The following is a 281,178-nucleotide window of genomic DNA, read 5'->3' as shown; positions in this document are numbered from 1 at the left end:
TTGGTCGCACTGCTACTTATACTCCCACTGTGAAGGGGGAAAAAATTCAAACAGCATTTTAGCTGTGATTTTAAAGCCTGAAATACTATTCATTCCCCACAAGGAGGCTCCATTATCAAGTGCAATTTTCAAAAAGGGAAAGTATCAACCATTTTAAAAGGAGCACATCATGGTGCATTAAACTTTCATAATTTTAAATGCTTTAGCATTCTTAATTACAGTTTGGTTCTCATTTTCATATGAGAAGTAATGTATCATCTTAGTGCTAAGCAAAGTTAAGGCAAATGTATCATATAGTAAGTCGATAATTTAAATTAAGCTAAGAATACAGAATAAGACAGAGGTTCTTTTTTGGGGGGAAGATGGTGGGAGTTCGATAATTATAATAAAAAGAAGTTTCCTTTTGCTTCAGTTATTAAATTTGACCCAATAATTGTCACATAGATCCAACTTTGGCTTTATAGTCAAATAAGAAGATTAACCTTTGGCTAAAATTCTTTCCCTTTATAAGGCAAAACATTATTACCTGCTTAGTAGCTCTTTGCCTAATCAATAACACATATGGTCATGGCAGTACTTTAATATGACTTTAAAATTAAAACAGTGAATACTTTGTATTGAATGATGTAATATCTTAAAATATTGGTAATAATATTTCTAAATGGACATAAGTTTATTTGAAGTATTTAAACTGGAAATATAGACAAAATACATAATAAATAATTTATATAATTAAGATGTTTTTCAATTTTTGATGTTAAAGCTAGAGGTATGATGTAACACTGTTTGATGTTAAAGCTTTTTCTTTTACCTCCTCAATTCTCTAAAAAAATAATTTACCATAAATATGACCAGTGCTATGTGTTCAGTTAACTTTATGTTTAAATTATTTATTTCATACTATATGATGTATGTATAAAATATATCAGGGCAACTGAGAAATAAGGCAAATTTCTTTATATGGAAAATAAAATTATGTTTGTAATTTGGGAGTCTTAGTCTTCTAAGACTTTATTCTTCTTTAGGGAGTAGGATTTTGAATGTAGCTAAGCATTTATTGAGTGCCTCCATTAGGTCTTTTGCTTATATTATTTCATATCTGTGAGCTAGATATTACTGTTTGCGTTCTGTAGATGAAGAGACTGAGACTCAAAGAAAACTTGTTCAAGATCACGTGGCCAGCTAAACAACAACTGGCATTGGAAGTACTGGTATTGGAATCCACAGAAGGGGTGGATGGGAGGACAGGTGGGTAGGGATGGAGTTTGGGGAGTCTAAGAATAAGGAAGAAGCAGGTTGAAATGAAATGAGGATAGAGTTTTATCTGGGAGCTCATCAAAAGAGTGATTTATATCCCTTATCATGCCTCTCGTCCTCATCAGCTCCTCTGCAGCCAGATGGATCTCTATGTTTCCAGTCAGTTGAATTTAAGCATCAATATTGTGCTTGAAATGTAAGAGTGAGATTGACTTTCTATGATAACTTTTAAAAATGTTTACTGGGTGTCCAGGCACCCAGCTCTTGAATGTCCAGTCACTTTTCCTAAAGGTCAGGACTGTACCTCACTGGCCCTGCTAGTAGAATAGAGAAGATTTGGGGGCCATGTCTCAGGGCAGCCGGAGCCAGGTGGTCAGGATTTCAGACTCACTGATGCTCTCCATGTACCTGGAGGGCCCTGGTTTCCTTGGGGACGCTCAGGCTGCCTGAATAACTTCACATCAGAGTCAAGAGTGGATTCTGTTTTAAATCAATAATTGAGATAGATGCAGACCAAAGTAATCTGAAATTAAACACAGAATGTTGTATTTAGCATGAAGTGGATAACCAGACAGCCTATCAAAAAAAAAAAATCAAATACTCTTGTGTACCAAAGCATTTATGTCGATAACAGAGGTGAACTTGAAGTTAATGCTGTCAAATAAGTTCTAAATAGATTCCAGATTGGTTCTTTGTCTTTGGTGCCAAAAGGACTAATCAACTTTATGTACCTACAATTTACCTTTAAATGATCAAACTGCAGGTATGATAGACAAAATATTTATCAACCATTATGGTATGGACATAGATGCCGGCTATACACCTTTAAATGATTTTTGGTTTTTAAATGCATCTTGGCTGAATAAATATTTACCCTAATTATGGGGAAACTGGTAGGTAGTTAGCATGGAATGAAAACTTCCCCTTAGTCCATTAAAAATTAAGCTACTCCTTTGGAAGAAAGAGTTAGTATGAGCAAAGGAGAGAGGACATTCCTCCTGAACAGATCCTTCACTTTTGGAGAACTTCTCAGCATTTCTAAAATAATGTGTTGTTATCCTGGTTGTTGAAAAGATGTAGAGGATATAATCTGCAAACAAATGTCAGTTTGCTTAATATACATTGAAATACCCGTGGTCATACTGTGAGAAAAAGGAGAAAAAGAGAAAAAGGTCAAAGGGTGGCGTCTTTAACTGCTGGCTTCCCCAAATGGGAAAACTTAGCTGTGCTTTTGGACTGCATTGCAAATGACCCCAAGTTCTGCAGGAGGCAGCATTGCTCTTATACAGTGGGGAAAGAAAGACTAGGTTTGGTTCCATGTGATCTGCTGGGCATCTTTTTAGCATTCTGCTGCCAAATATGACAGTAAAGGAACAAGTGCAGCACCCGTCTCTGAGCAGGGCATAGTGAGCAGGGGTTCAGTGTGAATAGTAATGAGGGTCAGGGTCACCTGGTGAGGGAAGACACCTAGACCAGCAGAACTTCTAGCCCATAGTAAGGAGAATTTAGGATGGGTAATAGGGAATGGGGGATGTTGCATATTAGCCTGCAGCCCTGAAATCAACTGCAATCACAGGGATTATGCTTCATCCCACTACTTTTTCTCCTGTAAGTTTCCTGAGGAAAAGAGACCGACCAGAATCCCGAGAAAACTGTACCCAGATGGAATGAATGGTTTATACAAAGCAAGTGAATCCGGGAAGGGGTGAACTTTCGTGGATGCTGTGGATATGTGGATATCTTGTCCACATACCCCTTTTTGGACCAATGTTCATAGCTAATCCCATCCCAAGAATTGCCCTCAGATGAAAGGAATTGCTTCAACCAAGGTTATGTCCACTCCCCAGGGGTATCCCATATCCAATGACGGGTCAATGTGGGGATACAAAATTCCAGTCCTCTTACTTTATTTGGGGACAACTCTGAAGGACCATCCCAGCCCCCAAGCTCTTATGGTATCTACTAAGGCCTTTCTTGCAGTTTCATCCTGGTTCACTTGATTTTGCCCTATCCTGCTTCCATAAACCCACACAACTTTTATTGCTGAGACCACTCTGTAATAAACTCCCTGTATACAAATTTCTTTCCTGGAAAATATGATGTAAAAGAGTTTCCTATTAATTACTTTAAACGTATATGGAAAAGTGTATGTCTGTGACACATTTTATCAAAAATATGCTAGAAATATGCTATGCTTAAGTTTATGTTAACTAATTTGGCAAACTTCAGTAAAACAAATGTAAAAATTTAGCTACAGAATAATATTTGGTAATTAGTTCTAAATCACTGGACAGGCATTCTAAACATGCTGATTTTAAGGCTGTGTTTTAGTTTTAAGTAATTAATATATGGTTAGCCAAATCAAATAAACTGCTTAAGTTCTTTTCATAACATTTGAGGTTAATAAAATAAACACTAATGATGACATGCTTTCACTTTTCCATGTTTTTATCAAAAAAACATTTTAACTAAGCTTTGTAGTCGTGAGACACATTTCTAAGCCTAAGGTTTATTGTTCTTCAACCTTATGCTTTCAATAGTTTGGTTTAATTTGTTTAATATGACAAGTTTCAGAATTTACTAAAAATTGTATTGAAATTTGATTTCTCTAAATGGGAGATTCTACATTAGACATCTTGAAAAGTTCATTTCACAAACACATTGATGTTAACGAGGCCCAAGGGATAGTAAACGATAAAGCAAAATTGTAAAAGCTGTTCAGCATCTTTGTTTTTTATCATAGTTTTGTTGAGAAATCATTCGCCTACCGTACTATTCACCCTTTAAAATGTACAATTCAGCAGGTTTTAGAATGTTCACAGACGTGTGCAACCATTACCGTATTAGACCCTTTTCATCACCCTAAAAAGAATTCCCATACCCACTAGGGGGCGCTCCTCGTTCCCGTCTCCTCCCAGCTCTGGCAACCACTAGTGTACATTCTGTCTCTAGGGCTTGGTCTAGTGTGGATATTCCATATCGGTTTATCTGTGTGGTGGCATCTATCAGTACTTCATTCTTTTTATTGCTTTATTCTTTTCATTGCTGAATAATAGTCTATTGTATGGCTAGATCACAGTTTATTCATTTATAAGTTAATGAATGGGTTGTTTGGGGTTGTTTCACTCTTTGGCTACTATGAGTAGTATTGCTATGAACATTGTAAGTTTTGTGTGGACATATGATTTCATTTCTCTTGGGTATATACCTTGTAGTGAAGTGTTGGATTATATGGTAACTCTATGTTTAACATTTTGAGGAACTGCCAAACTTTTCCAAAGTTGGCTGCACCATTTTACATTTCCATAAGCAGCATATGACAGTTCCAATTTCTCACATTTACACCAACTCTTGTTATGGATTATTGTGTGTGTTTTTTTAATATTAGCCACCCTAATAGATGTGAAGTGGCATCTCACTGTGATTTTGATTTGCATTTCTTTAATGACTAAATAACTTTCCTGTGAAAAATAACGAAGAAAAAAATGGATGTTTAACTTCAGAAAAAAGGAAGATTTTGGCAGGGGAGACTGATAGCTGTCTCTAAGTGTTAGAATTGAGGCAGATGAACAAGGAGTTGATGTTAAACAGAGATATAGTTTAGCTCTGTGTTACATAGAGGCAGAATTTAGTTCTATGTAAATGAAATGTTTAATGACGAGGTTGAACAGGGAGGGAGTTGTTTCCCATTCCCTAGGGATAAAGATTCTGTAGGACTGCTCTGATGTACTATGGTTTGTAAATTTCTGTGGCAAATTATGAAGTATATCATGATTATTTTTTAAGCCACATATAGATAAGCTTGGCAAGAACATTGTTTCTAATCAAGTCATTCACACATTCATACCGGGGGTGCCAAAAATATGTATACACATAACTTGTACTCATTTTTTGTTATCAGTATATATTATTACAATTTTAATGTGTTTTTTTCTTTCTTAAAATGTGTATACACTTTTTTGGCGTACCCTCTGTAGGTACTCCAGAAAACAGTATTGCACTAGTTGGAGCCTGTGGGGTACAGAGTATATTGCAACAACAGAACTCTTCAGAAGCCCCTGTAATAGGTGAATCCTGCTCCACCTGGATTAGTCATGTTAGAAGCCACCAGAAAACCACTTTGCTGACTCTTGAGGATCACGTCTTTTCTAAATGCTCTCAAACCACTATTTAATAATGTCCTAAATAATCTTTCTAGAGCATGGTATCATGCTATGAGATTCGCCTTTTTGAAAATCAGACTTTTTACTGTTCTAACATATCTATTAATACTATAAATAAGGGGAATGATTTAATTCCTGTTATATATATGTATGTGATGTATGAGTAATACATACATACATACATATATATATATATATATATATATATATATATATATATATATCTGAGTAATTACCCACTGAATGAATAAATGAGTTGTGATGATTTAATGGTAAAGGGAGTGATGCCAAAGAACATAAGCTGCCTACAAAATATGAAACAGAGAAAGAATAGAAAAATGCATGGACTTTAATTTTGCTGTAATTTACTTGACTCCTGGTTTTCCAAAATGGACACACAGAAAAGAGAGAATATTGAGCTCAACCCTTACTGAAGCTAAGACAAATGATAGAAAGGCTTACATTTTTTGAAAAAGAATTCATATGGATTTGTTTACTAGCAGAGTTTAAAAAGGTGAATTATTAGAGATGATCTAATGTTTTGCTATGGGAGTTGACTGTTGTATTAAGCTTTCAAATTGTACAGTCTACATATAGTTTATAAGAAGCAAATCTTGCCTTTAAAACACTATTTCAATAAAATTAAACAAGAGAGAGTAAACTCTCACATTATCTTATTTCTCTGCCTTCATTTTCTCCTCTTTTAAATTACCACAAACTGAGTGGCTTAAGACAACACATACTTATTCTTCACTTAGAGTTTAGAGTTCAGGAGTCTGAAATGAGTCTCACAGGGCTAAAGTCAAGGTGTCAGCAGCGCTGAATCCTTCTGGAGGTTTCAGAAGAGAAGCCTTCCTTGCCTCTTCAAGCTTCTAGGGGTTTCCAGCCTTCCTTGGCTTGGGGCCACATCATTCCAATCTCTGCTTCCATCATGATATTGCCTTCTCTCTCTGACCTCTTTCTGCCCTTTTGTGAAGACCCCTGTGATTCCATTAGACCCACCCGGATAATCCAGGGTCATCTCCCCATCTCCAAATTCTTACGTTCACCACATCTGCAAAGTCCCTTCTGCCATGAAAGGTAACATATTCACAGGTTCCAGAGATGGGGACCATAATTTAGCCTTCCACCGTCTACAATATATATTTTAAAAATAATATACCCTACATCATTTTTTTTTTTTAGTTAGGTAGGTATGTGCCACCAACCAACCAAACAACCAATCATCTCTTATTGGTATTATTTACCTCTTGCCTACTTTCACTGCCTAACCCCTTAAATTACTATTCAGTTCAAAGAAGAAAAGAACTTTAAAAACCAGCAGGTTCATTTCCAGCACTAAATCCTCTGTGGAATCAGGGCATCGACTCAAATAAGTGCTTTTGACTCAGTTGGAAAGGAGGAAAGTTGAGCTTACGCTGGTAACCTGGCATTTGAAAGGCGTCATGACCACCTCCAGAGTGATCTATGGATCAGTTCTGAACAGGATAGAGACGTGGGCATGTGCCATCCAAGTCATAGCTGTATGGGGGTGCTCAGATTCATAGACGTAGTATTCAGAGAAATCAACTTTTTTGGTAGTTTAAAAAATTTTTGCTAAACTTTTCATTGTAAGAAAATTGTAGATTCCCATGCAGTTGTATGAGATAATGGAGAGAACCCGTATACGTCTAACCCAGTTTTTCCCAACAGTTAAATCTTGCGAAACTACAGAACAATATTACCACCAGAAAATTGGTGCTGATACAAACAAGATTCAGGACATTTTCATCACCATCAGAATCCTTCATGCTGCTCTTCTGTAGTCACGTCCATTCCCCTCCCACACGCATAACCCCTGGCAACCACAATCTGTTCTCCATTTCTATAATTCTGTCATTTTTAGAATGTCATATAAATAAAATCATACAGTATGTAACTTTTTAGGATTGGCTTTTTTCATTCAGTATAATTATCTGGAGATTGACCTAGGTCGTATATATTAATAATTGGTGGCATTTTGTTGCTTAGCACTACTATTCTGTAATGTGGATGCTCCATTCATCTGTTGAAAGACATCTTGGTTGTTTCATTTGGGGGCTTTCACAAATAGAGCTCATATGAACATTTGTGTATAGACTTTTGTATGGACAAAAGTTATTTTTTCTCTGGGATAAATGCCCGGGAGTGTTATTGTTGGGTTGTAGAATAGTTGCATGTTTAGCATTTTTACGAAACTGCCATTATTTTGCAGAGTTGCTGCACCATTTTATGTTCCCATCAGAATGCATGAGTGATTCTGTTTCTCCCTATGCTGGCCAGTACTTGGTATTGTCACTCTTATTTTAGCTGTTCTGATAGGTGTGCCGTGATATCTCATTGAGTTTTTGATTTGAATTTGCCTATGGCTAAGGATGATGAACATCTTTGCATGTGCTTATTTGCTTATTTCAACTGCTGTCCCTAGGGTGCCTTTGGTGTCACTATGAAGAGGACATGACAGCCAAGAGAGCTAGCCTCGGGGCCTGTAACCTCTGCTTCTGCAAAGCTGCTCCACTGGTATGATTTTTTGTTTTACCCATTTTACATATTGAGCTTCTAAGCAAGATTTCATTTTAACAAGCTTTCCTTTGCTAAAGGGAAAACAAAGTGTGAAATCAACTTCATCTATTTTACATATTTATTTTGTAGGAAATGCCTTGATTTTTCACAATTCTAGACAAAAGCTGAATTCAGAATTAGAAATAAGTGCACTAAAATATATTTATATGAAAATATATTCTAAAACAACTACTTCAGCCAGCACGTGCTCTTTGTTATTTCTTTACAACAAACGACTTCAGGATGACTCTAACTTTTAAAAACGAAAATTATATCTCTCACTAATTTTTTTTTTTAATTCTTGTCTTTTTTTTTTTTTTAAGATTTTATTGGGGAAGGGGAAAAGGACTTTATCGGACAACAGTGTGTACTTCCAGGACTTTTTTCCAAGTCAAGTTGTTGTGGAGGGCTCAGCTCAGCTCCAGGTCCAGTTGTCATTACTAGTTGCAGGGTGTGCAGCCCACCATCCCTTGCCCCACCATCCCTTGTGGGAGTCAAACCGGCAACCTTGTGGTTGAGAGGACACGCTCCAACCAACTGAGCCATCCGAGAGGTCAGCGGTAGCTCAGCTCAAGGTGCCATGTTCAATTTTAGTTGCCGGGGGCACTGCCCACCAGCCCTTGTGGGAGTCGAGGAATCAAACTGGCAAGCTTGTGGTTGAGAGCCCACTGGCCCATGTGGGAATCGAACCGGCAGCCTTCGGAGTTAGGAGCATGGAGCTCTAACCGCCTGAGCCACCGGACCGGGCCGCATCTCTCACTAATTTAAGAATGGCTCAAAGATCTCTTATAACACAGTTTCCTTTCATGCAGGACGAAGCACACCAGTCATCCTTCTGCGTGTCAGGCAAAAAGGGAACTGAGTGTGGAAGAATAAAAAGTAAGTAAATACTTTTATCAATTTGGTTGTGCTACCTTAGCTAGAAATACAACATACTTGTAACATCTAACAACAATGATCAATCCATGCAAAATGCTTGCATACAATCTGATTTTATGATTCTATAGATTAATTATTAGAAAATAAACCGTTCCCAGGGAGCATAATCATGCTGCAATCTTGTATTCCTTGGGAGGATAGTTCCCCAAGAGAACACAGCATTTTTAGCCTTTTCTTCCCATACTCAGGCCCTCTTGCTTTTCCATTAAGGAGAGATGTTTATTGAGCAAAGCCAGAAAACTTGTCACATTAAAAAGAAGAAACAATAAGAAAAACAAACCATGAAGTCCATACTACTCTTTTCCTAGTAATCTCCACAGCCCAGTGGTGGCAAAATCAGAGGGGCACACAAGACGGCATTATGTAGCCAGGCTGATGCTAACTGGCCAGTAACTCACTTTGCCTCAGTGGGGCCATCTGAGGTGACAGCCTGTGGCTGGGTATGAGCCAGTGTGAGCCGCATCCTCCCAGAGGACCGAAAGGCAGAGGTCACTCCATCCCAGATCCCAGGGAGCAGGATGACCTCCCCACCCACTGTGTGAACCAACTGGGGCTCTCCTGCTCATCCACGTGCATACAAACAGCTCTCCGGAGGAACACAAACCACAGTAGAACATTTTTCTCCCATGTTATCATCTATCCCTATTCTTCCTCTGGGAAATCTGAAAAGTCAAGGATCAATGGTCTGGTAAAGAGAAAATCAAAACAAAATACATTTGTGCATCTTCATTTTGTACACATACCTTCCCCAAATACTGTGATCCCCACAGTTATATGTGAGGGCTTCATACATGGTGGTCAGAAGGCTCTCTGGAGAAGTTCCATGCTTTTGGCTTGTGCGTGGTTTTCTTTTTCTCCGTGTGTGGTAGAATGAATTAGTTTCATTCTAATGGATGTAATCTCTTTCTAATGGGGTGTAATCTCTTTTGGAATATGTTTTATGGTCCTATTGGACCTCAGGTTTGAAAGCCCAAGTAAATGTTTAGGAGTATTTGCATCAAGGTAGAACAGAGGCCTGCTGGCTGATTGGACCCTAGGGAAGAACTTGTGCTACCTCAGCTCATGCTTCATTGGATTCCCCTCCCCAGACCCACTCAGGACCCCAGCAAAACTGGAAGGCAGAAGCAGGGTGCTGGCCAATTTCATCTTTCCCATAAAAAGTTAACGGCATTCCCACCAAAGTCACTTTAACACCAGCCAGAGGATCCAGGGCTGGCCAAGCGTTTGCTCTTTTTCCTAGAGTAAGTAGAAGGCCCAAGCGCCTAAGAAAATCTGAGACTTGAGCCCATCCCCAAGTAAGTATGGAATCAAGGCAATTACTGCCTCCATCTGGTCCTGGCCCTTCCAAAATAAATGTGGTTGTGAGTTTTAGCAGAAGCGTTCTGTTGTTCTAAAGCAGTCTACTATCAATCTGTGTCTGTGATTCAAAATTATCTACATGTACCCACAGCCAGAGAAGTGAGACACTTCAAAAAGAATGATTAAAAACTGGGGTTGGGCTTTTACAAATATCTCATTTAATTTTCATAACCCATCTATCAGGGAGGTATTATTCCAATCTCCAGTTTACATATGTGGGAGCTGAGAGGTGGTAAGGTTAAATAGCTTTCTCAAAGTCACATCGATAGCAAGAAGAAGTGCTGGGAATTGAACCTAGAATTTGGCCCCAGAGGTCTCATCCTTAACCACTCAACACCACCACCAAGAAGACCCCCCACAAAGGGTTACAGGGGCTCATGGGAGAGACAGTCACATATGGGGGACTGAGACATAGAGAATTCTCCTCGGAGTCAAAACTTGTGTTCAGTCCTGAAGGCAGGGAAGGAGTTAGAAAGGGGAAGAATGGTCAGTGGTAGGAAATTGGAAGAGTAACCCAGAAAGGGGAATGGGATGTACAAATATACAGAGACAAGGAGGAACAGGGCAACGTTGACGAAAGCTGAGTGGGGCAGCGTGCACAGATCACTGCACTTTGGTTGAACTGAGCAAGGGAGTTGGGGGCAGAACAAATGTAAGAATTAAGACCGGAATGCTTTCTAAGTCATGCCAATGAGAATTGAATTTTGAAGGTTAAGGGAAGCCAGTAAAGGATTTTAAGCAGAGACCAGGGTGACAAGATTTGCTTTTCAGAAAGATCACTCTGTTTGCATAGGGAATCGCTGGCAGGAAATTAGGGCCCCGGGGTGTGGCTGCAGAGTCAAATGTAGGATACAATTAGGCGACAATCCAGTAAGAAATGACAAGGGTATAGACTAAGAGAGTGGCAATGAGGATGGAGAGGAGGGAATTGACTTAAGAGATGTCAAGGGAAGGGTAAGGACTCTGATGACTGAATGTGGAGAGTAAGGGACAGAGAGTGTAAGTGGTGAAATAGCATTTATGTCTTTCGGCCATACATGATGGTGGCATGCATTCAGCTGGGGAAAGCGGGGTGGAAGAAGGGAACAGGGCTGGGAAGGACGAGGAGAAGCAAAATAAGAGCAATTTAGAACAGGCTGACTTTGAAGTAACTATGGGGCATCCAAATAAATATTCCAACGGGGGGTGGCTAAATGAGTCTGGAGCTCAAGAGAAATGCCTGGGCTGGGGAAATGGGCTTTTGAATTATCCCGTGGTATTTGAGGTTATGGGGTTGGGCCAATTTTTATCTCTTGATCCAGATTCACTCTCTAATCCTCACGTTTAGATGACGAAGCTGCGACTCCACAAAGTACATGTCTACTTTGCCGGCTGCCTCCTTCTTAGGCTCTGCCAATAGGGGGAGACTGCAGAGGTGGAGGAGAGACAGGGGTGCAAATCCCCCTCCAGCCTCGCTGCTTCACTCTAGCCACTGCAGTTGATTCCAGTAGCAGTTGTTGGGTCCAGTGTGCAGTTTTTCTAACACTTGCAGAACCAGCTTATCCCCACTTAGAGACACCAGCAGTGCCCAACTATGCCCCATCCTGGAGGTCTGGGTCCCACCCCATGGGAACTCTTCTCTGAGTTCTGATTTTAATAATTCCAACCTCTTCCTTTGTTCCTTCAGCTCTAGAGGTGGAGTTGTTTCCTGTGGGTGCTATATCTTTGAGGTCTCTTATCACCCTTTCAGTTACCCAGTTAAGAACTTTATGCCTAGTTAACAATTCTTTGTATTAATTTCTTGTGGTTAAAATAACTGACTATTGTAGGGTGAATGTGGGTACCCAAGGAAAGCATAGGGAGTAATGAAAGAAAAGAGCTTTGAAAAGAACCCCGAGACCACCTATATTTAAGGGCAATTAGCCCAAGCAGTGAACCAGGGAGATGCTGGGGAATCCAGTAGAGTCTGTGTCTGCTAAGGAAAAGACTCAATCCAGAAGGAGGGAGAGAACAGTGAGACCAGAGAGATCACTATTAATGGAACAAGATTCCCGAGAAGGTGGTAGGAGTAACCTTGTTCCTTGAAATGAAAGGAAAGGAGTGAAGGCGTGTGAGGAATAGATAAACTTCAAGTGGGGAGGTCATCTACTGAGAGTACAGGATGTGGAGAAATTATGTGGTCTGAGGAAGGAGAAGGAGGAGAGAAGGAGGAGGAGGCAGCTTGCGATAGCATCTGATGAGGATGGAATTGAAGGCTGGCCAAGGGCACCCTGTGGGACAGCGCTGAGAGCTGTGGGGAGCGGAACAGTCAGAGAACTTGAATTTCATGGGGCTCCAACCCACATAACTGAGTGTATTTTTGTTTATTTTATACTATTAGAGCATAGCAACCCTTTGTGTGGCATTGAAAAGTAAGACAATGGGATTAATCCAGGGAAGGACTTTGCCAGGTGCTCAAAAGAAGTATGGGAATCAGCAAGCCAGGGATTAACATGAAGGACCTCAGGCCTCGACTGGCTAGAAAATGAAGTGAAGCTTCTGGGGGGTGGTGTACAGAAGCCTACAACTCGGTGTGAACTCATGAGGGTGTGTACAGGGTTTGACTCTGTTCTTTAACTAAAGCCATAAAAGGAAATGTTTTCAAATGTGCTTTGGCCAGAAAGAAAGAAAAAAAATCCCCCACAGTGACTGGACAGTAGCTTTAATCTTAATAAAATATGGTAGCTCATCCTTAGGTTCAACCTAATTTACAAATTACCCTTGTCAAAATGCTTATAAATCTGCATATATCAATTCCTTATTTTTTCTAGGTAAGGAACCATTTTGAGGAAGCAGTGTGATAAAGAGCTTAGAAAACTTTAGAACTCCTCAAATATGAAGAATCAGGGATATTGTCGTAACGAGGTAGGTCTGCTTTGAGAACTGTTTTATTACTTTAAATTTTCTTAGGGCTGCGATCAAGTCTGATAAGCACTTTAACTTAGGCAAATAATCATAGTAATGAAATAGTATGCCACTGCAAAATACACTAAGTGCCCAGCCTTCCAAACGTTTCCAATTATTTTCTTGTAAATGCATTTTTATGAGGGTATTTTCCCCGTAGGACAGAACATAATTTTTAAAACTTGTATTCACTCCAGCCCTATAAATTACTGTTTCACCTTAATGTTGGCAAGTAGTGATTTATTTTAGTAAAATTGCTACTTCACTAGGCATGCTTTACTGTGTATGCACTTCCCTGGGGCACACAAGACTTTTTTTAGCATATTGTTTGGGGAAGCATAAAAGCTATTAAATTCATATATTAATTTATACATGAATTCTTAGTTTACTATGATTTGTCACATTTTTCATATAAATTAGCTGTTATATTTGCATTATCCATAAGCAACTAAAATACACAACTATTGGTAATTCTTATATTTTTAGAACAGAGCTTTATTGTCACTAAATATCTTCAAATTTACCTTTTTCACTTTTGCAATTCTGATTATGAAAAGGCATTTATAAATGTGATATCTAAGACCCACCTTTTCACTGACATGGAATTAATTTTTTTTTTTTTTTTTTTAAGGAGGGCACAGCTCAGAGTGGCCCATGAGAGGATTGAACTGGCAACCTTGGTGTTATTAGTGTCACACTGTAACCAACTGAGCTAACCTGCCACCCTGACATGGAATTAATTTTAACCCTTCTATCATCACAGATTTATCAAAGAATGGCATTGGAAAAATAATTAAGCTGAAATAGGAATGCTTTTCTTTAATTCAATCATGGAGGCATTTGAAAATAAAATGTATCCAGAAAAATATATGGAATAGTAAATGTAGTAGACAGTAAAGAAATATTAAAAGGTTTAAGGGGGAAAGGGACCCAATACCATGAATTCCACCTACTCTCTCACCTGAAGAGTCAGATGTATAGCATTAGGCACTGTGATGATGAGCATTGTAGGAATCTTCACAAATCCAATAAAAGACAAGTTACTTGTAGAAAAAACACTAGAGTCCTACAACTATACAACGTCTAGCTCAGCCACTCTACTAGATTTTGACCTCGGTCAAATTTAACTTTTCTTCGTCACTGTTTCCTTGTCTGAAAATTGGAGATAAAAGAATTACTTCTCAAGGCCCTTGTGAGAAACCGCTGTGACTACACGTGTTAATTGCTGGGACCTGGGGACCTCGGTACACAGTGGCCTCCTGCCTTCATGGTCCCTGACTTCCTCTAGCCTCAGAGTCTGACCTCCCAAATGACCATCTGGGGAGACGTTAAGTAAGATTTTGCTGGAACTTAAAGGGCAGCTGCCACCAGCAGGCCATCACCCGTTGATTACAAATTTTTAAATGTGGTGCTTGTTTATACTTTGAAGATCCGATGCAAAATGTGTGGAGAAAACAAGTTTGTTCTAGAAGTGGTCTCCATTAAAGAAGGAGACAGTAATGGCACCATAATTCCTATACCAATGCCTTGTCATCGAAGCCCCAAGCGGCATTACTTAATTTGGAAACAGGGCTAAAAGGGCAGACTCAAAAAGCAGCTGGAATAATCAAGAAAGTTGGAATGATCAACCCAGTTGTTTGAAGCACACGGGAGCAAATTCTCTTGTCAAGAAAGCCTGACAGTCTTACTGAAAGATTGACGTTTGACGTTAAATGCCTGGTTTGTACATCTGACTAACAGACACTTCTTTAAATAACCAGCAGTCACAATTGTTGACCAACTGATTCTTTTTCTGTAAGTCAGAAGTGAGTTATAACCAATTCCTGTTTTGTGCAAGAAATTATATGGGGATGTTGGCAACAAAATGGACCCTTTTCTAAGTCCATGGGAGCAATATTAACCAGTTATGTTGTCTGCTCAACACCTTCACATAGTGTCTCACAGGGACTCTGAACTGCGTTTCTCGGTTATGAATCTGGAGTGTCCTCATTGGACATTTAAAAGCAGTGAAAATGATATGAACCAGTAATTCCACTCCCATCTGAAATATATGGAAGCACATGTCCATATAAAAGCTTGTGCAGCATTATTCATAACAGCCAAAAAGTGGAAACAACCCAATGTCCATCAACTGATGAATGGATAAACACGCGAAAGTGGTATATCTATACAACTGAGTATTGTTCAGCAAGAAAAAGGAATGAAATACTGATACATATGACAACATGGATGAACTGTGAAAACATTATGCTAAGTAAAAGAAGTCAGTCATAAAAGACCATATAATTCCATTGATATTAAATGTCTAGAATTAGGCAAATCTAAAGACATTGAAAGTAGATTAGTGGTTGCCTAGAGCTGGAGAGGAAGGAAATGGGGGAAAATAGGGACTGACTGCTCATGGGTATGAGGATTCTTTTTTGGAGAGATGAAAATGTTCTAAAACTGTGTGTATACTAAAGCCATAGAATTGTATACTTCAAGTGAGAGAATTGTATGGTATGTGAATTATGTAAAGCAGTCAAATGATATCAAGTATTATTATGGGGTGAGGAGATATGCTAGTCAATGGTTATGTAAACCGCTAAAAATTATTTTTAAAAGAGGAAATTCAACATTTGAATAGGCACCTACCAAACTTTCTTTCTCAAAACAGATAATAAGAAAGCAGAAGAAATGAAAAGAAAAAGGTATTTGGTTCCTTGCTCAGTCCCCTGGGACATTTTACTTTAATCAAAGATTATGCTTTAGGAACTGAATAAACGAGCAAAGTAAACAGAAATAGTCTCAGAGATATAGAGGAAAAATTGATGGTTGCTGGGTGGGTGGTGGTGGGGATGACGGAGAATGCAAGGAGATTAGAAAGCACAAAGTGGTAACTACAGTATTGCCACAGGGGTATGAAAGACAGTTTGGGGAATATAATCAGTAATGTTGTAAAGATTTTGTAGGGCGCCAGATGGGCACATGTCTTATTAGGGAGACCACTTCATGAACGGTGTAGATGCCTGACCACTGCGCTGTACACCTGAGGCTGAAGCTGAATAGTATTGTATGTCCACTATAATTTAATATATATGTAGTCACGGGATATGGAGTACAGCATAAGGAATAGAGTCAATGGAATTGTAATAGATATATACGATGTCAGAGGGGTAGTAGATTGGGGGAGGGAGGTCATCACTGTGTGAGGGGTGAAATGTCTAACTAGTACATTGTTTTGTACACCTGAAACTAAAAAAAAAAAAAAATCATACTTTGGTTTAGATCAGTCAGGAAATACGTTTTCAAAACTGGCTTTTACTCTTGTGTATCTTGAAAAGGCAAAAATAAATGTTTTATCATTTGGATAATGGGGAACTTTTGTTTTTAGCTTCGATATTAATTTTGGAATGCACTTAAGACAAATGAGTATTTTTACCCAGCTGGATAAATGTGTTTTAACACAAATGGGTTTAAACTTATCTAAGCACATTTAACAAGTGAGCTGTGCATGGAGACTATAAAAAAAAAAAAAAGCAGCTGTAGTGTTAATGACTGTTCTGCACTCCCAGCCAGCTGGGACTTGACAGAACACTGGGCCACAGAAACCCTCTAAGTGAATAACACGAGAAGCAGCCTATCAATAGGAAGAATATCAGTTATTTGCCAAAACACACAGATTTTGGTTTGACCACACAGAGAGGAGTCGGAACGCCATCAGAATTTCTGACAAGCTGTATGAACCTTGGACACAAAGACAGTCATAAAGATATTATGTTCTCCCGCACAGATGTTAGGGGCTAGCTTATACCACATCTCTTACTTTGGTGACTTTCCAGCTCTCCATAAGTGGAAAGTGGGGCCTGGGAATATTGATTCCATGATTGAGAGATGGACTTTGGCTCTTGTGCTGGGGCCAAAGCACAGGAATGGAGTTGGCCAGTTTGGGTTGGCAGGGACCATCCGTGTGCTGTAGAGATTCTGTAAGAGTCTGGGAGCCTGGAGACCCCTCCTGACCAATGTACACGAAGCAGTGTGGTTTTGTCCTGCTCTGCCATCCTGAGGATGACACATGTGGCTTGTGAGTTTCTCTTAACAACCTATGCTCCAGTCCCATTGAGGTTCTCATCATTTCCAAACATAATTCGTGTGATAGCCTATGTTTTGGCACATACTATTCCTTTTAGTCAGAATTTCCCTTTTCTTTATCTGGAAACCTCCTACTCATCCTTTCAAACTCACCTTTTCTGTGAAGCCTCCCCAGCTCCCTCAGGCAAAATGAGACATTTCCACCTCTGTCGTCCTAAAGCTGTTGCCAGCCCATCGTAGTCCACACACTGTGCATGATGCTCCTTCCCCAGACAGTGTCTCAAATATTAGAATTACATCTATATTTTAAAATCTCTATTACTTAGCATGTCTAGTAATAAATGTTTGTTGAATTACACTAGATAGAGATCCTGATATGTGGCCTGAGCATAACGAGATAACTAAGCCAGCTGCCTGGGCTAGAAGGAGCAATAAGAATGTGTGTGTGTGTGTGTGTGTGTGTGTGTGTGTGTGTGTGTGTGTGTGTGTTATTTATATTAAGTAACAGATTATTAAACTGAGTAGCCAAAGTCAAAAGACTGACGGTCTATAATGGGAGTGCTCCAGGCACTGAGGGGAGAGAAGTTTGTTCAAATCACATTATAACGGGAATATGAGCTTGCTAGGGCTGCCATAATGACGTACTACAGACTGGGTGGCTTGAGCAATTATATTCTCATGATGCTGGAGGTTAAAAGTCAGATCCAGGTGTTGGCTGGGTTGGTTTCACTGTGAGACCACTTCTTGGTTTCTAGGTGTCTGTCTTCTCCCTCTGTCTTCACATGGTCTTTCCTCTGTGTGGTTCTGGGTCCTAATCTCCTCTTCATAGAAGGACACTAATCATATTGGATTAGGGCCCACCCTAGTGACCTCATTTAACCTTAATCACCCCTTTAAAGGCCCTGTCTCCAAGTACAGCCAAATATTGAGGTACTGGAGGCTAGGACGTCACCATATGAATTTTGAAAGTATGCAATTCAATCGATAATAGTGGGTAACTACCTACTTTGCCTGTGATGTTAAGGCTTGCCTTGTATATCAGTTCTGCAAACTTTTTTCACCTTCCTTGAACTTGACCTCCAGATCTAAGCAATGTTGACAGAGCCCCTTTAAGCTCACACTGAGATGATAATTGAAACTGGCAAGTATGGAGCCTGAATGCTAACACTGATAATCTTCTTGCTCTTCTCAGTACTGCACAGAAGGGGAGACCTAGCCTGGGGACGCTTTCACAGGATGTCAAAGGTGCATGGTCCCTGACTCTGCACGCTGTGGCCTATATTTCCCAGGCTGCTTTTGTACTACAAATGAATGTGCCATCAGAAGTCTATGCCAACATTTGCTACCATTGCTCTTGTTAGCACCACCCAGCACTAAACCAGGTTAGAGCTTGTGCATGAGGCTGGAGAGGGAAAGGTAACCAGTCAAGGTCTCCATATCCATCCTGACAAACTAGAATTGCGTACAGCTGAAGACACCCAGCCGCAGGGCTGGACTGAAAGGTAGGCTGGTCTTAGCAGCCTCTGAGTGCAGAGGTTCATTTCAAAACAGAAAAAAAAAGTCATTTGGACATCGTGAAACTGTTCAGAATGGATTCCTCTTGGAAAGAGCAATACTGGAATAATTTCCTGAGATAAAATAAGCTTGGGTTTATAGGGCTGGCACTCCAAAGATGTTCTACAGGAGAACCTTTAGTTTAATATTTCTCCAAGTGAGGTCCTAGGCCGCCTTTGTTAGGCTCACTTGGGGTTCTTTATAAAAATGGAAGTTCCTATGCTTAGCTACCCGTAATGCTGACTGAATCAGGATCTCTGTGTGGATCTAGCAATCTGAGTTTTAACTCTTGCCTTGTGCGATTCTCTCCAAACTCACATGCACCAACCACTGACTTAGTAGCTCTGCTTGGCAGCGTTACTAAGTAGGAGATGCACTGCCAGGTGGTTCCGCCTGGACTGTGGCCCGCTGACCCACTCAGCCTTCTCATGGGTGTGCTTCCCTGAGACTCAGCGAGACTGAGTCACGGATCCAGCTCCTGATTCACGCTCCACGGCTCTGCCCACAACTCCGATTCATTTCTCGTCCCTATCTCTTTGCTCTTTGAAGTCACAGCTTGGATCATCCCTAATTAAATATTTTTTTTTAAAAAAGTGCCTAAAAGTTTTCTAACCTGGTCTTACTTAATGTGGATGATGGTGTGGATAGTAGAAGGGAACATTCACACCCAGCTGCAGGGAGTGTAAACTGGTACAATCCTTTCCAGAGGGCATTTTGGGAATCTGTAATGAGAAACTATGAATTCTATTTCCAGAAATGAACCCCAAGGGAAACAGGATTCTGTCAAAGACTTATATCCAAAATATTCATCAGAGCCTTGTTTATACAAAGTGATACATAGTCAACAGATAGGAGACTTGTCACATTCATAAAATTAAATTATTAAGTAGTCATTAAAAAGTCTGTTGTCACACAATACCTAACAGGTGGGAAAATACATTTTATTATGTTTTTTTAAAAGTAAGGTAGAACTCTATGTAATAATTACAGTCCCCCTACACACACACACACACACACACACACACACACACACACACACATATCTCCCTATCTCTGTCGGAAGAAAAATCTATCTAGTTGTTAAAAAGGATTATCTTTAGGTCAGGGGTTTCCAGAGGGAGAGAAAAGAGCAGGAACCCTGAGAATGCCATCACCCAAAACTTCAGTAAAATCTCATGAATCTATCGAGACTTCCTCTTCATTTGAGCTGAAATCAGCCAGCTTGAGAAAACAGAAACTTGGATTTGGAGTGGAGGTGGAAGTAGCAGTTAAAAACCAAAGCATTTTGACTCTCAACACACAGTGGGGACCTGGTTAAAATGCAGATTCTTTAGCCCAACTTCTGGAAATTTCTGTGTAAAATATGGGCTCGGTAATTTTCATTTTAATCAGCTCTTGATGTCATTTTGCTGCAGATGACCTGAGGGTAGTAGCAGCCCCTTGGGGAAGCGCAAGCCAAGGGGAGAACCCCAGGGGAGACCTAGGGAAGCAAAGGGCCCTGGGAAGCTGGAGTGAGCAATAACAGAAGCCATGTCAAATTGTAACATTGTTCCTTTCTTTTCTATGTAAACTAGGATTCTTTACTAACATACTAGGACTATTAGAACAGTTTGAAAAGCCGTTTGTAGACTAAATTTGAGGGCATGGCTATCATTTTAAATATGATTTCCAGTGGAAAATGCGTTTTAAGTTAAAAAATAATTACCATCTGAATGTTTGGAATTCAATTGGCTACTATCCTGACTAACTATATTACAACCCCATGCCTTCAACCTCCAGACTAGAATTTGGAAAACCACCCAACCTTGATGTGACTGTTTAGATGCCCTTCAATTTTTCACATTGATTTTAGCTCATTTAACAAAATAAAAAGAAAACAAGATAAGCCGATTTTTGAGAAGCAAAGGGATAGATATGCACTGTTAAATATAAGATTGTATTCTATCTCAAACCAAAAAGCTCCAAGTCAGATTTGAGCCTCTATTATTATTGTTTTCCCCACAAAGATCTTTGCATTCTTACCTTTTTGGAGAAGGATAGTATGAAGAACAGGGACTATAGCTTGAAAGTTCTGGTAAGCTTCTATAGATTTAGTTTTGAATTCGGAATACTCTCTTAACATTCTATAAGTTTCAAGTTCAATAACTCTAAAGAATAAATTATTGAACAAATTTCTTTTAACAGGCATGGAGTAAAAAATAATAAAAACTTCCAGTGCTGAATATGTACACAAAAAATGTGCCATTGTGCATTTACAATTTGGTGCTAATAATACTTTGTTTAAAGGGAAGTTCAGATGTGATTTGGAACCAGGTGTGAAAAAGTTGTCACCAGGAGGTGAGCTGGGATGGCAGTTGTTTCCCCGTCTGTCTCAACTGGGTACATATAGTGATGAGATTAAAGGGGCTCCCAAAGTTCCACCCTCTCCTCACATTTGAATTTAATTGCAACATAAATGAATATAGCAGCCCCAAAACGACAGGCCCGAAGAACTGCTCTAGACGGTCACAGTTTGAACTACCAAGGACTGAGGGTGCTTGGACTAGATCATTGAAGCTTCAAACTTTAATAGCAAAAGCTTTGTTAACAACAAATAGAGCTCTTTAGTGGAAGCAGAAATGGAGACCTGGTGCTTTGCTTGTCTGGCCTCTCTGTTCCTTGAAAACCCCAAATTAGACCTTTGCGTCAATTAGGATTCTTCAGTTCCAAGCAATAGAATCCAACTTTGGCCAGTTTTCAGAATCACTGGGAAAGCTGAAGAACTGAGCTTCAGAAAGGACTGAAACTAGGGAAGCTCCTGAGTTCTTGGATGCAAGAACTATGAGCAGTTTCTTCAGGGATTGTCATTGGAACCAGACTTTGTATTCCATAGCTCTGATTGCCTTACTTGGGTCATATGTCCATCCCTTGATCTGGGGGAGTGGAAATATTTTGACTGACCATGAGGTGGGAGAATATTGTTAACAGAAGAAGGGGCAGTTGATGGTAGGAAACTAAAACATGCGTTCACTACAGTCCTTTCAAATCCCCTCCAGCCCCATGATTCTATGGCTACTGTTCCATTATTAGAAAATTCCCATCTGCCAGCTTGAACCAAAATGGCCCCAGAAAGCTAGCTGCAGGCTCTGCTCTCATTTCAAGTTTTAATCTCAGAGAATAGCAGTGTCAAGATAGAAGTAAAAAAGCTGGAGGATCAGGGGTGATAATGGCATAATAGCAGTGTGTTTTGCAATTTCTTTTTTGTTGGATTTTCTTAAGGAATCAGACTTTTGGTCAGATTATGGTAGAATTTTGTGTGACCCTTGATAACTTTCTTAATTTCCTCAGCCTCCGTTTCCTCACCTGTAAAATATGTCATTGGCTTTTTTATTGTTTTCTTTTTAATGGAAAAGGCTTATTATAATGCCTGGCCTTAATAAATGGTATTATTATTATTGTATAGGGGAATTTCCCCTCATATGTTAATCCTGGAAATTCATATGGTCATATTTTAATGAGTTCATTTTCATAAATATATTAAAGCTTGGAGACATGGTGAACGGACAGATATTCTTGGATTCTCAACAACCAAGCCCAAGGGACTAACAAAATGAATGGTGGCAATTCACCAAAGCTGCATATTTGTATTCCATGAACACAAAGATATGTCATAGGATTGTGTCCACGTACATAGCTGGTATTTATATTTGACAGCAATTGGGGCAACACTGTAGAAAGAATATTACAAACGCTCACTACGAAGATTTCCCTGGCTTTTCCTGAAAATGTTTCCTCTGTAGTGATTTCCACATAATGTCATGGGCACCATATTTTTGTAGAATTTTGGTATACAATCAAAATCTGTACATCCTTTGTCATTTGGCGAACTGGAGCGGTTGCTATGACTCTTTGGTACATCATCGTGATGACTAAAGTACAAATGAGTTTCAGGCCAAAAGTGTGTACTGGGGCTTATGTAACCACATGCTTCCGGAAGCCACTCACTAATGTCGGAGTTGAAAACAAAGAGGGACTGAAGTCTGGGGAGAGAATTTCACTCACTTAGTTCATCACAAGCACCTTATTAGGAATGGGAAATGGGGAAAGGAACTGTTCCTAATGCAGATTTACAAATTATCCTGGTGTGACCAGAATTATGTCTGAGAGAGAAAGATTCCTGACCCTTTGTCAAACACACTTCCTTCCTCTGGAGATTGTGAGTTGGGACGTTTAACTTTTCCTCCCTGAAACAAATGGCAGTGTTCAAAAACTCAGAGTCAATCCTCCAGGATTCCCTGATCTTACTATTCTAAAACGAATGAACCAAAAGCCTGTGTTGACCACCTACCTGCCTCTTTAATAATCACCATGCTGAGCTCGCAGGAGAAAAGGGTAATTCACACTTCTAAGACTCGACTTCGGAGAGACATGTAAACACATGAAATACCAAAACCAAGTGGAAATCAGTATGAAATGAAAACTAATTTATGTGGCTCCCAAACCCAGGGGGGATGGGCAGCTTTGTGAATGTTGCTGCACACTTGGCAAAACCCCTTGTTCAGCTGGAGGAGATTTCAATCAGCAAGCTTATCTGTGCCTAACGGAACAGTGTCCAAATTTGTCACTAGGCCATGTTTGAAGCCAATTTGTTGAAATCATTTCGGACTCAGGAAATCCTGTGTTTACTACCTAGGAAATACTACATAAAGATTTGGATTTTTTTCCCCTTGTAATGCTCTTTCATATTGAAACTTGGCAACAGAGCCACTGCTGATAAGAAGAACGTTGCTCAGGAAATGACAATACAGTGATAGCTCATCATACGCAATAGGCCTTATTTCTGTTCCCATCCTGGTTCTCAAAGTTAGTTGACAGAATGCCTTCCGTTAGGGAGTGCAGTCACTCTCAGGTGCATGTCGCGAGAACTGATGACTTCTCCCTGATAATGTCTAAAATGACGAATGAGCGAAATGCCTTGAAAATACTTGACTCATCTGTAAAGACGTGGAGGATAATATATAAGAGGGACAATGAGACTCTCGAGGTTTCAGCTAATCTAACTCAATTCACTAAGTGGACATAAAGTAGGCCCTTAAAGGCACCACCTTACACAAAATGTCTACACTGGTGACTCAAGAGCTTCCTTTAGTCAAAAAAACAGGACCTGTAGATAAAATCTGAAGGACATTACACAGCTGGACAAAGATGCATGGCAATATATTTAAAGGGAAAAGACATCAATAACAGATATTGACGAACACCTAGAAGTGGGGTGACCAGATGTAGAGTGTAATTAGAATGTATTCGGCAACGTCCAAGAACCAAAGCTCCTGGTGGATTATAATCTTATTGGAAAGGCTATAACTAGATTGGGAAAGGCTTCCTCCTTTAAATTAACTTATCTGTGTGACATTCCTTTAGATTACTTAAATTTTTTTTTAAAATTGTCTTCTCATTTTTAAGTTAAAAATTTAGTTCATTTTTAATCATTTCTCTTTTTAAGAAATGAAGGTATTAACAAACATACCTTTGCTTTTGAGGACAGTTTTGGCTGTATACTGTGGGTAGTGGCTGTCTTTTTATATGTAAGGATGTTACATTCATTATTTTATAAATTAGGGTTGCCAAATTTAGCAAGTGAAAAATAAGATCCCTAGTTACGTTTTAATTACAGATAAACAAGAGATAAATTTTTAATGTAAGTACTTGTATGTCCCAAATATTGCATGGGACATACTTATATTAAAAATGATTTACTATCTGAAATTATAATTTAACTGGGTGTCCTGTATTTTATACGTCAATCCTATTAGTTTGGGTTAACTTTTTTTCTGTTGAAACTTTTATTTACTTAACTGTGTTTTTCCAGACCCATCAGTTCCAAGTCAAGTAGTTGTTTCAGTCTAGTTATGGAGGTTGCAGTTCACAGTGGCCCATGTGGGGATTGAACTGGCAACTTTGGTGTTATGAGCACCATACTCTAACCAACTGAGCTAACTGGCCACCCCTGGGTTAACTTTTGACCCAATATTTCTTGCAAGATTTTCCCCCAAATGATTGTGATATTTTTTGTTTAAACTTTTATTGTTAATTCTGTTCTTTTTGTGTATGTATGGTTCAATTTTAAGAATGTAACTATGCGTGAGTGGGTCTCAACTGGGGGCAATTTCACTCCTCCGGGGACATTTGGCAATATCTAGAGACACTTTTGATTGTTACAACTTGGGGAGGTGTGCTAATGAGTAGAGGCCAGGGGTGCTGCTAAACATCCTACAATGCACAGGATAGCTCCAACAACAAAGAACTATTTGGCAAAAAATGTAATTAATAGTTGCTGTTGAGAAATACTGTCATAAACATTTGAAAAGAGAGATTTATCTCTTCAAATATTTCTTTGTTTAAAATATATCTCTTAAATCAACTTCATCAATTGCATTATTCATATGTCTCTATTTTTTGCATATTTGATCTATCAAAGAAGAGAGTGATATATAGAAGTCATTCATTCAATTTAACAAACATTTATTGAGATCCTCCAGTATATTAGACCTTGGTCCAGGTATTGGAATACTCAGTGAACAACATAAACATCTCTAACTTCATGGAGCTTTTATACTAATGGGTGGGGTAGGATCAGGAAACATAATAAACAAATGATATGCAAAATATATGATGATAAGCGTTATGAAGAAAAATAGAGCAGAGAATAGGGATGGTTGCTAAGATGAGTCGTAATCGTACATTGAGGGGCCAGGACTGAGAAGTTTACATTAGAAAAATGATCTGGAGACGCTGACAGAGAACATGACGTGACATCTAAGGGAAGATTATTTTAGACAAAAGAAAAAAAGTGCAAAGACTCTGATGTAGGTTGGTCCTTGGTATGATCAAGGAAGAGGAAGAAGCCAGAGCAGCTGTAGCAATAGGAGGAAGAAGGAAAGTAGTGAGGACGAGATCAAAAGGGTGATGGTACTGGGATGGTTTCCAGATCATGTAGGGTCTAGGAGGCCATTGTGAGAATTGGACTTCTGAGACATTTACTTCTGAGATAGGAAGCCTCTGGAGAGTTTAAGCTGAGTAACATGATTTTACATGCATTTGAAAACATCACTTCGGCTGTTGTAATGAGAATAGATTATGGCAGAAAAGGCTGAAGCACAGAGACCAGATAGGAGACCATTGCCATAACCCAGAAGGGAGATGATGGTGCTTAGTCCAGGATAATAACAATGGCGATAGTAAGAACTGACTGAATTCATTAGGCACACTTACACATGGCTGGTGAGAATGCAAAACGGTACAATCCTTATAAGGGTAATTTAGAAATCTTTAACAAATGACCTATGTGTCTACTCTTTGACCAGCAATCCCACTTCTAGGAATTTATATTGGAAATATACCTCCAACAATAATAAATAGAGATGCGCAAGGTTATTCATTGCAATGTTATATGTAATTGGAAAATATTGGAGATTGGTTGAATGAACTATGCTACACACAATGGAGTACTATGCAGCTGTAAATAAAGAAAGAGGTTGAAGAGCTCTATGAATTGATATGGGATGATTTCCTGCAGATATTTAGTGTAAAAGGCTCACTTCAAAAGAACATATGTAAACACTACCTTTTGTGCAAAAAAGAAGGAAAAATAAGTAAACATACATGTACATATGTCCTTATCACTACAAAAGAAACAAAGGAAAGATAAAGTAGAAAACGTTAAAGTTGGATACCTACAAGGTAGGGTGGGGTGAAAGGAATATATGAGAGAGTGACACACTTCTCTGAGTATACCTTTTCATATAGTTTTGACTTTGAAAGTATCTTAGTCTACATAGCCCCAAAATAAAATTAAATAAATAAGAATGAGAAGGAGACAAAACCTAACTAAAAAGGAAAAAAAATGAAAACAAATGAATCTAAGTGTATTTCAAATGATTATTATAACCATACTAAAAGAGGAGAGAAAAAATAAGAAAGGACAGAGGAGCTCCAAGATGGCAGAGTAGACAAATGCTGTGCTTGCCTCATCCTGTGAACACATCAAAGTTACAACTGAATTATAGAACAATCAACCTGGAGAAACATGTGAAATACAGCTAAACAGAAGTTTTATAACTAAAGATATAAAGAAGAAGCCATGGCAAGATTGGGGATGCGAAACGGGCTGGTCCCAAACTTCCATGTGGTGCTTGAAAACCAGAAGAGATATCTTGGCCACAGAGGTTACCCACGAAGGAGTAAGGAACCACAGCACCCCCACACCAGGCTCTCCAGCCCAGAGTACCGGTGTGTCGCGCAGGGGACCCTGCTCGCTGCGCCATTTGTCGTGCAGGGTCTCTGGTCCCACTCCCCGCCAAAGAACGCAGGACACGGTAAGGCCAAAAAGGAACACCCATGGAGCCATAAGTAGGGGAGTCAAACCAATATATTCTCGCTGGCGGCTGGGCTGGAGACACAGGAAGCAGGATCTACATAATCTGCCTAACAGCAGTCCGCGCTTGCCAGCCACCATCTTCTTGCTAGCCCCCATTCCTTTTTCCTGCTAGCGTAGCCACAGCAGTTATATTAGTGGCCAATGGCCTACGGGTTACAGCTGACGGCCAACTAGCCACAGCTGCTGGCATCTGATCACAGTTGATGGCCATTTACTACCCGAGCCAGCACCTTTCTATGTGAGGCCGAGAGCCTGGAAACTGTTTTTTTGGGGTTTTGTCCCCACACTCCACCCCTACAGGGTCTCGCCTCACAATCTACGCGACAAGCGTCTTCTGTGAGGGTCCCTGTGCGAGGAGCCTGGATGTGAATGCAATATCCTGGACACAGCCAAGCTCTCTGAGCACAGCCAGGGTTTCTCAGGGCACCACCACAGTACTTCTGGGCACAGCCAGACATCCTGGGCTTCTTAGGGTACCACCTGTCTCCCCGGGCACAGCCAGGTTTTCTCAGGGGACCACCACAGTACTTCTGGGCACAGCCAGACTTCCTGGGATTCTTAGGGTACCACCTGTCTCCCCGGGCACAGCCAGAGTTTCTCAGGGCACTGCCACTCTCTCTGGACACAGCCAGACTTCCTGGACTCAGCCAGGGCCTCTCAGGGCATTGCCACTCTCTCTGGACACAGCCAGACTTCCTGGACACAGCCAGGGCTCTCAGGGCACTGCCACTCTCTGGGCACAGCCAGACTTCCTGGACACAGCCAGGGCTCTCAGGGCACTGCCACTCTCTGGACACAGCCAGACTTCCTGGACACAGCCAGGGCCTCTCAGGGCACTGCCACTCTCTCTGGACACAGCCAGACTTCCTGGACTCAGCCAGGGCTCTCAGGGCACTGCCACTCTCTCTCTGGGCCTCTTGGGGTACTGTGCTGGAACAACAGCGGCTCACATCAAGATGCTTACATATTATCAATGGCGGCCAGTCAAGACACAAAAGCAAACATCCACCAGTCCCACTACATGATGGTATGTTCCCAAACAGTCAAGCGTCCATTAAATCAGGGATAGAAGGCAATTCCCCATAGTCCATAGTTATTCGCCAGGGCTGTCCTGGGGGTGAGGGATGACCTTGACCTCACCCTCATCTCCCACGGAGGACTCAGCAAGCGTTTCCTCCTGGGACTAAAAGTCCTGCATCCAGGCTGCCTCAGCAAGCAGTTCCCAGCCCACAGGGCAGCAACAACCTCTGCTTTCTCCGCTTTCTCCGGCCTCTGCTGGTTGGGGAACCATCCACGTCTTCCCACCCCTCCACGGGGATCGAGCTCTCCGGCAGCTGCTCCTCCTGGTCTTCCTCAGACTGAGCTTTCATACGTACAAACTGCTCCACTGCCCTTCGGAAAGCTTTGGCCAGCACCGTATCCTGCCGACTACGCCATGTGTCGCGCAGGGGACCCTGCTCGCTGCGCCATTTGTCGTGCAGGGTCTCTGGTCCCACTCCCCGCCAAAGAACGCAGGACACGGTAAGGCCAAAAAGGAACACCCATGGAGCCATAAGTAGGGGAGTCAAACCAATATATTCTCGCTGGCGGCTGGGCTGGAGACACAGGAAGCAGGATCTACATAATCTGCCTAACAGCAGTCCGCGCTTGCCAGCCACCATCTTCTTGCTAGCCCCCATTCCTCTTTCCTGCTAGCGTAGCCACAGCAGTTATATTAGTGGCCAATGGCCTACGGGTTACAGCTGACGGCCAACTAGCCACAGCTGCTGGCATCTGATCACAGTTGATGGCCATTTACTACCCGAGCCAGCACCTTTCTATGTGAGGCCGAGAGCCTGGAAACTGTTTTTTTGGGGTTTTGTCCCCACACGGTGCCAGGGAAAGGAGACCCCACAACTTCTGGCTGTGAAAAACAGTGGGGATTCTGACCATCCGGGTGGGACAAAAGGCTGCGGAAACCCAGATATCCTCTTAAATGGCCCCCAAACAGACTCTCTCACTCACAAGCACTCACCTTGGGCTCCAGCGGAGGGGCAGTAACTCAGTGTGTGTCAGAGGACAGGGGGCAGATTGAGGTGTGTGGCTTGAAGCGAGGGCTGGAGGACTGTCACCATTTTCCCTGTAAGGAGATCCTCCTCCCATTCAGCTAAGCACCATCTTTCCTGTGTTGAGCCAGACCCCCCGGCCACATCTGAATCTGATTGGCCTGGTGAGCTCCATTGCTCCACCCTGCTGACTCACTGAGACCCAGAATCACCTAATTTGAAAACCACAGTAGGCTTTAGCAGCAGCTGAACTTAACTTGCATACTGCAGGAGGCTTTTCAGCAGCTTTTTGTAGAGCTACCCCATACCCAGTAGTGGAGGCAGCTGTCCTCAGTTCACAGCGTGGCCTCTCGCACGCACCTCTAGGTACAGCACACTGTGGATCTTTTTGTAGCTCCTACCAGGTACTCCCCGGCTGGTTACAGGCAGTGGGTGACCTGGGTCTGCACTGAAGTCCCTTCCAAGAGGCCCCTGTACCAATATACTTGGAGGTTCACTTCAGACCACAGCAGAGCACTACCGAAGTAGCACCACAAGTGGCAAACACACAGGACGAACTCAACAGGCACCAGAGCCCACTGGGGTGAATCCCGCTCCATGGGGTAAGCCCCCGTACAACAGCCCATAAGTTGTGGATGTGGCCAAATCCCACAGCCAGTCAGCCTGAGGCTCAATACTACCCACTGACGTGCCAACAGCAATCAAGGCTCAACTATAACAGGAGGGCACACGCAACCCACATGAGGGACACTCTTGGGGCACCCAACTCAGGTGATCAGGGGCTCTGTGCCACTGGGCCCCACGTAGGCTACCTGGCAAGACTGAGAGACATAAGCAGCCCTACCTAATACATAGAAACAAACACAGAGAGGTAGCCAAAATGAGGAAACAAAGAAATATGTCCCAAACGAAAGAACTGTTTAGCCAGAAACAGAGCTAAACAAAATGGAGGCAAGCAACCTAAAAGAGACAGAGTGCAAAACAATGGTTATAAGGATGCTCAAGGAATTTAGTGAGAACTTCAACAAAGACATAGCAAGCCTAAAAAAGGACTTAGAAACCACAAAAAAGAACCAGTCAGAAGTGAAGAATACAATAACTGAAATGAAGAATGCACTAGAAGGAATCACCAGCAGACTAGATGAAGCAGAGGATCGAATCAGTGATTTGGAAGACAAGGTAGCATAAAACACCCAATCAGTACTGCAAAAAGAAAAAAACAATCCCAAAAAAATGAGGATAGTTGAAGAGACCTCTGGGACAACATCAAACATAAAATCATTCATGTCATGGGGGTACCAGGAGAAAAGAGAAAGCAAGGGATTGAGAATCTGTTTGAAGAAATAATGACTGAAAACTTTCTTAACCTGGCAAAGGAAATAGACATGCAAGCCTAGGAAGCTTAGTGAGTGCCAAACTAGATGAACCCAAGCAAGCCCACAAGACACATTATAATTAAAATGGCAAAGGTTAAAGACAAAGAGAGGATCGTAAAAGCAGCAAGAGAAAAGCAGTTACCTAAAAAGGAGCTTCTGTAAGACTGTCAGCTGATTTCTCAACAGAAACTTTGTAGCCAGAAGGGATTGGCATGAAATAGTCAAAATGATGAAAAACAAGGACCTAATACCCAGCAAGGGTATTGTTTAAAATCAAAGGACAGATAAAGAGCTTCCCAAACAAGAAAAAGCTAAAGGAGTTCATCACCACTAAACCAGTATTACAAGGAATGTTAGAAAGACTTCTTTAAGATGGAAAAAAAAAAAAGAGTAATAAAATGACAATAACTACATATCTATCAACAATTGCTTTCAATGTAAGTAGATTAAATGCTCCAATCAAAAACATAAGGTGACTGAATGGATAAGAAAACAAAAACCTTGCATATGCTGCCAACAAGAAACTCATTTCAGATTGAAAGCACACAGAGACTGAAAGTAAAGGGATGGAAAAAGTTACTTCATGAAAATGGAAATAAAACAAACAACAAAAAGCTAAGGGAGCAATACTTATACAAGACAAAAAAACTTTACAATAAATGTTATTTTATTTATAACAAAGAGACAAAGAAACCAGTAATGCCACTTCTGGGTATTTACAAGGAAACCCAAAATGCTACTCTGAGGGGACGTGTGAATCTATGTTCATTGCCGCGTTGTTTACAATGGCCAAGATGTGGATGTAGCCTGCTGTCTGTTGATAGAAGAATGGATAAAGAGGAGGTGGTACTTATCCACACTGGAATATTGCTTGGACAGAAAAGGGAATGGGTTCTTGCTCCTCTATGGTGGCATGGATGGACCTTAAGGTATTGTGCTGGGTAGAGTATGTCAGACAGTGAAAGACAGATGCAATGTGATTTCACTTATATGTGGAGTATAAAGAACAAAATAAACAAAACAGATTCAGATACAGAGAACATTTTGATGGTTGCCAGATGGGAGGGGCGTTGGGGTGGTGGGTGAAAAAGGGGGAGGGATTAAGAAGTACAAATTGTTGTTACAAAGTAGTCATGGGGATGTAGGGTACAGCATAAGGAATATAGTCAATAATATTGTAATAACTACGTACGGTGTCAGATGCGTATTAGATGGGAGGGGGTTATTAAACGGAAGGAGGGTGAAAAAGCTAAAGGGATTAAGAAGTACAAATTGATAGTTACAAAATAATCATGGGTATATAAAGTAAAGCGTTGGTATACTGGGGGTACAAATAAATGTACACAAGTGGGCATTTTGGTCAACGTTGCTCAAGCAGTAGTTCGCCATAATCAGAAGTGTCTGGACGCTGATGGTAACCACTTTGAGCACCTCTTGTAATTGTAGAAGTCAAACATGACTTGTATTCATCTTTTGTTTTCAACATTCAATATATTGAATATTACAATTTTAATACAGTTTTCCTTTGTTAAAATGTGTGTACTTTTTTGGGCACCCTCTGTATAATTCATAATATGGTAATAGATATGGATAGTGCCAGGTGGGTACTAGACTAGTCAAGGGGATCACGTCTTAAATTATACAAATGTCTAACCATACGCTGTAAACCTGAGATTAATCTAAAATAATATTGAATGTCAACTGTAACTGAAAAATTAAAAAGAATGAGAAATGGTGAAGGGCAATAAGTGGTCCAAATTTTCAGGTATATCACAAATAAGTCATGGGGATGTAATGTACTGCTTGGGGAATATAGTCAATAATATTGTGATAGCATGGTACTGTGTCAAATGGTTGCTGGACTTATCATGGTGATCACTTCTTTAGGTATATAAATGTTGAATAACTATTATATACACCCAAAACTAATATAGTACTATATGCTAACTATATTTTAAATAAAAATCTTTTTTAAAAGAAGAAAGGACCATTTGATGTAATTTATGAACACAATTTCTGATTATATACTTCAGTCTGGAACAGAGTGTAATGTGGGAGGGGAAGTAGAGAGGGAAGAAGTACAAATTCTGTACTCTCCAGTAGGGTAGAGAAGAAATTTTGAAACTCTTTTAGATTCAATATAGGATTGAGCAAATGGGTAAATGTGCTATGTGGTTGGAAGTTAGTGTTGTCACTGTGGAAGAAGAGACATACAAATATGGACTAGGGGAAAGCAAAGGAGGACCCTCTGGGGATGGATTAGAATTTGAGGTATTCATGTGAAGCCATCATTTCTAAAACATGTATATATATATATATATATATATATATATATATATATATATATATACATACATATATATAGTTCATATATATATACATATATATAGTTCATATACATATATATGTTTATGTGCACATGCATATTTGTGTATGTGTTATATGTATGTATACATATATGCATTTCCTCACTGTCTGTGAAAAGGGTCAAGAAACAAAGTTAATCTCAGTCTCTAGTATCATTTCCCACTAAAAGCATCTGAGTTCCTTAGATAAATGGCTCTCTCCAAGGCTGTCAGTGTAGGTACAAGATAAACTCAGAACTATTTGTATGCCAGAAAGTTAGGAAATGCTTTTCAAAAATGGGACATATTACAAGGACACAGGAGCAAGCTTGAGACAGCTCTCTCAGGTCCAATCCGGACTAATTTGAGCATAAAAATAATTAAGTCAAGTAAGTAATTTTAAGCCCTGGAAAAAGTAGGAATTCATGAGCCCATAATGATCAGAGGCAAATTAACAATGGAGGAGGTGGGAGAGCTTTTGCTTAAAATAGAATGCTGAGGCCAACTGGTAAATGTGGAGAGAGTGTTGGAGCTGAACTTTATCATCATTTTGCAGCCATTATAATAAAGATTGGTTCAGCCAAAAATTATTAATGGGTGCTAAATCTAGGGGGAAATTTTGATGAGGAAATTATTCACTGCAAGAGAGAACAAAATCCTATAATTATACAGAGAAGAAATTGGGTGACACCTTGACTGAGTGATGGAAATTTATGTTACCTATGAGGGGCAGACAAACATTGTGTGATTCCCTGATACCACCTATGCTGTCTCCCAGCCAAGAATGCATACCTCAATCTAACAAAAAGAAACATCAAACAAGCACAATACAAGAAAAATTATAAAGAAAAAAACGGTGGTTGGGGGGGACTTGTATTCTTTGGCTTAAGGCGCCCTTTCATCTTCAAAGCCTGCAATCGTATTGCATTAATTACTCCATTCTCTGCTTCTTTGTCACATCTTCTCTGACTCAGATCCTCCTGCCTCCCTCTTATAAGGACCCCTGTGGTTACATTGGGCCTCTGTGGAAGTCCCAGGATAATCTCCTGGTGTCAAGCTCCTTAACATAATCAAAATTCTCTTTGCTATATAAGATAACATATTTGCAAATTCCGGGATTAGGACATGAACATCTTTGGGGGTCAATATTCTGCCTCCCACAGGACTATTCTTCAAAAATGTCAATGTCACAAAAGACAGAAATGGGCTAAAGAGTTTAAGAAGCTGAAGAGATATGACACCTAAGTGCAGTATCTGATCTTGCACTAGATCCTTTTTTTCTGGAGAGGGAAAATGCTAGAAAAGACATTCATTATTATTAATGTCAACTAACAAAATTGGAACATGGATAGTTGATCAGATAGCACTGTCAATACAAATTTGTGAAGCTGATAAATATACTAAAGTTATTCTTAGGAAATATACATTTGAGTATTTAGGAATTAAGGGCTGTGTTCTATACAACTTACTCTTTAATGGTTCAGAAAAAAAGATCATGTGTACCATACACACAAAGAGAGAGCAAGAGAACAAATGATTACACAAATGGGGCACAAGATGAACAATAGTGATTCGGGGAAAAGGGCACATAGGGTGTTCCTGACGCTATTTTAATTTTGCAATTTTTTTGTAAGTTTGAAATTATTTCCAAATAAAAAGTTTTTGTAAAAATCAATTATCCAACCTGCTACTTAGTCCCCAAACTTCTGACAATAGCCTGAGATGATAGATGGTCATCAGTTCTGGGGCATCCAGTCTATGGGTTTGACTGGCTCTAAGGATGGGTGTACTCCGTTATCTTTCGTGGCACCTTTACAATTGCTGGTTGTCAAAGGAGTTTGCAAGTTTTCTACAGGTTAAGAAAAATGAAATCAATTTGTTGGTGACTTTCTCCCATTGGTTATTTTCCTGACTTCTGGAGAAACACACTGTGAGTCTTCTCCCTGAGGTGGCCTGTCACATGTCCTTGCTAATTTATTTTGCAGGCTAAAAGTTTCTTCTTAGTGGATGCTTCTGAGTCAGCTTTTAAACCTCCTTACCAGGATGCATTTTTGTCTGTCATTGTTGCTCTTAAAATGCAGCGTTCCTGAGAACACAGCACTCCAGCTGTGGCCACTCCAGTGAAGACAGCAGCGGACCCAGCCCTTTAGTTTCATTTGTTTCTGCCTTCTCTCCCAACCACACTCTTTCTACCGTGTTTCCCCAAAAATAAGACCTAACTAGAAAATAAGCCCTAGTGTGATTTTTCAGGATGACAGCCCCTGAACATAAGCCCTAATGCGTCTTTTGGAACAAAAATTAATATAAGACCCGGTCTTATTTTCGGGGAAACACGGTAAGTCACCAACAGTTTCTACAGAGGAAAGCCGTATTAATGATATACAGTGATTTGATGACTAAATCAATGCACATGGTGTTAGTGCGGGACTGATGAGGTTCGGGGATCCATGTTACCAGTTACCTGGTAAAACAAAAGGAAATCCTGAAACAAGCCTCTTTCCTGCTGAAATGGAGTCTGCTTTAAACAACTGCCCTTCCACTTCTCCCCTTCCCAGACAGGCAGGGTGGAGGCTGGGCTTCTTGGCTGTGCTGGAAAAACAGTGCAGTCAGGAGTTTGTTTAATTCTCGTTAGTAAGTTGGCTGCAGTGAATCCCCAGCACCTAGAGCCTGGGAACCTGAATCAGGGCTGCTATATCCTGCAATGGGAAGTCTACAACCGTTCTGTTCAGCTTCCAGAAAGGCAAATAAAGATGTTTAGGAGACTCACCTAAGGTCACAGCTCGTGTCCAATGCCAACAGATAAATCTGGAACTCAGTGATTTGGTTCTACTGTGTTGCTTAAAAATTAGCACAAGGGAGCTTGGGAGCAGTTTTCTGTGGGGAGTATTTTAACGACTATAGGTGGTGTTAGGATTCATCAGGGTCACCTTTGCCACATTCTAGTGAGGGAAAGTCAAGGCCAATTGACCTCAAAGCATCATTTCTCCAGCTCATGTAAGACAGGCTCCTTTGCCCATTGCATTCATCTTTCAGCAGTGACCCCTTACCTAGTATGGCTCTGCACACACTGGAAGGCCAAGCTTTTAGTGTGAACTCAGCAGCCATAAAAACGTCAGGCCACTAAACAGCTGCTGTATTTTAGGGGCAAATATCTCACATTCAAGGCAGTAGGAGAAGGCTGTTTTCTGCAAAAGTTTTTTCAAGAGAATTTCTAATAATGAAGTCTTTATGATGATGGAAAGAAGCTGGTTTGAGGAAAGACAGGGAGGGAGGAATGAGAGACAATATCTTCTTCTGAGCCTTCTAATGACAGTCAATTTGCAGAAACTGTCTTACACTAGAAATCTAAACGTTTATAATCTGAACTGCCCAAGCGTGGTTAGCTCACTAGCGATCAGCCTTTCCTTTGAGTTCTTCCCCCTGGCTTCTGAAGGAGAGGTAGGGAACAGACAGCATGGTCCTATTGGTCTAAGAGTTACTCAGGAAGTTTTAGACTCTGGGCTGAAGTCTCAATCGTCAGAATGGAAGTCCAAGGAAGTATAAAGAGAAGCTACCCTGTTGGGCTGCTTTGTGGAGATATACCCAGAACTGGATAAACTGGGGAAGTCAAGGGGCACAGTAAGTTATCAAAGGGAGTCTAGCTGAGGGGACATGTGCAAGGGAGGAGGGCAGCTTAACCTGATCTCGTAGGGAAGTGCCTTGGTCATGCATAGACATTTTTCTCTTCTTAAGAGTCTGGTAGAGACACTTCCTTCTCTCTCCTGTGACTGTTTTCTTGAGTCATTGTTCAGCATTACAATTATCTTCTTGCCAGGCACCCCATTCCAGAAGTCAGGTGGTGCCCAAATCTCATTAGACATAGGGCAGTTTCTCTACACTGGAGGCTGGGGTGGGGGGTGGGGGTGAGGACACTAACAATCACACGGGGGACTGAAGATTCCTTCGCCACAGAAATGTCCTCACATGACCATAGTGGTGTAAATGAAATGGGAGATGGTACCAAAGACCAGTATTGAACTGTCTCCTTTCTTCCTCCTGTCAGTGAAAGCAACCACAGGCAGAGAAGCAGAGAACAAATACTTTACTTACGTGACATGGAAAAACTATACTGTGAAACCTCTCTCCCATGAAAAACATATTAAGGGTTGATAAAAATAAGGATCTCCTTTGTCAAAAACCCATAGTGTGCAATCCTGTGTTCATGTTGTTTGTTTGATACCATGGAAACAGTTGATTGCTGTAGACAAAAGTGTGTCAGGGAAGAGACCAAAGGTTAGATCTGATGTTTTCCCCACAAGACTGATGAAAAATAATTTTGATTGTTCTTTGCTATGGAAAACGTAAAACTCCTTATAAACAAGAAACTCATTTCTTGAGGGTTCCAAACGTTCTCTAAGGTAAAAGAATTTATAGATATTAAGCCATCTCTTAATAATGGACTCAACAGGTTTTCAGATTTCAGTAGAGTTCATATTAATTGGGGAAAGAGAGATATGGAGACTTAAACCAGTATAGGCCACGTAGAGAAAATGGGCACCTAACTCAACAGTGATGGTCTAAAAATGATCCCACTGCAAGAAGCCCTGGAAGCTTGACTTTAAATTTCTCTACACATAGTCTAATGGTTCTCAAAGCTAGTATTCATGGAACTGAATGGTATCACGTAACTGTTAAACCTTGGGAGTTGTTAACTTAGGTTCACCACTTGATAAGGGAAACAGCTGATATTAAAGAAAAAATCTCATGAAAAATTCTCCCTTTAGAATTTAGAATATACATATTCATATATATATATATACATATTTCTGATTTAGTAAACAACTGACAATATTTAAATTTAACAGTGGAAAGTGCAAAGAAATTTGATAATGCTATTTTAATAACTCATAGAAAGCATATACATACATACACCCAATGAATTCATCTCTTTATTGCATATTGCTATTTAAAAAAAATGTACAATCTCATAACACATACAACATTTTTTTCTTGGTACTGTAACAACAGTCTTGCACCTAAAGACTAAGTGGTTCCAACTACTAAGCTAATAAGATACAAGACATATAATTAAGTTTACAAATTATAATGTTTTTTTCTTTTTGGCATTAATTTAAAAAAACAAAAAACTTGAAAATACACACCCAAGAGAGAAAAGTGGCTACTTACACCAGCACCAATCTAAAACGTAGGTTTTTTTTTTTTTTTTTTCAACAATGGCACATGGAATTACCTGCACACAGCTTTTGGGGAAAGAAATGAAAAAATGGAAATGGCAAAGGCCTACCAGGATGGCCATATCAAAATGAGGATGGTTACAAAGGGGCAAGAGGGACACGATACACAAATCCGCTCCTTTATGTGACTCTCCATCTACTTGTCCATTCCTGAAACTGTAAAACAAAACCATTTTCAGAATGCAGTTCCCCAACTGAGCCAGACCAAATTTCTCCTGCTATAAATAGAAAAGAATGTACATAGAGGCACTTTAGTTAAGGAATGGACAAATCCGGCCGCATATCCCACCCCTCCTCATCTCTAAGCCTTTTTTGAACAACGTCTCCGCCTGCACCTTTAACATGGTGTATTTGCAGACCTGGGTAACTAGGGTTGGGGGAGCACAACCTCTGCTGTGTATTTATGACTGTTTTATTTGCTAGACTCGTTTACTTTCATATAATGTGTAAAAAGTCACTAAATTTTGCAATGAGCGGGAAAACGTAAAACCACAGCTCTTGACAACTCTTAGAGCACTATTTCACAGCTTTCACACAGCACAGAGACCATGTCACCTGTGCTAAGCATTATAGTTTATACAAATTATTTTTAAATAGCACGATTCCTGTACAGCGCACATTGGTATTCTAGTCACCCCTCAATATCCCCATTAGAACATGAGCTCCTTGGGGTTAGGGGTTCTGTCTTGCTTACCATTGTAGCCCTACTATGCCTGGCACACAGTAGGTGTTTAATAAATATTTGTTAATTGACTGAAAAACTCAATTTAGTGAGTAAATAATGTTCTAGTGCAACAGGACAAACTACTCTCTCCACAGGAAACCCAAATCACAACAGGATCAATGGAAAGAAAAAAGAGAGTCTTAGCCCCTCTCCCCCATTACAAATAAATAAAGTGAAGCAAAGGAAAAAAAAAGTAACAGTCCTCTTTATATATCATATAATTTAAGGATATTAAGCATTGGTAGATTAATGGTAAGCATCTATATTTTATTTTCTAATGTCCACTGTTTGTATTCATTTCTCCCTGAGAGCTTTATCTTTTGGACTGAAATTTTACAGGTAGCTTTACTGACACACAATTTAAAATGACAACATATAAACAGGAAACCATTTCAACCATACTTGGAGATAAATAGATCTTGGCATCTCTGTGGGTGTTGTTGACATTTTGTGCATTTACTAAGTGTCCTTTATTCCAGACCTTTATTTACAGAAGACGCAGCTTGTCCTACAAAACAGAAAATACAAAAGAAAAAAAAAAAGGCACCCCATAAAATTTTTAAAAATAATTTTTATCCCTTCAGAGAATTTCTCCTTTTAGGTCTTGGGTGGGAATTTTATTTTTAAAGTTTATATATCTATATTGTTAGAACAACATGCACATTCTGGCATCTTGTTCTATAACAAGACCATCGATTGCATTTGGATAAATAGTGTTCCTTCCAAAAGCAATGTGAAGAAATCATCAAGAGCGCTTGGCAGAGAACTCGATGAAGTTGGGGGGAAAAAAATTGATGTTCAAGTTTTAAATACACAAAAAAATTCTGACTGACATTCTACATAATTCAGATTGTGTGCAAGATGTCCTCAATAAACATTTACAGACTGTATCCCCACACCAACGTCAGAAATTCTAAGCTGGTCCTATCAATTACTGATGCAATGCACCAGCTTCATATCGTCAACTATCAAAAAGCATTTTAAATCTATATTTTTCCAACACCAGTTTCACCAATGAAAATAACCTCAAAGTATACCAAGCTTGGAAACCATATAAAATATTTCTCAAGCTTGTTTTCTTCTTCTTTTGTTTTTGTTTTTACTCTAGGGAATGTCTCTGTTATCTCTTTCAGGAGATAGTATTGTGCTTCTGAACAGTCATGGTGTTCAGGGGAAGAAAATGAGCCACACTCAATATGAATGCATACACAAACGGTTTCTGAGCACATACATTAACATAGATTTTTTTTGTTGTTTTTTGTTTTTACCATACAGATAGGTCTCCAGACAACACTCAGACTTCTATATACATTTTTTAATATACATATACACATACATTTACATACATACATTCACACATTCACTCACAGATGAAAGAAGAAATTGCCACTGTTCGGGTTGCAAGGCAGTGTAATGAAAAGTTCTAGTCACTTCAAAGGAGTGCTAATGAGCTTTCTAAAAAAGTACTCAAGGAAAATTAGAAATTAAGTTTTGTGACTGGTCTCTCTCGGCTGCTGTCCGTCATCTGGTTGGTGATACGTTTGCGATTCCGTTTCAGTTTAGAAAGGTCTTTGTCAAACACTTCTCCTGAGCGTAAAGCTGAAACCAGGTCATCAAACTCTCCACTTTCCTCACTATTCTCCTTTGCTTTCCTCATTTTACGTTCCCTTTCACGTTGTTCTTTGAGCTGCAAAAAGAAAGCAACCTCTTAGAGAAGTGCCAAAGTGCTGTATTTTGTTTTCAGTGGCGATGAATTCTGTGAAATATGCAAGGCTTCAGTCACACTGCGTGTTCATCTCTAACTGCTTACCCTCCTGGATGTCATGGGAACGCTAAGTGGGACAGAAGAGCTCATTGTAGATGCAATGAACAATGAAGAAAAGTCACCACTGCTTTGTGACTAGAATCTAGGTAAACCTCACGACAGTCTAGTTAGGAAAAGAGCAGTTGAAGCAATCTGTATTTCTATAATGGAACAAGAAAGTTATCATTATTAAACAGACTCCAAAATACTGGTTTCTTTGATGGTATAGAAAGACTAAAGCAAACACTTGTCATGCCACTCTCCTTACATCAAAGGCTTAGCCTGTATCTATGTAGATGCCTGGAATGTGCTCCATGCCAAGTTACTAGTATTAAAAGCCAAATAATACACAAATACTATAGAAAATTTACATAATTCAGATAAATAAAACTGGAAAAAAATAATTTTTAATTCTACTATCAAGAGGTAACCATTGTGAACTTTTTTGGGGGACTATCCCACCACTATTTTTTTCTATATTAACACTTATTTTACCAAAAAACAAAGTCATGTAGAAATCATTTTATAACCTTCCTTGCATTATTAAATAATCTTTGAAGACATGACTTTCAAGGACTGCATCAATATTCCATCACGTAGCTAGTATTACATCATTTAGAACTAATGTATGGTTGGTAAACATTTAGGTTATTTCCAGATTGGGGCTATTATGAAGATTGCTGCTCTCTTGTGCAAATCTATGATTATTTCTTTAGAATAATTTCTAAGAAATGGAATTCCAGATCAAAGGATGTGGATATCGTTATTTGGGCTTTGAATATAAACTGCCAACTTGCCAAAGAGAAACTTTATACCCACTTAAACTCCCAGCAGCGTTTGAAAAAATACTTTGATGCCCTCCTTCTCGCTAGCACACAAGAGTGCTGTTTACCAACCAAGGAATGGCAGCAGCCGAACTTCCGGAGGCGGAATCGCCAATTAATCATTCTTTTACCTGGGTTTCCATGCGAGCTCTGCGCTCTTCCTCCTCTTTCTTCTTCCTCATGTTTTCATTCTCTTGTTTGGCTTCTGACACAGCTTGAAGAAATTGATCAAAAATGCCAAAGAACTCATCCGGCTGTATTTTGCCAGCCTCTTCCCCAAAGTGTTTCACTGCTTTGGTAAACTGGAGAACAGGAGGTTTTAAGAAGTTCAGTGTTCTGAGAGCGTTCCATGATCAAATATAAATCTCTCTAGAAGGACTCAAGCTCAAATTCAGTCCAATATAACTTGCTGGATTTTAGTGAGCCTCTATTTATCTTTGGCTGCCAGACATGTCTATCAGTCACTTCTAAAGTAAAACATTTAATACTCCTTGACTTTTGAAACCATTTATTCTTGTCTGCCTCATTTCAGCTTAACGTCTATGATTACCTCCTATGACATTTTATTAACTAAACAGTAGTAAAAACAAGAAAGCAAAATATCGTAAAGTAGAACACTCAAGACATAAAACTAATAGCAAACTCAGCAGGGGTAGGGAAACTTTACTTTTAACTTTTCTTTGAAGTAGTTTCATATCATTTATTGGTGCCATATGGTTAATATCAAAAGCAAACTGGGACCCAGTGCTTCTTAGATGCTCCTTTAAATGACAAACAATGCTGGTATTGTTATATTACTATATTTCCTGGGACTCAATTAGAAAACGATAATTGATTATGGAATCATTAATGCAACCCACAATTTATGACTGAGAATGTAATTTTCTTTCAGATTCTTTGTTTTAGAATGCTTTTCAATGCAAATCTGTTAAAAATGGCTAAAATGCAAAATATTAAAGGAAAATTTTAAAAATAATATAAAACTATGTTTATGTAACAAAAGAGTATTTTCAGTCTTTTTAGTTTCAACTGTTTCTCATTTTAGTTCTTCTTGTAGTTATCTTCATAACTTGAGATCACATGCTCTCAGGAGTCTTAGCATTATTATGACTACCTAAATAATGTTCAATGCTTGTCAAATTGTTTGTTAGAATTTTTCTTAGTTTTGTAGGATCGAACGCTGCTACACCTAAGCTACTAAGGATTGTATTTCCAGCTTGAAAGTCACATGAATTCTCAATCCCGATGCCTACTCAACTTAAAATTTTCCACATCTTCAGTTTTCTGCATATTTAGACTGTGAAGTGTCTATGCAGTCCTCCCAACTCAAGAGTTTCTAACTGCTTTCATTTTTCTTGCATAAGTTTTTCTGGTATTTCAGTGATACTATCTACCTAAAGGAAATGTTTGCAATATCTATTCTCTTATAGTTTTTGTTTTTCCCCCACTTGCTTGAGGTATAATTGCATATAGCACTGTATAAGTTGGAGATGCACACAGCACAATGACATGACTTCTACAAATCATGAAATGATTACCACAGTAAGTTAACATCCATCATGTCATGTAGATACAAAAGAAAAAAAAATTTGCCCCTTGCAATGAGAACTCTAAGGACTACACTCTTAATACCTTTCAAATACAGCATACAGCAGTGTTAACTGTAGTCAGCATGTTGTCTATTACATCCCAGTACTCATTTATCTTATAAATATTTGTATTTTCGTATTTTTGATTATTTTCTTTCAATTCCCTCTCAATATTTATTCTTAAACAAACAATTTTTATTATGTTATATATGTGTGTGTGTGTATATACATACAGAGGGTGCCAAAAAAATGTATACACATTTTAAGAAAGGAAAACTGTATTAAAATTGTAATACTCAATATGTACCAATAACAAAAGACGAACACAAGTCACATTTGACTTCTGCAATTACAGAAGGTGCTCAAAGTGGTTACCATCAGCGTCCAGACACATCTGATTACGGCAAACTACTGTTTGAGCAACGTTGACCAGTGTCTACGTGCATACATTTTTCTGGCACCCCTGGTATACACACACATCACAATTTAAATATTATTTCATGTCTTTAAGTAATGTTAAAAATGTTCTTTTACCATTTTTTTCCCTTCACTGAGGCGTTGTTCTCAAGGTTTTACTTATTTGGAAATATTCTATCAGAAACCAGAGCTCTTTAGCAAAAAAACACAACATTCTTCACACACCACATATAGCACTCTAGCTTGTTCCATGGTTTTACAAGCTAATTTCTAAAAGTTCTGGTATGAACAAAACAGCAATAGACAGCCTACAATTGAGTTTCTAAAATATTCAAGTTCATGCACTTCTAGCCATCCTGAATGATCTTTTTATCTAGGAATTCTGGTGATGATGAAGTCATGTATATTTTAGTCTTAGAAATCTGAAGAAAACTAGTTCCAGACTGCGGTTCCCACGCTAAAATAAAGGGGGAAAAATAGGCTGTGTGTGTGTGTGTGTTGATTCTTATAAAAATGTTAGCGCCCTTGATGGAGTAGGTACTATACATGTGACTTGGGGTGGGGGTCCCTTCCTTTGTAAAGCACGTTCTCCAAAGTAGTGAGGCTTACACAGACATGGACAGAGGCTATCCTAGCGGAGGGTGCTGACATACTTGACTGATGGCATCATGGGATATCAGAGATTGAACTTCCAACAGCAGTCATTTGAATATTCGCTGTCTTTCCATTTATTTAATAATGTCGGAAGTGGGGTTTAATAATCAGACTAGCTAAAGTATCTTCACATAGTCTACTTCTGAACTTTAACCAGTATGTGTATACACTTATATAAACAATCATTCATACCTATAACTGAACATGTGACCACAGAAAAATGACATCCATTAATCAAGTTTCAGAGGAAAGATTCAAGTTAAAGCAAAAGTTGTGGCAACTGAGAGATGGGTAGTATTAAAGTACTCAGTAGGGCAGGGTAGGGGCTTAATATCATTTATAAATGAAAGAATGTTTGTGTGCATATATATATATATATATATATATATATATATATATATATATATATATATATATTCGTAAGAGGAAATAACCAGAGAGAGAGAGAGAAGGAGGGTTGGGAGGATTTAAGGGTCTTGGTTATTAGCCAACAAAAACTTTTCCTTCATATAGGAAAACAAAATTCTGAAATAGCAAAGATCATAAAAAGAAATGTCTTATTAAAAAATATTTCTACTGCAATGAGGCTGTAAATTAATGCATCTCATTTAATAAACTCTGCTGGAGATTACAAGAGGGAGTAACCTGTCCTCCTGACTTTCTATCTCAGGACAGCATGTTACAGGTACAGAGGCACATGGCCTTGGTCACACCTGATCTCACATTTCATCCTGGTTTTCATAATCTATTCTTTTCTGGTTTCCAGAGATAAGTACTTTGATCCACTATCAAGCCAGGAAAAAACTGTCAAAGCATTTACTGGTTTTACACCATTCAGATACTTCATGGTCTTACTAACCTAAAGGCAACATAGGCCAAAAGGATGTGTTTGGCCTATAACAAAAAGGATGTGTTTCAATTGATCACAGTCCTAGAAATGAAAATATACACATAGTATCTGGAAGTATACACATAATATCTGGAAGTACCAGCCCTGTCAGACAACACTCAGTGTGCAGTGGGACATTTACCAGGTCTTTAGCTTCTGCTAGAAGGTCTTCAACATCAGAGAAGCTGAAGCTGGCTACTGTGATGAACTGGCTGACAACGGACACAAACTTATCTCCAGGCTGCGTGGGCTGAGACTTCTGGTATTCCAGCTCCTTAAACACAGGAATGGATAATGTCAACAGAGCCTTCAAATGCAGACACACCTTGTCTCATTTTCCATATGCCTCCAATTTAATAAATCAGAATGGCAAACACATCGAAACCTGCCCTGCAACATTCTGTGATGCTCCACCCCCCTCCTGCCCTTCTACTCCCCATGCTAGAGCCATGCCCACGTGCACACACATATTTGCAAATAGCAATTTAACCAGCCACGTGAGTACTTTATCAGTGTGATTTTTTATACTGGCTTCAACTTATGCAGATTAGTATTCGGATAAAATTAATAGAAGTTAAACAAACAATGGAGAGCAAACTGGATTAAAAGTTTACGTGACTGAAAGCAAGAGAATTTCATTGCTGATATTCTGTGCTCAGAATGCTAGTTCTTTGATATTTTTTCTTCTTTCTCTCTTTGCCAAGTCTATATACTTCCTAAACCATGATTATCCCGCTCAGTAGAATTTCAACTGTAGCATCTGGCACCATAATCAGCTACCATTTTTCTTATTTCCATACCATTTGGTTTTTGTGAACAGGCAGGTAGAAGTGTTAGTATTAATGTCTTGTTAATTATCAACATTCTCCATTACATACAGATTATTCAAATCTAATTTTAATAACTAATTTCAACCATTGGATGCACTTTATTTAATCCCAAAACACCTCTATGAGTGAGGCATTATCCCCATTGCACGGGCACATAAATTGAGGTTAACAGGATTTAAATTCTTCGCTCAAAGTCAAGTAACTGATACATGATACAACTAGAATTTGAACTCAGGCCTGCCTGACTCCAGAGTCCTGGTAACAACTATGCTGAGTACCAACTGACTTAATCCGGATCTCTATTTTCTTCTGCACCTGCTTTGGCAGAAGCACTAACACGCAGAAATGTAGAGGTCACAGGTTATAGGTGCTGATTCAGCTCTACCTCTGATTTAGTTCTTATCCATGACAAATAGTGTGTGCCTCAGTTTCTTCACTCGTAAAAGGAGGACACAATCCACATCACTATGAGAATCAAATGAAATAATAGAAGAGGAAACTTATAAATTATGGAGCTAGCTCCGATTGGAAGAAATTACCAAGATTCTAGTACTTTGGCCTGGAAAGTGAGCATTGTGCGTGTGTGAGGTACAGAGGTGTGAAAGCAATATTAAAGTGTTTCATTAATGTACAATTTCATGTGAGTTCCATCTTCAAACAATCTACTCAATTTGTGCAAATCACAATCAGGATACATGAATATTTAGACAAGCCAAGGTCTGTCTCTTGGTATTTCCTTTCCATTCTATAACTTGACGTGTAAGCTGCCAGGAGAGGGAAAGCCTTTTGTAGCCCCTTTTCTTAGGAAGAGTGTGTTACAGTGTACATGATGTAGGGCCTGGAGAGATTTCAGCAAAACCACCTTTAATAAAGTCAAAACATAAAACTTCCTTGGGCCCCCCTCTCATGTCTTGCTGTGAACTAGCGTAGATGCAAGGGTCCCATTATTAGGCTTTTGGGCTGTCCTAACTGCCATGACCGCCTCAAGAAGGCCGTCCACTGGAAAGAAATAAAACAATCTTCGTCCCAAATGGCCCTTATCCAGTTTGGCCTCTGAAAGCTGAGGATTATCTTATGTGCTCACTCACAGTCTCTGGGCCCACTGGGGCTGGGAGAAAGAGCTCTCTCAATTAGTTCATCTTTTATTTTTAAGCAGCACCCCTCGCCGTCCCTCCCCCCGCAATGCTGCCAAGGGAAAAAAGAAAACTTAGATGCTCCTTCATTTATTAAAAACAAACAGTAAAGATTAGACATAACTTGAAAAGAAGGACGGTCCTCATGGCAGTATTAATAAATGATTTGAAAAATCCTTAAGAGAAGGACAGCTTTCTAAGCTGCCTGCAAACCAGTCTCCTTCACCAAATGCCTGACTAGAGCTACGTCCACTCTCCTGAGTGAGGCTTCTCATCCTCAGACCTGCCTCCTCACAGGTGGCAGCATGTGTACAGGACCGATGGGGCACTGTGCCATCACAGTCATGTTGAATTCCACTGACTCCTCTCCTCCAGCAGTCTGACCGGCTTTCCTTCAGCAGAGGCCTGGGCCCAGGTGGTCTGTATACCTGGGACGGCCTCCCTCCCAGGCACCTAAGTTCACCTCACCCTCCTCAGCTACAGCTCAAAGTTCATCTCCTCCAATACATGCCATTCATTCCACAAACCTCAGACTAACCTAAATCCACCTTCTTCCAGAGGCACCTTTGTAATCACTGTGCGTAACTGGATGTGGCCAGGCTGAGTACTGGCCTGACTGTTCTTGGCCATTGTGACACCTGCAGGGCACGGATTCTGAGTGATCATGACTCCTCGCCTTGAGTTGGTCCTTCGGGGAGCATTCACTGATCCCTTGCTCAGTGAATACTCTCCGAAGGACCGACTCAAAGACAACAGCGACGTTCCAGAGCTCTCCTGAGAGCAGACATCATTTATGAATAGAACACGAACACCCCACAGCGTCCTGGAAGCTTATCTAGCCCAGTCCACTTTAATGAGGCCTACTTCACAGGCAGGACATCGGTGGAACTCTAGGCCCAGTTTTCCAGCTCCTGCCCCAGTGACACCCCGTGATATCCTGCTGCCTGCAATCGAGTTGCCTGGCGAAACACAACCTGCCTTTGCTTCTTTGTGGTTGCTGGTTTTCTTTGTTTTTTTGAGGTCAATAAATGTTCATCCCAAGCCTACCACATGCTAAGGCAACCAGCAAGTCATCTGCTGGACATCACCAGCACTAGAGACAGTGATCAGACTGGGAACTAGAACAAGAAACAAATACTCACCATCTCTACTGCTTTCAGACCACTTCTCAAGGTATTTATTTCTTTGTCCAGCTCAGTCATGCTGTTGTAAACAGCAACATTTTAGTAATCAACATGAGACTTACAGGTATTACATGTATGATGGGTTTAATAGTTCATGCTTGGAAGTCCATCTTGGTTTCTTTGAAATGTTTAAAATTCCCCTCAGTGTTCAGATCTCACAGAAAGACAACATTTTAATTTTACGGAATTTAGGTATGGAATTATGTTTTTTTATATTCCACAGTCAGCAGGTATATTTTATAGATTAAAATTAGGATAAAAATATCTTTCCATCTGTACATAAATATTTCACGTTTCAGTCTCACAAAAATCTCACTTAAGTAAATTATTATATGTGGAAATAAATTTGAACAGATAAAAGAAATGGGCTTATCCACAATCATAGTCACATTTTGTTTTTCATAATTATTATATTGCTTTTCACTAAGCTCTGGTAATTACGAAAATTACAAGGTGATGGCTTAAATTTCAATCAACAATGATTTTTCTTAAAGTTATGCTAACTAGCTTTCATTTTCATTGCCTTTTTAAAAAATTTGGTAAATACAGAAAGTTTCCTGGGCTTCTCCTATAATGCCTGGTGACTTTTAACATCAGCGATTACAACTTCATTCTCGCAGATAATTCATATGTAAACAAATTCAACAATACTTCATTTACTTTAACATTTTAATTTTATGTCTTCTGTGGTACATTTCTACCAAACCCTATGAACAGAGGGAAAACATTAGCCTACTTATCATCCTTTCCAACTTCACCGCAAAAAGATACATTTAAATTTTTTCTTTTTTCTTTTTAAGGCCTAAAGGAGGAAGAGAGAACAGCAAGAAAAATCGCCTGCTTCTCAGCCTCTGAAAAGTGGTGTGAAGCTTGTAGTCAAAGTTTGGCAGCTTTCCATTTTTTATTTTTAGTTTCTTTATTTGCATAAAGACTGCTTTCCATTAAAAGGCTGCCTTGGTTTCTGGGTATGTGTGCACATGTGAAAATTACCAGCTACGCCCTGACATTAGGTCTTCTATTTGCTTAACCATCTACCCTCATTTAACTAAGGGTACTCCTACCTGTATTTTCATAGAACTGCTTTTGAAAAGTACTAGTGAAAACCACCACATTCCTTAACTTGTAAAACGTACTCTTGTATAAACTCATAATAAGATTTTATGGAAGCTAGACATTACATGCAGGAGTATTCCAAAGGAGCTAGAACAAGTATATATGAGTAGATATTTAAAACCATGTAGTACATTTGAGAGATTGGGATAAGATTCAAACTTTATTTCATATAGCAGTATTCAGGGGAAAGCAAACAGAAGGACCTTTTTCATGCAAAGCTATCTATCGCGATGGCTACAGGACAGGTCAAGTGATTTCAAAACTGTAATACTTACTTTACTTTTGCTGCTTGAGGAATATCCCGCAGTTCTTCATTTAGATTGAGAACCTTGGGGTATTTATTTTCCACAATAGTTATAAGATAGTGTAAAAGTGTAATATTCCTACAATTAAAGAAGACAAGAGCGTTAACCATTGGTAATCTCTGCATATGATTTGTACATTTATTCAAGTGGTGGAACCCACAAGAATGCCATATTGCTGCCTTAATTTCAAAATCTGGACATTCTTGTGAGGTAAAGATTCTCAGGAGAAGGGGAGAGCCTACATGGGATTTACATACATGGATGTCCAAAGGAAGCATTAATCTTTCAAAAGGGAAGGGCGGGGCATAACAATGACTTCTTTGGCCCATAATGAGCATCCTTCAAAATCTGGGTAATGCAATGGGTGATGGAAATGAACCTGAACCATTGTCAATGGGGACACAGCTTCACAATGTGTCCACCCAATGAAGAGGTGCACCCTGAGAGAGCATAACAAGCAGGGTGGGGTAGGGTGGGGAGCGAGTGATGCTTAATACACTAATCAGGACAGCTACTTTCAAGTCAAAAGTACAGAGCAGCCACTCACTGATGACAATTATTAATAATTCTCATTTAAGATTTCTTTCAACTCTGTAACTTTTCCCCCCTCTGACTCATTTGTTTTGCTGTTGCAACAAAGGGTACTCAGAAAGTTAGAAAGCCCCCTATTTCAGGGCTGGGCCTGCAAGTGGGCGAGGACTGTGCCATCATGAATGTTATTCTTGCGGCCAAGAATCCACTTGCTAATTTTAGCAACACTTCAGCTCCTAACTGCATAATGCATCTCCCTCTCCAGTGGTAACAGGGCTGAACCCTGACTGACCTGGACTGAAAAGGCCGGCGTCTGATAAACACTATCTATTACGCAAAGCTGTGGCAGTCTGGTCCCATGGTCCCCGACTCTACTGCACATTATAATCACGTGGATCCCAGATGCCTCGGCTGAACTGGATTCATTCAATTGGAAGGAGGTGGGGCCAGGTAAGGGTATTTTTTAAAACTCCCCAGTGGTTCTAACAGCCAGGATCAAAAACCACTAACTTATTGAAAGTTACCATAATCAGGAGAACACAATATAACTCTTTAAAAACATTTCCATAATTTTCAGGCTGTTCGCTAAATCACAATGCTAAGTCACAACAGTCCCACCCACCTCCAGCTAAAGTGAAGCAGAGTTGTCAAACAATTTTTCCCCCCATAACAGTGAAAACCATTTCTGATTATCCTTGTAGCTTCAGGGTCAAGGCAATCCTATTTCTCCGAATCAACTGGCCCCCATGTTAAAAAAAAAAAAAAAAAAAAAAAAAGAGTCCCTTATTTTTCTTGCTCTCAGTCATTAGAAAACAATTGCTCGGCAAAGTAAAACAGTGGCTAAACATTCTGGCCACTTATTTTGCAGATATTCAGCTGTATCATTGCACTTCAGTTTTGCCCTTCACAGAATCTAGGTGCCTGCCCCTATACCTGCTGAGTGAGGGAAGCATGAGGGAGCAAAATCCCAACTAGCATCAAAGAAAGAGCAATGCTGTTTTCCTTCCTTATGTCAGAGAAATGCTTTGTTATTTAGGGAAATTAAATTTAGTTAAATTAAATTTAGTTAATCACGTCTACCTTTCTTAATGAAAGAAGGCTTAAAAGCAGATCAGAGCTCCCACATGTTTGCTATCCAAATAACATCTCATTTGACTGAATATAAGTTCTTGAAGAATGAAAAACAAGCACATTTGATTATCCTCTTGTCATGACCAGAAACAAGCCTTTAACACAGAGTGAATACACCCTTCCTGCGGACTGTCCCCGCCTTACACAGTTTGATTCGATTCCATTGAGCATTTAATGAGTGACTGCTTATAGGCAAGGTACTGTGGCAGCTACTGTAGGTGTGAAGACACTGGTGCTACTTTGGGGGCCCCAGTGTCTTCACACTTTCAGAAAGCATTCAGAAATGTTAATTTATTTGTTGTGAAAAATCTTGTGCATTAAATTCTATAGTAACTTCAATAAGCAGATAATCACACAGTAAGTGTAAGGTTATCAGTAAATTGAGAGGACAAAGGGTATAAAAGGGTTTTGTGTGTGTGTGTGTGTGTGTGTGTGTGTGTGTGAGAGAGAGAGAGAGAGAGAGAGAGAGAGAGAGAGAGAGAGAGAGAGAGAGAAACATTTTTAGAGAGAGAGAGAGAGAGAGAGAGAGAGAGAGAAACATTTTTCCATAAAAAGGTGGCTACTCTTGAAATGCAATAAGATGTTGTAATTATCTATTACAACCTCCAATAAGATCCATTTTTTGGTAGGTGTCAAATACCGTACTGTAAGGCCAAATACCCTGCTTGTGACCTTAGGCAAGCTAAATGAGCCACTCGAGCCTGCCTCAGTTTCTTCATCTGACAGCAGGTGATACACAGCACCTGGCCTGTGTACTCCACAGGCTGTTGTGTGACAATCGAATGTGAAAGTTCCCTAAAAAGGACCAAGTGCTCACATCCAAACTAACGTGGCAGTGATAGAACATAACAGCTGAACTTTGTGACCTATCCCTACATGATACAAAAATAAAGTTTAGCCCTATCATTTAATACACTGCTTATTTCTTACCGGATTAGTTCAGGGTGGCCACAGTGCTATGGCTCACTAACCCTATAGAAAATATAGAGTAAAAGCCTCACTGGTTAGGAATAATTAGGGTGAACAGCCCAGATTTCAAAAAAAAGAATGCGGGTACAGAGAAGTTTATCTTAGAAACACTTGTGCGTGTTCCTTTGAAGTTAGTGAGAGCCTTAGAGAAACAGGCTCTCAGGGAAACGAGCTAATATACCCAGTGACCCTGCCTGCCAATGACATCAGAGCATTTTCCCACCTCAGTGTCTCTAACAAGAATCTCTTCACCTAAATGCATTCTCTGGGAAACATTTTAACGAGTCTTGAGATGAGCAGCTGAATACCAACAGCCAAAACACATTTCCACATCGTAATGTTTCCATACAGCTGCTAGCTTCAATGTATATAGGAAAACATAACCTAAAAACCCAACCAGCTTCGGATTCTATCATCAGCTGTCAGATTTTTTCTTTTCCCTGGAACACGGCTCTCTGTGGGGGCCAGGGACTGGGAGAGGTCATGAGCGGACTACTGGAGTGTTGGCAGGGTACTATTTCTTCATCTGGGCACCAGTTCTACAGATGTGTTTAGTTTGTGAAAATGCATCAAGATGTACATTTATAATTAGTGAACTTGTCTTTAGTGTATCGTACAAAAATAAAAAGTTTATCCAAGAAAACCCCCAAAACAAAAAAACTTGGACTAGATGATATCCCCTGGACTGAAAATGGACGAAGGATAATTGGCCCAATGGGAACTTGAGGACTCTCATGGCTGTGAAAGAGCTAAGAGAGGCGTGAGAATGCTGGAGGCGCAGGAGGACCAGAGGGGTGCACATTTAAGCCCTGACCTGAGCACTTGGATCCTCCAAGCGTCGGAAGAACCCGTACTTACTTGTCAATGCTGGATTTTGTGTCAGCAATCTTGTTTAGGCTGGATATCTTGAATCCATAAGCATTGCCTCTTTGGCCTTTATTCATGTAATTTCCAAATGCCAAAACCACTTCTAGCAACTGCTTCAGGGCACCGCTCCTAAACACCTCCTCTGAGCCACAACGAATTGCTTCAAAACAAAGCACAGAAAAACACAGGTATTAACACCAAGTCTTTTCAGTGATAAGTCTATAAGATTGGGTTGGATGACCAGGAGCACTTTCAAAACACCTAAACTAGAAGCAAAGAGTGAGAGGATGGGGAGAGCCAGCTAAGGTTGTTCAAGAGACCCACAGGCAGCTGCACAGTCCTGTCTGCTCACAGCCCTTGTCTTGGCTGACTCATCAAATGTACGCACGTAGGAATACACAGACCAGCAAGTGCATTTCCCACAGTCCTTTGCAAACACTTTCTTGCCTGGACGAGTCAGCTCAATAGGATTACCGATCAATTGCAGTAATAGAAAAACTGGTAAAATGTGTTCCATGTTACAACTTGCAGGCGTCATCAAGGACTGGGGCTCAGGCAGGGTCCTGACTCCAGCCTGCACTCTGGGGCTGGGCTCTTCAGTTGCCTTGATACACTGCAAACACTTACAAATGTACTGGCCTCAAAATTAAGCCATGTAACAGCCTCAAACCTTCACTTAGAAACATCTAGTAAGGCCCTGTGGCAAGAAAGTGAATTACAGGTTTAATGCTAGTAGCAGTCAAAGAAATTCCTCCCCAACTCCCATGTGGTCAAAAGCCCAACCTGCAGAGGAGCCCAGGAGGTACGCTGTGATCTCCAAGACCCACGCCAGTCTAGCCCGGGGAGTCAAGCACCCACCTTTAGTAATTATCCATCAGAGTCCAAAAGATTTCAACAACAAAAAAATCACCGAAGGAATCCTGTTTACTATATGCACTTGGATTACGTTTGTATATGGGCAAGATGAATATCGTTTCCCATCTGGGCAGCTTGACTTTACCTTCTACTTTAGGTTTAACTTCTGCCACGCGCTCTGCAAACTTCTTTTTGAAGTACAGTGACTGCAGTCTTTGCTGATAATGATTAATTCTGTAAGAGCAAACACGGACTAATGAACATTCACTTAACACGTCTATGTTCACTCAACGGATATGGCGGCAGAGGTACCTCATAGTGCTACCACACACACACACACACACACACACACACACACACGCCTGGAGGGCTCATTTTCCTCTGACTACCGGGGTATTTGGGGAATTGCAACAGGGTCCTTAGCTCTCATCAGATTAGTCAACTGCTAAAAGTGAGAGCTACCTGCTGTTGACTAAAGCCCTCTTCCCTTCTGCTACAAATAAAGGGCTCTTTCCTATACTTCTCCCATGCTTCTTAACTTTCCACAAAGTTTGTCTTTGGCAAAACTGTAGAGGAAACTACTATCTCCAGCTTTCTCTCCTCATATCACCCTCTTCTCACTCACATTCCCAAACCTTCCTCTTTCTTCCACAGTTATCTCCCTATCTGCTCCCTCAGGGCTGGCAAGCTCTGCCTTCGAAGATAGCAACAAGCCACTAGAGATGAACAGGGAGCCAAACTGGCCTCTGTGGCTGCCACCAAAATGAGCTGCATTGTGTTGCTGAGGGGGTCGGGGTGGGGGTGGGCATTCCTGCCCTGGCCTGAGATCACTGCCTAACCTGCTCTCAGGTGGAAATTTCAGTCCAGTAGGACTCGGGATCAGCCCTCCTCCCAAACTATCCCATGTAATCAGACAGACCTGGGTTGGCAGCCCAGGGTCTCCTCTTACTATCAGGTGCCTTGAGCAGGTACCTTAACTCCTCCATTAGATGAAAAGAATGTCTCCCTACCTCACAGCCTTCCTGGCAAGGCTGATATGAGGATTCAGTGAGATGAGGCAAAGATCTGGACAGCTGCTAAGTGGCATCTATTGCAGGTGGCCCTCCAGTTTGTCTACAATTAAGTTGCGGGGCACACCTATCAAAATTTCCAAACCCTCCTTTGTCCTATTGCAGTGAGCAAGTTGAGACAGCAGAACCACAAAAATAAGTCTGGATTGGGCAGACATGTAGTGAGAGACGTGCTCATCCTGGCTATACGTGTTGGCTTTTGGAACTTGGGAAGTGCTCTGCCTGGGGGGTTGACTAAGACTTTCAGGACCACTGGTCCTTCTCTAATGCAGAACCAATTTGTTAGGCCTGGGATGGCAAATAGACTCAGCTCACATGCCAAACTCAATTAAGGGCCAGTGGCTGCCTCAGGGACTTCCGGAGAAGGGTGGAGAAAGCTTGCCCAGCCTCGGTGGGAAGAATGCTAACGATCGATTAATGATGTCTGCATGTGTCATGATTTGACATCCAGACCCTGGCTGTTCAGTTACGTGGGCTCCAGGTTGACGTGCGGTCTGTCCATTTTTTTTTTTTCTTTCTGTTTAACAACCTTGGGATGCTGAGGTCCTAGGAGGAGTGAGAGACAATCCCAAGAAATCAAAGTGGTGAGAATGACGCTGGAACCAGGCAAAGTTATGACTTGATTAGGTCAAAGCATTTGAGCCCCAAAGGCCCAGAAATAGCGGTAATAGTGAGGAAACCCTGACTTTGGCTTACCCATGGGCAAAGAACTCAATCAAACAAAATAACTTGCACATGACTCCGACTTGAGGAGATTTTGGAATTCAAACAGGCTTCAAGTTAAACCAGATTAATTGACCCAAACCATTGAACATGAATCAAAAGTTTAACTTCCTAGGAAACGTAAGGGGCAGCTTTACTTTTTCAGCATTTTTAAACTCACCGACTCATCTCAAAAAGGAATCTATCAGCTTTGGCCATCCGATCCAATTCATGTTTATGTTCCTCCAATAGGTCAATGTCACCTTTCTCAGGAACAAATTTCAAGAGCTACAAAGGACACATAATTATTAAAACTGGTGTTTGTAACTTAAATTTCTGCAGTAATTTCTCACCCTGGCAGTTAATCCCAAGGTGAAATTTTAACTTTTGTTTAAATTATATAAGCTCTGCTTACGGGTAATTGTTAAGATAAAATAGAAAATGATTAAATCTTTCCGTTTTTACTTGAAAAGTAGTTAATGGTAGTTAAAAGTATTGAAACTTTTTGTTCAATACTGCTTCTCAAATCAGAATTGTGATGGTTCTTCACCAGGACCCACTTTGCAGAGATCATCACAGGGACCTTGGAGATCAAACCCTCTCATTAGAAGATAACACAGCTGAGGACTAGACAGATTAAACAACTCGCCCAGGATTACAGGGCAAGTGCGTGTCATCGTCAGAAATAGAATCTATGGCTCCTGGCTACCAGCACTATGCTTTTTTTCTATTACATCATGCTGGCTGGAATGAGTTATTCTAACTTGTATTTTCCATTCAGTTTGCTTATTTCTCTGGCTTATCTAATCCCATCTCATGTTTTTGCTCCATGTAAAGTTGGATGAGAGGAACGCAGTGGGATTTAAAGGTTTTAAGTCCACATTTTAGTTTGGAGGAAGAAATGAGCATGGAATGTGGAAGAAATAGCAACAATATTTAAAGTTGAGTAAGTACTTCTGTATGTGTCTGATTTCCTTTAAAGGTACAAATATGCGTCTGTGTATGCACAGGTCTATGTGCTATCTTGTAGATCAAATGCCTGTGGACATTTAAAAAAAAAGAAGTTACACTGACCCTCCAGCCTCCAAGAGCCTCCTCATAACTTGATGCTGGCATTGGGTGGTCCATGGAGTAGGTTTTCAAATGTTTGTTGGATTTAACTAAGGGACCTCAGAAAAGGCAGTGAGTCTGGGTGCCACTGGCAGTGAAAGAATTGGGACTCCAAGGAAGGAGGCTAGTGGTGTGGTTGGAAGTGTATTCCAGGCAGCATGTATGTTATGTGCCGAGGTCTGGAATGGGTAGCACAGCATTTATGCGAGTGGAACAGCAGCTGTAATGGCAGTGGGAGAGGGCAGCTGTGGTCAAGGTGAAGGCAAAGGCCTTATAAGAAGTGCAGTCTTTATTTGAGGGCACTGGGGTATAACTTAAAATCTTAAGTAGAGGAAGGAGTTTGCATTCTAAAAAGACTGCTGTGCTTGCAGAACGGAGAAAGAACTAGGAGGGATGGAAAGTATTAGGAGGTTGTGAGTAGACGGTTGATGCAGTAATCCAGGTGAAAAATGATGGTGGCCCGCATTGGGTAGTGGAGAGATTCTAGAGCTAGTTAGGGGATTTGAATGGAATTGGACTGGCTTTTGGGTGGATGAATTATAGGAGATGAGGGTCGAAAGGATGAGGCCCAGGCTTCTTGCTTAGGCGAAAAATGTACGCAGGATATAACAAGGAACCCAGGAAGAAGAGGTTGGCTGAGGGTAGGTGGGGAGAACGTGAGTTTAGTGGTTAAACTACTGGCAAGAGAACCAAGTAGGAAATAGCAGTAGGCTGCTGGACAAATGGGACGACAAAGCATTGGTGCTGGTTAGAACATGCATGGATGGGAGTGAGGTGCCTGGAGCCATCAAGAGAAAAAAAAGCAGGGTTTGAGAATAGTCAGCACTTAAAGGATGAAGACAAGGAGAAGAGGAACCTTCAAAGGAGGCAATGGAGGGGCCTCTGTGAAATCACAGGGCTAACAGAAGGCATTTCATCAGGGAGCAAGTGGCCATTCGTGTCGCACACCACCAAGAAATCAAGGAAGATAAGGACTGCAAAGTGCCCCCGGCTTCAGCAATAAGGAATGTTTGCGTCCTTAGTGAGAACAGCTTTAGGAAGGTGAGGAAGACAGACTCCTACGAGTTGAAGAAGAGAGAAGAGGAGGCAAGTGGGGACAAGCTTTCAAGAACTTTGGCTGCATCAAAAAAGAGAGAGAACAGCAGCTATATGGGTACGAGTGTGTGAGCGCATGCGTGTGTGTGCCTGTGTGAAACGCTGAGATTTAAATAAGTTACGTGTCAAGAGGAAGAAGTGAAAGATCTAGAAGGGAGGGGCAGAGTCCTCCCACCACGCTGGGTCCCTGAGCAGAAGGAAGGGATGGGCCAACGATACTCCTCTTTCCTGATGGAGTAGAAGCCGGGGAGAGATGACAGTAGGTGTCAGGGAGTTCATAGGTCTGGTGGCCTTTTAGCTTCTAGTAGTCACTTATGTTCCTACATTCAAATAGTGCCACTGTACTGGACAAGAATCTTCTCATTCTTCCTCAGTGCAAGAAGGAAAGGTAGTAGGCAAGGGGAAGGAAGGAGGAAGAGAGAGAGACAGAGGCTTGTTCGTTCCCCTTAGTTTGGATTTTTACCTCCTGGCAAGGATATTCAGTTCCAGTCTCAGGTATCGCCCCCAACTAGTCAGGCAAAGCCCACAGGCCCCTGTCCGAGATAACACAATCACCATGCTCTCTTTCATTACGTGCAAGGGCACAGTGAGAGGAGCCTGCTAAGGCTCAGTTCTCAGAGCAGAGCTGGGTAACAACTGCGTGTGAAGAGGAAAGAAGAGTTACACAGACACCTGGGAACAGGAGAAAGGTATACATTCCAAGAACAAGTATACTGATCTCACCTGAGTTCTGAGCCCAGCAGCTAAAAGCAGCAGAAGAGGAGGGAATGAATGGGGCTCATGAGAACCTTAAACAGGAGCAGAGATGCTGGCTTGAGTGCTTGTCTGGGAAGAGGGTTGTATGAAGGAAAAGGAAACAAGAGGAGGGGTGGTAGAATCAGGAGGAAAAGAAAGCGCATGACTGATGAGATACACAGAATTATCAGGAGAGACCAGGTCAAAAGTATCCTAACTGGCCAGATTCTGCTCCAGTAGACTCGTTTGCTTACTTTATTTATTTGAAGTACATTCTATTTGCACTGTAAGTCCTTTTGGCAAGATTTTGAAATCCTTTCCCTCAAGGAGGCATTTTGTTGGATGCAATTTCACAGTAAACAGATCTTGTGGAATTTTAAACACATGACCTTGCCGATAGGGACTGAAAGCCTAAGAACGAAAGCAGCTTTCTGCTCAGCTCTTCACTCTGGGTGAGCAACTTCTGATGTCGACAACCACAGCGCAGGGCGACCTGGGGCCCGGGGAGAGGCAGAGGGCAGCTGGGCTGCACTGGCTCGGGGCAGAGACTGTTTTGACTGGTGTACAGCAAGAGAGGGAGCCGTAAAATGCTCTAAAAACGAATTTTAGGTTTAGGAATTCCTTCTAAACTATTCATACACAGAGCATCCTAACAGACTTGGAAATGCAGTCATTAACTATTTTGACAACTAAATCAAACCTTCAAAGGACAGCACAGAAAGTTTTCCCACGGCTAGCGTGAGGGTTTCCCACGGTTTAGCGTGAGGACAATTACAGCTGCAATGGCTTCAGGGCGGGCAGGTCCATTTAGGTGTGGTGACACCACACACATCACTCCTCCCTGCTCTGTGTCTGTGACCTCTTAGGACATCAGTAAAAACCATGGAAAATGTACATATAGACAAACAGGCACTACACCTGGAGCAGCCTTGCTGCCCAGGGTCACTGTCAGCCATGCAAAGTATCCTTTTCCTCTGCTCTCGGAAGCTGAGCGCACCTACAGATGAGGCCTCAAGTTCAACCTGGAATCATGATTGCTCATGTCCACTGTCAACCTTAAGTGGACCTGGCTATAAGTAACGTGGCCCACATGTCCGAAATCACTCAAAATATGACTGTCCCAAGGACGATGTGACAAGCAGACAGAGCAGTCTTAGGGCATTCCGAGACTATCTCCACAAAACAAAGGAGAATTTAGGTCCTGACCAAGGGGCAGGTGATAATCCCTAGAGGCGAGTCAACAACGCTGTCATTTGGGGGACAACTGAGCAAAGCTGCTGAACATCACATAACACAGTTGGGCGGTTACACAGAGCATGTTATAGAAATACTGCACGAAGAGAGAGAGGCTATGTCACCATATTCAACTTGCTGCCCGCCACGGATAATACAAATGCTCTCCGAACACCGTGGACAAGGAAGTGTGCTGATTACGTGTAAATCCATCCAAACCTGCTAGCCCAGCATGTGAATGTGCTGCCATTTACAACACAAGAGGAGTGACACACAAGTTAGAGACAAGACTTAGCCCCGAGAAATTGGCACCCCACCTTATGACACATACGAGCATTTCGATGTTGATGACAATGCTAAGGATTTAAGAGTGGCTTCTGTTGTGGGAGTGGCGAACTGCGACCAGGACACGATTGTATTAAGGATTTAGCAATGAATCAGTTTACGTGGTACGGGGTGTGATCTCATGGTGCTAAGTGAGTCTTGATATTCCTATGAAACACCTTGGCCACTAAAGCCAGTAGATACATATGACCTACTGAGGCAGAATAACTTAATTGCAGTATGAGGGACAGAGCTGGCATTGTGGCTCGCAGGCATTTGACAAACTTGTCACCTTCCTTCTCACCCAGCATGTTGAGGGACAATCAGAGAATATAGTCATAAAGTCTCCTAACAGTCACGTGGAACCTTGGCACAACCTCTGCATTTCAGACATGAGGAAATCATCTACCAGCAACAACCGGGTTTTCTCAACGTCTCCCTCCCCGCTGAAAGTCACTTGTCACTTGTGCTCTGAGAGCCATCTGACAGCTCACCTGTTCCAACATATCCTTGGGCAGGTCTTCTTGCTCGTCCATTGTTAGAATTGCCCGTTTGATTTCATCATTGGATAATTTCAACCTGGAGAAAGAATATTTCATTTTGTTGTTAACAGTATGGGCTTGAGATCAAAATTTAATGTAAGAGAATTCATTTTGCTACTCCAGCTGCTGATTTTCAAGTACTGTTTTGCTCAAAATCTCCCAGTAAAAGCTATTGCCTGACAATACTGCACCAAAAAGTAGTATTTTGAAACTGCTTTAACATTCTTTCAGGGCTTTGTAATGCGCTGCTGACACAGAGAACAAAGCTGTCGTGTTTTATCATTTAGTTTCCTTAAGCAAAGGATTGGAAGATGAGCAATGGGGACAACAGTCGTACAAATCTATCCATGAATTGCCAGTGAAAGAGCTAAATTCTTAATTTTATTATATATCAGAAGTGTTTAAAAGTTTGCTGTCGTATGAAAAACGGATTTTAAGGTTAGAATCTAATTTACTGTTAAAAAATTGAGCAATAGTTAATATACAAAATAAAATTTACAAGCAATTCATAGTTGAGGACTTTCCACATGTTATTTTATCGGAACTTCAAAATACTGTGATGGTCATTTTTTATTTTAATAGAGAAAGAAACCGAGGCTCGGAATGGCTAAGTGATTTGCCCAAGCCAAACATGTAGAAAGTGGCAGAGTCTAAGACAAGCCCAAGATTCTTGACTGCTACTCCCAAATTCTTTATAAAAATATTGCTTATCTAATTAGTATCTCATAGGGAAGGATTTATGCAAAAACACGTCTGTTTTCTACCATAAATTTATATGATTTACTAATTTAATTAAGGATTATGGCTTGATTATGTCAGGACCGCAAAATGTTGACTGTCAAGTGTCAGGACATTAAAACATACTTGTAAAGATGTGTTTTCAGTAGACACAACCAATAAATAGTCTTAATCAGGGCAAAAAGTCTTAATCAGATTATTAGTTGTAACAATAGAGTCATTCTTTTGTCCTATTTGTAAGCATTAGACCCAGACTTAGTTTAAAAATGTTACTTCCTTACAAGCTACCGCTAATGTGGCATAGTCACATTATTTGAGCTGTTCTAGTCTGTGATCTCCAAGAAGAATCACATTTAGGACTGAAGATAAAGACGTAACACACAAGTGTAGAGCAAGACGTACAACCTTCACACGAGAGGAGATATCTGAAGGCTGGGCCCCAGACCCGGTTCTAACACTTTCTGGTCAGTATGACCTCAGAAAAAGTTTTTCTTAAGCTTCAGTTTCCTCATCTATAAAATAGAGATAATAATAACTACATTAAAAAAGGGTTTTTTTTTTGTGTGTGTGTGTTCGCGTGTGTGTATATATGTGTATGTGTGTGTAAAAAGTGAAATAATAATGCATGTAATAGTGCCTGGCCATTGAAAGGGCTTAATAAACTGCATTTATACTCTACAAGGCAGACTTTTCTACACCAGAATAAAAAAAGCAGTAGTACTTATGTAACCTTAATATTCATGGGAAGTTATTTGATCATTAAACAGCGCTTAGTAGGGTTACTATGGACACTTCCCAAAGCACTTTCATATCCATTATTTCACCAGAGTGTCCTCTTTGCACACAGTACTCATTAGGCCTGGGAGCATTTAAAAAAAATTAGAAGACATGGTATTTATTTTAAAGGTGGTTATAATGTTTTGGAGAATCAAATGATAAGCGAAAAAACTCAAGACACAAGGGTATGTAAAGCATGCATGCTTACTCATGCTCTCACAGATAAATGAGAGGGCTGGATGAGGGCTGGGGTGGACACAAAGACTATGGAGGGAGGAAAGACTGTCGAGGGTGGAGCTGGACAAAACAGTCTATTCTGGACACCTCTGGCTTGTCCTTTTCTTTGGATTTTGACATGACCTTGTTAAAACCATCCATCCTGCCATTTACACTGCATATTGTTTCATGTCCCAACAAGTAAGGGACAGAGAAGGAAAACATTTGGTAATCCAATTGTACCAGTACCACTTTCTTCTATTTCATGTCTTCATACCCAACTACAGCATTGAAGTAACACGCCCAATTGTCCATGTTCTAAAATAAGGCCCATTCGATCGCCTAGTCCTAGTTGTGGAACCATCATCACTCCTGGGCTGCACAGCAGCCCTGGACCTCAGCAGATGTATCCAGATTGCTGTAGTCAATCTGGTGACAATCATTGTCTCAAGAACATGTTCACCAGAACATCCTGGGGGCAAAGCCCCAAACATAAATGGAACAATTAAGCCAAGTTGGCATGGGTAAATCACATGATGGGAAAACTGTATCCCAGCATCAAGGTCTTCCCCGTACAGGCCCTGTGTGGCTCTAGCTTCCAGGACACCCAAGGTTCTTGAGTCAGTTAAGGACAAACACCGAGGAATGGCTACACAGGCCAAGGAACGGGAACATTAGCAAGGCTGAAACTGCCACGAATGAAAACCAACTGGCTGTGGAAATACCTATAGTCTCCATGAGAAAAGCTCCACATATAAGAAAAACATAAATTAGTTCTGTGTCCTTTACACACTGAGTTGAAGAAACCACTTTATGGTGTAGTTCTGCTGAGTCCTTCTGTTTTGCATTTGAAAGAAAAGAAGTTGAAAATCAGAGTGAGAACAATACTTGAAGTATCGGATTTGCATTTCATTAGCTCCCCATATGGAGTGCAGAACTTCTTGCTTTTGAAATTGTATATATTTATGCTCTTCAACCCCCCAGAGGCTGTCTGGACTAAACACTAGCTCTAATTCATAACAATTTTGGTTTCTCTTAATGTGGCCCACAAAGAGACTTGAGACTTTAATGGATAGTACTTAGGAAAATCTACCTGTCAACATACCGCCTTGCACGTGGCCTGCTGGAGCAGACAAAGAAACTACCTTTGGGGAAAGAGGAGAAGGGTACGCTGCCCTCCGGGATGGTTCCATAGGTTGCCGAGTTTTTAGTATCATCTGTCATCCACAGAATGAGTTGCTAATCTCTGTAATTTAAGGACCCAACCAGTTCTAACCTTTTAATTGCTTTTAAAGCTTGGCAGTGTTCTGGTGTGCTGGAGGGTGGCAACTTTTGAGACATCCACTTCAACTTTCTTTACAAGGCAGGAAACAAACTGGCCATTTAAAAACAGTATTTAACGCTACCTTGCTCTACTCAAATATTTCAGAAATTTGCCAAGAGAATTGGAACATCCAGGAGTAATTACAATGAGTTAGGGATGGATGGCTAGATCAGCCTTAGCACTGCTTCAGTGGATTTAAGCCAAATCCTCCTACTTTAAAGTAGCTTTTTGTGGTTTACTATACTCTGGCTGCCGTGTTAAGTGAGCATCTGGAAAAAAAGAATGGCAGAACACTTCATAAAAGTGTATTTTAGGTGGGTTCATTTTGCAATATAAACTGACTTCCAAGTTTCTTTCTGCCCTTTTTTTTTGGGGGGGGGGAGGGAAGGGAGAAGTCTGTTTTAGGGAATAAAGCAGAGTGAATTTCAAATAGCCACATGTTGCCTACAGACGTGCAGTAGACATGTTTTTGCTCAATGTGCTTAGGGCCTCTGCCAGTCTATTCTCTAGTCTAGAAGAGGCAGGCTCCTTGGTGGCCTGAAGCTTTTGACTCAAGTGCTTACTTTCCAGCCACTCTCTTTCTAGGAGCTGCAAGAGACCCTGGCCACTCACGCTGTGAGCACATAAAAAGGACATGCGCCTCCTCCCCTGCTTGGGCGATGGGACAGGAAGGGCTTTTTTCTAAAGGCCTGTTCAGCACCAGGCATGGCTGTGTAGGTGCTCCTGACAGAGGATGCCCCTGACCAACGTTTGCAGTGTGTGGCTCAGGAACAGCTCTGAAGGATAACCAAACACTGCAGACATAGGCACTCCTTAAAATACCGCCTGTGGAACATGCCGCAAGCTTGCACTGTGGTGGAATGTGGTGGAATGACTGCATTGCTGGAATTAAATTCCTAGTCAGCAAGATAAGAAGCAGAGAGGGTTGCCATCCTTTAGGAATGAAATAAGCATAAAAGAAGATAGTCAGTGTGGAAAAGCAAGAAATCTTGACATCCACTTGGAAATGTTCCTATACATGCCACTAGGGAAAGAAAGTACTGACGGTTGTCCTCACATCAGACAGAAAAGAGTCAGAACAACTGTACCTCGGCAGAATCCACCCTTGTCCCCATGCCCGAAATCAGTCTCCAAGTCATTCAGGGTTTCTTCGTCTCTCTCAGCTCTGCCCCTCACTGAGTCTCACCTGGACAACAGAAAGGGCCTCCTACCTGATGGCTGCCTCTGCTTCCAATTCTTGACCCCTTCCAACCTAGCCTGTAAATCCTTGAGCTCAAACTTGGAACCTTATGAAAACAAAGTGTTCTCCTCTTGAATAAACTGCACCAACACCTGATCCCATGGGCACATAAACAGGCCACGACGTGAGCAGCTACCACATGCAGGCCTCCTGCCAGGTATAATTCTCACAAGCCCCCTGCCAGGCTACCACTTGCATTATCTCCATTTTATAGATGAGGAAGGTATGGCTGGATCCTGGGCTGACTCATGCCCTTACCAAGACATCAGGCATGGCTTGCAGGCTCTCTCTCCGTCCTGCTCTCGTTCAATCCAGGTGAGAACTGCCTGCTGCAATTACAGGGCTCTTTATTAGCTATGCTTCTACCCTTCCAGCACCTTTCCACTGGCTACACACCTCCTTGGAACTGCCTGTCCCCCTGCCCACATAACTGGTATCACCCTTCAAGGCCCACCTTCCTGGTAAACGCTGCCGCTGTCACTCTCCCTTGGCTGAGCTCCCGTCTCCTTCCAGTCAGACCAGTCTAAGCCCTGAATTGTTCACCAGTCATCTCACCTGTGTCGTCTTTCTTCTCTAATCAGCTGCAAGCTTCCAAAGGCAGCAGTGCTATCTTAAGTCTGGGTATGTCCTGTGGCACCCAGCATACTGCCAGGGAAATACAGGCTGCAAAGTGCTATCTCTCTAAGAAAAAAGTATCAAACACACTCTCACAAGTCTCTTCCCTCCTTTAAGCCCCCAGCTCCTTTAGTGGGTAGTAATGCATTGCCAACGAAAAGGGGAGAATGTGAGCATGGTAAACTGCTGACTGGTTCAAAAAACTATACAAAAAACAAATTTAAATTAAACCTGCTCAATTTCTTTTACAAGTAACAACACAAGTAACATGTCAGCCCTGTTCTTTCCTGACCAAGAGAGTTAAAACCATTGACCACTGAGCAGAAAACCATGTGCTAATAAATCCTCTGTGGGAGAGAAGGTTTTAGAACTGGATCAATAATGCCCAATTACCATAAGGTCAACTGAGACTCAAAATTACTTTGTTATGCACAATATGCTTTTTATTGATGCACAGTGTAATAACACTTATACATTTAATTGGATTTAATCATCTAACAGCTACAAGGCAAGTTCTAGAACTGTCTTCCAAAGAGTTTAGACACATTCAAGTTCTAAGTCACCTTAGGCTCTGACACTTTTGAGGTAAGAAGGGAATTACATACCACAAATATGAAATACTTCCTTCAATTAAGGGACGGGAAATTTGCCAGAAAGAGATATAACCTTATCTATAACTAGTGTAATTACCCTGGGGGCATCTAGCACTGAGACTAATCTGTCTGTGAGGAACTGGGTCATGGTTTTTATCCTATGAACACTTAAATACTATAGAAATTTAGAATGATGGCTCCTTTGTCAATTTGTTTTAAAGTGTCCCGTTAAACTGCAAAAGAGCAAAATATAGGGGGAAATTCTAGGATTAAAAAAAAAAATTCCCAAATTTTTATTTAATCTCGCTATTAAAGAATGTTATTTGTAAAAAGAAAGTATAACAAAACAGATTGTATACACTATAAAAGAAAAATAACTAGACCTTCAAATTCCTTTTACTGGTGTCTTCCTCAGCCTGTGTTCTGGGAGCAAAAATGGGGATAAGTACAGGCCACTGACATAGCTTCCATTCTTCCAGAGGCAGAAATGAAATGCTAACAGGATGGTTCATGTTACCTTAGTAGTTGTATTAAAATTCAGGGATCTCACTAAGCTTCAATTTCTCTTTCACTAAAGGAAACATTTGCTCCCTAAAGTAATATATATCTGGCTAGCAATCAAGCTTCCATGCTGAAAAACAAACAGCAGCTCTTTGTGTTAAAAGAAACTTACTCTAAGATCATCTGAAAACTAAGGACTACTACTTTCCCTCTTTACTCTCCCTGAAAGAGAAGTCACCTTACACCAGCTTCAATGAACATATAACCTTCTTTCCAGAATGCAACCAACGTGACTTACACTTAAAGCCTCAAAGTTCAAGGTTCTTTACATCCTCATTCACCTCAGAAGCATCAGGTATCTTTGCCTAACGTGAAAGTCCCTTTTAAGAAAAGAAGAAACTAGATCCAGAAAAGTTACTTGAAATGCCCAAGACAACCTGACACACTGCCTGAACCTACGATCAGATTCCAAGCTCCCGAATTTCCTTTCTTCTTTTCAAATTCCAAGGCTGTGATGGTTCATTAATTATAAGAAAGATTTCTGAACAGGGCTAAACTGGATAAATGAGCATTTCATTGAGGTTTGAGATATACATATCCTTTTAGTCATAAAAATGTTCAGAAAAAGCATGAAATCATATAACCCTGAAATATAAAGAGGTGACTATAGAAAGAAAGAAAGAAAGGAGGCTTCCTTGTTGGTCTTGATTCTGTGACAGGGTTACTCAACAGCCAAAATATCTCTGGAGCCAAGAAGTATAAGTAAGAGTAAAGTCCATTTTACAGGCTCTCTGGGAAACACACACACACACAATTGATTTAGGATGTTCTGCCTTTTAAATTGAGAAGTGTGTGGAAATTAAACTCTAAGAAAGTAGGCAACCGGTTCTGATACATGCCACTAGGGAAAGAAAGTACTGACAGTTGTCCGCACATCAGACAGAAAAGAGTCTGAAGAGCTGTACCTCAGCAGAATCCAGTTAAAGGAACAAGTACAAACATGTGGTTTGGAGCCACATGATAGAGAAGCTGGTCCCACCAGAAATGTTTATTCAACATCAACAATACCTCGATAGAAGGATGTTGCAATTCTGAGCTCTCCGACCATCAATCACCGAAAGCTCTTTGACTTTAAGTTTGGAACTCAGTGTGTCATCGATGGCATCTGCTTCTTTCTACAAAGAGTATGAAAGAAATCCATCAACGTCAAGCAGGGACATTCTGGCTTCAGACACATACTTCTCCTTTATATTTCTGTTTACACACATACACACACGCACACATGCACGCACGCAAGCACCCACAGCAGAGACGGTGAGGCGGGCAGTGTGGGGATGTGGCGGAATTGAAACAAAGACTGAAATCTAGTTGACAAAAGGGAAATAATAAGAAAAGCTGACCACCCGCATTTGAAAAACCATTATTTGGGAGAACAAAGTGTGTCTAAGTTGAAGATGATAAGCGTGCATAAATTAACAGTGAGTGCCCTCCTTTTGTCCCCCAAATCCCTATGGATAGCAGACAGAAGAACTGTCACTATGAATGAAGCTCAGCTGAGACCTGCCAATGCCGGTACAGCCATTTGGAGGGCACATTCACCCCAGGGCCATTTGCAGCCTGAGCACTCAAAAAGCTGAACAATACTCCCAAACGTCTTCATGTGCAGCAGGAAGCTCCCAGGCCCAGATGGTACCTTTCATTACCCTGGAGCCTGACAGACAACGGGGAGGGGGCAGTTCAAGGCATTAGTTCAATTACTTGAGTTAACGATGAAACCCTACTTGCACACTTTGCTGCTGTACAGAAAGCTGCAAGCAATGATGGCCAGTCATGACTTATGGTGGGAGACATGTAAACTGGGCATCAAGGTGAGAACAGACTAACTTGATAAACAGCACGTTTGATTTCATTAGAGGGCAGGATCAATTTTAAAAATGGATCATGGTATTTTAAAAATGTAAGGAAACCAAAGAGCTCTGGAACTGTATAACAGTTTAGGAAACAAAGACAAGGTACAGCTTATAATAGGAAGCACACATGATCAAACTTTAACTGTCTCTTGTCATGCTGAGGTTTCAGGCATACCTCGAAATATTCAGTTAAGAGTTGAAGCCCAACATGGAATTACCTAGGCATTATATTACTCTATCTAAAACAAACAGGACAATCAAGACATTTCGAGCTTATAGACAGCCCAGGAGTTTAAAGCAAGGTTTAGGTAGTAGCTCACTTACCTGCTTGGAGTTGCTGTGCACAAAGAAATCCTACAGCCAAGGCAGAGGCATGGAAAAGGCAAATCAGATACATGCAGTTCAGAAACCACAGCAACAAACGGGGGAAAGTCAAGGAAATTAGGGACACAGGGTAAGTAAGAGATGATTTATGCCTGTAGGAGTGGCGATGAGAGTTAATGAAGATGAGAAGGCTGGCTGAAAAATGCAAATAAGAGTGTGATACTGAGCATTCAGGGTAGAGAGAAGAGAGCATGTGCTGAACCCAATTTTCACTGTGGGCAAATCAAATTTAGAAAAGGACTTCAAACACCCTAGAAAGACTCAAGTTGGAAAAGGAACAAATCTTCTTTGAAAGGACACTGAGCTCCATTTATTCAACTGGATTTTCACTTGAAGCAGAAAAAAATCAGTCAATTCCATCAACTTGAGACTATTCCCATTGTCACGTATTACCAGCTATATATATATATATATATATATAATATATATGTTTTATATATTATATTTTATATATATATTATATATATATATATATTATATATATATATATTTTAGGTGGTGTGTGGAAATAATCTCCAGTCTTGTGTCATGAAGAAGGGTTATACAAACACAAAAGACTAGTTCAGCAACATAGGTCAGTATATTAACCCTCAGCACCCCTCCAGAATACCAAATAGGTAGGTATAAGGAAAATGACAGAACATGCAATTAAGAGACAAGTGATTCGTGTGGTGTGCAGTCATTGGTGGCCCTGTCCCAACTGCCTCAGGGCTGTTTCAAGCACACAAAAGTCAAAAGCCTCTTCTTGAAATAGTCTATAGAAAAGACTTTGAGTAAAGAAGAAAAAAGGAAGAAGTAATTGACAGGTTATGAGAAAGCTACAGCTTTCTTTGCATATTTTTGCCATGATGGAATGAATACAACTTGAGGGTGCAAAGCACACCCAGCTTTCGGGCCAACGGCTTACACCAGTATTTGCTCAGTAAATTCCTTAAGGCCTTATTGGTCCTGGCAGTGCTGCCAAGGCCAATTTTACACAGATGAGCTGTTTCATATCACTCTTGTAGTAGAAAACAAAATGTGTCCTCCCCTACCTCCGCCCATACAAGGAGGGATTGCAAGAATGAACGAACGCCTTTTCTAGGATGGTGTTTAAAAAGTAAATTGATAACCACAAGAAAACTTTCTTCTCTGATGTCACAGTTTTCTTTTGTCCTTGTTGTAACTGTCAATGTTTCTACTCTGAAACTCCACAGGACTCTTTCCCTGTAAAAGCCGTTTCTCCTTGCAAGGGCAGAAAAAACTATGATGAAGTGAACTCCATGAGGTCTTACCCTACTTTTCTCTCTTAAAGAGACAAATTGCTTGTTGAATTTAGATCTGGCTCTCACTGTCTGACCTTCAAAAAAGAAACTTCCATGAAGGTCTCTGGCATCTCATTTTCCCTAAGTTCCCACCATCAAGAAATTGAGATTTCTGACCTCTACTGTAGTGGGCTATGGAATCAGGCAACTGTCAATACCTAGGTGTGTGGTTTGACACTCAGTCTATCTGTAAAATGGGATCGACAACTGGGTTATTATTGACGAATAAATGTGATAATGCATGTAAAGAATTTTGTACAATACCTGACACATGGCTGTGAGCAAAATTCTTGGAAGCTATCATACAATTATCTTTCGGTCTAATGATAAAGTCCTTTTTTCCGCCTACTGTCCTGCTTTCAGCTGAGCTGAAGAACAGGTGGCCGAAATCTCCCATTTGTTATATCAGCGGCAACAGTAACAGTTAACAGCTGAGTAATGTATCTTCTCTTTCCAGAGGTGAGTATGAGGAATGCCGGGAAAATTTGGTTAAGGTGAGAATGAGAAAACTCATGGGAGAATTTGGTTAGTCGTTAGCTTTTCAATTCCCCTTATTTAAGAGACACTTCTTTAATCATTACATTCAAAATAAAATCACAAAGATTATTAGATGGGGCACGATAACAATAACAATGCTTCCAGGCCCATTTCAAATATGTTAACATTCTTTTTGAAACCTAAATTCTTTACTAATTGGCTTGGACAAAACATGGTAGAACCATCTATATTTGACTCTACCTAAAAAGGATGGCTGATTTTTCCCACATGATATTTGGTGTAGGCCTTTGGGTGTGGACTATACATGGGAAGCTGGGACTTGCATTTTCAGGAACTAGTGCTGATAGATTCCTATAGATAGGGTTCCATGAAATGAGATGATGACTCAATACTTCATGGATAATAATAACCCTCACATGAATGGTTCTTACCGTATTTGCCGGCGTATAAGACGACTGGGCGTATAAGACGACCCCCTAACATTTCCACTCAAAATACAGAGTTTGTTATATACTCGCCGTATAAGACTACCCCCTCTTCCGCACACCTTCCACACACCAAATAACTTTCAGTTTAAAATTTGCATCATACTTCTTTCTTTTGGCTGGTGCCATGATAGGGATGATAGGGGTTTGACTGGTCGACATTTTCTATGCTGTACTGTACAATGGTGCAGTATTGTGGTTGGCTGTTGGCTGTATACAAAGCCTGATTTGATTGGTCCCTGCTCCCTGTTTGCCCGCCCTGTCACTATAGCAGTCTGGTCCACCCTTGCATCAGCATCTCCCTGGGACCTCACTAGTGCCCAAGTGCGAGCTCTTCAACATTCTAACAGGCACCATGATAGTGCAAAATCGCGAATCTTCAATGCATATGTAAAGAAATATACGGTAACCCGAATTTACCACACTCGCAAAATCGCACACAGCAGACCATACACCCAGTATGGCATCGCGATTCGCGATTTTGCGCTATCATACTGGGTGTATGCTCGGCTGTGTGCGATTTTGCGAGTGTGGTAAAATCACATAACAGCAAAATCGCATAACAGCCGAGCATACACCCAGCAGCGCTGCTGATGCCTGAACGGTATGTGGAATGAAGTGGGCGGGCATCGGGAGGCCACTATGGCACGGGGCAAGCACTATGGGCAGTCTATCTGAAGTGTACCTGGCGTATAAGACGACCCCCCCACTTGGAGGCATATTTTTCGGGGCCAAAAAATCATCTTATACGCGGGCAAATACGGCTATTTTTGAGGTTGAGATTCCTTTGTAAATCTGATAAAAGCTGGGGATCCCTCTCCAGAAAAATGTATACACTAATATTTATATAAAACCCTGCATTTGATTAACTCTTACCATGGAGTTCAGTTATAGAACCTCTTCTTTGTACTTCAGTCCTGAGAAAAACCATCATTCACGATTTTCTCTTTGCCTTCACGTACCATAGCTAACGACCGAGATTATTAAAATAAATATCCTAAATCAAATCATTTTTCAATGTGAAAACTAGATATACAGAATACCGAAAAATGTAAAGGAATCATAAAGGAAAATTCTCTGATTTATAAAAATCGGAAGGTACGACTGAATGTTCCAAAAGGGACCCCAAGGATGACTTGTGTATTTCATATTAGCAGGAGAAATCAGTATGGAGTCTGGGAATAGCAGTTATCCTTTGTTTTCTAAATCAAGGCAGACAGGCTTTGAAATGTTATTCTATATTCTAATAATAGGACCCATAAGAAGGGGGTGTCCTCAGGCAAAGAGCAGAGAGCAGGAATGGAGATAATGCACGATTAATTTATTGTTACAAAGATATGACTCCCTTTAGGTAAATGTCAAGTTCATTTCCCTCTGTCCAACTGCATGGGTAGGGAGAATGAATTTATAATATTTCAACATAAAAATTTCCCATAAAACCAAGATGAATATTGTTTGTGTCTGAAATAGTATTATTATACAATGCGCTACATTATGTAGTAAGTCTTTTGTGGTTGGCCTGGAAATCATGTATAATATAGTTTTAATGAGAAAAAGAAGTTTTGATACTGAAGAAACTGACTTTCAAATGAACTTTTGGAAAGTGAGCAGGGGAATAACTGGACGCTATTAAATTCCATTTCATGTGGCACATACGTTTCCATAATCAGCTCTCCACACCTTTGATATCCACACTGAAAAACACCACAAATAGGAATGATCTTGTTCTTAAAGCTGGAGCAAAAGAACATCCTTTACAAAACCTGACTTTCGTAATGAATAGAACGATGGTGTAAGAACAAAGCGAAACTGAGAATTATGACACTTGTATACCTGACTGTGTCACCTGTTTGGACACTGAATACACACTAAGCCATATTTTTATTATCTGTGAAATGGGAATAATACTCACTTCGTAGAACTCGTGTGAGGATTCAATAAAAAAGTAAGTATAAGAGCTTGAGAACGAAACTTTAGGGTTGATAAGCCTGGAAACTGTACATATCGTACTCAGTACCGAAATTGAGTATCAATTTAGATCATCATCTTTTAGTCTATCTTATGGTTATTTACAGATTTTCCTCATCTCTGCTTTTATACTATAATTTGCATTGTAGGTTTATGTAATACTTTAATACACTTGCATCGTTTGAAGTACTGCATATACAAAACAGACAGTATAAATATTTGTTTTTATGATACGATATTTCTCAAATCAATGGGGCATATCTTTTTTATGCGTGTGTGTAATACATATATTATATAAAAATCTCTCCTACATGTCATGAATCAGTGTTCACCTAAATTATACTAATCTGATATGTAGTAAAAGAAAATCTTACTCTGTGTAGTGTTCCTGTTGCATGCGTGCAGATAACGGCATGCATGTGTTCCTTTGCCTCTCTGAGAAATTCACTTGGCCAAACGACTGACTACAGCCCAGAGATTTTGACCAGGATTTTATAACTCTGGAGAGAAGAAAGAGGAGATAACATAGGAAAAATAGTTCCCAGTATCCACTTGGGAGTAGAAAAGAGAGCAGTTTAGATGTGATGATAATTACATAAGACTAAATGGAAGTGCAAGGTCTTTGGCATGGTCATCAGCTATGAGACGAGGGGATGTTCAGCGACAAGCACCCTGTGTCCTTCGTTTTGTCCTACATATTCCTACGAGAATGTCTGTATCTTTTGATTTTCTCTCAACATTCAGTAAATTCAATTAAATGGCTCAAATGTCCTTCATTTGGAAATATACTTATGATTTAAAATTTCTTGTCTCCAATTCTTGCACCAAGAGGGGAAACATACTTGAATCAAGCTGAGCAGGTGTGTTGAAATTTTTCTCCAGGAAGTGCTGTTGAAAAGGTCACAAATGATTCTACTTACCAGTCTACTTAGTGTTAAGTACAACTGAAATATTCCAGTCTATCCTGACTAGAATGACTACTGATTACTTAAACAGTAATTGGTTGCTAGGAGACAATTACCGAATTGCCAAGCTTTCTGCAACCCTGTCTCCCAGAGCTCTTGAGAATTGTCCACATATTTGTCCCAGAGCATTTTGGCAGCATCCTTTTGCACCTTCTGCTGAAAATCAGTTAATTACGAGTCTTGTAAACTTGGGTCTTTCAACCACCTGCCTTCATAATAAATGCAACCCACATGCTTCGACTTGAACAGCATCATTTGGAATAACTGCTGTTTTTCCTTCCTTTAATTTACTTCTCTACGTTCCCAAACCTTCACCTTCCGCAACCAAAATGGACTAGTGTTAGTGTCTGAAACTGAAGTAGGAAATAAATAGGATGTGTAACGAGGTCAGAAGATTATTTGAGTCTATCAGAAAATTTGCTGAAATATCCTAAGACTTCATGTCAAGGCCCAGAGGACACCTTCCTGGGACAGAGAGAGAGGCGGTCCATTGCAGCCAATCAGGAATGAGCACCTGATGTGTGAGGACTCTACACACACCCTTTGTTTGTCCTTTGAAAAATCAAGTGTCTTGCTTCCTACTGGACAATGTATTATTTTCTTGTTCTTCATTTTCCTGCGATGGTGTGTACAACATTGCACAAGTCTGCCTCCGTACTTATGTGTGACCCCAGCTGACGGCTCCTGTTGTAGGGTCATGCTGCCATGGCAGGCAACCGCTTGCATTTTTGTACTTCTCTAAAATTGGATAAAGTGCACTGTAGAGAAGCTTTCCCTCTAAGTGAAAAGATTTGGGCTAAAGGAGTCTTACTTTTCCTTTTCAATCTTAGATGTATCACAAGACCGTTTTGAAACTAAAACCCCTAGTCTTTTGTGTCTCCCCTTGGCTCAGTCCATCTTCTTCCTCGGTACTTGGCAGTTCTGTTCGGAGACTCTCTTTCTCAGGACCAGGCCGAGCCAAAGCAGACTAGGAAGTCTGCTGCCTGTCTGAGGATGCCCTCCCTGGGCATGATTCACACCGGAGCTCAGGGCCTCCTAGCAACGCCCAAGGAAAGGCCCTGTGCAGATGCCCAGGGACTCAGTTTCCTCTTCCCAGGTCTCTGATTGACAGTTTGGGACCCCACTCCACTTTTTCCTTGTTCTTTGCAAATTCTCTGATCCTGGCCACTTTGCTGCAACCTCTTCCGGTTCACCCTTAAGAGGCTCTACTAAGGTGGGCTCTCAAGGAGTGAGAGGTACCACCCAGATGCACCCAGGGCTCAGGACGTGACACTGACAGCGTGGCCATGGCAGCAAGCACCACACTGTATGTCCTCAGGACTATCATGGAAGCTTCGCTCACTTTCAGAAGCTTCTCTGGGCCTCTTTGCAGCATTGTCCTCTGTGCACGTGCTTAGCCTTCCCAGCCCCACTTTGGAGTTGATCATGTTCGGGACACACAGTAAAAACTCCTCTCCGTGTGCCAGCGAGCTGCCAAGTTGTGGTAACTTACCACCCCACCCCACCATACTTCTACAGGTTCCAGCTATGGAAACACAGCAGTCCACTTCTGACAATAACATATTTAAAGTCAGATAAACCAACGTGGCTTCAGAGATAAACACTATGTGCCTACAATACAAGTTAGGTAACTCTCCTACTAACATTTTCTCCTGGTGACCCATTTTGACTAAGCACAGTGATAATAATATACAGAACCTCCACTAATGGAGACAAGGTCTTGGACACACACCAGAATATGAATTCCCTAACAAGGAGACTGTATGTCTTCAACATGTTCACACACACACACACGCATACTCACAGGCACTCGGACACACGCGTGGATACAGACACCAGACTGCATTGCAGGAACATGCCAGGGGAGACCAAACAGCCCAGAACTAAGATGCCTATCATATCATGGTAATGGCGGACGGCCCAGGGATCAGGTACAAGGACATGCTTTTCTTTTTATCGCATCTAGAGAGCACATGCTGTTACCTGCTGTCTTTGGTAGGCAGAGAAAGTTCGTTCCAGGTCTTCAAGATCTAGAATTTTGAAGACTTTTGTATCATCAATTTCGGTCCATACTGTTCCTTCCAGTTTGTTCTGCAAACATCAAGTTAAGAAGTGCTAGGGTTTACAGTTATACACAAAAAGAACAGACGTTGTATTTTTTTTTTTTTTTTAATACTGCTATCCCCAATTTTTCATTCCACCAGATAGTCAACGTGAGCTGGCTTCATTCAAACAACGTGTCATTATTTCGGAAGCTTTGTCTGTTAAACATCTGAGCTGGTGAGAAGCTCGAGTCCATACTAGCAAATGAAATCCCTGAACAGCCAGGGCGGCTTCCCCTCCTGTGACAGCACAGTGAGCTGTGAATGCCACCCACTGGAGGGGAAATCGGAACAAATGGCTTACCTCGGGCAGCTTGGACCAGTTGAAGGATTTCAGGGCGTTGGTGGGCTGAGGGATGTTTTTCTTCTTGAGTGCGAGACCCAGAGGAGCACCCGGAGGTGGCATGATGCCCCCTAAGGGAGGAGGCCCTGGGGGAGGAGGGGGACCACCTGGAGGGAGAGGAGGAGGCGGAGGAGGAAGCATTCCACCTGGCAGAGGTGGGGGTGGTGGGGGAGGGAGAGACCCTGGCGAAGAGGAAGGAAAGGGCCCTCCTGGGGCTCCCGGCGAGGGTCCACCTGGGATGGAAGCACAGACAGCTCTCTGAAAAAATAAAAACAGGAAAAGAGAAGATCAATGGAAGACATAAATTCATGGGACGATTTTGCGAGTCTTAAACTTTGCCTAAAACATACATTAGAGAGAAAGTCACACTTCTGAGAATGGCAGTTTAAAGGGGCATTAAGACAAGCAGAATTTCTAGGCCTTTGGGGACTCTGTTGGGTTAGCCCTTTGTATTTGGCTTATTTGCAAAGCGTTCACATGTTTCTCACTTCTTGTACCATCGTCCAGTTTGGTTTTCATGAAATCAGGTTTCACTGTAAGAAGCAAACATGACTTCCCTTGCTCTTATTAGAGGATCTGTATTTACAAACCGCACACCCCACACTGCCTCGGCTGCCTAACCTATACGGTCGCAGAGGGAGCAAGTCCCAAAACCACGGAGGTAAGTCACAAGGCCTTTCAGGTTTTATTCCCCCAGTCAGAAGCTGTCTACTGAGGGATGAGGGGCTTCGGGATAAGTGGAGGCGGGGGACGGAAGACGGCCGATCCTCACCCTGCTGAGCTCATGGAGCTGGGCAGTGAGGTCTGCCACCTGTTGCTTGACTTGCTTATGCTCAGTGGTCTCCTTTTCAAGTTTCTCTTTCATTTTATTTAAGGTCTGCATCATCTCCTCCTTCTCTTGGGTCTTGGCGTCACATTCTCTCTCTTTCTTTTCCAGTTTCTGTTGTAGCTCATTGTGCTCTGCGCATGAAAACAATCAGACATGAAAATGGGACTCTTCAAAGTGGAAGCCTCTCCTCTAAAAAGCAAACTGGCTGACCACTGTGAGGCTCTTTGTTATTAGGCAAATATTAGTCCTCTTCTCCACCAAGGGCAGTGACTCACAGGCTCAACGGTGTCCGTGCCTGGAGGAGGCTTCGGATGAACAGGTTTATGAACCGTAACATTTTCTGAAAATCGGAAGAAGAGACCCTAGAGTCACAGTTCTAAAGATGGAGCACAAGTGTGAACAACTGCTTATGAAGCAAAATGGTGCCTGTTTGGTACTGAATTCAGAATTCTGTCACAGCAATAGCCCTGTGGCTACACGAAGGGACAGGAACATTAAAAAGACCTCTTTTCACAAATTAGGAACGAGAAGGAGAGGAGTCCAGGGTTTGTTAGCTAGGTTTGCTGGCTCGTCTGACCAGCGGAGGGGCTGAAAGGGAGGGCTTTGTCCTGTGAGGAAATCTGCGGCCAGACCCAGTGTTTGTCCCAACACAGGGTCATTCCTCCTGCTCCCCCCCAGAAGGCTACTTGGACATGAAGCTTTTTATACTTCTGGCAAACATTCTTAAAACTTGTGAAAGCAAATGTTACCATCTCATCATTAAATATCTTTAGGGCACTAGTACTGGCTGAGCATGAGAATCACCATGAGGAGAAAAATATTAGCTCCTCAACCCTGCTATATGGGACAAGGCATCCAATTTAGCATAATGTTTATTTACACGGCCAATATGCCTGCTGATTCTAGTACTGAAGGGAGGGATGAGCTTTGGAAAAGAGGACTAATGAAGTTTAGGCTGTAGATCTTTATTTCAAATACTTGGCCCCAATTCCTATTCTTTTTATATCAACAAGCCCACTGGAGATAAAACCCACTGGGACATAGCTACACAGAGTTGGTCTCTATGTCTGAATTTAATAACACATTTAAAATTTTGCTTTCTCTGTCTCTTATTTTCTCTCTTCTGAGTCCTCCAAAATCAGAGTTTGCAGAGAAGGGTTCAAGACACTAAAATCCTTGGATTTTATCAGCCTTGGAGTTAAGATAACCATTAACCCACTTTTACCACTTCTACCATTCTCTTCAGTCAGAAAGACATCTAAAAATTACCTCACTGTATCCCATTTTCCTTCTTCTAGCTCCACTTCATTCCTCTTTGACAGCTGTAAGACTTGATTTCCTATCACCAGTCATTAGCCTCTGACAAACCTGGCCTTGCCTCAGACCACCTGAGAGATTTAACATGTCAGGACACCCAGACCCCATTCTAGGAAGTTTCTTCTGTAAGTTGGGGACAGGGCTTAGGGATCTGGGGTTTTCAAATGCTCCTTAGATGATTCTGATGTAATACCAGGTTCGGGATGGTCCAGCCTAAAGGATTCTCTCCACAAATGGCATCCACGTATCATCCATTTGCTAAGCTTTTATTCCGCACTTTCTGGGTGTGCTGCACTACAGAGAATTCTCCCCAGATATTCTCCACCGATCAGGTCCAAAGAATTTCCGGCCTCTTCACAGCCTCCACTCTCTGACTAATTCATAAACACGTGCCCTCTTTAATACAACTTTGCTACCTTAAGCTTCCAGAAGAGAATTCGTTTTATCTACTCTATCTCCTTTTTTTGCATTTACCCTTGACCTCACTTTAAAACATCCTGTTCCTCCTCCTAAGTGTGGCCATTTTCTCTTGTATCACCTCAGCCGCCTAAATCCTGCAACAATCCCTATCATTTATTGTGCAACTAGCATGTGCCAGAATCTACACTAAAGTCCTTATATTTGCTTTGTCATTGACTCTTCACCACAACCTGTGATTTAGGTTTTCATCTCCATTTTACAGAGGAGGAGACTGGAGAGGAGAGGAGAGCATGCTTTAGCCTGTCCACATGGTCAGCCAGGGGCAGAGCTGAGACTCAGACCCAGAGCCCAGCTCAGTGCCTGATACACACAGGCACTGAATGAACGACCGAGTGGCTCCAAAGCTCATGTCCTAAGTTCTCTTCTCAATTTACATACCTAAGTCTCCATCCTCTAAGGGTGGGGTGTCCCTAAATGTTACTCATTGACCATTTTCTCTTTGGTATAATCTCTCTAAACCCTAACTTTTAGTCAGGGTTTCTATTCTTTCTAGAGCAGTTTCTGGAAATTATTTACAAAAAGGTATGTACAACCTTACTTTTTTGAGAGTAATCTGAATTCATATGAAGAACTTCTAATATTACAGTACTTCACATCTATTCTAGTATTTTCTGGTATCAGTGGTGGCCCTGCTTTTCTACTCAATGGAAAACGACAAATGTGACAAGAAGAAAGGAAATGCTTCAGCATCTCTTGGACCTTCTTTCACCACAATAAATATCGGGGTGAGCGCTCTTGTATTTCACTGGCTGTGACTGAATAACTTGGACAAGGAACAGGAAATCAGTTAACCAGCAGAGCAAAAGAGTAGTGGCTGGGGGTATGATTGTTTTCTCAAAGGGGCCAACTTTAATTTGCTAGGATTTTGTAGGAGGGGAGACAATTCTATCCATTCTCTGAGTAGCTGGCACAGTGATGGTCACAAATGACCCCTCCTGGTCATTCGATGCTGACTATTAATATCAAAGACATCTCCGAATACTCGCCAATAGCTAGCCTGTTAATGTTTCATAACACATACATCTACAATCATTAGTGAGTCTCTGCATGATTTCTCTTTTTATAATGGGTGCCAAAATAAGGTCATGTGAAGAATTGGGCTTCTGTGTTTCTCTTTTAAAATTCTGGGTAATGCCTGGCGTTCCTTATTACGTTTCTTAAAACCCAGTGTGCTTTAAAGAGCAGTTACAAAGTGGATGGTGAGTTGGGATGACTGGTAGTTAAGAAAATTTGAATTAATGAATAGTGAATAGAAACAACAACAAGCTTTTCCAAAAAATTTACATGACTGTAATAAAAGGATAAAATATTAGGGAAGTAGCATGACAACTAAAACAGCTTGATTCAAGAAAAACCAGTGCTAGATGCCGTTAAGACATGGAAAAAGAAAGACTGTTTGATATACTAGGGTCAATAAGATGCATCAATGAAAATTTCTAAAATAGACAGAAAGGAGAGTTAGTTGCTCAATAATGAATAACCTGGTCTCTTCTCTTGTCAGGGCCTCATCACGTACCTTTTCTCATTTTTTCTGCTTGTTCTTTCCACTGCTTAACTTCATTTTCATTAACCAACCTGCATAACAGTTAAAGGAGCATTCATTACAAAAAATATAAAAGGCCCACTGCTAAATGCATGCTCTCTGGATACAAAAACAGTCTACTGCAGAGAAAACCCCTGGCATGCTTGAAACCCACTTAACCCCAGATATTACTTAGGTGTACATAGGACCTCACATCTGACTTCTAGAACATTTCGGTTCTCCCAGCTGCTATTTTGAAGTAGGATAAAATAAACATCTTATCCTGTCACTACTATCTTACAGGCAGCAAATAAGAAACTTACATTCGTACGACATTCTTAATATTAAAGTTTTCCAAAGGTGTGGAGTCAGGGTCTTGTCCTTTGTCATTTTGGATAACTATTTGCTGTATAATTCTATCTAGTAGTAGCCAGTACTGAACAGTGTTGCCACTTCTCTTGTCTAAAAAAGAAAAAGAATGGTGGAGAAATACTTCAAGCTACTTCTAAACAGGACGAATAGTTTTCAACAGTGGTCATCTGAACCAGAGAGATGTTTATATATCTGCACCAATGTTGTCCCAAGTTTCTGGAATTCTAACATGCGATGGTCATTTATTTCATTGAGAGGTACTTTCTACCCCTTTATAAATGTGTTGTAAGGCATCTATGTATTTTTAAAATCAAAGTAAGTTACAATTCATTTCGTTATGGGAACTTCACAATACCCCTTAGGTTGAAGGGAGGGAGACACACTGGGCTGTCACAAAACCAACCTGGGGTACACCCAACCTAGTCAGCACGGTTTGGAAGACCCAACCCTGGGGACGATGTCCAAACATTCCAAAATAAGTGTCACAGACACACTCACAAGGCATCTGAAGGCAGTGGTGTAGGATGGACATGAAGTGAGGGTAAGCTTCGCTGTGGGTCAGCCTCTTCCTTGTCAGCTCGAACATCTGAGTCGCACTTTTTGTGTCTATGTGAACCTATTTCACATGAAAAAGAAATCTAAGTGCAACACCCACATTCCTCAGTTCCCACAATGCAAGGCAGGCAAACCTAAGGCACACAGAGGCTCCTCCTGACACTTAGACAGCAAAACAGAACTTGATGTCACTCTTAGGTTACACTGGTCCCTGTCAACTCTCCAACAACATTACAACAGGGAAATTCCATAAGCGGATGAGTCAGGTCAGAATAACTGTATGCATACGTACCAGTTCAAATCTTTTGGCAAATTCTAGTTCATCTTCATTTCGGAGCATTTCAAAAAAATCTAAATGCCTGAAAGACAAGTAAATAGGAGCTATTAAAAGTAGAACATCCTATAAACACAGGCACATAAGAAGCAGGACACTAATACTAAGCCTAGGATATGGATTCCGAGCTAACGCCAAAACCCACACTGAGTTCTCTACACAATGTGCTGCCTCTTTCATCAAGAATGTTTTAATATACAGAAATATCATTAGCCAAACTAACATTCTGGAGCAAGCTCCTTATATTACTGACAGGTCACAAGTGGTTCACACACTGGCACTACTCTCGTGGAAAAAGTATGAACTACATCTCCGATCATAATGGTTTGACTTACCTATCTAATGTTGAATTTTCATGTTCCCTTAATTTATCTATTACAGGTTGAATTCCTAACATCAGAAATTCATAGCGCAGATGAAGTCTAAAGTCCAAACTTTCCTGAAAGTAAAAGGGTAATAAAATACAAATTTATGCTGTTGAGAGACTATATAGTCAGTAATATTTTTATAAGTTCTTTTTAAATGATGTATGTTTTAACTTGTGGTACAGAAGGTCCTTACCACGCCTGCCCCTTGGCTCAGCACTGCATTGATGAAAGACATGATGGCTGTCTTCAGACTCACTTCATCGCGATACCGTCCCGTGCTTTTATCCAAGTCATTAATTAACGTCTGCCGAGGATACAGATGTAAAAACACTCATTTTATTAGTTTTTTTATACTCAGGAGTTGATTTTTAAAATCTTGTGTTTAGTCAGAATTGCATTGATCCACAGAAAGCCCCTTTTTCCCCTGCTTAAGCTACCACCTAAAAATGCTACTTTCAAAATTCTTAATATCATATATATTTATATATGTATGTATACAAAGTACAAAAGATTGTGCTTTGTTAACTCTGCATGCTTTTTATATTTGAGTATGAATATGGTGACATAATCTCACTATTTATACTGACCCTAAATCAAGGACGGCAACCTGCAAAATTTTCAGGAAACACCCCATCCATCTTAGTGGATTCAAAAGATGTGTGTTATATAATATGTAAGAAGCACTGCCACATTTTCAAGGTCAGTAAATCCAAAACCCAAGATTGCTCAGCTACAGAAAGTATACTCTACTCTGTGGTACTAAATAAAACCTAAGAGGATGGAAATGCTTGGCGTGACAGTGTGAGTTGTCACCTAGGGGGAAATCTCACGTTCTGTTGCCGCCTTGGGGCCAGGAAGGGCATCTGTCGGCTGGGGGGGGTTGGGGGGGTTCGGGGGGGACACCCACCTGAAAGCGGGTTCTCTCGCTGGCATACTTCTGGTAGTGCAGCATGGCCTGCAGAACCTTCTTGTGGCCCCCGGGAACCAGGCACACGGCGCCCAAGATTTCCAGCACAGCCACTTTTGTTTTAATATTCTCTGTGCTCAGACTCTGAGCAATTACATTAATACTCTCAGAATGAGCCAGGACATGAGCCCGACCTTGAGAGTTGTTCATTAGTGCTTTTATACATCCAATGAGAGAGGTATGTATTCGAGACTCCGAGGTCTCGTAGTCCATGGTCTTTAGAAAGTTGAGAATACATGACAGGCCATCCAAGTCGATGAATCTGGTTACAAACCTGTGCGGATGAGGTTAAAATGTATCAGAATTAAGTCTCTTTGGAATTTTGTAACAGCCCTTAATGCAAAAGTTTGGAGGGGCAGACTTCTTTTCTACACCAAGGAGTAGAACTGTTGGGTCCTATGGCAACACGATGTTTAACATTCTGAGGAACTGCCCACCTGTTTTTCCAAAATGGCTGCACCATTTTACATTCCCACCAGCAATGAACGAAGGTGGCAGTTTCTCCACCCCACTTGCTAGTTTCTGTCTTTTTTAATTTAGCCATCTTATTGGCTGCCAGCACATTTTTTAATTGAAGAAAATCAATTTGCAGTTCCTAAAGTACCAAAAGGTTCCTAGGTACTTTATGCAGTTCCTAAAGTACCAAAAGGCTGACATTGATGACATCTCTTTAATTCCTGGCCTCTTCCCTGGCACAGACCCAATGGTCAGGTCTAACCAGAAGTGTGAAAAAAATCTCCATTTGAGGTAAACAAATCTCAACCCATACAAAGAACCAATTAACAGATCATATAACCACAGAATACCAGGAACAAAAAGGCACTGAAAATATTTGTCTTAGCTTAATTCATCTGCTGATTCTATGTTATTGTAGCCATCCAGCCCCCATGCACCTGTACGTGTCAACTACTGACCCAGGTCCCATCTCAATGAAAGTCAAAGAGCAGCCTTAACTCCAGGATATCTGCTTATCAAACAAATGATAATCTGTATCTCTAAAGTTTTGTAGCAAAATCCTTTTTTTATGACATGCTACATGGAATTCCAATATAAAAAAACAAATAAAATACTTTATCACCATACGTTAATTTTATTAATATTTATAGCACTTTTTTTTACTGTAAAATCAATCAACAAGAATGATTCACAATGCCCTTCTGCATGTTAAGCCTCTGAAAAGTTCAGAAGTATCTAAACCTGTTTATCTGACTACTCCAGAAATTTCCAAACTTATTTAACCTTGGATACCCATTAACATCTGAGGATGCAGAAAATACACACAGAGGGAAATACTCATCTAGTGAGGATAGGCTAGAAAACCTATCATACAATTGCATATGACTGTTGGTGAATCAGTAGGTTTTTCTCAGTTAGCATGCTATAGTCAAATAGAGGAAGGGAATCTTTATTTTCCAGCATTTCACCCAACCACATGACCAAGTTGTAGCCAAGTTGGTTTAAACCAGTTAGTTTCATTCACAGCACCTATGCTAATGAAATGCCCCTGGAAGCCCAACATCTCACCAAACCTTAGAGGCATGACTGGAAAATGAAGATGGGGGAGGCAGTGGAAGCTGACTGTTCATCCTCCTTTTAGTATGTTTTATTGTGATGTAACTCACATGCAAATTCACACTTTCAAATGTACAATTTAATGATTTTTAATCTATTCAGAGTTATATGACCACCGCCACTATGTGAATATTAGGACACTTTCTCAATTTAATCACTCCCAAAAGACTATTTTCCCCTCTCCCCAAACCCAGGCAACTATTCCTTTCTCTGTCTCTATAGAATGGCCTTTTCTGGATATTTCATGTAAATGGAATCATACAATATGTGGTCCTTTGTGTCTGGCTTCTTTTCACTTTACATAAACATTTTCAAGGCTCATCCTGTTGTAGTGTGTGTCAAGACTCCATTCTTTTTTATGGCCGACTGATGTTCCACTGTATGGATATACTGCAATTATTTACCCATTCATCATTTGATAGAATTTGGGTTGATTCCACTTTTGGGCTATTATGAATAATGCTGATATGAACATGTGCACACAAGTTTTTTGGAGCACATGTTTTCATGCCTCTTGGCTATACACCAAGGAGTAGAACTGTTGGGTCCTATGGCAACACGATGTTTAACATTCTGAGGAACTGCCCACCTGTTTTTCCAAAATGGCTGCACCATTTTACATTCCCACCAGCAATGAATGAAGGTGGCAGTTTCTCCACACCACTTGCTAGTTTCTGTCTTTTTTTATTTAGCCATCTTATTGGCTGCCAGCACATTTTTTAATTGAAGAAAATCAATTTATTGAAAGCTCAGTGATTAAAGTATTTCATCCATGGTTCAATTGCATGCTTTTAAGAGTTCCTGAAAAGTCTGGGAAGAAGGATAGGAAAGAAATAAAAGAAAGAAAAAGGAAAGGGACAAGTAGACCACACTACTCAGGAAAAAATTACCTCATTGGTTTTGTCCTTAGTGCCGTCTTCAAACTCTCTATAGTTTTACTTCTCTCTTCTTCTTCTTCCTTCTCTAAAGCCAGCAGAGATTTTCTCTATGCAAAGAAAACTGAAGTTACTCCTTCCAATTCTATGTTTTCATTATAGTACAAGCCAGACAACCCATAGATTCCACGCCACTATCACTTTTTATCCAAAGTAATCAATAAATCTATAACTAAGATTTACTACAAGCCAAAATGCAGAGCGAAAGCACCAAGAATTTTACAAATGTGTTCTCACTACTAAAAGTTCTTTCAAATTTTAAATAAAACTTGAAGGAAATGTTTATAGAAATCTTAGTAGAGATCAAGTTGTCCAAATGTTTGTATAACTTCTATACATGCACTCTGAGGAAGATAGTACTATTTTATATTTGATAGAAAGATTGAATCTGTAGTTAATTATAACATTTCTGGCAATTAACAGAGGCGGGCAAGAAGCCCCCCCCCATCCTATCTCTCCCACTCCTCAGCCAAAAAGCGTAATCTTTTACACGTTTTGTTACATCAAATTATTTTTTAAGAGGAACAATTAAATTGGATCTGATACTAAGATGGACAATTCCTTCAGAGTAAATGCTTAAGTTATAGAAATGACTCAACATCATTTGGAAATCTGGGAAATCAGGAGGGAGGGAGGGAAGGAAGGAGGAAGGGGGGAGAGAGAGAGAAAGAGAGAGAGAGAGAATCTACCTACCCCGGGACCTACTACAGCAGTGCTTCTCAAACTTTATCATGGATGTGAATCACCTGGGCATCTTGTTAAAATGCACATTATAGTTTGGTACTTCTGGGGTGAAGTGTAAGATGCTGCCTTGCTGACTAGTTTCCAAATGCAGTGCTGACACTGCAGGTCTGTGGACCTCACTGCGAATAACAAGGCTCAGGAAGCAGATCTCAGCTGATGTTATAAAGTCATGAATGCTAGTAAGGTTTATAGACTTATTACAAAGTCTTTTCCATTCCTTTCAACCCATGATCACCTCGCTGTACTAAAACTATTCCAAGTCTTATGGCCCCAGGTGCCTCTACTCAAGGAACTACTTACCTTCATCCTACTCTGAACACACATTATCTAATCTCAGTCTTTTTACCTGTTACGAATTCTGACAAAATACTTGGTTGGGGAACAGCCTGCAGTATTGGGGGGAAAAAATTAAAAAGTCTGGCTCCTATCCATGTGTTGAAGTGAACCAGTCACTCCCTTTCTTTCTGACCACAAATCATCAAGGGGGTACTTTACTTAATTTTTTCAAGTTAATAGTATCAGCACTAAGTAACTAGATATTAACTAAAGCCTAAACTTGACTTCACAATTAGGCAGGTAAACTGCAAAGGAAACAAATATGTATATCAGTATCATTTATGGCAATTGAGATAAAAAATCAGAAAGCCTTGTTTTTTTAAACTTTACTGTTTTTGCTAAAGCTGCTCTCTTGCTGGTGATGAGCCTGGACAGCTGTCACCAGAGGATGGGAGGGGAAGAAGCTATGTGCAGAAATAGCCAATGAATTCCTTCACAGCTCTGTGAGACCCATCCCCCGGAAAATTCAGCACAAGTCCAGCCAAGTACGCATAATCTCCTAAGGCACAGCTGAACTCTAGACTCTTAAACAATCACTTTGAATCTGTAGCTCAGAATCAAGCTTTTATGAATATCACTCTGTTCCTAACCTTAATCACAGGAAAATATCCCCACATTAAAGACTACACATATTTCTTACTGTGGTTCACTAATACAAGTAAAGATGCACATATTTTCCCTCCTCACAGTCTTGGAGAGGGTGGAACATCTACATAAAGGCAGACGACATGAAGTCTCTCCCTTGTGGAGCTGGGAAATTTATGAAAAGTCAAGAAAATTAAATTGGAATTTCCCTTTCCAATATAAGAACCATTATTTTCCTCTCAAACCAGAAGACAATACACCCTTTTTTGTTTATGATACAGTGAGATTTGAATCTCAGTCTGTGTTTATTGTATTGAGAAAACTGAGGCTATGTAGATGAACCTACTATTCTAATGTGACTTTTCAAAATAAAATAACCTGTAGAAAGTCTCAAGTTTTCAAGCTGCTCATTTAGGAAGAAGGCTTAATTTGCAACTTTTTGTAGAAAAGGGGGATACGCCTGCATTTCTGAAGATTGCTGCTGGCCCAAACATCCCCTGTGCACCTTGGCACACACAGGACAGGCCTGTCATGGCCTCTCACATGCAACGTGGGAAGGACAAAGCACGTCCTGGTAGAGGATCTTCCGGTCCAAGCTGCTAAGGTCTACAACGGAACATGCAGGTCCAAGGGAAAGGCATAAAGGGGGCACTGAAATGATGCCTGGCTGGGAGTGGGGAACCAAACGTCTGTGTGAAATATTTCATTGGTGTGAAATCAGTAAGCCAGGCGCCTAAGCACACTGAACTTCGGCTCATATCCGTGAGAGTGCACGGAGAAGCCACATACAAGGAAAGCCCAGGTCCTTCGCGAAACTGTTGGGCTGCACGCTTTTATTATGCTGTTTTTCACTCTTTAAAAGCCACCAGACCATTCAGGGGTCCTTTAAAGAACAAAGCACTCTTGTTATGAGGCTTACGTAAAGGAACTGAACTTGTTCCACAAACGCCTTCACAGACCACTAAGTGTTCCAGTCCTCCACCTGGACTGTTTATCAGACTCTCAAGGCATTAAAGAAAACAGATGCCTGCCTCACCTCAGAAAAGCTGGGAGGTGAGGCAGGAGGTGGGATTAGCAGGTCTCTTTTCTGGGTTTTTAAACCCAAGTCAGTGAGAGCCAAATTGGAAAGGAGTCTTTGAGCTCAGACTGACAGGTTTAAATTCCAGCTCTACCACTTCCTAATTAGATGACCTTGGGCAAGGTATCCTTTCTCTGAGTCTCAGGCTCCTTATCTACAAATAACAGTGTATAGCACAGGGTGCTTGTAAAGATTGAAAACAACATGTGAAAGCACTGCTTGTCACATGACGCACACTCAACAGCAGTAGTTGCTACTGATCCTGAAGACAATGGATGATGACAGTAAGGATAATGCCCCTTCTTCAACAAGAGTCAGAGTCTGGCTGCCAGGACATAAAAGGATTTAAAGAAACTGTCCTTTTCCCGTCCCCAGGAGCAATGGCTCAGGATTTTCTGTTGTGTGTTGTCAGGAATTCTCAAATATAGTCATCAGAGATTAGACAGAACCATTGGAGGAGGTGGTGGTAACAAATGTGGTGAGAGAAACAGAAAATTCAGCAGTTTCTGGTCTCATCCGGCCTCCTTGTTCTTTCGTGTATGCAGTAGGTGTCAGGTCTCATTAATTTATGAACTGTCAATGCCTTTTACCTTTAACCCTGGAAAGATGCTGGCTCGGTCCTGAAAGAAGCATCAGAAAGCTTCGTTGGGCACGTTTAACACATAAAGAATAGCAAAGTGATTGATAATTTCATAGCCTTGGGATGGATACTCTTTGAAAGGATTTTGGATTAGGAAGCAAATATAATTACAATGTAGATGACTCGTGACTGCAGTGAAGGGCTGTCCAAGAGGCTAGACAAAGGAGGCTCTAGGACAGCCACAAGCTGGCAATCATGGACCCTCCAGAGCAAGAAAAGATCTAGGTTGACTCTGGACAAGGCATGGATTAAGTCACTAAAGGACAAATTAACCTAACTGCCCCAAAATTTGAAGAAAGGAAAAATCCACAGTATTTAGCACCTCTTCATTTATAGAAAGGAATTCACGAACAAAGAAACAACTGCCCTTGTTAGACATCAAAGAATGCTGCCTTAATTAGAAAGAGAGAGCCTGCTCAACCGCTCCCGTTTGTCCTAACAGCCAGGAACAAGAATTCAGAAAATAACTTTTATATGCAGGACATGGAAATGGCTCTAAATGATTATTGCTTAGGCAGAGGCACAGAAAATCCCTCAAGGTCATCACAAGCCTCACATCCTGCTAACACACTCATACGGATGCTGAGATCGCCTTTTCACATCTTTGCCAATGTGTAGGATGCCTCGTACAAGAAGGATTTAGTGGTATTTTCTATTCTTTTCTGCTGTACTTTTAGACAAGAAGTCTTCGGGGCCATAAGCCTCTATAATTTATACAGTCCTGTTCACATTTGCCAGGCTGTTTATTATTCACTGTGTGACAGCAGAATAAGCATCTTCAAAGAAAAAGCTAGAAAAGGGGAAGTTACTAAAAGTCAAGGCCTCTGAAAGTTTAGCAAAAGTGTGAATGATGCACATATTCTAGTCGGTTTTTAACTTTTGCAGCAGCAGCAAAATGTTCACTTTAAGTGATAAGAAACTAATTCTCCATAAGGACTCGGGGGAAAGCAAGAAAGAAGCAAAGAAAAGTATTCTGGAAACTATCATCTGCTTGGATAGTGTAAACTCGAAGTTGAATTTAACAGACTCTGAAAATCCGGAGTGTGCCCACTGATGCAAAGGCTGTTCTCCTGTAGGCCATCTCCAGTCCTTATCAACAGGAACAGGATTTAAGCTATGAAGGCTCAAAGGTTCATGACTTGTTTTCTACTGCATAGTTTAGCTGGGATGAATACGTGCCCCTCAAGCTGCTCAGAACGCTGCATCACAGAGACATCATGTGACCAGAATGCATATTTTAGACATTGAGAATGCATTTTAAGCAACTACTGAACCAAAAATACATGTACCAAAGATTTCGCAATGACATCTTGGTGTCATTATTATGCCTTCCCATTAAATCTCATATACCATAAAATTCATATACCATAAACTTCTTTTGTTATTTATGTAAGTAAATTGAGCATCTTGGGGTGCCTGGTAAAATCAAGAACCCAGGAGCTAAGCAAGTCCTCAGTAAGAAAGAGGATGGAAGGAGAACAATGAAGAAATAGTTTCATCACACAATTTTTAACTGGTATTAACTTTTAGAATAGTGGTGCCATAACTAAACTCCACATGATTGGTAAAAGCAATTGCAAATTATAGTTGAACATAAGCCAGATTTAAGATTACATTTCCTTTTATAACATTACACTCATTTATACTTAAGTGTGTGCTGATTTTATTTAAAACACACTGGAAAAAAAATCACTTTGCCAAGTACACTCCAGCCCCCAATTCCCCCTTTCCCAACATGGAGCATTTGGAATGGCGTTTGGAAAAAGAATGACATTTGGTAGTTCTTACTCAGGTGAATTTATAATGCAATGGCATGCTTTGTACTAGACTTCATTTTAAACCGTGTGTCATAGAACAGTAAGTATACCTACAGCAGCCATGGAATTGAGCTGATCAATGTAGAATTCAGGCCAACTTGTTGCTCCCTTGTTTTCTTCCTGCTCCTAAAGAGAGGGGGTGGAAAAAAAAGGTGATATACTACCAGATATATGCACGCAATGGTCACAAGCACATCTGACTTCCAGAGCATCAAGACAATGGCCCACACAGACGGTTAGACGACACCAAGATAGAAAATACTTGTTTGTAAATGTTGGCTTTATCATCAGACTGTCCACTTGACTAGGGTGGTCTCCCCGATCCAATTTCCACAGTGAGTACTGCAGTAATTTAAATGGGCACTTCGCCACATCATGGTGTGAAGCTGTTTTCCTTCAGGGGCACAAAAACACTGGGCAGGGCACTGGGTTTGATGCCAGGACAAAGGATCTCTGTGTCCTGGGTCACACTGAGGGCAGTGCCCCTGGACTGCGTGTCGGGATGAAACCCGCAAGGAAAGTTGTCTTAAAAAACAACCAAAAGGGCCAGCCCGGTGGCTCAGGTGATTAGAGCTCCATGCTCCTAACTCCGAAGGCTGCCGGTTCAATTCCCACATGGGCCAGTGGGCTCTCAACCACAAGGTTGCCGGTTCAACCCCTCAAGTCCCGCAAGGGATAGTGGGCAGCGCCTCCTGCAACTAAAATTGAACACAGCACCTTGAGCTGAGCTGCCTCCCGGATGGCTCAGTTGGTTGGAGCGCATCCTCTCAACCACAAGGTTGCCAGTTCGATTCCTCGACTCCCGCAAGGGATGGTGGGCTGTGCCCCCTGCAACTAACAAAGGCAACTGGACCTGGAGCTGAGCTGTGCCCTCCATAACTAAGACTGAAAGGACAACAACTTGACTTGGAAAAAAGGCCTGGAAGTTCACACTGTCCCCAATAAAGTCCTGTTCCCCTTCCCCAATAAAAATCCTTAAAAATAAAAATAAGTAAGTAAGTAAATAAATAAATACAACCAAAAACAAACAAACAAACAAGAAAACGACCATAGGATTCAGCCAGTTATTAACCGGACTCTTTTTTCAGTTATTTTATTCAGACTCCAGCAGACAGAAAAAAAAAAAAGAATATATATATATATATATATATATATATATACATACATATATATATATATGTATATATATATGTATATATATATATACATATATATATGTATATATATATATGTATATATATATATATTTTTTTTTAATTAAAGTTTATTGGGGCGACAATTGTTAGTAAAGTTACATAGGTTTCAGATGCACAATTCTGTAATACATCATCTATATGTGTCACATTGTGTGTTTACCACCCAGAATCAGTTCTCTTTCCATCACCATATATTTGATCTTTGATCCTGTTTACCCTCATCTACCATACCCTTTCCCCCTTACTTTCCGGTAACCACTAAATTATCGTCTGTGTCTATAAGATTTTGTTTCTTCACTTGTTTGTCTTGCTCCTTTGTTGTTTTCAGTTTTATATACCACATATCAGTGGAGCCTCATACACTGGTCATGGGAATGCAGACTGGTGCAGCCGTTATGGAAGGCAGTGTGCAGGTTCCTCAAAAAATTAAGAATAGTATTACCACGTGACCCAGCAATCCCTCTCCTGGGATTGCTACCCAAATCCCTACCCAAAAAATCTGAAAACATTTATCCGTAAAGATATATGTGCTCCTATGTTCATTGCAGCTTTATTCACGGTGGCCAAGACATGGAAACAACCAAGGTGTCCATCGTTAGGTGAATGGATAAAGTAGTGGTATATATAAACAGTGGACTAATATTCTGCCCCAAGAAAAGATAAAATAATTCCATTTGCAACAACATGAATGGATCTTGAAATTATTATGCTAAGTGTAATAAGTCAGACACAAAAAGTGGAGAACCATCTGATTTCATGGATATATGCTAAAAATTTTGAAGAAGGGTTTCACGTGATGTGACTCAAACTAGGTGCTGCTTCAGATGAAGAGGGAGAATAAAGCCTAACAATAAATGAAAGGTAGTAAAATGAACACACATTAGTCTCAGGCCTAGCCCTCAGGCTGGGACAGATTCTGTGTCTGGATAAAAAAATGTAATAGTCTGAGCTGGAGAACGAAAACACAAGGAATTTGGGAACTTGCTCCTAAGCCGCTCCAGCCAGTCTTGCACCTTGCAAACCAAGGTGACTTACAGCCAACAATAGAGCACTCAGGGCTTCCGTGGATGGGAGGTCTGTGCCAAACTGAACCCACACCTCAAAAAAACAAACAAACAAACAAACAAAACAAACAAACAACAACAAAAAACCAAATAGCTCCATCAGAGTCCATCAGAAGATGGCATTGTGCTTTTCCATGCATGTTCACAAACCTATGTGGCTGCAAGCCATTTGTATAATCAAACAAACTCAAAGAGGAAAATTTCAGCTATCCTCTAGCTTCATATGGAGAGCACCTTAGTACAATGGGTAGATATCGCCTGTCCCCTTAGAGAAGATGCCAGACCAGGTACACGTAACTGCTACCTAACAATGAAGTCGTTACTACCTATTTACTGGTGTCAGAATCCCAATCCTTGGGATAGCGGTTTCAATGTGGGGCTTTTAATTTCAGTCCTATACTTCACCTCAAAAAAAAACACTTTATGCAAATCTTTCTAGGCAGGTCTACTTGGGTAAGATAAAAGAAATGTAACTTCAAAACTATTCTTTAAGTAGTCACGAAAAGGGGGGAAAGTAACTACTGCTTACAGTACCTCAAAAGCTGGCAGTAACTGATATCTGAACTTAGGTAGTTGCATGAATTTCATTTGGAGACTGAACAAACCAGATGATGAGGACAGAGGCTACTGCAGCAGCTTTGAAGTTGGGCTGGGTTACATTTCCATGGTTTTAAAAAGCTGAGGAAACCTGATGAGTTTTAACATGTTAATAAACAGTGGTAGTGTAAATGCTGAACCCTTCTCTCCTCTTAAAATGGAGCATTAAAGTTATTAGCAAAAGCCCATTGTTACCAATGTATTCAGCAAGCCAAAATCCATAATGGCATTCAATGGTATTTGAACCTATAAAACGAAATAGAAGGTGCCAGATCTTTTTATTTCCCCAAATGAGGGCAAATTTCCAAAACTGCAACAAAATCACACCCTATGTCCAGGGTCCCATGAGAGTCTATCTGTTGTAAGCTTAATAGTCATGGTTATGAAACAGAGATCATTTTAGAAACTGAAGATGGGTACATACAGAGGAACCTTTACACTTTAGAAATGTTTTAATAATGTAAACTGATTAATAGTTAACCTAGATACTGTAGTCAAAATAAGGGGAAGAAAGATTCATTTTTAGTTCACATGCTTCAGTACTGAGAAATCAAATGAGCTCACGTATGTTGTGTACGCTTCTTATAAATGCACCAAGTGTTGTCACTATATTTCTGGGGCGGGTGGTTCTTAAGAGTTCTTCATTTTCGCAATGCCTCTCCAGTGTCCCCTGTGCCATCCTGGTTCTGCTATTCAAAGGTGAGATACAGTAGCCAACTGAAACGCACATCTGTGAATCAGCTCTCCCTTACTTGGTGTGGCTGCCAGAATCTGTAATGCTATAGACAGAGGGATAGGACAGAAGGAGAGGAATGCAATTGTTCCCTGGGAGTCCCCTAAGGAGACACGACAAAGGGAAGGCACTGTCCTAAGAAGTCCATGAAAGAAACTGCTGATGTGCAACATGTATAATGTTTCTGGAAGACAACTGCATTCTATGCATTACCAGCCGCTCACAGGTATTATTCTTTGAGCCATATGTCTCAATTTTATTTATTTGTTCTGGAGAAACAATTGGGAAGATATACAAGATTGTATAAATTTTATTAGTTATAATGGAAGTAACAGCAATACCCAACACATATATAGCTTATTATATGTCAAACATTGTTCTAAGCACTGTGCTCATTTCATCTACCTTATGAGGGAGGTGCTGTTATTAGATGTACATTCATTTTTACAAAACAGGAGAAAAGACGCAAAGAGAAGATAGTTGAATTGCCAAAATTCAGAGTCCATAGGAGAGAAATCAGCAACTCCTTCTAAGATTGGACCTCAGAAACACAAGCAGTACACATTAAGTGCAAAGCTGGACTTTCACTCTTAACTACTTCACTGTAAGAAACTCAAATGTGGCCAGTGGCCAAAAATAAGTTTGCCTTTCCGTATATATTGCTATTTTTGTCATATAGAACACTTCTGAATTATTCTAAGGCCTGATGTCTTACCTGAGTTACCTCGGATCCTCCTCTCTACCCTGTTTCGCTGAAAATAAGACCTAGCTGGACAATCAGCTCTAATGCGTCTTTTGGAGCAACAATTAATATAAGACCCAGTCTTATAGTAAAATAAGACCCGGTCTATGTTATGTTATGTTATGTTATAAGACCCGGTCTTATAGCAAAATAAGACTGAGTCTCACATTAATTTTTGCTCCAAAAGACGCATTAGAGCTGATTGTCCGGCTAGTCTTATTTTCGGGGAAACACGGTAGACTCTTTCTATGGGAACTCTGCTGGCCCTGTATCAATGCCCTATCTATCTTTATACCCTAGAGGAACTTTTTCCTAACCTGTTCTCCTATCTATTATATACCTCCAGGTAAAGATCATCTTCATGGGGATTTCTCAAGAGCACCTGAAGATGAGCTGATAGAAGTGAGCAGGTCTGGACAGTGGTACTGCAAGCAAATCCCTTCCTAGACCATGCACGTCTAACCCTATTTTTGGCTACCTCTTCCACCAATTCCATTAGAACCTTTCTCTGGTAGGCATGACTATTGCTTTCACTCTGTTCTTTTAAAAAGTTGTTATTCACCCTCTATTAAAACAGATGGTGCAGATGGTAGTTAACACTTACTGACACTTAGAGAAGGTTGCCCTGTGGGAATAAAAACTCTAGTAATCACATTAAATGTTCTTTTTATTCCACCTACAGGATGGATAATTCACATTAAAACCAAGTTTTGTTTCCTCTTGAAAATGTTATAAGTATTGTTTAAGCTTGTATGCCTATATTCAGAAGGTCTGTTAGATTATCAGAACTGAACTGATATCAATATTTTGTGTTATTAAATTTTCCACTGATTACTGGTTTTTGAGAACATTTGCAAACACCAGCTATTTTCAGAGAGATGGTATAGTAGAAAGATGACCAGATAGTCAAGCTGAAGATGAGATTCCAGAACTTACTTTTTGTTTACTCAATCAGCATTTCATGGTAAGTTTAAATATATCTAGGCCTCATTTTTCTTCTTTACAAAATAAGAGGGTGAGACTGTTTCTAACGTCCCTACAAGCTCTAAGACTCTGCATAACTCTAACTGTGAGACATCATGGAAATATAGTGTGTACTGTACTTACTTTGAGGGTCCAATTTCTAAAATCAAAAGCTTCTTTTTAAAATTTATGTTGTTCAGTGACTCAGTTACAAAACCCTTAACTTTCAACAGCTACTTCCTTTACAAGATAACTAAAGGGGGATAAAATCTCAACATTAATTATTTTATTATTTCTCTATTCCAACTCATCTTGTTTCCTTAGTAAGTTGATAGCCATCAATAAGAGAATACTCATGGACAAACTGCCTCCCGGACAGACGCCTGGACACTTTACTGTTGCTTCCAGGATGCACTGACTACAGTTTTAACCTCTTTTCTTGGTTGTCTACTTCATTTCCGTTATCTCAAATTCTGATAAAACAAAACAAAAACCCCTTTTCTAGGGGACTTGTATAGTTCAATGGACCTTCAAGAACACTGCCCCCTTTTTTTTGTTTTTAAATCAGGCTTTAATCAACCAACTCACTTAGAAGGTAAAGAAGTAAATACATCATCACCCTCATTGCGCTTCATTTCCAACTGTCACATTCTTCATTCTGAATCTCTGGTCAGTGGCTAGTAAACATTGTCCAAGAGATTCTCTCCTATCCTCCTAAATGCACAGCAGTATATTTATTTTCTTCAGTATCACTTTGCCTATACGAATAAATTTTGCATTATTTTTTTATTTGCACTCTTTCTGAAGTAAATGTGTCCCAGACTTCTCTCACTTCAGTATCATTTCTTTCTACCAATCCAAGCTCACTGTGTCCCACTTTTTCTATCATCATCAACAGACATGCTTTTGGATCCTCAGCTACGTACAACCTGAAGGTACTTATAAGCAGATAAGTAACCTCTCGGTGTGACTCAGTTTCAGTTTCCTTATCTGTAAAATGGGTGCCTACCTCATAGGAACATTGTGAGGATTTAATAAGTTAATAAAAGCACAGAAAGCACTGAAAACAGTATACACATGCTTGATAAATGTTAGCTAGGATGATGATAATATTGTTCCAGGATATCCATCTATGGCCGTTCTACGTGTATGTCATTGTTACTAAGACTGTAAAAATTGGAGCAACCAGTTTGGAGGTAAATTGTGGCAGTAATTGTTCAAGTTAAAAAAAAATGACCAAATATATTATTGAGGGGAAAATGCTTCAGAACAGTATTTTCCATCTGGAGGGGGAAAAAAAGTACACTTTACACGCAAGCATTTCTGGAAATATATACAATAAAATTTAACAATAGCTACCTCTGTCTGGGGAGCAGTAGGAAAGGTCTTTTACTTAAAAACCTTTATTTTCAAAAATTCAAACTTCTATTTTACCAAGACATGCACTATTTTCCCAATTAAAATAGAAGTATGTTCTAAAGCATTGCAGGTTCTGTGAGAACAAGAGCTTTGGCTTTTTCTGATCATTTGTGTATAACATGAAATGCATCATGTCAAGACCCTGTGACATTTGGGGTGTCTCAGTTCTCTACCCCTGGGGCACCCCTCCACAGGCTCCCCACAGCAAATATTTAGAAACATTTCTCTAATTGTTTTCTTTCACTGGATTTTCTATTTTTAAAACTCACTATGACCCTAATATCAACTGTCTGTGCAGAGAAAGGAACTGTATGATTTAGACTAAGATTTATGTACCCGACGCATGTGAACATTTTCTGCCATTTCCACACTTACCTATTTGTGTGGCAAACAATTTCTTGGTAGTAGCAGAAGTCTTTCAGGGGCTCAAAGTACAGTGTAAAAACTAAGTCCTTAATAACTTCTTTTGAAATTACCACAGGATAGAATTTTAATAGGATTATTTCATGAGTAATGATGTGTAAGAACTGGCAGTTTTTCTTCAGTTTAAGACGCTCTTAGTAAGGCCCAAAATAGGCTGTGCAAAGGTCAATCAGTTGTAAAGGACATGCTCTGTGGTTGTTCACAAGACCACAAATCACAGACTGAAGCAACAAGCTCTTGGCCAACTAAAGTCATAAGTCTCTATGTGTACTTTTACACTCCCATGCGGTTCTTAGACAATCCTTGTGAGAACAGACACACTCTTGCCCTATCTGGACTGGCTGACAATCCTCTAGCAATGTGTAAAAGCACTATCAACCCCCCCAGTAGGAGAGACATATTAAGGTTTAACCAAATAAATTTCAACACCAGGAAGGTATTAATTCAGTATGATGGTAATGAAGTAAATTTCATTCTGATAATTTGCATTACGGGACAAAGGCAACTAATAAAAACCTGTTCCATTTGTAAAGAAAATGCTATGAGAAAAGATGTTAACTGAGATTGTGTACACAATCAAGAAAGTCTTTTCCTTGTGAATGACCAAAATAGTCCCGTTACAGTAATTAACACACCTGTTAATTACTATTGTGGATTTCATGGGTCCACTCCCACATACTAATAAATAAATTCATCTGTACCTAGAATTATTATGGAACTATGGGCAGGAAGGAGCAAAAGGGTCAACGTACTGCATTCTCCTGGGCATGTCTCCATGATGTGTCTGGCATCCAATACACGCAAGTGAATGATAGAAAACAGGAGTCGCTGTGGGTGAAACTAGATCCAAGGGATAGGGAAGGAAGAGCAAGTAAGAGGGAAGATGGAAAAGTATTTTGTGGAAGGCCTTGCTAATCACTTCTGCTAACTTTCCCCTCTGCCTCAATAAAAGTGTAATCAGCACCTTTTCAAAAGATGGCCATGATGAAGTGTGGAACAGCCTAGAGATCAGAGTGGGCAAACTTTTGCTGTAAAGGCACAGATAGTAAGTATTTTAGGCTTTGCGGACTATACAGTCTGGTGCAACTACCCAACTCTGCTACCGTATATTGCAAAAGCAGCTATAGATAACACTTAAACATTTTATGACCACCGCCACGTTTCAGTAGCGCTTTATTTATAAAAACAGGTGACTGGCCAGATCTGGCCCAAGGGCCTCCGTTTGTCAACCTCTGTGCTAGAATCTAAGCTTGACTCTCAAGAGGGTAGGAGGACATCAAAATTCTAACTTGATCACCACCTATTTTCCATGCTTTCTCCTCTTCTTGAAGCCACTCTATCACCAGTGAACCCCGACTATAAGTTAGGATCAGCGCATAAAGTGTTTGGAATTTCCCCAGTAACCTGGACTTTTTCTAGAAAAGAAGCAGGACCTATACCATGCCTGAAAACTCTACCTTCTTATGAAGCTCACAATTCCCTGAAAGTACTTAAAATAGCATAGCATCATTTGGTCCTTTAAATCCTGATATTTGCCCCCAACTGCTTCTATCTTATCTCTCATTGGGAAGAGAAGAACCAGCAGGTGAACAATCCTGGATTCCTGAGACTGCTGCTTTACTCAGTCTTTCCAGCGCTTACCCCTAAACCCTCATAGTGGGCTAAAACTATATCCTACATCCAAAAAGCCTGCCAAAGGGCGGCAGTTGGTTTCCAAATATAATGCCCATGTTGTCACATTTCCAGATAGTCATGTGGTTCCTGGGACTGCAAATCTGGTTACAGTTTTTGGCCACTGCCATAGTTACACATCAAGTGTATCTGGTGCCCAAATCCGGCTGGGCCCACACAGAACAGCAGCTTCTCGATCTGACAGGAAACTCAACACCTCCCCCTAAGCTTCAGAATGCCAGTCATTTTCTGGAAAGACGGGAGGGTGACTTGCAATAACAATGGCTTTCATAGTTAGCATTTAGAATCATGGAAGAAAAGCAAACCTCGCCCCCATTGTTTTCCTAATGCTACACAACATCTGTATGTTTTTAAGGAAAACCATCGCATAATTATAGAGCTGGTCTTTGACCCTAGAGACACCCCAGTCCAAGTTTCTCCTCCCAGGGGTTCTTCATATAAGGTCGCCAGCAGATGACCGACTGATTACGTGGTCTCTGAGAGAAGGCTCCAAGGGGTCCACAATCGTTTGCAACCATTACTCTCACTTATGGTTAGAAAATGCACCTCACACTGAATTGACAGATGTCTCCTTGTAACTTCAAGCACTTGTTGGCCTTAGCTTTGCTCTTGGGCAGTGCATGAAATAAGTCTAATTTCTCCTATGAACAATAACCCAGCAAATATTTAAACAACTTGAATAAAGCTAGTCCATCTTCCCAAAGTCTTCTCTTTACCAAGCCAAGAATTCTCCACTGGCTGAATAGCAGAAGTTTATCTTCCTCAATTCACAAATAAATCTCCAGTTTTCCATAAGTTCACCACACCCTCACGTCCACTCTTCACAAAAATAACTCCAGCAAATATATCTCAATTCCTATGAAAGGGCTCTTCTCACATGCTTGTCAGTGATGTACAACCCTAGACAGTCTCTACTAGAGGGCATCTGGAAGATTTCTGACCAAAATGTCTCCCCAAGAAGAAACAGAACAAAGTCTTGCTCCACAGCAAATAACGTTTATGATTTAGAATAAAAGATACATGTCATATGAAGCAGACCTACACATGCACAGTCTTGATCTTATTAAGTGTACGAATCTTAGCAAAGTTGGCTGTTACATCTTTACTATTATCTATTTTACCATTTACATAAAGTAAATAGGAAAACTGGTTTTCATATTATAAGATTGAAGACATGTTGTCCCTGGAACATAAATATAAGTTAACAGAACTGAAAATGCATATGCGTAGGAATTGGGCTCACTAGCTGCCAAGAATCTTTGTAGGAAGTTTAAGCCTGTTTAGAGCACGGTTTTTCGGGTCTCTGGGCTACACTTCTGAGCCCCTACTCCTCTCCTATACACTCATCCTTTCAAACATTCTTCCAGGAATGCATGTGATGCCTGACAGCTTTTCTGACCCCCTGAGCCTGCTCTTTCCCCTTCTTTGGTCTGTGAAGGTGTAAAGCTCAGGAGAACCAATGTACTATGCACGTTTCCCCACAGAGAGCCTCCTACTACATATTACGTACTCCAGCCTAAAATGTTATTAAAGATTTCAGAGCATGTAGAATGTTAGCCCCTTCTTTATCAATTCTCTAAGTTAAAAATGCTATACTAATAGAGGATAATTTTTTAAAGGTAAAATCATGGCATAAACGGATGTCAAAGATTTTACTGAACTCAATGAATGAGGGAACTGGTGAGATGTTGCAGTGGGTTCAAAAGAGAATCCAAGGGGCAAAGACATATATAAGCATTTATTTACAAATAGGTACAAAACTGGTCAATAGAACAATAATCAATTGCATCAGACAATTTGCATTTCAATGGATCTGAATTATTTGCATTGCTGTCAGTTTTTTAAAACAATTATCAGATTTGTTACATAGCTCAAAGATAATGAACCACTCTGCAGAGTGCTACAGACAGAACATGCAGTAAATTTTCTTTTCCCATTTCAACGTAACTACAGTGTAGTGGAATAAAAGGTGTTTGACTAGTACTTCCTGGTTGAGGGGGATACAATCTACAAAGGTATGAAGTGGAAGCCAAGCTATACAACTAACACTCTGCGCCAGGCTCCTCACACCTACGTTACCCAAATGCTCAGGCTTGCCCAGAGCTCTTTCTTAAGAACACCTAATCCATCCTGACCACGGTACCTTTCTGTTACCGTGTCTAGGTTGTGTGGCATGGTTTCCATTTCTGCATCACTAAGTCTCCGACTTGAAACCACTGAGACCATTTCACTCTATCATCCCCCTTTATTCGCACAACAGCACCTGGTCCTCTATCCTCCCCCAAAATTTGTTGGACAAACCAAAGACTTCTTGCACTGCTCATAAAAAGAAAACAAAATGAAAAATTTTTAAAAAGCTGTGAGCTCAGTGAGTTCAAACCCACTCCCCACCCTCTCCTACGTCCAACCAGAAAGTAAACTAAACTTGACCACTGTTGCCTAATAATTTGGTCTGCAGGCCAATGCCATTTAAGAGTGACAATTAGCCGAATTTGGGAGTAGTATTAACCTATACTGCTGAACACAGGTCTTCTCAAGGGCAGGATAGGAACAGAAACCCTCTACTCATCATGCTTAAAATTCAAGGTGCTGAACTGAATCTAAAAAGTCGTTTGCTTTCCTTTTCATTCATGTACTCATCCAATAAATATTTACTGAGTTTTATAATGGCCCACACACTGTTCTAGGTGTTAGAATACATGAATAAAAGAACAAAGCTCCCTGCTTTCCTTCTTAGTGATCCATGAATACAAGACATATGAGACACATGAGACTGTTTCCAAACTTTAGCATTGAGTTTCTTACCAGATCACAAACTTACTCTAACAACTGACAACAGGTTCTCAGTCTCTGTGAGTATAGTTACAAAGAACTATACCCATTTATAGACTTCACTCCCTCTACTCATCATGATAAAAAGAAACAGTCAAGTATTATTAACTCTTCTGCGTTTTTACTAAACTCCAGTCTTTCTCAATGTTATCTTCTAGCTTCAAAATAAAAATCAAGTGTAAGCATTCCTCAACTCTACTGGGAAAAATACCTTGAAACATTTCTTTGATAGCACAAAATGTTACATTATTTTCTTATTGTCACAAACTTTATTTACACTGGTAAAAAAAAAAATCATCAAAAATTTCTGAATGACCTGAAATGAAACATAGCAGCCTTGTGTTCTTTTCCAATCAGCTATTATTTTTGTTTTCCCCCAAATCACATACTGCAGAAAAGCAAGAAAAGAGTAACACTTTAAAGAGATCTAGTCTCTCGATGAAAAACAGCAACAACGAAACAAAGAGAAGAGTGACAATGTGACTTCAAGAGTAAGAAACCAACTGCATTTCTGAAACCGCTCAGGGGCCCAGTCTGTTCCAACACCCACTTCTTTCCTGAAAAAGCCTCAGCTGACTTGACAGAATTGAAATCTTAAAAGTCTCATGCTACAGGATCCTAAGGGAAAACACTTTTCATGTGCTGATGTATCTAAGAAAAGAGCCACAATCCTTCCCTAGTACTAAAAACTGAGACTTTACAATCCACGTCCCAAACTATGAGACATTTATTTTATTTATTTTAACAAGTCATTTCTTTGGCAAAGCACTTTATAGCATAGAATATGACCGGAGCCTAAAAATCTCAATTGGTGTAACTTCAGCATCTGAAGCCAATTTTAGATGACAATTCCCCCTCATTTTCATGGCCAAAAGGAAAACACTCTCTTATTGTTATTTTCAGAGATGACACCAGCCCACAATACCCTGTTGTCTATGACACAAAGTTCTAAACAGTGACATAAAACAAATTATTTCTATGCAGCTCATGCAGAGTCACGTCTTTGACCCGCACGTCACTACGGAGAGCAGGAGAACGATAGAATCAGGTACAATTTAGTCCAGCTGCTTGGTAAATCACCGTGTTTGGACACACAGCACTAAACCCCAGGCAGTGTGGAAATCCAATCAGTGGTGTCAATGGCCTTTGTTGCCTCACATCTTGCTACCAGATTTCCTGCTATCACACCAGCCATGCAGAATGTCATAAAGCAGGTTTTGATGTTCTGTAACCTGCTCTTGGGAAAACAATCAAAGTGTGTTTATGATTTGCAATATAATGCTTAACACGAGGCTATAAAGAGAGGACTTTGGAAAACAGTAATTAAACTAAGAAGAGAATTGGGAAACAGTAAGCCCACAAGGGCATATTCCTTTCATGGACGCATTCGCAGGATGACTGTAGAAAATTCTACAACAGAGTCAATTGTCCCCTAGAAGAAAAGTCATAACTGTAGTTACTGATTTTAAGCCATCATCGACTCTATGGCGTACTACTGAATTAAGGACAGCATCTTTGGCAAAAGAAATATATATTTTTTTCTTTTTGGCAAATGAAAAGCATCAGTTGGAAGAAGTCACTGTCTTAAAAATGTCTCTGTGTGAGGACAGGGGGAAGTACATCTTAAAAAATGAGGAAACAAAACGTGCTTTTTCTTATGTTATGGGAACAGACAAAAGGATACCATCTTAAGACTGGTTAAGTCAAATGTTGATATATACTGCATCGAAGAACAAGAGAAGTTAAGACACTGTAATTTAAAGTTGGTATTCTTTGGTAGACTTTACACTGTAAACCGCTTCTCGTTCCATAAATTACCAAACTCCTGGAGTATAAGGAATTTGGAGAAGCCCAAATCAGAAGTATTAGCAACACATTTTAACTTACACCGGGAGCTCTAAACTTCTTTCTATTTCGCAAGGAGGGTGAAGCTCTGAAATGCACCAAGTATAACATGGATTCAACAGTATTAGATGTGCTAGAGCTATTAGTGAAAAGAATAAAATAAACATATGTGCAAGAAAAGTGGTTTTGTTCTTTGATTGCTCTTCCAAAGTGGATACTTCCTTCCACTGATATCTTTCATAAACCTATCTCCTGGAGACGGTGAAGTCAGGCAGGCATGGGGCATCCTTTCTATGAAAGTAGGTGCCACAGTACTTAGAGAGTCTGCAGAGAACCAGGGAAGAGACCCGAGAGAAAAGAAGCATGAAATGTGATACTTAATGTCCAATTATTCAGGAGCAAAAGGAGCCCTCAAGGGCAAAGATGGTAAATATCTGCTACAGATGACACATTTTCCCATCATGTGTCATGGCAGACATTGCTAATGAGTTACCACACTATTCTTATTGAATCCATTCATAACTTCTGAATGTTTCTCAAAGTACACCAGGTTTCAACTCCCAATTGTTCAGAGTTAGTAATCAAGATAAACCTTTTTGCCTACTCTGCTTGGGGTTATTCATAGTGCACTCAGGGAAGGAAGCCATAGTCGTAAGGAATACTGAAACAAAGGATGTGTGCATTGTGCTTATGCCCCTCAAGGGTCCACTGGGCTGGTGATAACCAGAACGGGAAGCTGGCTCTGGATTCTTAGATAGAGACATAGCGATATCCCTTCCCATCAGAGATATAGCCATTACTGAGAACACTCACTCAATGTGCAATTAATTCTACACCTGCAGATTGCGGAATTTTGGAAGTGAAATAGAGGTATGTCTATGTATTGCAACACACAGAGGCAGGGGGCTCAAAGGGCCTCACATAGTTGCATTTAGAACCTTGGTTCCACAATAACACAGTTGACAAGTACTCTATGGCAAAGTTTGAGAGCTCCAAGATAGTCACGTAGTCCTAACTCTGCAATTGACACATGATGGAATTTGTCCTGCACCCGAGCTGTCAAAAGAGAGCTGTTAAAAGGAACTTGCTTAAGAATAAAGATTGGGAAGCCAAAGATAGCTGCTCTGAGAGTGGCAGTTGTGAATCCCCCAGGACTCCCATTCAAACCCAGAGCTCCAAGTCTCTTCCAGAGACTGTAGCCAAAGCAGGAGAGTTCTCCCTACGGTGCAGCACCAATGTGGCATGAGTGACAAGGAAAGAGTGAAAGCTATGGGAGTTGCTTCTCTATCCCCCATTCCCAAGGAGAAAATAGAGCTCCACAGGACACAATCTCCACGTTCCCCATGACTCCACACTAATTGGTTTGTCCAACTAAGACATCTTACTTTCTCTCAGCTGTATAATGGTCACTTATTTTTCTTGTTGTTTGATGATTATAAAGGTAGACAAACACAGGGTCATTCTCTCCCACCTTCTTCCAGCCTGGTGTTCCCTAATTACAAAGAAAGCAAGGCCCCAAATAAAGGGGTTACTTGCTGAAGAAATGCAAGAATGAGGAAGCACCAAAGAGAGATGGTATCCACAAAGCAGATACATAGTCACTGTTTTTACAAATGCTGTAAAGAACAAAGCAGAGTCAATATTTATAGACTGAAGAATGAACAATCCCCAAAACCATAGGTGGACTTGTACATAGAAACTAGCTCAGAATATAGGCATGGGAGATAGACAGTCAGCAAGTTACACCTCTCAATTTCTTAACATCTGAAGGAAATCAAGGAGTGCAAGAAAGGAGAGAGGCTTTCACAATTTTTATGAGGAGATGATCGAGATAAAGATGCTCTGATTAGAGGAAGAGAAAGAGACCGATTGTGTGATTTGCAGCCACAGCCCACCTGCTTGCTTGTGCAGCTGTGCTGATTCTGAACCTGCACTTGAGTCACCCTCGGGGAAGTGGCGAATGCCTCAGAGGGACTTCCTGCATTTGGTGATGGCATGTTATCAGTAAAGGGCTTGCAAGAGATGGAAACATAGTTTGCCTGGGTCTGAAACTGAGGGTGTAAAGAAGTCTGGAGAAGAGGAAGACTGAACCATACACAGAGCAGTTTCCTTTGCAGTCAAACCAAATAAACATAATGCTGAGTGAATTGTCCATTTTTATGTACTTCTAACATGTTGTACTCTTGTATGCCTTGGTGGATATTTGAACAGAAGGCTTTTCATGTTCTAAGCCTTGTGTTTTCCTTTTTTAAACGAACACTTTCTATTCCAGTAATTTTTACTTCAATTCGATTCACTAACACATACAGAAGAAAAATGGAAGAACTTTAATGACAGTTTCTTGTACTTGAAACATTCAAACTTAAGTGATTGATCAGGGCAATGAGAAACTAGCTCCTACCCTCAGATGTCTGGCAACTAATTCACTGCAGGTATAAATTGTTACAACCACTTTGGAGAGCAATTAAAGGTGAAAATGTTCATAACTAACAACCCAGTAATTACATGTCTAGGTGTCTATCTTAGAGAAATTCTTGAACAGATGCACAAGGATGTTCATTGCAGTGTGTGTGTGTGTGTGTGTGTGTGTGTGTGTGTGTGTGTGTCTATATATATATTTCCCCCGAAAATATTTCCATATTTTCCATATGGAAAATATTTCCATACACCATATTTCCCCGAAAATAAGACCTAGCCGGACCATCAGCTCTAACACGTCTTTTGGAGCAAAAATTAATATAAGACCCAGTCTTATTTTACTATAATATAAGACCAGGTCTTTATAATAAATATAATACATAATATAATATATAATATAATATAATATAATATAATATAATATAATAATAGTGGGTCTTACGTTAATTTTTGCTCCAAAAGATGCATTAGGGCTGATGGTCCAGCTAGGTCTTATTTTCGGGGAAACATGGTGTATATATATATATGATGAAAAATTGGAAATAAGCATTATCCCAAGGGGGATAAAAATAATTAAACCAAGGCATATTCATTCATATAATGGAACATTATAGCACAATTAAAATGAAAAAGTACCATATATTGTTTATGAATCTAAATATGCAGGGTAAGGCTATAAATATATGTGTGAGAAAAACAACAACAACACATACCATCTTTAGGATAGACGTCATCATTGGGATTCAACTATGTTTATAATGTTCTATTTCTTTTTTAAAAATCCAAGGTGCATATGATAAAATGTTGGCCTTTGTTACATACAGGTGTTTATTAAATTCTGTACTTTTTTGTATATTTAAAATTTTTACAACAAAAATAAAATAATCAACCAGGATATAATGGTTTATCCCATGACTTGAGGGGAAATTCTAAGAGGTTTATTAGTTTTCTTTTTCAGAAATTTTACGGAGTACCAATTTATTGGAACCCAGAATGTCTGCTCTGGTAATTAGGTTTACAACGTCTTTCAATAGTTAGGTTCTGCAACTGTGCTGAAACATTCTTTTATCTCAACACAGTTTCGTTTTGTTAGCTTAACTTGGGAAATCACACAGCTACAACAAGCTATTGAATTATAATGCTGCAACTCTGAACAAATTTTGTTGCTGAACAGGGCACTTGTACATCTGGCTCACTGCAACTTAATAAGCTACTTATTTGTGGAAATTGGTTTGTTTAAGGGAACATCATAATGTCGTGTCCTTTCAATGGCAGTTATCTCAAGCCTGAAAAACAGAGGATTCTGTGGAACTGGAATGTAATGCCCCAACAGAAGCCTCCTGAAGTTGTCTACAATATTTTAGATTTGTTGACGTCTCTAAGCACCAAAGAAGAAAGAAAGATATGTTTTGGTTCATTCCATGGGCAAGTTTGTTTACACTTCTGCCTCACTGATGCTGGGTACCTCCTGAGAGTCAACATTTGTGAAAACACAAACTGTGAGCTCAGGACCCACTGTTCTAGACACTAGACACTACAAGGCAGGGTGTAGTAGGCATAGCTGGAGTGACAGAACTGGTAACATGGGGAAGAAAAAGAATGCCCCAGAACTGATGTTATTGAACAAAGGAATTACAGGAAAAGGGGGCAAATAAATACCCATGAACCAATTGCCCTTATTGGAATATAACTTGGGTTTAAGGACTGCCAGAGGCAGAGAATCTTTGAATTTTATACTTCAAATCTAAAATTTGGTGCTCATTTTGATAGCACTGGGTTTTGTAATAAAAGAAAATGAAGAAAATGAGTCACTAACTTTGAAATTATGCTACTTAGTGGGGAAAGGGCAATGAGAAACATGCCTGCAGTGGGTTTCTGGGCAGAAAACTGAGGAAATCTCATTAGGGCCAAGATCACCATGTTTTCAGTTACTGCCTAAACAGATAAACAACATAGAAAAACTCTTGGTGGTTTACAGATTCACCTTTGTTTTAATCCCCCCAGGGAAGAGTAAAAAGAGAGAGAGAGAACAACAAAAAAAAAGCGGGGGTGGGGGTGGGGAGTGTCCCCTGAGCTAGACAAAGAAAAACTGTGCCAGGGTTGCCTTGATAAGCACTGGTTGCATTTTAAATAATCTTTATTGTTCCTCCTAAGTTCCATGGAAATATGTGGTGGCTTTTCAATGTTCAAGTTGGCTAGGCTGAAGGACATCTTTTCTTGTAGGTTTCCAGATAAGTGAGCCACAAGGAAGGCTCTCGGGGGAGCCGTGGAGGGTAGAAGTGAACGAGCGGCCATTTTGTAGTTCATACATGTTGTCCCCTATCTGCTGGCTCACTTCACTGGTGTGGAACAGCAGGTAGGTTGGCTTTTCCTGGGCCTGGGAGGGGGTAGAGTGTGTGTGTGTGTGTGTGTGCGCGCGTGTGTGCATGCGCGTTACTCTCAGGCTTCTGCAGGACACCCCGATCAAAGGCAGAGGCAGAGAGAACTGACACAGGCTTTCGTCCCTTCTTGTGGGCTCCAGCCTATCGTTGTGTTCCCTCAATTTACCCCCACCTTCCTTCCCAACTGCCCGTACCACGGACACGAAGCTCCAGCATCAGATATAAAGACAGCTTTACAGAGAGTACTCAGCCAGTTTCCATGGTTATTTAAGGACAAATCTCCCTGCCCTGTATGTTTCCTGCTTCTCTGACTGAAACCTGACAGACACAAAATACATAGTATGCATTTTTTAAAAAGAGCAATTTTAGTTTTACAAGCAGGGGAAAAAATATTCTAAGGTAGGAAGGAGAACAAAGCACTGTGGAAATTTTGGGAAATATTTGTAGAAAGAAATATAAATCAGAATAAATCATCCACGATCCCAACAAATAACTATTTGTTTGCCTACCTGTATATATGCTCTTTTGTAAACTTTTGATCATATAGTTTTATGTCTTCTCTATACCCTTACTATTAGTTTCCCATGTCATTAAAATTTCTTTGAAAATATGACTTTTCAATGGCGGCAGATACACTGTTCTGGTTGTGTACTATATAGTATAACTCCCCTCCTTTAAGTTGTGCACAATCGTTGGCTTTCAGATACAACGTTGCAAAGAACACCTCACACATTTGTCTGTATCTCTCATCACTTCCATGGCATCAACTCCTAGAAGAGGTTGTTTCAAGCTCTGGATGCATATTATTAAATGGTTTTGGTCACCATTTTCAGGTCAATCAGCATCACAAACGTAGGCTAATGTTCCAAAGATTTATTATCCAGTGTAGCATGGATAGCAGTGAATTGGAACCAAGGATGCAGTATGGGCCAGGGTCCTCAAGTCCCCTGCTGTGTCATGCCAGGAGTTAACCCTTGAGTCCCTGAATCATGGGGGAGACTGGTGGACCGTTGGGGGAAGGAAGGGTCAGACTGTCAGGGCAGTTTTTATTGGGAGGGCTTGAGGCAGCTGCTCTTTACCAACTGGAAGTTGACAGTATTTTGACAAATACTATAGTTTCACTGGGGGATAGTCAGTGAACATCAGCCTGTATTGGAATTTCCACGTGACCTACTCTTCTCCAAGCTGAACAACCTCAGTTATTTCATCTTACCCTTAGTGTCTTCATTTTTCCAAAGTTTAAGCCTCTTCACAGATTTCCTAACAAACCCTACAAAGTGTAGGGCTAACCCTACAAGATTAGGCCAACTGTCTAAACTTGACCTTTTAAGCACAGGCAAAAGCAACAAAGAACAAAGTACAAATCGAGAGGGACAGTGTACAGTGCTTGCAAACATAGCTCAACCTTTGGAAACGGAGCCGGTTTCTAGATGACGCTATGAAAGCATGACAACATTGGCTCTCTCACTGGATGGGTCAGAGCAGTGAAGAAACCGTCACTGCAGTCACACACATATGTCCCCGGAGCTTGGTGGCTCCTTCCTCTGTGCCCCAGAGCCTGTCTGCTTAGCCTATAACAGAGGTTAGGACAAGACCTGGCAATTATTTGATCTTATCTGCTTCTCCGACAAGGACCACCCACTCCAGGAAAACTGACGTACTGGTTTAATCATCCTCAGAATCTAGTAGCCAAGAGCCTGTACTAGTAGCCCCAGAGAATGTACTCTGTATGCGTCAGGTGACTCACACACAACTTGCCCTTCACCACCTGCGCCGCTTCATTAAGCGAAGCACCAGGCACTCAAAGCTTGTTGTTTCTTACTGTTTTGATCTGGGATTGTGCACCAATCCTCAAGTCATAGACAGGAAGTACTGTGTTTCCCCGAAAATAAGACCTAACCGGAAAATAAGCCCTAGCATGATTTTTCAGGATGACATCCCCTGAACGTAAGCCCTAATGTGTCTTTTGGAGCAAAAATTAATATGAGACACGGTCTTATTTTCGGGGAAACACGGTAGGACATATGTAGATAAGGAGGGGAGTTTCAGAGACAGACTGGAGATGCCTGCTGTCCTCCGGCTACTGTACTTCTCTTGTCTAGTCTTTCGAGAAGAGGCGGAGAGAGATTGCCCAATCTTATTTCTAATCATTACTACTTGTGCCACTTTCTTTAACCCTTAGCACTTAGGAGCACAAATGCCAACTGAATCCATAGTTGGGGTGATAACTCAATGTCAGGAAACCAAACCAGGTATTTCTAAAAGAGTCTAGAAATAATGTTACTGAAATCTAGTTTTCTCCCTTTTACTGCTTCCCTCTCCCAAATCCTGACATACAGCAAAGCAGGCACTGAAAACCCAAAGCTCACTCTAATATATATTCAAACGACAGTAAAGAAAGAAGAGGATATCTAACTCCTCTTCCTTCTCAAATCTTCCAGGTCCAATGCCCCCAACCATTGCTTCTGGCCCCAAGCCCCCCACAGCAGCTTCTCATTAGGATACTGGGAACAATGAGAGGATTAACAGACCATCTCTCATTTTCCAGCTGGTTTGTTTGATAGTTGTGTGGAAAACTGAGGGTTCCTTTTGTCTTTAATTCCAGTGCTTTAGCATATGTTCCTTTAAATCTGTGTTTTGATCAAACCACTCCCTCCCTGCACTCCAAATGCAGGAGGGCCTCACTCTCAGGGAACTAAAAGAACTGCATCTGGATGTCCATATAGGACACAACGTTCCTGTTTTGGGTTTTATGGTGAAGGTGAAGGGAGAATTCCTTTCTGGGGACAGGGGCGAGGAAGTGATACAATTAGGATATGCAAACCAAATAAAGGGATTGCATGAAAAGCATCCGCTGAATTTTCAGCCATACTTCCTAGATGTCTTCACAATCAGTACTGTTCACAAATCACAACAGCTGAACTGCAGCCAGGTCAGACAAGATTCTTGAATGATTCAAGTAAGCTAAAGTCAAACTCAGCAGCACAGTAAAAATTCACCTTCTGCAGAGTAAACCTCAAAAGATACAGAAATGTGACATTGGGAAAATATAGTATGATTTTTAGTGAAAAAAGACAAAATACAAAATTGTACCTACAGTTTTGTCCTACTGTAAAAAAGCAATTTATATAGATAACTGAGACTGAAAGAAATTATTGTTTATATATCAAAGGATTAGAACCTAGAACATTGGTAAACACCTACAAATCAATCAGAAAGTCACAAACAACCCAATAAAAATGAATATACATGTAGGTAGGGAATTCCCATTAAGAGAAATACAAATGAAAAGAAAAACACTTGAAAAGATGCTCAATCGCCTTAATAACCAGGGAAATAAGAATTAAAACAAAGATGTGCCATTTTTGACTCATCAGTTTGGGAAAAAATAAAAGGATTGGTAATATCAGATGTTAATAAAGTATAAAGAGAGTTATTTTCACATGCAGCGGTCAGGAATATAAAATGGTCAGACCCTTGGGATGTCCTACCAACTTGGCATATCTGTTAAAAATTTTAATGTAAATACCATCTAACCCATCAGCTCTACTCCCCAATAGCTACCTTCGAAAAATACTCACACATGTGCATAAAAGTATGTGTGAGAGAATTCAGTAGATCATTATTTCTAATGGTAATAAAGGAAGGGGGTGAAACAGTATAAATTCCAGTTGACATGGCGATTACTAAAGAAAGGTATTTCATATCATGAGATACTATGCAACAGGTAGTATGACATAGATCTGTATGTTTGGACATAGTGTCTCCAAGATACGTCACCGAACAAAAATAAGAAAGTGTAGATGTATAGTTTGGTACCCTTTTTCAAAAAACACGCATGGGGGAATTGCTATGTCTTTTACACAAATATATTTAGAGGACGAAAAAGAGTAAGAGGTCTGAAAGCACACACACAACCTTAGTAACAGGACTTATCTATGGGGCTGACTCTAGAATTGGAGCGGGCGGCGGGGATGGTTTCATTTTTTGAAAGAAGTATGTGTTTATGCATTATTTGTACAATTAAGTATAATTTAAAGATAATAAAAATACTGGAGAAAAAAAAGATACAGAAACGTAATGTGAAGACTACAAAGCCATGTACTTAAGCCTTGGCTTCAGGGATCCGAGATGGAAGGAGGAAAAAGTAGGCATAGTTGTCAAATCCTGACCTTTGTCTCAAATATCTGATGTCACTATAGCTAACAGTGTCTAGCTCCATTCACTTACTTCGCACACTCTGAAGTTCAAGGACGGAGACAAAGTATTTTCTGGATACTTCTAAGGCCTGGTTAAGTGACAACCAGTACAATTGCTCCTGCACTGAACTGTAATTAAAGGAGATTCCGTCTGTGCTGACAAGACTGCTATTCCCATAATGCAGAATACACACCATTTTATTTCCTTCTCTCGGAGGACCTACTCCTTACTTTTCCCAGGGTTTAAAAATCATGTTAACAATAAGCAAATACAGCAGAGCCAGATGCCTTTCGTGGTCAGATGGTTCATTGTTTAAAAAGCTTCAGCTTAAAATCTAAAAGATTGTTAACAGATGCAGTTTCTGGCTGGAGACTGGGAAAAACCTCCCTTAAACAAAAGAGTATGTTGTGATTGGAACTGAAAAGGGAATTACCTTTAAAGATAAGAACCACAAACATTTTCTACTTGAAAATACCCCTAGCCCCACCAACAGGACCTGTTTTTGGACCTTTTGTGAAAGTTTAAAAATCTGACGGTGGATGGCTGCATGTGACAAACCATGGCTGACCAACCAGGCCAGTCATTTTTACAGATTTGTTTGGATTTTCAACAAGGCCACAACATCCATCTCATGCTCTCCCCCGGATTACTCAATTAGGCAAAATTCCAATTAGTTTCTTTCCCATTCTTTTAGCCCCAGAAATACTTTTGCTGCTTTCATTTTGGCTCTGAAAATAGATTTTCAACCAGAGACTTTGATAGAGAAGTTTGAGAAATGAACACAGAGCCTGATAAGCAGATAGCCACTGCTGGGACTCCAGTCACTATTGCATGGAAAAGAGCCACTTGGCTGAGAAACTCCTGGCCCCATCCTCAGTTAACAGCCTTGCGCACTTTTAAACAGAAACCTGCTTTTCACCAACGTATATGCCCATTTTCCCTGGCTTTCATGGGCCCTTACTCTGTGGCTGAACTATGTGTGAGAATGTCTGTCATGCCCTGGGTCCTAATCTTGAAAGATGGAAAATGTGAAGAAGCCATGGGTAGGTTTCCCGCAGCCTTTGGTACAACTTGCTGGTGACAAGCCTGACGTGAAAAGGCCACACAAAAGATGGTACAAGGAAAATAATCTGCTGTCATATTAAGGGTGGCCACTGTGGGCTCCATTCTGAGATGGGCAACCTGTCCCTTAGGAAAGCACATTCTTGAAAGAGAGAAAAACATCATGCCCCTTCCATGCTTAGGGTTACGCGTTCTCATATTCATCGTGTTACTTCCCAATTTACTAAGTGCTCAACATGGTCAGTTTCACACCACAGGCATCGTATAGTTTTAACCGTCTGAGAAGTGCTAGTCAAGAAAACCCTGTGGGAAGCATCGCTACCATCCATTTTAAAGTGAGGCATCTATAAGCCTGTGGGACTCCCCAGAGAGTTAAAATGGCTCAGTTGCACCACTGCTAAGTCACATAAGGAACCCAAGCTGCTGGAATGAAGCTAGCAGGAGAACCGTATTCTCTCAAGAAACTCAAAGATCTATGCAATCTGGCCAGGTACTCACAGGACGGGCCCATCCATCAAGAAATGGGATTCTGAGCCAGTGGCTACATCCATATACATCCTCCTCCAAAGAGCCAACCCCGCCATGCGCACATGAGGCAAGGTTTGCAAGGGGGAAGTGATAGGCCTGGAAATTGAAAAATGAGCAGCAGCTGTGAGCCCGAGGTCATTACTATTCTCTAGGGTTTGCCTTTTCTAATCTAAGGGGCAGTAGTTTCCATGATTAACTTTCAATTGCTGTCAAGGGTGTAATAAAATCTGGGAAAGAAGAAAACTTTCCCCTCAGTAAACTGCTCCCATTTTCCTGCCTTTTCCCTTTCTCCAGTGCATATTCTCAATCCCCACTTCCTATTGTTTCCTAATTTTGAGGAAAAAAAATCTGCATTCGGATGAGCCAAAACAGATAAGGTCCTCTGTGTACCCGGGCCTGGAAGGTTTTTCCTTCTCAGTTCTAGGCACCAGGACTTTCAGAAGGCTACGTGCAAAGTTCCCTGGTTTTCAAAAACCTTACAATACCCTCACTTTCAGAACGGAGCACACTTTATTTTCTTTTTTAAAATTCTTTCCCAGTGTATTCTCTTTGTTTCCTGAACCATGACAATCAGTTCAACAACAACAAAAAAAGAGGTTTTCTAGTTGGTAAGATATGTACAAAGAAAAAGAGGAAAAGAGGAAATTTTCATTCACCAACACATCTTATTGGATTAGGAACCCTTAAGACTCCAACTTGATCTCATCTGATACTGGCTTGAAGATCAGACTGAGAGGTGACAGCTGGACATGTCTCTCAGCAAAGGCCCTGGAACTGAACCCCACACATGGTTTTATCAAGTGTAGCTGCTCAGGTGGAAAATTAAATGGGCTTTAAATTTCTGACAGTTCAGTATAACAGTAATGATAACCTAGCGGTTCACTCATCAGATATTCATTTCAAAGTATCAGAAGCTGGCGTTAAACAGGTGAGTAAGACACGGTGTCTCACCATCAGAGGCAGAGTCTGCCGGGAGAGGGGCGCATGGGGGCTCATGCAGGGCCGACGTTCCTGGGAGGTGGCGTGTCAGTTACACAAGGCAGCACAGAGGGGACGGCGGTGCTGAGAGACAGCCATGTAGGCAAACGGAAGCCCCCAAATGCATACAAGTCACCTAAGAAAAGGCTTCCCTGACTGACACTGTGTTTTGAAAAATAATTGGATGGCTAGAATGTGCTCTTACTTCCCTGAGGCAAGAGTGAGTAATCGAAGTGTCCACTGCCGGTCGGAGGGAGGTAACATTTGTCCTAGATGCTATCCCTGCCCTTCCCCCATCTTGAGTCAAGTCTCTATTGGAACAGAAGGGAAAGTGGCTAAAGATGGCCATGAACAGGACTGGTTCCAAAAATGGGATGGGAACAGTCTAATGATTGGCCACAGTGTTCAGAAGATGACAGACCAAACTTGATTGCAGGAAATACAGCCCCCGGGGGGTGCCCGATGCGATGGCCCCTAGAGAATCAGCGCTTTAGTGTTTTTGCTGTCCTGATATCCATTATCCCCTTCTATGATGGTAACAGAACCTCCAGCTTTGAAGTGAGGATGACCACCCAGAATAAAGCCTGCGTGCCTTGCAATGAGGTGCGGCCATTTACGAACAGTGGGATGTGACGGGAAGGTCAAGTGTGTAACTCCAGGGACACATCCCTACGAATGGAAGAGGGGAAGTTCTGCCTTCTTTCCCTTTCTTCCATCCTTAGTGTGGAATGTGAAATGGCTGGAGAGCCACCTTTGACCAGGAGAGCAAGGCCTTGGACACGGTGACATGAAAAGTTATTAGACAGTGGTCACTGAGGACTGTGACCCCATAATATGAGTCCTAACCTACCCATATACATGCTCTTATGTAAAGAGCAGGGGTAAAACTTCGATCGTTGTGTAGATCAATGATATTTGGGGGCTCAGTTGTGCAGGATTATGAATAACAGTTACAGGTAGAGCGTGAAAGAGTGTCCAGCGAAATGTTGATAAAAAGAACATCCAAGGAGTTGACACTTTGCCACATGTAGCACCAAAGCCACAACAGAACGTGTTCAATCTGTTTGTATGTTACAAAGAACTGCCTGAATTCGGGTGGTAAGCTGGGAGAGCAAAGGGAATCACAAAAGGATCATTTTTCTAGTTAACTATATATATAATGGATAGCTTACCTTTTTCTTGCTACAGTATATTTGCCATTTTTTCTCAGCTGGAAGTGCAAACATAGCTTCCCTGTGTTTGTCTGTGAGGTCGAGCTCATCCTGAGAACAAAAACAATAATTAGTATTTCATAGATGACCTGTTATTCTGATAGGGGAAGTTACCAGCAGCATCCGGGACAGAACCACTACCAGCACCTATTGAAATGAACTTGGAAAAGACCAAGGAGCTAAGTTAGAGTATATATTATCACTGTTAGAAAAGCACATCCCTGGCACGGGGCTCGGCAGGAGGCACGAGGCCCTGCCTCATGGACGGGTGTGAGGACACGGACCGAGCATGGACAGCGTGACCCTGAGCTACCATGCACGGCAGCAGAGGGTCCAATGAGCAGCGAAGGCCACCAGAGCTCCCGACTGGACAGATCAGGGATTGCTGGGGATGGCTCCACACACACTGAAGTCATCCTGGGCCCTGACGGACTTGGACATGATGAGAGGAAGGGAGGGACAGAACCAGAGGACGCGATGTGGTAACAGACTCGGTGCGTTTGGTGAACATGGACCAGCTTGGCGGAAGCACTGGGGTCACGCAAAGAATTGTCACATAGAAGGCTTGAGAGGTGGGGAGTGACCAATTTGTGGGAAATCTTAAATGCCAGCCTAAGGAGTTAATTCTCTTGAGCAAGAGGAGCCAATGAAGGTTCTGGGCAAGGGAATGTCATCTTCATCACCATAAACTCTGCTCATATGTATTCAGTACTTTATGTGCCAAGCATCGTGTAGACATTTTCTCATTTACTTCTCCAAACAACCCTAAGAGTTTCACTCATCATGACATCCTCATTGTAATCCTAATCCACGTTTAATAGAGCTGAGGGGAATTGAGCTGGAAGACTGGGTAAGTAAGTTGCTCAAGACCACACACCTGGTAAATGATGGGTTGGGTTTTCGGCCCAGAGCTGTCTGACTCCAGAGCCCAGACTCTCGGGCTCTCTGATCAGTATCTGGAAACATAAATTGTACAGTGGTGTGCGGCTTAGATTGGATAGCAAAGGAAGGCCATTTACAAACATCCATAACTAATGAATAACAACAATGGGATAATGAATATAACGTGCTTAGAGGAAAGTCCTTGGTATCTAATAGCTCAGTCCATGGTCAGTGGTATGACTGGTATTGAGCACCTGGTCAGTTTTCCTTCCTCTAGGGGAAGTTATCTAGTTGAGAGTGGCAGATTGTTAGGTGTGAGAGACGTGTAAAAAGACGCTACAAATTAATGCCCAATAAGGGTTAGGTCCCTGAGGAGTATAAACGCGTGCCCTCTCAGAATGCCTTTGCTGTGTATCTGCAATTCTGCCACTTGTGGGCACCGACTTCACATCTCATACCCCTCCCTCCATTTGGTCATCCCGTCTTATTATTTCTTCCTTGAAAAGTCTCATGATTTTCCCTTTGTTTCATTCCCAATGAAACCACCCAAACTCATGCCCTGATAACCTCTCCCCTGGCTTCTGGCAATAGCCTCCCGTGGGCCCTCCCTACCCTTTTACTCCTTCCTACCACGTGGCCGGAATGCAGGCAGGCAGTGAGTTACCAAACTTGAGCCAGCATCACAGGCACCTAGAGGACTCCTTAAGTCTCGGACTGTCCAGTGGTTAGGATGGAGCAGGTGGGAAGAAGTGCCAGAATTTGCATGTCTAAGAAGTTTCCAAGTGTGGCTGCTGCTGCTGGTACAGGGATCACACTTTAAAACCACTACCTGGAAAATAGAGCACCTGTGCTGCTTTGAGCTCCCAGTTCAAAAAACTTCATTAGTTCAATACTGCCTACAAAATGAATTATACACTCCTCAGCCTGCCTTGGAGGTCTTCCATGGATACCCCCGCTTATGCTGCCAGGCTTACTTCCGGTTATCCCCTGCCACTCTGTCTTGGTAACACCAACTCTTCCAGGGTGAGGCAGGAAGGCCTGATACTGACTGGCTTCCTGGAGAAGTTCTTAGTCTCATTAAACTTCTACTTCCTCACCTCTAGTAGGGGCACATCATGTCTCTCCCCAGGGCTGTTGTGAGGATTACCAGTATCCACTGAGCAGGTAGAAATGCCTGGCACAGGGGGCGGGGTGGGGGGAGGGCAACTGCATTGCTGCTATTTCTCTCCTCAACATTTAAACACAAATCTTCTTTGAAGAACAAGGTAAACGGTTAGTCACTAAAACACATACCCACACACTATTACATCCTAACCACAAAAAACTGGATAAGAATTTCAACAATGAATAACCAGGAAAGGAACGAAAGATATTTACTAAAAAATCCATTAAGAGGGAATATGTTAAAAATGTTAAAGTTCTGGCTTGCAAACATTAGGTATGTGGAGCAATTGTTTTTCTTTCTTTCTTCCTTTTTTAATTTCCTGTAAGGCACACCTGTTTTCACCTATTGATGAATGGGGAAAATAATGGTGACATAAATCACTTCCCAACAATTAGGGTTTTGTTGTTGTTGTTGTTGGGGTAAGGGTATGGGGTCAGGTTAGTTATTCAAACAGCTGGATAATATGGTGCTTAGATAAAGATTTAGGATTTGTATGACAGAACAGTTATTAGTGTTGCACCCTTTATTATACCTTTTTTTTGTTAATAGCTGAGATGTGAAGAAACTTGTGAATCCTAAAGCCTAGAAATTCACAGCAAAGAATATTAATATTACCATATTTTGCTGTTAGAAGTAGAAAACTTCTGCTGAGACATAGAAATGTCCAATTTTGAAATGAGAGAACACAGTTGGAATAGGACTTAGGGCCAGATGGTTTCATGCAAGAAGAGAATTTCCATAAAATAAAAGAATAAGAAATTGCTGTAGCATCTCTGGATATAGATTACAGCAAAAAAACAGACACAAAGGAATTAACGGATGCTGATAATAGTAACAGCTAGCAATTACTGAGCACATCCTGTGTGCTTCCCATTACTGTTTTATGTGAATTAATTTAGTTTATTCTCACAACAATCCTATAAAGTCGGTAATATTAACCTATTTTCTAGGAAACAGAATTCAGAGGGATTCCATAGCTTGCTCAAGGTAAGAAAGGCAGAGAAGGAACTTGACTCTAGACCATCTGGTTACAGAATCCGCATTCTTAACCACTGGACTGTTCATTCCATTGATCGTTCAATAGGTAGGTAGAATCATGACACTGATGCAAATATGAAAACACATCCACATGCTGCATTCACAGCCTACTGAGTGTCTGTTAGCAGAAAGACGAGGATTTTGTTGTCACACATCCCTGAGTTTCAGGTCTGGCGCTTATGAGTTATGCAAACATGAACAAGTGACTGAACCTCTGAACTTCAATTTCTTCACCTGAAAAATCTGAGGGATAATATATATCTGATAGTTTTCTCAAGGATTCATTCAGACAACCAATAAAGTTTTTTGAGTGACTACTAAGTGCCAGGCATTATGCTAGGTATAGAGGACAAAAAGGTATCACGGAACTCACATTCTTGAGTCCGGCGGAAGGGAAATCAATAATCACATGATGATCACACAGCAAGCTGAGTTTTGAGAGCTCACTTGTTGTGCGGAAAGGTGGGGCAGTGAAGGCTGTCCCAGGGAAGTGAAGTGAGGTCTAAGAGATGAACAGGAATTAAATAGGTAAAATAAACACTGTGGACAGTGGCTTGAAGGCCACTAGGAGTTTTGGTCTTTATCCTAAGAGCAATCAGAGGTCACTGGAAGATTCTGAGCAAGGAGAGTGACATAGATTAAATTAGATAATAACTGGGTGTGCCTAGGCACAACGCCCAGAGTGTAAAAAGATCCCCCACACCAACATTCCAAAACTGTCTCTGCTCTGACTCATTCTGTCATAATAATGTGGCTGAATCAGGCATGCAAGACTAAGAGATTATCACAGCCTTAGAGAGCAATCAACACTTATTCACTGTCCTACCACTCCAGGGCCATGGCCAGAGATTACAAAGAATACGAAGATGAATAACAGACCCCGATTTCACAGAATTTAGAATCTAGTGAGGAAGACAAGAAGATAGCGGCTTCTAAGGTTGCCTTTCTTTTCAGGATAAAGTCCAAATTCCTCAGCTGGTCAGTAGAGGCCCCTCACGATATGGCCTTTGCAGCCTTGCCCCACCTCTCCTTTGCCTCCTACGACAGCAGCCACATCTTAGCACTTCTGAAACTCTTGCACATGCTGTTCCCGTTTCTCAGAGAGCCCTTCCCACCATGTCTAAGGATCAATCTCTTACAAGGCATCGGTTATTCCCTTCAGGCAGCCTGGCTTTCCCGGGGTGGGCAGCCTGTGCTCGCCTATCCTTATGGCATTTATCACATCACTACAGTGGTCATTGGCATATCTGACTCCCATTCCAGTCTTGTTCCCAGAGGGCAAGAACTAAATTCGTTCTATCTGTCTTTGCATTAATTGCCAGTCCCCGCAATAATATCTAACATAGCTGGATTGCCAGAAAGAAAGTAAGGTGAAGGAAGGTGGGCAAGCTGGGAGGGAGAGAAGGAGAGGACTATTGTAGGGTATAGTGGTGATCAATGCATTTCAAAGATTAAAACCCACTCTGTTTTTCTTTTTTTGTGGTAAAATGTGCATACAATGACATGTACAGATCTTAACTATACAATTTGGGGTTTGGCAAAGGTATACACTGACGTGTTTGTAGCACTGTACGCCTTAGAAACCACTTGTACTATTTCACTCTCCCAGCATAAAGCAGTTCCAGTTACTCCACATGCTCACCAACATTTGATGCTGTCTTTTTAATTTTAGCTGTTCTAGTTTATGTGAAGTGGTAGCTCAATGTATTTTACATTTCCTTTATTTTACATTTTCCTGATGACAACTGGTGCTAAGTATACATTTTGATGTATTAATTGGCTATTCATACTTGTTCTTTCATGAAGTATCTTATCAAATCTTTGGCCCATTTTTTATTGAATTGCTGCTTTTATTATTGAGTTAAAGAAGTTCTTTACATATTCTGGAAACATATCTTTTGTCACAGGTATATACTGAGACTGTTTCGTCTAGCCTGTGGCTTGCCTTTTCATTCCATTAACAATGTATTTTGATCACTAAAATTTTTTTTTATTTTGATAAAGTCTATAATTTATTAATATTTTTTTCTTTTAGAGCCAATGCTTTTTGCCTACTCTTGGAAATCTTTCCAACTTGCAGGTCAGAAAGGTATTATATGGTTTTTTACGAAATCTGTCTACTTTTAGTTTTATCTTCTATGTTTGAATCTATACTCCTTCTCATAGACTCCACTCCTGGAGTCTTTAGTTACAAAGTATCTGGACTGCTTTTCCCTTCTCTCTTTCCCAGCTACCTGCCCTCATTAAATACACTGCTGAATAAGGAGGGGAATAAAAGCACAGTTGACGGAAGGAGGAAAAAGAATGGAATACAAACTGATTTGAAAAGCATCTCGACACAGTTTCTTTAGTTCTGAAATTGCTTCAAAGTAGTACTAAAAGAGACATTTCATTCGGATACTGAATTCTAATATGGAAAAAGGTAGTTGTGGAAAACAAAGCAATTGAGATCACTGTATCTCAGATAGCATCTCTTTACATGAAGTTTTTAGAAAAAGTAAATCTATAGAAGCAGAAAGCAGATGGTTGCCTGGAGCAGGAAGAGGAGTTGGCTGCAAATTGGCACAAGAGGAGATGGGGTGATGGAAATGTTCTAAAACTGGACTGTGGCAATGGCTTCGCAAGTACATAAGTTCAGTAAAATATAATGAATTGTACGCATACAATAGGTAAATTCTAGGGCATGTAAATTACATCTCAATAAAGTTGCTATAAAAAAAAATCAAGCCTAGTTGTTGGAGCCCTGGGGTCAGAGTAGGCAAAATATAGCCTTGTGTACATAGTAAGAAAATAATAAAATTCTGGTTGAACATTAGATAAACCAAGGAGTCTATTTAGAAAAGAAATTGACTGGAAACCAATGTAAGGCAAGGAGGGAAAGGAAAATTGTGGACTCCGTTAGACACACCTGTTGTTAAAACCAAAGATCACGGCCATGAAATATTCTATCCTGTCCTTGAAAATTACATAGATTCTTAATATTAAATTAGGTGATATGTTAATATTAACAATAAGTCCTTAAGAACCCTTTCGGTGTTTTTTCTGCTACTGGTGGTACTACAAAAGTGTGCTGGCTCCTCTGAGTTAATAGACCAGTTTTCCACTAATTAACAAACTGATTAGCCCAAGCCTATGACCCCAGGAAGCATCTGGTTGCTTCCAGATCTCCTTACTTTTTTTTTCCTCCAGTCAGGCTACGTCAGATATTGTTTTGGGGGCTGGCAATTAATGTAAAGTTAAACAGAACAAATTTAGCTCCTGCCACTACACTAACCTAAGTCTTGGATAGCCTACCTCCATTCATTGGCCCTGGAATTTCTTTTCATATTATTCTTTATTGGACAGAATTTTAAAAGTGAATTAAGGGGAAATGACTTAGCAAGTGATGAAAGGAGAGACATTTACACCCAGCATCAGTCCCCTCCACAGAAAGCTGAAGTTTCTTAAAAACCAACCAACAAACAAAACCCTATAGATTTTTCTTCTTGAAGAAGATATTAATTATATTTTTATATCTTTATAAAATTATTTATATGTTGAAGATACACAAACACACACACACACACACACACACACACACACACACACACACACACACACCGTGTTTCCCTAAAAATAAGACCGAGCCGGACAATCAACTCTATTGCATCTTTTAGAGCAAAAATTAATATAAGACCTGGTCTTATATGAAAGGACAGGTGAGGGAAGCCCAGCTTTAGCAACTAAAGTTCTAGGCTTCATCCCTAACAAAGCATACTATTAAGCCCCGTTTCTAAAGATTCTGTACAAAGAAATCTCACCAGGCCTATGCTCTAGAGTAAGCAGAGAGCTCTATAGAGAAATCTATATAAATCAGAAAACAATTGGCACATACAAATAAATCTAAGGAAATGGATTGATTTGCTAGATAAAGCAAGGGAAGGAATTTAGAAATAATATACAATAATGGTCTTGAATGAGTTGAAAAAAGTTATTTACAATGATGTGAGCTAAATGGAAATATAGGATTATTTATAAAACCTTCAAAGCAATACTGAAAGCATTCATTCTTTGAAAATCTACCAAATCAATAGATTTCAGTGAGCCAGCTAGTAAGTTTCCAGCTAACAAGAGAAATCTCTAACAAAGAAATTCAGGATTTCTAACGAGTTAAGCTCTTTACATACGTACCGATGTATATTTACAGGGAGGTGGGAGGACATGTGATTAATGCTGGGGGAATGGAGAATAAGAAAAATAAGGAGAGGGAGAAGCTAAGATAAGCTCTTGGGGTCACTCTGACAATCAACGTATTGCATTGTGGTGTTTGTGTTTTTAGTTGTTTGGCGTTTTGTTTTTTGAGGGTTGTTTTTGGTTTTCAAGGTTTTGTTTGTTTTTGTTTTTACTTTTAAATAGTCCTTGACAAAGTAACTGTCCATCTGACTTAATGTACAGAGCTCAAAGAATTTCTACTCAGGCAACGTTAACTTTTCTCCTTTAAATTAAATACACTAAATTAAATACACTAGCCACAGCAAACAGGCTCAATTCACCTATCCTAATCCCACCCACCAAAGGTTTCCTACCTGCTCAGCGGTAGCAACTGTGTATGTCACCTGACATACACCCAACATTAGAAGGGCCTTCTTTAGATTTACCCCTCTCCTCCCATCCCACAGCTCGACACTACCAGAAATATGTTAAACCTTTGGAAGGGCAAGAGACCAGACCTTAAGTTAGATGGCGATAAGAACACCATCATGGGAAATGTAAGGAGAAAATGTACTATTAGGCATCAATTCATTACATGTATGCACATCCATCCCTATCACAGCAAATGACCATTACATTCAGGAGTCATGAATTGACAACGCAGCCCTGAAAATTTAACCGCAATGGCCCAGAGAACAGTATTTTATTTTCATAGTTGTAGTTGGCAATCTGAAAGTTCGGTATGATTTTTGTCAGTTTAAATAGAAGGGCATTCAATGAATTATTACCTGCTCCTAACCAGTCAGGAAAGACATAAATGGAAAAGAACAGAGTTTTAAATTTCTACAGGGAGGTGTACACACAGACAACGAACCTTGAAGGTTTCTGCCAACGTTTTTAGTCATGACACACAAACCACAACATGACTCACCAGCACCTACACAATAATGTTCTGAGTCTGACAGACGTGTCTTCCTTCATGAAAATAAGAAGTGAGAAATCCCACAAGTGAAGGCTGACTAATAGAAACAATTTTTAGTTTCGTACTACCAATGGTTGAGTGTTTTATACTATATTCCTTCCTCCCTTTAATAGAAGGCAATGCAAACGATATCCTGTTTGCCAGACAAAGTCTGCTGCTAACCCTGTAGCCTTCTTATTTAGCTTCTTTGTGTTAGCTCAACTAGAAACTCATTAGAATGACTAACTCTTTCTTTTTTTACACATAATGGTTTTTTTTTCATTTTTATTGGTTTCATGTGTACAGAGCAACGTAATAGTTAGACATTAAAAACCCTCATAAAGTGATAACCCATCCCCCAAGCTACTACCCCTCTGACATCTTATACAGCTGTTACAATACCATTGACTATCTTCCCTATGCTGTACTCCACATCCCGTGACTATATATACCTATATATTTAGTTACAGTTGACATTCAATATTATTCTACTTCAGCTCTTCAGATGCATAGTGCATTGCTCAGGCATCTAAGTCCAGTGCCCATCTGGCACCTTACATGATGTTTACAACATTGTTGATTATATTACCCATACTGTATTAATATTTCTTAATTTATATTTCTTAATGCCTTCATCTTTTTCACCCTGCCACCAACCCCATTCCCATGTATCACCCTGATAGATCTAGTACCTATCTGGCACCGTACCTGGTTATTACAATATAATTGACTATATTCCTTATGCTATACCCTACATCACTATGACTACTGTGTAACACCCAATTTGTTCTTCTTAATCCCTTTCCCTACATCTATCCTTAACCCCCCTCCCATCTTAAAGAAGTCCCTCTAAGATTCCTTGTAATACTGGTTTGGTGGTGATAAACTGCTTCAGCTTTTTCTTGTCTGGGAAGCTCCTTGTCTATCCTTCAATTCTAAATGACAGACATGCTGGGTAGAGCAATCTTGGTTGTCTGTCGTTGCTTTTCATCACTTGGGATATTTCCTGCCACTCCCTTCTTGCCTGCAAAGGTTCTGTTGAGAAATCAGCTGACAGTCTTATGGGAGCTCCCTTATAGGTAACTGCTTTTCTCTTGCTGCTTTTAAGATTCTCTCTTTGTATTTAACCTTCGACATTTTAATTATGATGTGTCTCGGAGCTGGCTCCTTTGGGTTCATCTTGTTTGGGACTCTGTGCTTCCTGGGCTTGAATAGACATTTCCTCCACCAGGCTACGGAAGTTTTCTGTCATCATTTCTTCAAATCGGTTTTCAATACCTTGCTTTCTCCCTTCTCCTTTTGGTACCCCTAAAATGCGAATGTTGGTCTGCTTGATATTGCCCCAGAGGCCCCTTAAACTCTCCTCAGTTTTTTGGATTGTTTTTTTCTTTTTGCTGTTCTGATTGGGTGTTTTCCACTACCTTAACTTCTACGTTGCTGGTTGAATCCTCTGCTTCATCTAATCTCCTGCTGATTCCCTGTAATAATATTCTTCATTTCCGTTATTGTATCTTTATTTCTGACTAGTTCTTTTTCATGGTTTCCATCTCCATTTTTATGCTTCCTATCTCTCCACTGAAGTTCTCTCTGAGATCAATGAGCATTCTTATAACCAGTGTTTGGAACTCTGTGTCTGATAGATTGCTTATCTCCCTTTCACTTAGTTCTTTTTCTGGAGCTTTGTTGTGTTCTTTTGTTTTGGACTTGTTTCTTTGTCTCCCCATTTTGGCTGCCTCCCTGCGTTTGTTTCTATGTATTAGGTAGAGCTGCTATGTCTTCCGGTCTTAGTAGAATGACCTTATGTAGTAGGTGTGCCGTGGGGCTCAGTGACACAATCTTTCTGGTCACCTGAGGCACGTGCTCCAGCTGTGTCCCTTGTGTGGGTTGTGTGTGCCCTCCTCTTGTAGTTGAGACTTGTTTGATAACTGCACGTCAATGGGAGGGACTGACCCTTGGGCCACTGGTTGTGAGGACTGGCCTTGACTACAGTGGAAGAGTTGTGGTGCAGGGGCTGACCCTACAGCTCCAGCTCGTTTTGAAGCTGGTCACTGGGGGTGCCATTCCTAGGACCACCTTGGAGGGGATCCACTGTATGTCAAGTTCAGCCACAGCCCATGCTCCACCTGGGGCAACCCAGAAGGAGCCAGAAAGAAATCCACAGATGGCTGCCACCTGTGCTATGCTTGGAAGAGCCATGAGAGGCCAAGTTGAGAACTGCTGGATGCCGCTAGTGCCAGCTTAGGGCTGCTCAGCCAGAGGCACAGGACATGCTCAGGTTAGATGCTGCTTATTTGGGTTCTGCGAACCTTTGAGAGACCCTAGTAAAGTCTGTAGCTTAGGCCAAGGCAAGTGCTCTGCATGAAAAAGCCACTGAAAGCAGCCTTGGTATGCCCGAAAGTTGGACAGGGCCAGGTCTCAAATTGCCAGGGTGTGGTGAACTACAAGTGGAGACTCAGATATGGGGGCTCCCTGTGTTCCCAGCCGGGAAGCGGGAGGGCTCAACAAAGAAACAATGGCCTCCACCAGCTCCCCCATCCAGGAGAAAGCTTCCTCTCCAGTCCCCGTCCCAAGCCTGACAACTCAATTCCCCACCATGTGTCCCTGCCGCCTTTCCAGCTGCTGACCCAGCGCTGGAGCTCAGATTGAGTGATTCCACTGGTGGGTAAGTCCGCACCCAGCCCTTTAAGAGGAGCACCTGTGAGTGCAGCCGCACTGTCTCACTGAGTCACAATCTCCGCTGGTTTTCACAGCTAGAAATTATGGGGACTTCTCTCCCTGGCACTGGAACACTGGGCTGGGGTGGGGCTGGGATCTCTCGCCCTTCTAGGGGGTGGGCTGAAATATCCCTCCCGATCTTTAGGTCACACGCAAGTGTGGGACCAGCCTGTTCTGCATCTCTGATCTTCCTACCAGTCTGGAGGTGGCTTCTTCTGCAAGTCCTTAGTTGAAAGGCATCAGTTCAGCTTGATTTAAGGCAATTCTCAATAATGGTTGTTTTGCAGATTAGTGGTAATTTTCATGTGATTGTGAGAGAAGGTAAACACAGTGTTTCCCTACTGCCATCTTGATTGTCCATTAGAGTGACTAACTTTTAATTAGTCTGCCATCACCAGCAGTTTTCCAGTAACCTAAAACAAATAACTCTGTTCTAAATATGTTAAAATCATCTCCCAATATCCACCCAACCACCCAAATTTCCAGTTTTTACACCTACAATCTACTACAGCTTCTGTTGACAAGGCTTAATTGAGAGAATTTCTAAGCAGTGTTTTCCTAATTGAATGGAGGGACTTTGTCTCCTGGGACACAGAACCAGTTATAACGTGACAGATGAGAAAGGCACACATGGGCAACTGTGAAGCTAAGTTCTACACATGTCCGCCTCCCTCAATGACACCAGCACTGTTCTTGCCAGCCCTTCCCACAGCTGGTCAGTATTCCCTTCCGAGACTTGTTTGGTAGCTCAGGTGACACTTTAAGTTTCATTTTAATACTCTTCTAAGTTTTAACTGGGTCAAAAGATATCTAGCACAATTAATTTCTTCCCACATTGTATCTACTTATATTTCTCTTTATGGGAATTCCCTACCTATATGTACATTCATTTTTATTGCATTGTTTGTGATTTTCTTATTAATTTGTAGGTGTTTAACAATATTCTAGGTTCTGATCTTTTGATATATAAACAACAATTTCAGTCTCTCATTCAGTTATCTATATAAATTGTTGTGTTTTTTTGTTTGTGTTTTTTTTTCAGGGTTGGGACAAAACTATAGATACAATTTTGTATTTTGTCTTTTTTCACTAAAAAGTATACTGTATTTTCCCAACCTCACATGTCTGTATCTTTTGAGGTTTACTCTGGAGAAGGTGAATTTTCACTCTGCTGCTGAGTTTGTTTGACTCTAGCTTAATTATTACCGAGTAATAATAAGTAGAGAGACTGTTAAGGACAGAAAGTATTTGTTAAACATTATCACCCTTATCCTTTTAATCTGCTACGCTTCATGGCAGCCACTTTGATGGTCCCACAGTAACGGACCTCCGAATGAAGATGAGCAAAGAAAACGACAATAGGTGATGGGTGGGGTGCAGGTATCAGCTCAAATCTACCACTACTGCTTCGAGAATAATTCAAAATACAAACCCAGATGCTGAAGGACTCAGCATTCATTTACGTATGCACTCACGTATACACGCCTTCACTCCAATATTATACTTCCTGAGCGTGGCATATGTTACCCTGCTGTACGTAGTCATTAAATGCCAGGCCATAGCATTTACGGAGAACCTACCTCTGGGCCAGGCAGGGCTCCAGGCCCTGAGAATCCCGAGGGTGAAAAAGCCAGATCCAGGCGTGCGTGCCAATCTACTCTCTGACTGTACAAGGATACATATTCATAGTGGATTTAACATAATGAGAATAACGTGAATAAACTCAAACTGTCTGGTTGTTTAGAAGACGGCAAAGGACTTGCTGCCTTTTTCTTCTACATCCAAGAAATGCCCATCTTGACAGGTCACCTGGTTTAGTTTAGTTCTTACATATTACACTGTATAATGAAATAAAAGGCTGGCAACTATAGGATGTTTCTAGTGGATTCATTTAAAATTGGACAAGAGGGGGGAAATACAACTTTTTTAGAGATCTGGTTTTCAAATATACTCATATATATGATTCTTCATCCAGGAGCCAGAAAAATCCTACCTAAAAGATGTAGCTGATACTGAGTTCCTATCACACACATTTAGAAACAGTTTTAAATTCCAGAGGAATTCTGGGAATTGAAGGTGGGCAGGATTCTAAGCAAAGAAAATAAAAATCTTTGGACAGACTAAAATGTACCATCCACATATTGGGCATTTACCTCCCACAGGCCATGTGACATATGTTTTGTAAAAGCAAATGGCGTTTAGATGATTCCCAGTGCATCAATATATAGTCTCCTGTGCAGTTATTTGTAGAAACTACCAGATTTTTCCACTTATTACTGAAATACATTTTCAAAATTACACTTGAAAGCTTATTTAAACCACACTACTTGGAGATGAAATTATTCTCCCAGTTTTTAAATATCTATACTGGTTTATATGGGGACATGGAAAGACTTGGAAAGCCCATACCATATGTTGACTTTGTGTAATTTGTACATAGTAGCCTGAGGATTAAGTTAAATAATCAGATTTTAAACTGTAGCCGAAAGCTAAGTAGGTACATACCATTCAGAGTCTCTTTAGGATTCATAGTAATGAAAATCATCAAGGCCAAAGGGACGCAACCATTTTCTTAATAACACTATTATTAAGAGATGGTTTTTACAGTATTTGTATTTACAAAAACGTTTTCATGTTTCTTTCCTCCATCTCTCCACACACCCCCATTTTAATCCCCATAATCGAAATTAAGAAGCACCCAGAAATAAATGCATGGATTGGTAACAAAATATCTAACATGAGGTCAAATCTAAATTTAACAGCCTGTACAAAAGGACATTTGGAGTTATCTTGGTGAGATAAAATATAATTTAGGACTAGAAGGACTAGAAGATTTTACCTTAAGCTTTACTGGATTTGTTTTGTGAATCAGAGGACAAGAAGGAAATTTAAGAAGCCATGGTGACCATCTTACTGTCGATAAGCAGACAGGACCTCAACCTGTACAAAGAAATGTGTACCGGCCGCTGGGATGAAGAGCTACTGCCAACCCCACTTTGAGCCTTACAAGTAATGCCACGTTCTATGGGAAAGTACAACAGATCCAAGCAAGCAAAGCCACCTACCTACATCTACATCGCCCTGCATCACAGCCCATAATTCATTTATAAAGTTCCGCATTTGGGATCGTCTTCAAGTTGACTGCATACGAGATAGGGATTTTAGCACTGAACACATTTAGGCTCATATCTACATTCCCTATTCCCTGTGATGTACTGCGTATTTTCATACTGTTCTGAACATTTTTCTTTTAACTCATCAAATTGATTTATCCCAAAACGCGACCGTGTCAAGGGAAGATCTACTCAATATTTGTTTTTCTTCGCTGTCAACTATTCATGTCCTTTAACTAAACATAATTTTCTCTTTTGACTTTTATAGGTTTGTCAAATGAAAAGAATTTTTAACCTCATGGAAATAGAATAATTTTAACATTAATTCCTTCAGTGGACTCTGATTTTTGGCTTCCAAATGACGGAATACTTCAAGACAGTCCTAGGTATATCTTTGAAGTCTTTATGCAGTCTGATTCCCTTTACTTAATTACTGAGCAATTCTTAACACTCTAATTAAGAAACAATAGATTAAAACTATGACTCCTTACAACCAGTTTGTTTTTTCTTTAATCGGGTTAAAATGAAAGTACCTGCCACCCAGTCTTTTCATCTTTCTTAATGACGGGGTACTCAACAGCTCTGTAAGGAACTTTCTATTCTTAGTCATGGTCTTAGTGTAAAAGGCAAGTTTTAAAAATAAAGAGATAAACAGTGTTGAAACTTTCCAAAGATTCTGGAGATAATGGAAAAATGATACTATTAAAGAGAGCTTAAGTTAACCTTAGTAATAAAAATAAAAAAAGTCATGTTCATAGCCTGAAAAGATGGGTAAACAATTCACACTGGCTAGTTAGGAAAAGAAGAAAATTTATCAGTCTTACTGATAAATCCGTAAGACCAACTTGGATTCCTGTAGCTCCTTTCATACCGAAGTGACTTCAGAATATATTGAAAAATGAAGAGATTACGGATGTAGGTTCCCAAGGGAATTATTTGGCACAGCTTACCTTGCCTGTGAATTCATCTACCTGATACATTAACCAAATTCACTCATTCCTGTTATCTTCATTTCTCAAATTCTAGGCTGGTGACCAATGTTAAGAATGTCCTCAGTACTTAATAAAACTGACCTACAGTGAGTGATTGTCCTTATGAAGCTACAAATCTCCCCATCATTCTACGCCATCCATCATCACTACCTTCCTCACTGAGATTTTAACTTTTTGTTGACAATCCTCAATAGGACAAGAGGTGATTTCATGATCAGTCATGATCTAAGTAAGTTTCTTTAAACTATTTTACATTTCCTGGAAGACACAGCACTAGACCCATTGGCCAAATAAATGCAAGGCTTAGCATTGGGTTTGAAAAAAGGCAAATTAACCAGAAAACAACCTAAAATGGAATTGGTAACATTTCTGCTTAGGAAACCCTGGGCGCACACTGCATATTATATCCAATTCATTATAAATTCACAGTGATGTACTGTATTAGAAATGAAAGCTTTCCTCTAATAAGTCTGCAAAACTGATTCCAGGTACGCAAACAATGTGTGTGCTATAAAAAGTGAAATATACTACAATACACTTTAAAAATAATAACCAGACTTATCTTAAAACCTAGTTTCTCACCTAAAATCTTACCCAGGAAAGCAGTTGCATGTTTCCCAAGGCAAGAGAGCTCAGGAAATCTGAGGAGAGATACCAATTCCAATATTCTGTAAAATGTTCTGTAGGAAACGCTTAGCCCATCAACTCTTGCTGTATGCAGGAGTTTATACATGGGGTAGAAAAGCAGAAGGGGGCTCCTAGTAATTTTATTTCAAATTAAAGTAGCCAGAGGAGGGATGCATTGTACCAAGGAGGCATTTCACCTCAACAGTTGGACTCAAAGGAAAACATACTCAGAGTCTACCCAGGGAGACATAACACCTTTTGCTGAACTTACTGAAACGTCACAAAAACTGCAAAGAACAATCATCATTATTTTTCTAAGTATAACCAGGCAGCAAAATATTTTAATATACTTTGGTATACTTAATTCACTGCAAAAAATTGGAGGTACTTTCTTCTGGGTTAAAGAAGTATCCGAGATATGTAATTTAACTAACAATACAACCATCCCTATCCCGCTTTCCGGGCCTCTCAGAACCTCCAATGCTCCCAACATCCTATTTCATGCTCCATCTATACTGAACTTTCAGTTCCTTGAGCCTTCCACATTTTCTCTCTTACCACCCAGCCCTTATACGTACGTACATGCTATTCTCACTGTCTGTAACACTCTTTCCTTTCTTCTTTACTTGGATAACTCCTTGCTGTTTTTCATATCTTACAGTAAATGTCACTTCTTCCAGGAAGCCTTCCAAGATCCTTCCATACTAGGTTAGATACCTCTGGGGCTTTGCGGGTAGGTGTCAGTAAATAGCACCATCCTCCCCCAGCAGGTTTAGCATTATCTGAGAGCTAAGCTAAGGAATCAGCAAGTGGAAATCAAAATATCTTTCTTTTTACTCATGAAAGCCGAGTTGGAGCACTCAACTTTCAACTTTAGACAAGTGGGCTTGCTGAGATTTCAATGCCGGATTAGACACTTACCCACCAGTCACAGGGACAGCTGAACCACTGCCAAACTCCACACGGGGGCTCAATCCTATGAAATATATAGGACGAAGGGTCACAGAATACGTATGTGTTTTCTGAAAGGTTGATTTGCAGTGAAATAGAGACAGGGAGAGAGACTGAGCTATGTGTGTTCCAAAAAGGAGATGGAAGAGAAGCTGGGACTATTACTCGTCCCCAGCAAGAAAGCTAAGGATGACAGAAACAGAACCTATGACTGGAACTCCCTCCTCATGAAGAAAGAGGAATAAAGGCTCTTCTCCAACAAAATGTGCTGCTTGAGCAGCGCCTTTCATACAACTGGTCACATTGGATTTAGTTACCTGTTTCCCTGGTAGTCATTAAGGGCCACGTCTGTTTTGCTTACCCGTTACCTCAGGTTGGGCCTGGCACAGAGCAGGCACTTAACACACATCAAAAGAATTGGTCTGTCAATTAATGACACACTTTTCTGTCCATCTCCAAGGAAATCTTCTATTGTTAACACTGAGATGAAAAAGTTACTTGAGCAAAGACAGTATATAGAGCTGTCATGCCTAGAACTCCAAATAGGTTGGTGGGGATCATCTAAGACCTTTAAAAGCCTGTAGAAAAGACAAGACTTTAGCTGAATCTTATTTTATGGGAACAGTTCTGGGTCTCAAACTGGTCAACTTCTTGATTTGTGGCTAAGACAGGATAAAGCAGAAGAGAAGAGCTGAGGCGGGGATGGCAATACAGGAAAAATGGATTGATGCTCAAAGGCATAAAATATGTGGTTAGCAGAGATCACACAAACTCGCAAGAGTTGGCAAATATGTGGAAAAACTGGAACCCTCATACATTGGTTTCCACTTTGGAAAACAGTCTGGCAGTCTCTCAAAAGTTCAACACAGTGTTAGCATTATGACCCCGACATTCCACTTTTAGGTATACATCCATGAGAAGTGAAAATGTGTTTCCGTGTAAAAGCTTGTATATGAATGTGTAGAGCAGCATTATTCATCATAAAGACTGGCAACAACCCAAACATCCATCGACAATAAATGGATAAACAAAATGTAGTATGTTCATATAAAGGAATATTATTTGACAATACAGAGGAATGAAGTACTGACACAGGCTACAACATGGATGAACCCAGAAAACATGTATGCTAAGTGAAAGAAGCCAGTCACAAAGGACCACATAGGACCACATATTATATGATTTCACTTCTATGAAATGCTCAGAATTGGCAAATTCACAGAAACAGAGAGTAGACTGGTTGTTGCCAGAGGATGGTAACTTTGGGAAGAAATGGGAAGTGACGGTGAAAGGGTAAAGGAGTTGCTTTTGGGGATGGTGAAAATGCTGTAAAACTTATTGTACTGATGGTTGCACAGTTCTGTGAATATACTAAAAGTCATTGAATTGTATACTTTAGATGAATTAAATGGTATGTGAATTGTATCTCAATAAAGTTGTTATAAAAAAATAAAATAGGCAGGATGTGGGGCTGGGACCTCCAGAAACCACTGCTTCCTGAAATTGGAAAGATTCTCATTCCACTGCCTGTGGCAGGGAACCTGCTAGAGAACAAGGTATTCCTCACTGCCCACCTTCTTTAAAGATTCACACAGCTGACCTCCCGTAGAGGCTTGCTTTATTTATGAGATGATAAGGTTGCAGTAAGCTCTTCTGAAAGCAACCTATTTGGTATCACTTTTAAAAACATCAAATGAGTGACTCGTCATTCAAGGCCAAGGAAACTAGCTTACAACAACCGGCTCTGATGAGATGCTTTCCAACAGATACAGAGCTAAAATGGCCTGCAAGTTGGGACGTACATTGGCTCACTCACAGCAGGCAGATTAGCTTTCAAGGAAAGCAAAAGCCTGGGATATTTGCTTAGGGTGCTGTGCCCAGAAAATATTTGTATTATCTCCTATCCCTCTTGCTGCAGTAAGATGTGGGGTGTAAAGCACCTACTAAGTGCCCGCCTTTTAAAAGAAGTTATCTGCTTTAATCTTCATACCAATCCTATGATAGAGAGAGTATTATCCCTATTTTACAGACAAGGAAAGAGAGGAAGTTACCCTCGGTGGCAGAGTGGTCTCACTCCAGAGGCCATGCACTCGGCCTGCCACGTGGCTTCCCTCTCCCGTGTATGGGCAGAGATGGAACTGCTTCTGTGACTACTCATGAGAAACCAGGGCAGAGGTTTCCAGTGGCTCCAAGTCCATTTCCCTTGCCCCAGGACACCGTTGGCAGTTGGACAGATTTGTGGTCTAAGACCTGAAGTCAGAAGCAGACAAAAATCCATCGTCACTCACCAGGACAGATGCAAACCTCAAGATAATTTGTTTTCCAATGGTTTCAGCTTAAAGTTCTGGTTTGGCATTGGCTTGTTAAGTAACAGCTGTAGGCAATTTTCACACAGAATAAAGACATCAAGAAGGCAGAAAGTAGAATTTTCTCCCTTGTGAATACAGAACAATGAGCTGTCTTCAAGATGTACATGGAGCTGCCACCACACAGGCTCTGGCTTAGGTCTCAATTGGGGAGGACGATAGGATACGATTGAAAGGACAGTGGATGTGTGTGCTTTGAGGGTTCTGGCTCTTCACGCCAGCTCCACAACCACCAAATAGGTCTTCATCTACCAGCAACATCTGTCTCCTTCGGGTGACTTTTGGTTTTAAAATGCTTTAAGAGGGAAATAAAACCAAGCCTGGTGATACATCATTATTGCCCTTCTTGGAAGCCATCATGGCAGATGATTCACGGCCCCTCCCTGTGAGCAAATTAGGCGTCCTCCTCCCACACCAATGACCTTAGGCTTAGCTGTGTGTGACTTATGGTGCCACTCTCTACAGAACGATGATACCTCCTTGCCCTGTGAACTCAAGAGTGGCCATGTGATTTGCCTTGGCCAAAGAAATGTCGGCAGAAGTGATATGTGTCATTTCCAAGCCTAAGCTAGAGCCTGCTAGGAGTTCACCATGTCTCTCTTTCCTCATCCACCAGGGTTGGGTCTTGGATAGAAGATGGAGAGGAGCTGACCCACATTGGTTACATCTGCTGTTGTAACCACTGAAGTTTTGCTATCACAAGAAAAACTAGCTTAAGATGACTATGACAGTCATTAACATTGATCCCCTCCACTTCCCTTCCCTCTTCAATCACTCCTCACAACTCACCTCCTCCAGGAAGTCTTCCCTGACCACTTTCCTCATCATCACGTCCTACAGCCCACAACACATTTACGCACAATCCACACAGAGGTGGGTTGTGCTTCTTCTTCTAGTGGCATTATGCCTTTATTGGTCCCCATTTGCTACTGAAACTGTCAGCTCTTTAGGAGTGGGTTCAAGTTTTCTATTTCAAACCTCCTCATTAACACCTAGAACAGGGTTCTTTCTGTATGCAGTGAAGATGGGAGAGGGTAGATTCCTGAAACACTGAAAATATTCAACATCATAAACATGCTACTATCTCTTCATTTCCCCAACTAGTTCTGGTTGATAATAAGCCTGTTATTCTACTGAAGAGCCCAGAACTTAAACATCAGCTTCACAGTACTCTCTCATATTGGCTCATCATGTAAGAAAGGCTTATAGGTGAATTCTGGTCTAGAATTAGAAGAGCTGGGGTGACACGATCGGTTCCGTTATTACACCGAAGGGCAGTGACACAGCTTACATTATTTTCTGGAGCTAAGAGTCATGAAAAACAATAGCACTCTCTAGTATCTGTTGAACAACATAAATGGTCTGACTGGAACTAACTCTATTACAAAATGCCAGTGGTGATCGGGGGGATAGAGTCCTCATGTAACATTTATTGAGCACCTAATAAGGGCCAGGCAGTGTGCCATTACACTTTAATCTCCTTTAATCATTACATCAAATGTTCTCCTTTAATCATTACATCAAATTAGGAGGAAGTATTATTTTTTTTCCTCCACATTCCAGAACACGGGCTTGAAAAAGTCATGCTTTTCCAATACTTATCCAGATAACCAAGTCAGAGAGGTAATTTGAACCAAGGTCTTCCTAATCTCCATGCCAGTGCCCTTTAAACTATAATATCCTCTGAAACACAGAATGGAAAGAAACACCACTTCAGAGAAGCTTGAAAGCTTCGCTGAAGAGAGCCCTTAAGTCTCTTGATCAATGGGTTCTATCTATACCAGATACATCTCTCACTTTAGTATAGTGGATTCTAAAATATGATAGTATCTATAAAAAGTTTCCCACAACAGTTATTATTGCAATCCTATCATTAGGCTAAATAATTATATGGTATTTAAGCAATAATGTCTCTCATCAAAGGATCAAGGACAGGCAAGATCAAGGACAGGATGGGTCGTGTGACTAATTTTTAAAAAGACATTAATACTATACACGGAGTGGGGGTGGCAGGAGCACGGGGGACTCCCAGGAGGTATGAGGCAGATGAGGGAGCTATTTATGCACACAGTGCAGACTCAGGTTGGGGTGGGAGGAACCAGAAAGGATAACTTCGGATGCAGCACTGCCACGCGCTTGAAGACCTGTAATACCTAGAACAGGGTATTACACCAGCGGTAAACACCAGCAAAGCCCTTTGATGTAGCAATGCTACCTCTTCCTTGCCGTGTTTCTCCACAGGCTCAGGGCTGACAGTGGGGCTGCAGACATAGGGGCACAGGGGAGCCATTTCACGGAAGCAGGGCAAGCCCACGGCTCACCAAACCGCCTGCATCCTTTCTTCTCCCTCCTGCCTCCCAGCCACCGCCAGGATGGAAGTCTGGGACTTACCACAAGTTCACTAAACATGACGTCCAGCTCCTCCCCAGGGGGCATGGGTAACGATGGCTCCATGGTCTGAAGGGCAAAGTTGCTATCATTCCGCAGCCGATATGTGATTTCTGGGTGATCATTATTTCGGAAACAGCAAAAGATGAATGAAATCCCCCGTCCACCTCTCTTCCTTGGGGCCATGGCCGAATCCTGTTCTATTTCTTGAGTGATTAAACTCTGCAAAGAGAGGACATGACATGGTTAAGAGTGCAACATGAATAAAATATTTATTTTTTAATTCAGACCACTTCAAGAGAGAGCCCCTTGCCCCAGAGGCAACGGCAGTGCCCTGCAGGGCACAGCAAGAACAACCCCCAGAGCGTCTGGCGTCCAGCCAGGCAGAGAGCACAGGTCCTTCTGTTCACTTGTTGAACGTTTCCTATGATCAATTGCCGAGCAAACAGTACGATGAGTCAGTCCATGCCCCAGCACACATGCTGCTATCACACTGGGCTACTAGCCATTCTTTGGACATCACATGCTCTTTCCTGCTGACCCATTTTGTTCTTGTTACTTCCTTTGCAAGTATGACCTTCTCTTCCTTGCCCCCCAGGAAATTTCTCACTCATGCTTTTCAGTTCAATTCCAATTTCCCCTTCTTTACCTTCCTTGAGTAGAATAATCTATGTGCTAAAGCATCTCTATCCATCCCAGCCCATGTCATTCTAAGGTCTTTAGGAGTTGTCTTCCTGTGAGACTGGGATAACTCAAAGTGGAGGAAGGGGCTATGGATTAAGCACCTCGGGGAGCCGAGCACCCTGCAAGTGCCAGGAAGATAGCAGGCACTCACTTAATGGTTATTGTGTTGAAAAACTTAAATTTATAACAAAGGAAGAGTGACATCATGTGAGCTAGAAGGGTCAGAGATCTTCAAACAGAAAAGATCAAACAAGTTTACTAATAAGAAAATGGTTAAATAAATTATAGTATGTTCATAGAATACTATGCACTCATTAAAAAGAACAGGCATCTGTGTATATAGATAAGGAAAAATGTTCAAGGTGTTATATGATATATGTACTATATAGTAGAGGATTACATTTTAAAGCATCTATGAATATGTGTAAGAAAGTGTTACAGCAATAATCTCCAAAATAAATATAGGGAATTAGAGAACTATTCCTTTTCACTTCATACACTTTTGAGTTTGAATTTTTAATGACAATAACTTTTTTTAAAGTTAAAACTATATGTATTGGCTTGGGAAAAATTTCCAAGTTATAATGTCAAGTGAAAAAAATAAGTCAAAGAATAATGTGTATAACATGATGCCACAATGTCTTTTAACAACAATCTCACACAAGAACTAAACTGTTTACAGGTAAATACATAGCAAAAGGCCTGGAAAAATACAAAGCAAATTCCTAACCCTGAGACAGAAAGGGACTGGGAAAAGGCAAACAAACAAACAAACAAAACAATTCATATATATCATTCATATACAGAGAGTGCCAAAAAAATGTATACACATTTTAAGAAAGGAAAAAAATATTAAAATTGTAATACTCAATATATACCAATAACAAAAGATGAATACAAGTCACATTTGACGTCTGCAATGACAAGAGGTGCTCAAAGTGGTTACCATCAGCGTCCAGACACTTCTGATGATGGCGAACTACTGCTTGAGCAACGTTAACCGAAGTGTACACTTATACACATTTTTGGGCACCCCCGATAAAAAAACGAGAGCATGCTCATGTATAACTTTTGTAGATTTTCAATTTTTAAGAAGAGAGAGGCTTGGGGGGAAACAAAAAGGTGGGGTGTGAATTGGCCCTTCATGAGTTATGAGGAAGGAGGAGGAAAAATGCACCTGTGAAGGGAAGATGGTAGGAATGAAGGCGTGAATTTCAGAGAAACAATGGGGAGTCAGCCTAGAGCAGAGCATTAGTATGGAGAAGCTGTAGCCCAGACTGAGGAGTCTGGATTTATCCCACAAGCAACTGGGAGTCACATTGAGAGAGAGAGAGAGAGAGAGAGAGAAAGAGAGAGAGAGAGAGAGAGAGAGAGAGAGAGAGAGAGCAGAGGTGGGTCTTGATGGCTCTCATTTTTAGAGCTGTGGCAGGTGACCTTGCTGGAGAAGATACAAGGACTGCTGAGCACCCTCACGGAGGGCAGACGCAGATCACCAGCCATGCCAGCAAATGTCGCTATCCTGACAATCCCAGCATGTCCTGAACCGACAGGGCTCACACTACTGCAGCCACTGTCTGAAAGGGAACAGAAGGCCTGAGGGGCAGGCAGAGGCCCACAACTAACCTTGAACTCATTTCGGGGCTCCTACACAGAAACAGGAACAGAGCTGTATCACCCCCAAGGTTCAATTTAAAAACCAATGGGTAGAAGCTATAAAGAGGCCGAAGGAGGAACTTTCTCATGCCTGCAACTAGGATACGATGGACTGAGGAGTCCCTGGCTCTGCCGTCTTTAGACTAGACGTAACCGTTGGAACCGCCTAAGATGTAAGGTCCCACAGCTATTAGATGGGAGATGGGAGAGAGACTGGAGATTTTCAGTAGGTGCTGATTTGAGCTTCTCACTCCAGCTTCAATTCCAACAGCTCTGCTTTGATCTATTTTGGATACTGAAGTTTTAGGTATCAATCTGGCTTTATAAAAACCTCCTGTGGCTTCTCACTGCAATTATAACAATATGCAAAGGCCATCCAACAGCCTCCAAGGGTCCACAGTCTGGCCCCTGCTCACCTTTCCACCTCACCACGTAGCGCTCTCCATATGAGTCACTGCACTTCAACGACTCTGACCACTCTGGCTCCTACCTCAGGGCTGTTGCACCAGCTGCTCCCTGGCGCCATCTGCACATGGCTGACTCTTCCTCATCATTATGACCACAACGTGAATTCCACTCTCCCAGGGAGGCCGTCCCCAACGATCTACCTGCAGTAGTCCCTTTTCCACACACCAGTCGCTATCTCTTTACCCTGCACGACATTTTCTCCACAGCAGTTACCACTACTGAAATTATCCTATTTGATTATTTCATGGGTGCATGGGACTTGGAGAGATTGTTCGTTGCTGTGTCCCCAGCACGTGACAGTACATGGGATACATGTACTAACCTATTCAACTGAATGGGGTCTGTATTGGCTTAGCATTTTGTGACCCCACGGTGCACAGCCAACAGTCAGAGTAATTTGTGGCCTGGGTCTTCTCCCATTGAAGAGTCAACTCCATGAGGAAAAGTGCCCACGGCATGTGTTGCTTACTGCCTCGCACACATAGGAGTATAACCAAAGTATTTGAAAATGAATAGAGAGGGTGGTTGCTTTATTTTTGCATTTTACAAGTTGTTTCACTTAAATCCAAGTTCTATTACATTCTGGCTGTATGGAGGAGTGCACAGAGGAAATGTTAAGATCTGAAAAATCAATCCAAAGCATTTTTCAAGTCTTAAAAAAAAAATGCCAATAGTTCCACAAACCAAAGAATATGAGGGTCTTGGCTAGTTTCTACGATGGGTAATAAGATACAGAGTCTATTGCATTTAAGAAACAAATTGAAATCATTAAAATATTGCCTTTGACAGGTGCTTTATGTCTAATGGCTTCACTCAGTAAAGCCCAAAGACCGACTTCAATGCTGCTTCCTCTGTGGAACCCCAAATACAAGGTCCTCTATTAAACCAACTCTTCAACTGTAGGTGATGGCAAAGCTTTGAGATTTCTAACAAGCAGCCATTTTTAATACACGCACTTAGAATTCCACTGTTCAGAGCCTAGTCTCCTAGGTACAGACCAAAACAGGAAGCAAGATTAATCACCCCACGTGACCCCTCAGTGGCACAGACACTTCTGGCCAGCTCTCTTAATGGTTCTAGCACTAGTGAGGGATCCTGACTACTGCCTGTGTATGACTTTAGTGAGCACATTCACACCCATCACTTCATTCCATCATCCCCATTTCACAGAGGAGAATTAAGTGGACATTTGGGAGACAGCAGGGCAATCAGGAAGGGAGAAATTTGAGAGGCTTGATTTCCTAGTGAAGGCAAAGTGGTGTTTATTCGGAGAAGCCTAATTGTTTGGGAGTGGGGCAGGGAAGCCTGGCGAAGGTCAGAAAGCCTGCTTGCTTAATCCGACTGGAATCCCGTTCCCACCTGCTCCACCCTCAGAGCCACGACCTTAGTACAGCCCACCCTCTTCTCCCGTCTGAATGACTACGACAGCTTCTCAACTCTTCTCCCTGACCCTTGATTTCACAGCCTAAGGACTGGCAAAACTTTTCTGTAAAGGGCCAGATGATAAATATTTTAGACTTTGTGGGCCATCAAGCCTCTATCACAATTACTCAACCCTACCATTTTATCATGAAAGCAGCCACAGACATCTGTAAACATGGGCATGCCTGCGTGCCAATAAAACTTTATTTGTGGACACTGAAATCTGATTTCATATGATGTCATATCACAGAATATTATTCTTTCTGTTGTTGTACCATTTAAAAATATGAAAATCATTCTTAGCTCATGGACCATCCACAAACAGGTGGTGTGCCCAAGCAGGCCCATGGCTCGAAGGCTGCCAAAGCTGCCCTAGTCCATCATAGTCACCCATTTAATTCATTGACGCAAATGTGTTTTATCAAATACCGATTATGTTTCAAACTCTGTGCTAGGCCCTTAGGAAAGCGGGATGAAAATGAAATAATGTACCCTCCCAGAGCTTACTTGCTTTGGAGAAGGCAGGAAAAAAATCAAGTCAACTAAAACAAATATTGATTTTGGTGAGTGTTACAGGGGATGCAAGAAGAAAACAAAAGAAAACGGAGGTCTTGGTGGTGGTGGGAGTGGACAGCTGCTCTAGACAGCGCGATCAGGGAAGGCCTCTCCAGAGAGGGGCATTTAAACTGAGACCTGATGGGCGAAGGGCTCCTCCCTGCCACGTGTCAGGGAAGAGGAGTCCAGGCAGAAGGAGTGTGTACAGAAGCCCACGGCACGTGGGGAACTTGGCATGTTTGAGTCAGGGAAGGAAGACCAGGGAGTCTGCAGCTTAGCGAGGACCCGGGGTGTTAAAAGAGAAGAGGCTGCAGAGGGCAGGGGCCTGACCCCAGGGCCCTCATCCACTAGGGTGAGGAGTCTGGGATTTATTCCCAGCACGTCATACATCTGATTGTGTCACTCAGCTCTGCAGTGTCTCCTGGATGCAGTCCAATTTTCCAGCCTGGACCACAACACCCTCCATGGACTGGCCCTTACCTACTTCAGTTTCCACCTTGTCTCCCAGCACCCTGAGCGCTCTGTGTTCGCATGCTCCTCACAAACACGTATGCAGGCAGTCATCAGATCTTGACAGGACCCACATTGCTGAACCCACACCTCTGCAGTCCCGGCTGCCTAGGGTGCGCTCGTCCTCCTTTACTTGACCGTCTTCCACTCACCATTCCAGACCCACACAAATACTGCTGCTTTTCTAAGCCTTCAGCTTCCCAGAGATGGTCACACATTTCTTTCCATACCCCTAGCATCACATACATAGGTGAGTGCTCTTTGTTTAAATCCATGCCTGTTTTCCCCACTATGAGATCCTGAAGATGGGGACCAAGTTTGGTTCGGTCCCCGGCACACAGTATATTCTCAATAAATGTTGCTGAATGAAAAAGCATAAATGCCTAAGTAAACATATGATCTCATCTGGGAACGTCGGGGCTGTATAACTGGGTATTCTTCCCACAGTTGCCAGTAGACCTGTTTTTCACAACTGCCAAAGCATTTGAAGCCAATCAGATCTCCCGACAATAGCTTTACACAGAGACTGCAACCTCGGGGTATTTGCAATTTCTGCGAATGAGGAATTTCTTTCTGGCCGAACTAACTGGTGCTTGGTTTTTCTACCCATCCTCAAGTAAGCTCCTTCCAAAATCGACCCACTGATAGGATCTCTGAGACATTTCCCCATTCCTTACATTCAGTGCACATTTTGCCCAAGACGTGTTCACTTACTCAGCTATCAGAGCTGAGCCTCGACAACTACGAGGCCAGATGCCCCGTTTGGTGCTAGAAAAACAGATGAAGACCCGCAGATGAGGGGGAGCGCAGCCTCGTGGGGACATTTTGGGAGCAGTGAAGTTGGTCCTTCTGTCCAGTAAAGAGGGAATGCACAGTTATTGAAACCAGGGCCCTATGTTTCCACATCTTGGCCTCTTTTTAATCAGATCAGCCTGAGGAAAAGACTAATTCCACCATGACAGCTGGGCCCTCCACCAGAACACATCTTCTAATCTCGGCTTCTGGCATTGTTGCAGAGGAGAAAAAGTCACTTCTGGGACATCCAAAATGCAATCCATCTATAACATTACAGATGACTATTGCTATGCCGTGCACAAGGAAGCAATTAAAAAGCTACTTAAGATTCTGGAGCAGGTGCATTGTGCTTAGCAAAGAATAAGAAATTTAATCCATCTGTGGCCTAGCTCAAAGTCAGTCATTTGTACTGTCGAACAAGACAAACAAGACTCTCATGTGGTAACAGTCAAAAAATGAGGGCCAACTTTAAGGACTGCAGATGACGACGATTGGGGTGATAAAAAACACTGAAGAATGACTTAGAGTCCACAAGGAAACCCTCCATAACATTTTCCTTTGATAATGCCAAGTCACAACACATATGTGATATGTACAGTTTGTTTTTCAAGAAGCAACACACGATCAGCACCAAATATATGGGGAAACCTGAATGTCATGTTGATAAAATCGATTTGCACTGATACATACATCATTTAAATTGTTTCATTGGGGACTTCGGTCACATGTATGTAAGATGGCTGTCCAGGCTGAGGGATACACTCACGGGCTACGTCCCTAAGGTTTTCCTCTAATCAAAGTGGTTACAGGGGAAACAACAGCTTAGATGCTGGAGAAAGGGAGAGAGAAGGAGAGACAGAGAGAAGGAAAGAGAAGGAGAACCGGCCACCAACTTGGTTCAACAGCTGAGAGTTTCTGCACATCCTCACGCAACGCAGGGGGAACCACACAGGTCATGCTCAGCTTCTATCATTTCAATCAAGACAGACAGTATTTCACATGTCACTCTCCAAGTATAATTTCAACACTAAAATATTGTCATTGTTTCTTTATTATAAATGGTCTCTGGAGTTACCGAAACAATGTCACAGACATAAAAAGAAGGACAAGAAAGAAAATTTACACCATTAACGCAAGTAGAATGGTTGGGGGAACCCTCAATTTTCATTGCCATACCCACTGTATTCAGAGCTGCAGTTTATTCCACATTTTGCATTTCTCCAAAGGGCCCTGACATGAAATTTGGATTTCAACAACATGATAATGTTAACCCAAATTCTCTTATCAAGAAGAATGTGAAAAGGAAAAATTGCTTTGCTTCTTTCCTTGGCCATCTTTCTCTCCTCTCACATTCCTCATGTCTGGTTTCATTTCCCAAGTACACCAGATGCCAAATACTATTTGGAGCTGGAAAAAAAAAAAAATCATGGGGTAGTCTAAAGGTTGTAGGAGAAACATTTGAAAAAGGATGTGTTTTCCCTGCAAGTTTCAACATCCTCGCCATCAGGAAACGGAAAGGGCGTTTCTCAGTAAGTGTGTCCAGTGGAGGGACAGCCCTTCCCACGCACTTGGTCCCCAAAGGACGTTCTAATAGGGAACTTCTTGGAGTGGCTCCTGGAAATTGACCCAGCAGTCAGTCCTCTCAGTCCAGTGACTTTCCCAATGCAAGAGGAAAATAATGTAGGCACCCCACCATCCATGGGGAAACCAAAACCCAAGCTTTCAGAAAAGCCAATGGCACCCTGCAAACACTTTGCTCCACTGCCTAGAGCAGAGCAGCGAAATCAAAGTGCACTGTCTCTTCTGCGCCCGCCCTGCATCAGCGCAGGCAGGGGTGTGCAAAGCGAAAGCCAGAACCAGTCCCCTTCCTTTCCCACTTCCTCCCTAGATAAAGGAGGAAGGAACCCAAGTGAAGGGCACGCACCCCTCTAACCAGACCAAGCCTCAACGAGCACATAATTAACAGTATTTCCAAGCCCAAGTCATAGAGTCCTGCCAGAAAACACCCTCTCCCTCACGTGACAAGCAAAGAAGGGAACCTCCAACAGGTTTCACCCTAAAAAGCTATCATAGCAATGACGATGCTGTCAAGACTCAATACTTTAACCTCAGGTTTAGGGCATAAATCCCTAACGCCAACATACCACAGTTCTCGAGTTAGGAAGTCTGTGCTGCTCATGTGACAGAAACCAGTCTGGAAGCCAGGACATCTCGTCTCGATCATCTGGGAGAAGAGCCAAACTACAAGTGTCATTGGAGCTCCCTCCCCACCAAAGAAAGCACAGCCTTGCCAGACAGCCTGTGCCCTTGGGCCTGCTGACCTGTTGCTAGTCTGGCAGTTAAGTCAATAAACAAATTTAAGCTGAAGCCGAAAGAAATGCAAATCATAGAAACCTAAAAAGGGATGGGTTTCTATCTTCACTGCCTCTAAGGGATGCACTGGGATTGTACAAAGACACATTTAAAGAGGGATTTACACAAACAAAAGAAGCTACAACTCAATGACTAGCTTGGTCACATCAAAGCTACTCACTCGTCCAAGAGGCCAAGTTTTGTTTTTAACAAGCTCGTTAAAAAAATAAAAGGAATACAACTTTCTGAATCATCTAGAAGGTCTTTCAGAAAGGATATGAGAGTCAGACAGACATCACAGTCAGCAGAAGACGTGTTGATGGCCAGACACCAGCAATTGCCTGTGCTCTCTACGCTCCGGTCCTCTGCTGATCTCACTAAAATAACCCCTAAAGTCAGAGTCTTCATCACGCCAGGCAAATGTCTCCCCACTGCAATCACCACCCTGTAGGCACTTTCGGCTTCAGACCTTCCTAAACAAGCAGCCAACCTTTTAGTGCCATCCATACAGAAAAGGAAAATGACATCAAAAGACATTGCCTAAAAAGAAATGTATCATTAGGTATTTTTTGGAACCTTCTCACAACTGAAATAATTTTGGCAAATCCTGAGAGACGAGAAGTTGAACAGTTATTTACTTAGTTTCAACAACTACGTATGTTTTCCAGATCTTCAGGCAAAGTTCAGTAGAAGTTAGAGAAGATAAACTGGATAAACTGCTCTGGGCCAAGGACTCATGACGCCATCCCACAGTGACATGGAGACCCCCCCTCCACAGGGAGGGCCTGAGACATGGTCCCCTGGAAAAACGATTACTGCCACTGATCCCCAAAGCCTCCAAACCAGATGATGCTCAATCTTATTCCTTCTCAAATATTATAACCACATTTTATCAGCAAGGCATTTTATTGCCAAATAGGTATAATCTTTATTTCTACACAGGCCGCTATGAAGAATAATGTCTATTGGCATCCTAGGGAAACTCCAGTGCTCTGGACTGAAAATAAAGACATAAAAGGGGCCTAGAGGGCTTTATATATTCATGTTTACTAAAAGCAAATTTTAAAACTCACTAATTACCTTCCTCTTTTCATGTTCTTCTGACTACTTTTATGCCAAGATTACTTTAATACAATTGCAACAGCAGAAAGTGAAACACCATGTAGAACAAAAGTTCTTGGTTAAAATTAGGCTCACTCTCAGGTAACTATTAAGGATCCCCCGTCTTTCTAGTAGCCAATGTCTACGCTCCTCAGTGAGGAACAAACTGATGAACAAACACAATACGACGCAGGCAACCATGGAGCCACGACCCGGGTTCCAATACCAGCTCAACCACTTCTTACGGGGAGTGTGGAGTGACTTCAGGAAAACTTCAGCATCCTGAAGCCCTTGTAACTGTTTGATGGCTTTTAAGTGGACATCACAAAGGGAAGTGAGAACGACATTAAAAAGTTAGAGGGAGGATTTATATTTGATAACTACTGTTTGGTGGAAACATGTTAGCCAGATTCCTTTCTCTGACATTCCTCTTTGTATCAGCAGAACAAATTCCTGGAATGGGGCTGGTTTAATCTCTACCGGGCAGTTGTCATCACTAAATCAAAGGTTCTGCAGATTTGTCAGCTGATCTGCTCACTGTGGGAAATTCTCTGAGGGTTTGGGGGGTAGTGCAGCAAAATGCATTAAAAAAAATTAGCTTTCTTGTATATTTTGAAGCATTCAACAGGTTTACTATTTCAACTCAACCACTTACACAAAACGACCACATTGCCTACCCAGCGTAGCCACTGCAAGGATGCTGGTATTTGCAACACGGACCTGATTCCCCTCAGACTGTCCTCAGTCACTGATCTCACCTACTGATAAGTCTACTTTCTACATCTGAAGGCATCTTGTCTGCCTAGGAAAGTCACTGCAAATTGGTCACCAAGATAGAAAACCTACTGCAAGCACCCAGGGCCACAGGCTTTCCCACTTTAGCCTTAGAAAGATCATTCTGAACACACGTGGACACAGCCACCATGCACCATTACAAATGTGAAAAATGTTTGTAGAAAGCTAAATGCATGGTGATTCCTGGGTTTAAAATTACAGTGTGGTGAGTTGTTTACAAGATCCTGAATCTCTCCACAACGCCAGCTGCTCAGAGGGGCTCATTTTGGGCAAGGCCAGCACCACACCTACGCTCGGGCTGTTCCCTATTGAGTCCTGCTCATGATGACGCAGGGAGAAGCCACCCAGAAACAGTAAGGACAGATGATGAGCGGGCACATTATGAAAACTGAAACTCCCTTCAAAGGAAGCACTCTGCCCTTCATAAAAAGTCAACGTACAAATTTTACATAATAAATCTTCAAGAGAGGTTTATGGAAAGATGATAGTAAACGCTTCATTTGAATGAGAGGTCAGGTATAGAAATAAGGCAGTGAAGAGGCACTCTGGCCTCCACCTGTTTCAGGTGTTGTGTAGCTCCAATGGGTGTTGCTCTTCAATCAGAACTGCCCCACCCCTTCGTGAGAGACGCACACACCCTCTCATGATTAGAAGTGAAGGCATTACTTTGTCATGTCAGCCTATAAAACTAATTCCCAAAGACACAGCACTAAAAAGATCTAGAGAAACAAAGTTTGACATAAGATTTCCCCAGTCTCTCTTCATGTTAGGAACCTTCATAAGTACTCAGCTATACAACCTTCCAAAATTAGAATAAACTTTTTTTAACTGGTGGGGGGACCAAGGCGGGGTAGCCCTCAGCCCCACAATGGGCAACCTAATAATATGTGGATGGAAAAATCAATTGTATTGCCCCAGTGGGGGCGATCTGGCAGTATCTATTGTTTTTAACGTATTAGCCCTTTGAGCCACATCTAAGAACTTCTAGATTCCAGTAGGGATTAAACCTACAGACATAGTCACACAGGGGCAGAAACATATTAACAAGGAGGCTCACTGCAACACTGTAACAGAAAGAAAACCAGATTCATTATTCGTAATAGAGAATCATCTAAGTGTCCTTCAATAGGGGAACGTTTTACTAAACGCAGCTATGCCAATTGGATAAAACACTAGTTTTCATAGCCCCATGCCCAGGCTTTACTCCACACCAATTATATCAGAATCTCTGGTATTGGGGACCCAGACATGGGAATTTTTCCAGACTCCACAGGTGATTCCAATGTGCAGGCAAATATGAGAACAGAATCCTATACTCAGGTTTAAATAATGTGCTAGGTCCATAGATATGGAAAGAGCTAACATTCATAAGGAAAAAAAAAAAGAAATCAAGTTGCATAACAATACATATGTATCACCATTTATGTTAAAATTAAAACAAAACTGTACTTGTAGCTACACGCACCCACACACATACCACTCTATATATGTGAATGCATAGAACTCCATCCAGAATTAGCAGTATTAACTGTAAAGTCGCTGAAGGTTTTAGCCAAAAGCTTGGCACATGGAAGGTGCTCAATAAATGGTGGCTATGATTTCCCTGTGCAGCTAAGTTTGGGGAGCCTAAAGGAATAGTTCCATGTGGGAAATGAACTCATGCAGATGTCAGTGTTCTGTTGGAAGAAGCAAGTTCGCAAAGCTTCTCAATAACCCCATTAAAACTCTAAGTATACACCTAAAAACTCAGTAATCATTTTATTGATTCTTTTATTTAAAATTACAGCTTGTTTCGTGCATACTTGAAACCCATGCACAAAAATGCAGATGGCTTCCTTGTCAATATTGTATTGATTTGTAGATCCACCCAAATGGCCTATTTAAAAGTTGTACTATGTTAGCCAACAAATCTAAACACTTGGATGTAATGCTAGATGTAATCCTGATGAACACAGAGAAGAAAATATTCCCAAGGCTGCAGGCACCAGCGATTGGGATAACAACATGACAAACTTTTACAAAATGTTTTGTTTTGTTTTAAATTCTGCATGTCCCAAGAGGCAATTATTGGAGAATTTCCAGTTCACGAAAGCCATTATGTTGGAAGTTCTTCAAATGGTCACAAGGCCAATTAGAAGAGAAGTTGGGAAGTTCTATTACATTTTCCTTTTATTTGGCTCTATTTCAATTATACTTCTATTGGGTGGATCAGAAATTCTAAGCTCACAGCTATAGGCCAGAACAGGAGACTTAAGGAGGCTTATACATGAATGAAACTTAGTACTTTGTATGTTTTAAGATGCAATCAGATATATTTAAAAATTGCATTTTTAAAAAAGTGAATGCAGTACAATGTTCAAAGTTCTTCTCTACTTATAAGTACTGGTTGTTGTTTTTTTTTTTTTTTAAGTATGCATTAGCCATATTTACTTGGGCACTGATTGTTTGGCCACAAAAACTTTAAAGTTGGTGTCCAGCAGTTTTCTCTCAAGTACATGCTCCTGAGGTTCTACCTTTAAAAGGGGTCCTCCTTATCGATCAATAAAAAAGTCATCATACTGCTTACAGAACCAAATGAAAACATGGTGATCATATGAATTTATAAGAGGCAAGAGGTGGTCTTGCCAAGTGAAGATTTTATCATGGAATTTTATGAAATTGAGGTCTGAATGCTGATAGCGGTCCTATGAGATAAGAGTCTAATTGTTTCCTAGCCACAGCTTCCAGAAGTTTATGTATTTGAAACTTGATTCCTTCAAATATAACTATTCATTGCAAATAGCTGGAAAGGAAATCAATACTGAAGACTGCAAAGGATCACCAATATACTGATATAAATCCCAGTAAAATAAAGTTACCATTATTTTGGAAGAAAATGCTCACTGGAAAAGGAAAAGGAAAATGGATTTTCTGAGACTGTTGTAAGATACTAGAACATAAGTACACACGGCTCATAGGACAGGGATGACCAGGTCTGAACAAATCAGTCACTGGGCCGTGCCTACTATGAAGCTTTGGGAAAATATCGAAGACAGAGGAACTTGTTCTGATACCTGTTAGAGTAACTAAGGTCCTTTGGCAATTGAGTTCCAAGTGACTTCCGGAAATCCCAGATGACCAGGAAGAACTGGATAATGATGTCACTTTTGGGAGTTAAGAAGCCATACAAAAGTAGAATCTTGAGGAAGTACAAAGCTCAGGCATGTGCTTTCAGGAAAACAGTGTTTTTGTTTTAATATGCACTTCAAAACTGCCTAATCTGTCCACAAGAAAAGCAATGCAGAGATGAAGAGAAAGGGATAGGGGAAAGTTGTAAGAGCTGGTGGGCGCTGCTATAGACAGGAGAGCACGTGTGTTTAGCAGGTGAATTGGTGAACACATATCATCTCTTTTCATTAAACAAAGCTAGTAATCAACCAAAATCAAAATGACCAACAGCTACAATAAAGAGTATGTGTTTTCACTGGTGATTTCTCTCTATTTGATAAATATCCTTGGGAACTTACTCGCATAGCTTAACAAACAATTCTGAAATGGCAGGAGCCAAACAAATAGTGAAGAAAGATCTTTACTGAATTTTAATTACTATACATGAATTACCACACTCTTGTTTTAAAAGCAGACCAAAAAAAAAAAAAAAGGCATTCCACAGTCATCAAAAGGGAAGTGTGAAGGAAATTGACACTGTCCAGCGTGCCCACTCCACCCAACTCTGTAATTTTCTATGTAATTAGGTGAGAGCAGTGATTGCTTTATTGGATAATTCAAGAAGACTAGACACTAAAGAGACTGCTTCTCTTGCAAAATTTATTCTAAATGTGATAGTAAGAAAAGCTGTTTTAAATTGTTATTTGGACTCATTTACCAAACCTAGAGTAGTTGGACGGAGGTTAATATTTGGAATTTGTATTCTCAGGATTATAGTTAAACAGCCAAAAGTCATCAAGTGATTAAATATGGGACTGGTTAAATGACTTAGGGTACCTCTGGAAAATGAAATACTATACAGCCATCAAAAAGAATGGGACTGTTTTCTGATGTTAAAAGTTCTAAAGTATATCAAATAAAAAATCCAAGTTGCATAATAAACATGGTATATCATAAATGTAAAAAGGGATATACTTATTTAAACATGCAAAGAAATTGTCTAGCATGTGATAATAGATAGAAAAACCCATGAAGCATGGCTTCTTCTAGAAAATAAAATGGAAATTGAGAAAGAAGGGACTTGTTTGTATTTTAGTCCCTTCTACTAATGATTTTTTAACATGAACTTGGACTACATTTTTCTCACCTTGATTATTAAGCTGTTCCTGAAAATTCAGAAAACTTTAGCAATATTTGAAAACTAGTCTTTTTAAAAATTAAATAACTCATTTATCAACCCCTCTTCAATGTGCCAGGTACTTTCAATGTGCTTTACATCTATTCGTTATCTCAATTAACCAGAGATAATAAATGATCTTTAAGTGTCTTATTTTGTCATCTTGGGAACACAATCCACTGTCAATGAACATCTATAATTTGACCGTGCTTCACAGACTGCTTTCCTTCTGCACTTTTCCATGTCACCACACCCAACACTACAATTGCTAGATCTCAAAATGAAAACAATCTGTTCAACTGTAAAGCACCAATACCAATCTGTTCAACTGTAAAGCACCAATATGAGCAATGACTTTTAACTTTAAACTTATAATTTAGAATGGGGGGAGGTGGGCAGCGGGGAGAGAGAAAGAGAGGAGGATACTGAATCATTTACTAAAGACAATACTACAAATCAATGCAATGCCATCTTATCACCATAGCAACAGAATGCCCAGCTGCTAACTTTCCTCCTAGTAGTGTAATTCAGAATCCCCTTAAATCCACTATATTTTTTGCTACAGAAGTAAATATTGCTATCTTTATCTTCAGAACATGCACTTTCCAGGCAGCAGCCCAAGGAACACTATATAAAAGACTAGAAGTGTCTAATTAAGGAATTTTTTGTTGTTGTTATATCTTAGTAATCTCCAAGTCCTGCTTCCTAAAGCCAGATTCTGAAGCTATTGAAATGGTAATACAGTATATCCTGTTACATTCATGGCTTCTGACCTAACCTTAAATAAGCAAGCAAATACAGTAATGGAAAGTATAAATTACAAAAGGGCACCAAATGGAAGTACAACAGCTGATCCCAAAAGATGAAGGCACACATTGGTAGCTATCTTTTAAAGGACAAGAAAATTAAAGCCAAAATAACAGTAAAAAAGATGTCAAAATAACAAAATCAAGAGAGGTACGTTTTGCATTTCATGGGAGCATTCAATCTGCTATTTGAAGACATGATCAAAAATTGATTAATTCTTATTTATGATTTCTACATATTACCATTACCTTTCCCCTGTTCTCTCTCAACTCCTAAAATCATCATTTACCTTATAGGTACCACTTTACATTCAATGAAACTAGTCAACTGGGACAATCTGCTTTTGTTACATCTTTCTCCTATTCATTAGCAATAAAGAGCTGTGACAAATGTTCTTGCTAACCTGGCTATTGGCTCCCTCATTGTTACTCGTTTTATAAATAGCGCCCACCTCACTGGGTGGTGGCACATAAAAGGTAAAAGCCAGTCCCTTGGTAGTAAAACATGCTGGTTAACAACTGTACTTGTTCATACTGGAAAAGCAACCAGGACAGAGATGTCTACAGATAAAACACACACACACACACACACACACACACAGATTGCTTTTCCTCATAGGTACAACTCAAGGTAGTCAAGACTCGCCCCCTCCTCACACAAAAGCACAGAATTCTGTGTGTGTGATAACTGATACATTTTTATTTGTGTATTCATTCATTCATTCATTCATGGACCTAGTGTGTGCTCACTCCCCTGTTCAGTCTTGGGATACGAGGATGAAGAAAACATGTGGACTTTGCCCTCGCAGGCTAGTTCACAGCACATGAGCCCCTGGCTTCTCAGTGTTCCAGACTAGCTGGCTCTGTGAGAAGACAGGCCAAGAGTGAGTGGGAACAGATTTCAGGCAGCTCCCAAACCCTCTGCAGTTCACCATGGGGCCCAGCCCAAGCACTCTAGTTTAAAGTATGTCGTGCGGGGGACCCTGCTCGCTGGGCCATTTGTCATGCGGGGTGACAGGCGGGGTCTCAGCTCCTGCTCCCACATAAGAACACAGGACATGGTGAGGCCAAAAAGAAACACCCACAGAGCCATAAGTAGGGGAGTCATACCTCTATAGTCGCGCTGGCGGCTGGATTGGAGACACAGGAAGCAGGAGCCACATTGTCCGCAACCCGCCGTCCTAACTGCAATCCGCGCTTGCCAGCCACCATCTCCTTGCTAGCCCCCATTTTCTGCTAGCATAGCCACAGCAGTTATATTAGTGGCCAAAGGCTCACTGGTTACAGCTGACGACAACTAGCCACAGCTGATGGCCATCCAATCACAGTTGACGGCCATTTACTACCTGAGCCAGCACCTTTCTATGTGAGGATGAGAGTCTGGAAACTGCTCTCTGGGGCTCTGTCCCCACAAAGTAACAAACAAAATGCACCAAAGAAGTCCTTAAAGCACACTCGCATGTGTGGGCACACATATACACACACACACAGTCACACAGAGCAAAATCTGAGAATAGGCTTATCTGTTTTGGGGACCTGTGACCACTACCTCTAAGGGCCATGTCTTTGGGAACCACTTCATCTCCCTCTCCATGTCATTCTAACGGGGTCATCAACCAAGTGGTCCTGCCTCTCCATCCATAGGGGTGGACACATGGCATTGGACTGGTCAATCAAGGCTCTCCATCCTCTGGACGGAATAACTGATCAAGGGAAGGGCACACAACACAAGAAGACTAGAGGTCTTTATGTAGATGCTGCACACGAGAGGGCTGCTCTCCTTTTCTTGGAATCACTAGAAAAAAGGACCACATCCACCTGGAATTTACAATGGCAGCCTTTTCCACCATGTCTTGGAAGCTGCCCAAGAATGAAACCAGCATAGACAAAAACAGAACTGAGAGATGGGACGAGGGGGATGGGGAGATGAGGGGGTTTCAGTGACTTCATTTAATACTACAACCAGCTGAGCCTCACGTCAAATGTCCCTTAAACTTCCCAATGCATGATTCAATGAACTTTCTTCCCTTTTAGGCCCATTTAAGGGTGACTTCTATCCCTAAACAAGGAAAAAGACCCTGAATCATGCTCCACTTGACTAAATGGAACGGAGACGACTACTTACTGAGTACCTCCCAAGTGTCAGAGATGATGTGGGACATCAACATGCATTGTTTTACCTAATTTTTAGAGTCATGCTGGGAAGCAGATATCACAGTTTTACAATAAAGGTAACAAGAAAATCCATAGAACTAGGAGCTGTCAACAAGGATCTAAACCCCACCTTTCGCATCCCAAAGTCCATTCTCTTTCTACTCACCATATCCCCTTGAACCACAAACTCACATTTTTTAAGCTATTGCATTATTACTTTCTAAAAATCAACCTGATAGTCAACCTAACAGTCAAGCCATAAATCAAAACACAAATGTCTCATTTTAGAGAAGGCTCTAAAGATTTTGCTGCTAGCAAATCAGTATGAATAATTTAACACCTCTTTTCTCAAAGGGTTCCTATTTTTGAAAACAAATTTTGCCAGATTGACTTTCCAGGAAACTTAAGTAAGCCTATGGGGGATTCATTCCTTGAAGCTTAGAAATAGTACAAATTTTAGTATGTACAGTGCTGAAAAGAGATAGTAGAACATAAAAGTCATCATCATTGCTAAGCAGAGAGCATTCAAAAATCACGATCACCACCACCACCCCTTTCTCAAAGACAGGCCACAATCTAAACTTTTAGCCACTTATTTCTAACTCTGTCCCTACCAGTAGATTTTGAGAGAGAGAGAGAGAGAGAGAGAGAGAGAGAGAGAGAGAGAGAGAGAGAGGGAGAGAGAGAGAGAGAGAGACTGTGTGTGGCAAGGGGAGGAAGACAGCCAGGGCAGGAGGAGGAAAAGCACACAAAGCAAAACTTAAGGAAAGTATCAAGAATCTGAAAAATCCAACCAGGGACCAGCTTGTAAAAGAAAGTGTCACAGGAAAAGGTATCGAACTAGTTGGGGGAGGTGAGAAAAAAGGGGGACGAGAAATTGAAATGTTATGCAAGGGTGTGGTGAATAAAATGTAGTGTTTTCCTCTGGGCATAAAATTCATTAGCTACATCTCTTTCTATTTTTCCATCTAGAAAAAGAACTAGCATGGCAATAAGGAAACTATGTTTAACTAACTGGGCATTACTATCCTTTTTTTCAGGATTTGGGTATAACAGGTGGAACGTGAGGCCCCTATGTGGGTACTAGCCAACTGTCCTAATTATAGGTTGGATTACTTATTTTATATAACCACAAAAAATGTAAGTGCTAAAACCATAGGGTGTCACCCTATTTCATGACATGTAATAGTATATTCCCTCTGCGAGGTAATTTATGGTTTTCTAAGTACTTGTATATGTACCGTATCATTTGATTTTCCCAACAACCCTGAGACAGAAAGACAGAGACTCAGGCAATCAGACATTGATTTCAGTTGAACTTTATAAATGAGAAACAATCTTTGAGCACTAAAGTGACATCCACAAGGTCAAACCACTCCAAAGGAGCAGAGTAGGGGCTTGAATTCAGGCCATCCATTTTACAATATTCCACATTGCCAGAGGGCCCATCCTGGAATCATCTAACAAAAAACAGCCTGAGGCTTGTTCTCTGAAGACTCTGATGGAAGAAGAAACTTCATTTAAATTATGTTTGAAATAGAGGATTACTGGGTGTCATGAACACATTTGAAGTGTTAAGAGGACAATACATTATACTTCCAGGAGGTGTCTACAGCAGCAAAAATCATACAAATGTAGACATTCCAGTGTTTTCTTGGGTCAACTACAGCTTTACTCACTCTTACATTTATCTAAACGTCAATTAAGCAGCTATCTGTCAGGGGTTATATATGAAGAATTAGGAATTTAAAATGGAACAATCCACACTGTGCAGATAAAAGGAAGAGGCTGACCTGCAGATGTACTCTGAAGAAGGAGAAACTGACTATATCCAAGATGGTCTCCATAGGGTGGGAAACAATAAGAGAAATCACATTTGGTTCCAGACATTTTAGGAGCTTGCAATTTAACAGAGAGACTCATGAACACAGCAAATTACAGAGGAACAGATGCCACAAAAGAGGTATTAAGTGCCATAAGGGTTCAGAGGACATAAAGGGACTTCCAATTAGGATGACCTCAGAAAGTTTTTGAAAAAGATGAAATATGAATGGGCCTTTAGAGAACGGTTATATCTTAGTGGAGCCGAAAGAAGGGGCTACAAAAGTCAGTTGCCTGTTCCCTGAAGAGACACCCTGAGAAACGCTGAGTTCCATTTGGGATTGTGACAGCCATCTAGCTGAGGACAGGGTGCTACTGTCTCTCATTCACAAGGTCATAAAGACGTTTCATAAAACAAACAAACTGATGAAAGACATCCAATACACTCATCTTACTAGGACCTGAGCCATTAGGTTAAGAACAGGCATCATTTGTGCCTCCAATATTTCTCTCTAAATAGCCTTCGTACCCACTGATGGAAGGATGACAATGTAAAGAACACATATCCCACTCTTCAAAATTGGCAATTACATCTTCACAAGTCATTCTAAACAGACTATTTAGTTTTGAAGGAAAAGCAATTTATGAATGTATCATCTAAAAGCATGATAATAGCTTATAGGGATAGATGGGCTTCACTAATTTTCCCATTTCTAGCAAAACTGGAACTGGCACATGTACTTATCACAAATCATAAAAGAAACGTGAGCGATGACTTTCATTTTATAGATACTGAGGCTATGAGAGATTAAATGACTTCCTCAAGGTTACACACTAATTTGGAGACACAAAAATTAAATAAGACTGTAGGGAGAGAGTCCCAGAGAGCAGTTTCCAGGCTCTCGGCCTCACGTGGAAAGGTGTTGGCTCGGGTAGTAGATGGCCATCAGCTGTGACGAGTTGGCCATCAGCTGTGACGAGTTAGTCATTAGCCACTGATAAAACTTCCATGACTGGGCTGGGTAGCAGAGAAGCAGGCAGCGGATTGTGCGTCATGTGGATGCTGCTTCCTGTGTCTCCAACCCAGCCGCCAGTGAGAATATAACGGTATGTACTCCCCCATTTATGGCTCTGTTGGTGTTCCTTTGTGGCCTCGCTGTGTTCTGTGTTCACCAGCCGAGAGCGGGAGCAGGACCAGAGACCCTGCATGACACATGGTGCAGTGAGCAGGGTACGGTGCCGGCCAAAGCTCTCCGAAGGGCAGTGAAGCAGTTTGTGCATATGAACATTCAGTCTCAGGAAGCCCGTGAGGAGCGGCGCTGGGAGCAGGAAACGCGACCTGCCTGGGAGAAACGTGACCCCCTTGGTGAATAGGTGGTCCTCTCGAGCCTCCGGATGGTACACCACCCTATTGGCCATAGCAGGTGTCACCTCCTTCTGGTGGTCCACTGCTACCATGGCTCCTAGAGTTGTGGACATCTTACACCAGGGCCACCACCCACTTGGATACCTGGCACAGCAAGCAAGATTCCGGCCAGGTAAGAACGATGTCCTACTCTGAGCGGGAGGACAGGTGGCCCCCACACTGTGTGATGCCCGTTGGCCACTGTTCTCAGGAGCTGGACTCCCGAGGAGGGCTGGGAAGACGTGGATGGTTCTCCAACCAGCATAGCCCAAAGAAAGTGAAGGTTGTTGCAGCCGTGTGGGCTGGGAAGTGCTTGCTGAGGCAGCCCGGATGTGGGACTTGTAATCCCAGGAGGAAATGCTTGCTGAGTCCTCCGTGGAAGATGCGGGTGAGGTCAAGGTCATCCCTCACCCCCAGGTTGGGGAGGACTTGGAGCCCTCACCCTGAGAAGAGGGCACACGTTGTGGGGCCAGTGCACAGCCCTGGCGAATGATTGTGGGCTATGGGGAATTGCCTTCCATCCCTGATTTGATGGACCACTTGACTGTTTGCTTGGGAACGTACCACCGTGTAGTGGACCTGGCGGATGTTTGCTTCCTGTGTCTCAACCGGCCACCGTCGAGAATATGTAAGCACCTTGGCTGTGAGCCACTGTTGTTCCAGCATGGTGCCCTGAGAAACCCTGGCTGTGCACAGAAAGTAGGTGGACATTGAGGGACACCCCCTGGGACATTACTTGAACTGGACTGGAACATTTTCTCGTGAGCTGGGTTCTTGACACAGGGCCCCTCACGGAAGATGATGTTTGTCACTTAGATTGTGAGGCGAGACCCTGTAGGGGTGGAGTGTGGGGACAATCCCAGAGAGCAGTTTCCAGGCTCTTGACCTCATGTGGAAAGGTGCTCGCTCGGGTAGTAGATGGCCATCAGCTGTGACCAGCTGTGACCAGTTAGCCATTAGCCACTGATATAGCTGCTGTGGCTGCGTTGGTTGGTTGGTTGGTTGGCAGAGAAGCAGATGGCAGATTGCACATCATGTGGCTCCTGCTTCTTGTGTCTTCGACCCAGCCGCCAGGGAGAGTATAGTGGTATGACTCCCCTACCTATGGCTCCGTGGGTGTTCCTTTTGGGCCTCACCATGTCCTGTGTTCTTGTGTGGGGAGGGGAAGCTGAGACCCTGCATTACAAAGACTCAAAGAGTGATTCTGAATAGATTCTTGATAACTAGGGAGCCCAACCTAGCAAATGAATTTCAAAATCCTACATGAAGGTAGGATTTTTAATTTTACAATTAAAAAAAAATGGAGTGGTAGGTAAATAAACAAACAAAACACCTTTGTGAATATTTTAGGGTTATCATGAGACTCTTTTTGGAACATTGGAATTTTATCAAGATTTTAACAATCTAATTCTAACTGCTTAGTAGAACAAGTCAACTTTGATTACATTTTCTTTAACTCTTTCAGTCCAAGAAGAAAAGTAGAAGCCCAACTCCAGAGGCAAAGTATGGGGCTCATCACTTGTGAGTCTGTGATCCTTCAAATAACTGAAAAAGCTAGTTCAGAGAGACTTCCCACTGACCGGCTGGTTCATGCTTTGGGGAGCAGTGTGGGAAGAAAGGAGAAGGTCCAGGGAGTAACAGTTTCCGTGGCTACTGGGAAGTTCAGACATGTGGTACTAGAGACAACAGGGCGTGTAGTTAATCCTGGCACAAAATGTTTTGTAAATTCAAGTTTTCAAAAGTTGGCTCAGTGACATATAGGTATCCTTGAGTTTATATTTCCTTCAGAAGAAAAGGACATAAAGTGCTCCATAATTTCATATCCTTCCATTTCCTAAATTTGCTACATTAGCCTAAGCTAAAGCTTATGTTGGTTTAGTTTGGCCAGGGGTAGTCAAAATAAACTTTTTCAACTTTCAAGTCTTATAAATATTTCTCCTGATATTTCCACTGCAATGCTAGATCAGTACTTAATTTTTCTGTTACAATAGTCTCTAATGTGTATTCCACCACCTGGGGGATGTCTTTCTTTTGGAATGTTTCTACTAGCATGCAACAAATAATTTTCACTACACAATCTCTTCTAGCAGAACAAGAATAGATGTTCATACTCTCCTAGTTGTAAATCAAGTGAACTGAGCCTCTAAAACAGCTCACTTCAAATCCAATACTCCTGCACATATATTCCAGAATGTGTAAGTTAAAATGATGGACTCCACACAAGTGGTTGGCCCATAGGCGAAATGTGCCATCCCTCCTCTCACCAACAGTGTTTGTGAATAAAATAGTATTGGGTCACAGACACACCCATGTTAACAGACTATTCATGGCTACTTTCTGAGTCATTGCCACAGAGATATTTTGGCTCCCAAAATATCTAAACCTACAACATTTTCAATCTACTAACACCTTGTAGAAAAAGTTTGTTGACCCTGGTCTACATTAAGTATACGAAACAAGAGAAGTTTGGGGATGTTTTAATAATAATACATTATTATTGTTTAATAATAATTACTTTTTAAAAAATTAATTCATTTAACAAGCATATCCTGACCACCTTTGGGGACTGTTCTAGGCATCGGAGACCCATCAGTGAACCAGAAAGATGAGGCCTCCATCTTCATGGAAGTCATATTCTAGGGAGAGGAGACAGACAAACAAAACTACTCTAATTTCAGATAGATGAAACAGCATATTTAGAGAGTGGCCAAGGATTCTGAAGAGGTACTGAGTCTTTAGAAAATGCAAAGTCATGAAGATGGCAGCTGGGAAGATGCCATTGGAACCGATATTTAAATGATGAGAAGCCAGACATGCAAAAATCTGAAGAAAGATTGTCCCAGACAAGGAGAATAGCAAAGGCTTTCAGGGAGGAAATGCTAAGCCTGCTCAAATAACAAAAAAGGTGACTAATGTACCTGAAGCACAGTGGACAAGAGAAAGAGGCCCGAGGCAAGGTCAACAGGGTCAGCAAGGGCCAAGATCATGTGTGATGAGTAATAAGCAGAATCATGAGCCTAATGAATTTCTATTGTCAGATCCTTAGCTATTAAAAAATACTACTAAATAGGAAACTAATCATACTGTAAGGACTGCTCCGGCAACTTTGTTTTGCCACAACTCCTTCCTTTTGATCTGCTGAAAATTACCTGAAGCCTCAAGTGCCTTCCAGCTCAAGCAAGAACACTTTGTTAGAGACAGTTTCTGCTAAGGAAGCAATTACCCACTCCCCGTACCCCCAAAATAAGACTGACTGCTCTTCTCCTTGTAAAGCCATAAAGTGACCATTTCAAATGGGGTTTGTTTTTTGTGTTTTTTTTTTTTAAAGAAAGGGAATTTCCCATCATTAAGCACAATTAAATCTATTTTTCTTACATCTATAAGCTATTCCATGGAGGAAGCGAGGTCTGTTTCCTCACTACCTCTGGGTACTAGCGATGTGCATGTCCCACCAGAAATCTTTCAAAGTAGTTGACTGGTTTGGAAAAATGCAATAGTCCTTGAAAGCCTGTAGAGATGTGCCATATGACTTTGTTTACCATCACCAAACTAAATGGAGGGTTGAATTTCAATATATTGGTGAAGAGCCATCATATCAATCTCCTTTGTTAATGCCCTTTCCCCTCCATTTTTTTAGAGGATTTATGAATCTGAAAGGACAACTTTCCATTTTTTAGATCCAAGAATAAAAGAATTAAGGGCATTCAGAAGAAAGACCCAGACAGTGGTGCTCTGATAAAACCACGACTCTCAGTGAACAATCTAAATTTAGGAGGAAAAAAGTTATGAGCTATCGGTGGTTCACCGACATACTTTTAGACCTACTCAGTGTTGACTAACACAGGAGCAGCTAATGTTTGTTGAGCACTTACTATATGCCGGACACTGAGTTTTCCTAATGGACTATCTCATCAAGTTCTACTTATACACCTATGATGTGGTTTGTTTGGTTTGTTTTTTATTGGCACTTACACGAGGATCTGAAGCTCAAAGATTAAGTATACCGCCCAAGGGCACACAGCTAATAAATGGTGCAATTGAGATTTGAACCCTGGCTGTCTGGCTCCAGAGCCAAACTCATAACCACTAGACCAAACAGTTTCCTTAAGAAATAATAATGTTTAAAAATGAAGTTTTATTAATTGCCAAATAATTGGACATTCTACTAACACAGGACTTTCATTCCCAAGCACCAATGCGGTGTACAGTTTGTCACGGTCCCATCACTGCCTACTCTTCAACACCAAGGCTCGGAGTCAGTTAATCATTTTTCATCATTATTACGTGCACTATTTTCTTTTTTTCCCTTATAGAAGAAGTAGGAGGAAGCTAAAATAATTCTTGGGCTTGCCTTTCTATCAAAAGCAGGAAAACAGAAGACGATGTGCCACGTATCCAAAGAAAAATGGGAGACAAGTGAAAATTAATATTCTTGTGAGTTTAAATGTGCAAAGTGAATGACTGGTTTCCTTCCCATGCTCAGTTATATTCCCTAGCTGCTAGAAACATTTAAATTTGATCTGTCTTAACCTCTACATCACAGTAAGCAGCAAAAGACATGTTGAAAGCAAGCGTACAGTTGTTCAACAGAGAAAACTTCTAATTCTGACAACAGGATGATGGAATGGAGTTCCACATGCCACAGAATAATGCTTCTTAAAGTCACATGACTTGGAAGTCTCTAGTCAATTTAATTAATATGTTTTGTTTAAGTGTTTAACTTTTTTGAATAGAAAGAAACCAAGGCCCAGGAAGAGGCACCATGTTAGCCTGTGGAACACAACTGCCTCCCTGGGTAAGGGAACCCCCATTTGTAAAAGAGGCCTCTAAGTCCCTATGTTAGGAGCCTCACCACTACCACACCTCCACTTGTTCGGCTGCAATGTTTGTTTCCAGTGACACTAGTCTCTGTGCTATTCCAGTCAGACTTCCGGCTGACAAAGGCTACATGAGTCTAGTTCCACTACGGCCACCTGTGGGGACCTATTTGTAAGGAAGCGATAAGAGGCCTAGCCACCTACCCGCTGTTCCACAGAGGAATAATGGATCGGTCATGGGGTTTGCCCCATCTACACCACAGCTGAAATTCCATTTGCAAGGGGAAGAGAGTTAACTATGATGGCCTTTAAACATAAAATCAAGTAAGGTTTACACTAGTACATTGATAGAGCTAAATTTATCCCCGTCACACTGTTCCATTATCTCAAACATTCTGCAATTAAAATGGGTGGTGAGGGAAGAAACTTGGCATTCATTTCAACATAGTGAACTATTTATAGGCAGGAAAACAGCCATGGCCACCCATAAGATAGAAATCACCATTCAGAGCCATGGCTTCACTGAAGGGTCCCCGAAGGCCTGCTTAGAACAGAAGCTGACCCACATGGCGAGGTGAAGCCTCTTTCCTTGAATTTCAACCAAAAAGTTTAATCAAACAGGTTTTATACAACTTTATTTACTTTTACCAAGTTTTTAGAATGTAGGAATACACTGTTGACCACCTGTTACAAGTAAACAGATGGAGCACTCTTTCTACTGTATTTACTTCAAAACTGAGAGCAGAATGAATATATAAAGGGCCAGGGTGGATTACAAGTAAATGTAGGTCTTCCTTTTAATCTTATCTGTATATTTTTTTATTCTTGGTTTTACCTCCCTTTCAGAGTCATGTGAAGTTTGTAAAATAAACTCACAAAAATCAAAAGCTAAATGGTACACTGGTGTCAGGAAATTGTCCTCCAAATGTAGTGGAAAACAAAGCACCCCCCATTCAATGAAAACCAAAAGTGTCTTTGGTAAATATCCTAAATCAATAACCTCCACTGCTGACACATGAAGTTGGGCAAAACGGCGTGCACTGAGGAAATACCGTGAGAGGAATCTCCCAAATCAGCCCACTAAATGCTTCTTAGTTTCAGTATGTGCTGGCTAATCAGAGGTACAGAAATTCATAATAAATCCTCATAAAAAGTAATTTATTAGACTACTTCTTTAACATTTTTAAATGTAATATTTTTTTAAAAAAACTGGAAAATTAAGGTGTTTTAGAATTCAAGAGAAAAAATGGAGAGTATTCATCCTACCTATGGACTGCCACTGGTAACCAGGAGAAATCAATTACTTGGAACCAGAGGTAAATCTAAAACAAAGTAACTGTTTCATCTACAACACTTGGGAGGAGGGCAAAGGAAAAAGGCAGGCAAAGAAGACATGATTTATTCAGATTACAAACTGACGTGTACTGAGTGTGCAGGTGGTTCTGGGTAAAGAGAAGAATAAGGAAAAGCCATCAAGCACAATACACATAAATATGACCCTGGCCCTGGGGGAAAAAATCTGAGTAATGAAGCCCAAATATAGGAGTTCAATCTAAAAATAACCCTTCTGCTTCTGCAGAGGTATTTTCCTTTTAGCATTCATTTGAAATGTGTGGGAAGACAGAACAGTTTGAGTTAAGTGAATTTCCAGATATCATCAAGTCAAGATGCTCTAAACCATTTTCAACCAATAGTAAAAATGCAATTTCCTCTTCCTTTAGTTTTCTCTTATAAATAAAGATATGGGGTGGGGGAACAAAGGACAATACTGGGCAAGAATGTAATTCCTAAATTCTATGAGAAGCTGATATGATCTCTAGGTAAAACATCTTAATATCTAACTTATGTCACGGGAAACCATTAGATCCCTGGAACTGTGTCAGTGAGAACCACTATAATTTTTTTTCCATAAAGAAAGATGAATAGAAAATGACAGAATGTTGGCACTGTAATTATATTTTCCTATCATGCCACAAATTTAAAAGATTTCAGTATCACCACCTAGGGTCGTGCCCCCTGCACCCAAGATTAAACAAATTAATAAAGTGGTAAGAAAAACAAACTTGTGGGTTGAAATAGGTTGTAATTTCAGCACTTCTTCAAAAAATACTTAAGAGGTAACTACTAGTAGCTGGGTTCCATGCTCCATGCTGCCCCCAACAAAGCTAAACCTTTTTCCCAATGGCAGGCAAAAAAAAACAACCTTACTTCATTTTTCCACACTATTTAAAATTATGTACAATGGTAGTGCAAAAAAAAAGAAAGGACAAGGAGTACCAAAGGATCCCACTTCACTATGTAAGTGCAGAGAGCAATCATGTGGGGATGTTCTTTTGGTCGTGCAGAAACAGCAGCACTACCTTGACTGTTCCAGGATGAGGCAGATACAGCTTGGTGGTAACGACTGGCATAAGAAGTAAGTCCCACTGTGACAGCCTGCCTTTGGAGCAGTGAGTACCACCCATTCAAAAGTCCTGGGTGTACACATGGGTGCCCAGCAGTGATGCTATAAGACCCCAGCAGTGAATAAGACCCCATCCGGTCCTCCAAAATAGTCAAGTTTAGTGGAAGAACTTACAGTGTGAACAGCGAGCACCAGATCTGGTCTGGAACGCTGGGAAAAGTGGCACCACTATGAGGTTACAAATAAGCGACCCAGAGAATCCAGGCCCACGTGTGAACCCCCCATTTTTCTGCCTACTTTAGGCTGCATCGGATGAACACTACAGTCAGGTTCTGTGTTGGAACAAATGAAACTTGCAAATCACACTTCTGATACCTGGCCATCCCAAACACATCCTTCGGGACCTCCATACAAATACAATCTCACAATCTCATGGCCAGCCATCTCGGTTCAACCATCTAAGAAGACAAGAAGGTGACCAACAGAGGTGGTCTGTAATGGAAAGCCAGAGACTCTCCCCCCTCCTCAATGAAAGCACATTTTCAGGAGTGAGGGACAGAGGGAAGGAAGTGAAAGGTATACCACACCTTTCCTGCTCACATGTAAACCCACTTCTGTACATGGTTCACTTTCTGAAAGCACCAACAGTATTTCCAAGGAATTCTGCATAAAGAAGCAGAAGCTAAAATTAGAACAAAAGAGAATTACTTTGAAGGAATACCATACATTCATTGACTACAGAGAAAAAAAATGAATATTTTGACTCAAAACAGTGGTTAGAGTTGTTGTACTGGAAATTCTACAGATCGAGGCTGGACACTTTTATTAAAGTACAGAAGTGGGAAAATAATCTGATGGAAACATAGCCAGAGATATGGAAAGGTAGAAACCGTAACTTTGCATAACTCTGGAGGGCACCATTCACACTATACTTTCTGTGACTGGAGTTATAGGCAGTGCCAGCCTGTGTAGACTCAGGCTGCCCTTTAAAATGACAGAGGATGCTATAGAGTACCACGGCCCATTCCTAGATTCTAGGGAAAAGGCCCTTGTATTGTATTTTCAGGACAAATGCCTCTCAATCTGATGAAGACCTTCCCTCTACGATCTGTCTCAACTTCTGTTTCTTTTGCTAATAAAAGGGAAAGGGAAGTTTAACCCATGATTGCAGATACATGTACAGAAGCATGTTAAGTCGCCTCCCTAATTTCAGAGAACTGAGAATCTTGCTGATCTATTGTTGTTTTTGTCTGTCTAGCATACTGATTTTACAGGGAATAACTTACCACTATTCCTTGCACTTTGGGGTCATATGTACCTCCCCACCACTTCTCCAATTCTGCCAAAAATGTGCCAATGCTGAGCAAAGATCAAGGACAGGCCAAGTAGACTTTCTCCTGAAATTCTAAATTCTAAATCTGCAAAGCCACCTGTGTTTTCCAGCTTTCCTTACTGGTAAAAGGGCTACCCCATATTTTTCTGGCAAAATCTTTTGTTGTTGTTGTTGCTTAAGATTAGTTTCTCTTGCTTGCGATCAAAATAATTCCGATGCATCAACTAAATGGAAAAGAGTAAAGAAATAGCCACTCCGGTGCTACTCAGTGTCTTCTCTATGATCTTACAGAGGTACAAACCAGGTCAGCTCAGACAACAGCACACCAAGAAGCAGGCATCAGTTCAATACCCCACTACCAAACTGAATGTCTCAGTGGACAGTCTACCAAATGGACTCCAGTGAAAACCGTCCCGAGCTCTATTCTCAAACTACCTGAAGATTGTAAGAGGTACCAAGTTGACCACTCAAATGCAAAATAAATAAATAAATAATCAACGAGCAACTAAAATATATTTTCAGCATATGTTTCCTTAGATTCCTTGAAGTCATTCTTAGTTGCCCTAAGGCATAATTGCCCTAATGCCATTCTTAGTTGCCCTAATGCCATAAGTCTTAATTCTCTTGACACATGAATATGGTTCAATCAGTATAAATATCAACCCACAGAATTCATTACTTTTTAGCAGCAAGATCATATATTTTATAGTACTGTGCAAAATGATTCCATGTACTATTTCTCCTTTGACTTTCACAAGCCCTCTCTAAGGCAGGGCGGCCAGGCATCATAATGCTCATTTTATAAAAGGGGAAACTAGATCAAAGCCTGCCCAGAATCCCAGAGCTAGTAGGGGCAAAGCTGGTCCAAGGACAGGCCAGCTCTGCCTGCCTGCCAACCCCACCTGCTACTGCACCACCCCGGCACATCCAGAATCCTAGAACCACACTGTGTTTAGTCCCAGGGGTCCTCACTGCCTAATGGGAGAAATGGGGCTAAACAAACCTGTAGAGTAAGGTGGGAGGGGAATCAAGGCAAAGAAAAAAGACGCCCAAGTTCTACCTTGTATTAGAGGGGAAAACACTGTTTCATTGGTGTTGCTTCACTAACCACATGCACTTTTTGGCTTCATCATCTGAGCTATTAATTATGACTAACAGAATCATAGTAAGTATTGTTGGAAGCAAAAATGAATGTAGTTAATGAAGAAACCAGGTAATAAGCCAGTTCATTATTCAAAACTAGGCAAGCTTATTTTTAATATAGAATATTCAATTTTAGCACCTTTAAGTGTTAATTTTTTAAAACCACACTGCGCATGTGTGCTCTAGAGTTAATCAAGCAGCCAACTGTAGATTAAGTACTGTAGGTTAACTATTTATAGGTTAAATATAGGTACTGAAGTAAAATATGGTGCCCTTGCCTTTTAGGAGCTTAAAGGTTAGTTAAGTTCCATGACATCTAGAGAATAGAGCTACCAGTTCTCTGACTTCTATGAAGCTGTTCCTCAGATCAATTCTTCTCTGACCAGAAGCTTTTGGTAAAACAAAATCCCAAGAGGAGAGGCCTTGAAACTTGGACCAAGTGCTTAAAATCAAGAACTGAAGCCAAGACAATACTTTTCATTGTGGTTCAGCGATGGGCAATGGATACCATTCGGGGAAATCTGTGTTTTCAAAATAAACAGCTACAGCCATAGCAGAAACCACTCTTGGGTCCAAACAAAATCTATGGCTAGCACCCAGACAAGGTAAACATATGCATTTGGAGCAAGATGTTGGACCACAATTAAGAATCAAGAATGAATACATGCGTGGCTGGATGCAGTACCAGTCCCTGAGGCAAAGGAGCGGGCACCAAAAGTACTAGAAAAACAGGATCCTGAGAGCAAGAAGCTCTCAGAGTAAGTATGGGCTGAATGAATCAGAACACATCATAGCCAAGTTCATGTTCAAACCAAGCATTGCATGTTTATATGTCCATGGACATATAAAAGACATTGGCACTGAGTCTTGACTAGATCTAAGATCCAGCTCTAAAGAGCAAAAATTCCAATTTTCTAGACTTTAATCTGGGTTTTACTTTTGGAAGAAAGAGAATTGTATAATAGTCTACATACAAATTGAGCATGGACTGGAAAAAAAAAGTGCCACCAGTTATAAGCAGATGTGAAACATAAGAACAGAATAAAGAATATGAATACTCCTTCATGACGGAAAGAATATAAAAGCCCTTCTTGAAGTGCTGCAACAAGAATAAAAAGTGCTCTTGTCCCAGAAGACAGCAGAGATTAAGAAACAGGATACTCACCGCAGCATGCCAGTGGTCCTCCCCCCTTCCACTCCCCTCACCCCCCCACCAAGGTTATGGCAAGGACTAGCTAGGTGCTATGAAGTAAACTTTTTTTTTTCCAGCCCTCAGGAAAATATTATTTTTTAAAAAAGAAATAAAATAACTCACACAACCTCACAAGGTTTCTGAAGATAGACTGGTGATGGAGTATGGGTAGTGGAGGGAATTAAAATCCTTTTCCGATTTCACACTTGGCCAAAATTGGAGGGGAATTTAGATATAATTTTGACCTAGACACTACCACCACCAAATGGCAACATTAGAAAAAACACAGTCATATATTCTCAAGTCACTGGGAATTATTCAACTTAATGAAAATTAAAGAAGGAGTATTGACTAGGAAAGGTCTTTCAGTTAATTGCCACTCCTCTGTCCATTTACCAGAACATTCTTAGACAGCTAACACGTTGTGTGTCTATGCTATATGGCTTGTACGCAGCCTCAACCCTTCGATATCAGTCACACAAAAGCATTAATAACTTAATAGTCATATGTAGAGGGCTGAGGGAGTATTAGTGTTCAATTCTTCTGTTTACAAATTTATAATTTGTGAATTCAAATTTCAAGGTGGATAAAGATAGCAAATATTTAGTCTTTAAAATATCTCAGAAGAACTAGAAACCAATAGACATATAATTAAGCCAAAATAAAATCTAACTCCCAAAAGACAAAGCCTGCATAAGATGAAACTCAAACATATGTGTGCCATTAGAAAACAGGCTGATGGTGATAATCCAATCTTGGTAAAATGTTAACTTACCTTCCTCTCACTCCTGGACATAGATTTAGAAGTATAGGTTCTAATGGAAGGAGATGGTAGATCATAACTTATTTATATGCTGTTTCAGAATAATAACTTGCATTTGAATCTGATTACTGGACATTCACAGACCTTTGAAAACAAAACCACAGCAAGAAAACAATACTCGGTAAAAAACAGAGCACAAAAGGCACATCCACTTACTTTTCTTATTCTAGGCTAGAGGCAGGCAGCAGCAATTTTCCAGCACCTGAATTCACCTAAGCAAAGCTTTTCCTTTGCTGGGATTAGTGTCTTCCTTGGATCTTCAGGAGTAGAGGAAAGTGTATAGCCGGCCAGCTTTCTGTTATGATGGCCATGTTCTATCTATGCCTATGCTGTCCAATGGAGCTGCCACGAGCCACTTGTGGCTAATCAGGGTCTGAAATGCATCCAGTGTGACTGAGGAACTGAATGTTTAATTTAATTTTAATTAATTACAATTTAAATGGCCATAGACAGCTAATGACCACCATATTGGACAGCACAGAACCTGTTTTATTCAAAAGAATCAAATCTCAGACTTCTACTCAGAACTCCAGTTACAAACCCACACTGCTAGAATCAGAAGCCCATCAAAGGTGAAAATGTCACAGAGATAAAAGGATGCTTTCCTGAGGCTAAGTTGCAATGCGGATAAACTCACTCACAGTACTCAAGCTGAAGGTAGCTGTGTGAAGTGTTGTGCTGGATAAATCCTCAGTGCCTCAGAATCAGTCACAGACACAAGGAGCGAGTCCCAAGGCCTGGCAGGTCAGACGGGCTGCCTGAGTTACTGTGGTGAACAAAAAGGCGCTTACACGGAGTAGGAAGAGCCCGTTTGCCACTCCCCACCCACCAAAGAACCAGCCTTTTCCAGACAGTTCTCTTTCTCCCAAGACCAGGTCACACACAATGCCAGTCAAACAAATGTGTATTGAAGATCTATTTTTAAAAATTAGAAATTGCTGGGCACTCCTATTTTAGAGAGTTTCGAAAGGTATTATGAACCTCAATCAGTCAATCAATCAAAGCATGGCTGGGCCACAGACAAGCCCAAAGAAATATATATGAGTATGTATCGTACATATTCAGAATTCAACTCTTTATAGTTCCAATCTATGTCAGCAAGCCAAATACACTAATTACTACAGAAATTACACAGTGGGTTAGCCAACAGAAAAAACATCAGCTATGACTCTAATCTTCAAGTATTCTAATTCTTCATGGGGATGTGAAATTGACCCTTGAAATTGGTGTACTTAATTTTTTTTGTGCCTAATTTATGAAGTATAGGCTTAATAAAATGGGTAGACAATTTGCATGGGTGTAATAAAAAGGCAGCTGTCCAAAACCACACATACATAACAGACGTCCCCCAAATTCATTTTAAGGGAAGTGAGATATTGAGTTGACGGAGATAATGCAGGACATTGAAAGAATGTGCCTGGCATGGGCAGCTGTTAATAGGAGGGGATAGAACATGGGGTCCGCTCCTGATCTGAGTAAGACATTTCAGGGCAGTCAAAGGAGGTCTGACTAGACACTGCTGTGCTCCAGGAGATCAGCTAACACAGTGCTGGAGAGGCCCTAGGAACCAACACTCACCTTCTACACCCCACGAGCACATGGCGAACCCCACCCACAAGGAAAGTGATAGAGGCTCACACTGGGTGTGTGAATGAAAATCTGGAGGGAATCTACCCTTGCAGACATCATTCATAAAGTTCTGCTCCGCAAGAACGAAAATGGGGGGAATGTGAGAAAGGCAATCATGAGAGGCTGGCCTTCTCTGTTACAGTGTGGCTTCAGCAGGCAAAATTATCTGATTGCTTACTGCCAGCATATGACCAAAAGTACCCAACAGTGGCCAGAACACAGTAGGAGTTGTCGCATTTATGTACCAGAGCTAAGAAATGACATTTCTTGGTGTTCCCTTCCCTGCCTGTTCCCCAGGTTGGCCACCCAGGGAAAGGGCGGGATCTTGTGGTTGGCTCGTGTATTGGGCCATTTCCAGGATCTCCAGACTTGCCTGTTCACTGCTATGGTGGGTAATAAAAGGCCTTGTTATTCTGAGCTCAGACAGGACAAATCCAAACACCATCGCCTGGTGCAGGCCTTTAACAAGCCTGAGAGGCTGTGGCCTGCAGAAAGCATGGTCTGTGGCAGGCCTGCCAACGGCCACGAGCCAGCTGACCAGCTTCCAGTCACCGCTTCTTTTCCAAACACCGACTGAACAAACCTTGATTCAGCTCTTAAGTTACGCTCGGGTGGAGAACAGCTCAGAGGAAACACCAAGAGAAAGATTTTAGAGAAACTAATCTGGGCATAACCCAAGTACATGTTCCTGTGGAATTATTAATAACTCAGGGGTCCTTTATGTTTGTTTGAACCCTCCATGTCTAGCTGAAAAAAAAGGCATATTTCTTTTTTTCTCCTCAGGGAGAATAAAAGCAGGAAAGTAAAATTCCTGGTAATGTCATATCCAGTCAAACAGGAAGGTTTGTAGGCTCAGGGCTGAAAGGTTTCCAGAGCTACACTGAGCCAATCTGAAAATCATTTATTTGACTTTCATTGGTTTCATTTCCTCCAAATTATCATTCAGCTCCCTGCTCCCACACCCACCAAGACAAGAGGAAATATTTTCGTAAACACAATAAAAAACATACTGTTAAAGAAACACCTGAGATGTAGAGAAATTGAAACACTCATTGCTGGTGGGAATATACAACAGTGCAGCCACTCTGGAAAACAGTCTGGCAGTTCCTCAAATATTAAACATAGTCTCCATATGACCCAGCAATTCCATACTTAGGTATTACCCAAGAGAACCGAAAACACATGTTCACACAAAAACTTATACACAAATGCTGACAGTAGCATTATTCATAATAGCCAAAGAATGGAAACAACCAAAATGTCCATGAAGAAACAAAATGTGGTATATCCATAAAATGGAATATTACCTGGCAGCAAAAAAAAGAATTAAGCACTGATGCATGCTATGACATGGAGGAACTTTTGAAAACACACTACAAAAAAAAAGCCAGTCACAAAAGACTACATGTTGTATGACTCCACTTATATGAAATGTCCAGAATAGGCCAGTCTATACAGACAGAAAGCAGATTAACGGTTGCCGGGGATGGGGATGAGGTGGGGGTACACAGATGGCTGCTAATGCCTATGGGGTTCCTTTGGAAAGAGCTGACAACGTTCTAGGATTTGATGGTGGTGATGGCTGTACAACTCTGTGAATAAACCAATGAACTGTCAAAAAACCAATTAACTGTACTCTAAAATAGGTGACTTATGTACGTGAAATAGATCTCGATAAAGCTGAGGAAGGAAAGGAAGAAGGGAGGGAAAGTGGGAGAGAGGGAGGGAGGGAATTCAGACCTAAAATGTCTCACCTGGAATAGTAATTATTCTTCTTGGGGTATTTTTAAAAAAACTTTTTATCTTGCCATGACCATAGACTCATAAGAAGTTGGAAAAAAAATTACAGAAAAGTGCCCAGCATTTCCCATTGGTGATAGTTTACATAACTATGGTACGTTATCAAGACCAGGAAATCGGTATTAATACATCACAGTTAACGAGACAACAGACTACAGATCTCACTCAGATTTCTGGGGATGCCTTTTGAAAACAGCTCCTGGATTGTCATTTTTGAGGTTATACTCCGACTCTTTTTACCTGAAACAGCAGTCACTCTGGTTATGATTACAGCAAGTTAATCAATAATTCTAGTAACACAGATATGAGCAGTAGACATTGTAACACCTCCCAGTTCCAAATTTGCTTTGGGAAGACACTGCGTTACCATTAGTGAAATATCCACCAAAGCACATGAAGTTCGTGTATACTTTAAGGGCCCTTCAAACTCATTGTGTTACTCACCAGGCTTTTTCCCTAGAAGGGAACATGGTGAGTCTTTCTCTAGAGCAGTGTTGATAATGTGCTATGACAACTATAGTTCTCATAGGGAATCTTTCCTTAGGTGGACACAGAACTTGCAATTAGCCCTCCTACTTCATTCTGCATGAAAATAAACTGTTGGAGGGCTGACGGATGAAAGGAAAATAGCTCCTGTTAAAGAGAGTAGATAGCTTTTTAATTTCCGTGTGGGCAATGACAAGAAATTCCTGCTCAAGTGAAGTTTTCCACAAAGTTCCAGAAACTCTCTTACATCTTCTCAGCTTTATGACTTAGAAGCAAAAATTGTTGCTCAATTGTCTAATAATCAGATTTCTCACGTAAGACTCCCTTATGTTCCTTTTTTCTCTCTTCCTTTTATTGCTTAACTTTTGGCTCTTCTGCTTTAGTAAAAAGTGAGGTGGGCCAGAGAAAGTCATTTCAGTTTCTCATCATCTGATGAGAAACAATATATGGGAAAGGAGGAAAGGAAGAGGGTGAAATTATTATTATTATTATTATTATTATGTTTTAATTGAAACTCCTCAAGAGCAAGTACTGTGGCTTTCAAGTACTGTTACTTACACAAAGCTGGCAAATAATGTGTACCCAGTTAGTGTGTGGGGGACTGAATGGTGATATACCTGGATAAGGGTGAGGGACCAATCCCTTTTCCCTTCCTTGTCACCTGCTACATGTAGAGCACAAGCCAAAGTGGTTGGCTCATCTATAAAACTGTTAGCTTAGAGGGTGAAATTGTTGACCGAAGTGAAGCAGTTGGCTTTCCCGCAGTTAACAACAAAGCGTTTCAATACAAGGAGATGACCTATCTCCCTGAGGAGCGTGAGGAAGCAAGCAGCCTGCCAGGGGTCTGCAGCAGCAGTCGGCAATGCCTTGGTCCTGCCAACCAGGAAGAATCTGATCAGGAAATACTCAACACCCCACCCCCAGGTGTGGAGCTGAGATGGACATGGCACTCTTTGCAAACTGTCACCAGACACTTGTTCTAGTTATCCTGGATCACCCACAGCTCCAAACGTCCAAGGAAAACCAAGGTAAGGAAGTCCTAGAAATCACAGCGAGCTTCGGAGGGACATTCGACTTCATGCTACCATCTCAGGCAGAAACAGGCGCCCAGACTAAGCTTGTTAATACAAGCTTAATACAAACAATTTGGCTTCTATCTTGATGGCATGTTGTTGTAATAATGGCAATAGGTGACCACTGCAGATAAATGAACTCTGATGTTGCCCTTTGGAAGATGGCAAAATCCAGGAAAGAGACCAAAGACTCTGCTTGGACAATGGTTAAAATCAGGGCAAGGTGAAGCATGCCAGAAACACAACAGGGGAAGGGTCATAGCACTGGGTGAAAAGAAAAAGAAACTGTCTTCTGCCTATGACATCACTGTATGGTTTTTTAAAAAACTTAAGTTTAAAAATAAGTTTCCCCATTACCTCCCTCCACGCACCCCAACTAATGAAAGAAGTCCACACCCAAACAAGACTTACGTTTACAAATATGTACACCACATAACCTTTTATTCAAGGGTGGGAATAGATTTGAGTCCCCTGGTATTACAACTTAAATAATTTTTCTTTCCATATAAGTATGTACTGCACTCTCAGCGGGCGGTGGTGTCAGCTTACATCCTCCACCAGGCTAGTGAAGAGCAGCTTGGTAGGGGGATGAAGAGTGGCCTGTAAATCGTGGAGTCTTCATCCTGGCTCCAGTGTTAACTAATAGGATAACACTGAAACACTCGGTGTAAAATGGGAAGGTGGGGTCAGCAGTGGTTTTCAATATTTTTAAAACTGTGACACTCTTTATACAAATAAAATCTCATGGAGAACGCCAATATATAGAAGAGTTGGAAGCAGACAGGCTGGTTAAAGCTGAGAAAGGGGGGGATGAAGAGGAATCTCCCCTCAGGCACCCTCTGGAATTGGGACTCCACAGCACATAGTATGAAAACCACTGAGATCTCTTAAAACAAAAACTCCATCCTACTTGAAAAACTTAAACTGAAATCAAGAAAAAAAGAAAGTGTATAGAGTAATGGTTTCTAATATTGAACTCTTGGTGGGTAGGAAAGGAGTGGGGGTGGGAAGGTATTATAAGGGGCTTTTCATAAGCATGTAAAATGTCTCATACAGATATGTATGCCCATTTTTCCAAATGAATTTATGTGCTGTGATTAATAAAACTGAAATCCATTTATGTGTTACTGAATTCATGGTCATGTGGGAATCTACAGTTTCTTTTTAAATTAAAAAGGAATCATCACGTTGGGAACCGCTGGTAAAGAGGACGCAATATTCCATGTGAATTAAACAACATAAGTAAATCTCCTTAACAGAAATTACAGTGGCCTTTTTTATTTTAAAGATTCTACTACCAACACTGTCAAACTAGTTAGATGCCCTTGTCTATTAGCTGCGGCTATTAGAATGTTGCTTAGAGGATTCTGAGGCCGAGCCCAGGCTGGGTAGGAAAGAAATGTCACGTTAGATAAGCATTAGATAAACACTGTCTGCCATGGCTGTGGAGGAAATAGGAAGTGGGGGAAGGGACACGTGTATCTGACATCCCGGGCCGTGTCAGATAATTATCTAAGATGTAATGGATAGTGGAAACCTGAGTTCTAACTTTGATTCTGTCATTACAATAAATTTATTACTAAGCAAATCACTCATTTCAGGTTCCAACTTTGCCAGGTCTCAACAGGAGGGATCCTGACTTTTGATGCAGAACAGTGAGAGTCAACTCAGACAGTGACAGATACACTCCCTTAAAAGCCAGTGGAGACAACAAAACCGTAACGGAACTGGTGAGCTAATCCAAACCTCTCCGTATTACATGAGGGAAATGGAAGCCCAAGAGATTGATTGTTGGGCAAAGTTACACAAGTAGATAGCAGGTTAAAGAATCTGCATTCCCCCACTGGAAAGGTTTCTAAAACCCGAGCCATAATACGTGGTTTGAAACTTTGACTTAATTACTTGTATTGGGAGAACAAACTCATAAGGGCTTTTGGTTTGATGCTATAAAAAAATTCTCACTTCAAGAAAGTTCATGCCTCTCAACTAGATGACTGATTATACTAAATAAATCATAGCTACAAAATAAACTTATTACTTTGTCACTTTTAAGCTTAGGTATGAAAAATGTTCCTTTACTAAAACAAAAAAAGATAAATTACACATTTGAGACTTTCAGTAAACACAAACCAAATAATAGTTGTCAATCTTGATAGAAAATTAATGATATCCTACAAACTGTTCAAGTTTGACCCACTTAGGACCAGCCCTTTTAAAACAATGAAACCTACATAAAGAAAATTTTAAAATGTGAATTCATCCATCATATAGTCTACCTAAAACTTTTATAATGAGAATTAACAAGGGTGGCAGAATAAGAAAATCACAGAGCAGTGTTTTACATTCCTTAAATCAATTTTTTTGGGTAAATTCATTAAATAATATGGACCTCCTTACCAATAACAAGTATGTTTGAATACTTTTAGTCCAGAACTTTACCAGCCACAGAATAAAAATAATCTCCCTTCTGTTTCATATTAAAGATATTTCACAAGATTTGGCCATTGCAAGTCAAGAATACATAGAAAATTAACGCAAAACCATCTCATGGTCCATTTTACACTGGCGATGTCATTTGTTCACAGGATGACCCTCTCCTCAGGATCTGGGTCCTTACTCCAGAGAATTCTCTCCTAACAATCTCTGCACCACTGGGTCAAACCATATCTCCCAAGCAAATGTACAGGGACTATCTGCCAACACTTGCCTTACTAGAAAGCTCCACAGGATGTGTTGTGCGTTTTGTTGGTTACTTCTTGAATGAAAACAGATAGCCTCAGTGCCTCAAAACAAAGTCCCAGAAAAAAAGTAAGTGAACAGAACCATGATAATACTGAATACTCATAAGCGGTCTTCTCTAAAATGTGCTGGGAAACACTGCATTATATTCTATTACTAGATTACCATAACCACCTAAACATTAGTTTCAAAATATGAACCCTTCTATATGCTTAGAAGAGGAGTATTTTCTCTATTTAAACTAGAACAAGCCTAAAGCACTGAAGGTAGGAGAAAAACCATTTTCTCCACGATATTGAATTATGACACATTGATGGCATGACGACAATCGGACTGTGAGTACAGAACTTTTCTAATGTTAGGTGCTGTATAGCAATGCTTTAAATATTTTAGCTAAGCGTTTGAGTATGTTTTACAACACCATTTATAAACAAAGAGTACTGGGTATAACATTTCTTTTATCACATAAACCATTCTAATATAAACTTCTGCCTCCCTCCTCATAATATTTGGATTATTTCATTGTTCTACCTCCTATTCTTCCAAACATGTTCAGTCCAATGGAAAAACTACATATCATATCCCTGATCTCTCTGTCTCTGTAGCAATCTCACTATCAGCAGAACAACTACATACAGACGACTACTGAGGCAAACTCCAGGAAATGCAAATTGGCTGTAAAAGGACAGGAGCTGACCTAAGCTTTCCCTCCAGATAATGAGGAAAGGGCTTGTTAAGATAATTGATTTTGCAAATCTGCAGCCAGAGACCCTTAATCACAGAGAACTATTTTTGGTCATTTTAAATGTGCCTGGAGGTCTCATAAGTTTCCTTTTAATGGGTTCCATGATTGTTTACTGCATTTATGAAAAGTTCTGGTAGCTTCATATTTGCGTTGCTAATCAATCTCTTCTAGGATATATTCAAAACGTTGATAAATGGGCAAATAGTCCACTTGAGAAAGGAAAAATACAAATAGTCTAGAGAAAACAAGATCTGTTTAACAAATTTTTTAAATGCAAATTAAAATATAATAGGATAGCATTTCTCAGTTGCTCAGTCACAGTACAGAGATGGGACAAATGAAAGATGCTTTAGTACCCTAATTCAGTGTCAACTGGCAAAACCTTTCTTGAGGACATTTTGGCAGAACTTAACAAAAACCTTTAAAATTATATACCTTTTGACCCATTTATTTCTAAGAAAATAATCTGAAACATGAAAAAAAACAGGTTCATAATAGTTTTTAATGGAAAAAAACATTAAGAAAATGATTACCCTATACAGCACACAAAATGGAAATAAACGCCGCCATCTAAGAAGTTTATTAAGACTTTTAATAACATCACATCCATTAGGATGGCTACTATAAAAAAAATAACAAATTTGGTGAGGATGTGCACTTCTGCTGCTGGGAATGTAAAACGGTACAGCTGCTCTGGAAAACAGTACTGCAGTTTCTCAAAATATTAAAAATAGAACTACCATACGATCCAGGCTCTAGGTATAGTCCCACCTCTAAGCATATATTCAAAAAAATTGAAAGCATGGCTCAAAGAGATATTTGCACACCCACGTTCATAGTAGCATTAGTCACAATAGCCAAGAGATGGAAACAACCTAAATGTCCATCAATGGGTGAGTGGATAAACACAATGTGATATATATGAGGTGCGATCAAAAACTATGGTAAATGTTTAAACTGAAAAAAAACTATTACAGTAAAAGACACGCTGCTATTAATCTTCCTCAAAATACTCCCCGTCACTTCAAACACACTTATCCCATCGTTCTTGACACTTTCTGAAGCAGTTCTGGAAGTCCTCTTCCGTGAGTGTCTGTAGTTGTGCTGTTGTGGCTGCCTCGATGTCCTGAATGGATTCAAAATGTTTACCTTTCATGGTCATTTTGACTTTAGAGAAGAGCCAGAAGTCGCATGGTGCCAGATCTGGTGAATAAGGCTGATGAGGACACACTGTAATGTTTTATTTGACAGAAATTGCCAGACCAGAAGCGATGTGTGACACAGAGCCTTTCGTTGTGATCACAAAATATGGTGAATGCTGCTGCCAAGTGCCATCCCACAGAAAGGCAGGGATCTTCAATGCTGGAAGTGGCACGTCGAACCTTAGTAACAGTGTGTGACAAGTTTTAACTTGTTCGGCGTGGTCGGGTGTGAGCTACGGTTGAGAGAATGTATATTTTAAAGTGTGCCTTAAATCATCCTCCATCATGACAACACTCCGTGTCACAGATCGCTTCTGGTATATGACAATTTCTGTCAAATAAAAACATTACAGTGTGTCTTCATCCACCTTACTCACCAGATCTGGAACTGTGCGACTTCTGGCTCTCCCCTAAACTCAAAATGACCATGAAAGGTAAATGTTTTGAATCGATTCAGGACATCAAGGCAGTCACGACAGTGCAACTAAAGACACTCACAAAAGAGAACTTCCAGAACTGCTTCAGAAAGTGGCAAGAATGATGGGATAAGTGTGTTCAAAGTGAGGGGGAGTATTCTGAGGGGAATTAATGGCAGTGTGTCTTTTATCATAATAATTTTTTTAATTTAAACATTCACTGTATTGTTTGATCACATCTTGTACATACAATGAAATATTATGCAACTTTGAAAAGGAAGGAAATCCTGTCACATGCTACAAAATGGATGAACCTTGAGGACCTTATCTAAGTGAATTACGCCAGTCACAAAAGGACAAATATATGATTCCACTTATATGAGGTATCTAAAGTAGTCAAATTCATAGATAAAATATTAAAATGGTAGTTACCAGGGGCTAGGGAACGAGGGCAAAGGGGAATTTTTAATTGGAATAGAGTTTCTGTTCTGCAAGATGAAAACATTCTGGAGATATGTTTTACTACTATTAAACTGTATAGTTTAAAATGGTTAAGACAGTAAATATTATATGTTTTTTACAATAAAAAAAGTTTTAATAACTTGAAATATACTTATGACATTGAGTTGAAGTAAGGATGCAAAAGAATGCAGATAATATATAATTAAAAATATTTTTTAAACTTCATGAAGATATTTTCCCATGATACTAACATTTGCCTACTTTGTAAGATTTTTCTCTATTTTCTTATGCTTTCCTATTTTTCTTATTTTTTTATATAGTGACCTGTATTAATTTTAAAACCAACAAATAAGTTTCTGACTTAATAGTTTCAGAATAGCCTTAAAAGTTCCCCATGCTGGGCAGTACAACATTTGTCAGAGAAGGGACTGCTTTTAGGGAAAAACCGAAGATTTAGAAATGGGTAATTCTAAAAGATATTACTTGGTATCTTTTCAGTGGGATGCTATTTGTGGCCCAGAAGGTCCTCCAGGGATTACCTTTGACTTTCTCTTTCTTTTAGTTAAGCCAATGGTTCTCAAAATGTGGTTTGGAGAGCCCTAAAGAGCCTCAGACTTTGTCAGGGTGTTTGTGAGTTCAAAATAATTTTCATAATAACATTAAGATGCTATTTGCCGTATTCTCTCATTATCAACAAGTATACAGTGGAATTTTCCAAAAGTTTCAATACCCATGATATGATGAAGTCATCACTCAGATGATAACATGAAATAGGTTTCATTATTGTTTTAATGAAAGAATAGAATTAATTTCTCAGTTCTGATTTCTAACATGATTAATACATTACACAAACAAATTTCTTTGGGATCTTCAATATATAACAGGATCAAAGTGCCCTGAAGCAAACAAAAAAATAACAATTGAGAACCTGCTGGGCCAGACTATTCCACAGCTCTGTAGGAGTAGGAATTAACTTGTTAAAAAACACACAGCAATATAATGGCTCTTACCAACAGCAAAGCAAATGGATTTTCTCTGGAGATACGATTTACATACATGCAGAAAAGAAAAAACTACATTTTATAGCCCTTTAGGATATTAACCAGTTTTGTATCTACCAGCAAATTTATTTTGGCATTTGTGACTGTGAATGGATTGATGAATGGATGAATGAATGGATGGATGGATGGACAGATGGACATATATATGTTTTTCAATATCTCCTTTGAACTGGTCTTAACACCTTATTGATTCCTTCACTAATTAATAAGTTAAAAAAATGTTGATGTGTTTATTTTATAATTTTGAGAATCTTATTTTTAAACTCTTTGAAAATTATTTCTTAGCATCAACTGTCTACAAACAGATCAATTTCTGTATACAAGTCATAAGATTAATAAAAACAGAGAGCTAAATAATTAATAATTTTCTAAAGCAGAAAGCACCAGGCCCAGATGGGTTCACTGGTGAATTCTATGAAACATTTAAGAAAAAACTTATACCAATTCTCTACAATCTCTTTCAAAGGATGGAAGCAGAGGGAATACTTCCTAATTCATTCTATGAAGCCACCATTATGCTAATAGCAAAATCAGACAAAGATAAGAAAACTACAGAACCAATATCTCTCACAAACATTAGGTGCAAAAATTCTCAACAAAATACTATCAAATTGAATTCAACAATGTGTAAAAAGAATTATATACCACAATCAGTGGTATTTATCCAAGGTAAGCAAACCACATGAACACAATAGAGGAAGAAAAAGTATATGACAAAATCCAACAACCATTCATGATAAAATAAATAAATAAATCTCAGTAAACTAGAACTAGAGCTGAACTTTCTTAACTTGATAAAAACTATCTACCAGAAAATCAGGTGCAGGATACAAGGTTAATAATAAAAGTCAATTGCTCTCATTATACCAACAATATATAAGTGGAATTTAAAATTAAAAATACAATACCATTTATATTAGTACCCCCCAAAAAATTAAGTACTTAGGTATAAATCTAACAAAATATGTAAATACTTATATGAGGAAAATTACAAAACTCTGACGAATTAAATCAAAGAACTAAATAAATGGAGAGATAGTCCATGTTCATGGATAAGAAGACACACTACTGTCAAGATGTCAGTTCTTCCCAACTTACCACACCCATTTGTTTCCATATTGTCTATGGCTGCTTTTCCTACAATGGCAGAACTGAATAATTGACAGAGACAGCAGGGCCCATAAAGCCTGAAATATTTACTAGCTGGCCCTTTACAGAAAAAGTTCTGTATCCCCTATTTTAAGTTATTATGTTCTTAATTAAGCTTCTACTTATCTAAACCCAATGCTATTTTTTCCTCCAAAACAAAATTTAAAACACATAACCTCTTCTACTTTCCTTCAATGGCAGTTATATAAAATTATTCTCTTAAGACAATATTAAGTGTTGCATTTTTTAAATAGAATATTCCAACGGTGAAAATTTAAAATATACATCATGTTCTTTGAGGAAAAAGGATATGTCTCTGGAGATCCTACAGATATGAAATAACTAGCAAAACTTTATTATAAAAAAGCAATTATTTTATGATCTTCACAATTTAAAAAATCTGGCTGTTTTCCAAGACTCAAAACTGAAACACCTTCCTCCTTAAGAATTTTTTTTCCTTTTATGGAGGCTAAAACCCGATTTAACAAAAACACGTAGACCAAAGAACTAAACAAATCCAAGTATCACTTAATGAATCTATATGTTGTATATTTTCTATAAGAATTTAAACTGTATTAATTCACACACTGTATATAACCCTTAGACTTCTCTCAATAATAGGAATCTGAAAAACTTAACATACTTGCTCTACTCCCAAATGTTTTTCTATAATAAGGATCTATACACACATGTAAATTACATCTGTATAGTAAATTATATCTACACAGTCTATTTACCAAATAAGCTTTTCTATGTCTAGCGATGAGATAGGTCTATGGCATTAATTATTTTCATCTTAGCTAATTGACAGGAAACAGAGAGAGATGTTGTATGGTGAGGTCCAGGACTGTGGGAAATTCTTTAAGACAAATAACCCAGTTCTCTTCACAAGTAATTTGCAAGGAAAAATGCTGCACATCGGATTTAGAGAAGCTTAAAGGATATATCAAAAATTGTGATATATGAACAAATGTTTTTAAAAGTGAAAGGTAAATTTGAAAACTGATGAGATGTTTGGTAATTTTAAAGTAATAATATAAATTATTATAGGTATGATAATGGTATTTTAGTTATGTTTTTAAAGAGAGTCTTGATTTTTTTGGACATAAATACTAAAATATTTACAGAGGAAATTATAAGATGTCTGGAATATGCTTTAAAATAATCCCAGAGTTGATGGAAAGTAGTTGGGGGGTATAAATGAAAGAATAGTCATGAATTGATAATTGGTGAAGCTGTGGGTAAATGAAGGATTCTGATACTAGCTATATTAGTAATTGCATATGTATGTATATGTGCAGGAAATTTTCAATAAAACTTATAATTTTCATTTTCACTCTACTTGAAACAAGAAAAGTAGGCATGGAAAGCAATAAGTCTGAGGGAGAGACATTTTAGGAATTTGAATAGGGTGGGGGGTCCTGAAAAACAATTATGAAGTGTCATTTATTTTTGGATTTTGGATTTTCATCTTAATAATCATCAACAGCCTATTGGCATAATTTCTGTTATCTGGTATCATGGGCAGAACTTTAAATCATCCCTTCTATTGTCTTTTGAGTGTCTATGGATATAATGAGATATCACTCTCATTATTATGTTACATTATATGGTCAAAGGAAGATTACCCTGGGTGGGACTGACCTAATCAGTGAGACCATAAAGTTAGCCTTTTCTCTGGCTGATTGCAGAAAAGAAAATCAGAGAAATGTGCTCCAGCTAGCCTGAAGAAAGCAAACATTTACATGTGAATGGCCAATGTGGGCCATGTGGGTGGCCTCTAGGAGCTAAAAGCAGTCCCTGGCTAACAGCTAGCAGTCCTTAGTCCTCTGGTGACAAGAAAATAAATTCTGCCAATATCCAGTGAAGTTGGAGGAATCTCCTGAGCCCCAGATGAGAACTGTAGCCTTGGCTGACATGTGAGTTTTACCTTGGTGAGGCCCTGAGCGAGAACCTAGCCACAGCATGCCCAGACTGCTGGCCTGGTGGAGTTTAGAGCTGCTAAATTTGTGGTAATTCATTATGCAGCAATAAAGCCAATATACCTGGATAAGCATCTTATACCTGAATAAGACTGCAGTACCTCAAAGGCTACCTCTGCACATGAGTTTATGATTCCACTGGCACCAAGTGAGTACCTAAATATGCAGCAAGTTAACTTTTTAGGTAGTGTTTCTCAACGGATCATGAATCCAAATTTGAGAAACCTTGAGCTACATAATCCCTTATAAATGAAATATTTCTTTTCCAACACACAGTTAGCTTTAAAGGCAAGATTACATACTTGAGTGCTTTTTACAGTGTAAAGGCTTATATAGCAGAAAAGTCCTGCAAAAGAATCAAATGGAACAAGTTTTGAAACAAAGTTTGACTAAGCCAAATGTATCTCCAAAACCTTAGCTTATCATCACAGCAGGTATAAAATAGTGCAGTTTTCTATCCTTTAATATCCTAGCTCACAGTATAAGAAAAATATGTGCCAGAATCCATTACAATAAAAATTTCTTTATAACAAAGTTTCCCCTGTCTCATGTGGTCCATAAATATTAAGGAATCATCACAGCTATTCCTTGTCCATGATATATGCATATTTCCTTATAGGGAAAATTGAGATACACATGAAAAAAACAAATGGAAAAGTAAGTCATAGATATTATCGTTAAGGTTGAAAATTATTTCTAAAGTTGAACGTAGTCTGATTCTTTCTAGCCTATCTTTTTTTTTGAAATAACAGCTTTATTGAGACATAATTCATATACCATAAAACTGACCCATTTAACATGCACAGTTTAGTGAGTCTTAGTACAGTAGTCCCCCCTTATTCATGGTTTTGCTTTCGGTGGTTTCAGTTACCAGCAATCAACCATCGTCTGAAAATATTAAACTTCCCCAACCATCAACATCATCTGCTCCTGACATTCAACCATCAACATAGCTCAGATGATTCAACCTCACCCGAAGCAGATTATCCTCCTTTTCACATAGAAGGCCAGTGGTTGCCTAAGGCTGCCTCACAATGCCTGGTCATTCACCTCACTTCATCTTCTAGGCATTTGGTCCTCTCCAATCATCACAGCAAGGGTGAGGACAGTACAATAAGATATCTGAGAGAGGGGGAGACCACATTCACAGAACTTTTATTACAGTATATTTTTATAATTGTTCTATTTTATTAGGAGTTACTGTTGTTAATCTCTTACTGTACCTAATTTACAAATTAAACTGCACCATAGGTATGCATGTATAGGAAAAAAAACATAGCATACGAAGTCGGACAATGTAGTTCACGAACTCATCCTAGAAAAAGTGCTACGTACCTCACTGCTGAATATCACTATGGTCACCTTCAAAGTACTCCCCTTGGGAAGCCATGCACTGACTCCAGCGCCTAGTAAACCCTTCAAAGCCATTTTGGAACTCTTTCTGGAATGGCCATCAGTCATCAAAATGTCTTCCTTTCAATATTTCCTTTATTTTTGGGTAAAGAAAGAAGTCATTGGGGGCCAGATTAGATGATTAGGGAGGGTGTTCCAATACAGTTATTTATTTACTGGCTAAAAACCCCCTCACAGACAGTGCCCTGTGAGCTGGTGCATTGTCGTGATGCAAGAGCCATGAACTGTTGGCGGAAAGTTCAGGTCGTTTAACTTTTTCACGCAGCCTTTTCAGCACTTCCAAATAGTAAACTTGGTTAACTGTTTGTCCAGCTGGTACAAATTCATAATGAATAATCCTCCTGATATAAAAAAAAGGTTAGCTACATCACTGCAACAAGTTCTGGAACTTAATTGTCATACTTCGTATGTAGGGTATGGTACTATCCATAGTTTCAGGCATCCATGGTCCCTCTCTGGGGGATTTGAAACATATCCCCCACAGACAATGGGGGACAACTGTATATCTACAAACCATTACTACTAATTTTGGAACACTTTCACCTAAAAAGAAACCCTGTGTTCTGTCTTTCTTTGTAACTGTCATTCTCTCTTTAATACCACGTCATACTAACAAATTTTTCTCTAGTACTAGAAAACATTGGCCATCTGAGACTCAAAAATCAGTGTTTAGGAAAAGAAAAGAACTGAAGGTAGAAGATTTGATCTACAGGCATAACAAATACTGGGAAAACGGAGTTTTGTAGAGTATTGCTTCCTGTAACTACTGCTGTGAACATTCCTTTGAAAACACGAACATGATCCAAATAAGCAAAACATGAAACTACTTGCCAGTGAAAGTCTTCCATGGGGGAGACTCTTCACCGATTGCACAATGTAATTTGTTTAGTTCAGAAGCTGAAGACAGAGGATGAACTGGGCTTTATTTAAGTAAAACAAGAGTTCTGTATTCCAAAGGAAAAAATCTGGGGTTTAAAACAGCATTCCAAAATGTTCACACCCAACATTTAAACATTTTTTACATGCCAAAATGAATGAATGATGTTTAAGGTGTTGCTTCTATGGCTTATGAGATAGTCCATAAAATGCCCAGCATAATATTTCCTCCTAAAACTTAGTTATTTGCTTGCCTCTGCTATGCTTGATAGAAACCTGGATCTGAGATTCTAAGCAAAATCCAAGTGAAAGGAGCCTTTTTATTCTATTTCCTGTTTTTGGTAGTTACAAATTGGGTTCTTTAGTCCTCCCTGGTGGCACATGGCATGGACCAAAGAAGGAAATTTACAACCAACAAATCTATCCCATGTTTATGAAGTCAGAGAGAAAAGTCTGATGGAAACTCCCTGAGTTAAACTCAGCTGTGAAATGTCTAGATCCTGCGTAGGACTTAGATTTTTCTAGAATAGAAGCTAGTGAGAGCATTTACTACCACTCTCCCACTCACTTTATCTCAAAGGCACTTGTGGTGTTGGCCATTTGTGATTGGGTAGTTTCCGTTTCCTTATCTTTTAAACAGTAAATTAACATGCAAATTGAATCCTCCCAGGGAAGCGTCTTGAAAAGGAGAATAACTTCCACAGGTTTTCAGTAAAGCCTGCCAAAATATGATAAAACTTAAAGATTATTAAAAGCATTTGCTTCCATTTATTAGATAATGCACACTATACTTCCTGTAAAGACCAATCCTTTTCACAAATTCAAAATTCTAGAAAAGTGAAAAAAAAACAAAACACAAAAACATCCACACCAAAATGGATGCAAAATTTTTAAAAACCAAGCTGGACATTTCACCAGCCAGCCATCTGGGCCCAGCACACATGTGGAACTATAACCACAATTCCCAAATGCAAGATCGTTTGCTCTTCCCACTAATTTTCAGTCCTGGCTATGTATCAGAATTACATGGGAGGCTTTCAGAATCCTGGAGATTGGGTCCAAACCCCAGATCTACTGAATCAAACTCCCTAGGCATCTCTTTTTCAAAGCCCACCATGGAGAATTCTGATGCCCATCCAGGGTCCAGCACCAACACCCAGCCTTTAGGAAGAGGCATGGATCCCTTCAGAAGTCCCACCTATGCCTCTGAGAAGAGGTTCTGGTTTGCCTTTTAACTGAAACTGTGTGTGTCTCCAAGCATTATCGTATTCGTTTCTCAAGACCTGAGCTTGGGTTGGTCAATTAAAGTTTCACAACGTTCCCCCTTTGTATACTGAAAGTCGTATCAATGTCTTTTCTGAGAGGCAAGTCTGAGTGTTGCCAAAGACCAAATTTGTAGAGTCACATCTTAAAGACATTCTGTTTAAGGGTGAGGGGTGAAAATGGAATGTCACTGTTAATCCTTTTCAGAGCTCTTCCCACACTGCTGATTTGAGATAAGTTGTCATGTTTAAAGACTGAAGCCTCCCTCCCCACACACCCCTTTTTTAAAGCATTTTGGCCTTTGGCAGTAATGACAGAGATGACCTTTTCTTTTCCCAAAGCCTCATCTTCCTCCCTCCCAGATAACATTACTGATCAACCAACACAGGCCATGGGCTTCAAAGCTGTTTACCCACTAGCCCTGGTGGGCTCGCCCTGACCCAGCATCAGCATCTCACGGAGTCCCCTGTCGTGACCAAGGACATATCCTTCAAACGTGGCTGGCCTCCTGGGCAGTGGTCATGGAAGAATGGAGGAGTGACCCCAAAGGGCCTAATCCACTGACCTTTACTTTGCTCTAACCAACTGCCCAAATAAATAGAAACAGCAGGATAGCTCGGTTTCCCAGATGAATTCCAATTTATCCTTAAATACGCAAGCTTGATACAGTGTTTAAAGTTCTCAGGCCATCCAGAATCTGTCCAAAGGCTCTCAGCTGGGGCTGACTTTGCCCCTCAGGGGACATTTGGCAATGTCTGGAGACCTTTTTGGTTGTTACAACCGGGGGAAAAGTTGCTCCTGGCATCTAGTGGGTAGAGGACACGGACGCTGCTAAACATCTTACAGTGCACAGCACAGCTCCCACAACAAAGACGGACGCAGTCTGAACGCCAAGAGCGCTCCGGTTGAGAGACCCTGGATTGGGTCATTTGCCAGGCTACTGCTGGATAAATGTTTGAAGAGACTCTCATCGCAGTTCAATTTAGTTTAAAATAAGGATCACACACTCAAAGGCCTTCAAGGGCCACAGTGCTGAAGAAATAGCCCGGAAATAAAGTGGCTGTGGATGGGCCACTAGAGTGTGGTGTGAGGTGTGCGACAATGCAGAACGTAAGTGCTCACTAAAATCATTCTAGTTTTTACAATAACACTGTGCCGGCCAAACAAAACACGACAGCTGCATCCCGTGTACCACTGGTGGTCAAACTGTGGGGTAAAGAGATCTTCAATTTAAACAACCAGATGACACTGTCGAGCCTCGGCCCTTATATCCTACAGAACTTACGGATCCCAGGGACTAGAGGACGTGAGTACGTAGAAGCTGTTCGGTTAAGGATAACAGACTAAGGATCAGGTCTTGAGACTGTAGCTCCAGCCAAGAACAGGGTCTCAGGTACTTTGTGCTAAGGGCAGGGGCCAGCTGACCCTAGGGAAATCCAGTGGCTATTACACCAATATTACACAACGCCACACAAGGGAGGTCATTACTTTAAGGTGATACCTCACTCATACAATTTAGAATTTTCACATTGTTTGACAGATGAGGAAACCAGAGGCCTAGCATGTTTCAAGGAATTGCCAAGATTGCCCCAATCCGAACTTAAAATCCACTGGTGTTTCTTTTTTCCTCTGTGCAATAGCAAAGCAGCAACCAAAAGGCCAAGGGATTTCATTCATGGTATCAAACATTCGTGACTAAACTCTCCACCAACATAAAGAAGTTACATGTAGATGCTAAATTTAAACCTCCTCAGTATCTTCCTCACTCCTCATCAGAAACATCATGAACACATTGGCCCCAAGTCACTGCTTTAAGATCTCTTCCACATAACGGAAGAGCTCGAAGCGGGTTAAATACCTCCAGCCCTCCTGTCAGAGCAGGCTGTAGCAGTTTGAAAGCCTAGTCAGCAGGAGCAGAAGGACACGCCATCTGAATATCCCCACGTGTACGCGTGCTTTCTGGTGGAGGAATTCCTGGCCAGAAAAGACAGTATAAACAAAGGCGATCCAGAGGGAAACAAATGATAAGATAAGTGAAACCCAGTAACTCCCTCTGTCCTCCCTTCCACCTACTTCCTCCAACTTGTTCCATCAGAAAAACAATCTGGAGAATTAAAATGTAAGCCATCCCATCTCTAACGCCACACAGCTCCCTCTCCTAAGGTAGGAGATTAAGGGGAGAGCTGTGCTTCTTGGTGAGGCCGGTGATTGTGGCTCCCTTTCTATGGAAACTGGCGGCCTGAGGACAGCAGTCTCCCTGTGCCCAAAGGGAGGCCCTGAGAGCAGACCTTGCAAGGAAGCCATTCTCTGGTCCTCCAGATTCAAATTACAATCCAAGGAGTGTATAAGGTGGAGCATGGAAGAAAGGAAGCTTCAGTTGCAGCCTGAAAAGAAATTGGGTCAAACTAAAAATAACATTTTTTTATGTTTTAAATCAACCTCTTAGCAGAAAATGTCATAGGCAAGGCAGTGTCTTGCCGCAGCTCCTAGAATATCTGTAGTTGGAAGTGTTATCTACTCACAGAATGTCAAGCCCTAAACAGATCATAGAGGTTTCCAGGCTAATCCAACCTCTATCTTTGATTTTAAAACTATCAAAATATAATAACAGGCCATTCATTGAACCTTCCAAAAACACGATGCAATCTCAGCCATCAGCTTCAACACCAGCACAATTCATTCCACAACCTCTCTGATTATTAGTTCAATTACCATTGAGTGCTGGGGAGGGGTGAGAAGTACCTCTAATGCAATCCGACTGTGACACACAAGCAGAATAGGAAACAAATTATCATTGTTGTTTCTTTTGCCACCATCAGCCTAAATCAAAAAACAACCATTAATATGGGATAACTGTGAATGCATTTTTTTATTAAAAAAAAATCCTACATCATTTACCTTGGACAGAACTATAGGAGACTGTCTGTATCCACAAATGCACCAACTTTCAAGAATAAAATAGAGAATGCAACAAGGTCCTTCATATGGCTTAATCTGTCCATTTCATTTTCTTTAACTTTTTACAGTAAGTTGTATACTAAATTCTCAGAATTTAGAAGGGCTCCTAGTCTAACCTTGTTACGGAACTGCAGTTTCTAACTTCACTTGTGTCTAGACATTACACTGCTCGGTTTTACCAGATCTCTGTGAAACAAATGCAGATACACGTGTACACCTAGACACACATGAACAATCTGACTCCCCTGGTCAAGGATGTTGACCACCACCCTTCACTCTTCTTCTAGGCTACACATCTGCAGAAGCTTTGAAAAAGAAGAGCGAAGGCAGAAGTAGCAAAAAACACACTTAATGACTTTGGTCACACCCCCAAGAAAGGGAAAAGACCGAGGCTATGGGGCTTTAGCAAAGTTTCAGGAAGTTTCCCCTAGTCTTCACCCACTCTTCACAAGTGGACACCTGTCAGAAACATATATAGTTCCTTTGCCAGCTGCTGGCAAAGTCTTGCCTCCAACTCAGGGGGTCTGGAAAAACTAAGACCGCCATCAGTTCATTTTATATTATGACACCATCTTTTGCCTGCAGTGGTAGTATCGATGTACTGGTATCTCCACAGTGTACTATCCAGCCTCTTTTGGGGCCAAGAGCACGATGAGTTGAAACAAAAAAAGAAAGAAAGAAAAAAAAGTTGACTAGGATTACAGGTGCAGTTTGTGGCTCCAAAACAAGGCAAAGCTAAGCCATGCCCTTGACCTGGTTTGTACGTCACTAACAAACTGAGCTTAGCCAACAAGCCAGAATATAAAAACCCATCTCAAAAACAAAAGATGGGCATCTGTATTCCCCAGACAATGCTCAGTGCTCGGATCTGGGCTATCTACTCTTGGAAGTCTAAATTCAGAAAGTCCATCTGATGGGCAACATTTGCCAATCTCACGGATTTTTTTTTTTTTTTCAGAAATGAAAAGGACAAAGACCAGTTTAATAGGTGACCCTAATTGTGTACCTGGCAGAAATACAAGTAACCTTCAATTCCAATCCTGGTGCAATTTATAGAACAGAATGAGCTCAGGTTGTTACTAAAGGTGAATGACATACTTAGGAAGTATAACAGATAAATGAAAAAATAAAAAGCTTCTGAAATCAATGTCTGTTGAATGAATATTATGTTTGAGTAGCCTAATGACTAACAAGCCTTTTGTTTTTATTTTCCTTCCCTGGCAATAATATACTTTTAGGGCATAACTTTCCTATTATTTCCCTACATGACACAGTTTGTGTTTTACTCAATTGTCTTCATTAAATATTGTCAAAGAAGCACAATATCCAGCTTTAAGCCAAAAGGAAAAGATCTATTGTAAGTCAGGAAATCGCACCAACTACATTGGAAATTGAACTTGCTTCCCTAGTTTTCCACATTTAATTCACAATAGGGGCTATGGTTTAAAAGAATTGCAATTGTATATTTGATACCAAATTTGGTACACTGTAAAAATAAATAAAACTCTCTCTTCTGAGATGGGGGGGAAAAGCTTCTTTTAATATCTAAGGATACTCGATATTAGATTACATGTTTGACTACTGCTCAAGTGTTCATTATTTTCTTTTCAAAAGAGCTTTTACAATTTATGTTAAAAGACAACAGGGAGGAGGGAAGAAGCTAAGAGGTTCTGGGAGTCTTACCTCTGAAGGCAGGCTTATGGTCCTGTTCTGGATAAGAAGGGCTTTCTTTTTTCAGATAAGGGATTCAACCTACTGAAAAGTTATCTCCGCTAATAAATAGGGCCTAATGCTGGACAGGCTCCAAAAAGATTTGGGACATAAGAGCATTTCCTTTTTCAAATATTTTACCTATCGTTCACATAGCAAAACGAAGGGAGTTCAAAGGTTTTATCGTGCAAATAAGTAAATACAACATTTTTTAATTTCATGCTGTATTTTCTGCTCCAGTAAATCAGACTGTAAGAAATCATTAAGTGTAGAAGCAGTTTCATTCTCAATCAACCTAGCACTTCCTGACCCAGCACTGTTTCAGAATTAAGAGATGTAAAGGAAACTGTGATCCCCTCAACTTGATGGAGAGAAAAGAATATAATATATAGGAAAACTAGAGGCAAGGCCAGAATGTGTGAGGGCTGGGGGTATAAAGAACTAGACTGCCTGGGCCCCTAACCTGGTCTGCCACTTACCAGCTGTGTAACTGGAGAAGGCAAGTTCCTTAACTCCATGCCTCAGTTTCCTCCCCTGTACAATGGTGATAATAGTACCTACTTCACACAGTGGTTGTGAGGTGGTGATGGTTAAGAATTTGACTATTGGTATCACATTAGCGGTAAGTGTTAAGTTGTGTGGTCAGGGGAAGGGCTCTAAGGGGAAAGGAGCAGAGTGGGTAGTGAAAGCTGAAGGATAGGCTGGGAAGACTTCCTGGAAGCTGTGGCACTCAAACTGAATCTGAAAGCACAAGGAGAATGAAGACACTCAAATAAGTGCACAGTCCAGTTTAGGAGAACCATCACTGCAGAAGTTCACAGATAGAGGTAAAAACCAGGCGAGTTTAAACATCAACAAGGAAAATAAGCTCCCCAGAGCTGAGGGGTGTGCATTTGGTAACATCATTATAATGGGGGGGGGGGTTCTGTATGTTTGTTGCTAGGCTGCTGGGATTTCCCATTTAACTCATTTTTAGACTCCTGTAGTATGAATGCAAACGCACTCTGAAATGCTCAGTTCTCTGTTCCTACAACAGTGGAAAAGATGCCAGAAAAAGAAAAGGTAACCACTTTTTCTTGCTGCTGAAACAGTCTGCTAGAGTGGGATGTAGGTCACCAAAATCAACTTGTATCTCTTCACCTGTCCTTCCTTCAGTGGGGGTGCTAAGCAGTGGCATGGGGGAAGGTTGGGGGGGCACTTCAGCTCCGTCCTTCAATTCCATTCTATCAGCAGTTCTCAGTTACCCTAAGCACAATCTGTATAAAAAGACAGTACACTTGCTAAGTGAGTGTAACTTCAACAGAGGTATTGTCAGCCCTGGCTTGCCCACCCTGCCCTACCAACATACAGAAACTGCCCTCCTTCCCTATTGCTTAAATGTTATCTGTGCTATCAGTTGCCCCTAAACTGAGTTCTCAGGGAAACCACGAATAACTGATGCTGTGAGTATTTTAAGTTATACATTCGTTTAGATTTCCTCCATTACCAAGTTAGAAATTGTAATGTCAAAATAAGTGACAGCAGTCTACATTCCTTATCCAGATGAGAAAAAATAAAAACAAAATAGAATTTTCATTTTGCCTGGTGTCCCTTCTAGAGATTAAACAAGGTTGCTAACCTCAATTGGCAAGGTTGCTTTGTTTCCTGCAATATAAGGATAGGCTTAACACTTGGAAATACCAGGAGCATGACACGAAGCCAGAAGGGGCCCCACAAAAGTTACAAGCTCTGTGATTATTTCCTGAACCAAACACCTAACAGGCTCTCAGTGGTACCAAGCTTTGTTGGAAAAACTTGTTTGCTCCTGATCCAACAGCTGTAAGTGATTTCACAGAATTCAAGATTCTCAAGCCAAAGCCACTCTTTATACCATCCCCAAAATATTTACAAAGTGAAACACTCAATCTTAACTGTATTTTGTTTGTAAACATCTTATTTGTTCTAATGATCATACTACCAATACCAAATGCAGCCTTCTAAACACAGTAGCTCAAATAAAACCACACACACACACACACACACACACAGACACACACACACACACACACACACACACGTTCTTAACACCTAGAGCGTGTCCACAAAGCAAGAAAGCCAGGATTCAAATTCCTTGGCACCCACTCATTGAGCTCCTGTAAGCACCACCCAAGGACATGACCCACCACACCCTTTACTATCACACCTCCTCACTAATTTATACTTCTGAAAACACACAGAACTCGACTTACTGGATGGTAACAGAATGGTACAAATATTGGACTAATGTCTTCCACCCTGTTCCTCTCTCACATCAGCCAGCCCAGGACAATTGATCCTGTCTATAGAACTCATCCCAGATGAGAGGTTATACTGTTCAGCTCTCTACTCAGATGGTACACTGGGAGCCATTGGTGGCCTGGCAAAAGCTTCTACGTATCTTGGTCTTAGTCTCTCTCCCTATTCTCCCATCATATACTTCCTGGGCAAGTTACCTGGGCCAAGGATAGTACAATAGAAAGAAATCTAGAAATGTCTGGTTTAGGGTTATAAGAATTATAGGAGGAAAAAAGTCTATTGGGTGAATGTGTTTCAAGAGCAAATAATTATGAAACATGTTTCTATTTCAAACACATGGAAGGCCTTTTATACTTCAAATCACATGCTACACAGGAATTTTGGTTTATGCTGAGAGGCAATTGCTTGACAGAAAGCTAAGAGGAATATTACAATTGATGACAGAACTATGAGAGGAAATAATACAACTCTTGGATCTCCAATCATGGCTCTACTACTTTATATTGATCCAACAAATATTTATTAAATACCTACATGACCAAAAACTGCTTTAAATGCTGGAGAGATAGAGATAGACAAGACAAAGACATTACTCTCAAAGATCTTAGGGGAGTGGGGAAAAAAAGCATACATTGGAATCGGAGTCAGAATTATAGGGAGACAGGAAGTAAACAGGTCATTTCATGAGATTGTTTTTTCAGTTAATGATAAGCTCTAGGACAAAAATATAGAGTGAGTGATTCTGGATCCAGACCTATAATAAATGCAGACTTCTCGGAACCCACCCCCCCCCAAAAAAAAAGAGTGAGTGACAACTTCTAATCCCACTTCTTCATGGGGATGTAACCACGTGCTTCTTAGAGATGAGGACTGTCAACCACTTGGCACACCGCATCTGCAGCATTTATTTACCTGCACACATAGAGAGATGCTCACAGATACACACACACACACACACACACACACACACACACACACCTTAATGGCACTATCGGTGATCATCAACCTTGGTATGAAATGAGAGCAGAAGGAAAACAAAATATTTGTGAAATTTAATTATACTTAATGCAATTACATCACAAATAACTTCATTCATCAAGAATTTGTAAAAAGGCAAAACCTAAACAATTCTAAGATAAAAGGATAAATAACAGTCCAGATCCTGGGTTAACAGCAGTAGTAGTAGAGATAATATTACAAATAGTAACATGGCTACCTTGCCCACTTTGCAGGACTGCCATGCAGAGCCACATTATTTTTCCATACAATAAGGCTGTAGCTGGGTTTAAACTCTAGTGTTCAGATTTCTTTGAGAAAAATAAAAGACAATGACCAAGTCCTTCTTAGAGTCACAATATTTTATACCTAGAATCAACTTTAGGAAACTCTCGGTACACTCTCCCCACATTACCAACAACCAAGGTCCCCAGAGGTTAACCCCTAACAGTGGCATAGCCAGTGATGACAGAGCCAGTCTTTTAGATTTTATCAGAACCACAAGGGACGGCAGTGACTTCCAGAATTCAATTTCAGTTATTGTCCCTAAAGACTTCAGTGAGATGCACCTATGGCAAATTGAGAATCTTTACTGGTGGCCAGAGATTTGTCTTCAAGCAGAAGAGAGAGCTCCCTCCTTGAGAAAGCTGCTTCCAACACTATAATACATGTTACTAGGAAAATGATGCAGCTAGGCTGAAAGGGGAAAGATACCTTTCAATTGTAATTTTCAGAGTTTGCCTTAGGAAAAAGGCTCCAAACGATTATGTCTGGGAAGGGAGGTGGAGAGACCAGGTACGGGAACTCGAGAGAGAAAGGGGCTAAGAATTGTGTCCAAGATATTTACAGGAGAATGGACAGAGCCTCCGGGCTGTGAAAGGGACTGAGAGGAGAAAGCAGCTGGGCCCAAAGCAAGCACTTGACCACACCCACAGGCCACGCCCTCCCAGCTGCCAGCAGAGCCACATCGAATTGAAACAGCAGTGAGAGCAGTTAAGATTCCGACGGCAGGAGTCGCCATGGCAACGGGATTCATCTTGCAGGCAAACTCTGCTTCAATTCACTAAGTCCTTCTCGAGCCTCAAGAAACTACCAGCTTAATGGGAGCAAAACTGTCACGGGTGGCATTTACTGTTGATGCTCACCTGGGGATGGAGATGGGAATCAAGGGGGCGGGGTTGGGAGAAAGGGAATGTAGGTAGCTATTCCTGGGCCCACTAAAATATTTTATGAGGGCAAGAGGCAGAACACCCCAAACCCAGGCTGTGAGCAACTTGAGAGCAGAGCCATTAGCAGGGTTTGATGAATGAGTAGGCGAGCGAACAAGAGGGGCAGGGGCAGGAAATCCAGAGGGCTTTACAGAGTTCTCGGGCCTCGTGCACGTCTCCAATCGGAGGGGTAGTGGATCACAAGAAGCTGGATTTTCCGCATCCGCTGGGAAAACCCGATTACCCAGCCTGCCTGCCCCACAAGCGAGCTTTATCATTAGATTATTTGACACCGCACCGCTTTACCACCTCCCAACCCAGGGCTCCGGGCAGACGCTTCGCCCCAGCTGAGGTGCTCTTTGTCGAGGGAGCAATCAGTGCAGGGGGGACCAAGATGCGCCCTCCCCGGAGGGACTGGGGGCAAAAGAGCTCTGAGGCTCCTCGAACCCGGTCCGCAGGCGGCGCAGCCTCCCCTCGCCGCTGTGCGCCAACACCCCTTGCTCCTTCTGCAACGCGGGTTTCCCCTCCTGCCTCTTTTGAAACCTCCAGCTTACAACTTTGCCTGAATTACAGTCAGCCCATCCCTTTCGAATGGAGCGTGAAGTGAGGGTGTCAGGGATGGTGGACGTTCTGCTCAGAGTCCCTCCTTCCTGGTCGCCACCTACGAATCCACCAAGCCTGCCTCAGGATTCCTCCTTCGCCGGCAGTTCCCGACAGCAGCAGTGCGCGCAACCCGCAGCCGAGGCCACGACCCCCAGCGCCCCATCCCCGAGCTGCCTGCAGCAAGACGGCTGTACCTGGTTCCCTGCCTGCTCTCTTGGCATCCGAGCGCCTCTGAAAGAAAGGAGGGAGGGACCCTCATCCTCTGGGGCGCCTTCCTCCGGGCTCGCAGTGCTTTGCGCCGTGCTTGCAGCCATTTTTCCAAATCCAGCTTGGCAGCCCGGAGCTGTCTAGGTCCTGTTCGCACCCAGTCCTAACCTGAAGGACGGGTTTAATATTTACCTACTGGCCCGGGAGCTCCAGGGAAGCAGCGGGAGGGCGCGCCGCAAACCCAGAGCCCGGCCCGAAGTAGCGCGCCCACCCCCGCTCCACCGCTTGGTGCCACTTAATGAATGAGTGCGGCGGGCGAGGCGGCGCATCCCCCTTACCTGAGCAACCCCTGCATGCTGGAAAGGCGGCTCTGCGCTCCGGGTACAATGGGACCCGGTTAAACAGTTTCCTTCACAGCCGCTCGTAGGTTACCAACTCGCAGGTGACATCACCCTCTCCTCCGCTGATAGGATACAATGTAGCGCCCAGTGCGCATGGACTTCCCGGCCTGGCCCATGGACTCCTGGTAGTTGTAGTCCCAATACCGCAAGCAGAGCCTGGGTAGCCACGCTACCTAGGTTAGCATAACTACAATTCCCGACGCATTCCTCGGCATCTTCGTCCCCGCCCCTGGTCCCGCCTCCGCCGGGACACCCCGGCCCTCCCCTCCTTGCAGCCTTGCAGTGTTAGCGGTGGCGATGCAGAAGCTAAGCTGCGGGCTGCGCGGGCTAGAGACTGGGGGAACCCTGCCGTGGTGCTATTTGACTTGACCTCCACTCGTCCCTGTGAGGGCTCTGAGGGCCCCGAAGGGTCCGGGGCTAGTGCGCACCGGCCAGGCAGCTCTGACCAACCCTGCTCTGTTGGCCTCAGCTGAAAAGAGACGATTAAGTCTCTCCCTGTCTTCCCTACGCTTAAGCTAATTAATAGGACGCACGGGTTTCTGGGTTAAATGCGGTCCTGGAATTCCCCCAAGCCCCAGAGGATGAGGCGAAGCCGACCCCGCAGGAGAGAAATCCCCGCGTGTCCCACTTGGTACAATTCACCTTTCTGTCTTCTCTTTCCTTCTGCCATTTAACGGAGTTCGCGGAGAACAGCTTCGTTGGCTGAGCTGACAGAATAACGGAGGCTGTCACTACTAAAAATGCAGAATAGACAAGACAATCGCCGCAGCCCTCCCTCCGGGAGCCTGCGGCTGCTGCTGCTACTTCTGCCGCTGCAGAGATAATACTGTAGCGCAGCCATGCTTTTGTTCTTTCCTGCAGTGGACTTCCCGCTCTGATGGCTCTCAACTCCTAGGAAGACATCTTTTTCTAAAGTTTTAATGACATATATACTTACACATGTACTGCTAAATCCCTAACACTCTCCCCTTGTTTTCCATACCTTTCTCTTCAAATATTTTTTAAATGACCTAAACCAAACAACACCGTGCTATTCAAGAATTGCCATGATCTTAATACACCTAAATGTTTAAAGGTAAGCAAAAAGTGTGTATCAGAATTCTGAACCTTCAGGAAGATTTCATTTTTAATACAATAATATTAAATAATAATATAATAATAAAATGTTTCCGTGGTATTTTTCATTGTTCAATGAATACGAAATATTATGAAAAAATGATCATTCAGAGCAAATTTTAAGCTGTTTTTTTAAATGAAAAAAAAAATCAATGCATCTACATAATTATTCCAGTGGTAAAGATAGAATACATTATAATGGCATTTGATGTTGCAATCACATAGAAGGATCAGCTCACAGCCCTATGTCCATTAGCAAATCTCTAGAAGACTACATCTTGTGAAACGAAAGTTCACAATGAAGATTTTTAAAGAACTCTCCACCTAATTGTTGGTGGAAGTTTTTCTTATCACTCTTATTTTCTCATCTCATTGTGGAACAATATCTTAGGTTCAAGAGAAAAATATTCATGGAACTAGTTGAGAATTTCAGGGGAGAGGAAAATGCTTTGTTTCGCTTTAGAGGTGTTTTAGTATTGAATTCTGATTTTCACTTAACAAGCCCATTCCTCATATACCAGGCACATTTTTCCCCACTGAAAGAAGATAACTTTGAATGTTGCTCTCCTGTTCTGAGCTATCCCATCTATTCCAAATATTATCTTAAATAGAACCCAGACAATACAAATGTTCCATTGGCCATCAGATCAAGAGTATAATCAGTGATATTCTAGCTAATGGGTAAGCTTAATGTATTGCAGTTCATTGTGGAAATATATTCAGAAAGTAACTTGACCTGGGATGATTCTAAAAGCTCTCCTAGTTTTATAACTGTGTAAAGCTTTAGATGGGAATATAATCAGTGAGCCTGAAATTTATTGAGTCAAATTGGGTGTGGAGATTCTCCATAAAGCAGGGTTCATCTTTACAGATAAAAGCATATTATTAAGGCACACTCTGAGGACTAACTTTATAGGACAAATCATCTTACAGCAAGTTCTCTTGGGTCTTCAGCAACAAAGGAGAGGATGGCATCTGCCTTAAAAAGTAATCTAATCTCTGTAGCAATTAATATTATAGGGATATGTCATGTTACATAGCTCATTTCCATCTATAAAGGACTTCATACACAATAGAGTAGAAGCACAGGAATGTGTGGATGTGCATGTGTGAGCTTCCTCCCTATTAAATAGATATATAAATATAGATAATAGATATTGAAGGCAAGGCATTATGTTTGGAAGCATTTTGCTATAAATGTGATGGATTTGAATGGATCCCTGCACACTGTTTCACTGGTAACCAGGGGAAACAAAGATGGCTCTTCAGCATCAGAAATGCAGTCTGGATCCAGAAGAAGCTTAATTTCTGGGGAGACAGAAGGGATCTCTCTCTCTCATTCTCTCTCTCTCTCTCTCTCTCTCTCTCTCTCTCTCTCTCTTTCTCACACACACACACACACACACACACACACTCATGTTGTGTGTTTGTATTTAGTTCTTTCTAGGTGACTAAGTAGTCTCATAAGCTATCAAAAATACCGATTCTGTCTAGCTTAATTTATAATATTCTTAGTCAAAGGATTTCTTTAGGTTTGTTTTCTTGTTTTCTTTTTAAATGACTGCTGCTATCCTCAAATGAGCTTATACGAAAGGCCTCGTCTTATCCCATAATCACTGCCTATTAATTAGGAACTTGTGGGACCACTGAAAACAGATTTAGTTGACCTGCAGGTAGAGAAGGGTAAAGGCACCATGGGGTATTTTGCTGATCTTTCAAAATAATCTCTCAGTTCTGATTACAAGGTTTTACTCTAGCTGTGGGGTTTTAGATAAGAGAAGAAATGAGACATCAACAAAGAAAGAATTTTAAGTTTGTAGCCTGGCATGTGTTTTCACACAATAACTTGGTGTTTTGCAACAATTGAGGTTATATGCTTGAGACCAGGTTTGGGGTCATGCCATTTTACCACTTTTGAGCAATGTAACTGCTCATTCTCTCTGAGCCTCAGTTTCCTTATTTTAAACATGGGTTTAATAATAAAACCTATTTCATGAGGATTTTGAGGATTAAATTATACTTGTAAAAACACATTTCAAATTGAAAAGTAGTATACAAATGCTAATTCTTGTTATCATTTGCAATTTTTCCCTAAAGATTATCGCAGAAATGTCACCCCTAATTATGGAACAAGTTAATAAAGACCTATTTGAATTTTAAAAATCTTATTCTTAACAAGAAACTATGAGAAATTATACAGCACGCACATATTATCGCACTAATTTTTAAGTAGGCAAAATGTACTTTGAAGAAACAACTGAGCAATCCAAATTGAACAATGCTGGTTCTTGGCTTGTTTTCAGATTTATACCTTGTCCTTCCGCAGTGCCCCAAGCTGTCCTCAGCATCACAGGCTGTCTTCTCCAAGCTTCTCAGCATGGAGAGTTCTGCTGGGAGATTGGAGGCTGGAAGGAGGGAGAAGCCAGGTTATTTCTCCACCTCCTCAGAGTTGCATTGGGTGATGTTTCTGGTAGCATCAGCAGTATTTCCTCTGTTGGACTGGTCTGTCGTGATTCCAGCATCTTACAGATGACCCCAGCCTTTGTTAACACCACCTTCTCCCTTTTTCCCTCCAGCCTAAGGGTGGAGGTAACTTCCTGCTTTTGCCAATCTCTCAATACATGTTTGTCTTCTCAGAACTTCTATCACCTATGAGACCAATTCCCTATACTATATCTGTTTTAAATACTTAGAATGGTTTTTGTTTGTTTTCATGGTGGAACATATGACTGATACACTTATGTCTTAGTTCAAGTTATTTTGTGGGCAGGCAACACAAACTTTCTATGGCCAGTTTATGCAAAAAAAAGAAGAAAGAAAGAAAGAAAGAAAGAAAGAAAGAAAGAAAGGAAGGAAGGAAGGAAGGAAGGAAGGAAGGAAGGAAGGAAGGAAGGAAGGAAGGAAGAAAGAAAGAAAGAAAGAAAGAAAGAAAGAAAGAAAGAAAGAAAGAAGTAGGATTTATTCAAAGGATTGAGCAACCAAGGCTCTATCTAAGAACAGGAACCAGACCAGCTCTCAGAACCTAAATAGTGGTGGTTTTTGAACCTTTTTGCTAGACCATTACTCTAATAGCCCTCCATCTCGGTGTCTCTGTCTCTGTGTATGGTGTGAGATGGGTACTAGACTTATCAGTCTAGTGATCACTTTGTGAAGTATATAAATGTCTAATTGCTATGTTGTACACCTGACACTAACATAATATTGTATGTCAACTGTGATTGAAAACTAAATTTAAACAAATTTTTGAGGGAAGCTGATTGCCCTGTCTTAGAGTGACTTTCCCTAACTTAATCATCTTCGTATGTCGTGGTTCTTAAACGGGGCACCACAGTGGCCTCAGTATCACCTGAGAACTTGTTAGAAATGCAAATGCTTAAGCCCCACCCATAGACCTACAGGAAAAGAAACTTTAGGGCTGGGTTCCACCGTCTGTGTTTTAACAAGTCCTCCAGCTGATTCTGACACATAAAAATTTTCAAACCACTCATCTGCAGCGGAGATTACAAGATCGTATGGCTCAGATATGATCACTCAGGATCTCTCCCTGTGTGGGAGTCTTCCCAGAGAGGAAAAAATCTTGTGAACTTGGCAGCCACCCCAAGAGGTGTCTGGTAAAGCAGGTCAATCTATCAGAGTCTTAACAGTAAAATTTAGTTCTTCCTGAGGCAGAGGACTTTGTAGCATTCTGAACTAACTAATCAATTTAGGCACATAAATTCTAAAGCAATAGAAGAGCCGATTAGGAAATAAAACTAGGATCTAAAAATTGAAGGTAACAACCTGAAACTTCTCAAGAATAACAGAAGCAGAAAATGCGGAATGTTTCCTGCATTTGGTGACAGCCTTGATGCTGACTATTTCTGGGTCGAAAGCCTAAAATCTTGCCCGTAGGTGTACAGTGCTGTCACTCTTCCGCAGGAATTCTCAGATGAAGAACCCTCCAACCTTCCACTGGTAAAAATTCCCTGGCCGTACACTTTAGACAAACCATCCCAAGTTATCTTTCAAAATATCCCCTACTGAGTGTGTCATACAATTTTCATTTACTTTTTCTTCTTAAACATCAAATCTCTGATTTTAACCCTAAAATGGGAAGTCCACATGTGGCAAAACCTTGTCTAAAAGTGAAAAAAAAGGGCTGGGCATTCTGTGGAGAGAAAGAATTCTGTTTACGTTTTCTGTAACTTTCTTCACTGGGAATTATCCTGACAGATATATTCTCCTTTGTAGCTGAAATATTACAGCATGTAGGATTTATGTAAGAGCCTTATTTCACAGCAGGTTGTGTTAGCACTTAGAGACTGGATTTGGAGATTAGGGACAACTTCAGTCCCGCATTACATGAGAACCTTGTGATGTGGAATTTCTCATGGAAAGCCACACTTCAATACAATATGTCATGGCATATTATCTTTGTGAGAGTATTTTCTCTTCACCAAACTGTGATTGTAACCTTTTCTCTCGGGTTGTCTGTGCCCTCTCCCTGTGTCTCCAGCTCCTAAAATAATATTTTGGGTTGTCAGAAGACTAGCCACCCAGTGAAAGTGGAAAAGGAGATATTGGAATGCTTTATTCTGGCAAGTGACAGGTTTTCTTCTCTGGGATTGATGTTATTGTTTTAGGAAATTATACTCATTTAAATCTAAACATAGTTAAAGCAAGTAAAATATAAACCCGTTAGTTTTCACTCATGTGTAATTGTGATTCTGAATAATAGGGTCATCCCACTCCTGACTTATGCATGTATGTTAACTATTCTGGAAGCTATATCACCTCTGGCTACAAGCCCATTAGAATTTGCAAGTTGAGTAGCTTTGAGTAAGATCAGTGCTAGGATGGGAACCTCCAAAGAAAACTCAGATATCTCTGAGGTGAATATATGATTTTAAATAAGTTTGACTGTATTCCTAATATGCTGGTGGCAGATTCCTACAGCCATCTTTTCAGGAAGGCTTTTCACTCTGCACATCCCTACTTAAAAACTGCGGTTAAGTATCTCCTGCTCAAAGCAGATCTACGTCGTGGTGTGCTGGAGCCCCGTGGCACTGCCTCACGAAAACCCATTGTTAAATTTTAGAACTTTCGTGAGCCAGTTATTAACCACAGTTAATCTTAAGAGTTAAATCATATAAACTTACAGTTAAACAAGTTATATTAAAAGCAAAAGTGATAAGTCCTCAAAACTCATCACTTGTTCATTGTTACTACATTTTACTATTAGGAAAATGATATTAGCATATTATCTATGCTCTTGAGATTCCAGCTGAGTCTGAATGGTGGCATGGATGGCACCCACGTCATGGTGTGCGGCTCCACCTCTCTTCTCAAGTTCACATTCAGTGACATCACAGTGGCAGCTCAAAATCATGAGCTATGGTCGGTATAGTTACCTCACTGAAACCTGCAAATGCTGCACGTTAGGGCTTCTTCCACAGATCCAGTTGGTAAGCATTTATTGGCCCCTTCCATCTCCTGCATTTGTAATAGAAGAGAACCACCTTCCTCTGACTGCTCTGCAAGGCTCTGTATTTTCCTCTTGTGACTTCATTCTGCTGTTGGGTTCTGGAAACGGAGAACATGTGTCATTTTACTCAATTTGGGCAGAAGTGTGGCAGCAGATCCTGAGTAGAGAAGAGCCTTATTGCTTATTCAGTTCAGGCAGCTGAGCGTTTTCCCTCAAACAGGAAAGAAGAACTTGGTGATAAGTTTAGCAGGGGGTTGTGGTTTTGAACAAGGAAGAGAAGGAAGTCCGTTTGGGGCTGCTAGTGGTATCAGATGGAATGCAGAGAGAATTCTGGAATAACGGCACTGGCACTAAGCCGACATGACTACACAGCAGCTTAGAACAGGGCCCCATATGCTGTGCTTAGAAACATTTCCACGAGTCTGCAAAATAATGATAAAAATAATCTTTAAAAGACAATGTGGAGAGTTTATGAAATGACATGTTTTCATAAAAAGGATGGTTCTTTATTCCGGGATCATAGGTTAATCATCTCAAGAGTACAAAGACAACTATTAGAAGCATGAAGCTATCATTCAAACTATATTTATGGATAGTTTATAGCTTAATGACTTTGTTCCAAAAGTCCATTTTATGCCCATTTCACCTGCTTGCATTAGAGTACTTGCTTTTTCTTTAAAAAAAAAAAAAGATTAATGTTATAAATGATGATCAGTTTCCCAAGCTAGACCAAAAAAAGCAAATATATCCCAGAATAGAGTTAGTCATAGCATTAATCTTTTTAGCCTGAAGTTTGAGAGGTGGGAGAAGATGGCAGCCTCTGCAGGAATAAAGAAGGGCAGAAGAGAGAAAAGAGCACAGCTTTTCCTTTTCCTGAGCAATGGATGTTGCCTTAGAAAGATCTAACCTGGTGAAGTGTGTCATCATCCATTCCTCACCTCCTTCATGCCTCACTCTTTCAGTATCTGGTATCCCTTCCTCAGACTCCCATTCCCTCATGGCACTGCGTATTCCCCACCAGGTACCTTCAGAGATCTTCCTGAATTCCTCAAGTGCTCTAGTTCCAAAAATTACTTGCTCCTTCCTTCCCTCAGTCCAGTCCCTCCATTCATTTTTTCCAACACAGCTGGTCTAGCTGTCATTAAACAAGTATACACAAATAGGTGAATAATTGATAGTCTCTAGTTTTCTAGAATCATTAGAATTTTTAGGAAGGAATCTTGCAAATACAAGTTATCTCTAATTGGCAGTATATTGTGACATTCAAGCAAACAAACAAAGAAACAAACAAGTGATACCAAAAAACCAAGATTGGAGTAGGAGTTGGGGAAAGAGTATTAGAATAAGAAGGAATGGAGCAGGTCCCACAGAAGCACACTGAGAGCGAGTTGCTTAATCCTTTAAAATGCGTCTGTGATTTTCACAAACTCCTCCCTCTGACAGATTTTCCTGATCTGGCCAAAGTTGGATTTTGGTTAATCCTTGTTTTGGTCATTGCTCACTGGTACAAGCAACCCAACATAACAAATGTTTGAAAATTAAACATTATAATTCTCCTCGATTTTTTTTCAGATTCATACTTGAAAAGGTCCACATTTCCCATGAGGGGTCTTATGAGAACTGTGGAGCTTCCAGCCATGGAAAGGGGATAGCCTGAGGTGAAATGGGTGAGCAAGTGTGTGTATGTGTGTGTCCATGCGTGCTGGAGTACATTGCAGATATATGCATGCATGAAAAACTATTTATCATTTTGTAAGAACTCAATGTGTAATTAAACACTCAAAGGGCCACAACTATTCTAGCTTTGCCCAGTTTAGAAGATATGCCTTGGCTCTAAAATCTAAACTCACGTCTAAAATTGTCCAAATATTCCCTTCTCAGACCAAGGTCTTCCTGCCATGATTACTAAACGTATATTATCTATTTCCAATTCTAATCTCACTGCTCCTTTTTTTTCCCCCTCCTAGTTATGCCCCATACTTTGCACAAAACAGGTGTCTTCTGGTACTTGAATTGCCTTTTGATCTATCGTTCAGAGTGAACAAGAACTCTCGATTGTCATCTCTCATCACCCTTTCACACATTAGCCATAAATGCTTATTAATTAGCTATAATTGTTCATCTGTACACCCAAACACTAATGAACAACGATCAGGTATAAACAGTCAGAGGGAGCTTACAGGAATGGTGATCATTGTGGGTCTAATCTTCATCTTGCATTCGTAGTGGGTGAGGAGCCATGCAATACACAGAACACAACATGGTCCCTGACCTTGAGGAACTGAGAGATCAAAAAATAAAAATAGGGGCGGCCGAATGGCTCGGGTTGGTTAGAGCACGAGCTCTTAACAACAGGGTTGCCGGTTCGATTCCCAGTGAGCTGCACCTTCCACAACTAGATTGAAGAACGATTTGACTTGGACCTGATGGGCCCTGGAGAAACACACTGTTCCCCAATAAAAATTAAAAAAAATTAAAACAAAGTGCCTCTTTCATTTCATCACAAGGAACTTCACCAGAGAAAGGGGCAGAAATCTCAGTGATATGAGTGAAGGTCAGAGAGAGGCATTTTTGAAATGGAAACTGCTTCTGCTTGGGCTAGGTTGACAGACAATAGATTAACTACTTGTCACATTTTTTGGCTATGCGGCACCTGCTGACCTCTTCGTTCTAGAGTGCTGCTGTCTGATAGAAATGTATTATAAACCCCATATGTACTTGAAGATGTTCTAGAAAAAAGTACAGGTGAAATCAATTTTAATAATATATTTTACTTAACCAATTGCATTCAAAGTATCTTTTCAACATGTAATCAAATAAAAATTACTAACTAGATAGTTTACACTCTTGTTTTCACACTGTCTTCAGAATCAGTGTGTACTTAACTTTATAGCACATTTCGATTCAGACTAGCCACATTTCAAATGCTCAATAACCACATGGCTAGTGGTCACACAGGGGACAGTGCAGGTCTAGGATATTCCACTCCAGAGGGTGATCCATGTATACTGAAGATCACATTTACTGAGGAGGCGACACAGCTTTCTTGTTCTATCTCCACCTCCCACAGTCAGAAATTGGTTGGTGGCGGGGAAGGGATAGGACAAATCATTTATAATGTTGTCTAAGGAGCAGTTTAGCAATGCTTGTTATCCTCCTGAGGTACATAGGAATGGAAGAAGGTCCTTTGTCAAATGCAGACTTCCTTTGTGATGTGTCAGGCGCATTCCCTGCATCCTAGGGAGTTTGATTTATCTCTGTGCAAGCTCATCACCTGTATGACAGGCCTGGCCTGGGGTTTTTGCACAGTCTCCTCTGTGGTTTGGATTGACAGGAATTCCCTGACTCATACTCGTGCCTATCTGAAACTACCTAAAAATAATTCACTCTGGAAACATGTCCTTCTGTCTCTCGTCCATTCTGAAATGCCAAGCTTCTGCCTGGGAGGGAGTTTAACTGATAACAATAGCTTCCACCCCTCTGGTGTTTGAATTTTTCAAAGCAAGCTCAAGGACGCGTTTGTGTGTTATCCTTACTGCAGTCTATTACTTTGATGAAAAATCCAGATTTCTGGAATATCACAGGGACTGGCTCTAGCTTTCTGAGGGTGTTTGTTACGCTAATGCTGGGGCTTCTGCCCCGAGGGTCAGGCCTTATGCGCAGCCTCATGTTTAACAAGCACTCCAGGTAATTCTGAGTCAGGTGGCTCGGCTCTCTAGAGTTTAGAAACACTAGTAGCTACTAGAACCCAAGGTTCCTGTACATAAAGCTCATTGCTGTATCCTTAGCTGTCCCACATTAGAAGGTAACATAATACATCACTTGTATTTTCATATGAAATTATATTTCAAATTCTTTTGGCCCACCGTAAAGTTTCCCTTGGCAGCATGATAGCCTGAGTGTCATTTGGGGATAAGATAATAAAAGAGATGTATGTAAGTTAAATAAAACTTGAATAGGGTGATACTGGGTTTGCCATTAACTTCTTTCTTCCTTACTCTTGCTAGACTTTTTTTTTTTCTTTTATCAATTTTATGACTTAATCAGTAAGGCGGCTCTCTTTAGATTAAGTGAAAAAATACAAATAAACAAAAAGATAGTTACCTGCAGATCCATCATTTGGAAAGAGCAGCTTCTTTTTAACAAAGTGGATTCCTAACATATGTTCTATTGGCACCTGCCTTTTTTTTTTTTTTTTTTTACTTTAATCTATGCTTTGTTGTAAGTTTAAAAATGTCTCTGTCCACATTACTGTTTTTAATGATAGTTTCTTCTATGGTACATCGTCATTTCATCAAGCCTCTATGCTGGAACTTTTAAGTTTGTTTTTTTTTTTTTTTTGATAGACTTTAGTTTTTTATTTGGGTAGTTTTAGATTCACAGAAAAACTGAGAGGAAGGTACACATATTTCCCATAGTCTCCCTCCCCCCACATGTACAGCCACCCCCATTGTCAACATCCCTCACTCCTGTGGTTTATATGTTATCATTGATGAATCTACACTGACACATAATAATCACCTAAAGTCCATAGCTTACATTAGGATTTACACTTGGCACTGTACATTCTACAGGTTTAAATAAATATATAATGACACATATCCACTATTACAGTTCATACAGAGTAGTTTCACTGCCCTAAAAATCCTCTATGCTCCTCTCATTCATCTCTCCCTCCCTCATCCCCTAGCAAATACTGATGTTTTTACTGTCTCCATCATTTTGATTTTTTCAGAATGTCATGTAATTGGAATCATATAATATGTAGACTTTGAGATATTTTCTTTTCTTCTTCCTCCTTTCTCTCCTACCCTCCCTCCATTCCCCGCCCACCATCCTTCTCCTCCTCTTTCTTTATTTTAACAAAGCTATGGTAAAAATTCTTTGTCTACATGTCTTTTGGGGAAGATCTTGAATTTTTAATAAATAAAAATGTTGAAAGCAAATACTAACACTCATTTGCCACTACTCAGAATTAACTATGATCAATGTTTCAACACATTATGTCCCAGCCTTTCCATGTATATAAATATTTTTAAAGTACATAAGTATTCTTCTTTTATAAAAAAGGTGAGACTGTTCCATCTTCTTTGAAACAAAAAGATGAAAATTTTCTTTGGCTACTACCTTCCAGTCTAGTCCCCTCCTTCCTCTGCAGAAGAAATAACTATGACGACTTTGGTGCATATGGAATCCATTTTTGTGCATAACACATCTCTGTATCAAAAAACATTTAGTAACATCTTGTGTTTTTTACATAACTAATATTATTCTGTACATATCATTCTGCAGTTTTCTTTTCTCATTCAGCAAAGTTTTTGACATCTGTTCCCATGTAGTTATACATAAATCTAATTTATTCTTCCATATTACTATCTCTTATTTATCTGCTCCCTACATAAGGAAATTTAGGCTGTTCCCCCTCTCCAGTTTTTTTTTTTGTCTATTAACGAATAGCAGTGAACATGCATGTGCTTATGTATCTCCCTTTGTGGATGTGTACCTTTTTCTCTAGGTTAGATAGTAAAAAGTAGAATCATTGGGTCACAAAGAAAGCGTAGTATTTTTCTTTAATAGACAGTATCAAATTTGTCTTCCAAAGTGGATATACCAAGTAAATTTCTACCAGCAATACATATTTCCAGAACCTTGACAATACCTGACATTAGAAAAAATGTTTAATTTTGGAAGTCTCATGGATGAACGAGAACATATTATTTTAATTTGAGTTTCTCAGATTAGCAGTAAGGTTAAACATATTTTAAATATTTATTAGCTAAATATACACTTATATATAAATACCTAATTATATATATTCTCAGAAAAACAAATCCAATCTGGTCAAAGGCTGTATTTTAGGTCTTTTAGAACATAATTTGAAATTTCCATCGAAAAATTTTGTAATTATATTCTCGTCAAAACCATGATAACATATCCACTTTCCACACTCTTATAAAAATTTGGATTATTCATTTTAATATTTGTCAATCAGAAAAGCAAAAAGTGTACCTTGTTTTAATTTTTAATTTCTTTGATTACTAGCAAGGTTAAATATACATACATATTTAAATACATTTATACTTTTTCTTTTATAGGTTACAGTTTATAACTTTAGCCAAATTTCATATTGGGGTATTCTTTTTCTTATTAATCCATTGTCATATAATTTACAAATATCTTCCCTATTTGACATCTCTTTTAACTTTGTTTATTGTAATTTAGCTGTTACACATATTTTTAAAATTTCAAGTATTTAAATATTAATGTATTTCTATTATATTTTCTACCTTCTCTTTTAAATATTAACTTGTATTTCTTATCTCAAAATACATGTTCATTATGAAAAATTGTTAAAACATAAATAAATTAAAAGAAGAAAAAACCCACGTAATTTTACCACCTAATGATAAGAATTGTTAATATTTTGAAGTGTAACCCTCCAGATTATTTCAATGTAATATAATGTTTACATAATTTTTAAAAAGAGAACCTTTTAGAATATACCATTATAATTTAAAAAATGTAAATGACATTAAAGTTCTTAGGAATCATCAATTATAATGCTATATAGTATTACATTTGAGGATGTACCATCATTTGTTTAGCCAATCTCCGATTTTTGAATGTAGTATTTAGATTGTTTCCAAACATTACTTTCAAAAGAGAATCTGTCTGATTCCTTCATGTGACAAGCAATTGTGCACATACAGTTCTTTTCCACAGGGGAAAAAGTGTGCTGTTTCAAGAAATGTCAGTTAATTCTGGGACTGAAGAGTTACATCATCCTGATACGTAGGATTATTATGCTTCCTTCCCTGTAGCTCAGGCTTGCTCTTGGAAATCCTAATCAAGAAGGTAAATGTGTGGACCCATAGTATTTCTTCCACCCTCTCCAAGTCTTCAGCTGGCAGGGTCGTTCTGAATGGTACCCTCTAGACACGTGCACTGCCAACCTGTACAGTCTTAAGTGGTGGCCCTGCTTAGGCCAAGCCACACACTTATTTAAAACAGGTGTGCTCTGCAACTTTCCAGTCATCCTGCTGAGCATGTGATTCAGGGGTCATATTCTAGGCCAGTGGATCTCCAACTTCAGCACACAGCAGAATCAACTGAAGACACTTGTTACAATACAGATTGCTAGGTCCCACTCCCATAATTCCTGATTCAGTGGGTCTGTGAGGGGACCTGAGAATTTGCATTTCTGACAAGTTGCCAGGCGATGTGGATGCTGCTGGTCTGGGGACCACACTTTGAGAATCGGTTTCAGGCTCTCACCCTCCAAACCATCAAATTGCAGTCACTTCCCTCCTTAAGCCCCTTTTATGATTTCCTCCTGTCTACAGGACAAAGTCCAGGCTGCTTGACATGGCGCACAAGTCTTTTATGATCTGGCCTTGAATGGCTTCCCCTCCAGTAAGCCCAGCTTTCTGCACCCGGACACTGACCTGTATGGACTGTCAACAGGTTCTGTGCTCTGTGCCTTTTGGGTTAGCTGACAGAAGTGGGAGGATGGGAAGAGAGAGAAGTCACAGTATTCCCATCCCCCCTCCCCGGCCTTCTTTCCTCCATGGTTTGGCAGCGGCTGCATTTCTCTACCTAAAGTGCAAATCGATTGGGTTCTTTTCTATACCTATAGCTCTCACTGAGTTCTGGTCATTTTTCCCTCCATCAGACCCTTAGGCCTAGAGATCATAATGCCTTCCTGGTGTTGTTGGTCCCAGGAGAGGGTCACCATTCCTTTTGGGTACCTTTAATGCACTCATGCCTCTATGAACAATCTCTTCATCACATTCTCTTTACCCTCTATTCATCACTCCTTGTTCCTGCTGAGACTGGCTGATTCAGACCTTCATTTTATTTTCCAGCCTTATTTCCCATTCACCTCCTTTTAGGCATGCACTGGCTACACATTTCCAAATAACATGTAGGTCACAATTCCTAGCTTTTCAACAGCATTCACAGGATGGGAGACAGCAATTTTCCTCTTTAGACTAAGGAAAAGTAATTCAATCTTTTAATTATTCTCAGCACCCCCTCATCCTTAGAGTATTGTCAGTTATCTCCCAGTCTGCTGTTTTGGGTGTTAGAAATAATTCGAATGTGTAGAATTTTCATGGAGGAAATGAAAATCTTTAACATATTAATAAGTTTCAGCTTTGTTCATCTTAAAAGCCAGAATATTTTATCTTTTATCTCCTTTGTTTTTCTCTGTGTCTCAAATACCTTGATCTTGCTTTCAAGATTTTCATTTCCAAGAGTTGGGTTTTTTTTTTTCTGGTTCTGTAATTCTTTGATATCATTCTGTTTTTGTTCCATGAGTATGATATTTTTCTCTTATCTCAATGATGATATTAATAATGTTTTTTTAAAAACGGTTCTCCAAGCATTATTTTTATTTCTTCAAAGTATTGTCTCATTTTATTTTAGTTTGGTGTTTAAGCTTTCATTTTCACGTTAAGAGCTTTCCTCAGTGAGTGGCAATCCCAGGCTGCTCATGTTTAAGAGTAGGAAACTAAAAAGTGCTGTGCAGAAGCTCTAGGTGTGTTGTGTTTACTTGGCACTCCCTCCCTCCCCACTCCCTCCTTTCTAACGCATCCTCCCCACTCTCCCCTACTCCCAATCTGGCGGCCTCCTTCTTTTTCTTCGACATTCAGCTCAATTATTACCTCTTTTTTGGAAGGGGATGCTCTCCCATCCTGCCTCAGTACTTTTCCCATAGCCCTATACCACCCCACATAGATTGGGGACAAGTCTGGCTCCCACCCCTGGCACATATAGAAAGTATTTGTGGAAAGAATAAATGTATGAATACCCACCTCCAACATGTACTTTATACGAGTTACTTCTTTTTACCCTCATAATAATTCTATGTCATTCTGCTTTTACATAGTCCTTTTTTAATTGTGGAAAAATTGGAAGACCAACATCTGATAAAATGTTGAGCACATGAAGGTATCTTGAAGCAGAAGAATAGCCTTTCTATTGCTTCTTAGGCTTAAAGTCAAGAAGTAAATGGCAGGGGAGTGAGATTGACAAGGGAGACGGAAGGCCTAACGTGTACCTGGCACTGTACTAAGTAAGCACTTTGTAGACTGAGTTACTTCTCAAAGCAATCCATTGATTTATAGATGACAAGTTGAGGCTCAGAGAGATGAAATACTTTGCCCAATATCACACATCTATATTTGAAATCAGGTCTCTCTGGTCCCCCTAAGCCTATACGCTTGGTGTCTGGGGGATGAAGACAGGTAGGGTGTTGGCTTGGGTGGGACTTTTGGAACACTGATGGGATGAGCCCTTCCCCAGCCCCCCCAACTCCCTTCTATATCTCCCTTGAATGTCGACTTCTCAGGGCACAATGCCTTATAAATGTCCAGTTTGTAATTATCAGCACAATGCTTAGCAATAGCAATCAATAAGACATACCCTTCTTTTGCTAATGGCATCTGTCCCTTTGCATTAAGAGATCATATTGTACTTGTCTGCCAATTGGCCAAAATACAAAAGCACTTCCAACAGTTGTACGTCTTTAACTGCCACTGCTTTTCTTTTGGTCTTAGCACTAAAAAGGCCTATAAGATAAACAGAATAGGACTCATTCCCTCGCCTTGCCCTCCCTCCTCTTACACGGGCACTGACCAGGGAACTAACGTAATGAATGAGCTTTGCAGGCCTAAATGTCATATGCAGCACTTCAGACATACAGGAAAGTTCCAGAACTCTTTTCCACAAGCCATTTCTCCTCTTAGCAGTGTCAGAGATGCAACTAAACCCAAGGGCTTGAAGAAATACTGCATTTGTGCTCTGGGTCATAATTTTTTATATGTTTTTATGCCTGGATCATTTCTGTCCAACCTGATTTGGGTACGTCCAGGGGCTGATTACACAATTACAATCTTCAGTAGCAAAGCAATATTGTATATTTTTATCACATCTGATTAACGGAATATATAGAGTAACTTTCTTCATGTTTCTCAAACCATTAATCATTTAACCTTTCCCTCAGGCACAAGACAGGGCTTTATTTTTGTGTTGCTTAAGAGAATTCTTCTGACAGAGCAAGTCATAAAAGCTAACGTGTATTCATTCTCTTTTCAATTTGTGGATCTGATCCACCATAAAGCATTCTGACTATATATATATATAAAAAGTAACTGTGTAAAAAGCAAGTATTATTAATGGAATACTTCCCCTGGGCACATTTGCCAACCCAAATATTAAGCTTCCTTTAAAGAAATGCTTTGGAATTATTAGTTTGTCGTTCTGTTAAGGGTTTATATGTGCAAAAATATCCCAACCAAGGTTAATGCGCCCTGCAGTGTAATGTCACATGTAGTCTTCCAAAAGGGATATTTCAGGGCCTGAAATTTCCCCTGTTTGGGAGATGGCCTAATTTTTCTTAAGTAGTGGAATGCCAGAAAAGTGTGATTTTAGCATACTAGGCCAGTCTTGTATACAACTGTCAGTGACCCTTTATGTTGAAAATATAAATCTCCACATGGAATGGTTTCTATTTATCACTTTTATTTTTCACTACATGTCTAAATACTTTATCCATATCTGCTTTAAAAAAAGATGAAATAAACCAAAATATATTTAAATCCAAATAATAATCACTAACCCAATTTGTTGTTTTATCAATGCTCAGAGTATTATTTCTGACTGAGCTTCCTTCTCCCCCTCTGCTTCCTTCCTCTTTCTTTGCTTTGAGTCCAACACTTAAAGAATCATCTGTCCTTTTTCAGTCTAAAATTTCAGAAGCCATGCTCCCACTCCACTGCACCCCCTACCCCAGCAAGTTTACAGTGAGTTTGTGGCCGGGCAACCAGGGTCTGACCCCATCTATGCTCCTGGAGGGGGCTGGACAAGCACAGCTCCCAACAATTCAACAGCTGTCACAGAGCAGCCTTTTTTCTTTCCCAGCAGAACACACAGGGGACTGAGTCTCTGCCCTGGACATTTACATTTTTTTTTTCTTTCTCTGAAAGGGCAGGTGGCCCTAATGCAGCCTGTCTCCAGACCCCCCTTTTCCCCTTAGCCTGCCCATCCCCAAGCAGTAAGTTAGTCACTTGAGGCTTTAGAGGTGAAATATGATGCATAACAGTCAGGGAAATCCTAGATTTGGAACAAAGCCATTTGAGAGCTGTCACATTAGCCTAGGACCTTGATTTTGTGCGTTTTTGAGTCTTAAAAGCTAGTTACCATGGCTACCACACTCAAGAGATATAAAGGTGATAATGGAACCAGGCAGTGGCTCCCCTGGACCTTGTGTATTACATGTTCCTTTTGAGCTTTTCTTGCACTGACTGATAAGTCAAAAATACCTACTTTAATTAATGGCTACATTGGAATTAAAAATAAATCCTGCTTAGCCACCTGACTTGGTCATCTGTAACCTCAGTGTAAGATTTTCAGTCCTCTAGTTTTCTGCCAGATGTAGAAGTGTGCACGCTGTAGAGTTAATCAGGAAGAAAGTCTCAAAAACCCATGCAAGGCTTATTAGTATTGTTATTTATTCTGATTTAAATGCCCAACGTTAGGTTATCCTGTTAAGTTTAATTTGAGAAATAATTGACAGCAGCCCCCCCTTCCCTCTGCTCTTTTTAAATGATTAGATGAGCATTTCCCCATATCATTTAGGCATTGCAAAGACTCAATCACATGGACCAAAGAGTCTCACAGAGAGGAAATAAAGACTCTATAAAAGCTGAAAACCAACCTGCTCAACTTTATGGTATTTCTCTGGTTTATAATCTACAGAGGGTGCCAAAAAAAGAAAATGTATACACACATTTTACGAAAGGAAGAAAACTATTAAAATTGTAATACTCAGTATATATCGATAATAAAAGATGAGTACAAGTCATGTGTATACATTTTTTTGGCACCCCTGGTATTTTCTCTTCGGTGGGTTGCATATGGTCCAAACGTCTATTATAAACTCTTAATTTCCCTTTCAGTGAATTATCCACCTCTATACTCAGAGGTGAAGTTTTGCTTTAGTAAAGCCTGCACTGCAAAAACAAACAACACCGAGACGTATAAAAGATCTCCTCAAACTTAACAGAGACGCAAAAACACAACACAGCTTCTCTGCTCCTGATGGAAATGGTTACCAATTCAAGATTACCCACAGAGAAGCCTCTCTCCATGATGCATGGAAAAGTTTCCAGCATAGAATCTAATAACAGCAAAATAAGTAGAAATACTAAATAAATAATCCAACAAACCCGTCGCTCATATCACTAATGGAAATCCAGAGTGATGACAGTGTGAGGGTTTTTCCTGTAACCCAGAGCATGGAAGAGGTACGCACCCAGTCTCGGTGATATCATATCCAGGTGTGGAATGTCATCGTGCTTTTCCATGTGGAAAAAGTGATGTACAGAAAAGGGATAGGGCTTGCCCAAGGTTATCTGTCACAGAGGCGAGTTTATCATAGCCGCAAGCGTCCTAGCGTTCAGCTGAGGCTCGGTCATTTAATTTACTGCCCCTTTTAGCACATACACTCTTTTCATCATGAAGCCTTATTATGCTTTCTTTGTCTCCCACTGAGCCTAGTATGATGATCAGAAAATAATTATTTTAATAACAACTTTAAAAATGTATGCCAGTGATGTGTGTTCATTATAGAAAAACAGAAACTATAATATATTCAAGAAAAAAGAAGAAACTAAAAATCAACTATAATTCTATCACTTGCATTTTAGTGCATATCCTATTAGACATTTTCCTTGGCATAGTAATAATATACAAATAACATATAAATATGTAATTTGATTTTTTTACCAAAATGGGATTGTACAATACATAATTTTATAATTTTATTTTTTGCACATGTAGATTGCTAATATCTAAATATGTTAATAAATATACTTCTACAACTTCATTTTAATGGCCAAATAGTGTTCTATTATATAGAATTCCATAATTGTTAACTAATTATTGGTTGGGCATTTAGTTTGTTTCTACATTTTAATGAATTACTATTTTATGAAGGAGAAACACTGAGCAACACTGGGATGAACATTTTTATAATTAATGTTTGCACACACCCTTAATTACAAATATTCAATTATTGGTTGATTAATATTAGTCTGATGATATTTTTAAGCCCAGTAACTTATAGATCATGTGCACCTAAAGGCATATCCCTTCTGAAGGATTTATATAGTGCCTTCCCTGTGGCACCAAACATATAGTTATCCTTGAAAGTGACCTTTAACTTTGCCGTCATTTCTACTTTGGGAGTATAGGCAAGTGGGATTTTAGCACTGGGGAGAGAAGAGAGATGAAGAGTTGAAAGCTCTGACTAAATAAAAAAATTCTTCATTAGTGGAAAAGTCTAGTTCCATCCCATATAACAAATTCTGAACAGAAATGTTCTCTAAATGCCAAAGTGATAGAAAATACTACTATGGCAAAGAGACAAATTGTGGGGAATAAACTGTGAAGGTCAGATTATCTTCTAAGAAGCCACATGGAGAAAGAAAACTGATGACAGAATCCCATCAAACCAGCAAATCAGCCTTGAAACATGAACTTTCATGGGATATCATGAATCCTTCTAAGAACTGCAAATCTCCTTGATCTTTCTGCCTGTACTGTTTTGGAGATGTTTACAGTAGAACTGTAACTTAAGACTTGGCTTTCAGGAAAAGAATAACTGGTAATCCGATCCTAGAAAGCTTTCACTAGACTTTTTAAACAGTAAGCGAGTGGAAGGATTTCCCTCCCATCATGCCCCATGAAGGGAAAGGAGATGGAAACCAACATGCATTCAGTTGCTTCTACGAGCCAGGTGCTGTGGTAAATACTCTCTATACATAATCTGTCTCAGTTCTTCCTTCGAACAACCTGATTATTACTCCACTTTATATAGGAGGGAAACTGAGATTCAGAGAGATTTAAAAAGTTTACCCCAACTCATGTGAGTATAGTTGGCTAATGGCAAACACTGAATTTGAACACAGTTCCGTCAAAGAGCAAATCACATTTTTTCTACCACATTTATATATTTAAAAAGTCTTCCCCATGTCTTGCCCAGATCTTGATAATTCCTCTTTGCCATAAAGCACATGTATTGGAGAGCTAGGCAAGGTAACTTTATGAGTTGAGATGACCCTTCCACATGGGGGTAGCCCTCAGAATATAGACATGAAGTAGCCCCTAGCTTGAAGAAAATGTCACCTCCTTCAGATGACTCCAAGTTCTGAGGAGCCCACAAGCTTGTGTACTCATGTGGCCTTTAAACTGGGTGCTATTGAAGGAGGTTTTGTTGCTGATCTGAGGCAAGGCCTAATGGTGTACTGGATTTTCTTCATTAACTTGGTAGGGACACGAGGCCATCATTTCAACTGTCCATTTGTAGGAAGAAGCATGGAGATAGCCCATGTTGAGGAAAACACTTACTAAACTCTCATAAGAAGGACTTCAGAATAATAGTTCAATATTAGTTCAACATCTCTGGGATTCCAGTAACTCAATCAAGTAACGATAACCCTAGTAACAATGATAGTTAAAAGCAATAAGAGCACTTAGCCTTTATCAAGCTCTCACATTTCCAGGTACTGTCTAAGCATTTTATCCATATTCTGACACCAGCTTGTATAGTATAATTTAATTCTGGCATTAACCACCCAAAGTTAGTACAGAACCCACAAGTTAAGGGCTCAGTCCTCCACAAGACTGCTCTCACTTCAGATGCCAGCTACACTTCAGGGGTCCCTAGGCCACCTGCATCTCAGACTGATTGACTACAAATTTGGGGGTTCCCACAACCCCTGCAGGTTTCATAATTCACTAGGACAACTCACAGAATTCAGGAAAACATTATGCTTATTATTAACATTTTATTACAAAGAACACAAATCAGGACCAGTCAAATGAAGAGACACAGAGGGTAAGGTCTGGGAGGGTCCCAAACACACAGCTTCTGTGCCTTCTCCTTATGGAATAAGAGTGCATTATCCTCCTGACATCAACGTGTTCATCAACCAGGAAGCTCCATTGAGCACTGGTGTTCAGAGTTTTATTGGGATTTCATTACATACTGAATCATTTGGCCACAAGATTGAACTCCATCTCCAACCACCAACACCCCCCCACCCCAAATCAGGAGGTTGGGCTGACAGCACATGGCCCAAAGCCGCAACTCACTAATCACAGGGCTGGTCTTTCCAGTAACCAGCACCTATTTTAACAAGAGCCATCTCTATCTTGTTAGCACAAACTCAGGGGTGACCCAAGGAGCTCATGAATAACAAAGACACTCGGGAAATTCCAAGGGTTTAGAAGCTCCCTGCCAGGGTCCCAAGATAAAGAACAGAAGAATTCTTCATTATCTAACAATACACATATTTAATTTGCCCCTCAACACATTTCTATGAGGTAAGAATTATCTCCAACTTATAGGTAAGAAAATTAATGTTTAGAAGAGCTACATAATCTAGTCAATGATAGAGCCAGGATTCAAACTCAGGTCTCTCTGGTCTCAGTCTGCCATTGATCTATCTTAAAAATAAAGTAGTATTGCATTTCATGTAAGCCCCTAATTACTCATAAGAATGCTTGTATATGAGAGTATATATAAACAGACACACACACACATATTCTGAAGCTAGTCATTTAACTACTATTGGAAAATTCTAATTGAAACCCAATGTCCATTCCCGTTTGAGAAGAAGAAGCCCCTGAGTTTTAGATTTTTCCAGACTCCTTTGCATCTAGCTGTGGACATATACAATTTCTGAAGCATGTTCTCGAAAAAGAGTTTGGCGTCCCTTCTACTTTCTTATTTCCTGCTTCTTAGGGCTGGACCATGGTCATAAGAGCAACATCGTCAGAGGAGGCTGGACAACAAAATCAAAGCAACCTGTGTCCCTGTCTGGCCTCAAAACAGCTATTTACTCACCTCAGAATGCTCAACACCCTCTGGGTAATAATGTACAAAAGAAATAAACTCCTGTCTTACTTAAGGTGCTACAGCACCTTGCTGGGTCTCTTTCTTGTAGAGCCTTGACCTGTATTCAAATCATCACAACTGCTAGTACAAAGGTTTTCCTGCAGACTTACAATATTGCATAGTAATGGGAAGAGTGTCACTAGGCAGCCAGCCTTCAAATGTTCCTCCTTATTCAGCATCAGGCTTTCCATCAGGCTTATTCCTACTTGTAGGCTCTCTAGTGCTCAGTTGTGGATTCCCCTTGATCTACCATCTTTTTATCAGCTTGTATGGAGTTGGTTGTCTGCATGCTGAAATCCACTGTTCCTTCAGTACAAATGCATTCTGCTATTATATGACAGTCGCACTTTTCCTCTTATTGTGAAGCACTGTTGACAAATCTCAAAATGAAGGGAAAAATGCCATAAACTTTCCCTCCGACAGTAACTCAGACTTGTACTCAAAAGGCTGCTTTGCAAATTGTGACTTGTGCGGTTATTGCTCTGTCCTGAAACTGAGCTTGCACTGAGCCAGTTTGGGGGGGTTTGGTCTTAGAGGGTAAAGTTCCACTGGAATCAGTATCCTGGACCTTTGTTTACATTTATTCTCTATAGGCCCAGATACGTTTAAAGATAGTACTTAACCCAATGGGTCTTATTGGAAAAGAAATAAGAAGTGTAAAGGACACTAGTTGACAATTTTTAAACTTATACAATCTGCAATTATTAAAAAAAAACACTACTTTAGCTTTTTAAAATTCAACTTTATGTTCATCCCAGTTGAGTTCTTTTATAGCAGTAGATTAAAAACAAATACTAACAACATGCTATGGGGCTATTTTTAAAGTGTGTTCAATGAAACACTGACACAGATTTTTCAAAGCTGGCCTCTGCTTTCCAAAAAAATCTTTTAAGAAAGTCATTTCGTTTATATATAACTGAAACTTAGAGAGGGGTGTGGCTACTTACATAGTTTGGGATTCCCAAATTACCTACAGTATCTAAAAACAGAAAGAGTATTCTGTGCAAAGAGAAGACAAAATGAAAAAAAAAAACAAAACACCAAAGCTTTCTTCTTACATTCTGTTTGGTGTCAGAAGAAACACTTTATGGAGGTAGATGAAAGAGTAACTCTTCCTGAGGTGTACATATCAGATAATCAAAGCATAGTCATGTTTATATTTGAAAGAATGAGCCTAACCAGTCAGAGAAAAGTGGATGGGAAGGGATGCAGTAAGACAGGAAAATGGGGAGGCACCCTTTCAAAAACTGCGTATCCTACTGTTCCTGTTTTTCTACCATGGAGAAGTAGGCAGACATGGTGAGGGCCACTGAGAACTCTATTTCACTCTTTTTCTTTCCACATTTTATCTAACGTATTCTTCTTTTAAAATGTAACATAAATGTGAGCTACCTTAATCATCTATTAATAAATTGTCTTAATTCCTAGCTAAGGAAAATACTTTGGAGTAGAGTGGGGAAAATGAAAATGGCAGCATTGTATATCTCTTATTTTACAGGGTACTTGGTGATGGGGTGTGAACTTTAAGTGGTACTTTAATAGGAGGCTTTGCACAACACAGATCAACTTGGGGAACCTCAGTATAGAGAGTATTGTGAAGACGGCAGTCCTGAGATCAAAAAGGAGACAAGAAGGCAGTAAACAGAAGCTTCCTCTTACTAAACAAAATTGGCTAGGTGGCTAGTAGTGTCAGAGGTTCAACAACCCCTGGCTTTGCTTGTTACTATAAAACACTTTCATCCTAGCATCATCTAAAGAACATACCTGTAAGAACACAGAAAAAAAAATCTAGAAAGTGTTTATTTTTGAATTATGAAAGCAGGATTAAAAATAGATTAACAAGACATAGCAAATGTTGGTTACATACAGGTTGGTTATTGTTGATAATAGAAATGCAAATTTGCTGAATTTTAAAAAATTAAAAAAGCATCTTTCCTTTAAACTTAGTGTAATTATGGTGGGTTCATTTTTATACAATGGGCAAATGAAGTGGATAACATCACAATTTGACTGAAATATCCAGGAAATATCGTTGAAGTCAAATGACATTTAGACTCAGTCTATTTGAATAATCACTTTAGTTCTTTTTTACTTTAAATGACGGAATGAGATCAGTCATTCTTTCAACCCATGCCTTGTTTTGGAGTTTTTCTATCTTATTCCAAATGCTGAAGGATTTACTTACAAATAACTGGTAGGCATCTGTGCTTAGAAAACTTCTCTATCATTACAACAGATAATGTTATTAACAACTAAAAATTTGATATGAGTTTTATGTACTCATAAGAACAAACCATTTGAAGGATAATCATCTATCTCTCTGCTGGTGACAATCTCTCAGCCTTGGGCAAGAATACAATCAACATCATGAAATATTTATTCAGTACTTGCAGGAGTGTTGTTTCTACACGGGGCCCTATGCCTGATCTCTTCTGGTGATTAAATAGAGTTGAAACTTCAGTCCCTCACAGAAAATTGTAAGCATTCATTTGTGACCTGAACTTTAAAAAATTAGTATTTTTCTATACATACATCATTGTATAACTCACTTATACTGGAGCCAAACCCCAAAAATCTAAATCCTTAACAGCACCAAGAAGAAGGTAGACTTGCTCTTTTAAACTAAGTATTAGATGATTGAGAAGTTTCAGACTATGATTTCTTATTTTTATTATTTTTGGTGTAGAGTGGGGATGAGTGTTTGCGCTGGTGGGAAGCAATCACAGTTCTGGATATCCTATCTCTACTATCAATTTTATACATATACATAAAATATATACATACATACATTTTCTACATATATAAATATATGTAATATATTTAATCTTTAGATGATGGAGTTATAGATACTTTATCAGGTTTTTAATTTGGGGGGTATTCTTAGAGCCCTTCAATAAATAGTTTTCTTCTCATTTTGATTAGTCGTATGTAACTACATGTCTTTACTAGGCTAAGTGAAATCCCAAAATTTGAGTCTTTCTTCATAACAATAATTTATTTTGGTATTGTTCTTTCCTCTCTGGTTGTGAGATCTAAACTGGTTTAACCACGATAGCAAAGGGCTGCCTGGAAAGATAGGAGGGCCTCGAATGAGATTCACCTCCAGAGCTATTGCCAGCACTGAGAGGCAGACCCTGAGAGCCAGAGCAGGGGCTGGCGGGAAATCCCCAGAGACAGCGTGTGTAAGCTACAGTACTGATCCTCAGACCTAGTGGTTCATGAAAACCACTAGGACAGCTTGTTGCATCCTGGGGATGAGAGGGTGTGGGCAGATGGATGGACAGAATTTCGGCTGAGGAATTCAGATACAGAAAATATTCTGAGAGCTGAACTGGCAAGCAATGATAGCAGGAAAGTCCCGAAGATTCCATTTCCCAGGCTGAGACACGTCTCTATCCTCTTGAAGGAGGGCTACTAAGAATAGGCAATGCTGTATCCTGGAGGACAAGGGCTCAGGCCCAGGCAACAAGGCACCCATCTGTCCCGGGGTGTCAGCTGGAGACTTGGACTTGAAGTAACCTGTTATGGGTCAAATTGTATCCCCCCAAAAGGTATGCTGAAGTCTTAATCCCCAGCACTTCAAAATGAGGTGCTTTTTTTTTTCTTGAAGTAGGTAATCAAGTGAAGAGGTAATCAAGTGAAAATGAGGTCATTAGGGTGGGCTTTAATCCAATATAACCGGTGTTCTTATAAAAAAAGGAAACTTGCATGCAGAGACAGACAGATGAATGGGACAGAGACAGGGAAGATGATATGAAGACACACAGGGAGAAGATGACCATGTGACTTGATCAGGGAATTGACAAGCCAGGGGTTGCTGGCAAATGCCAGAAGCTGGAGGAGTCAAGGAAGGATTCTCTGCTAGAGGCGTCAGAGGAAGCATGGCCCTCCCAACACCTTAGTTTTAAACTTCTAGCACCCAGAACTGTGAAATACTAAATTTCTGTTGTAAGCCACCCAATTTTTGGTACTTTGTTACTGCAGCCCTAGAAAACCCACACAACTCTCATGCTTCTTCTGACCTCTATCGCTACTACCCTGGCTCCAGCCACGTGACGGTCTGTAGCCTGGATGAAGCCCTCCTCTCCAGGTTTGCTTATCACCCCTTCATCCTCCACCCTGTGGCCCTTCTAAACACAAACTGATCAACTGACTTGCTTGCTTCCAATGCATTGGCTTCCTATTTATTTTAGGATAGAGTCCAAACCCCATGGCTTATGGGTCTCGTTCATCTGGCCTTTCCCATTTCCCCATCCTCAGATATTGTGAGTTGCCATTTCCCTTCCCCTCCATCCACTTACATTCTACACTCCAAAACTTACAATTTTAGATTTTCCTTCTCGCCTTTGTAGATAATAAATCCTCTGCTTAGGATTCTTTCCCCTGCCTCGTTTGCTACCTAAGTCATATACTGCTGTAGGTCTCATCTTAGATGTTTCCATGACACTTGGCTTCAGGGCCCTTCTTGAGTGTCCACAATCCCAGTGAATGCCCCCATCAGAGCACTTGTAGTCCCGGGTTGTCACGGACTGCTTACTTGTTGGTGCTTAACCGACTACATGTAAGTTCCATGAGGGCAGATCAGACAAGTGGTGGTCCCAGCATTTCCACAGAAAAGGATTTGAATAGCAATCTAGTTATAAGAAGGGCTAGGAATTTATGTGGTGTGGGGGGGTGGCTAATGGAGATTTGGGGGAATCGAAAGCCTCCCCCAACTATTCCATGTAGTGCCTTTGGCTGGCATCTTGCCTATCTTATTCACTACTGTCTGGCACATAATAGGTGCTCAAAAATGTTGAATAAGTGAATGAGTAATTGGCTATGTGGGAAGTTCCACAATCAGTTCTTGTACCCAAGGTCAGAGCCAGATGCACTGTATCTCAAAAGGAACTAGAATATCTTAAAATCCTTCCTGCCTAAGATCAGGATTGGTTGTCAGTGGCCCACGCTGTTGGAAGAGAAGAGATACAGAGACTGTGAGCCAGGCTAAACTCCATTCTGGGAAAAGCTGACTAATCATTCGTCATCAGTTCCCCTGGCCTAGTCCTTCCTGTCGCTTATCGAAAGGGCAGCTCTCATTATCGACTTGTCACCAGCTGCTTCCTTCTTTCGCAGCAAAATAAAAGGGCACCATTTCTTTAAGATTGATGGTCTCCATAGGAACAATTTTATTGATCTCTAAAGATGCCACACAGCAGTCACCCTCTTAGGTGCTTATTGATTGGACATGGCCATCTAGGATCTCATGAAATGGTGTCCCTTTAGGAAATGCTAACAGCTGCAGTAAAGAGGGACATTGAAATAGGAGGGGATAGGAAGGGAGAAGAAACATAACTGAATGTTGGACAGTGAAGGCCAACTTTGGAGGAAGAATTTATATTGAGCTTAAAGAGACCTAAGAAAAATCCTGACAATTACATTATATTAGACAGCCAATAGCTATTTATTATCTTCAAGGAGGGCTGCTCTAGGAACAAAAGAATATATGGAAAGGAGGCAAGAACTTTCACAACTGCATTGTATGTATTAATGGGGTATGTACAATAAGAAAATTTGTATGCAGCTAACACTGTATTTACGTGATATATATTTGGGAGAGGACTAGAGCAGAGGAAGTGTCCAACGGCCATGTAACTTTGTAGGTTCCTAGCCTTTATCTTTATTGTAGGCTATATTCTGGGCCAAGGAGGCAAATTGGTTTCATTTCAAGTACCGGCTTAGAGGGGTAATAGTTCAGAATTATAGTTGGTTTGAGAAGAATTCTGAGAGTACATCAAGGCTCGTTGAGAAGACAGTACCATGATCAATTAGTGATGTCTGCCAATTAATGGAGAGGGAGAAGAGAGAGAACAAAGGCACCATATGTTTGCATAAATTTTCCATCCCTCTTCTAGATCACTGGCAGATAGCTGAGTATTTTCTGGGGCTTTCAGTTTTTTCTTCCTTCTTAACTATAAGCTGAAAGTTTGCTCTTCTAGATATTCTTTTGATGGGATGGTAGATTGTATCTTCTAGGTTGAAAAATAAGAGAGTCAATTAAAAATGCACAGATACTTATCCTACTTCAATAAGATTTCTTGTTAATCATCAAAGAAATTAAAACAAGTGAAATACTCTTTCTAAAACCTATTAAATATTAAAGATGAAAGAAAAAAGAAAATTGAGGGAAATGTATCTCTCACACAATACTGAACAAAGTGTAATTTGGTATACCCTTTCTAGAAGGTCATTAGGAAACATATATATATATATATATCAAGAGCCCAGAATTCTCATATCCTTTTACTCAGTGATTTTAATACCCACAATTTATTTTAATCATATTATCAGTTAGCTACAAGGATTCATGTTTAAGATACTCAATGCAGCATGCTTTTTAATGCCAAAAAGTTGAAAATAACCTAAATAGACATAACAAGATGGGATTGATTAAATAAATAATGGTAAGTGCATCCAATAGAATAATATCAGAGCCACCAAAAATCCTCAACAATTATTTTTAAAATATTGATATTATCTATTCAGTGAAAAGTGCAGGATACAAAGCGCTACGTACAGTATGACTATAATTTATTTAAAAACATTTTTTTCTTTAATTGTGTGCATATTAACAGTGTGTCACAAGAACACAGACACACATAACTGAAAGGAAATACAGCAAATGTCAACAGAAATGATTTCTGCATTTACGGGTAAATTTCAATTATTTTTATTTTTCTGTACTTTTCAATATTTTCCACACTGAAATGTAAAACTAGGAAAGAAGATAATTGCCTCTTAAAAATTCACTCATGCTCTAAGTTACTCTGGGTGTGGCTTATCTACTTGTCTCCAGCTAGAACGAAACAGAATTCATTATCATAGTTTGTTACCTCAGCATGTATTATAGAAAGCATGCTACAAATAATCTCCCCTGCTCTCCTGCTGATTTCTATAGACAAAGAGATTAAAACATTGAAGGGAAAGAGGGGGCATAAATAATTAGTGTAAAGTCAGGCTGCAAGTCATTGGCAAAATCTTAAAGTTGAAGAAAATTCGAGACTCCAGTTTCAGAGCCCCAAACTTAAATTCCTCCACGACACTATTTGTTCCATTGTTCAAGCCTTTGGCTGTCACATGCCCTCTACTCAGTTAGGATTCATTCTTTGAAGAATGAAAGGGTTTTTTTTTCTTTCTTTTGTTTCAACTCAACTTATTCTTGGTCTTTTTATCTTCCTTTTTCCCGCTCTTCTTTTTTTTCTTTTTGTTTTATAATTTATTAGTTAAAGGTATACAAGACAAGGTAATACTTAGACGTTCATCATTTATATCCCTCACACTGTGAACCCCCCCTTCCTCCATCCACTGTCCCTCCGACCTCCATCGGTGTCATCACTTAGCTCCAAGCTAGAAAATAGAGTCATCCTCAATAACCCTTTTTCCCTCACTCCTCACTATCCTCTCATCCACTGTTACTAATTCTACTATAAAACTACATGTTGAGTTTGGTTCCACTTCTCCATCTTCACTTTTGTTACGGTGTTTCTCAGAAAATAAGACCTAGTGGGACAATCAGCTCTAATGAGTCTTTTGGAGCAAAAATTAATATAAGATCTGGTATTACATTATATTACATTATATTGTATCATATCATATCATATCATATCATATCATATCATATCATATCATATCATATCGTATCATATTATATTATAGATCCAGTCTTATATTATAGGAAAATAAGACCGGGTCTTATATGAATTTTTGCTCCAAAAGACGCATTAAAGCTGATTGTCCAGCTGGGTGTTATTTTTTGGGAAAACACAGTACCTAAGGGGAGATCTTTTTCATGTCTTGCTCAGATTACTGCAATTTGAAGTCTTCTTTGCGGCCTCCAAACTAAATGACTTTCTAACTTCAAACACCCCCTCCTGTTTTCTGTGATTATGGGATACTTGCAGACTGGATGTATTTTCTGTAGCCATTCTTTCCCAGTCAACATCAATGTTGACTTTCTTAACATGTTAACATTGACCTATTATATAGTATTTATAATTGGCGTATATAATTTTGAGGTAACAGATGCTTCTAGTTCCAGATATTGTAAGATTATCTTTCCAATTACTACCAATGCAAATGACAAAACAAACTTAAAAAAAAAACACAACCCAAGCAACACAATGAATTCCATCAAACTGATAGAGCTGGTTATATAGAGGCAGGCTATTTGTGGTATAACAAAGGAGAAAAGAAGTCTGAAAGTGCACAAATCTCTCCAGTCTTTGTCTGATTTAATCTCTGACTTGCCCATAACTCAAGTTGTTCTTTTCACTTTCTCAGAGACCTAGTGTCTCAACTGTAAAACAGAATAATTTATGCCCTTCACATAAAACATAAGGTTCTGGTAGATGGCCCACTTAAAGTGGAGATTAGTTCAAAGTGACACAAACACCTTACAAGTTCCATTAGCTTCTTAAAGAAGTATATCAAATAGTAAGATGTTAAATTACATTGATACGTGATTAAAGATAATACTAATATATCTTACATTTATATAGTGCTTGTTTATGAAGTAATATGGTAAAGTAAAATTTGTTAAATGTTAACATTTGAAAAGCCTAGTTAGGTATTTATTATATAATGTCACATTATTTAATACAAACAGGGTGGGTATATTTTATGTGAATTTGAATAAGCTGCATTACAATAGTACAATATAAAAATAAAGTTTTCTTTAATGTATAAAATTTGAGATGAGAATCCCCAAATTAAAAGTTTATCACAAAATTACATGATTTCAAAATTGGCCAGCCCAGTGGATCATTGATGCTCTTGCCTTGTGTGTGGTAGCTTCCTTTTAGACATTTAGGTAAATGAAAATACATATTCTTTCTCCTCAGGTCTAGTACTGAATAATATGAGTCTTGAAATAAATGTGAGCACTAATCAATCACAGTCTCTGGGCTTCTATCCTTTGTATCCTTTGCTTCTGTTCCTTACTTAAAAATAATTTGGGATGTGAAGCATTTATTATTTTGAAGACCTCTCACTTTGACTTTGGATTTAAATAGAAAATTAAGTCAAGCAATGTCAGTGTTTTGAATCCAGTTAAACATGTAGTTCAGAATTTGTAGGAACACCAAATGTCAGTCCTGTACATTTTGAAAGCCACAGTAGACTCCTAACAGGAAAGAAGTTTATTTCTAATCCCAAACAGGCTCTGATGACTCTAAAATAGTATTGACTTTCACTGCTCAATTTACCCTGTGCTAATAGCTTTTAAATGGCCAAGTCCAAAGATCTATATTTGGAACTCTTTTACTTGGTTTCCCTGTATCATTTCCTTCTTGAAACCCTTTCCTTTGCTTTTGGAATACAGTTCTCTACAGTTCTCCTACCACTCAGCACTCTGCTTCTGGGCATCTTCTGCTTGTTCCTTCTTTTCTGCCCAAGCCTTAAATGCTGGTGTTTCACAAGGTTCCAACTATTGGTCTTTTTCTTTTCTAACTCTATTAACTTTCTTTGAGTTATTTCCCCCATCCCTACACTTTAACCACTATCCACATGGTCATGACTCTTACCTATGAATATCTTTAGCCCTGCACATCTAATTGAATAACCTAAGGCACCCCAAATGAATTCATTATCCCCACTGTCCTCATCAACTTGTTCTTGGCCTTTTTATCTTCCTATATTCCCTCTTCCATGAATATCATCGCTCAGCTCCAAGCTAGAAGATAGAGTCATCCTCAACAATTTCTTTTCCCTCACTCCTCACTATCCTCTCATCTACAGTTACAAATTCTACTATAAAACTGTATATTGAGTTTGGTTCCTCTTTTCCATCTCCACTGCTACTACCTAAGGGGAAGTCTTTTGCATGCCTTGCTCAGACTACTGCAATAACATCCTAAACTGTGTCCCTGCTGCCAGTCTCTTCCTCCACATAGGTCATCCCCAACTCTACTGCCAGACTGACCTTTCTAAAAAACGAGTATGATCATGCTTTAAAACATCCATTGGCTCTTGGATCAATAGAAGTGTTCGAATGAATGAACAATGGATTTCTTTAATAGCAAGCTAACAATATTGCGTAATGACTAAAGTCCAGATTTAGGAGTCAGGCATAGTTTGACTCAAGAGTTTTTTGTTTATTATTTGAATGACCTTGGGCAATGTCTCTAAGCTTTAGTCAGGCATCTATAAAAATGGGACAAAAATATCACCCACTTCATAAGTCACTGTGAGGATGAAATGGGGTAATGCATGTAAGGTACTTAGCATAGTGGTTTGTTTATAGTAAATGCTTTGTAAATGGCAGCTATTAATATAATAGTTATTACATTCTCACACCTAGGGAACTAAGCTGTCTTAGTACATTTCATGAATCCCAATATAACTAAGATGAAACGATAAAATGTATAAATTTACCATTATTTCTCCTCTACTTTGTGACCCTAATGACTGTTGATAACATTTTTTATGATTTAATTCATGGGTAGAGTTTTTGTGAAATATTGTTTGTTTCACACAAAGAGATTTCACTACTGTTGTGCTTTTTTCCTAATTTTTAAGTGGACATGTATCTAATGCTTAAAAACTGTTATTTAGCTAATAAACCAGATTCTGAATTCTTTCTTTGGTTAATTTTGAAACAAAATGAATTTTTAAAACTTAAAGGGTTTCTTTATTGCCTCGTATACATGTAAAGGAACAACACACCCATATTTTAAGGCAAACATAAGGTAAATATTTCTAAACATCTGAGCAGAAATGTTTTAAATACATATTCTTCATGTTATCTTAAAACAGTTTCTCCTGTAACCAAACAGATTCAAATCCTCTATGTATTTTATTTGTAAAGAAACATCCATAAAATCAGCCAAGATATTATCAAAAGCTCCTCTTTCACTGTAATGTATAATTTACTGCAACTAAAAGGTAGGGAAATTTCAGAGCTGGTAAAATTGATAGCTCCCCTTTCATGTTAGGGCAAAATTAAGGGGGAGGCCAAAGTATGGCTCAATATGCCATACCAGTTTGTACCTTAATTTCCCAAGGAGCTGATTATGCAAGAAAGGCCAGAAGAAGCAGAAAAAGGCATTTTAACAAGGTTCCTTGGCACCACATATATTTGATTCGCTCTGAATTTACCATATAGATGCTAAATGCTGTCTATTTATACAGAGAAGAAAAAATAAGTTTCCCATGTATTTACCAATTATGTAGACTTTTTTCCAGATTTGTTATTTAGAAATGAGTTCTATGTTAATTCTCTTTGGTTGCAAATGCATCTGATTTATCGATTTGCCAAATGCTGCCAATCTTTGAGGGGCAGAGAATGGTAGGGGGAAACTTTGTAGACCTAGCCTTGCAGAGGTGTTTAATCAGTAACCTACAGGGCCATCTTTGGAAACCAAACCCACTGATGAGCGTTCTCCAGTGAGGCTGCATGGGATTGTGGGAAAGGATACAGGTTCTGAGTTCAAGTCCTGCTCTATCCCTTGTCTGTGTGATCTTGGGCAAATCACTTCCTCTCTCTGAGCTGCATTTTTATCTTATCCTAGCCTACATTTAGGATTTTGATGCCTACCTTCCCAAGGCCATTCTTCAAACACCTTTTCAGAAAATTTCTCTCTCTATTCCTGTATTCTCATCATCATCATCCCTTTTCTCCCTCCTTCCCTCTCTCCCACTTTTCTTCCCTCCCTTCCACCTTCTTTCACTTTTGTTGCTTTTTTCTTTTTTCTCATGTTGGTTTCTTTCTTTCTTTCTTCCTTCCTTCCTTCCTTCCTTCCTTCCTTCCTTCCTTCCTTCCTTCCTTCCTTCCTTCCTTCCTTCCTTCCTTTCTTTTTATGTAGTTGGGAGACAACACTTTTAGTCAGCTGTGTGGATGAACAGTTATGAGAAGACAGTTCTCTGTTTATACTAGATAGCCAACTTATAGAGTTTTCAGTTGACACACTGCCTAAGCAAATGAATTTCAGAAGTAAAAGATAATTTCCAACTGAATGAAATTAATTGAAAACTGTGATGATTCTGGTTGCATGAATACCCATCCTGTTTTTTTAGTCAAGATATATACTCACTTCCAAAAGGTTGATCAAGATTACATATGTTAATATATTTGGTTATAACCTTTAACAGTGCTTAGCTATTACTCAGAGGGTTACAAGCACTTATAAAGACACTAGCTCATCTTTCTTTCCTCCACTTCTAAATACATTTCTTGTACATAGCTCTGCAGTCATAAATCATTCAGAGTATCCCAGGCCTGTACTCTCTAGAGCGGTAGATCATCACCTGAACATAATTCTAAAATCTCTGGGTGTCACCCTGCATCTTCCAGCCCTGCATTACTTTGGCCTTTTCTTTTATGTCCAGAAATTGGTGGCTTCACATGTCCTTCCTCAGTGACTCCTTATTTTCATTTTTGGAGAGAGATTTCTTAATGTAGGCCAAGTACATTTTTTCAGTCATTTTTATTCATAAGCTATTGTGAGGCATCTGTAGTTCTGGGATTATCTTTCAATGAACTTAAATTAGATTTTATAAAATGGCAGAGCTAGAAGAGATCTTCAGAGATGATCTGATCTAGCCCTCTGCCCTTTAGCAGGTCATAGCCTTTCCCCTTTGGGGCAAATTGGTTGATTTATTTGTTTTTACCACACCTGAACAGCATGCATTTAGTATAAAAAAAAAGTCTAAACTAGTTTAAGATGAAATGGGCTTTGGTCAAAGTAAAGGCCATGCTCTTTACGTCAAAGGAAATGGATGTTGGGAGTAGGTGAGCATATATCACAGAGTCTGAACAACAAGTTTCCCCAGAGTAGACTGGAATTCCAGTGGTTCATGATCCTGTCAAAAGCAAGTGCTAGAGAGAAATGGACTCCAGATTTCCTCCACTGCGACTGAAACCTGCAGATGCTAGTTAGTGCTAAAATGAGAAAAATTAGGACCTGCATTTTCTCTCATATAAATGATTATTCAGGAAGGAAAATAAAGATTATCGATCATTAGGTTACAGCTTCAAAAGGAACAGGTGCGCTGTGGAAAAATCAATTTGGTTTTGTGTGGAAAAACAGACCATCCTGGGAGCGACGGTGATAATACCTGCTAAGCCACATGGTAAAAGAGAGCAAATTCGTTAGCCATATGGGATCAGTCAAGGGAATCTGATTGTTTTGTAAAGGTCTTGGTGTCAGTCCAGGACTATTTGATAGGGTCTCTGGTACCTGAGGCTGAGGTCTTTTATGCATTTCCTGCACATTTACCATCTGCTTGAGCCTGTGTTTTGGAGTTAATTTATTTCATATGTTTTTAGACTTGGACGAAACCTTAGAGATCATCGGGCCTCTTGATGGCCAATTCATGTGCTTTCCAGGGTCAGGTAGTAATGAAAATGTGAATGATGCTGGGTATAGGTGAGAGAGAGTAGTGGGGACTGGGCTGGACTGGAGAGTGGAACACACACATACACACAAACACTGGGCCTATCAAAATATGGATGGGGCCAGATTTGAACCAGGGACCACACTTTGCAACTGCTAAGTCTCTACCCCCTTATTTTGTAGAGGAAGAAACTGAGACCACCTATATGATGAAAAAGCTGCGAACAGAATTGGGGTCTCCATCTCCCAAGTTAGAGGTGTGGGTGAGTGTTTCTAGATGAGAGCACATTATCACCAAAAGATGCCATCACTTGATGTGGCTGGCGTGCGGGCTTCAGAGAAAGAAGGAGGAAAGTGATAGGAGATGGAACCAGTGACTGGACCATGAAAAGGCTTCTCTGCCACCTAACCCTGGAAAAACCAAAACCAAAAACAAACACTTGGGGAGTTACTAAATTATGGCAGAGCAACTAGTTCTTAAGAGAATGGTACAAAGAGGATCTCCTTCCATGTTCGAGAGCTCCATAAAGTGTGTCAGGCAAAGTCACGCTTAGGCCAGGCCAGAAGGCCAGTTTTCAGAGGGTATTCTCTGCTCTTCACAGACTGCTCAGTCCCCCAGGCCAGTGCACAACTCAGTGTCCTCCTATGGGAGCTAAGTTAGACACCGAGCGCATCCCCTGAGTCAACTCCCTTGTTGATAGAGTTGGGCAGAAGGGTTGCTGGCGGATGAGAATATCCATGATCGTAGCCAATATTCTTAAAATGAGAAGAAGACCACTTTAAAGATTCACTGGTCTTAAAGAGATGATCTGTTAAACATTTTATTGACCAGAGATAAAAACTCTCCTAAACTCATTTCCTAAAGCCCTCATTATTCTGTCTTCCTTTTACCTGCATTCTATAACAATGTTCTCTTATCAGCAATTGCTTCTTTTTCACTCTAAGGAGAATTATAAAGGTAAATGTACAGGAAAATGGGAAAGTCTAAATTGTATAAGAAAGTCACAATTTCCACCTCTTATTCAGTGTTGCTATCTTAGCTTGGATGACAAGAAACAGTGGTTCACGGTGACATGAATTAAGGGTCCCAACAGCACAGTTGTCAGTGTAGGGACACCCCTTCTCATCATGGGTTTCCCCTTCGGTACTTAGAGTGTGTGTATCTCTTTGTTCTTCATCCACTGTGGGAAGACATCTGTGAATAATGGGCGAAGGACTTATAATCCCTATGGGTAGCCTCATTTGACATAATTGGTCTTTGGAAACTCCAGTGTTTAATTAGTATCGAAGAAATGACAAGCATTTCTAGGCCATCATTTACAAAAAAACACAGCTTCAGAGAGATGACAGGCTAATTTTTCTCCTCTATAAAAATTTATGGTAAGAATGAAAATGTACCCTAAATTTGCTTAATCCAAAACCTGCCCTCAGCATCCTTTCTACATAGGACACTTGAGTTTATTGGGACCTTCTATCTATTGATCTCCATATTATTCCTACCTGTGAGATCCTGTGACTTTACTTTCTCTAATCTGGCTTAGATTTTACTGCCTATCATTTTAATATCTCCCTTGCTAACTCCCTTGCCAGTCTATCTTTTGTTGCACCCAAATCGGTAAGTGCTTCCTAGCTGGAGGCTGCTCATCACTGTGGAACTTCCTCTAAACAGGAAGGGTGTACAGACCAACCCTCAGGTTTATGGAGCCAGAAATCTGGGATATAAATCTATGCATGTGCGTGAAAGTGCTTCCAAAAAATTTCAGTGTGATTCTGACACAAACCCTGGTTAAAAACCACTCCTACAAAATCCTATGCTGGCTAACCTAGCTGTGTATTTTCTCCATGATTGCAACAGGCAGCTGAGAAGTGCTGGGGAAATATCACATAACACGCTGATAATTATCATGACAATTTCATGATCACCCATCTCAACTGGGCGCTCAGCATTGCCATGTCTCCTACCAAGTTTCTTGAATTGGCTGACCCACCTGCTCTCCAGAATTAACCTTTCAAAGCTTCCACACTCTTTGGCTTCTCTTCTCTTCCCACCTCAGTTTCAACAGATGATTTTGCCCCCATGTGGGAAACTCACAATTTTATTTGCCATGAAGTTTACAAACCTACTTGTATCTGTGCCTATTCTCTTTCTTCCCTCTCCTGTTGCAAAAGAGGAGGAATCTCCTTTCCTACCTAAAGGTAATCTTTACACATGTCCTCTGAATTTTATCCCTTCCCACCTGCCTTAATAGCACGACGTTGAATGCAATTGACACATACTAGTCACCTTCACTTCTTACAGTGCTTTACACAATTGGCCACTCTGCCCTTCTCGAGCCACTCTTTTCCCTCAGTTTCTGTGATACACTACACCCTCTCTTGGTTTCTTTTGCACTTCACTGTCTCTCCCCCAAGTCTTCTATACTGGTTTTTCCTACCTAACCTGTAAATATTGAAGTTTCTCAGGACTATGCCCTACCATTTTATGTTCCACTCACTATTTTCTCCAAATATCCATCTTTGTATTGTATTACGTGTATGTGTGCACACTCACATGTGTGTATGTTTTCAGATACAGGAAATCATGTGTGCAAAAATGTAACTTTTGGGGGAACATTTCTCATGCTTTCATTTCTGCCAATGACGATCACTCAATCACTTTGACTCAGGGTTTCTCACCCTCAATACTATTCACATTGTGGCCCCGAGAATTCTTTGTTGGGAAGGCTGTCCTGCACATCGCAGGATGTTGAGCAGCATCCCTGCCCTTTACCTACTAGATGCCAGTAGCCACCTCCTCTCCCACCTTATACCAACCAAAATATTAGGTTGGTGCAAAAGTAGTTGCGATTTAAAAGGTTAAAAAAATGCGAAAACCACAATTACTCTTGCACCAACCTAATATGTCTTCAGACATTTTCAAATGTCCCCAGAGGGGTAAAATTGCCCCTGTTTAAGCACCACTGTATTTAGCTGAAGTCCAGGCTCTTTGGGGGTACGAGTCATTTCCTGTTTCACCTCTTCTCCCTTCTCCTTCCCATTTCCCAGCAGCAGTCAGAGGCTCTGGGGGATGTGTGTGAAATCTTGGCGCTGAGAGAGAAACCTTTGGGCTGCAATCCCTTTTCTGCTGGCATCCACTGTTGATGTAACTCAAAGCCAGTGCTCACAGCAGGCTCGCCTCAGGGCAACTGCTCTGCTGGGTTCAGCCTTCTCCCCTGTTGATGTGCCTCTTGACTTAGCTCTGGCTGATGACTGCTGAGCTTCTGAAACTCAGCAACATTTTTCTATCTCATCTCCAACTCTGGCTGCCCGCCCCACAGCCCCTACTGTGGGAATCCCTCTCCCTCCTCTGCAGTCTGGCACTTTGGTTCTCTCTGTGCTTACTCAAGTGCCTGATCACTCTGCGGCCTCCTTCAGGTACTGCAGGTACAGGAGACTCAAGGTGGCAGGTGTTTCATGTGAGCCTGTATCACTGCCTTTCTCTCCTGCACCTGCCCTGTCCTTCCCATGGTAGTGCGGCTTCCCCTTGTTGGCGTGGGGTACCCTGGAAGGGCATTTTCTCCCAGCATTCCAGACTGGACTCAGGGCATGATATCCCCCCTCCTACCTTGTCTTCTCACATCTTTCTGGGGGTTTTTCATCACCCTTTTCCTCCTAAGGATTTGGATCCGGGGCCTTTTTACAAAGACCCCCATCATGAACTCCCTTTCTATCTTTTCACTCTCCCACATCGCTCCAGCTCCCTCCCTCAGGTGTTCTTATGTTCTGTGCTTCAGGGAAACTACTTTTGCAATTAGACATTGAACTCTATGATATAAAAACTATGTTCTTTTCCTTCTGGGGCTCAAGAAACCTTGTTTTCTTCCTTTTGAACATGACTCTGCCATAAATTTAAGAACCTATTTTGGAATTCAATATTGGCTTCTGAGGCTGCTACTTGATTCTTTTGTTTTTCTTGGGATATTTGGTGTCCTCTGTTCTCTGGGGCAATACGCCTCAGTCTTAAGATTCAGTAGAAATTACAGAAGGACTGGAGAATAAAAAGAAATTCCCAAGAAGGATAGAGAAAAAAATATTCTTCCCATGATATATGTCTGATTATTTAACTTTTGCACTTTGCTTTGCAAAAGTCTTTTTCTGGGCTCATCCAACATTCATTTCCAACAGAGCTTCATTTTCGTGGAGGTGGGGATAACATTACCTGTTGCTGGCCTTCAATGAGAGTTGGAAATATGGGATAACTAAACTAATTACTATCCCTTTCCTCCAAACTTGGGAGTGGACCATGCTATTGAAGTCATCAGCAATCAGCTTTGAGAGGGACCACTGGTGTAGACCCTTCAGTCTGTGTGGACATGACCAATAAAAAAATTTGAAGGGAGTGTAAAGTGTATAAATCCACGCTTAGAAAGTTATTGGCAATACCTGGTTATTTCACTACCAGTAATGGTCATTCATTTTTCTTTCCCCCCCCTAAAATTCTACTCAGCTTTGTTCTGGACTGATTCAAATAGGAAGCTGACACAATGTCTACCAAAAATCATTTTAATCTCCAAGTTCCATAAAACAACGTAAGATGCTCATGTAACTCACTTTCCTGGAATGGAGGTTTGTAGCAGTGAAAGTACTTCCAATTTTATTTTTAGAAACTGTTTCATGCATTTTACATTGAATCAAGCCTCGTTCTTTTCTGTGACAGTTGGGGAGTTGTTTTCAGTCTCAGCCAGTGGGGAAAGAATCATTTGCTTCTGATCTACATTTTTGCTTTGAAAAGACCATTGCCTCTTGAATAAAACAAATGCTGTTTTTGTTTCCTTGAGATGCCACAATCTGCACAGCGTCTGCTTAACAATCTGAGAGAAAATGAATTGTGCTAAAATAGATTTCACGTTACAATGAGTCAACCTGACACGAGAGCCAAGGGACTGGTCCTGAAGAGTGACAGTTACATTTACTACATTCCAGAGCCACAAACATTTTATGGCCCCTGCCGCAAGTGCTTCTGCGCAGAATTTTCAAGCCCTTGCAGATCCATATGCCACCTTTCCAAATAATCAATACCTCAGCTTGTTCCTAAACCTCAAAATTACTGCCCACAGACAAAAGCATGATTTAGAAAAGAAACTCTCATAAAAACACACAGATAAAATGGAGGTTGAAAATGGTGTATAATCACTGGTACATTACTGATCATTACTGGTGCGTGAAGTCTGCTCTGATTAAAGAGATAATACATCTTCAAGGAATTAAATGATTCTTAAAAGGCAAAGTGACAGTTAACGATAGATTTCTGTGTTCCACTAGGAAAAACTAAAAAGTACATTTATGTGGGAGGTAATTTTTTTCAGTTTCTCCAAAGGCAGGATAAACAGTGACTATCATTTTTGCTTCGAATGTGGAGATTGAATAACAAGTAAATCTTTGGTAAACCCCTTGCAGTCTGGAATTGGCTCAGAAAAAACAGAAAGGAGAATTCAGAAAAGCCACAAGGATGAGAGCTGTGGGCTGATAGATGACAACCCCCAAACTATAACTGCTAAAGAGGTTTATGTGCAAACCTCAAACCGCTTGTATTAACCGATTAACCCTTAGCAAGTGCCATCGATCAATCATTTATATCTTGCTTGATGACTTCTTTTAAAATTATTATTGTTTTTAGGTTTGTATTTATTATTTTCCCCAACGTTTTATTTTGAAAACTTTCAAATCTACAAAAGCATTGAAAGAATAGTAGGATAAACACCCTTCACCTAAATTCACGAATTGTTAACATTCTATCACATTTCTGATAAATTTGTATGCTTTTTATATATATCTCCCCCAATCATTTGCAAGTAACTTACAACAGTATGTACCTCCCAAGAGCAAGGATATTCTGCCACCTAAACATGGTACTATTATCATACTAAGAAATTTAATATGGTTATAAATATATCTGATTACACAGAACATACTCACATTTCCCAAATTGTTTCCAAGATGTCCTTTACAGCATTGTTTTTGCTGATCTAGGTCCTATCAAGAATCATGTATTGTATTTGGTTGTCTTTTGTCTTTTTAAGTCTAGAACAAGGAGCAGCAAACAGATTCCGTAAAAGGACAGATGTAAATACAATATTTACATCTAATATAAAGAATTAGTATAATATAATAATAATATACAATTGACTTTCGAACAAGGCAGGGACTAGGGGTACCACCCCCCCACGCAGTTGAAAAGCCATGTACAACTTTTGATTTCCCCAAAACTTAACTACTAATAGCTTACTGTTGACTGCAAGCCTTACTGATAATATAAACAGTCCATTAACATATTTGGTACGTTATATGTGATATATGTATTATATGTATTCTTACGATAAAGCTAGAGAGAGAAAATGTTATTAAGTTATTGTAATAACTACGCATGGTGTCAGATGGGGACTAGACCTATTCGGGTGATCACTTCATAAGGTATATACAAGTCTAACCACTATGTTGTACACCTGAAACTAACATAATATTGTATGCCAACTATAATTGAAAAATAAATTAAAGAAAAAAATTAAAAAATAAAAATCATAAGGAAGAGAAAATACATTTACAGTATTTACTGAAACAAATCCACATCCAAGTAGACCCATGCAGTTCAAACCTGTGTTGTTCAAGGGTCAACTGTAAATATAAATATTTAAGGCTTTGCAGGTCATACTGCCTCTTTTGCAAATACTCAACTATGTTGTTGTAGTATATAAACAGCCATAGATTCTATGTAAAGGAATGGATGTGGGTGTGTCAATAAAACCTTTACAGACACTGAAATTTGAAATGCATGTAATTTTCACATGCACAAAATATTACTTTTCTTCTGTTTTTTTGTTTTTGTTTTTTTTTCAACCATTTAAAATAAACCATTCATAGATCACAGGTCATAAAAAAATGTTGGTGGCAGGATTTGGCCCACTAACCGTAATTTGCTGACCCCATATCTAGAACAATCTTCTGCCTTTTTCTTTTTTTTAGAAGTATATGGAAATATACACAATTTTAAGTGGACCCCTTGATGATTTTTCACAAAGTGAACACACTCATGTAATACAACTCAGAATAAGAAAACTGTAACTTTATTTTATTTTAAAAAACACTTACTGTAATCACACAAGTTGACCCACAGATGGTTAGCACCACGTCTGTGGGAGCAGCTATACAATGCTTCTAGAAATGACTGTTATCAAAAAGTCCTTACCCTCTGTCTACACAACAAGAAGATCTGCAGTGATCCAAATATTTCAGTCTTGGCAATTAGCCTGCCTATTGGTCCCGCCCAGCTAATCCTCAAATTTGGAGCTGTTTCAGAGGGCTTGACAGCTCATGCAGGTCCTATGAACTACCTTGCCCTCTCTTATTCCAGCTCTATGTATCACCTCAGAAGGTGTCTAGGCAGGAAGATACTATTTTAAGAATGAGCTTAAGGTAAAGAGCAGAGCAGCATGGCCCACAGTCTGTTAGGTCTGGGCTGAGTGAAGTTCAACTTTACTAGCAAATTGGCTGTGAAGCTTCCGAATCAGAACTTAGTCTGGTTGGAGGGAAGCCATCATTCATGGAGGGTAACTGGCTGATGAGACCACTTAAGGCAGCTACTGTGTCTTACTTGCTGCATCTTATTTGCCATGGGGTGCAACTCTTCGCTTTGTAAAAACAGAAATTGGAAAGGCTCCTTAAGACATGGGAATGTCACGAGTGACTCATGGGCTCTGTTCCTGAAACAGAAATAAGCTGTCTCACAAGTTCCCTCTGGTGGGTCTCAGATCTCTTATTTATTCTGGGCATTGGGCATTTTAAATCTGTTTACAATATTTCTAGGGATTATTCCGAGTGTGAAGTGGGGATTAATGCATTCTTTCAGAACACAGAGCCAAGCACCAGCTTCAGCAGCTTCTCTGAAGATGGCAGAATTGCTTAAATGACTGTTTAGGATGCATGTCTTCATTTGAGAGATGTACAAGCAAATAAATGATGGTCCAGGCTTGAGCCTTAGCATATGGGCTCAGTTACTCATTTGTCAGGGGCAAATTTGTTTGCAGAAGCTTAATCCCAAGGCAACGTCAACTGCCAACCTTTAATACTCTCCTAGAGAATCTTCCACCCACAGTTCAAAATAAAGACCATTCCAGGAAGAGTTGACAGAAACCAAAGGATTGAACAGACTAGGGGGTCAATTTCATCATTGGGGTCTCAAGCACTGTCTTTTTTCTACTCTCAAACCTAATTTTATGTTAATTTCCAGCACTTCCTCCCCTTCCCCCAAACTATTTTTACTTGGCTGAAGGCCTTTAATTATTAGTTCTTCAATTTAATTGAGAATGGTTTTTTTGGCCTATATTCACATTCCAAATAATAAAATGGCACAAGTAAACTAAACAACATGGCAGAGAATCCCTAGTAGTGAAAACAAACCAATCAGACATTATGTCATTAGGGAATTTCAGCCTGGGAGGAGAAAAGATGTGATAAATCCTGGTAGCTTTTTCTTTTTAAGTTTATTTATCATAATGCAGCTTGAAGAGATGATGGGCTTTCTTCTTTTTATTTACGAAAGGACAGAGTTGTGGCCTGTCAAGTAAATCCCATTCTCTGGCTTTCCCAGTTAGCTCATATTTCCAGCTCAAAGCATCATAAATAACCAATGAAGAAAAATACTGTCTAAACATTAAGAGGCAATTTTCATAAACGTTTGCATTAAAAATGCATGATTAGGATGAAGACTTAATTTTAGTTGTAGCACAGTTTCTGTGTTTGCTGCGGTCAAATTTTTATTTGCGTTGTCTGTGTTAGCTACTTAACTTTGAAGCCCACTACAGATGAAAAGTGGGCATTTGTGGAACAGGCATACATGGCATTAGTGATTCAGTTGCTGACCTGGCTTTTCTCCCTCTGCAGCATTAGCCATTGTGTTCTCAGCAACGAGCTTTCACTAGCTAAACAATCTCAAGCCTGAGAGGTGGAGAGAAGAAAGAGCAGCACATGTTCAGAGACGGTAGGAAGGTTGACTGTATTATTTCTTCTGCCTGTAAATAAGGTAAAATACACTAACACAAATAACCACTCCTTCTATCCCAGCTCTGTGAATTCTACAGTTACGCAAACTTGTGCCAGAGACACTCATGGAGATTAATGAGCTTTCTGAGTCAGAGCCCAGTAACATAGAAGCAGTGTTCACAAAGTGACTTTCATTTCGTTAAGACCAAGTGAGAGTCTTAGCATAAGAGAGAGAAAAACCTAGAACAGGCTAGTAATTACTATTACTATTGTTGTTATTGTTTGGCAAACTGAGGGGCTTCTGGTTAATTACTATTCTTTGTCATAAAAATGTTAGTAAATATCCTGAAATGTTAAAGGGTTAAAAAATGGTTTAAAGTTGGAGATATAAGCAATATAAGCCTTTTTTTTTCTTTTGAAATTATTGGCTACTATAGTTTTGTTAAGTGTGGGTAGACTGTCGAGGTTTCCGTGGGAAATGATGTGTTGGCCTTGACAAGTCAGGCATCGTTCAGGATGTCGGAGTTGGGAGCTATTTGGCAATCTGGGAAAAAGGGTTGAGAAATGTGCCCTTTATTTCCATGGAGACGGGGCTACTTCAAGACTTATTTTCTTTGCCTCCAGCCCCCAAAATGTAAAGGACTGAGATATTTTAAGTCAAATAAGTGGAAGTGGTAAAGAAAACATGGCCTGTATAGACTAAGGATGAAGAAAGATCCTATGGTCAGACAGGAAGCAATCTGGTTAGTGTCTCTGAGGAGGAAAGATCTAGGAGCACCTAGTTAGATTGGGGCCAGAAACATGTAAATTTCTTTAAAAGAGAAATTCTGATGATTTTATGAATGTAGTTCTTCTTCCCAAGTATATTCCAAATTCCTTAAGGGTTGAGGTCCTTTACTTATCTATGTCTTCCACATAGAACTTTCAACAGGGATCCTTCCACATAGTGATGGTTTAATATGTTTCTATGGACTCATATTGTACTTAAAAAATATTCTTCTTATTGTATGTTGCTTCTGTGTATATTTTGAATATTATTATTATGGTGAATTTTGAGGTAGAAATAGGTCACATTCTTTTCTGTAAAGAATAGTACGTGCGAATTAAGTGTAGAATGAGTCAAGAAATAGCCTCTCAGTATCTATCCTTAGATTCAAGATCCTTTCAGATTCATGAGATGTTTGGAGAAGCAACAATGCCACCTTCTGGTAGATACGTGTCATCTGTCTTTCAGACCGTCCAGGGCACTCCTGCCCATTCTCATACTTTGTTTCCATCAGTACAGATATAATTTGCTTTGAAGATTTGCAAATTTTAAATCAAAGTTAAATCATATCTTAGATAAGATGGCTGAAGACCAAAGGCCTACAAATAAGGCCTTGTGCTTTTTTTGGAGCTATATAAAATTATATAATTTTAATATCAAAGGAGATCTTATCCTAGGCCCACTGTGACATCCCTCAGCTCTAAGACCCACTACTTTGTTGGGGTATTCTAAAACACCTTTAACATGACTAAGAATGTTCTGGCATTAGGGCTGGGGATGATGGCGGTGGGTGGAAGGGGATCGCGGTGAAAATGTCACAGACCAGATGTATCAATCATGAAAAACAATGGATGAGCAAGCTGGTCAGACAGCTGGCCTAAGAGGTAAACAGGATTTTCACATTGTGTTTTCAAACTTTGTAGCTCATATTATTTGGGATTAAATGTTTACAGCTACAGTTATTTGAGTATTTCCCTAGAAACCCACGTAGACTCAAGGTTTTCCTAAAGATAGGCATATAGTAGGTGGGTGTCAGTAAGAATTAGTTGCATGAATGAATGAATGAATGAATGACTGTGAAAATATTTTTGCTTTTATAACTCATCTCTGAAATACTCTCTTGGGACTGGTGCTGAAGAATATTAATTTTCCTAATCCTTCTTATTGATTCCCTGGTTCAAACCCAATGGCAACTGCTGTTAAGGGAAGGAAAATGCTTATAGATCAATCATATTCATTTTTCTTCTACTTGATTCATTGAAGACATTGGACAGAACAAACAAACAAAATTAATATCTTTTCAAGGGAATGCTGCAGCCACTGGGGGTTGTCTGCCTATATTAATACGCAGCTTTGTTGTTGACTAGGCTATTTTATAATTCTGGACAGTGCAAAGTTAACTGGTAGAAAACTAAGAATGATACAAATATTTCAATAGACATACAAATAAATTTTATCCAATGAAGAGTTAATTGACTTTCTCCCCCATTCTCCAAAACAGCACCAGTTTTGTTTCCATTTGCAAATTCATTTCAGTGTTCCCAATTTATAAATGCCTCTGCTTTTTGGCTTCTCCTTTGAACTGGTCGTTAATGGAACCTTACTCTCTCCATCACCAAACCATTGTCCTCTTATCTTTTTAATGGAATTTCCTGGTATTTGAGGCCTTCATTTACCAGTTTCCTTATTTAATGAATGAGTTAAGTGAAAGATGTAACGCATGTTTGTTTTATATTTGTATGAGCATTATGATTGTACTTTCTTTTAAAGTTCCTTTAACACTCAATGTTAAAAACCAGGTTGAAGGCGGAGTCTGAGGCCTCTTCCTGTTTGGTTTCTATGGGAGTTGCACCACAAGTAACCCAAAGTTTATTTCCCTTGCCCCCCTCGAAGTAGAAGGTGACTGAGAGTAACTGAGACTACATGATAACAAAGGTAGCAGATTGGTCTCCTCCCTGAGTGGCTCTATACTCATCCTAGTCATCCTGCCTCTGTAAACCACTTCTGAAAACTTCTCTGCTGAAACACCTTCACAGCCTGCTCCACAGTCCTTGGGTTTGTAGCACTGAGTGAATGTCACCAGATACCTGGCTTTGCTATTGGTCAGATCTACTTCAAATTCTAGCTCTCTCATGTACTAGCTGTGGGATCTTGCGGAAATTATTACATGTTTCTGGTTCACTCATCTGTAAAGTCAGACTGTTGTAAAGAGCGAATGTCGTAATGCATATGATGCCTGGCACATAAGTGCTCCACAAATCTTACCAATTGCTGTGACATAGAGAGAAAATCACAGGCTAAGAGCTGGAAGCCCTGCTTTCTACCTTGGCCCTGCTGAGCTGTAACTATGTAGTACCACTATGAGAGTGACATGTGACGGTTAACTCAGACAGGACCACAGCCATGTGGGCCTGCATGGGGCCTGAAGGATCAGGGGGTTAGGTGGACCGGATCAGGCAATTTCCTAGGGCAAGCAGACCAGGCCTTCACATTTCAATTACTTGATTGTGAGGAGGTCCAAGGAGTCCCAGGGTAGGGCCCAGAGGTCAAGATGTAGTGAGTAGCATGTGGTAGTCAAGGAAGTGCCTGGGTACCAACTACCACGGAGATATTTCAATATATAATAACTGGGCTGGCCCTGCTGAGTAAAAATCAGCCCTGGGAGAGGGTGGACGAGCTGAAGTGGGGATGGGGAACATCTTGGCAGTCAATGTAAGATATTCTGTAGGGATAGCCATAGGCATACAGATGATCAAGTAAAGAACCCCTTTGCTCTCCTGATGGATTCTCTGTGTGCGATGGAGCAGCTAATAAGAAATTCCTCGGTAATGAACTGGTTCTACCACTCCACTCTTCTAATACAAGTTTCACCTGCCAGCGGATATTATTATTGAACCAGAACAGCAATAAAATAGAGGTTTCTTAAATATCACAGTGGCATACCCACTCTTTAGCCATACCTGAAAGATGACAGATACAAGCCACATACATTCACTTCCTCCCTCTCAACCAATAATTTCTACACAATAGGAAGAGTTGATACTGAAATTTGCATTTTAGGCAAAGAAAAAGGAATTCTGACATCAGTGAACCAACGTAGCTGAATTTTAGTTTAAAAAGCTATAATAAAAGATTTTGAAGATCAATGTGTATTATTATTTTGGTTACTTTGCTGTGTTATTGATGCTTAACTTCAAATATCCAGTAGAGGGCGTGAAAGGAACTGTTTGGCTCACTCCACTGAAGACAAGATTTGAAAAAAAGCAAATGGATTATATATTGCAGCTTTCACATGGGAACAACAAATAACCTTTAAACATCAACCTGAAATATATTGCAACCTTTACTTTGTCTTATTTCCCACCTATGTCCTTTATTTAAAATAAAATACCTCTCATTTCTCTAGAATTAGATCTCCTACTACATTTATAAATCAGATATGAAATCATTAAATAAAATCAGTGATTTGTATTCAGATCTATTAGAGACAAACCTGAAATACATACGAAACCTTAGTACACGAAAACATAGCATCCACAATGAGCAAAGTGCCACCTTCTGGCAGAAATGTCCTTAGAACATTCCACTCTCTGGACACTACTCATGCTTCAGATTTAAAACCAGGCTTTGCTGGCAGCAGGAGAACCTTCCCCACAGCCTTGTGCGAAACCTGACTGAGGATGGAGGGGAAACAGCAGCTTTCTCATTCTTCTCTGATGTTGGTGGAAAATGCAAGAAGAGCACACAGTAGTGCTACTGTTTAATGAGGGCCAGCACTGTTAGACACTGTACTAGGCACTTGGAAAATCATTTTGATCTTTATAAAAACCCTGAGAAGCAGACTTTATTATTTCCATTTTGTTGAAGTTCAGAGAGGCTGCAAATCTTACAGCATTTCTTCCCTATTGGCAGCCTTCCCTATTTCTCATAAAACCTTTGGGAAGAAATCAATCTTCCTTATGAATAGACCAGGATCGAGAATCCTTAGTTTAAGTGATCAATCTGATCACTTCTGTATTTACAAAATCTTTTCCTATATTTTTCATAGCCAGATCACGCATTTGGTTGACAATAATGTGTGCTCTCAGAATTTTTTCTTTTATGTTTCATTTCCCCTCTTGATTAGCTTCTTCAAATTAACTAGAACTCTCACATTTGTAAACTGTAATGTGTCCTAGAGTGGCAACATTGTCTTACATCATTCTCTTTATAGCTTGGGGGTTCCAGTGTTTCTCAGATGAGGTTCAAGGAACACCTGCATTAAAATACTTTGAGTCTCTTGGGTTGAGGCTCAAGAATCTCCATCCCCATATCCTCCCCAGACATTTCTCAGACACACTAAATACTGACACACTGGCTTAGACAGTGACGATGACTGATGTTCTGGCAGCATTTAATAAACTTTAATTGTCCATGACTATGCCTCAGGGATTAGGCCATCTCTGCTTCTATTTAGTGTTTGTTGGCTACTAAGCCAACTGCACCAGTTAGTGGGAAAGCATGAGTTTAGAAAGTAGAAGTACCTAGATCCTGATTATTTATTTAGCTTTAGTTTCCAACATCTGTAAAATAATATCACCTTGCAGTATTTTTTGAAGATAAAATAATTCAAACACAGACCTAGGAGACAGTATCTGGTCCATATTAGAGCCTGATAATGGTAGATAAAATACTCAGTATGAAATCCCATTCAATAGGTATCATATTAACATTTCATATTTGAGAGAATAAGCCTCCTATAAAGTGAAAAGATAATAGAAAAAGGAAGTTATCACTTGCATTAAATCTCAATTCTAAAAAAAAACCATAATTAAGTACATTTTCTAGAAATAGTTTTCCCAATAAAGTGATAGGTAAGTAGAACTTCCTTTTTATAAAGGTTGCCAAATTCTGGGAGACAATTATGCAAAGGTCTCTCACATTTTTGCGTGTTATGTGAGCAAGTCATTGATTGTGTTTTGTTCTGTACTATCTTTTCAAGGATATTTGTGTAGCAAACAGCCTCAGAAATATAGAGTGTTTCCTTCAGGGGCAAAGGCAGGTATACTGACTGTCCATTATAAAAGATTTGGGTTTCCTAAACTCAGGATTGCTGTCCTCAAGTGCAGCCAATTGTGTACAGGCTTCTTTTTGGTCCCTTCTGTGTCATATCCATGCAACTTGGACACAAGAAGAACTGATGCAAATATGCTGATTCTCATGCTGCTATGTCATGATAATAAATTTGGTGAGCTCTTAGGAATTGCCTGTTTTTTGTCTTTTGTTTTTGCCCACATCCATAAAATCATGGCAGGCTAACTTGTTCAATTTTAGTGGGGTAAAATCTTAGACCCTACACCATTCTTGATACCCAAGTGCTTGTCTGGTGAAATCAACAATGATACTGAAAGAAGTGGGTGACTTGATTAAGATCACAGAAGTAGTGCCAAGCTGAGTCTAGAATGCTGAGCTCATGACGTTTAGCCCTCTGCTCTTTTCTTCAGGCATTGATATTTGGCTAAATATCTCAGACTAAGAATATGCAAAGAGCACATGATTTTATCAGGATAGTTAGACATTGTATCATGGAAAAGGAATGCTTTCTATTGGGCCATTGGGACTTGAATAAAGTCATCCGAAGGCCATTTTCTTCGCCAGCTTTTCTATGTAAAGATTGATAGAGTGTGCTTCTTTAGTGGTATTTTCATAGAAAATTCAAATTCACGGATTGCCCAATGACGTGCAGCATGTATGTAGGAAAGCAGAATAGAAACTTCACTGCCATCGAGCCTTAGGATGGATGGATGTGCTGAGCTCATGCGTACGTGAGGAATTCTGGGTTACATTGGTTCTAAGATGATGAAATTCACCCATAGGTAACTGATGTGCTGTGTTGGAGAGGCTAGATTATGTTTGGGGTACATAGTGGCAGGGGTGCAAAATTGGGAGGTAAATATAAGATATAATTCCATTCAAAAACCTGTTTATAAGCTATTCAATGCCTTTTGGTCAGTGAAAGAAAAACTTAAAATCTTAAAAGTGAAAACAGCTGGATAACATTAAACAACCACCAAGAGTTAGCAGACAAAGGCAGAAGAGTGCGGGATAGATTCTCAAAACCAAAGAACATGTGATTTAAAGTTCTGTCAGGAAACTTGGCTTTGTGTTGGACATTGCTCCTACTTGGGTATCAGACTTTCAGTCTATAAAATACATGCATATTCTTTACTTTAGCGTAGAGTATTCCTGTGCCAGTAACATTCCTTGGGAGGACACAGAGAGTATTTTTAAGTTAAATTTAGTATAATACTCATCAGGAAGCTACAGTTTCAAGCCTGAGCAGACACTGAGCGCACAAAGGGTGTAAATTGCCTCTGTCCTTCAATAGCTTACAATCAGCCGGGGAGACAGATATACAAACACATAAACTACAGTAGAATGAATAATGTACAATGATATAAATATTTATGAGATGTAGAAGAGGGTCGCAAAAGTAATGATGGCAATGTAGTAGAGAGGAATGCAAGGGTTCACAAAGAAGGTGACATCTATGTCACTGGTAGACCCTTAGGTTCATTCTTTTAATATGATCTAAAATGGTCTGGTTTTCCACGTTAACAGCATGTCCTTAAAAAAAATGCGTGGTCTCCTTCTCTATTCCACCTCATGGAGGAAATCATTGAAAGGCCATAGTAAGCTGTTCGTCTCTTTGAAATGCTGATGGTGTCAGAATTCCTGAGTGATTGTGCAATTAGACATTATTCACCAGGCCAATTTGCTTCTTGATTTTGTCAAAACTATGCTGAGGACCAGTTCATTTACTTGCTTCCAGGTGAGTTGAGTTTAACGGATTAGGCGCTGAAGACTTGGTGTCAGTGAAGGAGCTACAGGATCTTTCGGAGCTCAAGGGCATCATGGGCACCTCAGATCTTATTGACAAGTAATTTGGAACATGTAGTGTAGGACGTTAATACTTGCTAGCTTTTCTCACCATTTTAGTCACTGTAATTTCATCTACTAGATTCTTTGTGATAGTACTTAGTATTTACATCGCAATTTCCCCCCTTGCTTTTAGGAGCATCCTCGGGGCAAAATGCTCACTCACACACTTGGCATCTATGTCTTCAAAGTTCTTTTACTTTATCCTAACAACTTATTATCAGTTTTTCCTCTTCAACTTATTTCATCATTCTTTCCAAAAGAGGGTCTGTCCATTTAGCGTTTGGAGGTTGACTTGCTCTCATGGGAGTTTAACGCTAAAGGGGGACAGGTGGGAAAGGCATGCAAAACAGAAGAAACAGGATTCACATAAACATCAGGAAGTTTACAAGAGCATTGCATTTGACATCGTTGAAGAACAATGTGCAAAGGTAGGAGAAAAGAGTGGGAAATGGGGCAACAGAGGGAAGCAGGCATCAGTTATGAAGTCAGGGAGGGAAGGATGGATTCAAAAGCTGGCAACCTAACACCTTCATAAAGTTTCTGCTCTACCTTTTTATGACAAGAAGTGGCTTTTTGTCTTTCCCTGCTTTTTTTTCTCTCTTCATAAGTCAGGCTAAAAGGTAAAGAATCTTCCTTCATTTCAGTAGACTCCCACAGCCTGGTGAGAGTCGAAATTGAAAGACAGTGATAGCTGTGACCTCAGCAGCCAAGGTCCTTTTCCCGTCCCCAGGAACAACTCTCATACCATCATCCCACTGCCATTAGCCTTTCAGTAAGTTTAGCAGTGAAGAGTGAGCAGTTGGCAGAGTCCGTGCAGGGTTAAGGGAGAATATTACAATGAGGGAGATTTGAATTTATCTGCAAAGTGGAAGATTCTAACAGAGAGGGAGAAGCTAAGACAGGAGAGTCCTACCAAAAGGGTTGATTGAGTCTCTGTCCCAGGCATCAGTCTGATCTAGCCGCTAAGATGCCTATGTCCACTGTAGTGTTATTTATAATAACCAAGATATAGAAGCAACCTAGGTGTCCATTGGTAGATGAATGGATAAGGGAGATGTGGTATATATATGTACTGGAATATTCCTCAGCCACAAAAAACAATGAAATTTTGCCATTTATGACAACATGGATGGACCTAGAGGGTATTATGCTAAGTGAAATTAAGTCAGACAGAGAAAGACAAATACAGCATGATTTCACTTACATGTAGAATTTTAAAAAACAGAATAAATGCACAAACAAAACAAAACAGAAACAAACTTGTGGATACAGAGAACAAACTGATCATTGCCAGGTGGGAGGGGGTGGTTGGAAAAGGTAAAAGGGATTAAGAAGTACAAACTGACAGTTATACAACTAGTCACAGGGATGTAATGTACAGCATAGGGAATACAGTCAATAATATAATAATATAACTATATGGCGCTGGACTTCTCGTGGTGATTACTTCATAAGTTATATAAATGTCAAATCACTATGCTGTATACCTAAAACTAATATAATATTGTATGTCAACTATAATTAAAAAATAAAATTGAAAAATCCATTCAGTTAAAAAGAAAAAGACACCTAACTTCCCACCCCACAATACGGCAATTGATCTCTCGCCCATATCAGTAATTTTACTATTACTACTACTAGTCTTTGGATAACTTTGGGGAGTTAAGAGAGACAATGGGGTGGGAGATAAAACTTCCCCAGTCACTCCTTGGTGCCGTCACTGAAATTTGTTATCATCAGCTGAAGACTTTGGCTCCGACCTGACTCTTGCAATCACCCTTGTTCATGAGGATGGACCATATAACTCATATTTTGGTTCCTTGACCTCTATCTCCAGTGACCTTCTTATTGACTCCTCGTCAGCCATCCCCTCCCACAGTCATGCACTTGCTTACAAGACGCTCTTTGGGTGACCTGGCTCCTGACTACCTCCTCATGTGTATCTGGCAGCTCTCCCCTTCACTCTCATTGCTCCACTCCTGTTGAACTTCTTTCAAGTTCTTCAAAGCCATGTTGCTTCCCAGCTCAAGGCAACACTTGAGGGAACACATACATTCTCTCTACCCGAAACACTTGGCTAAGATCCTAGGTATTTACCTACCTTCTGCTTACTCATCCATGGAGTTTTAGCTGAAGCATTGCTGTCTTGGGAATGCCTTCCCTGACTTCAATGACAAGGTGACATCTCCGTGTTTTACATTCTCAAGACATTGGGCATTTTTCCACTGTAGCTTGTCTCACAATTTTGACGAATTACTTTGATGGCACAGTGGCTGGTATACAATATACTCAGAAAATATTTGTTGAATGAACAGATGAATCTGCGAATCAGTGGAGAGTCTGAAGTTAGAGGAGAAAGGGAAAATTCATATATTTTTTAACATTAATACAATCCATCAACTTTATTCAGATTTCACTATTTGACATGCACTTATTCATGTGTCTGTATGTTTAGTTCTATGCAACTTTATCACCTAGATCTGTGTGGCCACTGCCCCAGTCGACATACAGAAGAGCTCCATCACAAGGATTCTTCATGCCTTTCTTTCATAGCCACAGTCATTTTCCTCCCTCATTCCTTTCGAACCATTGGCCACCATTAATCTGTTCTCCATCTCTATTATTTTGTCATTTCAAAAATGCGATAATAATGGAATCATACAGTATGCAAACTTGGGAGATTGGCTTTTTTCACACAGCATAATTCTCTTGAGGTCCATCCAAGTTGTTATGTTTATCAGTAGTTTATTTTTTAAACTGCTGAGTAGTATTCCATGGTATAGATGTATACCATGATTGTTTTTCACCTATTGGAAGCATTTGTCTTGTGTCTGGGTTTCTGCTATTACGAACAAAACTGCTGTGAACATTCATGTACACAGATTTGGTGTAAACCTAAGTTTTAATTTCTCTCGGATAACTGCCTAAAAATGAAATTGCTGAACCATATGGTAAGCACATATTTAGTTTTTTAAGAAAATGCTTTATCACAGATATGTATACTTATATTTTGCTTAATTTTGCTAGTGTTTGTATTCTATAAAAATAAAATTGTACTCTATGTAGTCTTCTGGGATTTAAACTTTTTTGCTCATTAGATTCCCAAGAATTCTCCATGTTATTACATATAGCTGCAGATCATTCATTTTCATTGGTATATAAATATTTTATTTTGTGGCTACGTCACGTTATCCAATCAATGGTGGAACAAGTTGCAGCATTTTGTGAACAAAGTGCATCATTTTATGAATAAGGTGTTCATGAGCAAAAGTTTCTTTGGGCATATTCCTAGGAATGGGGTTGCTGAATGGTAAGGAATTTGAATGTTCAGCTTTCAGATGAAAGGTTATATTAGTTTTTTCAGTTTCTTATATTAGTTTCAAATTTACTGGCTTAAAACAACAGGAATTTATTCTCTCACAGTTTTGGAGGCCAGAAGTCTGAAATCAAGGTGTCAGCAGGATTGATTTCTTCTAGAAGCTCTGAGGAAAAAAATCTGCTCCATGCCTCTCCCCCACCTTCTGGTGTTTGCCAGCAATCCTTGGCATTCCTTGGCTCAGAGGGGCATCACTCCAATTTCTGCCTCCATCTTCACCCCATGTGTCTTTTCCATGCATGTTGTATGTCTTCCATGCATGTTGGGAATTCTTTATAGAATAAAATCCTAGTGGTGGAGGAAAGGGTATGATCCAAAAACAGGTATGTGGGGATGGAGTAGGACACATTGCAGTGTACCATGCTTTACCAAATGTTCACATTATCTCTAATTACCCTCAAATCTATCCCATGCAAGAGGCATTATCTTTATTTCTATGATTGAAAGCAGAAAATTTCCAGAACTGGGGTTGTATCCCAAGTTGTTAGGGCCTAAATCTGAGTTTTTTCCAAGGCTTGAGTTGGATAGCTTCCATGCACATGAAATCTAGACCTGTCCTGCTGGATTACCATCTGGGTATTTTAATGCATGAAATATCTGGTAATATTAACTGTATAAAATAGACTTTGTCCGTTTTCCCTCTTGGATTATAAACCTAATAACTTTTGACTCTGTTTGCTGACAATTCTGAAAGCAACTGTACAATGCTCAGTTTAAATTGAAAATGGTGGGGACTTGAAACTGAGACCATACCAGGGATAACATAGAGCTTTGAAGAGCTGAGTTTTCCTTCTGGAAGGCCTTGCTTTTCTCAGATTTTCCATGGATGGTACATCTAAATTTCATCACCAAGGATTTGATTTATCTCATAGTTATTGCCAACTGTGTGATTCATCTTGTACTTCCTGAATTTTGTTGCCAGGTAGATGAGGAGCAACCAAAATGTCAACCTTGAAGAATTTCTCAAGTTTTCTCCAAAATAATACCAGTCTTTAAATGATCAGATTCCGTTGGCACACTGAATTCTTCCACTACTACTTAAAAATACATTATTTCTTAACACATCTTTGTTTTTTTGCAAAATACTGTAGATTATAGAATATAATTTCAAATGTCAAATAAAGGTAACAAAACATTCCACTGTATGGTCTGTCAAACATATACTTTTGCAATTTAGACTGTACCACTGGTCCCAAAGTGCCAAACTCTCTCGAGGACAAATAGCCCAAATTGTTGTGAGAAAAATCAGACCTAGGAAATCCAATAAATGAACCAAGCTAGCCTCTTCTGCAGCATGCCCAAGTGTTGCCTTTGGTATGTCATGGCCCAGAAGGATGAAACAGAGGCTGTGGGTGGCAGAGAACATGAAGAACCTGGGTCTTTGATATTATCTATGAGGCACTGCATCAGCAAGTCCTGATGCCTGATCTGTCTCAGAAAAGCAGGGATAGAAAGAATGTTCCAGAGAGTGGGGACTAGTGAAGAAGGGCCATGTGTTTGAGAAAAAGGAAGAAGACTGCTGTGGCTAGATTATTAACCTAGAGAAGAGTTTCCTGAGACAAAGCTAGAATGGTGAGGAGGAACCAAATCATGCAGATGTTTGCAGTCACTTAGTCTCTAGAACCGAGCAAACTGGGCCCAAATCCCAACTCTCCTATTTTCTAGCTGCGTAGTCCTGGGAAAGCTACTTAATCTCTTCTCTAAACCCCAGTTTCTTCTCCTGTAAATGAAGGACAACATAGTAGCTTCTTTATGGTATTCTTGGGAAGAGTTAATGAACTATTACAAAGGACTTAGGAGTTTTATAAATGACCAAGTAAATGAAAATAAAAAGCTATTACAGTTGCTATTGTTATTATTGTTTTGGGGCCAGAATTAATATGAGATGATATTAATTATGAAGATTTGGGACTCTAAGTGTTTAAGTAGAGAATGTCATGATCAAGTTCCATTTTACAAAGTTTCTTCAGGTTACAAAGTAGATAATGCATTAGGGTGGAACGAGGGCAGAGGTGCGGAGATCAAATAGGAGAAGCTACTGCATATTTCAGGCAAAGATGTTGGAGGTTTGGACTAAAGAGATGCCATAAATATGGAGGGAAATGGATTAGAGCTACATAGGAGGTAGAATTGGCCGGATGTGATAACTGAATATGAGGATGTGATTGAATATGAGGAAGGAGGTAGAGGGAAGAACTATAGATAACTCAAAGTTTCATGCTTGATGCATTTATTAAGCCAGGGAATCCTGTAGGAGAAACAGATTGTATGTGAGTGCCTGGGGAAGTGGTGGGAGGAGTAGATAACTTTATTTTGGGATTTCTGAGCCATCCAGGGGAGATACTCAATCAGCAGTTGAATATATATATTTAGCCTTGAGAGAAGAGATATAATTTTGATTGTCAACATATTAATGGTTACTGGGGCCATGGAGGTGGGTGAAAATTGGGAACAGAAAAATGACCAGACTCTAGAGGAAACTTAAAGATTAAAGTCCAGTCAGTGAGTCAGAAACAATGAGTTTGGTTCCAAATAATTAGAACAACCCAGACCGGCTCGAACAGTAAAAAGGTTATGAGATGAGAAAGCCCCATGGAAATATGCGCTTCAGGATTCATTAGATTCAGCAGTTTAATCATGCCATCAATTTCTCAATTTCTTTCCATTTTTGAGCACTGCCTTATGTGGTGTTAGTTTCCTTCTAAGGCTGACTCCTTTATGTAGTTGCAAGATGGCTGTCTACAATTTCCAGAGCTAAATGCTTCCTTTCCTGAGAAAGGAGAATAGGTCTATTATTTTCTCAGAAAAGGAGGAGGCTTTTCCCTCTGACGTTCTTATTAAAAGTACTCCTTTCATTGACTAGAATTGGCTCATATGGCCATTTCTGAACCAAAATTTGGTAAGCCTCAGTGGAATTAACCTGAACCACATACAACCTGCACGAATGTTGAGAGTGAAGTCAAGTCCTTAATTGCTCATTGGCTTTGAGCCTGAGGCTCAAATACCTGGACAACTCTGGGTTAGCTACCACAATAAAGGAGGCTAGCTACTGAGAAGGCAGTCACAGTGCCTTACATCCAAGCAGTGAAACAGACTGAGAGACGGCTTAGGGATAAGGGGGGAAACGATAAGAGGACAATGTCATCTCTGTGTCTGGATGGAAGGGATGGTCTGCTGGGATGGATACTGCTGAAAGACCAAGTAAGATGACAAGAGAAAGGGAATATTCACTGATGAACTTAGTAGGAGGCAGTTACAGGAGCAGAAAGAGACAAAAAGATGGCAATTAAGGGGTGAAGGGAGCTGAAGAAATGGAGTGCATACATATTTTTTGAGAAGACAGGGTAATAGAGGCATAATATGAAATGAAGGGAGCATTTCTGTCTGCTGGTTTATATGTTTGTTTTAGTTCATTTTTAATTAAGTTTATTGGAGTGACATTGGTTAATACAATTATATAGGGTTTACATCATCTGTATATTGCATTGTGTGTTCACAACCCTAAAACAGATCTCCTTCCATCACCATATGTTTGATCCCCTTTGCCCACTTCTACCTCCCCCATCCTCCCCTTATTGTCTAGTAACCACTAAACTGTTGTCTGTGTCTACGAGTTTTTGTTTATTTGTTTGTCTCATTCATTTGTTGCTTTTAGTTTTATATCCTACATATGAGTGAAGTCATATGATTCTTGACTTTTTTTGTCTGACTTATTTCGCTTAGCGTGATAATCTCAAGATCCATCAATGTTGTCACAAATGGCAGTATTTCATCTTTTCTCATGACTGAGTAGTTCTCCATTGTATATGTGTACCACATCTCCTTTATCCAATCATCTATCAAAGGACACATCGGTTGTTTCCATGTCTTGGCCACCGTGAATAATGCTGCAATGAACACAGGGAGGCATATATTATTACAAAGAAATGTTTTCAAGTTTTTTAGGTAGACACCCAGAAGAGCAATTGCTGGGTCCTATGGTAATTCCACTCTTAATTTTTGAGAAACTGCTGTACTGTTTTCCATAGTGACTGTACCAATTTACATTCCTACCAATAGTGTATGAGGGTTCCTTTTTCTCCACAGCTTGTCCAACACTTGTTACTGTTTGTCTTGTTAATAACAGCCATCCTAATAGATGTGAGGTGGTATCTCCTTGTGGTTTTGATTTGCATCTCCCTAATAGCTAGTGAAATTAAGCATCTTTTCATATATCTGTTGGCCATTTGTATGTCTTCTTTGGAGAAGTGTCTATTCAGGTCTTCTGCCCATTTTTTAATTGGATTTTGTTGTTGTTGAGTTGTTTGAGTTCTTTACATCTTTTGGATATTAGCCCCTTATCAGGGTTTTGTTTGCAAATATCTTCTCCCACTTGGTTGGCTGCCTCTTTATTTTGTTGATGTTTTTTTTTTGCTGTGCAGAAGCTTTTTAGTTTGATATAGTCTCATTCATTTATTTTTGCTTTTACTTCCCTTGTATTTAAGGTCTAATCATAAAATCTTCTCTAAGACCAAGTTCCATTAGTTTAGTACCTATGTCTTTTTCTATGCAATTTATTGTTTCAGGTCTTGTATTTAGGTCATTGATCCATTTTGAGTTAATTTGAGTGTATGGTGACAAACAGCAGTCTAGTTTTATTCTTTTGCGTGTGGCTTTCCAATTCTCCCAGCTCCATTTATTGAATAGGTTTTCTTTTCTCCATTGTATGTTTTTGGCTCTTTTTTTTGAAAATTATCTGCTTATATATGTGTGGGTTTATTTCTGGGTTCTCAATTTTGTCCCATTGGTCTGTGTGTCTGTTTTACTGCCAATAGCATGTTGTTTTGATTATTGTCACTTTGTAGGACAATTTAAAGTTAGGGAGTGTGATACCTCCAGCCTCCCCTTCCCGTCACCCCCAACCCCGCCCCACGATTGCTTTGGCTATTCAGGGTCCTTTTTTCTTTTTAATTTACAAGGATGCTTGTTTATTCAAATCTTGTACAGGTATAAATATACCAAGTAAATATTATTTTCATGTAATACCTAATATAGTCCTTATATTAAAACACAAGCTGATGAAGGATTCTGGTTTAAGTCTTGTTGATGTGTTGCCTGGTACATGTTCCCAGCTTCCCCACTGTAAGGCAAAAATTTCTATAATGACAGCATGATTACTCAACGTGTGAATGACCTTAACTTTTTTCTCTCCCTGTATGTCCTCACGGTGGTATCCTTGTGATCACAAGTGCTCAAGCAGCAAAGGGGTTATTCCCTGGCCCATGGTGACGGCATCTGGAAGGGAGGGAGCTGCTTGGGTTCTTTTGTGGTTCCATACAAATCTGATGAGTTTTTGTTCTATTTCTTTAAAAAATACCATTGGGATTTTGATGGGGTTTGCATTAAATCTGTATATGGCTTTGAGTAATATGGCCATTTTTAACTATGTTGATTCTTCTAATCCATGAACACGGAATGTCTTTTCATTTCTTTGTGTCATCTTCAATTTTTTAAAACTAATGTCTTGTAGTTTGAAGTGTATAGGCCCTTCATGTCCTTTGTTAGGTTTATTCCTAGGTATTTTATTCTTTTTATTGCAATTGCAAAAGGAATTTTTTCCCTAAAATTTCATTGTTAGTATAGAGGAATGCAATGGACTTTTGTACATTGATTTTATATCCTGCAATTTTACTGTATTTGTTTATTGTTTCTAATATATTTTTGGTGGAACTTTTAGGGTTTTCTTATATAAAGAATCATGTCTTCTGCAAGAAGTGACAATTTGACTTCTTCATTCCTGGTTTGGATGCCTTTTATTTATTTCTTTTGCCTGATTGCTCTGGTTAGGACTTCCAATATTATGTTGAATAATAGTGGTGAGTGTCTTGTTTCTGATCTTAGAAGAAAAGATTTCAGTTTTTCATCATTAAGTGTGATATTAGCTGAAGGTTTGTCATACATGGTCTTTATTATGTTGAGGTACTTTCCTTCTGTATCCATTTTATTAAGTGTTTTAATCATAAATGGATGTTGTATCTTGTCAAATGATTTTTCTGTATCTATTGATATGATTATATGATTTTTCTCCTTTATTATGTTTGGTTTTTTGAAGATGATAGACTCTGGCATATTTAAGTCCTTATTGAAATAATCTATTATAGAGGGAGAGGCTTTACGTGAATAGGATGACACACTCTAAAATACTAGAATATGCCACATGGCTGGACCAGCAGTCTACAGATTCCATCATGACAGTAAGTGTCCTCAGGCATAGGAAAGATAAGTTTGTCTGGCAGGCGTATGAAGAGTTCAGGAACCCCATGTGTACTATGGCACACCAGGAGACAAATGCCGGCATAGGGTCTCCAGGAGGTGAGAGAGATGGGCTCCTGAACATGGGTGAAGGAATTGACTTTGGGTAGAAGACATGTTTTCCCCACTATGATGGGAAGAGAAGAGAATGAATTTGATCATGTCGACATGATCATCTGGTGATTTATATTATCTAAACAAGGAGCATCCGCTGTTGAATGATGAGGGAGAAAGGATTCAGAGGTTTGAAGAGCATAGACAAGTTTTGGAATTGCCATTGCAGAGGATAGGAGGATGAGATGGTGGCAGAAACATAGTAGGATTGTTAGACAATGCTGCCCTCACAGGAGAAGTTGAAGACCTCAAATTTATGGAGGTACAGATTTTCCTGGCTGCGTGGATTTTCTTCAGCAATATTCATCTGCCTGTGTTCAGGAATGGGGAAGTTGGATAGTTAGATTCATCCAAGATGGTTTTGTAAGGGTCTAATGAAAGGACAGAGGGTGAGTAGGACAAGGGGAATAAATAAGAGAAGTGATTGTAAGGAAGATCTCTAGTATCTAAGCTTGATATTGAGAAAGTGAACACAAGTTTGGAGTTAAAGGATGAACAAAAAATAGTCAATTGATGGAGGTCTCAGTGAGGCTGAAAAATAGTCTTAGTGGTAGTGATTGAGGTAGCAAACAGGAAGGATGAGTGGGGGATAGAAAGAAAATGAAAGTATTTAAATGAGTGATTTTGGTGGTTTCAACTATTGACAATATTCTGTGCATGATTTTTTAAAAAAATATTTTAAATTATAGTTGACATACAATGTTATTGTAGTTTCAGGTGTACAACATAGTGATTCAACATTTATATACCTTATGAAGTGATCACCATGATAAGTCTAGTAACATGCATGACTCTTTTTTTAAAATTTATTGGGGTGACAATTGTTAGTAAAATTACATAGATTTTAGGTGTACAATTCTGTATTACATCATCTATAAATCCCATTGCGTGTTCACCACCCAGAGTCAGTTCTCCTTCCATCACCATATATTTGATCCCCCTTACCCTCACCTCTCACCCCCCCACCCCCCTTACCCTCTGGCAACCACTAAACTATTGTCTGTGTCTATGAGTTTTTGTTTCTCATTTGTTTGTCTTGTTCTTTTGTTGTTTTTGGTTTATGTACCACATATCAGTGAAATCATATGGTTTTCTGCTTTTCCTGTCTGACTTATTTCGCTTAGCGTTATACTCTCAAGATCCATCCATGTTGTCACAAATGTTCCTATATCATCTTTTCTTACCACCGAATAGTATTCCATTGTTTATATATACTACAACTTCTTTATCCATTCATCTATCGAAGGACATTTTGGTTGTTTCCATGTCTTGGCCACCGTAAACAAAGCTGCAGTGAACATTGGAGCACACGTGTCTTTATGTATAAGTGTTTTCAGATTTTTTTGGTAGATACCCAGGAGAGGGATTGCTGGGTCATATGGTAATTCTATTCGTAATTTTTTGAGGAACCTCCATACTGCCTTCCATAACGGCTGCACCAGTCAACATGCACGACTTTTACAGTGATTGTCTCTAGTGAGACAAGGTTCCTTGGAGGTGAGGAAAGTCAGAACTGAGAAACTTGATTGCTAAAGGGGCATCTTTGGATGGTGAAGTCCCCTAAGAGGATGGCAGGAGACAGATACAAACATTGCAAGTGCCCGTGACCAAGGCTGGCCCTGAATAACATAACAGTAATGAAAAGGTCACTGAACCCAAAGTCCACAGAGCCAAGTTCTCCGCCCATTTTGGACACTAACTATATGAGTAACATCAGGCAAGTAGCTTAATGCCTCCAGGTCTTAGTTTGCTCACAGAACATGAGGGAATTATTTAGCATGATCTCTAAGATTCCTTCCAGATGTAAAGATGCTACTATTCTGTGATTTCACTATACCAAGCTTTTGGGGCTTGACTGAATCACACTCTTCTCTCAAGTTCTGGGTGACTGAGAAATACATGTAGGAATAAGAAACCCAGATAACAGCTCGATTATTGGGAAAGCTGGATTGGAGGATGTAGCTGGGCTTAAGGTCCAAAAGACCTTTCTCAGTCCTTGTGTCTTGTGTTGTATTTATCAACTTGGTCCTGGTAAAGCAGCGGGACGTGCATTGGTGTTTACCTGCAGGGACAGGCCCTTCCCCAGCACGCCTACGATGGGGAGGAGAGGTGGGCAGAGACAGCTGCAGGGAGGTCATCTCTCTAGAGAGAGGAGGCCAGAGAGAAAGAGAGAGGCCGCATGTGGGCAGTGGTTGCTGACACATAGACCCTTGCTGACAGTAGGCAGTTCTGCTCACTAGTTTCAGTCACACTTTCTCCCTCGGGAGAATAAATGGAGGAAAGGAAGGTAAACATTTTCTTTCCAACACCACCGTGGAAGTGTCTCTTCTATCATATGAGGCAGGAACTTGGGGAAAACAAGAAAATGATATATGGAGTAACAACCAAAAATAAATAGTTTTTAGTTCTATCTATGAAGTTATACATATACAGAGAGAGATAGGCAGGGCTAAGATGGAAAAAAGTTTCCTGAGTGATGACAAAGTTCCAAGAACATTTTTCCATAGTTTTCCAAATGTTCCATTTGTAACTTGGATTCAGGTCAGTATTATGAGGTTTCTAAGCAACATAACCAGAGACAGCAAATAGGGCTTGCGTCATTTTTAAATAAACTAAAATAAACAGATCCCCTGTCACCTTAGCTCTACCCAGGTCAGTTGAGGCGTTGATCTCAGTTAAGGTGACCCACTTTGGTGCTGTTACCAACTGCAAAAAGTATGGTAAAATTCTGGCTGCAAACCAGTGAGAAAAACGCAACGTCAGTGTTAAGGCACAGCTTTTTGGCCACCACCTCTCTTACATGGTATTCTGTTAATCTGACATCTTTGCTCCTCCTGGTTCTGAGACTTTAGTAGGGCAACCCTGGAAAGCAATTAGCTAAATGGTCCATGAACAACAGCAACTACCTCTGAATATTAAGGATATTGCACAGGCCCCTGCCTTGCTCACAGAAGTAGGAAGGCACTTTCATGGTGACAATGGAGGGATGTCAGGAAACTTACATTTCCCCTTCAAACTTCTTCTCTATTGAGATTTCTAAAAGTCCACCATCAGATGTTTATATAGGAGGAGTAGAAGGGAGGTTAAGACACTGCTAAGTTTAACGTTACCTGGGAGAAGTTACATGCTCGGTTGTTGACAATCTCTAAAACCTTAGTGCGAACTATTAGGTTGGTGCAAAAGTAATTGCAGTTTAAAAGGTTAAAAAATTTGCAAAAACATCAATTACTTTTCTACCAACCTAATACCGTATTTCCCCGAAAATAAGACCTACCCAGATAATTAGCTCTAATGAGTCTTTTGGAGCAAAAATTAATGTAAGACCTGGTCTTATTTTACTATAATATAAAACCAGGTCTAAGGTAATATAATATAATGTAATGTAATGTAATATAATATAATATAATATAATATAATATAATATAATATAATATAATATAATACCTGGTCTTATATTAATTTTTAATCCAAAAGATGCATTAGAGCTGATTGTCTGGCTAGGTCTTATTTTCAAGGAAACACAGTAGCTTTTGCAAACCCATTCCACAGGATAACTAGCTGAGGGCAGGCTCATCTAAGAAAGTGGCAGGACAACATGCATTTTGAATGGCTGGGGCACGGGAGTGGCTGAGGGGAATGGAAAACAAGGTTCAGGAATGACAGCCCTGAGGGAGGAAGCACCATGGGAAATCAGAAGCTGGGAAAATGGTGCCGCTTGAGGAGACAGCAGGACATCAGTGATCACCTCTACTTTTCTCCACCACCGCCAAAGGTCAGCTCCCTCCAAACACCCAGAAGACACCAGACCCACTCATGTCAGAGATGTACAGTTGGCAACTCTTTCCTGTCTTCCAGCAGCAGCCACCATGCCAACTCTAATGCTGACCTCAGTACTATTCAGAGGCTCAGATTGGACACACACATACACACACACACACACACAAAGAGATATGCACACATGTGCAGACACACACATGTATGTACACATACACACAGACCAACAATCATGAGAACAAGTTAAATAGAAACAACAATTATCCCAATATAAGTCTTACCATAGAATAGAATCTCCCTAGAAAACCAAATGGCAAATATGCCACAGACGCTGATTACTTGATTTCAGAACCAGAGTATGAATAATTCTTCTTTACTAAAATTGATGCATGCCCTCCTCCTGGTACTCCCTTCTGACCACAGTTTGGGGAAGCTGCCCCTTCTATCTTGTTCTACAAAGTACTGCCACCTAGAGAGAAGAGAGAAGACTGGAGAGCTGAAAAACCCCAGTTAACTGGAGTTCAGGTAATTAGAATTCCCACTTAAATAGATAATTTTTCTGTAGTTTTTGAAAACAAGAACCAAAAGAACCACTAACACATGGATTTGGGCATTAAAAGAAATATTTTCAGGGTAAGTAAAAACTGCTTGGTGTGAATTAATAATGACTTTGCCACATAATTTCTGTGCTGGAGTTGAGTGACATGAATCCCCTACTTTATTAACACTCCTTTTCATAGAACATTCTGGGCTCTGCTGGGAGAGAGCAGAAGCAGCAGGGCCAGACTAGTCCCCTTACTGCACTCAAATACAACCCAGAGGAAGTGCTAGCTTTAGAATTATTGTTACTTTAAAAAAGGGATTGAATTATATTAAATTCCTCTCTATATTATTATATACATATTATATAATACTCCTTATAATTAAAAAGAAATTTAATTTTATTACTAAGGCAGGAAATGAGCTCACTGAGTCTAATGGTTTTATAAAGCATTCTCCAGCTTCTTATATAAAGTTATTATATATATATGTGTGCATATATATATATTATATATATATCTATCGTGTTTTCCCGAAAATAAGACCTAGGTGGACAATCAGCTCTAATGTGTCTTTTGGAGCAAAATGAATATGACTCGGTCTTATTTTACTGTAATATAAGACCAGGTCTTATATAATATTATATATATACAATTTCTCTAACTATCGCTGAGATAACCACGATATTCTATTATATTCTTCAACCACTTCAGCTAATTGTGCTTTTATTGCACAAAGTAAACACACTATTTCTTTTATTCAGCTTGGCACTGTTGCAACAAATTTACAATTTACTCATTTCTAGGACATTGGGAAGTCTCAGGAGACTAAACAGCAGGCTGTAGAGAGAAAATGAGTGGTGTTGAATTTCGATGTGTCACTTAATTTTCTGAGTTATTTAATCTCATCTCTCAAATAGGCAAATCATCACTTTCTTTGGATGACTCATGCAGGAAATCAAATCTCTTTGCTTCAGTTCAGTTTGTATTTCCCTCAATTTAATTATCTTAGTCATATGGAGTCCTACTCCAAGACCAGGACTGTTGTAGTATTTAATTAACAAGGTCATGGACAAGAAAGGTCCCGGCTGTGCTGCAGCCTTTGCTGTTAGATTCTAAGTTCCCCAGAGGACACAGATCGGGTTTGAACCCAGCATTTGGGATTGATTTCCAACTCTTTTTATTTGGACAGATTTTACATTTATTTATTTATACCTAAAGTGCATTAGGAAAGCAGAACTCTTTGCTATAGCCCCTGGCAGAAATTGTGGCAGCTTAATTTATTGAAATATTTTTTAAAATGTTTTCTCCCTGGATTTTCCCTTTTCTCCAATATGCTAAGATTACCTGGACCTACTGGAAGTCCACCCCAGGAATTGCTGTAGTGAGGAAAGCACAAGCACTAGATTTCCTTATCTTTCACCAAACTTCAAGCCCATTGATCAGATGCTGCTGGGTATCCAGAGAGGGAGAAGTTTCTGGAGAGAGCAAGGGAGAGACATACAGGAGAGATTACTGTGGATTGGCAAGGGATAAAGGGCTGGGGGATCCTGCAGGTTCCTCTCTGTGAGATGGAGTTGCAAGGGGATTGGTATCTGGCTTCCAAAAAGTGGTCCATGGAAGTTGCCATAAAGAGGGATGGTTGCGTGTTGCACTGAGGGAGGCAGGCTCCAGATGGCGCCCCAAGATTTAAACACCCTCCACTGTCATGACAGTTGTGAAGAATGTAGAGAAAAGGCTTTCCCTGCAAGGACCCTTTTACTCCTGACCCTGACTCTTCCCCTACCTCACTCTCATTCTATGGAGAGCCTTCCACTTACTGAAATCTTACTCTGCCTTAATGGTCAAGTTCAAGTGTTCTCTGCTATGTCTGTTCCATGTACTCTGGTCCACTTATTCTGCTCATCATCAGAATTCCTCCCACACTTACAGGCTGCCCTACACAGAGAAACATTTGATGATGGATTGTCTTAAAGTCTTCTCATTCATTCATTCCAAAAATGACAACTCCTGCTGTGTGTGCCAGGCCCTGTTCTAGGCACTGCAAAGGGTACTATGTTCAAAGGAGGACCCTGCCCTCAAAGCGCTCACATTCTAGCGGGGAGGAGACAGTATTATAGCTCCTGCTCTTTAATGTGCGTCAGGCTCTTGTCACAATCTAATTATAGATTATGAGAAGGGGAGAGTCACAGAATACTTGCATGGGCACAGCTCTCAGAGCACTCTTGGAGGAAAAGTGGTATGTCACAAACTCCCCAAAATACATCAGAATATTTGGGCTCACTAGGTAATAAAGGAAGGATAGTCCACAAATGTCTGGCAGGATCCCATAAACCCCAGTCTCAGGCACACTGAGATCTCAGATTTTTTTCTATTCTAAAGTTTGTATTTTATTATTATTATTGCTAAAGATAACTGCATGTAAATATTGACTTTTGGTGTATTTTCTTTGACCTTAGAGTTGAATTTAGAATCCTCAAACAGCTTCGTAAAAAGGCTACTGCTGATTCCTGAGGAGCTTCATGTATAAGGAGTGTTTTTCCCGCTCCAGCTTGAACATGTCCAGCTGGTTAAAAGAACTTTTTTATAATCAGGAGTCAGGACTTGGCAGATCCATTTATAGCTAAATATCTTCCCAGGCCTAAGTTAGATGTTGGTTTGAAAATTTGCTTCCCTGCCAACAGAAAGATAAAACATGGAAGTAAGGAACTTAAGAGTGGGTGGTCTCTTTCCAAATTACTGGAATTGTCAAAAATGATTCCCCCACAATATTGAAAGCCAAATATGATCCTGGAGAAAGGGGTCTTGGATCCACATGGAATAGCAAAAACAGAACAAGAGATTGATGGTTTCTAAGAAAAGCAATTATCTTACATTTGGTATTAGAATCACTTGGTTAGATCATTACTTATGAACCATTTTTCCGGTTGATGATTACCATTTTGTGAGGCCAAGATAGCAACCATAGAATTAAAAATTGTCTTATTTATTATTCTTACAATGGTGTGTCAATGGTAAAGAAAGGAAAGCCTAAATGAAGCAGGATAGTAGAAAAGAGATATTTGTAATTATTAACATGGTAAAGAAATAATTATGGATCACAAACAGAACCTAGAGGGATACCAGATGTTACTAGCAATTGAGAAAAAACTTGGCTGGGTATGTATGTGAAATAAGATCTATCTTTGCCAATGCCACCCTTGGCAACTGAGGTTTCAAAGAGGAAAATTAGGGCTTTCAAAGCTTCACTTGCAAGTTGGCATGTAGTATTTTGTTTATAAAAAGGGAGAGGGAGCTAATGTATAAAAAGACTCTCTTTTCCTTTATGCCTGCATTTTATATTACAGAAAGTTTCCTACTAAAGCAATAAAGCTAGGATTGACTTCCCATTCCAAAAAAATGGTCAATTGTTTGAGGATTCATACCAAAAAAAAAAAGATATTTTATCCTTTTTGGAAAGCTGACCCAGGACAAACTACATCTTTCAATTACAATCACACACCAGATTGAAACACTAGATAAATGACAAGGACAATTGCCTTATGTCAATTTTATTACAGCTTGATTTAATAAGTGATGTTTTATGGACATGTTTTTGGGTCCTTCATCTTCCTTTGGCTATATGGAAATTAAGCCACACTAGAGAATTCCTGGGACCTCCCCATTTTTTCAGTGTGTTACCCTGTTAGGTGTTTTTCAGTTTTCTGTGAAGTGATCATTTGACTTAAAGAAGTACACTTTTCATAGTTTTGTTTCTAAAGTTATAGATACACTTAGAAATTTTGTCCCTTGATAGGGACAAAGATGGAGGAGGAGTGTTCCGGGTTGTCCTTTAAATAGGATGAATGATAATGTGGATACAGCAGAGCACAGGAAATGCCAGCTATTTTGAAATGTGCCATTCCTGTCCTGGCATAATAACGCTAGGTTTTCTTGGGAGATCTTGCCACTCTTCTATCTCTGCTTGATGGCACAATAATTTTATAATCTTTGTAGATTTCCCACAGATGCTTCTCCTACCAAAAGCCATCATTTAAGTTTACTTGGCTAGTGACTGAGAACTAATTTCTAAAAATTGAACTAGACAGTAAAAATTAGAACAAGAACAGATGATATTAACTAAAAACAGTATGAGTCACAGAGTACGGCGATAAATTAAGTTTTGTGAATAGTATTTAGAGATGTAAAATACAAAACAAACACACTTAATTTGCTTGAGGAAAAAGAGGAGTAAAGAGAAAATTTTGCATTGCGGCAATTTTTTGTTACTAGGAAACTAAATTTCAACCATCTTGGGATTGCTAGTATCCCATAAATAAGGTGAATTCCAAGAAAATCTGGTTAGGGGAAGAACTTACTGTCTCTAAACCATATTATAAACCATTGATTTCTACATGCTACCAATGCATGTTCCCACAGCAAAGGACTTAGCTAATAAAACAACCAACAATCAAATTCAGTTATGACAACTACATGTTTGTTGTCTGAAGAGGACATAGGTTTGAATTCAATGGACTCAATAGCTTCTGTGTTCTTTAGTCCTTATATACACATTAAGAATTTATGAGAATTTGGTGGCAATGACTTTAAAATCCTCTGAAAAAACCAAAAAGACCATGTAAACTAAAGAGTGCCCCTTTCTATCCTAGTACCCAAGGTAAAATTCCAGAGCATTACAGTTTGTGTGAGATAATCTATTTAGTTTGTATATTGCACTGCGTTCTCATATCTTGTGGTTTGGTCCTAAGTTCTAAAGTATAACTGAATTTAACATGTACTTACCATGTTAATAATTACAGGCACTATGTTTTGTTACAAATGTTGATAAAAGTAAGACCATAATGTCTCACAATAGATACCTCCAAGTCTCTTCATGATGATGATAAGTTAAGAACAGGAACTCCTAGAGGAATTTGCTACATGACCATTTCTTTCCAGAAGAAGTATGGACCAAGGCAGGTGACCCCATAAGTCACTGGGAGCTGGGTAAATATTGTTTTCCTTTCAGGATAACCTATCGCAGTCTAAACTAGACTCCCACAAGTGTAAAACAAAGATGTTAATTTTAGTATTCCTCTGTGTTTCAAATAAAGCTACTATAGACTGACTTACTCATGCCAATCGGACAAGATGGAACTCTTATCAAACACTGAACATGATAACATCCTCTAATTGCCTCATAAATATACTCAATGAAACGAACTTTCTGCTGAGCTGGATGAAAGAATATGCAACGTAAATATACTGCTGGCTCCATTAGCAGCTTCAGGTATATAAATGGAATAAATTGAAGTTTTAAGACCCCCCCCCTTTTTTTTTTAAAGTTAAATTGCCTGAGAGTGCTTCAGGTAGGCATTTTGGTACTTTGATGGTTGATCTCAATTCCTTTTTCAGAGAACCAAATTTTCATTTGGTATAAGCCTGTGGTTTGTTTGTTTGTTGCCTTTGGCTTTAAACTGACAGGTTTTCTGAAATGATTTGGGGGCCATGTGGCTTGGAAGTCAGGATGAGTAAAGTTTTGGGGGAGAAACCCTGCCTGCTTTCAATGAGAGCGACTTTGATCTTTTTCATGTATTGGAGTTGAAAGGTTTACCTGTCGAGGAGGAAAGATTTTCACTGCTTAAAAATGCACTTGAAAACAGTTCATAAAGAACATTGTGCTAAAAAATCCTATGTAGCTAAAGTAAACCATTATGAAACATACTCTCAAAATGGGAATTACACCTTCTTACAGCCCATGGAGATGAGCCAAAGTTAGCAATGTGCAAAAACCAAGGGGCACAAAGCTAGGTGGACCTGAATGACAAAGGCAGCAATGGTGTTTGGGAAAGCAGCTCACAGGTGGGGAAACCTTCCCTCTTCATGTAATGAAAGTCCACACTGAAGTCTTTGTTAACTCCCAGATCACATCTAAACTGAAAATGGCAATGGTGATCCTGCTGGAATGTCATCTCTGAAGAGGTGACTACTTCTGGGTGGTACTTCACTTGAAATCCGTTAAAACATAATATGTATCCTGTAGCATTCTTTTTGGCTAAGTCCACCATTAGGTTTATATCAGAATCCAATTTATTTGACTTGTAGATTACAACCAAGGGTTGTTATTTTTTGGAAGGGTTTTGTCTTAATGAAAGAAAATATAAATTTGTATGCTTTGTTCTCAGAATTAAAAGGAATAACTTTGGAATTGAAAAAGACATTTTAAAAGTGGATTTCTAGCTATTAATAGATTATCCCAGGGCAAAATGCTAGGCTACAATTTTCTTTAAAGTCAAAACTAAAGTAACGTCTTTGTTCATTGACAGAGAAAAAGGTACATCCCCCTTTGATCTGTTCCTAAAAGGAGAATGTTAAATGTTTTACAAATAGATTTACCTAGTAAATTCTTTTATGGGAGCACATCCTAAGAAACATTTAGAGATTAAAAAAATGATTTATGTACAAGAATGTTTCAGCTTTATTTATAATGAAGAAAAATAGAAAACTACTTAAATATCCAGCAAAAGGAATTTAGTTAAATAAATTACAGCACTTTCCCATATTGGAATGTTATGTAGGCCTTCAACATCATACTTTTGAAGACAAATGATTTTAGAAAATTCTGATATAATGTTAAATGAGGGTACATTAAAAATTGTTATAAGGTTAACTTATTAAAAATGTTAAATAAATTGAATTTAATCCCTGTATGTTTAAAAATGTGTAGATATAAGCATCAAAAGACAACAAGGAAATTCATCTAAATATTAACAGCATTTGTCTCTGCGAGTTGGAATTAATAATAATTTAAATCTTTTTTTCCTCTGAAACTTCCTTTGTTACATACATTGTTAAGAGAATGCATTATTTTTAGAATCAGAAAAAAAGCTAATTATGTAGCAAGGATTTTTTGGTGTGCGTGAGAAAATATGTGGGTAAAAGGAACTTGGAATCGCTTGGGAGGAGACGGATAATTTGCCTGAGAATTCCCAGAGCATCAGGAAAAAGAGCGATCCAGATCTCAGTCCCTTCTTACTGATATTCGAAGTAAGTGAAATTGTTGGATGAGCTGGTTAGTTCTCACCATGACCCAATGACAAGAAAGGAGACTAAACCCTTGGCACATAATCATCACAAGGATAAAAAGAGGCATCACAAAATTGTTGTCAAAAAGGACTGATGTCTGGGTCTGGTAGGGTGTAGACAAGAACCTGTCCTGCTGACAGGGTAACTTCCAGGTCTGGTCTGATGCTTTAGCTCAAAAAAATGCATCCCGGGGACATTCAGTGTTATCCCCAAAGGAGTATCTATCTGCTAAGGAGAGGAATCATGAGAAGGGAAGATATAGACTCAAACCATTTAGTTGAAACCTCAAAAGGCGATGTAAACTGATTTTGTAACTCTAAGCTGGTAAAATGGGACTTAACAGTTGCCATTTAAAAAAATAAATAAAAGGATAAAATTAGCTAAGAACACATACAAGCAAGATGTTGAGATAAAGTGCTGTAAAATGAGATGAAATGGTATAATAAAAGTCAAGGATGATTAAGATTAGAAAAACCTCTCAATAATTACAAAAATAAAGTAATGAGATTAAAAATATCAAGATTATATGAATAGTGATAAAAATAATTAGCCAAGGAATATTCTAGATAAATATTAATATTTTATTATATATCCATTGAGAGTCTCTAGGGTATAAAATGGCATAACACCATACATAGCTGTTTGCAACTTACGTAACTTGAAAATTTACCAGGTGTATATTTGTACATCAAGAAATACAGATCTACATTATCTCTTTTAATGGCTGCGTAGGATGCCATTTTATAATGTAGTGACAGTTTTTAACATTCTGATTGTGGTGATCTAACTGGGGGGTTGGGATTATGATGGTGAACAGGATTAAGTCTGTAAGTGGAAACTTTACAGATGTTTTCCCTCTTCTTGTAAAAATACACCAATGAGAGCCATACTCATATTCAGAGTTAAGATAATAAATTCTCATGAATTAAAATAAAATTTTGTGAAGGTCAGCAGGACCCAGGCAGAAGTATATTCTGATTTATTAGACTTGTTTCCCTATGGCAGATAAAACAGTTGAGCCAATGTTAGTTTGACCTACTCTTTTCCTGAGTCTTAAAGTGAAATAAACACTGAAGAGAGATATTGCCCCTGCTCCTTCTGATGTAATAGCTTTGATCTGAGATTAAAAAGCTATCTATTCTGGTGGACAGAAATCTAGAAAGACAGTATAAATGCTGTGACCTCTGAATACACTGGGGCAGTTGCAGTCAGTATTACCTCTATCCTACCTAGATGAAACCCTGCCCAAACTTTTCCTTCCCGATCATTCTAAGTTGGAGATCCAGTGGACGTATGTAGATGACCTATAACCCAAGAGGAGTAAAACACATCCTTCTGAAGGGAAACATATCTGGACCCATGAAAGTCTTTCACTAGGACAAGGGTGAGAAGGTTTTGGGGAGTGGAGGATGCCACTGACAATAGCTTTCATCTTGTTCTTACATCCAATAATTAGAATTATTTTACTTTTTTAAAAATATGGGGCGGCCAGTTTGCTCAGTAGTTAGAGCACAGTGCTCATAACACCAAGGTTGCCAGTTCGATTCCCACATGGGCCGATGAGCTGCGCCCCTCTCCCCCCCAACTAGATTGAAAACAATGACTTGACATGGAGCTGATGGGTCCTGGAAAAACACACTGTTCCCCAATAAAAAATTTTTAAGAAAAGCTACAATATGTATGACGAATGTTTAAAAAATATACATATGGTGGTGAAAAGATCTTAACAATTGAACTGTTCAGGGAAGGGTTTAAAGAAAATGAAACAGGCTGGATGAATCATAATTTAGTTAGTCAATTCTTAATAGACAGACATTTAGTTTATTTCTTGTTCTTTTTTGCTTCTTGGTCTACAAGCATCCTTGTATATATATCTTGTCACATTTATTTGATTATACACATAATAATTGCCTTAAAAAGCAATTGTTGAGTAAGAGTTTATAAAACCTTAACGTTTCTGATATGTATTGTTAAACTGTCTTCCAAAGCGATAATAATTTATATTTCAACAAAAGTATATGAAAATAGTTGTCTTCTTAATATGGTCCCCAACACTATGTATTATCATTATATTATTTTTTTTACATAGTCTAACTTGAAATGTAAAAAATGGCACATCATCGTTTTGTTTTTAGATGACTCCTGATAAAAATGATCAATCATCATTATCAATAGTATTTATTTTGGACTTATTGTGTGGCCAGCTTCTATAATAACCACACATCTTATTTTCTTCTCAGAAAAGTGCCATGAGGTAGGTCTTATTAATTTATTCAAATATTCAAAAATTATATATATTTTCTGGTGAATTTCTGTTCATGTCATTTGCCTATTTTTTTTGGTGTAGAAGTGCACCTTGAACATTAAGGAAAACAACCTTTTCCTTATAATCTCCTTTTTAGGGAACATGTCTTTATTAGTATTTCTGTTGGTCAAAAGTAATTGATAAACCTTAAGTATTTTTAAAAACCTTAAAAATGAATACAAATAGAAACAAATGAACCTCAATATATATCAAAATGCTAACATAACCACACAGAACAAAAATAATTAATCCAAGTAAGCTTTGAATATAGTAACTAAATGTATACTCTTAGTGGGATAAAGTCCAAGGACTTTATCAATCCCACTTTTAAAAAATTAAATTACTTAGATCCAAGATGATAGAGTAGAGGAACAGTGTGCCTGCTTCCTTCTGTGAACACATTAAAATTACAACTAAATATAAAACAATAAACCTAGAGAACCATCTGAAGTCTAGCTTAACAGAAGTTTTGTAAGTAATGGTATAAGGAAGAAACCCCAAACCTCTGTGTGGCTATTGAGAACAAGAAGGGATATCTCAACCACAGAGGTTCCCTCCAGAGGAGCAAGAGACCCTAGACCCACACTGGCCTCCAGCCCTGAGTACTGATGCCAGGAAGAGGGGCCCCCACAACATCTGGCTGTGAAAAACAGTGGGGACTCTGACCATTTAGGTGGGATGGAAGGCTGCAGGAAACCCAGACATCCTCTTAAACACCCCAAGCACAGACTCATTTGCAGGCACTCACCTTGTGCTCTGATGGAGAGACAGTAACTTACGGGGCATCAGAGCAAGGGCTGTAAATGGATGGATTAAATGCTCTAAAAAGACATAGGAAGGCTGAATGGATAAGAAAACAAAACCCTTATATATGCTGCCTACAGGACACTCACTTCAGATTGAAAGACACACAGAAACATAATGTAAAGGAATGGAAAAAGATAATTCATGAGAAAGGAAACAAAAAAAATCTGGGGTAGCAATAATTACATCAGACAAAATAAACTTTAAAACAAAGGCTGTAACAAAAGACAGGGAAGGACCTAGTAATCCCACGTCAGGGTATTTATCTGAAAAAACACAAACACCACTTCGAGGGGACATATGTATCCAGATGTTCACTGTATCATTGTTTACAATGGCCAAGATGTGGAGGCAGCCTGGGTGTCTGTTGATGGGAAATGGATAAAGAGGAAAGGGAACATATATACAATAGGATATTTCTCAGCCATGGAAGAGAATGGATTCTTGCCATCTATGGTGGCCAGATGGACATGGAGGACATTGTGCTGAGTGGAGTATGTCAGACAGAGAAAGACAGATGCCATGTGATTTCATTTATATGTGGAATTGAAAGAACAAATGAAACAAACAAAACAGAAACAAACTCATAGATACAGAGAACATATTGATGGTTGCCAAATGGGAGGACGTTGGGGATGAATGAAAAACAGGAAGGGATTCAGAAGTACAAATTGGTTGTTAGATAGTAATAATGGAAATGTAGGGTACAGCTAAGGAATATTGTCAATAATATTGAACTAACTATGTATGGTGGCAGGTGGGTATTAGATTTGTTGGGGTGATAGATAGGAGGGGGCTGGGGTAGAGTGAAAAGGCAAAGGGATTAAGAAGAACTGGTAGTTATAGAATAGTCATGGGGATATAAAGTAAAGCACAGGGAATATAGTCAATAATATGGTAAAAACTATGTATAGTGCCAGGTGAATACTGGATGAGTCAGGGGGATCATTTTCTTAAATTATATAAATGTCTAACTACTATGCTATACATTTGGAGTTAATATAAAATAATATTGAATGTCATCTGTAATTGAAAAATTACAAACAGGGAGGAAAAGGTGAAGGGGAATAAGAGGTCCAAACTTCCAGGTATAAAACATATGCATTAAGTTGTGGGGAGTACAGCATAGGGAATATAGTCAATAATACTGTGATAGTGTGGTACGGTGTCAGATAGTTGCTGGACTTACGGTGATCATTTCTTTAGGTCTATACATGTTGAATAACTGTGGTATACACCTGAAACTAATATACTAGTGTATGTTAGCTATGTGTTAATAAAAATATTTAAAAAGGTAAAAAGTTAAATTAGATTTTTTTGTTAAAGTAGGTTTTAACAAATTAGATTTTTGTTTACAGTAGATTTTTTGTTAATATAGATATTGATGTAGTAATTTGAAATTACTTGTGTATATTTTAGAATTGAACAAATGAGGATAAATAAATATAGATATTGATATTTTGGGGAAATAGGCTCTTACTGAGAGCTGGTACTTAGAGTGGGAGAAGGAGAAGAAGAAACTTGTGGTGTTTGATTGGAATTGGAAGTATTAGTGTGAACTTATGATTTCATATTACATTTGTCTCTCTAAGCAACCTCTGGATTTGAAAATATGCAGGCTGTATAAAAAAGCTTTGCAGTATTCAAGAACTGTTTACTCTCCAATGCCTTTCAGATGTGGTTGTAGAGGTTGATGGGCAAGGAATTACCTCCTAAAGCTGGGAGTCATGGACAGTAGGGACTTTCTCTGAGAGAGCTAGAGGACAGGGGGGTCTTCACAACCCCTGACCAGAAGGATCTGATTATTGTGAAAACAATGAATGTGGTGTGTTTTCCTTCTTTTCCTTTTTCTGTTCCAAATCTATTATTGTTGGTGGGGAAAGGATTTTCTCTTAAGACTGTAGGTGATCAGACCAAAAGAAGCCCCATAATGGAGAGAAGTGCCCATCATCAAGAGATCTTGGACTTTGAACTTGGTGATTTAACTGAATGGGACGTTGGGAATATCTCCTGTGGGAAAAGGGAAGGTAAGTCATGTGTGCTTGGATATTTGGCTACCTAAAGGGGCAGTATGAGAAAGAGGCTCCTTCATTGTCCTCAGTACCCATTCTCTTCTTCCTCTACAACAGAGATCTTGAATTTTCACCAACTCCCTGCCTCCCTTGTAGCTAGATGTAGCCATGAGGCTAAGTTCTGCTCAATGATAGATATATAAGTGGTAGTGCTGTGTATAAATCCAGGCTTGCGCCTTTAAAGTGGAGGAGGTGTGCCCTACTCTGCCCTTTTTTTCTACCTTGCTTCAACTGTGGATGAGGCGGTGAGCCATCGTGGACCATGAGAATAAGTGGTGCATCCTAGAGATGGTACAACAATATGAAAGGAGTCTGAATCCTTGAATGACCTCATGGAGCAGATCCCTTAAACCAGAATTGCACCACCATTTACTTCCAGTCTGGTGAATGAGAGAGAAACAAACTTCTAACTTATTCAAGACATTGTTATTTTGACCCTATATTTGAATTTACATATGTAAATTATGCCCCTATATTTTGCCATACCACAGTTCTGAAATTCATAGGAATTAAATTATTTTATGCATAAATTTTTGTTGAGAAACAAAAGTATTAGTTAAATTTATAATAACATCTTAAATTTATAATAACATCTTAAATGGAGTAATTTAAGAATTTCTGTCAAAACTGAGAAATGTTTTATATATATATAACATTTTTCATGCAACAAAAGTTATATACATTCTTTCAAACATCAGTTTGAAAAAATGTTTGTTTTTACCCCTTTTATAAATGGAAGCTTTATATTCTCAAGTACTTTAATTGGTTCCTTAGAAGGTATCTATTCCAAACAGAAACATTTTTTTTAAAGCATAAAGACCTTCAAACACCAGTTAAAAACCCAGATGGTTTATGTTAAATGTAGAAATCCAGAGTTCTACGTTTAGAATTCTTTTAAGAAGCTCAAGAACTTATTTTTAAAATCAAACAAACATTAACATAACATGTTAAATATAAATTGTTAGCATACATATAACTAATGAAGATATGGCATTTTCGCCCTTAATTTTGAAATTAAAAAATCAACCTTTTCAACAAATTGACATTCTTCTAATTTTACATATAAAGCAGCTGTTTGGCTTTAGGTTGGGTCAGTTTTACTTTTTTGACTGACATCTTTTAGATTCAACTCAGAATCTCTACAACCTTTCAGCTGAGATTCTCTTCAAGGACTTTGTTGTTTTCTCATACAGTAAAAACAAGAAAGTCATTGAGTTTCAATTAACTTGCTCTCTTGAATCTCAAATTCGCCCTTATAAATGAACAATCAAAATTATCATTGGATCACCAATTTTTATTTTTGAATATCCATAACTTTACAAGCACATCAACATGCTGAAGTATGGATGGGTACCTGCCATTCACAAAGAAGTAGAAAACACAGACAGATAATTCAAACTAAACTTGAGACTTGCTTGCCCAGGGGCGGGGTGCCATAGGGGTATGTGTAACCACCGCAAACATAGAAAGAAGCCAGTCAAAATGAGAACTTGCAAAGATTCCACTGTGTATAGACTAAATCCTTACCTAAGGTATCATTTCTAGTCACTAGGTCCACTTGAGAGGTGAGCCAGGGCTGGCAGACTGGTACACTGCTCTAGAGAATTCAGAAATTCTCCATCAGTTATTGTGCAAATGTGATCCTAGGAATTAGGATCACGTTTGCACAAATTCCTTGACCTCACCAAGCAGAAGTGGCTATATCTCATTTCACATTTTGCATTTATATTTAACCTTAACAACCATATTTATCTTTTATTTTCTAAGACTGTGTCTACGTGATCTGGTTATAAAAACATGCTCCTGGGCCTGAATTAGACAGGTGACAGGCAGCTCTTCACTAAAAATGTACACTAAAGGTTTTAAAGGACCTGTTACCTTAGAGATTAGCATCAGCGATGTAGCAATGAGAATTCTGTCTTGCTGTCATTCTGTTAGACACAATCAACTTGAATCAACAAAATTTTTATACCGTTCCCTTTCTATTTTACATATCCATTTCTCTTTCCATGTCATATAGATTTACCATATTTT

At 40.0% G+C, this 281,178-nt stretch overlaps 1 protein-coding gene across 5 annotated transcripts; it reads right to left on the bottom strand.

Moving 5' to 3' along the window:
- Positions 1-37,942: 37,942 nt before the first annotated feature.
- On the bottom strand, positions 37,943-200,255 carry DAAM1 (dishevelled associated activator of morphogenesis 1). 5 transcript variants are annotated; one of them, XM_081047325.1, is made up of 27 exons: positions 200,126-200,231; positions 199,775-199,955; positions 138,982-139,200; positions 117,551-117,640; positions 91,360-91,431; positions 86,061-86,155; positions 83,539-83,872; positions 82,825-82,935; positions 82,599-82,702; positions 82,222-82,288; positions 81,873-81,990; positions 81,326-81,464; positions 80,997-81,055; positions 77,627-77,814; positions 76,816-77,112; positions 76,393-76,500; positions 69,130-69,159; positions 67,964-68,070; positions 60,844-60,928; positions 56,034-56,140; positions 54,226-54,314; positions 53,217-53,385; positions 49,698-49,805; positions 48,268-48,328; positions 45,305-45,436; positions 41,745-41,915; positions 37,943-40,672 (listed from the first exon to the last, which is right to left on the bottom strand). In XM_081047325.1, exons 2-27 carry the CDS (start codon positions 199,892-199,894, stop codon positions 40,463-40,465), a joined length of 3,390 nt encoding a protein of 1,129 aa, XP_080903451.1. In that variant the 5' UTR covers positions 199,895-199,955; positions 200,126-200,231; the 3' UTR covers positions 37,943-40,462. The 5 variants fall into 5 exon arrangements, with proteins under 5 accessions (XP_080903451.1, XP_080903452.1, XP_080903453.1 ...); XM_081047326.1 differs by lacking the exon at positions 199,775-199,955 and having other exon boundaries at positions 200,126-200,255; XM_081047327.1 differs by lacking the exons at positions 199,775-199,955; positions 200,126-200,231 and adding an exon at positions 187,253-187,401.
- Positions 200,256-281,178: the final 80,923 nt, after the last annotated feature.

This window comes from Rhinolophus hipposideros (assembly GCF_964194185.1).
Source record: "Rhinolophus hipposideros genome assembly, chromosome: 5".
Taxonomy (NCBI): domain Eukaryota; kingdom Metazoa; phylum Chordata; class Mammalia; order Chiroptera; family Rhinolophidae; genus Rhinolophus; species Rhinolophus hipposideros.
This window is presented reverse-complemented; position numbering and strand designations above follow the sequence as displayed.

Bases quoted from the DNA above. Each gene is read 5' to 3' on its own strand.
- DAAM1 (XM_081047325.1), bottom strand. From the start codon at position 199,894: ATGGCTGCAAGCACGGCGCAAAGCACTGCGAGCCCGGAGGAAGGCGCC. The intron at 81,465-81,872 runs GTGAGTGTGTCT...TTTCTTTTTTAG, and splicing joins CCACTGCCTTCAGATGCCTT to ACAAGAGAAGTGGCAACACT. The intron at 49,806-53,216 runs GTAAGTACGGGT...CTTTAATTGTAG, and splicing joins ACAAAATCCAGCATTGACAA to GAATATTACACTTTTACACT.